The 221,883-nt window shown below is 45.8% G+C and overlaps 8 protein-coding genes and 1 pseudogene across 24 annotated transcripts; 5 read left to right on the forward strand and 4 right to left on the reverse strand.

The window, feature by feature from the left end:
- The first annotated feature begins 6,922 nt into the window (after positions 1-6,922).
- On the forward strand, positions 6,923-23,609 carry SARS1 (seryl-tRNA synthetase 1). The gene is made up of 11 exons (XM_057724433.1): positions 6,923-7,177; positions 12,867-12,937; positions 15,820-15,900; positions 16,861-17,019; positions 17,984-18,127; positions 18,876-19,031; positions 20,673-20,894; positions 21,475-21,604; positions 21,872-22,029; positions 22,756-22,885; positions 23,218-23,609. Exons 1-11 carry the CDS (start codon positions 7,042-7,044, stop codon positions 23,373-23,375), a joined length of 1,545 nt encoding a protein of 514 aa, XP_057580416.1. The 5' UTR covers positions 6,923-7,041; the 3' UTR covers positions 23,376-23,609.
- A 9,971-nt stretch (positions 23,610-33,580) lies between these two features.
- CELSR2 (cadherin EGF LAG seven-pass G-type receptor 2) lies at positions 33,581-58,773 on the forward strand. Of its 8 annotated transcripts, none has more exons than XM_057724551.1 (34): positions 33,584-37,541; positions 41,915-42,562; positions 44,529-44,751; positions 45,153-45,268; positions 45,443-45,531; positions 45,922-46,079; positions 46,461-46,624; positions 46,789-46,914; positions 47,276-47,442; positions 47,703-47,990; positions 48,074-48,248; positions 48,479-48,620; positions 48,792-48,912; positions 49,346-49,529; positions 49,706-49,807; positions 50,547-50,641; positions 50,894-51,103; positions 51,579-51,762; positions 51,873-52,001; positions 52,086-52,266; positions 52,421-52,588; positions 52,687-52,813; positions 52,923-53,123; positions 53,453-53,627; positions 53,950-54,062; positions 54,202-54,281; positions 54,370-54,496; positions 54,605-54,727; positions 55,351-55,478; positions 55,709-55,797; positions 55,910-56,104; positions 56,243-56,413; positions 56,545-56,779; positions 57,973-58,773. In XM_057724551.1, the coding sequence occupies exons 1-34, from the start codon at positions 34,238-34,240 to the stop codon at positions 58,103-58,105; spliced, it is 8,871 nt and encodes a 2,956-aa protein (XP_057580534.1). In that variant the 5' UTR covers positions 33,584-34,237; the 3' UTR covers positions 58,106-58,773. The 8 variants fall into 8 exon arrangements, 5 of the variants coding, with proteins under 5 accessions (XP_057580833.1, XP_057580906.1, XP_057580534.1 ...); XM_057724704.1 differs by having other exon boundaries at positions 57,695-58,115; XM_057724632.1 differs by lacking the exon at positions 54,605-54,727.
- Positions 58,774-61,037: 2,264 nt separating this feature from the next.
- On the reverse strand, positions 61,038-64,923 carry PSRC1 (proline and serine rich coiled-coil 1). Of its 7 annotated transcripts, none has more exons than XM_057725066.1 (8): positions 64,849-64,923; positions 64,467-64,510; positions 64,318-64,375; positions 63,437-63,878; positions 62,965-63,079; positions 62,629-62,874; positions 61,870-61,963; positions 61,038-61,643 (listed from the first exon to the last, which is right to left on the reverse strand). In XM_057725066.1, the coding sequence occupies exons 2-8, from the start codon at positions 64,483-64,485 to the stop codon at positions 61,640-61,642; spliced, it is 978 nt and encodes a 325-aa protein (XP_057581049.1). In that variant the 5' UTR covers positions 64,486-64,510; positions 64,849-64,923; the 3' UTR covers positions 61,038-61,639. The 7 variants fall into 7 exon arrangements, with proteins under 7 accessions (XP_057581049.1, XP_057581336.1, XP_057581119.1 ...); XM_057725353.1 differs by having other exon boundaries at positions 64,467-64,505; positions 64,849-64,915; XM_057725136.1 differs by having other exon boundaries at positions 64,467-64,633; positions 64,849-64,904.
- Positions 64,924-68,378: 3,455 nt separating this feature from the next.
- MYBPHL (myosin binding protein H like) lies at positions 68,379-81,001 on the reverse strand. The gene is given in 10 exon segments (XM_057696471.1): positions 68,379-68,451; positions 69,585-69,630; positions 70,486-70,672; positions 70,979-71,115; positions 71,217-71,376; positions 71,519-71,658; positions 71,871-72,066; positions 72,620-72,708; positions 80,858-80,941; positions 80,944-81,001. Coding segments are annotated over 9 exon segments (1,062 nt in total). The 3' UTR covers positions 68,379-68,451; positions 69,585-69,619.
- A 7,035-nt stretch (positions 81,002-88,036) lies between these two features.
- On the reverse strand, positions 88,037-148,143 carry SORT1 (sortilin 1). Of its 4 annotated transcripts, none has more exons than XM_057725386.1 (21): positions 147,781-148,143; positions 126,102-126,161; positions 124,628-124,701; positions 115,015-115,117; positions 114,146-114,310; positions 110,960-111,033; positions 108,009-108,058; positions 106,992-107,119; positions 104,106-104,250; positions 103,112-103,267; positions 101,384-101,490; positions 98,576-98,678; positions 98,073-98,241; positions 97,304-97,494; positions 94,325-94,514; positions 91,027-91,143; positions 90,303-90,411; positions 89,401-89,499; positions 88,751-88,857; positions 88,362-88,485; positions 88,037-88,153 (listed from the first exon to the last, which is right to left on the reverse strand). In XM_057725386.1, the coding sequence occupies exons 1-21, from the start codon at positions 148,090-148,092 to the stop codon at positions 88,139-88,141; spliced, it is 2,598 nt and encodes an 865-aa protein (XP_057581369.1). In that variant the 5' UTR covers positions 148,093-148,143; the 3' UTR covers positions 88,037-88,138. The 4 variants fall into 4 exon arrangements, with proteins under 4 accessions (XP_057581369.1, XP_057581359.1, XP_057581386.1 ...); XM_057725376.1 differs by having other exon boundaries at positions 106,992-107,122; positions 147,781-148,142; XM_057725403.1 differs by lacking the exon at positions 89,401-89,499 and having other exon boundaries at positions 147,781-148,137.
- A 4,101-nt stretch (positions 148,144-152,244) lies between these two features.
- Positions 152,245-176,274, reverse strand: PSMA5 (proteasome 20S subunit alpha 5). The gene is made up of 9 exons (XM_057725417.1): positions 176,118-176,274; positions 171,236-171,302; positions 164,546-164,672; positions 162,230-162,297; positions 161,211-161,318; positions 161,011-161,069; positions 160,323-160,425; positions 159,032-159,118; positions 152,245-152,485 (listed from the first exon to the last, which is right to left on the reverse strand). The coding sequence occupies exons 1-9, from the start codon at positions 176,144-176,146 to the stop codon at positions 152,408-152,410; spliced, it is 726 nt and encodes a 241-aa protein (XP_057581400.1). The 5' UTR covers positions 176,147-176,274; the 3' UTR covers positions 152,245-152,407.
- Positions 176,275-187,187: 10,913 nt separating this feature from the next.
- Positions 187,188-187,702, forward strand: LOC130847814 (chromobox protein homolog 3-like; annotated as a pseudogene).
- A 1,324-nt stretch (positions 187,703-189,026) lies between these two features.
- LOC130831803 (60S ribosomal protein L39-like) lies at positions 189,027-189,507 on the forward strand. Its single transcript, XM_057700247.1, has 2 exons — positions 189,027-189,032; positions 189,343-189,507. The coding sequence occupies exons 1-2, from the start codon at positions 189,027-189,029 to the stop codon at positions 189,505-189,507; spliced, it is 171 nt and encodes a 56-aa protein (XP_057556230.1).
- Positions 189,508-207,514: 18,007 nt separating this feature from the next.
- On the forward strand, positions 207,515-219,594 carry SYPL2 (synaptophysin like 2). The gene is made up of 6 exons (XM_057700366.1): positions 207,515-207,568; positions 207,720-207,794; positions 214,327-214,451; positions 215,545-215,746; positions 216,684-216,875; positions 218,259-219,594. Exons 1-6 carry the CDS (start codon positions 207,515-207,517, stop codon positions 218,403-218,405), a joined length of 795 nt encoding a protein of 264 aa, XP_057556349.1. The 3' UTR covers positions 218,406-219,594.
- Positions 219,595-221,883: the final 2,289 nt, after the last annotated feature.

Below are 221,883 nucleotides of genomic sequence, written 5' to 3' on the forward strand. Positions count from 1 at the left end.
CAACCTCTAGGCTGGCCAAGAAAGGCATGTACTTCTAGGCCATGCCCCACCAGTAAGTAAATCCAGATCAGTCTTCAAGGAGGAGATAGTAGGGGCATTGGACAAGGTATTCGCCAAACTGGTGTTCACCAAACCCTCGCACTTTCAAGCCCCTGTTTTTCCCTTCTTCCTGATCTCATTTCCTTTGTGCTAAAAAACTAAAAAGACTTTTGACCCCACCTTCTGGCAGCATCCATTTTGAAAGGCTGAGTAAAGTGAATGTCCTCCGTGCCCCTTTTCTCCATCTTCACAAGTATAACTAATGAACTTTAAGTAACTAGAATGGTAAAACCCAGAGCAAGAGTTTCAATTCTCTTTTTCTTTCTACTAACGGCAATTCTCCTTTCCTCACTGTCAAGCTAGAATGACTGTCCTTGTTCAAGGGACCAGTTGCCCAAGGTTTGTGCCTGTCTCCTTTTTCAAATGGCCATTTGGTGACCAGATGGTAGGTAAAGAATGGAGACGGCACTTATAAGTGGTTTGTCTGCCACAGATGGCTTGCCGATGTGATCGGCCACTGCTGCCCTGGCGACGGTCTTACAAAAGGGTCATTGAGAATTGGAACCTTTCTGTGACTTCTGGCCAACAACAGCATCACTGAAGGCAGGCAGTCCCTTTGGTTCAATAAATCTAGAAGCTTTTCTTTGGTATCTAAATTCTCCCTCCTCTTGTGGGACTCAGGCTCTCAGAACCTGCGGCCATGGTGGAATTTCTCCCCATGGATGCAGATAGCCAACTTCCAGCTCCACTATAAAGTTTTCTGTAGCTTCAACAATGCCCTGGGCATCTGCTTTTCCACTGAATAAATTTATTTTGTGACAAAGGCTACGGAAGGTCCATAGACTATTCTACAATCAGTCAGAAAAAGTACATACCCCGTTGACTTCTTTATTCTGACATCTTGAAACTGAGTGCCCCTAGAGCAACCTCAGACTCCACTGACTTAGTCATAATATTTTAAGGATCTCCTTTCTACATCCCTTAGTGTACTGACTTCTGCAGCTCTTCCCTGTGTCCTACCAGGAACTCCTGAGTTATTCTATCGTGGTCACCTGTTGCTCCCCTAGCAACTTAGACACACGTTAGATATTTTTAACAGCTCTATTGAGGTGTAATTCAAATACCATACAATTCACTCATTTAAAATATACAATTCAATAGATTTTAGTATACTCACAGAATTGTGCACCCGTTACCACAATCAAATTTAGAACAGACACATGTTATTTTATATGGGAAAAGTCTTTAGCAAACTAAGGGTATAGTGTTTTGTACAAGCTGTTAGTGGAAGGAGTGTGGGCTCAGGACATAAAATACTTAAATTCCATCTGGTTACCTAGAGTCTGAGAACACACATGTCACTCTCATCATGCAGGTATCCCCTGCATTTGAAGATCGTGGTGTATTCATGGACCAGGGGATTTCTTATGCCAACAAAGCTTTTTTTTTTTTTTTTTTGGTCTCACTCTACATTAAAGATAAGACTGACTATATTTATACAACAGAGACTTTGTAATGGATTTTTCAGCTTTGTGAAACCAAATTTTTTTCTCTTCAAGACTGGTTGGATTTCCTTTTTACTCTGTAGTCCAAGAGTTTGTAGTTTGTTAGGGGATGGGTATCGCATGTCACACTTTTTTTGTGAAATAAAAACATACCTTTCAGTTGCTTTTCTTGAATATGAGTTGGATGGCTGGATGGGTGAGTAAGAAGTGGTAAATACCCTTGAAGCTTAAACTGAAGAGAAGGATTCTGGAACCCCAGAGTGACAGAGAAAAGAGCATACTTGGGAGCAATAGGGACCTATGCTGGAAGTCTCTCAGCACCTGTTGAGGAATCAGTCATCAATCAAAGCCTCAGTTTCTACAATAATAAAACACACCTGGTGATGCCTTACCTGCCAAGATTGGGTGAGGATCAAAAAAGAGAAAACATAAAACACTTAGCATGTCAGTTCCGTTCCCTTCTAGTTCAGATTGCTCTTGGGTGGCACTGAGACCAGCCACATAACAACGTACCTACAAAGACAGGTAAAATTAGCTTATTTGGGTATGATGTGGATTATTATGGACTAGATGTGGATGAAATCCTAGAGGAGAGCAAGGACCCACCATTTTCTAGGGCAGCTGCATTTTCCTGCTGCCGTGCTTTCCCTCACTCAAGTTGAGGGCACTTAATCCCCTAACAAGAATTCCCTCACTGGTTGGTTGTGACCCACATTTGTTTTGACTGGGTGGTACCTGGGTTGTACTGGTGGTTAAATATTTTAAATATCACCCCTGCTTATAGGCTAAAAATCTAAACTCTTAAGAAGGAAGGTAGGAAGCGCTCATTAATTTGGCATTTCTATGTGTCAAGTGTGGACTCAGTGCTTTCATAACATTGCCCACCTGGTTCTCAGAACAGGCCTAGAGGCAGGTACTAGGCCCACTACAATAGGTGAGGAAACTGCATCTCCAGCAGATTTAGGAATATGGCGTACACGGTCCCTAACTGCACAGCCTTATACTCTAACCACACAGAACTTTTTACTGTCCCTCAGGCATAAGCTTTGTCATACCTCCCTGCCTTGACATATGTCTCTGTTTCTGCTTTCATTTTCACCTGACAGATTCCCACCTGCTGTTCAAAGTCACCCCACTGTGAAACCCTCCCTGGCTCACCCACTGGGAATGCAGTAGTGAAGAAATAATTACACGGGAGTGTCGCAGTTAGCTGACGTGAATTCAGCCATATAATGTGCTATGTCCCGGTGCGTCAAATAAGCAATAGACATGACCAAGCCCGAAACTGGGGCCAGGGGAGGGGGAGGGGTGAATGTGTGACGTGAAACCCATCATCAGGTGACCAGGCAAGAAGATCCTAAAGACGTGGTCTAAAACTTAAAGACATTCAGTTAAGAACCACAGAGCAACAATAGGTATTGGAGAGACAGAGAAACTGAGGTAGGGTTGCATATACAAAAACTTTCTGAACAACTGAAGAGCTCTTTGAGGAGAGTTGGGAATATAAACTAACTTTAGTGCTTAATTTAACAATCTCACATAACATGTAATTCCCCATATGATACAGAGTGATAGGAGTATTGACACCTCGTTCTAATCAGAGCAGAGGGAGAGGCAGGATCAAAGTCGCCTGGGTCCTGGCAGCCCTCCCTACCTATACTATTTTCAAATGGTTCCTCCTTGTTTGTCCAAGGGCAATAATATCATCTTCCTTTGTTACTGTGTGTCTTATAGACAGGGAGTGGGCTGCAGAACTGGAGGCTGGGCTGTCAGTTCCTGCTGAAAGAGTATGATAAAGGTTTCTGGACTGTGAGAACATAGAAGGGCACTGAACCAGTCTGGGGGGAGGGGTGAAGAGGGTAGCAGAGAAGGCTTCCAGGAGGAAGGAGGAATTCGCCAGTTTGGAGGAACAGGGGAGGGAAATGGGAGTTCCAGGGAGAAGGACTGTGCACAGAGGCTCAAGGCAAGGAAGGGGAGCCACAAGGATGGGAAATGTGAGGGAGGAATGCCGAGAGAGAAAGAGGGGCCCTGTTAGAGAAGTTGGTAGAGCATGACGGGCTTTGCAAGCTATGTTTGGACAGTCTCCTGAGGGCAACAGGTAGGCACTGGAGGCTTCTAGCAGTGGAGTGCGAGGATAGGGCTTGCTTGTCAGACCCTGAGAAACCCTACTCCAAATCCAAGACAGAGAGGAACTAAAAGAGGAAGGAGGTGCTAAAGTGAGGCCCGAGAGAGCCCTCCCACATTAGCTCGCTCTGAACTGGTGAAAGCGGCGGGTGGCATCTACGGCAGGGTGCCCACGCTCTTTTCTAGCTCCCTCCCTGTAGGTCCTCATTCCCCGTGGGCTGCCCCAGGACCCCCAAGGCAGCATCTCACCTAGGATTCTGCTTCCTGAACCCTCAACAAGCTTCTAACCCCTCAGCCTACTCTCTACAACTCACCCAACAGGGATGTAATAAGCACCCACCACGTGTGAGGCACTGTGCTAGGTCCTGCGGAGACAAAGATGCAAATGTCCAATGGTCTCTGCCCTGTGAGATAAAGCCACATTTTTTTCAGCCAAGTTCCTTAGGGCCCTGTTTTCTGCTAAGGAATGCTAATAAAGGGACGAACTCAAAATTAGACCATCTTAGATACTAAGACAGTATTCAGGCTTTGGTTCCATTACTTAACTTCCCTGGGCCTCAGTTTCTTCATATAAAAGATAAAGGAGGTAGCCGAGCTATTTTCCAGTTGGGGGTCCTTGAACCCCTGAGTCCTCAGATGCAACACACAAGAACTATCCTCAGCACTAAAGCCTAACAGAAATCGCACATCTGGGAGTGGTATGGCTTCATACCACATCACTCTGTAACGAGAGCATTTATGTTGATCTGTGTTAGCTTCTGGCAGGAATTATTCATTGTAGTAACATGGCTATTTCCTGCTGGTAAGAAATCCTAATTGGCAGCCACACATGGCTGATTAGCAAGAAGGGAAAATGAATTATTTTTTTAAATCATGTTCGTTAGGGACTTCCCTGGTGGTCCAGTGGGTGAGACTCTGTGCTCCCAGTGCAGGGAGCCCAGGTTTTATCCCTGGTTGGGGAACTATATCCCGCGTGCATGCTGCAGCTGAGTCCACATGCCACCATGAAGATTCCATGTGCAGCAACGAAGACCCAGCGCAGCCAAAATAAATAAATAAATAATAAATATTTTTTGAAAAATCACGTTTGTTAGACAGAAATACTTTAAAACACGGGGAACGAGGTGAGGAAAAATTAGGATTAGGCTTGCAGATAGTTAAGAATCACCTCCAGCTCTAAAAATCCTATGATTCTAAGCTGATAAGTGAAATATGCTATTATGTTAATTTGTTATATTTATCAGGTAGCAAGAGCATTTTAAAGGAAGATGTTTGTAATCTAACAATAAAACTAATGGTGCAAATGCCTAAGGAAATTTGGAGAGGTCAGAATTTTAAGGCCATCCTTCCAATTACACTGATGACCTTCTTAATTAGCTCAGTGGCCCTCCTCCCCTTGGCCTGGGCCCCCTGCAGCCTCAGGAACACCCATCACTGTTTTGAGACTTAGCAAACATGACACTTTGGCACTGCCTTCACTGACACAGAAGCAGTCAGCTCCCATCACAGACTTGCCCTCAGAAGATTTCAGGGAACCCAATCCTTTGAAGACAGTCTTCTTACATGCCTTCTTCAGAGACTGTAGCTCCCAACCCTAAATCTAACATCCTCAGTAAGAGGAACCTATAGGGGCAAACCCAGACAAATGCCTTTCCTAAGCTTCCCTCTGGGTCTCTACTAGTCAGCTCCACCACAGTCATTAGCCCTGTTCTACATCTGAGTTGGCTTCGCAGAGCCTTGTTGGGGAGTAAGGACAGCAATGCCCATGTGCTCATGACAGGTGCACAAGCAAGTGGCATCAGCCCAAGGTCTTAGCACAGTTAGCTTTGGGGCATCGGGGCTGGGGCTCTAAACTCTTGGTAAAGTGGAAGGATGGGAAACAGTATGCCTATTCCCCAATCCTTCAAATAAGCTCCTGTTATCAGGGAGATTTTTGGATAACTTTGGCTCTAATCAGCAACCAGAATGTTTCACTGTAAAGACCTGTACGTTATAAAATTAAAATTTGGTGAAATCTTTGTTCCAGGAATTTTCAAATAGATCCAAGGCCTGACCTCAATATCTTAAACGGCCTTCACATCTCCTAAATGTTTTCCCCTTGCAAAAGTCTATTCAAGTGTCTCTCTAACACGTTCCATTCACACTTCTCCAATACTATGATCTTAAGGGTTGATAAAGGGACAATTTGTTTCATCCAATAATCAGATTGTGGCAGAAAAAAACTGATCCCACGAGAAACCAAGCACAACACTCAGAGAGTTGGAGAACTCAGGTTTATTGAGTCGGCGGACCCAGACGAGCTAACGCTCCAAAATTCTGGGGCCCCGTTTCAGGGGAGTCTTCTCCTTATATAGGTTAAAACATACAGCTATAATTGGTACAAACTGATTGGCTACAAATTACTATGGGTCAAGGGCAGTTACAGAGCACGGGAGTCGCCATGGGTTACACACATAGTAGGGGGTCCTAACAGGAACTTGGAGGAGCCGGACATTCCATTCCTATCAGGACTAACGTCACAATTTGCATTCTCACATTGGTTGCAGGTTAATGGTTAATGGTTAATGGTCACTTAACAAGTCTATGTGCAAAGGGTCTCAAACAAAGGCTTGGGGTGGGTGCCTGAGAGCCAGACATTCTTCCCTTACCTGATCACTCTTAGTAATTCATTTTACTGATTAACTGAGAGTGGTGAGCAGGCCTTTGCAAGACAGCGAGTAAGCAATTACAAGTATATAAGTTTCAATTTCCTCATCAAGATTAGGAAAGGTATCCTAACGCTGAGGCAGGAGAGCAGGAATTCTGAATTGAGGTAATCTGGGGACGAAAACATGTAGCCACACTCTTGTCTCAAGATCGAGAAGAGAGCAGAGGTTCAGAGAGAGGGTCCAGTCTTAGGACCCAAGCCTGTAAGGAGGAAACTGGCAACCACTGGAGGTGCCAGCTTCCAAGCCAGTGACTATACTGACAGGCCTTGTCTAGATATGCCCTTTAACATGAGAAGGAAACAGGCACTACATTTTTCTTCTATGGGACAATTAGAGCCCCTACAGAAGCAGGCAGAGCTGGGGAGAAGGCACGCGAGGAGGCAGAACCCGCTCGCGGGCCGGACTTGAACACAGGCCGGGAGGCCCACGCCCGCCCGCACCCCCCTGGGCCCCCTCCCCTCCTCGCCCCCCTTGCTCCCCCCCCACCTCTCCGCGGCCCCGCCTCCTACACAGCCGCTTCCGGCCAGAGGTGGGGCGCTTGCGCACTCCCGCCGCGCCTGCGCGGGGAGGGCGGGTCAGCGCGCCGGTGCAGTGCCGCAGTCACAGGCTGGCTGCTGTGCGGGGCGAATCTCACTTCCCTTAGGGTTGGCCCGGGAGAAGGAACGATGGTGCTGGATCTGGATTTGTTTCGGGTGGATAAAGGGGGGGACCCATCCCTCATCCGAGAGTCGCAGGAGAAGCGCTTCAAGGACCCGGGACTGGTGGACCAGCTGGTGAAGGCGGACAGCGAGTGGCGACGATGTAAGTACCGGGACGCGCGGAGTACCTCCGGATCCTAACCCCAACTTCTCGGGTCTCGTTACCCGTCCTGAGCTTCCACCCTTCGTAAGACCCCTTCCCAGGGTGCGGTGGCTCCGAAGCTCTCCCTGTCCCCTAAAACACACCCGGGGAGCCGGACCGCGCCGCTTTCCCCCTCCGGCCGGGCCGCGTGACCTCATTCCCTGACGCGCTGGGCGCCGGTCGCTCCCAGTGAGGCTAGGAAAGGAGCATCGCGCATGCGCATCGGGAGCTGTCAAGTCTTCCGGCCGCAAGGGTCGCCAGAAGAAAGCCGGGGCGGGAGGGGGAGGTTCCCCTTTCCTCACACTTAATTTTGATCGCCTCCTGTCTTTTTCTCATCTTGAGCAAGGCCAGAGTGGTCTCCCTCTATCTTGTTGGAATCAAAGGTTCCAACCTGACTGAGTCACATCTGCTGGTTCTGTAGGTTCACTCCGTCCATATTGGAAGCATTTTGGGGCTGTGGAGGCCGCTCCTGGCTAAAAACAGTGATCTCAGAGCTTTTGGGAAGGCCATCCCCCTGAACTGTGCGCAGACCTTTAAGAACCGAGAATAGCCTTGCGTGGTAGATCAGAGATGGGCAGAGGGGTGTGGTGAAGCAAGAAAAAGCTTATAGTTATTGAGGCTCTCTAATTGTGATTTGTGCAAGTTTTCCGGGAAAGACATTGGCAGAGTTGGGTTGGAACCTGGAACTGGACCGGGCGTCTTTCATGAGGCTAAATAAAACCGTAGAACCCTCTGCCTATCAATCTCTGCCTAGACTAGCTGGAGTAGTCACTAATTGGCCGGATGCTGTCAAACACGTGATTTATTCTGTCTGATGCAATAGGTCTGCAACCAGCTGAGACCCAGGTTTATGACAGCGCACCGCAAAGGCAGTCGCTGTCCAAAAATGTGGTGGATTTCTCTTAGGAAAGTTGTTTTTCCTAAATATATGTGTCATCTCTGGAGGGAAGAAGTCAAAGGAAGAGTTGGTAACATGAGGGTGTTGGGTACCAGGAGAATATCTGTTTAGCTCAGGTTGTCTGCTGCTTCTGTACATCACAGTCAAGTCCAGTGGTTTGTTTGACTGTGAGATCTCACCACCTGAATCTGAATCTGAAGTTTTGATTTCCAATGGAATTAAATGGGAGGGAAAAAACTAGACTGGACACTGTTTTACTGAGTCAGAAGTATCAGATTTTTGTTTCAGTCTAGCCATGAATTTGAATGTGTTACCTAGTCCCTTGAGTATAATGTACAGGTCTGTGGGAATTTCTTTCTTTTACCTGAGGAGTGGGTTTGTGGTGAGGGGATGAATTCTTCAGGGACAAGGTTGTTTTATTCATCTGTGTGGTAGTACCCAGGATATACATATACATACATGATATACATATACATGTGTGTACATATAATCCCAGTACCTGGCACTGCACCTGGTTCTTGGTAAGGGCTTGACAAAGGTTTATTGAAGTCATGAATATCTTCTGTGTTCAGGGCACTTTGCTATTCCGTATGAAAAGCAGTTGATGTAGTTTATTTTCAACATATCTATTGATTTGATTCTTTTCTACTTGACATCCCTAACCAACATTCTCTTTGCAACTAAGGGAGTTAATGATTTTTCCTATTGCTGGCTGCTTAAGGTGGACATTCACAGACCTTGTTTCAAGATTCTTTTACATCCGAACCTTTGATCAGAGGTTAGCGTTCTTCTATCATTAGCTGCAACAAGGAGTTGCAGCCCAGAGCCACATTAAGAACTCAAATCATGTTCGTTGACTGAGGACACAGCAAGCTTCATAAGGCCCTCCGTTACAACTATACCTATATGTCTGCCTGTAGACCTGGAAGGTCTAGGGCTCTGTGTAGAACACAGGAGTCTGATACGCCTTGCAATCAAAGCACCACATCGGAGTTTACCACAGCTCTTCTAACTTCAAGGATTCGAACTATGATTTCTTCTTTTAATTCAGAGTAATATAATGAGGACACATTTGGGTGTAAAATAAGCATTTGTCTCGCCTACTTCCAAAGTCAGTAGGTTTCCATGTATCTTGAAATCTGCCACTAACTACAGGAATTATCAGTTAAAGTTATTTCCTCTTAACCCTATTGCACACACCTTGAACCAGCCCCTTATCATTGGAATAACTTTCTAATTGCTTCCTTTCACCCCAGTCTCAGTCAGTCCAGGGTCACACCTAGGACATGTGATCCATAAACTATCTTATATATTTCTGTTGTGGCATTTATATTATTTTTTATACAACCTTTTAAAGCTCATTGAGACATAATGTATTCAGTGATTTCAGTAAAGTGCACAAATCTTAATGTGCAGCTTGATGAATTTTACAAACTATACACCCATGTAACTACCCTTCAGATCAAGAGCTAAGATGTTTGCATTCCCCCTGGCAGGCTCCCTCATGCCCCTTCACTGTCACTTGCCCCCTCCAAAAAAACAGTATTCTGTCCTCTATCACCATGAATTACTTTTGCCTGATTTTGAACTTCATACAAATGGACTTATATAGTATACAATTTTGCATGTGACCTCTTTCTTTCAAAATTATGTCTGTAAGATTATTCCATGTTATTATGTGTAGCAGTGGTTGGTTCTTTTTCATTGCTGTGTAGTACTCCATATATGTAAACATACCAACCAATTTTGTTGATGGACATTTGGATTGTTACCAGTTTAAGGTTACTATGAATAATGTGCTATGAACCTTGTGTCTTTTGGTGGACATAAGCACTCATTTCTGTTGGGTATGTACCTAGGAGTGGAATTGCTAGGTCATAGGGTAGGCACATGTTTAGAGTTAGTAGATGTTTCCTGATAGTTTTCCAAAGTGGTTGTGGTAATTGATACTCCCATCAGCAATATATAAGAGCTCCATTTGCTCTACAACCTTGACCTTGATATCGGCAGTCTTTTTAATTTTAGCCATTCTGGTGGATATATAATGGTATCTCATTGTGGTTTTAATTTACATTTTCCTGATAACTAAAAATATTGAGCACCATTTCATATAGTACTTGTTAGCATTTGGACAGCCTATTTGGGAAGGTGTCTGTTCAAGCCTGCTGACCATTTTTATTTGACTGTCTTTTTCTTATTTTATAGAAATTTTTTATTCTATATACAAGGTGTTGTAGATTACATATAATGCAGATATTTTCTCCCAGTCTGTGTCTTTTCACTGTCTTTTAATGAACAGAAATCCTTAATTTTAATAATGTCTAATTTATTGATTTTTTTTTTCTTATGTAATCTGTGCTGCTTATGTTCTGGTTAGGAAATCTTTTCATATCCCAAAGTACTGAAAAGATTCTCCATTTTTTTTCTAGAAGTTTTACTACTTTATCTTTCACATTCAGGTAGATGATTTATCTCACATTGATTTTGGTATATGCTGTGAGATGGGGGTCAAGGTCATTTTTTTAATGTGGAAATTATTTGCTCATTATAAAATACAGCAAGCTAGGAAAAGAAGGGAACTTCCTTAATCTAATAGTAGGTATTTATAAAAAATCCATAGCCGACATTATTCTTAATGATGAAATATTGAATGCTTTTCTCCTAAGGCTGTGAACAAGACAAGGATGTCTGCTATCACTACTTCTAATCAACATCATGTAGGAGGTTCTGAACAGTATGAAATAAGACAAGAGAAAGAAACAAAAGATTGGAACAGAAGTAAAGCTATCATCTGTCATTATTTGCGGATGACTTGATTGTATGTGCAGAATCTGAACTATTAATATTAAATAAATTTAGCAAGATGACTGTATACAATATACAGAATCAATGCTATTTTTATATACAAGTAACAATTAAAAAGCATCTGATGCCTACAAATATATTTAATAAACGACCTTCAAGATCCCTACACTGAAAACTACAGAACATTTCTAGGAGACATTAAAGATAATGAAGAAATATGCTATATTCACTGATTGAAACATTCAGCACTGTTATATTGTTTTTTAATTGTCATGTTTTTCTTATATTTCCCAGCACTTAGTACAGTGTTTTCTTTAATATTGCCAACATTTAGCATAGAGCCTTGCCCATAAGTGGGACTAAATAATTTTTTTTAAACTTATAAGTAGATATAGATTTACAGAAAGTTACAGAAATAGCACAAGAGATCCTTCACCCAGTTTGCCCCAGTGTTAACATCTAATGTAACTGGTACAATATCAAAACCAAGAACTTGAGGGCGGGGGATGAAGGGGAAGCTGAGATGAAGTGAGAGAGTAGCATAGACATATATATACACTACCAACTGTAAAATAGATAGCCAGTGGGAAGTTGCTGTATAACAAAGGGAGATCAACTCCATGATGGGTGATGCCTTAGAGGGCCGGGACGGGGAGGGTGGGGGGGGGAGTCGCAGGAGGGAGGGAATATGGGGATATGTGTATAAATACAGCTGATTGACTTTGGCGTACCTCAAAAACTGGTACAAGAGTGTAAAGCAATTATATTCCAATAAAGAGCCAAAAAAAAAAAAAAAGTCTACAGTAAAATCCATAGAGAAAATATATAGGTCACTTAATCTATAAAAAAAAAAAAAACCAAAACCAAGAACTTGACATTGCTGCCATCCACAGGCGTTATTCAGATTTCACCAGTTTTACATGCACTCATGTGTGTGTGCCTGTAGTTCTGTGTGATTTTATCGCATGTGTAGATTTGTGTAACCAGTGACACACTCAAAATACGGAAATGTTCCATCACCACAGAGATCCCTTTTGCTCTCATGCCCCTGTAGTCCGTTCCCTTTCCCCTGCCCCGTCTAACCCCTGGCGACTAGTAATCTGTTCTCCATCTCTGTAATCAGTGTGAATAAGTGAATGAGAAAATATCAATAATTATATAGTTTGTGCTGAAGTTTAGTTTAAGTTTAAAGTTTGGCAAAACTAAAGAATAGCCAGATCTAGGTGCTGTCTCATCTCTAGTCACCATTTTGCCTTTCCAAACGTTGATTTTTACCATATTGTGGCTAAAGCTTAGATTCAAGAGGTCCAGCTTTTGCTAATCAAGGTTAGACTGATGAATCACAGTACCAAGATATTAGTTTGGGCCGGAATACCTATGCAAGCTGACTAGTGCACTGTCTTCCCCCAAAGAAACCAAAGTGTAAGAAATTGAATTCTTCTCAAGGCTGCCAGATGAGCGTTGTATCAAAGCAAAGGAAATAACATTAACTGTTTCTAGCATAGAGGTGTAGCAACCAAGTTCATGGGAATAGAAACTAGACTGCCTTTTTTCTAGGTATCTAGAAACTAGATACCACATAGTTTCTTTAAATGAAGTTTAAGATAATTGAACAGGTTATAGTTACATAAGTATTTTCCAGGTTTCTCAGATGTGTTACTCCATCTATGGTGGTATCATCCAGGTTATGATACCTTTTAATTTCAGTCCCAGAATGGCCTTTTCATTGTCACCAAATGCTGGGAGATCCTATTGTAATCACCAATATATGCCATCTAAATTTGGGCCTCTAAAGCTATAGGATTTCACAACTTCATGAGGCAGATCCTTTAGCTCTGCCTACATTTTGGCCTTGGGCTGAGATCAGTCCTAAGGAGCCATGATTAGGAAGGAGGTATCTTAATTATGTGCCTATCTTTGGTTTATTCTTGGATTCTTTATTTTTAGGCAGATTTCGGGCAGACAACTTGAACAAGCTGAAGAACCTATGCAGCAAGACAATCGGAGAGAAAATGAAGGTAAGAGAACTGAGTTATAGCCTTGAGAGCTTGAGCAGAGGTATTTAATCTTACTCTTAGTTAATACATAATGTCTAACTTAGTGTTTGATTCTGTGAGCTACTGGATTTCTTACCAAAGGGGGAAAGTTATTTTAAAAAGAAAGAGAGGAAAGCAGGGAGGGAACTAAGAGGCATTTTCAAAGATCAGTGAGTCCATCTTTCTTCTGTCTGCAGGTATGTTTTAGTCCATTTCAGCCGCTGTAACAGAATACCGCAGACTGGGTGGCTAATAAGCAACAGAAATTTATTTCTCACAGTTCTGGAGGCTGCGATGTCCAAGATCAAGGCACCAGCAGGTTGATGAGGGCTCACTTCCTGGTTCGTAGACAGTCTTCTTGCTGTGTCCTCATGGTGGAAGGAGCAAGGGAGCTCTCTGGCGTCTCTTTCATAAGGGCACGAATCCCATTCACGAGGGCTCTGCCCTCCTGACCTCATCACCTCTGAAAGACCCCCACCTCCAAATACTGTCACATTGGGGGTTAGGTTTCAAAGAAGAATTTTGGGGGACACAAACATTCAGTCTGTTGTAAGATAAGATTCTTGCCACACAAGTCACTCATTGTCTATTCTGTTCTTAATAATATGAATTCCACCCGCAATCCCTTTCAGTTATTTCTTGAGCTCAACCTACAGTGTCAGAAAGGTTTTCCTTTGGTAGATTTCAGATTCTCTATCGCAGTGTAGTCATGCTGTTTAATTGAAAGAACACAGATATTGAGTGCAAATCCTAGAATTTTGATTATGTGACTTCAGGCAAGTTAACTTCTGAGCCTCAGTTTTCTTGCCTGTGAAATGACAATTCTAACACTAACCTTTAGAATACAACTGTGAGAACTAAAAATTTTTAATATAGAAAATCTGAATAACTACAGTGCCTAGAACACTGTAGTCATTTAGCAATTGAGAGTAACAATGGATGGCAAGTAGTTACCGGCCTTCATCCTTCCTGTCCTAGAAGAATGTTAAGTTTCAGCTCAGCTTTACCTTGGTAACCACATTAGTTCATGTTTTTAATCTTTCTTCAAAAATACCCTTTTAGCCCCTTAATCATTTTTTAAAAAACATGTTAAATGCACCCTACAATCTGTCTCGTTTTTAAGTTGTATACCTCTAAAATAAACCCCAAAATTATGAAATTTAGGAACCTGAGCCAGGAAGGACCACAATGAAAAGATTCCCTTGGATTCTAGTGCGTTATCCTTCATGATATTCTGCATCCTTCTCTTTACCACTATTTTGTTACACTTTCAGCATGTCCCAGACTGTAGAAATTGGTATCGATGATAATCATACAGTTTTCTTCCTATGGGACTCTTGACACTGTGTCAGTTGCATGTCAGAGGCCCCGTAATTATGTTATTTCCATGTGTACTTCTGCTTGAGTGTTTTTTGGGGCATATGTACAGCCAAGTATTTTTCTTAGCAAGAAGATGGGAGTGTTTTCATTTGCATTCACATTCTTAGATCCCTTGACTGCTGGCCCTTCAAGGAGTGTTCTCTCTTGCTGTCCATTGAAACAGCACTAGCAGTGCTTTAATTTGTATAGCACTTGAAAGCATTCAAAACCTTTTCATGTAACATCTCATTTTGATTTTGATCTTTGCCCTAAACCTGGAGTGTAAGTAGTACATTTGTTACCCCTATTTAAAAGGGTAAAGAGGCTTAGGAAATTAAGGGGCTAATCTAAGATCATAGCGTAAGTTAGCTGCAGAGCTAGAACTTGAACTCAGAGCTTGAATTTGCTGCCCTGAGGGATTATCAGAGAGCAAGGGGGCCTCAGCTATCTTGGCTACCAATGGAACATCTTGAGATTTAGGCCATTTTTTCCTACCTCAGTAGTCTATGCTTGTTCTTATCAAGACTCATTCTGATATTGTCAGACTTTTGCAGCTTTTAAAGATGATTTTGCTTGAATCACTGAAGGGTGTGAGTTGGGTTTTGATCAGAATCCTGACGTCTCAATTTGATGTGTGGAATGTCTAATAAATCTTTAGAGCAATGAACATGGTTTCTATGTATTATTTTATTTATACTTACAAAGCAGACCCTAATTCTTCTCAGCTTATTTTTATATGTGTTTTGCTGCAGTCTTACGCGTCTTGTTATAACGGCCTTTGATAATATTCTTTATCTACTTGTAATTTAGGAAGAATTTAACTCTTAAAATTATCTTCTCCTTGGCTCTGGGCAAGGATTAGAAATGATGATTTGGCAGAATATTATAAAGAAGGATGAGGAGAGAAACCGGAAGGGAAAAAAATCTAGTCCTGGGTATACCCTTCTTACTTTGCCAAGTTGTATTGATTGCTCTAAACTTAGTTCTGAATTCTGTGCCTTTTTCCCTCAAAAATTGTGTTTCTTTGGCTTCCTAATATTGCATTATCCCATCCATTTTCCCCTTAGCCTCAGGCCTGAGGGTTGTGTTTATTCTTAGCAGGTAGATAGAGATTAACAAGTTGACACACAGGCATCTGCCGCACGCTGGCTCCTGACCAGCACTGAGTGTTTTCACACGTTCTTGGGGCCATAATGTTGTATGTCCACATCAGACATTTTTCTTCTTGACTTCCTCATGGTGTCAACCCTCTGATGGGTTAATTGATCTGTCCAGGATCAGAAAGCTAGAACGTGGCAGGACAAGGACTTGAAACCTTGACTTCATGCTTCTAACTTACTAATTTTTCTCCCATGTGTTGCATCTTTTAGAGACTAAGTTATGTAGAAAGTTATGTGATTAGTTGATTAGTTTGGTGTGTACTTATAAAACTGTCAGAAATTTTCTTTTAGAATTAATTACGTTTTTGTTGTTGTTGTTGTTTGTTTGTTTTTTCTTTCTTATAGAAAAAAGAGCTGATGGGGAAGGATGAGTCCATTCCGGAAGATGCATTAAATCTCAATGACCTCACTGCAGATGCTTTAAATGTAAGTTATTGTCCTTTTCTAGGTTGGGATTTCTGTTCTTTTATCTTAACTTTGTTCCTAGACAAGGAATCCTGACATTCTGCTCCCACAGCATGGTGGCATCCTTGAATTTCTGCCACTGGGAAATGTCCCCATCCACTCTTGTTAATCTCTATCCTTGAATATTAGACAGCAGAGACGGAGACAGGAGAGTGGGGAAGCCAAGAGTAGGAAGAATAGAAAAAAGGAATTGAACTATGTTTGGTTTATATAACTCCATGTCCACAGAGTCAGAAATTTTTCAATTTATTGTAATGCAGTAAATATTCACTACAATGGGTCTAGAGCAGTAATTTTCAAATTTTTTAGTCACTGAACCCTTTCTTAAAACCTGCAACACAAAAGCAGAGCAAGAGCATAAACACAAAAAAGCAAAGTTGCTGTGCTTGAAGGGCTCGCTTGGGGGTGCTATTCCTGACCTGCCCTACCTGGTAAGGGTCCGGCCAGGAAATCAGAGTATAGTTTGAAACACCTGCAGTAAGGAATACAAAATAAGGTTAAGACAAGGTCTCTTGCTCCTAATAAATTTATAATCCTCCTAGAGAACAGTTAAATGTAGTATATGATAGCATGCTGAGTTGGTTTAATCAGGAATATCAGAAAGTGCAAGTTAAGGGAAAGAGCTCTTAGAAGAGCTATGGTATTAACACTCCTGCGATATACAGGAACAAGAGGAGTGGCCAGCATTTATCCATCTCTGTCTTAGGCACCCTGAAAGAAAATGCCAACAGATTTATTGGGCAAGATTGTATACATTCCTGTGTGAAATAACAGTTCTTTGAAAGCCTGCAGTGTCGATTCTTAAAATGCTATCACAAGAGCTGTCATTAGAGCACACAGGGTTGGGGCAACAGAATCTTTTTCCTGCTCTTTCCTTGACTTACTGTGGCCTTGGACGGGCTTGGCCTTGCTCATCTACAGAGCCTGGAAGTCTCACAGCTCAAAAAAGTGCGACTCCTCATCGACGAATCCATCCTGAAGTGTGATGCCGAGCGGATAAAGCTGGAAGCAGAGCGGTTTGAGAATCTTCGTGAGATTGGGAACCTTCTGCACCCCTCTGTGCCCATCAGCAATGATGAGGTAGGCTCCAGTGCCACAGCAAGCGGCTGCCTGCGGTCGCCCCTCTCCTTTGGGAAGGGGGCGGGGTGGGAGGAGGACAGTGAAAGCCTGGCACTCTCTGTGTAATAGAAGCAGGCTCTTTGTGTATTTGCTCTGCCCACCAATTGAGAATTGAAAGAGTCAGATCCCTGCCTGATTGGGAAGTAGCAGAGACAGCAGGTAGGTGGAGACTCCTGGCACAGAAATCTCTTCTAAATCGGGCTGCTGTCCTCTACTGCGTGTTGCCCATGGTAGCAGCCTGTCTTGTGGGAGGGATCTGCAAAATCAACCTCACCCCTCACCCACACCCTGCTGAGAAGCTGCAGGTTGAAGGGAAATCTGCATGATAAAAGTTTCCTGCTGAGTGGGAGCTTCCCCAGCACAAAGCTGCTCTGAGCCCAGGCTTTGTTCCCTGACACCCCAGCCGTGGCAGGGCCCATCTGTGCCTCTTTCATTCATTCCCTGGTGAACGCACGTTAAACTCACTGAGGGCTGGGGTGGCAGACTCGAGAGGTCAGGGCCCCGAGCCCGCCCTTGTGTGGCCCTGGGACCAATGAGAGCCTAGAAAAAAAAAATCTGCATTCTCCTCTGTACCCCAGGCAATGTGGAGGATTGTCCAGGGAAGGGTTTTCCCTGTATAGGATTTTCAAGAAGTCATTTAAAAGGGTAAAAAAACAAGAGAATACTACAGATCTTTTAAAAAATCATGATTTCAGTTCCATGGCTAGAATTGCTTCTAGGAATTTACAAAGTATTATTTCTCTGTTGAGCACAAATTCTCTAGCACATTTCCTCCTCTAGTCTCTGTACACAAGGGGCAAAACTAGTGTTTGAATTAAGCAGTGACTTTACAAAGCTCTAGGTTGTTCTTAGAATAGGTTTGGAAAGATGGAAGTTGTAGAATTCAGAGCTCATGTGTCTTTCTCTGCTGGTCTTGTTTCCTTAGGATGCCGACAACAAAGTAGAGAGGATTTGGGGTGATTGTACAGTCAGGAAGAAGTACTCTCACGTGGACCTGGTGGTGATGGTAGATGGCTTTGAAGGCGAAAAGGGGGCCGTGGTGGCTGGGAGTCGAGGGTACTTCCTGAAGGTAAGAGTTGGCAACCAATGAGGTTGGTTATAAAGAAAGAACTGGGGGGGGAAGTGCAGAACACACAGCCCACTTAAAGAGGCCCACAGATCTGCCTTTCTACTGCAGACTTACTGGCAATTAGATGCAATTCTCTTTCTAAGGCAGGAGAGTACTTATCAGGATTCCCTAGAACAAAAGCCAACTAAGTGATCCTCCATAATGAATATATGTGTCGCCGATTGAATTAGAACAGTCCCTGCCTTTAAGGAGCTCAGTGTAATTGGACAGTCAGACAAGTAACAAAGAGTCAAAAACCCCCTGTGATAAGTGCTGTGGTGGGAGTAACCCAGGGTGCTATGGGAACGGGTAGGCAGAAGTAACAAACCCAGATCAGCTGGGACAGAGGGCAGATGCATTCAGGGAAGCCTTCCAGAAGGACATAGTAAAGTAATTTTGGAAATACTGTCCATATAGTTATGCTCTGCATATACAAATAAGTCCAGTGTTTTAAGAATTAGCAGAAGAAAACTCTCCCATGCATCCTGGGTGAATAATCCTTTTTCGTTGATTTGATGTCTTAAAGGGAATGCTCTTCAGTTGATATGCTGGGCATTGGTTAAGAAAGAGCCTCTTGAGTCAGTTGTTGGGATCCATGGTCTTCGTGGCCTCCTGTGTGCTCCCCAGTTGCCTCTGGGTATGATTACTAGCAGATGAACGTGATGGCGGCAGAACCCAATCACACAGTGCTGTGTCTCTGCTCCTTTAGGGGGTCCTGGTGTTCCTGGAACAGGCACTCATCCAGTTTGCCCTTCGCACCTTGGGAAGTCGGGGCTACACTCCCATTTATACCCCCTTCTTCATGAGGAAGGAGGTCATGCAGGAAGTGGCACAGCTCAGCCAGTTTGATGAAGAACTTTATAAGGTGAGTAGCCTGGGGCAGTGTAGCAGGATGACTCCTTAAGGTATGAAGTTTAGCTTCAAAGACACAGCAGTGCTATCCAGCAGAACTTTTTGCGATGATGAAATGTTCTATATCATGGCTGTTGAGCACTTAAAACGTGGCTAGTACAGCTGACAAAGTACAGTTTTAATCTCTATTAATGTTAATTTAAATGGTCACATGTGACTAGTGGCTACCATTTGGACAGCGCAGACATAGAGCATTGGCAGGCGGATCCTCAGCTACTGCGCCACCAAGGAGGTCCCTAATTTAATTTAAATAGCTGTGTGCGGCTAGTGGCTATGCCGTATTAGACCGCGAGCTCTGTTGTTTTCTGTTGTATGTGAATAGCCTCACACGGGGCTAAATTGCCACTGTTAGGTAGCAAGGTACGTTTCCAGGTTTCCAAACACTGGCCCGGAGGAAGTTTCCTCTCCTCTTTTTTTTTTTTTTTTTTCTTTTTTTTTAATTAAAATAATACCACATGACAGAAAATTTGGAAGTGGTCACGGGAAATCATCTTCTATCCCATTATCTAATACAATTGTCATTTTTAGTATTCTTTTGGGGGCTTTTTTCATATATATAGCATTTTCTCATACTTCTAATCACAGTATATATGGATTGCCTTTTTACTTCACATTATATCAAAAGCATTTTTCAGTGTTACTACATGGTCTTCCTAATCATCATTTCTTAATGGTTACATAATATTACATGGCATGGATGTAGACTACCCAGCTTTTCCCCTGTTGAATATTTAGGGGCCTTCCCTTCTTCGCTGTCAATAAGTAATGTTACAGTGAACTTTGTCTTGCTTATAACTTTTTTTTTTCTTTTCAGTTAGTTTCTTCAGCTGGACACCAAAGTGATGCGATTCTTCAAGGGTTATAACCCTAAACTAAGCCATAAGCACCAAGAGAGCAAAAACTGTCTCCTTTTGCCCAGCATTGGCAAAAAGGACTTGGCTCTTACTAAATGCCTCACAAATATTTGTCACATGGATTAATTTATATTGCTACAAGGTTTTTTTGGGTTTTTTTGCTGTGCCAGGTCTTAGTTGCAGCACACAGGCTCTTTGTTGCAGCACACTGGATCTAGTTCCTGGACCAGGGATTGAACCCGGGCCCTCTGCATGGGGAGCACAGAGTCTTAACCACTGGACCACCAGTGACGTCCCCCAGCTCAGGTTTTATTGCACGCCTGCCGTCATTGGCCAGTATACATCACTTTAGAAGTGTTTCATTTATTAGATACAGTAAAAATAGTATCAGAGGGAATTCCCTGGTGGTCCAGTGGTTAGGGCTCCATGCTTCCACTGCAGGGGGCATGGGTACAATCCCTGGTCAGGGAACTGAGATCCCACAAGCCGCATGGTACAGGTTAAAAAAAAAATCAGAATATTTTATCTTTTTTTAATTTGCATTTCTTTGATCTCTCGTAGGGACCCCATTTTGGACTGTCCTATACCCTCCCTTGTCTTTTTAGCATCCCCTGCTCACTTCTAGGCAGGGATTGAAGAAAATTCTTCTCCCGTCACTCAGACCTTCTCTGTGGTTTCTTGCTCCAGCTGAGGTCCTCCTCCCTCACTCTTAACTATTAAACATTACCCTGCTCCGACAGGTAATTGGCAAAGGCAGTGAAAAGTCTGATGACAGCACCTATGAGGAGAAATATCTGATTGCTACCTCCGAACAGCCCATTGCCGCTCTCCACCGGGACGAGTGGCTTCGGCCGGAGGATTTGCCAATCAAGTATGCTGGCCTGTCCACCTGCTTTCGCCAGGAGGTGGGCTCCCACGGCCGTGACACCCGTGGCATCTTTCGAGTCCATCAGTTTGAGAAGGTGAGTAGACAGGTCAGGGTGAGGAATGGGGCCCTTGTCTCTGTCCAGGGCGGTTATAGAAAAGGTAGGATCTGTGTCGCTCAGGCTCACCCCAGCTCCTGTCTTTCCTCTCGTTGCTTCCATCCGTGTTTCTAGGGAAGAGCCTAAGAAGCGCGTGGTCGAGCGGCTAGAGCATGGACTCTGGAACCAGGCTGCCTGAGTCCAAAGGCCAACTCTACCACTTACTGCTGTGTAACACGGAACAATTTGCTTAACCTCTCCGTGCTATTTCCTCCCCTGTAAAAGGAAGATACTAGTAGTACGCACCCCATTAGGCTACCATGAGAATGAAACCAGTGACCATGTGGAAATTACTTAGAACAGTACCTGGCAGGTACACGGGACGCTATCTGCACAAGCCTGTGTCCTTGCTGCAGCCCCAGCCGGCCAGTCCAGCCCCGATTTCTCGCCAGGGGCCCCAGCCCCGCCTGACTGCCAGGGGAGTGGGAATAGGTCCTCAGTGCTAGGATATCTCCCACTTCAGTGTTTAGTTTATTCACCCTGTCCCATTGTCACTGTCCCCTTGGGTCCCTCTTTGCAGATTGAACAGTTTGTCTACTCATCGCCACATGACAACAAGTCCTGGGAGATGTTTGAGGAGATGATCGCTACCGCAGAGGAGTTCTACCAGTCTTTGGGGATCCCTTACCACATCGTGAATATTGTCTCAGGTATTGGCCTCCCTTCCCTGCATCCCACAAACACCACCTGCCCAGTTGAGCTGCCACACAAAGAAATAGCTCACAATCCAGTTAATTGGCCACATTAATTAAAATATCACAGTCTTCTCCCTTGGGAGTTTTTGGTGATAAGAATATCTGGGTGTGATTTCCCTTCTGGGGATAAGATGTGAATTAAAGAATTCTTCAGATTTGCTAAAGGTTAGCCTTCTGAAATACCATCCCTCCTTCATGAATTCTAGGGGTTTTTCCTTGCAGGTTCTTTGAATCACGCTGCCAGTAAGAAGCTTGACCTGGAGGCCTGGTTTCCGGGCTCAGGAGCCTTCCGTGAGTTAGTCTCCTGTTCTAACTGCACGGACTATCAGGCTCGCCGGCTCCGAATTCGATATGGGCAAACCAAGAAGATGATGGACAAGGTAGACGGCCCCTGGGGAGGCAGGAGGCAGGGCCTTCAGCGCAGAGTAGATCTATCTTACTTCTCAGCCCTTGGAGGACATTATTTCTCAGCATCATGGGAAAATCTGAGTTTCTCAAGCCCCTTTCTAGGCCAAAAAGGGAATCTGAAAATGACTTTACTGAATCAGGACTGAGTCCTTTTAGATAGAAACCTGAATCTAGCTCTATTCTACAAGGTAATTCTAGCCTTTCTCCTCTTGGCTTTGTTTTCCATAACTCCAGATAAAAAGTAATCCCCGTTTGTCCACCCAGAACAAGTTGGAGGCAATGTCTTCCCTCTTCTCACCCGAGAAGGTCTGGGTTGTAAGCTTGTCTCTTCAAACCCAATTTTCAGGCCCTAATCTTTTCCAGGTCAGGGACTTGAAAGGGGCTAAAAGGAGAGACCACTGGGTAGTCTCTTCCTTCCCTCAAAGGGCCCAACTCTCCTCAAAATACTGGGACCTACCGCTTGTCACTCATGGAGACCTGAAGAATCTTCCTGGAGTTACCTAATAAGCAGTAAATACACACAGAATTTAAGGTTTAGAGATCATTAGTGGGTAGAACCTGTTTTTTTATTTGATTTTGGATTTGTATTTGGATAGTTGCAGTTGGGGGAGTCTGGCTGAGTGCATGGTTCCTGGTCATCAGTAAGACCAGCTAGGGCTTAAGTGTAACTGATCCCTCTGGGGACCCTGTCTTCACAGGTGGAGTTTGTCCACATGCTCAATGCCACAATGTGCGCCACGACTCGCACTATCTGTGCCATCCTAGAGAACTACCAGACAGAGAAGGGCATCCTTGTGCCTGAGAAATTGAAGGACTTCATGCCGCCAGGTGAAACTCCCAGCCCAGCCCATCTTCTTCCTCTTGTCTGTCTTCCTGCTCTTCTAGATAGTACGCCCCTTTCAGAATGCACGAACTTCTCTTGTTCGTACACGGTCCCCAAAACTCTGCCTGTCCTCTGGTGCTGGGCATTGCAAGGGGCAAGGTTGAAAAGTAGCCAGTACAGGTATGATATTCTATTTAAATGAGGCTAAAATTCAGGCGGGGAAATAAAGGCATAAATGAAAGCAGTGCTGCCTTTGTCTTGTGAAACTTTCCCCAGAGGTCCCTGGGCTTTGACTCCTGAGGAATGATGGGTTATTCTGCCGGCTCTTCCCTTTCAGGTCTCCAAGAACTGATTCCCTTTGTGAAGCCCGCACCCATTGACCAGGAGCCGTCGAAGAAGCAGAAGAAGCAGCATGAGGGCAGCAAAAAGAAAGGGGCAGCGAGAGGTGTTGGCCTGGAAAACCAGCTGCAGAACATGGAGGTCACTGATTCCTGAACATTCCTCTCTCTCCCACTTTGCCAGGCTTCACGTTTCCGTCAGCTGCAATCTCAGAGCCTGCCCACAGGCAGGGAAGCCAAGCACGCACACATCGCCCACCCCGTCTGACTACACTGCTAAAAGGGGAACCGTCTGCCATGTACAATGCAATGTTCCTCTTTTCTCGCTCGGGCATAGGATCCAGTCAGCCGTGACTGATGAAACCATGTAATAAAGCATCTCCGAGGGGGACCAGGGCTCTTCCTCAGTCTTCTGTGCAGGGCTTGAACCCTGTCTCTGACAGTTCTTCCTGGAACCATATTCACTTCTGCTTTTCCTGCTATATCAGGTTGTTCCATTTAGCAAACTGAGCCTTTGAGAAGGTAGGTGAAGGCAGGGGGAGATTTAGTAAAGGCCCAAGGGGAAAGTGAAAACTTTGAGTCTTAGGCACACAGGCTGGCAGGGCAAGAGCAGAATCCTCCTTTGTAAATTTGCTTCTGCTTTGTTAAAGCAGTTTGGTAGACGACCAGCTTAGAGACCTGAGTTGATATAAAAAGCTTCACAGCACTTCTGTCCCCTAGGAAGGGCTCCATGGAGAGGGAGGGAGGCGGTGAGACATCAGGGTAGATGAGACTATATTTAATCCAAAAAAAAAAAACCACCCTAGATTCACAAGCATGAGGCAGGGCCTTTTTCACAGCTGCTTCTCTCTTTCCAGTCATCCCCAGATGGGAGACCAACTGCCTGACAGCTTGTTGCTGCAACTGCAGAGGATCGATACAGCCCGCAGGGCGGGGGGCTAGTGGGAACAAGGTTTTAATCCTTTCTCTGGAGCTCCCACTGTTGCCCTAACAGCCAGTTCACCCTTTCTCTGGGGAGGATGATGTTTAGGCTCTTTATTTACCTGCTGCCTTTCATCTGCAATCTACAAACACTTTACTTTAATAACACCTTCCTTTAGTTTAGTGCTCCTCCCCTAGGAGCCTAAAATACTTCCTGTAGATGATCTCTTTTATCTTTGTGACAGTCCCAGACAGGAGGGTGGGGCCACGATTATACCTCTTCCATCATAGGGAAGACAGTACAAGATGGGTAAGGGAGATGAGAAAACATGGCCGCGTGGAAGCCAGGAGTCCTGACTCCTCAGCAGGGCTTGATGCTTGCTGTGTTTCTTTGGAAGGATGAGGACAGGACTCTGAACTGGCCTGTAACTTAGGAGCTTTATTTCATCTTCCTTAGTCCCTAAGCAGCAAGTTCCCCAAGCCTGCTGGAGCTTGCTTAGCACCCAGGAAAGAGGCCATGTGCTAGGTTTTCTACTGGGGGCTTGGGCTGATCCCATGAATCTTGCTACTGGGAAACCCTGTCAAAACTGGGGCACCTGAAAGGGTGACCGCAGTGGCTCTTTTGTCACAGGCAGCCCCACAGGCCCACCTCTACTGTAGCCAGTGCCCCAGCTCTGGGAGAACAAAGCCAGGGCAAGAGAACAAAAGAGCAAGCTGTTCCCATATACTTGGAAGGACAAGCTATTCACATTCCTGTAGCCTCAACTGCTAGATTTGAAGAAAGGCAGTTTACATGGTGAGCAGGAGGCTGGTTTTGGTCGCTACCACACACCGCTCTTTCCTGTTTGAAAAGCTCATTGGACTTTGGGGTTAGAAACGCACATGGCCCTGGACATCCCCATCTAGCCTTAGTGATCACCACAGCTGCCTCCTCTGCTCCCCACCCCCACCCTCTTGGCTGCTAGTGCCTGTGACCCACCTTCCACCAGGAGGCACTGCTTTTCTCTGTGGCTCTGAAAGCACTGTGGGAGGACAGAATCCGGGGCTCTGATCCCCTGGGGGCCCAGGCCTGGCTCCTGCACCACCCCCGGCCCCGCCCCCTCCAGCTGACCTGCCTTCTTCTTACCTGATTAGTTTTCTGGACCTGGTAGCACCTGGGACCTGGACTCCCTGCTGCTTTACACAGAGTCCCCTGCCCTGTGCTGCTGACAGTCCAGCTCCCTGTGCCAGCCTTCCCTACCTGCCCTGCGGCTGGTCAGTGTGTGGGCTGGCTTGGGAGCCTGCCTAGTGAAAAGGAGTGAGTGGAGGCCCAGAGAAGAGCTGCTGTGTGGACCAACCATTCTGTTAGCTGAAAGTCTATACTCCCTTCTTCCTGAAGCCGCAGGACAGAAAAATAGTAATGGTGAAGGAAAGGATAATCCCATGGCTGAGATCCCCTGTGGGGTCGGGAACACACAAGCAGGAGACACACATAGGTACATAGGCACTCATGTACTGAGTGCTTGCCCTGTGCTAGGTGCGCATGGGAGCAGGGGTTACAGAAAGAATGGGACACTGTCCTCGCTCTCAAGGAACTCTCAGTCATCGGGAAAGGTGTGGCTGGCCTTCCTCCAGTGAGCTGAAAACGAGACTCCATCCCTCCCCTCCCTGGGCTAGTGGGATGGGGCTGAAGTGAGCCTTGTTTAGGATAGGCCAGCTGGCCTGGAAGCTGAGCACTGGGAATGGGCCCAGATAATCTTGATTCCACCCTGGCAGTTGCCTCCGCAACCCATGGCTGATGCCCTCATCCCTGGCACCTTGACCTGCCCCATCGGCAACCACAGCTACCCAGGTTACCTCAACAAGCAATCCCCGCAGGCACAGGGCAGTGAGTCAGAGCCCTGGGTCTCTCACCAACCGATGGTTCCCACACCCAGGGACCAAGATGCAGGTCTGGGTGCCTCAGGCAAAAGAGGAGCCACCAGGCCTCTCTAGCAAGAGAGAGACAACTAGAAGCCAGACTTCCAGAGAGAAATCTCTATAAAGAGTCAGGCAACTGTGGGGACCCAATATGAGACCAAGGGGCCTGCCCGAGCTCACAGTCTGCTGGGAAGTTTGGTTTATCAGCCAAGTACCGCCAATGGTGAAATCGCCCCTGGGAACGGACACTTTCCCTGTGACCCGTCCTGCTTTTCCTTCCCTGAAGCGGTTCCGGTTTACCCAGGGTCCTGAGAACGCCTCCTCTCCCCATACCTCCCTCTGGGGGCCTGGGACAGCCCTGGCTGCACTCCCAGGATGAGTCTGACAGGCAGAGCTGGGGCGGGCCCCAGAGAAATGTGCTGCAAGTCAGAGCCTGTGTCAGGATGAGGGCCTGCTCCACTCCCCAGTCACCTCCCAGCAAGGGGTTCCCCTGGAGCTCCTCCCAGACACACACAAAAGGGGGCGCCACCCTGCATCTCCAACGGGGGAGGTCCTGATGGTGCTGACACAGCCGCCTCTGACGTTGCCCTTTTAAGAACCCGCCCTCCCCAGCCACGGGGGCGGGGGTGCGGCAGGCAGGTTCCTGTTGCAGAACCCCAGCAAGTGCGGCTCCCCGTCTGCGGAAAGGAGGAGACCGGACGCCAGCCTTGCCAGTTCTCAACCTCTAAGTCCCCGGACCTGCGGGCAGAGGTAGGGGGTCCCAGCGACCTCTGATTCTGAGAAAACCCCTTTTTTCTAGAAGGGAAGTTCCTCTCTCCTGCTGTTCTAATTGGTTGGCTGCAGAGCCCTGCATTTTGGAGAGCGGTAGGGTCCTTCCCTTGGAGCAGGGCTTCCCTCCCCCTGCACAAACCTGCTGTCAGAAATGGTCTGGAAAATTGTTTTCACTGAGGTGTAAATTACTGATAAGATGGTGAGACCCTTCAGGGAGACTTTTCTTTTTCTTTTTCTTTTCTTTTTTCTCCCTAAAGGAAGGGAAGAATTGAGCTCCAGTTTAGAACAGCATTCATCCTTTTGGCCTTCCATCTTGTCTCAAGGAAAAAATTTTTTTTCTATTCTTTCTCCACAACCAGCCCTTGTGTGCTTGTGCCCTGGATCTCACCGCCGTTCGGAGTCCCTGAGTCCCCGTTCTTCAGCCAGCATTCTCTTCAACCTCCCTCCCCTCTCCCGTGCCTCCCCTCCCCCCCCATTCCCTTCAACTACCAACCTGCTTAGCTTCCCCATCTTAAAACAGCCTTCCTGCGCTCCAGCCTCTGCTGTCAAATTACGATCCCAACTAGCTCCTTTCCCTGAAAGAAAAATAAAGCCTGGACACTTGTAGGTTCTGCTACCTCATCAACATTCCAGCCCTCCTAGTCCCCACCCCCTCAGAGGGAAGGTGGAATGTTCCGGACAGAGGGAACAGCATGAGGGAGCAGGAAGAAGGCCTGAAGAGCTGAAATAGAGAGGGTGGAGGGGATGTTGAGTTGGGGCTAGAGAAATGGGCAGGAGAAGGAGAAGGGCCCGCCCCTAAATGCCAGATCTCTGGGCTCTTGCCTCTGTGTGCTCTCCCGCTCTACATCCCAAATCCGTAATCTCCCGTCACACAGCTTTGACTCTGGCCCACCTACCCCAACACACACTGGACATCTCCACCAGGATCCAAACCGTACGTCCAAAGTCTCACCCCCTATTGGATCCTCTACCCCCACCCTCCTCTGAGGATTCTGGCCCCCAGAACAAATACCTGGGAGTCACCCGGGACTATCCCCTCCCCTTCCCCAGCAGCCAACCTCCCGCAGTTCTGTTGAGTCCCTTCATCACCCGGATCTTGCCCCGTTGGGGACTCCCCTCCTCCTCGACTGTTACAGCCACCTCCTGCTGCTCTGCCAGACCCCAGTCCCTCCTTCAGGCGATGGTAAAGCCACGTCATGCCCCCCCCCCACCTCCACCCCCGCCAGAACGCTTCAGATGGCTCCCTCAACCTGTGAAATAAAGTCCAGATTTCTCAGCCAGATCCAGATTCATCAAACTGGCCGCAGTTCAGATTAGCAGGCTCTTCTGCTCTTCTTGTCCCTACAGTGAGCCACGCTCCAGCCCTGGGGGACTACTCACCTCTCCCAGCACTGACCTTGCGTTGCACCCTCCTTATCTGCTCATGCTCTTCCTTCTGCCCTGATGCCTTTCCTCCTACCTGTCCTTGAAACACTTCCTTCCCCTTCAAGGTGGTTCAAATGCCTCCTCCTTTACAAAACCTTCCCTAACTTCTCCCACCCTCACAGAGAAACATATATTTTTATTTATATTTATTTATTTATTTATTTATTTATTTATTTATTAATATGGCTCTACACAGCATTTGTCTCTGTTCATATTGGACTGGTTGCTGTTTGAGGCCAGAGCTGGAGTCTTATTCATCTGTGTACCTCCCACACCCAGCCCAGTACCTGGAGCGTGACTAGGGCTGGACAGGGCTCTCTGCTCAGCCTGCTCTGATAAACTTAAGTTCTTGCAAATGTTGCTTTGGGATTTGCTGCTCGCAGCTCAGCCCCAGGCTCCATCTCTTCCCCTCTGTGCTCAGGAGCCAAAAATGATGTCAGCTGGATCGTAGATGGACTGTGCATCTGTAGGGAAGGCTGGGCCTATTGAGCCACCCTCCACAAAGAGTGCCAGCACTGTGGGCTGAAACTGTCATGGGTTAAGGTATCCAGTGCCATCTTTTGAATCCCAGAGAAAATCGAACTTATCTGGGACATCAGGCTTACAACTCCTGGCTGCAGCTGGCATGGGGATATGGTTTTGTGATTAACGTGTACGAGTTCAGGGCTGCCCAAAGAGAAGTCTAGAGACCCAACTGGCCTCCTAGATGGTGGCTCAAGGAATGTAGGGACACCTGGTCACCCCTCTATATCATTCGTCAATCCATCCACCCACCCATCCATCCATCCATTCATCCATCCATTCATTTGACTAATATTTACTGAGTGCCTACTACACATCAGGTGCCATGCTAGGTACTAAGTAGGTATTTAAAGCAAACATGTTCTCCTTGCTTCTGCAGCTTACAGCTCATGGGTAAGACAGATGTTAACCAAATAAATTAACAAATAAATACTTTATGTAATAAATTTTAATACATGCCATAAAGGAGGGGACATTTAACACTGCCATATTCAACAGCTAGAAGGAAGCCAGGGTGCCCAGAACGGAGTGAAGGGGGAGGAGTAAGAAGAGACTGGGCCACTCCATCTCAGGCTTTGTGGACCCCTGTGAAGTTGGCTTTTATTCAAGGCACAACCGAAAAGCCTGGTGCAAGGTTTATAGGAAGGGAGCAACACGCTCAGATTCCGACTTTGCAGTCTTACTCTGCAGAGGACACCATGAGGGGTCCTTTAATCAGAAAAATCCAGAATGTGGCACATTCAACAAGGAAACTAGCCTGGACTTTTCAAAGAGTCAATATCACAAAAAAGATGGAAGGAAGGTAGCAAGGAAGGAAGGAAACTAAAGCGACATATGGCCAAATGTGATGCATAAACTTCTGGTTTCAAAGGACAGCCATCAAAGGCCTTTGAGGGACAATAAGGAATTTGAATGGGCCTGGACATCAGGTGACAGCAGAGTCATCAGCCGGTCCCTGGGCGTGGCAGTGGTCCCGTGGGGCTCTGACTCAGGCGCTGCATGCTGAGGGGCCGAGGGTGGAAACCCCATGATGTTTGCACCTCCCTTTCACTTCATTCTGCAAACGCTGAGAGAAAGCATAGTGTCAACAATTATTGAATCTAAGTGAAGAGTATCTGGGGGATGCGCCGTTGTATGATTCTGGCAATTTTTTTGAATGCTAGACATTTTCCAAAATAAAAACTTGGGGGAGACTTTTTTCAACCTAAAAAATGTTTATGAATTTTAAAAATGTCAACGTTTACTTGGGCGGCTGAGTGGTGAATGGTTGGAGGGGAAGCAGCCTCAGGAAGAATCCATACAGCTCTGGTTGAGCGCCGCCTCTGTGCCAGGCATGGAGTCAGGGCTGAGAAACCGCCCACCCTCAAGGCACATCCCCTCCAGCTGTGAAGAAAAGTGCAGGGCAGCAGACCGGGCATGCAGGACAGGAGAACACGCAGGTCCTGGCCTGCCTGGGGCTGCTGGCGTATGGTCCTTCCCACTCCCCTGCCCCCAGGCCCTGGGTAGCAGTGTCTGGAGCTCCCGGAGTCCAGGCTCTCCCCTCCCCATTTCTGTGCCCTTTATAAAGCAACACTGAGCCCAGAAACAGGATGGACAGCCAGGGCCCCTCCCCACCTCTCTCCTGTCAGAGAAGCTGCCCTGCCCACCCACCAAAGGTCACTTTGACCTCTGCCATCAGCAGCCTCCCTCCACACCCCTCCTTCCAAGCAAGCCATTGCTCCCATAATATCAGCCCACAAGGATCTACCCATGACAGAGATGATCTGGTTCTTCCCGAACTGGCCATGTCTGCCCCTCCAGCGTGCTGGGCCACAACACACCCACCTCAATCTTTTAAAAATGTTTTTGGCCATGTTGTGAGGCCTGCGGGATCTTAGTTCCCCCACCAGGGATTGAACCTGGCCCCGGCAATGACCACCGGATGGCCAGGGAATTCCCATACCCACCCCGATGTTGGCTTCAGCCAAGGTGACACTCACATTTCACTCATTCATAGTTTATACTACTTATTCTCCAGCCAGTTTGCCTGAGCTCCAGTCCCAGGTCTGCATTTTACCAGGCGTGTAAGCTTGGAGAAGACCCTTTACCTATAGGTTAAAGGAGTTTGCTGATGAATTCCTCTGGCCAGGAATGCAGTTCCTGTTTCTTCAAGAGGCAACCCAAGCCCTACCTCCTCCAAGAGGCTGGCTGAGACTTCCTCAACCCTCACTGCTCCCTCCTCTGAATTCCTTTAGCCTTTTCTGTCTCCACGTTGCTCCTGGGGCACTTCACGCACACTACCTGTTCAGTTGAGACCCGCGTCTTATGCACGTGTGTACATTCCATAGGCCTGGGGCCCCTCAGGAAGCAGCGTGGGTGAGGAAGTCCCATTGGAGCTGGAGGACAGCCGGAATCTCCCCACAGGTCACTTTCCCTCCTGAGGTTTGGCCTAGAAGAGCAGAAAGTTTCCTTTGAACAGACTCCAGGATCTCGCTGCACCTTGGTTTTCTCCCATGTGGGAGGGAGATCTAAAGGTTCCTTACGCTGGAAAGTTCCATGGAATAGGCAGGCCTTCCCTAGGGATCAAGGAGGACACCACCAAGACAAGCCCTAGTTGTGGAAGACTTGGAAGTTTCCTTCCTGCTTTTGGGAGGGGGAAGCAGCTGAGGGGGTGAGGTGGCCTGGGGAGGCAGCTCTGTCCTGTGCCCTAGGGTGAGGCGGGGAGGTGCAGGGCAGGGAGACCATTAAGAACTTATTTGCCTGGAGATGAAGGGAGCGGTTCCTTGTATCCCCAGCCTGTCTGACCTCAGGCAGAAAGGCCCGTTTCTGGGAAGGGGGCTTCCTGTGCCCATGCTGCCTGCGCTCTAGGCTCCAGAATCAAGTTCCCAAGCCAAGGCTGCTGCGCTCTCCCACTGCAAGCTTATTTTAGTACAAAGGGAGAGAGATGAATGGAGGGCCACAGCTTCTCCATGTGTTGGCTTGGGCCTTCAGCAGAAATGAGTCTCATTACCCAACCCCAATTCAAAGGATAATTAACAGATGGTATAATTTCCGAGCATTCTCTGCGCCACATGGCTATTAGGCGAAGAGCAAAATGCCCACGCAGCCCCTAGATCCTCCCAAACCACAGAGTCAAAGGGAGTCTGGAGAGGCAGAGCCCCGCAGAGGCCACTTAAGCCACCCTTCTGTCTGGAGCTGCCCTTGGCCTTGTTCATCTTTGGTCAGAGGAGAGGGCACTTCCCTAAGCGGTGGGTCCCCTGCCCACTTCCTTCTCCTCATCCTCTACCACCACTGCCAGGAGTGTAGTCTAACCCGAATCCCTCATCTCCTTTCCTTTCTCCTGGGGAGAAAGAAGAAAACTGATTTCTCATACTTGGCATCACTGCGTGGTCACATGTAAGTTCCTTGGGCCTGGGGCCCCTGAGAGGGGATTCACAGCTCTTCTGCTGTGACCCACTGAGAGTGACATTGCTGTGACCAGAGTGCTATGTTGGAAGAGAGCATCTGGCCCAATGCTTTTCAAACTGGGTTCCGCCAGACCCTCAAGCTCCACAGGGGGCCCAGAGGTATGCTCTGGGTTGGGGAGCAGTGGGGATGGGGCAAGACCCTGACTCCCACTTCAACCCAGCAGCACTAGTTTTATCTGGTTTATATTCTGAGCTTCTACTTTAGATTTCATTGAAAAAAGGATTCACTGTTAAATAAATTTTTGAAATTATTGAGCTATTCTATCCCCTCATATTACAAAAGGAAATTGAGGCCCAAGCATTTGACCAAGGTCACACAGCTAGAGGGTGGTGGGCTGGGACTAGAAAAGCCCTGGCCTCCTCCCCAGGCCAGCCCTCATACCACTGGCCCCAGAGCCTCACTGCTTACACAGTTGGCCCTGAGCCCCTGGTTGGGGCATGAGAGAAGGAAGTCCCTTTGGATCACCTTCCACCTCCCTTGCCTGGCTCTTCTTCAAGGTCCAGCTTCCATGTGGGGACCTCCCCCAGGAGTCCTGGAATCTCCCACCCCGCTTCAAGGGGCAGGTCCAGTCTGAAAGCCTGCTGTGGGAAGAGGCCCCAGAGCTCTGTGCACTGGGCAGGGCTGTTTGCTATCACAAAGCTGAGGGTAGAAAGAGGGGAATGGCAGCTGGACGTGCTTGGGGAAGGAGGGAGGGAGCAAGAGGTCATCTCCCTGGACAAGAGGCCCTGTGGGGCAAGGAAAACCACTGGTCTAGGATCCAGGAAGTCTGTGTTAAAACTTGGCTCAACCCATATCCAGCCTTGTGACCCTGTGCAAGTTTCACCCTCTCTGGGCCTCAGAACCCGCTAATATTAGCATGTCTATACCAGCTGGCTTTTGCTCTGACGTTCCCAGCTTACCTCCCCTGAAAAGCCCAGGTGGCATCCAAGTTGAGGATAGGGTCATTCTGCAGTGCATTCTGCAGCTGGACCCCAAGGGGCAGCCTGATTAGATCACAACTTTGCTGAGGGGTGCAGGGGTGGGGGCTCAGGCCCTCACTGTGTGTTCCCAGGGAAGTGGGGTGTCCTCTGGCATATGGAGGAGGCTTAATACTTTTGAGCAGGGCCATTTTAGCTCAGTCTGACCCAGACCTGTGGAGGGGACAGCAACAGGAGCGCTTATCAGCAGCCAGCAGCAGCCAGCCCTCTGGGGGCTGTGAGGTGCGCACTTGGCCTCTGAGAGCCTTTCAAAAGGTTCCGAAAACCTCTAAACATAGTTAGGGTACTGCCACCTTTATTATCATTTGCTGTCTGGCTTCTGATTGTTAATTCCTCTCTAGACTGTTGTAGGAATCTGGCACCGGCCCAGGGGCAGGCCTGTGGTGGGACTGGGATGGGGGAGGAGGGTCTGGACTGCGTGAATTCTACAGCGCTGGTGCGGAGGAGGGCGCTGGGTGGGGCCCACCTCCTTCTGTGCGGCTGGCGTCGCCACTTTAAGGCGGCGGCGGCGCGAGCAGGTCTATGGTAATGAGCCGCCGCCGCCGCCGCCGCCGCTCTGCAGAGCTCGCCCGCCCGCCGGAGAGGCGAGGGAGCGCGGGGCTGGGCCCGGGGCCGCGGCGACAGCAGCAGCAGCAGCGGCGGGGACGCGGGCCACGAGCGGGCGGCGCGGGGCCGTCGGGGGCGGCCGGGGCCGGGTGCGCAGCTCCGCGGGAGCAGGTGGGCTGTCCCGCGGGGGCGAGGGACCCCGCGAGGGTCTGGGGGCCGGCAGGGCCAAGGGCGCGCGGGGCCCGCGGGCGCAGGTGGCGTGAGCCGGGTGTGCAGGTGGAGGCGCGGCGCCGGCCCGCGGTGCTCGGGGTGACCGGGGCGCAGGCCCTGCTTAGGCAACGGTGGGAGCCGGGGCGCGTGGGAACACGCAGCGCCGGGCTCCGGTGAGGCGTCAAGGAGCAGGCCCCCGGGGACTGGCGCCCTGGCCTGGGCATGAGGCGCGGCGGGGCCGACAGGAGCGGGAGGAGGAGCCGCCGCCGCCGTTGACCCGGCCGGCCGGGAAGAGGGAGAGATGCGGAGCCCGGCGGCCCGCGCCCCCCTTCCAACACCGCTGCCGCCGCTGCTGCTACTGCTGCTGCTGCCGCCGCCACTACGGGGAGACCAAGTGGGGCCCTGTCGTTCTCTGGGGGCCGGGGGACGCGGCTCCTCGGGGGCCTGCGCTCCCGTAGGCTGGCTCTGTCCAGCCTCATCCTCGAACCTCTGGCTCTACACCAGCCGCTGCAGGGATGCGGGGACGGAACTGACTGGCCATCTGGTGCCCCACCACGATGGTCTGAGGGTCTGGTGTCCAGAATCCGGGGCCCACATCCCCCTGCCGCCGGCGCCCGAAGGCTGCCCCTGGAGCTGTCGTCTTCTGGGCATTGGAGGCCACCTTTCCCCACAGGGCAAGCTCACCCTGCCCCGTGAGAACCTGTGCTTAAAAGCCCCACGGCTGAGATGCCAGTCCTGTAAGCTGGGGCAGACCGCAGGGTTCAGGGCAGGGGAAAGCTCAGCAGAAGAGTCCATGGGTGGACGTCGGAAGAGGAATGTGAATACAGCCCCCCAGTTTCAGCCCCCCAGCTACCAGGCCACAGTTCCCGAGAACCAGCCAGCAGGTACGCCTGTGGCATCTCTGCGGGCCATCGACCCAGATGAGGGCGAGGCAGGTCGGCTTGAATACACTATGGATGCCCTCTTCGATAGCCGCTCCAATCATTTCTTTTCGCTGGACCCAGTCACGGGTGCAGTAACCACAGCCGAGGAGCTGGATCGTGAGACCAAGAGTACTCACGTCTTCAGGGTCACTGCGCAGGATCACGGCATGCCCCGACGCAGTGCGCTGGCCACGCTCACCATCATGGTGACTGACACCAATGATCACGACCCTGTGTTTGAGCAGCAGGAGTACAAGGAGAGCCTCAGGGAGAACCTGGAGGTTGGCTATGAGGTGCTCACCGTCAGAGCCACAGATGGTGACGCCCCTCCCAATGCCAACATTCTGTACCGCCTGCTGGAGGGGCCTGGGGGCAGCCCTTCTGAAGTCTTTGAGATTGACCCTCGCTCCGGGGTCATCCGAACCCGGGGTCCTGTGGATCGGGAAGAGGTGGAATCCTACCAGTTGACAGTGGAAGCGAGTGACCAGGGTCGGGACCCCGGTCCGCGGAGTGCCACAGCTGCTGTTTTCCTGTCTGTGGAGGATGATAACGACAACGCCCCCCAGTTCAGTGAGAAGCGCTATGTGGTTCAGGTGCGGGAGGATGTGACCCCAGGAGCCCCGGTACTCCGGGTCACTGCCTCGGATAGAGACAAGGGCAGCAATGCCCTGGTGCATTACAGCATCATGAGTGGCAACGCTCGGGGACAGTTTTACTTAGATGCCCAGACTGGGGCTCTGGATGTGGTGAGCCCTCTTGACTATGAGACAACTAAGGAATACACCCTACGGGTTCGGGCACAGGATGGCGGCCGCCCCCCTCTCTCCAACGTCTCCGGCTTGGTGACAGTGCAGGTCCTGGATATCAACGACAACGCTCCCATCTTCGTCAGCACCCCCTTCCAGGCTACTGTCCTGGAGAGTGTCCCCTTAGGCTACCTGGTTCTCCACATCCAGGCCATCGATGCCGATGCCGGTGACAATGCCCGCCTCGAATACCGCCTTGCGGGGGTTGGGCACGACTTCCCCTTCACCATTAACAATGGCACAGGCTGGATCTCCGTGGCGGCTGAGCTGGACCGGGAAGAGGTTGATTTCTACAGCTTTGGAGTAGAAGCCCGCGACCACGGCACCCCAGCACTCACTGCTTCAGCCAGTGTCAGTGTGACCATCCTGGATGTCAACGACAACAACCCGACCTTTACCCAACCAGAGTACACCGTGCGGCTCAATGAGGATGCAGCTGTGGGCACCAGCGTGGTGACGGTGTCGGCCGTGGACCGTGATGCCCACAGTGTCATCACCTACCAGATCTCCAGCGGCAACACCCGAAACCGCTTCTCCATCACCAGCCAGAGTGGTGGGGGGCTGGTGTCCCTCGCCTTGCCGCTGGATTACAAACTGGAGCGGCAGTACGTGCTGGCTGTTACCGCCTCCGATGGCACACGACAGGACACGGCACAAGTGGTGGTGAACGTCACCGATGCTAATACCCATCGTCCCGTATTTCAGAGCTCCCACTACACGGTGAATATTAACGAGGACCAGCCAGCAGGCACCACCGTGGTGCTGATCAGTGCCACAGATGAGGACACAGGTGAGAATGCCCGCATCACCTACTTTATGGAGGACAGCATCCCCCAGTTCCGCATCGATGCAGACACAGGGGCTGTCACCACCCAGGCTGAGCTGGACTACGAGGACCAGGTGTCCTACACCCTGGCCATCACTGCCCGGGACAATGGCATTCCCCAGAAGTCTGACACCACCTACCTGGAGATCCTAGTGAATGACGTGAATGACAATGCCCCTCAGTTTCTGCGGGACTCCTACCAGGGCAGTGTCTATGAGGACGTGCCCCCCTTCACCAGTGTCCTGCAGATCTCAGCCACTGACCGTGACTCTGGCCTTAACGGCAGGGTCTTCTACACCTTTCAAGGGGGTGATGATGGAGATGGTGACTTTATTGTAGAATCCACATCAGGCATTGTGCGAACTCTGCGGAGGCTGGATCGTGAAAATGTGGCCCAGTACATCCTGCGGGCATATGCAGTGGACAAAGGGATGCCTCCAGCCCGCACGCCCATGGACGTGACGGTCACTGTATTGGATGTGAATGACAATCCACCCGTTTTTGAGCAGGATGAGTTTGATGTGTTTGTGGAAGAGAACAGCCCCATTGGGCTGGCTGTGGCCCGGGTCACAGCCACTGACCCTGACGAAGGCACCAATGCCCAGATCATGTACCAGATCGTGGAGGGCAACATCCCTGAGGTCTTCCAGCTGGACATCTTCTCAGGGGAGCTGACTGCTCTGGTGGACTTGGACTACGAGGACCGGCCTGAATACATCCTGGTCATCCAGGCCACGTCGGCTCCCCTGGTGAGCCGGGCTACAGTGCACGTCCGCCTGCTTGACCGCAACGACAACCCACCTGTGCTGGGCAACTTTGAGATTCTTTTCAACAACTACGTCACCAACCGATCGAGCAGCTTCCCGGGGGGTGCCATCGGCCGGGTGCCTGCCCACGACCCTGACATCTCCGACAGCCTGACTTACAGCTTTGAGCGGGGAAACGAACTCAGCCTGGTCCTGCTCAATGCGTCCACGGGTGAGCTGAGGCTGAGTCGGGCACTGGACAACAACCGACCTCTGGAGGCCATCATGAGCGTGCTGGTGTCAGGTAAGGATGAGCCCAGGTGACATTGGGATGGGGGCGGCCCCTGGGGGAGGGCCCGGGCAGCCTTCTGAGGAGGAACTGCTGACCTGCCTCTCTACCCGGTACTGGCCCTGCATTTGAGGGGTGAGAAGCAGCTTGGGAAGGAGCCCTAGGAATCCCAGCAGCTGCACCAGCCCTGCCCGCCGCCCCAGGCTGGGCTGGGCTGCTTCGGTTGGCTGCCCCCTGCCTACCAGCCTGTGACGTGGTGGGGGAAGTGTTGTGAGGCTGCCCTCGTGATGGCTGCCAAGAATTGTGAAAAAAGGCGCGTGGAAGACTGGGATCCGGGACAGCTGGGGGAGGGATGGAGAGGACTGTGGTCGGGAGAGGCGAGCCAGCCGCTCAGCACCCCTTCACGCCCGCCACCAGGGCATCCCTGTGATCTCAGACAGCCTCTGACAGCTGAGGCTGTAGGGGCACAGGGTTGCCACTGCAGGGTCAGGACCCTGCAATGGGGCCCCTTCTGGCTCCCGGCTGAGCCACAGACCAGCTGAGGGGGACTTTGTCTAGGACATTCTTTTCCCTCCAGGCAGAAAGAGCCTGGCCTGGCTCCCCCTTTAGAGCTCCCACAGGAAGTGAGGCCAGAGCTCATTGTCTCTGTCCAAACAGACCCCACTGTCAGAGGTTGTGGGTCGGGGGTCCAGCTTGGGGGAGGGGCTGCAGTGTAGCCCGGGGCAGGCTGTGGCCTCCTGGGCCCCTTGCCGCCCCACCGGCCAGCTATTCTTAGACGCCAGGCCTACCCGCGGGCCCTGAGAGCCTGGGCTCAGGGGATGGGGTTTGGGGACCACAATGAGCAAGGGGACTGGTGGCCTCCAAGGGCAGAGCCCCCCGATCCAGTGGCGAGAGAACAGAATCCCGGGGCGTGGGAGCCTGGCCGGGACCCAGGCTGGGCATTCCAGCTGCTTGGCCAAGCGCTCAGCCTGCAGACTCCCCGGACAGAAGGGCCGGGGGAGGAGAGTTGGGGGGGGCGGGCGACATTCTGTCTCTTCTGTCAGTTACAGGGAGGGGCAGCAGCAGCAAGGAGGGGGCTGGCCCAGGTCGCTGAGCCCCTTCCCCGAGCCTGGGAACAACCGGCACCCTCATGCGGGCTCACTGGTAGCTGTGCCCTGGCGATGGGTGGGTCAGGGTACCCTCACCCCAGGCACATCAGGGAGGGGAGAAAGAGAAGAGCCTGCCGGCCTCGCTGCCATCGCGGGGAGTCTGGGCCAGGAGGCGAGTGAGAGGCGTGTGAGATGCAGGGCGTGGCTTCAGCCCCTGCTCCCCGCCCGGTCCTTCCGGGACGGATGACCCCTCCCCACTCCTCAGGTGGCCATCGGAGCCAGGGCACGTGAGCTTTTAGAGGTCACGGACAAGGCTCTATGCCTCTCGAAGCTTCAGTTCCTCTCCAGAAGGAGTAAGTGGGAGCTGGAGCTCCCGTATCTCATGTCCTTCTCTGTGCTGGGAGGCAGTGGGAAGGGCTGGAGAGGAAGGGGCTCTCCCTCCTGTCCACCCCCCGTCCGCCCTAGGTGACCGAGGGACAGGGGCAGAGGAGGTGCCACCCAGCCTTCGTGCTCTTACCGGGGCAGAGCCCTAGACCTCAGCTCCCCTAGAATAGAGGGGGAAGCCTCAGCTGGCCCTCCCGCCCCAGCCCCACCCTCTCCCCTCGGCCCTGACCCTTGGAGGCAGTCACCAAGGCAACCCCAAAGTTCAGGGAGACTGGGGTGAGGGGGACTGACTCCTACTGCCCCTTTGTTTTCCTTCTCTTGTTCTCTGTCTCTTCGTTCTTTCCCGCCTCTGCCCTGGGGGGCCCTTCCGCACTGCCCCTTCCGCTGCCCTCTCCCCGTCTCCTGTGTGACTCTCATCTCCTTTCGCACTTTCTCCACTGCTGGCTCTTTTCCTGGGCCTTTGTCTTCCCCTGTTTGGTCTCCGTGTTTACGCCTCTCTGATTTCCCCCTCTCTTGTTCCCTGGGGCTGCAGCTGCCCCAGCTGGGGCCGGATGGCTCTCTGGAAGCCTGATTTCTCCCTGCCTCTTCCTTACTCTGCTAGGACACACAGGAGCTCCTGTCCATGTCCTGGTCATTCCCCAGAGTGGCAGACCCCCTTCAGGCCTGCAGCTTCCACTGGCACATCTGTCAGGGCAAGAGGAGCTTGGAGTCTGATTCTGCCACAGTCTGGGACGTGGCACCTTTCCAGGTGTGGCAGGCTGGGTTCTGGGCATAGGTGGGGTTTCCTGGAGTCAGGGCCCATCCCAGGCCTTTTCTTCCTAGGAGGATGATTCAAGCAATGCCCTCCCCACCCCTGTTTCCACCGTTGCCTTTTGCACCTGAGGGGTGACCCAGGTCAAGGCAGGAAAGAGGAACAAAGGAGAAGGAGAGAGCAGTAGGTTGACCGTTGGGATGCGGGACAATGGCGGAGGGGGCAGGGGGCCACAGATGGGGGACCAGATGGGAAGCAACAGATACACTGGGCGAAGGGCATAGGCGGGGCCTGGGATGGCAGAGCGGGGACCCAGGGAGGAGTGCTTGTTCCCAGGGCTGAGTGGTGGTGAGGTTTCTCCTGAATGCCCCCTCCCCTCCCTGGTCAGTTAGCAGCGGACTCTTGGGCTGCTTTCTACCTGGAAGGACTAAGCCACCAAGGAATCACAGGGCACCAGGTACACAGGAGCCCTGTGCCAGTTCCATAGCTAAGTGTAGGGGGGTGTGAAAGAGGGAGAAAAGTAGAGAATGAGGTCATAAATCTGGGCAGGCTTCCTGGAAAAGGTGAGTTTAGGGAGGGTTAGAAAGCTAGGAGGACCGTGGGCTGGTGTCTGGATAGGCCAGGTAGCGAGGAGCCGGCTTGTTCAACAGCACCAAGGCGAGAGGAGGAGGAGCAGGAGTGAGTGATGACGGACAGGCTTGCTGGTGAGAGCAGGCGGGGCTTGCACCCTCAAGCAGTGAGGCTGGAGGGCAGGGGGGCAGGGGGCCGAGGACATGGCTGAGATGGGTGTCTGGCTTTAGCCGTCCCAGCCGCCGGTGCAGTCAGCCACCTCAAGTCACCATGACAGAAGCAGAAGCTGTTCCCAGATCCCTTTCCAACTCCAACCCCACCCCAGAAACACCCGCTCCTGGCCCATTCCTATTCGGGTGTCCTTTTTAATAACTACCTGGGCCCCTCCTGTTGTGTTTTAAAAACCATTTCTTCCTTATGGAGACCAAATAGGTTCTCACGAACATCTTACTGCGCACCTACTATGTGTAAGACACGGTCAGTGCAAATACAAATATCCCTTAGAGCCCTGCCGACCCATTTGCCCCTCCCCTTGGCCTCCAGGTTTTCATTTTGAGCTACATAAAATCCATTGCCATGTATTTGTGCACTCAGGTGTGCATGGTATTTCTGGGCTTAGGGTGTGTGGGTGAAGTGAGACACCAGAGTGCTATTACTGAGCTGTGTGTGAGTGAGTGTGTGGCCTGCGGGTGTGGCAGGCGCTCGAGTGTAGTAAGCAGTGAGCCAAGTGGGCAATGAGTAGCTAGAGGCTCTAGGGCAGGAGGAGAGGTCAGCCCAGTGGGGCTCTGTCTGGGGCTCAGGGTGGAGAGCCACTCAGGCCCCTCCAGCTCTGGCCCATCAGGGCAGTGGGTGGTTCTGCCAACGGCAACGTGGCTCAGCTGGATTTCCTGGGGTGGGGCCCCCCAGGCTACCCTCAGCAGCCCAGAGAGTTGCACGGGAAGAATGCTTTGTGTGGGGCGTTGCCATGGGGAGAGCGGGCCTGCGCCCAAGCAGCCGTGGGGCTCAGTGGGAGGGGGACTGGGTGGCCCACTGACCCAGTTCACCCTCCATTCTCTACTGAAGTGGGGGAGGGGGGACACGGCCAGGGTCAGAGGTATGGTAGTGTTGAGATATAGAGGCGGGGGGGGGGGGGGTGGGCAGGAGGATTATATTTGTGGGTCTCTCATGCTACTCTGGGCCCTGTAAGAAGGTAAGAAAAAGGCGAAATAAGATTCTTGCGCCTGGTCTGGTCTAAGGGAGCAGGACCTGTGGCTTGGGCAGGGAAAGATGCACAAATATTAAAAGACGTGCCGTGCTTCACAACAGAGGGTTTCTGGAAAGTATGCGAAGAGCACTTCTGAAAATCAGTCCCATTAAGTGCCAGTGGGGGCTGAGTCCTCAAAGAGTGACTCTCAGGTGAGGTACACATACCTCCTAGGGCACCTTCATGCCAGTTAGAAAAGGGGACCTTTTCTTGGCAGCTGGGTCATGCGGGAGTGTGCAGGAGAGATTTCAGCCTGCACTCACTCCCTCCTCGGGGTGCTCCTTCCCCGGGGCCAGGTCTGTGACTTGGCCCCCCTGCGCTCCCCGGTGCTGAGCTTCTTGCCTCTCCGCAGACGGCGTACACAGTGTGACCGCCCAGTGCGCACTGCGTGTCACCATCATCACCGACGAGATGCTCACGCACAGCATCACGCTGCGCCTGGAGGACATGTCGCCCGAGCGCTTCCTGTCGCCCCTACTGGGCCTCTTCATCCAGGCGGTGGCCGCCACGCTGGCCACACCCCCAGACCACGTGGTGGTCTTCAACGTGCAGCGGGACACCGACGCCCCTGGCGGCCACATCCTCAACGTGAGCCTGTCGGTGGGCCGGCCGCCCGGGCCCGGCGGCGGGCCGCCCTTCCTGCCCTCCGAGGACCTGCAGGAGCGCCTGTACCTCAACCGCAGCCTGCTCACGGCCATCTCGGCGCAGCGCGTGCTGCCCTTCGACGACAACATCTGCCTGCGCGAGCCCTGTGAGAACTACATGCGCTGCGTGTCGGTGCTGCGCTTCGACTCCTCCGCGCCCTTCATCGCCTCCTCCTCCGTGCTCTTCCGACCCATCCACCCCGTCGGCGGGCTGCGCTGCCGCTGCCCTCCCGGCTTCACGGGCGACTACTGCGAGACCGAGGTGGACCTCTGCTACTCGCGGCCCTGCGGCCCCCACGGGCGCTGCCGCAGCCGCGAGGGCGGCTACACCTGCCTCTGCCGCGATGGCTACACCGGTGAGCCCTCACCGAGGGAGGCGGACCCCTGGGGGGCGGGCCTGGGGGGGAGGCCAACGCTGCTGTGCCAGCACATTCAGGCTAAGGATGGGGCTGGCCTCATTCTGTTCCAGAGTAAGGTACAGGGTACCCTGGCCATTCACAAGTCCCACTTGCTGTTTTACAACTACCTACTGAGGAAGGCAGAGAGGGGAGCCCTTCTTCTCAGCCATCTACCCACCCCCCACACCCAGGGGGTGTAACTGAGGTCTGCCCTAGCTCTAGAGCCAAGCTGCTTGCATTTGTATTCTAGTTTTGATGATAGTAGCTGTGTGACCTTGGGCAAGTTACTTAACCTCTCTGTGCCTTAGTATTTTTAAATAGATGATGAATCTACTCACATGATAAGGTGGTTATGAGGATTAATTTAATTTAATATGGGTAAAAAGAGCTGGCCTGTAGGAAGTGTTGACTGTGATTTAAGGGAATGCTGAGATCAGGTGACTTGCGCCAGGTCTCATCTGGATTAGAGGTGAGGCTGGACCTAGTACCTGATCTCTGCCCACTGCTGAGTGAGTTACTTTTTTGAGCCTCAGCAAGTGCTTTTCTCCCCAGGTATTGAGGGGAAGGCACAGAAGAGCTGGGGAAACTGGAGGGTTTGGGTGTGGGGATAGTGGTTTTCACATTATGGTACCCGTGTGACCCTGAACAGAATAGCCCCACCCTTGTCCAGGCCTGTAAAACAGGGTCCTGACCAAGAGGCCTCCCTGTTGGCCTGTTTCCAGGGGTCTTTACACATCCTGTCCCAAGCCTCTCCCTGGGATGCTCACTGCCTCTGCTTTGTGCTCCTGACCTCACCCCTCCCTGCAGGCTCCCATTTTTCCTCAGGACGTCTCCTTCTCTCCTCCATGATGCCTTAGGTCTCTCTCCCTCTCCTCCAAAGCCATGCCCACTGGCTCTGCCAGCAGTGGTAGGCAAGCCCCACCGCCTCCCCTGCTGCATCTTCCTGCCCAGAACTTGCCAGACTTGACTCCTCTCAGCTGCTGCTGTGGGGTGGGGGGAGCAGAGGGGTGGGCTTGGGGGAGGGGAGGGAAGTCTTTGTCCAGGAGGATGGGGTAGGGGGGTGCTTAGAGTAGGCGAACAACAGTTTCCATGGAAACTAGAGCCAGTCACTAGGCACTGGAGCTGAGAACCTATCTCTAGAATCTGGGAATGGGGAGGGAGAGAAACGGGTGGGTTTTTCCATCTGATATTGCTGGAATTTTTAGCTCCTCCCGTGAATCCTGGTCTGCTCCCAGGGCTCAGTTCCCTACTCTCTCAGCATCTCTCGAGTGCACAGAGGTCCTCAGTCTGGACCCAGGGCCCAGGGTGGGAGTTCCCTGCCCCATTTCTGGAAAGTCCCCAGCTTCCCGCCCACACCATCCCATAACTCCAACAAATCCAAGTGGAAGCCTGGTCTCGTCCCTGGGGAGGGAAACTGATCTTGGCGCCTGACAGGGACAAAAACACCGGTGGGAGGGAGGGAGGAGGGGGTTGGCACCAGCCCTCATGCTGTCCTGCAGGCCCTTCCCTCCATGTGCACTCACCCCTGAAGGGGCCAGAACACCCCCACGCTTGCTTGGTAGCCTGACACCAAAGGAGCACCAGCCTGACACCACTAGGAGCTGGCCGTTATGATCAGGGACCTCACAGGCCTGTCCTCTTGAGGCGCAGACAGGGATATGGAAGGGACTGGGAGCCTCAAGGAACTCGCGGGACAGCAGCATATGGGATTGTGGTGAGAACAGCCCAGTGTGCCAAGCACAGCACAGAATGGCTGCGGTTTCACAGACCTCAGAGAAGATAAGCACATGAGAGGAAGTGGGGATGCTGGGAGAGTTTGGGAGTATTATAGGGGGGTCACAGGAGACCATGGAGGGATCACTGGGTGCAAAGTAGTCCCAGGTCCCCAGGCACCAGGTGCTCAGCTGCCTTACCTCCTACCCAGGTGAGCACTGCGAAGTGAGTGCCCGCTCAGGCCGTTGCACCCCGGGTGTCTGCAAGAATGGGGGCACCTGTGTCAACCTGCTGGTGGGCGGCTTCAAGTGTGACTGCCCATCTGGAGACTTCGAGAAGCCCTTCTGCCAGGTGACCACACGCAGCTTCCCTGCCCGCTCCTTCGTCACCTTCCGGGGCCTGCGCCAGCGCTTCCACTTCACCCTGGCCCTCTCGTGAGTTCCTGGGCGCTGCAGGTGGGGGCCAGGGTGGAGCCTGGGGTGCCTCCTGTTCCAGGGATGAGATAGCAAGTCAGGCAGAGGAAGTGCCCAGAGCAGGCTGTTGGCAGAGCCAGGTCTGCACTTGGAGTTGCCTGTGCCCTTGGCCAGCAGACCTCCCTCACCCATCAGGGCTGCCTACACTCCTCCCATCCTGTCCTCAAGGCTGGGAGCCAGGATGCCAGGGTTCTACTTCCGGTTCTGGTTTGGGCTCGTCTTCCACACTTTAGCCACACGGCCCATAGCCTTGGCCAAGGAGTCAGCCCTCTGGAGAGTCCTGAGTAGGATCAGGGCTGGTTGGGTGGTTGGGGGGCTGGCGTCGAGGCCGTGCCCTGCCCCCATCCCCCATTCCTACTCAGGTTTGCCACCAAGGAGCGTGACGGGCTGCTGTTGTACAACGGGCGCTTCAACGAGAAGCACGACTTTGTGGCCCTCGAGGTGATCCAGGAGCAGGTCCAGCTTACCTTCTCTGCAGGTGCCCCGCTTGCCCCATGTGCTTGTCCATCTGCTAGAGGCCCTGTGTCTCTCAGCCCTTGACCCCAAGTCACACACTCTCCCAGTCAAATCTGGGCACAGCCCAACCGTGAGCGCCCCCTCCCTATTCCCAGCCCTCATCTGGTGTCCCAGCTCACCTGGGTCCTTTTCCCAGGGGAGTCGACCACCACCGTGTCCCCATTCGTGCCCGGAGGGGTCAGTGACGGCCAGTGGCACACAGTGCAGCTGAAGTACTACAATAAGGTGGGTGTGGCAGGGGGTCAAGGAGTTGGAGGGTTCTGTCCTTGGCTCAGGTGCTCACCCAGACCTGGGTGGCACTGCCTCCCCGGGGGCTGGTCATGGCACGTGTGGCTGAAAGTGGGGAAGGGAGGGGCGGACCTTGCCACCTTGCTGGGCATTCCCATTCCGCTGGGTGGTGCAGACGCTTCCTGTTCCCATTGAGCACAAACTCGAATGGACATTGACGAAGGTAAAGCACATAAGTCACGTGAGCACACATCTGTGTGTGTGTGTGTGTGTGTGTGTGTGTGTGTGTGTGTGTAGGTGTCCACACAGGGGGTCAGTTCGCGCCTGGCCCGTGACCTGAGTGGCTCTTGCCCACTCTTTCCCATCTCTGCCCTTCCCCACCCACAGCCCCTGTTGGGCCAGACAGGGCTCCCACAGGGCCCATCCGAGCAGAAGGTGGCTGTGGTGACTGTGGATGGCTGTGACACAGGGGTGGCCCTGCGCTTCGGAGCTGTGCTGGGCAACTACTCCTGCGCTGCCCAGGGCACCCAGGGAGGCAGCAAGAAGTGAGCAGGGGAGAGGGCTGGGGGTGTGGTGAGGTGTGGGGCCAGACAGGGAGGGAGGATTGTAAGGGAGCCTTGGGGGGTTCCGCAGTGGGAACCAGTTCAGACCTTCCCCCACCTTGCCTCCCTTTGCCCCTGCTCAGCCCTCTGGGGGGCTGGGGTAGGATGTGGGAGCAGGCGGGATTGGGGGATTCGAGCCAGGCCTCGAGCAGTGGTCTGGGGAGGGGTGGGTGCCAGACGAGAGCAGCTCCAGGTTGGGCTCCCCTTCGCCTGGCTGCTCTGCAGGACCTCTTGGACTCCTGGCCTGGCAGCAGGGCATGGGGAGAAGGAAGAGCCAGAGACACCCTGCTCTCCCTCACATCCCAGCCATTTTCTCTCCCCCAGGTCTCTGGACCTGACGGGGCCCCTGCTGCTGGGCGGGGTGCCTGACCTGCCCGAGAGCTTCCCCGTCCGCACGCGGCACTTCGTGGGCTGCATGAGGAACCTGCAGGTGGACAGCCACCACGTGGACATGGCCGACTTCATTGCCAACAACGGCACCGTGCCTGGTATGGGAGCTGGGGTAGGGGCGAGGCCAAGGGCCCAACGCAGAGAGGAGGGATGTGCCTGGCGTGGGGACCCCTGCACGTGGCGGGTCTCGAAGCCCCCGCCAGCCACTGCCACAGGTTTGCTGTTGGGAGCCTCCACCTGAGCACACTTCTCTCCATTCTAGGCTGCCCCGCCAAGAAGAACGTGTGTGACAGCAACACTTGCCACAACGGGGGCACCTGTGTGAACCAGTGGGACGCCTTCAGCTGCGAGTGCCCCCTGGGCTTCGGGGGCAAGAGCTGTGCCCAGGGTAGGGGGCAGTCATCAGAGGTCGGGGCCTGGGAGCCGTCAGCAGTGCCGGGAACACTGGCAGGGTGCGGGCAGGCGCCGGGCAGGGCCCCGCTGAGCTGGGCTGTGGGTGGAAAAGCGTGCCTGGGCAGAGCCCTGAGAGGGTAGCACAGGAGACAAAGGGCCCAGTCAGAGGCAGGCCTGGGCACAGTGTGGGGCGGGCCTGGGGCAGGTACATGCTCTGGAGGGCAGGGCTGCCGTGAAGAGTGGGCATTAGGATGGGCAGTGCCCTGCCTCCCAGGGAGCCGCCCCCGCTGAGCATCATACCCCCGGGGCACTCGGCCGGTGCACCCCTCAGAGTCTGCCTTTATCTGCCTCCCCAGAAATGGCCAACCCGCAGCGCTTCCTGGGCAGCAGCCTGGTGGCCTGGCATGGCCTCTCCCTGCCAATCTCGCAGCCCTGGCACCTCAGCCTCATGTTCCGCACCCGCCAGGCCGACGGCGTCCTGCTGCAGGCTGTCACCAGGGGGCGCAGCACCATCACCCTGCAGGTGATGCAGGGAGGGGCGGGACCGGCGGGCCCTGCCCGGGGTTGGTCAGAGATGGCTGGGCGGGGTCTTTCCCCAGAAAGAAAAGGCCACTGGGAGCGTTTGGTGGATCACTGCTGCCATCTCTTGGGCCCAAGGGAAATAATACCTTTTCCTCTGACCTCAGCTGGGCAGCAGGATGGGTTTGGTGGTCCAGGAAGGACAGTGGGCTGGAAGAAGAGCTGATTAAGGCAGTCTGCTGACCCTCTTTTCTTCGGTGGCAGCTTCGCGAGGGCCACGTGGTGCTGAGTGTGGAGGGCACGGGGCTCCAGGCCTCGTCTCTCCGGCTGGAGCCAGGCCGGGCCAATGATGGCGACTGGCACCATGCACAGCTGGCACTGGGAGCCAGTGGGGGCCCTGGCCACGCCATCCTGTCCTTTGACTATGGGCAGCAGCGGGCAGAGGGCAACCTGGGCCCCCGGCTGCATGGGCTACACCTGAGCAACATTACCGTCGGGGGCGTGCCAGGGCCAGCCAGTGATGTGGCCCGTGGCTTCCGGGGCTGTTTGCAGGTGAGCCTCCTGTCCTGCCTTCTCATCTCCGACACCGGGAGGCCCACTCCACAAAGGGCCAACACTGCCCTTGTCCCTCCCAGGGTGTTCGGGTAAGCGAGACACCCGACGGTGTTAGCAGTCTGGATCCCAGCCGTGGGGAGAGCGTCAATGTGGAGCCAGGCTGTAGCCTGCCAGACCCCTGTGACTCGAACCCATGTCCTGCCAACAGCTATTGCAGTGACGACTGGGACAGCTATTCCTGCAGCTGTGATCCAGGTATGCCAGGGACCCAGGGAAATGGGGCAGGCTAGCAAGTGCAGGGCGGTGGGGGCTCTGCCGTGTGACCTGGGGCTAGTCACTTCACCTCTCTGAGCCCCTCCTCCTGCACTACAAAGCCACAGCCAGCTAGTATGATGCTCAGAATAGAAGGAGGGGGATGAAGGCAGGTTTGAAGAAAGTGCCAGGGGAAGGTGGGGATTGAGCCTCTCCTGTCCTTCTGGTCCCAGGTTACTATGGTGACAACTGTACTAACGTGTGTGACCTGAACCCATGTGAGCATCAGTCCGTGTGTACCCGAAAGCCCAGTGCCCCCCATGGCTATACTTGCGAATGTCCCCAAAATTACCTTGGGCTGTACTGTGAGACCAGGTAAGTGGACCAGTGCAGGCAGCAGCAGGTCCCAGTGGCACTGCCGATGTCTGTGTGTCCCTCAGAGCACTGAGAACCTGGCTGAGCTGCAGCTAGGGTCAGGAGGGCCACACTACACCAGACAGGGGTGGCAGAGGGAGCTTATTCCTGCCTGGGCCCTTCTCTCTGCAGGATTGACCAGCCTTGCCCCCGAGGCTGGTGGGGACACCCCACGTGCGGCCCATGCAACTGTGACGTCAGCAAAGGCTTCGACCCAGACTGCAACAAGACAAGCGGCGAGTGCCACTGCAAGGTGACAGCCCCGACCTAGACCTCCACGGAGGCTGCCTTGGCTTCTGTTCTGCACCTCCTGGGCCCTTGAGGAGGGGCAGTGGAGGACACCTCCCCGCAGAGGGCTGTGTGCCTTTGCTCCACTAGGGCGGGCAAGTGGCCGTTTGTCCTCATGTGTCTGGGGTGTGGGGAGGCTCCGGACTTATACTTAACCCGTAAGCTCTGGGCCAGCTCTACTGGTTGTTTGCAGCCTGTTCTGATTGGTTGGTGTCTCACTGATGGATTAAACTCCAAAACATTACCTGTTGTTAAATATTTTGAATGTACCATTCGGGGGGGAGGGGGGAGGCTGAGGTCAGGGAGCCTCTCTCCAGAGGGGCCACAGTGAAAGGATCCATGAGCCTCCAGGGATGAGAGCCTGAGCCAGTGGCCCCATCCTCCCTCTTCCCTTCCAGGAGAACCACTACCGGCCCCCTGGCAGCCCCGCCTGCCTCCTATGTGACTGCTACCCCACGGGCTCTCTGTCCCGAGTCTGTGACCCTGAGGACGGCCAGTGTCCATGCAAGCCAGGAGTCATTGGGCGCCAGTGTGACCGCTGTGACAACCCTTTTGCTGAGGTCACCACCAACGGCTGTGAAGGTAGGGCTCTTGCGACAGATGGGTGGCCCTCCCTGCTGTGTGCCAGGCCCTGGTGTCCGGGGAGGCCAGGAGCAGGGGCTGGTGGCAGACCTGAGGCTGCATAGGGAGGGCTGGGAGCCTGGCCAGAGCTGTAGGGGGACAGCTGCTCCTGAGTGACAGTGTGTGCTTCCCTGCAGTGAATTACGACAGCTGCCCGCGAGCCATCGAGGCCGGGATCTGGTGGCCCCGTACCCGCTTCGGGCTGCCTGCTGCTGCCCCCTGCCCCAAAGGCTCCTTTGGTAGGTGCTGGAGGCCCAGAATGTGAGACTGAGGACGTGGCCTTTCATCGGTGGGGTGATGGCGGGGAGCCTTGGCTCCAGGTCCTGGGGCCCCGCTTTCTGGCCTCCAGGTCCTGGGGACTCCATATCCCACGCTTCCTTGGCTCACTGTTCCCCTGCCCCCGAGGTTGCCTAGACGAAAGGCGCCTACATCTTAGACTCATAAAAAAAGTGCTGAAACGCCTGCAGCGTGCCTGGCACAGGGCTGGGTACTAGAAATTCAAAAAGTAGTCACACAGGGTTCCCGTCCTCAGCGCACCACCTAGTACTGGAGTTTATGCCGCTAGAAGGATGATCTGGCAAGTAGGGGAGGTGGGGTGCTGTCCCAGGGGACCCAGCCGCAGGATGGGGGCTGGCTCAGGTCCTTGGATCGGTGCTGAGCAGAGTTCAGAAGCGGGGAGTGAGTGGTGGAGAGTGAGTGGCAGAGCGCTCCAGGTGGTGGCTGGAGAGGGGCAGCCACCTCCAGGGGCTCAAGGAGACCCCGTGCTCCCGTAGCCCTTGTTGGGGCCGATCTTGCAGAGGTTTTGGCTCTGGTGTTCTACACACGTGTCTCCCTGCTTTCACCTGGGGTACCGGGCCCTGGTTTGCTTGTCTCCTGTCTGAGGTCTGCGAGGGGCTGGCCCCCAGCAGACCTCAGCCGGGTCTCAGCAGCCTCCCGCGTCTCTTCCTGAGGCCTGCCCTCCTTGGTGCCTTCCCCCAGGCACCGCTGTGCGCCACTGTGACGAGTACAGAGGGTGGCTCCCCCCAAACCTCTTCAACTGCACGTCGGTCACCTTCTCAGAGCTGAAGGGCTTTGTGAGTGAACCTTCTCACCTCCATCTCCCTGCCCGCCCCCCCCACCCTCTGCCCTCGCCCAGGATGACTTCCCCGCCTCCCCAGCTTTGAGAGAGGGGACCCAGGAGTTCCGGCTGCTGCCTCCCGGGGCCCCCTCCCCGGAGGCCCTGTCTCCCCTTTCCTGAGCCCTTCTCTTCTAGGGTTCCAGTCCCACCCTCCGGGTACCTCCCCCCCACCCCGCTGTGCTGACCGCCCTGCCTGTCTTGGGTCCAGGCGGAGCGGCTGCAGCGAAACGAGTCAGGCCTGGACCCGGGGCGCTCGCAGCGGCTGGCCCTGCTTCTGCGCAACGCCACCCAGCACACGGCTGGCTACTTCGGCAGTGACGTCAAGGTGGCCTACCAGCTGGCCACGCGGCTGCTGGCCCACGAGAGCGCCCAGCGAGGCTTCGGGCTGTCCGCCACACAGGATGTGCACTTCACCGAGGTGGGGCTTGGGGGGGGCAGGGACGGCCGGGTGGGTGGAGGTCATGGTGAGTGAGCCTGCTCCCGGCAACCTGGGGGCGGAGCAGGGGGCACTCCCCGCTCCTGCTTTTAGGGAGCTCCCAGCCGGCAGGAGGCCTCCTTGAGACACCCCTGAGCCGTGGCCTGGCACGTGGGTCATTTAGAGCACCTCTTCCCTATCCTTCTCATAGCAAGGTGCCCAAAGAAAATAATGTTTGTGCTGGTCTGACCAGGCTCCTCGGAGGAGAGGCCCTGCCCGTTGTGCCAGGACAGGGAGGAACCGGCATCTAATACCTCTGTGTGGGAAGCTCTTAGCTAGAGAGGAAGGAGGAAGGATTAGCAGGAGGGGCGTGGTGGGGGGCGACAGGGCCGGCGTAGGTACAGGCTGGGGCCCGGCGCTGGGGACGCGCTGTGCGGTGGCGGCGGGCCCAGCCCACTGTGACCACGCCCACCCCCAGAACCTGCTGCGGGTGGGCAGCGCCCTCCTGGATGCGGCCAACAAGCGGCACTGGGAGCTGATCCAGCAGACAGAGGGCGGCACTGCCTGGCTGCTCCAGCACTACGAGGCCTACGCCAGCGCGCTGGCCCAGAACATGCGGCACACCTACCTGAGCCCCTTCACCATCGTCACGCCCAACATCGGTGAGGCGGCTGCCCAGGGCGGGGAGCGTTTGTGGAGAGTGTCCGCCGAGGGCGCCCGTGCTGGGGGCCTGCCCGCCTCCCCTGGGGTCTGACCTGCGACCTCCCCCTAGTCATCTCTGTAGTTCGCCTGGACAAGGGGAGCTTCGCCGGGGCCAAGCTGCCCCGCTACGAGGCCCTGCGGGGGGAGCGGCCTCCGGACCTCGAGACCACGGTCATCCTGCCCGAGTCTGTCTTCAGAGGTCAGTGGAGGCCAGGGGCTGGGTCGGGGCCAGGCTGGGGCCTCTGTGAAGGACCCAGCTGAGCGGACGGTGTCCCGGTTCCAGAAACGCTCCCCGCGGTCAGGCCCGCAGGCCCCGGAGAGGCCCAGGAGCCAGAGGAGCTGGCCCGGCGTCAGCGGCGGCACCCGGAGCTGAGCCAGGGTGAGGCCGTGGCCAGTGTCATCATCTACCGCACCCTGGCCGGGCTGCTGCCCCACAACTACGACCCGGACAAGCGTAGCCTGAGGTGAGCGGCTGGGGACACGAGGAGTGGGTGGGCGCGCAGGTCGGGCGGGTGAGGTGTCGAGAGGGGCCGGGGGTTGGGGGCAGCTCAGAGTGATGGGGGGCCCTCCAGCCAGGCGCCCGCCATGGCGACCGTGTGCCCGCCTGCCCCGCCGCAGAGTTCCCAAGCGCCCTGTCATCAACACGCCCGTGGTGAGCATCAGCGTGCACGACGACGAGGAGCTTCTGCCCCGAGCTCTGGACAAGCCGGTCACCGTGCAGTTCCGGCTGCTGGAGACGGAGGAGCGCACCAAGCCCATCTGTGTCTTCTGGAACCATTCGATCCTGTGAGCCTGCCCTGCCCTGCCCCCAAGGCTTGGATGGAGAGCCCAGGCCCCTGGGCACCGCACCCTCCTTGTCTCCTGACCCTGCCTCCCCCACGCAGGGTCAGCGGCACAGGTGGCTGGTCAGCCCGAGGCTGCGAAGTCGTCTTCCGCAACGAGAGCCACGTCAGCTGCCAGTGCAACCACATGACGAGCTTCGCCGTGCTCATGGACGTGTCCCGGCGGGAGGTTGGACCGGGGGCAGCCGCAGAGCTGGGGGTGGGAGCCCAGGGCACTGGACTAGGTGCTCGGGCCCTGCCCCGCCTAATCCCCCCGCCCTCTGCCACCCACCCTGCAGAATGGGGAGATCCTGCCACTGAAGACGCTGACATATGTGGCCCTGGGGGTCACCCTGGCTGCCCTACTGCTCACTTTCCTCTTCCTCACTGTTCTGCGTGCCCTGCGCTCCAACCAGCACGGCATCCGACGGAACCTGACTGCCGCCCTGGGCCTGGCTCAGCTGGTCTTCCTCCTGGGAATCAACCAGGCTGACCTCCCCGTAAGATGTTCCTCCTCATGCAGAAACCTTCCCCAAAGGCTTCCCACATGAGCCCTTCCCTCTCAGCCTTCCGTATGAGTCCTCCCCAGAGCCCGCTCCATCCCTGCTCCTGCAGCAGTGACTGATGAAGAGCCAGCCTCGCGCCTGGCCCACGGTTTCCTCCTCTCTAGCTGCCCCCTATCTCCCAGCGCCCTAGAAGTATCTTCCTCTGGCCCAGCCTCCTCCTGAAGCACCTCCCAACACCAGGATGTCCTCCCCTGTCTGGTGAGAGCAGAACCCCTGCCCCGGGTGTGCCCTGGCCACTGACTGGGTGTGGCCTGGGCCCTCAGTTTGCTTGCACAGTCATTGCCATCCTGCTGCACTTCCTGTACCTCTGCACCTTTTCCTGGGCTCTGCTGGAGGCCTTGCACCTGTACCGGGCGCTCACCGAGGTGCGCGATGTCAATGCTGGCCCCATGCGGTTCTACTACATGCTGGGCTGGGGTGTGCCCGCCTTCATCACAGGTATGCCCACCCCCGCCCCGCGCCTTGAGGTTCTACATCCTTAGGGCCTAGGTCCACCTTCATGCCACCTTCTCCCACTCACATCCCAGGCCCAGAGGCCCCACATCCCTCTGCCCCAGGCCACGTTCTCCGCAGATATCCCTTTGGTTTAACTCAGCTCCTGAGTCCCCCACCCAGGGACAGTGTCTCCCATCCCGGAGAAGATGGCATGGACAGTTGGTGGGCAGAGCCCTTCATCCCCTGCTCCTGGCCCCGGGAGCCCTCTTGACCACCTGACTGATTCCCAAGTCCCTGACCACCCCTCCCCCACTGCTGTCACCAGGTCTAGCTGTGGGCCTGGACCCTGAGGGCTATGGGAACCCTGACTTCTGCTGGCTCTCCATCTACGATACACTCATCTGGAGTTTTGCCGGCCCCGTGGCCTTTGCTGTCTCGGTAGGTGCTAGAAGGTGGCTGGGGGTGAGCAGGCTGTGACCTCAAGATCCCCTTTAGGAATGGCTGAGACCTCCACAGGATGGGGTGGAAGCTGTCTGTCCCCTGGTGATCCCCCTCACACCTCCCCCTCCCCTGCTAGATGAGTGTCTTCCTGTACATCCTGGCGGCCCGGGCCTCCTGTGCTGCCCAGCGGCAGGGCTTTGAGAAGAAGGGCCCTGTGTGAGTATGGGGTGTGGGTGCCTGGGCCGTGGACGGGCGCCAGCGTGGGAGGCCTCGTGGCCAGACTCACAGCGCATCCCCTCCCCAGCTCGGGCCTGCGGCCCTCCTTCGCTGTCCTTGTGCTGCTGAGCGCCACGTGGCTACTGGCACTGCTCTCCGTCAACAGTGACACCCTTCTCTTCCACTACCTCTTTGCTGCTTCCAATTGCATCCAGGTACCTGGCCCGGCCCATGCCCTGTGGGAGGCTGGTGAAGTTGTTGGGAGAGAAGCTTGGCTATGAGGTGCCTTAATAAGCACTTAGTTGCTGCTTCTTGCCTGTCAGGGCCCCTTCATCTTCCTCTCCTATGTGGTGCTTAGCAAGGAGGTCCGGAAAGCACTCAAGTTTGCCTGCAGCCGCAAGCCCAGCCCTGACCCTGCTCTGACCACCAAGTCCACCCTGACCTCGGTGAGGGAGCCAGGGGTCAGGGAGGTGGAAGGGTTGTGAAGAGTTGGGAGGAAGCAGGCAGGAGGCCCAAGCAGCCTGTTCTCTGCTTTTTGTCCCACTTTTTCTCCATCCTTACATCCTTTTCTGGAAGGAGGAAGGGGTATGAAATGGTATGTGTGGCCTGGGAAGAAGAGGCATGGAGGCAAGGGGTGGGGGGTGGGGGAGGGGGATTTTGACTCCAGGGAGATGGGAGTAGAGCTTAGGAGAATAGATGAGGAAGTGGCCAAGACAGGTAATCAGGTCATAAATGCCCCACACCTGAGAATCCCTTGTGCACCTTTGGAAGTCTTCTGTGTCTCCCAGGATGCTCTCAGGAGATAATCCCTGGTGCCATCTTTTGCCAACAAGCCCTTACACAGCCGAATCTGGGGTACTTGGGGTGCACAGAACCAGCACACCTATGGCAGAGCTACAACCACTACTAGGCCCTGAAATGGGGGCAGCAGAGAAGTGGGGCCTCTCTCTTCAGTCCTGGACACATGGAGGGTAGAACTTAGGGCTAGTTCCCTCGGCCCTTCCACTTCCCAGCCCGGGGCCAGCCCACCCTGCTCCCCCACGTACGGAGCTCTCTGTTCCCTGCCTAGTCCTACAACTGCTCCAGCCCCTATGCAGATGGAAGGCTGTACCAGCCCTACGGAGACTCAGCAGGCTCTCTGCACAGTGCCAGCCGTTCGGGCAAGAGTCAGCCCAGCTACATCCCCTTCTTGTTGAGGTGAGCTCTGGCGATGGGAGGGTTGGGGAGGGGAGAAGAGCACCGGGCATGCTAGACCCAGGCCAGGCTGCTAGGAGTTGGGTAGCACACACCATGGCTGACACAGTGGCAGCTTGAACTAGGAGCAGTGAGGGACATGGGGCAGGAACAGGAAAACCCAGGACAGAGAAGAGAATGGGACACCGAGCGAGGGGCCAGGCTGATGCCTCCAATGTGTCTTGTCTTTTTAGGGAGGAGTCCACACTGAACCCTAACCAAGGGCCCCCTGGCCTGGGGAACCCCGGTGGCCTATTCCTGGAAGCTCAAGACCAGCAGCACGGTGAGGATAGAACCTCCTGATGCCCAGTGGTTGTGGGGGCGCAACGGCCTAACTTTTGCTGAGAGTGGGCAGAGGCAGATGGGCCGCCTGTGACCTCTCCCTAACCTCCTAGATCCAGACACAGACTCCGACAGTGACCTGTCCCTGGAAGATGACCAGAGCGGCTCCTATGCCTCAACCCACTCATCAGATAGCGAGGAGGAAGAAGAGGAAGAAGAGGGGGAGGCCGCCTTCTCTGGAGAGCCGGGCTGGGACAGCCTGCTGGGGCCTGGGGCCGAGAGACTGCCCCTGCACAGTACCCCCAAGGGTGGGCCAGCGCAGGGTTGTGGCCTTTGGGGGCAGTGGGAGGGCAGAGGGACTGGGATTCCTGGGAAGCAGGACTAGGGTGGTGACTCTCCTAGCTGTCTGCCTTCTCTGGGCCTCATCTACTTCCTTTCTCCACCAGATGGGGGTCTGGGGCCCGAGAAGGTCCCCTGGCCAGGAGACTTTGGGACCACAGCAAAGGATGGTGGTGGCACTGGCGCCTCTGAGGAGCGGCCACGGGAGAATGGAGATGCCCTGCCTCGGGAGGGGTCCCTGGGTCCTCTTCCAGGCCCTTCTGCCCAACCTCACAAAGGTGAGTAGGGGATGCTCAGCTGCGTGCTCCCCCGTCAGCAAGCTCACACCTCACACCGGCCTGTGGCCAGTAGGGCTCTCAAGGGCGGCCCCATGCTGCCTCCACCTGCTCCTCATGGTACCCGCCCACAGGCATCCTCAAGAAGAAGTGTCTGCCCACCATCAGTGAGAAGAGCAGCCTCCTACGGCTACCCCTGGAGCAGGGCACAGGCTCCTCCCGGGGCTCCTCAGCCAGCGAGGGCAGCCGGGGTGGGCTGCCTCCCCGCCCTCCGCCGCGGCAGAGCCTCCAGGAACAGCTGAACGGGGTCATGCCCATCGCCATGAGCATCAAGGCAGGCACGGTGGATGAGGACTCGTCAGGCTCCGAGTGAGTGTGGCGGGGTGGGCGGGACGGGGGGCAGCCCCGCAGAGGCCCCGCCTCCAGACCGCCCCGGGCCGCCCAGGTTGGCAGCAGCGTGTGGCCCAGGTCCCTTCAGGCCGCATGCCCACAGACATGGTGCCCCGTGGGGTCGGCCCAGCCCAGCCTCAGGCGAAGTGAGGGCGGGTGGGGAGCGGGGTTGCTTTTCTGTTTCCTTCTTCTGGGGAACGCGTCTCACTGTCTGCTCTGCGCCAGCTAACCCTCTGTCTGCCTTTTCTGTCACCTTCCTTTCCTGCCTCTCCAGATTCCTCTTCTTTAACTTCCTGCATTAACCCCGGGCCGGTGGTCCCCACACCCTGAGGCTCCCTTGCCTTCCCCAGCTGCACTCACGCCCCCACGCCTGTCTTGTGCTCTGCCCCGCCCCGCTCCCCGCACCTGCCTGCAGCGGCGCCGAAACGCCTGGGCCTTGCCGGGCGGGGCGCCCCACCCCCACCCAGGGCCATCTCGGGCCGGCTCCCTCCCCCACCGCCCCTCACTGCACGTGGGACCCCTGGGGCCTACATCTCCAAGACAGAGTTTTTCAGAAAAGAGGAAAAAGAAATGTTAAAAAGGATCTCCACTCTTCATGACTTCAGGGATTAATTTTTTTTATATGCTGGAAACTGACTCCCCGTTCCCTCCCCAAAGAGGATAGGACCTCCCAGGATGTTTTCCCAGCCTCTCCTCAGTGTCCCATCTGCTGTGCCTCTGGGAGGAGAGGGACGCTTGGGGGGCCTGCCCCTCGTTTGCCATCACCAAAAGGAAAGGACGAAGCCACATGCACCCCGGGCATCAGGCCCTGTGGGCTGCACCGGGCGGGCCTCAGGGTGGCGAGGGCGGCAGGGCGGAGGGCACGCCTCAGCCCGCTTGTGCCGCCCCTTCCAGGAACTGAAAAGGCCCTGTCCGGAGAGGGGGCGGAAGGACTCAGCGCCCTCGGACCCCCAAATGCTGCATGAACACATTTTGAGGGGAACCCGTGCCCCTGGGTGGTGGCCGGGCCACCCCAGCCCCTCTCCTTTCCCTGGGCTCCGGCCGCGCGCTGCAGCCCAGGTGTTTGCTCAGTTCGCTGACCCAAAAGTGCTTCATGTCCCTGCCCACCCCATCCTGGGGAAGGCCAGTCATGTGTTAAGGTGCGCTTCTTTGCTATTGTGCGGTTGGGACAGGGAGGAAGAGGACAGACGGGGCTGGCCCGGTTGCCCCGTGCCGTCTCCAACCCAGGTCTCGTGTCTGGATTCCAGTGTCCACTCGCCCTCCTCCGAGACCAGACAAACCCCACTGACCTGCTGTGGCCTCTGAGACATGTTCTATTTTTATCTCCTTCTTGGCATTGGCTCTCTTCTTCAAAGGACCAAGTCCTGTTCCTCTTTCTCCCCCTTACCACCCAGCTCCCTGCGAAGAGAGAGTTAATATATATTTTTTATTTATTTGCTTTTTGTGTTGGGATGGGTCCAGTCCCAGGGGGTCTGATGTGGCCATCACAGGTCGGGTGTGTACCCAGCGGTCCTGGTGAGGGGCCTCAGGCCCTTCCCCTTGCTCCAGGCTGTCATCTCCCCACCTCTCCTCTCCCTCCTCAGTTTTGCCAACTGCCGTTCATTCGAGTCACCACTTATGCCAAGCATGTGTTTCAGACTTGTCACCGACTTTCCTCTGGATCAGGTGGCTAGAAAAAGAGGCTATGAATAGAAAAAGTATTCCTATTTCTCATTTGTAAGGCTGGTCTCTGGCTCTTTTGCCATGGATTCTTCCCCTGGCCTCTCCCCTCAGCAGTTCCTGCAAAGGGTTAAAAACTTAACTGGTTTTTACTACTGATGACTTGACTTAAAAAAAATACAAAGATGCTGGATGCTAACTTGATACTAACCATCTGATTGTACAGTTTGATCATTACTGTAAATATGGTAGCATTTTGTGTTTTGTTTTGTTTTTTCATTTCCCCATACTCCTGAATAAACTAGTTCTGTGCGGGCTGAGCACGGTCACCGTGTCCTCCTGTGTGGGGCCCTGTCCTTCCAGAGGGAGGAGGCCTGGTCTCTGGAAAACAAAAGCAGGCAGGGCCCTGGAAGGGCCAAGAGGTCAAGGGACTCAGATATCCTCTACTGACACCCCCAGCGGTGCCCCCTGAATAGCCTCATCCGTACTGAGCCCAAGTGCTGGCATTTCCAAGGCAGGTGTGGCTGGTAGGAGAAACGTACGCTTCTCACAAGGACTGGAGGGACCTGTATGGCTGGAGAGGCTGCACAGAGCAGGCAGGATTCCAGCCCAGCCCCTCAAGGCTGGGTCCTGTCCTGGGAGCAGACTTGAGGAGGCGGGGAGGGCTGAGTTGAGAGGCCGGTGCTGACGAGGTGCCGCCTCACCTCACGCCTCTGGGCCGTCTCGTGTTCTTCCCCATCGGGAATGAAGCAGCGACTGATGCTCCAGCCCGCTGTGGGCTCCGCCACATCACTTCTGTCCCCAAGGTTTGTGTTTTTCGAAGGTCTGTTCAACAAACTAGATGGGACATTCACATGGGGGCCATAGAGGGACGTTGTTAAGAACACAAAGCCTGGAAGCAGACTGACTGATTCCCTCTGAGCCTTAGTTTCCCCGCCTGCAAAATGAGGACGGCAATGGCTTCTGTCTAATTGAGTTTTTATGAGAATTAAATGAGTTAACACATGTTAGTGCTTAGAACAGTTCACAGTGCATAGTAAGAGACCAATAAACCTTGGCTCGCCTCCTTAGTGCTACCAGGTGGGGGTGGAGGTAGAGTGCATGAGAAAAAAAACAGAAAGCCCGACCACAAAGGAAGTCAGCAAGTGGGGAACAAAAAGGGCAGCCGTGAAGGGTAGGCCCCCTCCCCAGCCGACGCCGCCTCCTGAATGTTGCTTAAGCAGATTTGCGGTGGGGTTGGAGGGACAGTTAACGAAACCCTAGACCGACTTCCCCAGACTGACTCAGAGGATGGAACGTGCCTTGTCCTCTTCAGCCACCAGGTGGCAACAGCACACGGGTCTGCTGCTTGTTTTGCCTCTGAGGACCCACCAGGGCCTGGCTCACACCCAGGCCACACAAACATGCCATCTGCTGGCCACACCTACGTGTGTGCCTGGGCTTGCTTCTGTCAGACGCCAATGCAGGACGCAGTTGGGATACACACCTGAGGTTTTCTTGCTTCTGTCTAATTTCTTCAGAGCCAAATAGTGTCTGTCTCCACACCCCCTCCCCCAGCTCAATGCTTAGAATCCCAGACGCTGCAGGAGTTGCTGCAAGAAGCTCAGGGAGAGGTGAACGCGTAGGCTGCTGTCTGTGTGATACAGGTGAATGTGTAACATGAACCTTAAGGTCAGCCATAAAAAGAAGAAAGCCATGGTGGCCCCTGGCCCGGGAACAGGGCAGGGTGTGTAAACCTGGGGGCAGGGCAGCAGCTGGAACTCACTCCCTTTGCCCAGTTGCCTGCTGGCTTCCTTAAGTCAGGGCCTGTCCTCCAAGGAGGAAAGTCCTCTCAAAACTCACAAGGAATTGAGCTGGTTCTGGCTGCAAGCATCAAAGGCTGGGAGAAAAGGGAGACCCTTCGTTAAATCTGTTAGACGAGTCTTTTGTCATTCATTTAACAAACACCCCCATCTTGCACTCAATATTTTTTTCAGTAAATGAATGAAATTCTCTGCCACATACAAATCACAACTAGGCACTGCAGAGACTTATAAATTCCTGGCGCCAGCCCTCAAGTCTAGTAGGGGAAAGAAGAGGAGACACCAACAATTTTAAAGATGTAAGGCAGAACATAACGAAGCATTCAGGTATCTTCTACCTAAGGCAATCGGCAAACCTGAACACCAGGGTACCCACCCAAGGGCCCTTTCATCCCATAAGTACAGACAAGATGCTGAATTCCTAGGAGGCTCCATTCTTTTGCCAGGAAAGGACACCCACGTTTAGGATATAAATAATTTACCAAGACCCTGGTTTAATAGCCTCACATACTGTGAATTAAGCTATACTTAAGTTGACCTGGACTTTCTAATAACATATGAAGCCTGGAAATGCCTGGGAAAAGGCAACCTGTTCCCACTGAATGCCAGCAAGGGGGCTAGTCATAGCCTGATTAGCTGGAATCAAGGCCCTAGAGCCTATTCAGACCCATACCTGGGAAGCCCATCCTGGCTCCCTCATTGGAATTACACAGAGGAGTTTACTCCAAATTTGTTAGAAACTGGAGCAGGATTTACTTTCACATGTACACAAAATATAAAAATATATCCATTTTATTTTAGAAAAATGTAGACCAATGGAGTAAGCTTATCATAAACTGGCCTGTTTGGAGTCATAGAATCCACAGGAAACAAGTTCTGGAGACCAGATGACTGCCTCTGCCTCTCCAAACAGGCCTGGGTCCAGTAGAGGATGTGATTCAGGAGGACTGCTCCTTGGAGAGCAGGGAGGTTAGCTACAGGGGCCATTCACATGTAAATGTCCAGTGAACCAAAGCCCAAGAAGAAAATGAAACTCTCTGGAGCTGGATACAAGAGTGAGGGTGGGTGAGGACAAACCACTCTCCAGCATTTCTCATTTTCTGTTTAACTTCACCGCTGGGAGGCAACCTCTTTTTCCTATTTTGTTTCAACTCAGAGTTTGATTCCCCTCCAGCTCAACCCAAATCCACCCCATCTCCCATGCTCTCTGCTCCTGGGGCACCAGCCATGGTGGCAGCTCTTCCTTCTATCCCTGGGCCAGAATCTGCTGGAGTCAGGCCTGCCTCCAAGGATAGGGCTTGGGAAGCCAAAGAGAGTTGAGTCCAGGCAGCGACTGTAGTGGTTTGCTACTGAATTCTTGCTTGCTGTCCTGATCTCTTTACCTAAAGAGACAGAAGAAGGAACTGCTTTAAACTGCCCTTCTTTCACAAGCCCATTTGTTACCAGCTGGGTTCAAATTCCTTAAGATAGGAAGAAATGGGACTCCCTGCCCCTCCAGGCTCCCCTCCTCATCCCCATCTTGCCACACAGGATTTGGGGCTGATGTGCATAACAGCTCAGCATCCCAAATGACAAGGGAAAGAGAGATAGCATCTCAACCTGTCTTACCTGGTAGGTCCTGGGACTGCAACCTTCCTGGGGGGCTGCAGATTGCTGCGACCAGCACCAGTGACGGGAAGATTTGGTCGCTGAGAAACAGGAACTTGATGGGGGTTAACAAAAGACATGAGTTAGCAGAAGGTTTAAGTGATCTTCTCAAAAAGAAATACTGGATGAGGGACTTCCCTGGTGGCGCAGTGGTTAAGAATCTGCCTGCCAATGCAGGGGACACAGGTTCGAGCCCTGGTCTGGGAAGATCCCACATGCCACGGAGCAACTAAGCCTGTGCACCACAACTGCTGAGCCCACGTACCACAGCTATTGAAGCCCACGCACCTAGAGCCGGTACTCTGCAACAAGAGAAGCTACTGCAATGAGAAGCCTGTGCCACACAACAAAGAGTAATCCCTACTCGTCGCAACTAGAGAAAAGCCTGAATGCAGCAACAAAGATGCAACACAACCAATAAATAAATAAATTAATTAATTAATTAAAAAAAAAAAAGAAATACTAGATGAAGGCAGAGTGAGTTGGGATTAGTGCCTTTCTTCCCACCCAAGGTAAAAAAACATAAGGTATTTGAAAACGGAGGCTCAAACTCTGCCCAGGCCCACATTCTCTCCCTAACTCAGCCTTCCCACCTTCAAACATTGCTGTAACGAGGGTGGAGAAAGTCATTGCTACCAGCTCTGGGAGGGTACATTCATGTTGGGCAAGGGTAGGTATTCTTCCTCCTGATTTCTTATCGTTATGTCCATTCTTCCTCACCTCTGTGCCCTGCAGCACTTGGTCTTGGAAGTCCTTTCCGAGCTGACAAGGAGTCTGGAGGGAGGGCACCTTTGCTGGACGGTACACTCCGGCCGGTGAGTGGCATCCTGCTGGGAGGCCTGGGAATGGCCGATGGAACAGGCAGTCGAGTGGAAGGTTTAGCAGCTGCTCCTTGTGGCCGAGACAGACGCTGAGAGTTGCTAGAAGGCGGTGGAGCCAAGACTGGTCTGACGGGGGTAGGTGGGCCTGGTGGAGAGGAGCAGAGGAATTGTAGGGTCAGCTCCACATCCTCCCTCCTCCCACACACCCACAGCTTTGCCCCCCAGTTCTTCTCACTTGCTGTAGCTCTCCCGCTGGGCCCAGCTTTCCCCCGGACTGGAGGAGTTGATCGGGCAAGAGGAGAAGATGCTGGGCTTTTGGATGCAGGGAACAGATTGCAAGTGGGCGACTCCTGAAACACAAAGAGAAGGGAAAAGAAGGGCTAGAGTGGAAAAAGAATTTGTTCTGTTGGCTGATTAAGGGATAGAGGTAGAGAGTTGCCTAGACCCAGTAAGGAAAAGCAGAAGGTAGCTGCCAACATCATCACCACCACCACCTATGCCATTTATTGAGCGCTTATTACAGAATTATAGAGCTCACGCACAGACGCTGTGGTAAGTACTTCGTTTATGGTACCCCAATTCCAACAATTCTATGAGGTGAATTTGACTACTATCTCCATTTTACCAACAAGAAAACTGCTCTATGCCTGTACTGAGTCATGCACGGAGTCGGGGGCACACATCCGACCCAAACCCTCTAAACTCACCCTCTTCATGCTGGAGGGCCTCTTTCCAGATGCTGCCCGAAGAGCCCTGACGGACCCCTTCCTGTCGCTGCTCCGGAGTCGGGGTGTCAGGCTGCTTGGGGAGGGGGTGCTCCGAGCCAAAGAGCTCACGGTGGGCAGCAGGTCCCGGACAGGACTGTCCTTGAGCACAAAGGTCTCCCGCCGAGGGCTGGGCTTCACCCTCCGGGGCCCCGGGCCCTCACCCGCATTCTCCCGCTCCTGCAGGGCACACTTCTCCAGCTGAGCTGCCAGCCGGTTGGCTTCATTGAGGACTTCTTCCAGCTTCTCTGGGCTGAGGGGGCCTAGGCTGAACCTCAGACTCTGGGGGGCTGGGGCCGCTGCATTTGGGTCACTTCGATGGGAGAGACCTCGTCGGAGGGGTTTCTCGGGAGTCACCAACACTGCTGTATCTTCTTCCTCTCGACTGAGACAGAAAACAAATCAAGCACCATGCCCACACAGAAGAGAGCAGGAGACTGCAAGGGAGACTGGGCAAAACCCCCACAACAGAGCCAGGAACACCACCCCAAACCTCGATGCCCATGCTGGCTGTGAGATCTAACTGATGCGACCCCTAGTTCTATGAGGCCTTCAGCACTTACTGACATTGGAAATGACGCCAGGATGAAGATGTAGCAAATCCACTTACGCTTCTTCTTAACACCCTGAAATCTCAATCGGGTTTATCCCTTCTCCCCTCCCCCAGTAGTGTCGTTGGGGCCCAAGTCCACCAGCCACCCAGAAGCCCCAGTGCACCCAACCTTGCTAAATTACCAATCCAGACCTGAGACCAATAATTCAGCAGTAAGGGGTTAGAGACAACCATTGCTGGAGGAAAGTAAGCAGGATAAAGAATCTACTACCTGTCAGAGGGCGACACCCCCCCAAAGTCCAAGGTCTCATCCGCTATAAACTTTACATCTGTAGGGGAGGAGAGAACAAATGGCAGCCTTGCGTCCCTAACATGGCTCGAGATCACAGGGCCTCATTCTCCCCTCCGGGGTTTCCTTACCTTCTTCTAAATCTTCCATGTTCCAGGCAAATTAGACCCCTGAGCTGGAGAGAAAACAGCCTTTGCTCAGGTCTCCATCCTGCCCAAGGCCTCCCAGCTAGACTCAGGGTGCAAGCTAGGGGTTGGGGGTCATGCTGGAGGTAAAGCAAGCGTCCCAGCAGGAGCACCTGCCCGTGTAACAGGGGTACTGTTACCTCCCGGGCAAGAGCGGGCAGATTCCCCCACCCTCCCATCTCCCTCCGCACACCGGCCCCCGCCCCCCTGCGATCCGACCTCTTCCCGCTGGGGCTGTCTACACGCCCCATCTTCCTCCCCGCCACCATCCTCCGGGTGCTTCCTCTCCCGCAAGCCACCTTTCTACTCCCCGCGGCACCACACCCACCTCCGGGCCACTCTCCGTTTTCACTTTCCGAGCCGCCTAACCTCCCGCGGAAGGTGCTCTCCTCTCACAACCTAGTCCCGGGAATCAGCTCCGAGGGGGCGGGGCCCCTTTCGAATCTCTCAGGCCCCACCCACTCCTCCCACACGCGCTCAATCATTGGTGGAGCCCAGCATCCCCCACCCTCGTGGGGCGGGGCGGCGGAGGGGTAGCCGGCCGGAAGTCTGCAGGTGGGGGGCCGAGCGGAGAGCAGTTCCAAGGAAGGCTCCATCCGGAGGGCTGAGGCTGGGAAGCTGCGAGCGCGCGCGCGTGACCCGGAGACCCTGTTTGGCTCCCCTCCCGGAGCCGGGACTGCGAGGGGCGGGACCTCGCGGCGGCGCGCGAGGGAACGGGCCAATGAGTGAGGGCTTCGCGCCCTGCCGCCCCCCCCCCCCACTCTTCTCCGCCCCCTCCTCCTCCTGAGAGGCAGAGCTGAGCTTTGACGCCGCTCGTGGCCGTCGGCCCTGAAATTAACTGCCTGAGGAAATTTGTTTTCTTGGGCTCACTTCGTTCGGAAGCACCGTGTTAGCCCGATCCTTAAGTTGTGATTTTTGCAAGTTTACGGAAACAACTAAACATTTATATTTTCGGTATATTGAGGTTCTCTAAGGCCACCAAGGTGTGAGGAAACCAGCAGACTTTTCAGACAGAGAGATTTGGATTCAGATTCAATCGGGGCTCCTCTGTGGACAAGTATATTGAGTATCTTTGACCTCAGTGAGCTTATGTTCGACCCCTCGCTTATCTAAGAGGATCTTGACCGTCACAGAACGTGGTTAGGAGGATAATTATGAACATCAAGTTTTATACCATATGCCCGAGGAGCTTTTGAGGGTAATGTTTGTGACTTGTTTGCTCGAAGTTAAAAGCTGTGTTGTAAAAAGCTTAAGCCTACTTATTAGGGATTTTCTTTGTTATTTACAAGGGTTGCCTGTGAATAGACTGGGCCACCAGTTAACAGAGATTCTCAGAAATGTTCTAAAATTTTTACATTAGTAGTGCCCAAAAGAATGGTTGACGAGCTTTCCTATAAACAAACAGCCTGAGCTTTTAGTCTCCAGAGTTTATGACCATTATTTTGGTTATTTATAGGCTTTTTGTTTACTTGCTAGGTTTTAGCTGTGAAGTTGGGGTGAGGTTTGCAGGAGTGAGATGTTACAGTAATAAATGCCACAGGAAGGGAAGGAGCCTTGAAATTTAGTGGTGTGATAAGGGAGAAGATGGGGAGACCCAGAACTTGCAAGCTTATGTGAGGAAGAGCTGAGAGAAGAGGATTGCCTCTTTTTCTGCAGGTTTCCTGGTGAACGTAGAATTTTAGTTGCTTTCAGGGTTCAGATTCTTTGGAGGTAGAAAACCAGAGCCAGTAGCTTACCTCTCTCCAGGCAGGTAGTAGCAAAGTGGAGATCAGAGGGAAAGCTGTTAATTAACTGCATTCCTTCTTCCCCTAGGAGCAGCCTGAGTAGGAAAATTCTTCACCCACCTTCAGGTAAGTGGAGGAGGCAGTTTTAGCAAGTTGGAAGTTAATTTCTCCTAAGAAAACTCATCTCCAGTTTTCTGTCACCAAATTATGATTTTTGAAAGCTGTTGTAGAAAAAAAAGCAATGGATCTACTTTCTCTTCCATCAGAATGACAACAAAGCCAGAAAATATAGATTTCAGGCACAAGAATTCTTCAGGCAGCGTAAGGCCACTAATCTGGGAAATAATGTGTCCCCTTTCAGCTCAACCCCAAAATGATATGTATAAATGTTAAAGATTTTGGATTAATAATGGGGAAATGAACTAATAAAGAAATTATACCCCCTCCCAGGCACATGATAAGCCTTAGTTCAGAAGGTACTTTGAACATAGTATTGAGTGCATAGATGAAAAATTAAGGATTCCAGTGCAGTTTTCCTTGAACGCAGGGAAGCTTCTTGGTCATTATGTACATGACTGGCTGGCTCTGGACTCTGGCCCCCGCTCCCTAATGGCCCTCCCAACATTCTCAGCAGGGGTTCTGCAAATGTATTAGACCCTACAAATGATTTGTGTGACTATTCTCTCAGTTTTCCCAAGGATGCTACATAACTCGTAACATTCTAGATGCATAGGAGGAAGTTTATTTATGACATAAAATGAATGCCTTGAGGCACTGGGACTTAATTCTCACAGAACTCCAGTTGAGAAAGGCTGGAATAGATACTTGGTCTCAACTGAAAATGGGCCTTTGGTCTGAACAGAAAAGCTCCCTCACACTCAGCCAAATCATATTCTCTTCCTCCTTAAAACCTTGCCTTATGTTTACTGCCTCCTAGAAATCTTTTTTTTCTTAAACCCATGATTCCAACCCAGACCCAAACAGTGGGGGTCCCTGGGTAAAAGAGATGAGTGGAAATAGGGAAGGCCTGAAGTCAAACAGACCTGGTTCAACTCTTAGAACTTCTGCTCTCCAGCTACATAACTTGGAGCAATTTATAAGTTTCAACTCATTCATTTGTAGAATGAAGATGCAAAGAGATAAAGCCTGCTGTTGGGTGCCTGATGCTAGAAGGCTGTTTCAGTTATGTATTATTGTGCAACAAACCACCCAATATTTAGTAGTTTGAAACAACAGGAACTATTGATCTGCTCCTGATTTTACAGTTTGGGCAGGGCTATGTAAGGACAGCCTGTCTCTACATGAGTAGATGGGTTTGACTGGGGCTGAGGGGTCCCAGGTAGCCACCATGTCTAGGGCTGTGGTGCCAGCTGTCAGCTGGGATGCTTGGTTGTCCTGCATGTGGCCTCCCATAAGTCAGATATCCATGCTGAGATTCTTTCCATGGGAACATGACTTCCAAAAGCAAAAGTGGAGACCAGTATACTTCTCAACTATTACAGCATCACCTCCACTACATTCTTTTGGTCAAAGCAGGTCACATGGTCTGCCAGATTCAAGTGGGGAGAAATAGACTCCAGCTCTTGGTGGAAAGAGCACCATGTCCATTCCAGGATGGGAGGAACTCGCTATCTTTTGCAGACTCCATCACAGAATGCCTTCAGTATCTTATTTGTTGTAGAAATGAAAACATGTAAGCAAGAGCACATCACCTTTATTCTTTTTCCAGGGCTTAATGAGACTCTGCTCTTGTGTTTTCACTGTCTCCTAGCCCTCACATCTTAGTGCTCTGTCTTTAATTGGCTATGTGTGTATTTAATGTGTCCTGCTGTCTGTGTCTCTGTGGCGGATGTGCATCCTGTTTTCCAACTTATACTGGAAAGCATGGAGAGGAAAAGAGCAGGTCCTCTTGACCATGCCTTTGAGCACCTGGTAATGTATAGAGTTATCATAGACTGTCTAGAGAAAAGGACAGTGTTAGGAACCTGTGTGGAAGAGAATGTAGATATGGGAAGAGAAAGAGGAGTCTGGGGGTCCACAGATTCCATGCAGTCTGGCTAGAGGATTCCAACTTTCTCAATGGTTTTCTGTATAGAAAGTCTCAAACTGATGGACACTTATGCACTGAAATCCACTCCTTTATTTAGATTAGCCCAAACAGACACTATGCTGGAGCTCCTTAAGGACACAGTCTCGCCACAGGCTTCCTGGAGGCACAGAAAAGAGAGGGTATGTTGTGGCCGTAACAGTGAATCCAGGCTGCTGAGGCAACCCCCTTTCATGGTCCCTGGGTCCTTTGCTCTGAATTCTCTATTTATTGGGCTTCGTTGCTGGCGTTGACTGGGAGAGACGGAAAAGGGCAGCTAACAGTAACAAGGATAACACCAGCACAACGTGATCTTAACCTTAACTTTAACGCAGAGAGGGAATTGAGGGATGGCGAGAGAACTGGCTGTGCAAGCCAACTGGCAGAGAGGGATCTCCTGAGAAGCTTGTACTTTTAATGCATCCCTCAGGGATCTATTTCATTTGCTATAGATCAGTGAGAGGCTTAAACAAATGGCTTCTGGGATGGAATTCATTGTTGGGTTTCATCAGCCAGGAGCTGCAAGTCAGAGGAGATTTTGGGAACCAGTTCTCTTTGATTCTCTCATGAGCTGCTTTTTCACCCCACCTATCAGTTTGTACACAACACTTCTGCTGTGAATGATTGAGAGCCTGAAGAAGTTATCATATTCTAAGTGATGGTCTGAGTTGCCCTTTGCCAGTAACGGGACCACATCCCCACATGTTCAGTTATTATTGACATATAACGGTAACGGTGGTTTTCTTCTCTTGAATGGGAAGGAATCCAAAAACTTCAAAGTAGAAAGCAAGCGAACATATCTGGTTTTCGCCATGCTTGAGATCCTGAGGTAGAGACATTTAATGGACAGGAACATCTCCCTCTCTCTTTTTCTGCCGTGTGCTGGTGCTGCTGCTGACCTCTGCCATCCTCCACTCCTGGTGGTTTCCTTGACGCCTTTTCTTACAGCACCTGCTCCCTCCCTCCCACAAAACCCCCTTACAATTAGGTAGATGCTATCACTCTTTTCCAGAGGACTATTAGGTTTAGTTCCTGTCATCAACTTGAGGAGTACAGATAGAGGATGTGTCAAAAGTAGACCTCATCTACGGTAAATTCCCTCCACAGGGGTGATAGTATTCATTTATAAGAAAAAAAGTGGTTGCCAGTGAGTGCATGGTTGAAAGGCTCAGGAATACGTATCTGTCCCAGACTCAGCAACACTAGCCATAAACATGAAATACTCCATTCAGACCTCCGTCCCTCTTTCCTTACCTTCCACAGAGTTGCCCATGTCCGCTTAGGGTGCCTCAATTAGGAGCTGTAAGAATTCAGACATTTCTCAGTGTTAACATCTCAGAAATCTCTGGGTAACCTTTCAGAGCATCGACAAGGAATATACCTCCAGGTCTGGGGGGAGTCCATGGTGCTAATTAGGAGTCTATGCAGAGGGAAGAACAGGACATGTAATGGCCCACTCATTCCTGAGTCATGCTGCACACGCTTAGAAAGTGCCCACTGTGTGTCAGAAACTGGGCTCAAGACAGGGGAACAAAGGCTGATAAGACGGTCCCTGTCCTCACAGTGCTCATAGTTTATGGGGAAACAGATCAGTAAATAGATAATTATAAAACAATATTCTAAATGCAGTGATGGCAATCTGAGCAAGGTGACAGGAATGGATAAATTAATGAGTATTTTAAAAGAGGTAGAGAGGATGTGCAATATTCCCTTTTAACCAACTGGAAACGAAAGTCCTCTGGTTTGTTTAAAAGTCCAATGAAGAGCTACAGCTTTCCTGGATTGAGTCAGAAGATTGTATAGTTTAATGAAAAATGATCTGGGTGAGGTCCAGGAGACTTGGCCTCTTTCCACTATAGTGCCAACTTCTCAATTAACCTACACTGGAAATTGCAGGTAAACCGATCAGTCACCTCCCTGTGCTTCACGTTTCTCCTTTGCAAAGTGGAAATAGTGATTCTTGCTATATTATAGAATTATGATGGAGAGAAATGAGAGAGTGGATGATAAAAACAGCTCCTCAAATACACCCTAATGATGACAGTGATGAGAAGTCCTGAAGGGGAAGCAACTGGAGCCCTTCTCCATCTAGGCTTGCATCTCTGCCCACGACTTTCCCACCTGTGGAGAGAGGAGGTGAGAGTTCTGCCCTTACCTTTCACATCCACCCGACAGTCCACGGACGCCTCCCCCAGGGGGTTAACGGCCTTGCAGGTGTAGACGCCCCCATCAAAGGGGCCAGGCTTGCGGATTTCTAGGGAGCAGATCCCCAGGTGAGTGAGGGCTCTATACTTGGGGTTGCCTTGAATATCTATCTTGTTCTTTAGCCAGATGATCTTTGGCTGGAAGATAAAGATGAGGGGGGTGAGTAAGGAGAAATCAACAGGACTCCATCCCCCCTGCCAGAGAGAGAGACAGCTTTGAAGCTCGTGCCCAATTGCCAGCAGGTCATTAAGTGACATCTTCCTATATGAGGAACAAACCCTAAAAGCAAAACTGGAAACATTATCTACATCAGCCTGGTTTGGACTCCAGTGCCCTGAGTGTTCCTACGTAATGTTTTGATTAGACTGTTCTTCGACATAGCTCAGGTTAGAGCTGGAGCAGGAAGCAGCATAGCACAGCCACCCACAGACCTCCCCACTCACCTCGGGGGAGGCGCGGACGCAGCAGAAGAGCTGGGTGTCATAGCCGATGACTGTGGTGCAGTCTGCCAGAGGCTGGGTGAACTTCGGGGCTTCTGAGAAATCTCGCTGGGCAAACCCCTCAGTCTTGTAAACAGTAGCTGAAGGGACCAAGAAGGGCCTTGATGTGGTGCCTGAGGGCCCCATCCCTCTTCAGCTCTTTCTCCTTAACTATTCCCAGCTCCGAGTCTTGGTGCCTTACCTGCTTTCTGGATGTGGGCCAGGTCGGCAGTGACAGGGGCTGTCTCGCTGAGCCCACACTGGTTCTCAGCAAAGACTCGAAATGCATAGGAGTTGCCAATGATGAGGTTGGAGACTGTGCAGCTGGTGCGGTGATAGCGCTCCAGCACCGTGAACCACAGCTGCGGGGCCCCGGAAGATGCCGGGAATGAGACCCCTGTTTTGGGAACTCACTTCACCCCAGCCTACCACGTGGAGCTGCCAGAGCCCCATTCCAGAATGTGCTGTTCCTCCCTCCCTCCCTCACTCCCAGCCAGGCGTCACCCCAGATTTGGTGTCAGCCTTCTGCACCGTGTATCCCAGGAGTGCCGCGTTGCCTGTGTCTTGGGGCGGAGTCCACTCCAGGGTAGCGCTGGAGCCCCACACATCCACCAGCTTGATACTCTGAGGAGGACCCGGCCTCTCTGAAAGGGCCAAGCATAGCAGCGGGCATGGCATGCCTCACACGCCAGGACATCACTCCAGGAGGGGCCCCTCTGCTTCTGCTCAGCCACACCTCCCTTCACTCACCACTGCATCCCACAGCCCCACTTCCCCAGCTCTCTGTGCTGAATCCTCTTCAGTCTGGGCCCAGAGCCCCTGAGGACCACCCCGTCTTCCACTCCTCCCACCGTACCGATCACCAGGATGTCAATGGTGGCGGTGGCCTCCAGCCCGCCCAGCTGCACACAGAGCTGGTAGCGACCCGAGTCAGCACGCTTGGCCTCTCAGATGAAGAGGATGGAGTCCCGCTCCCCATTCCGCACACTCACGTGACTGGCGTCCAAGGCGCAGCCATCGTGCGTCCAGATGGCTCGAGGTTTGGGTTTGCCCTGAGAGATGGGGAGAAGGCTGTGAGCTGCACCGAGAGGCCTCTTGCGCCTTCTGCCTGCAGTAGGGGTCAGAGCCACCAGGTCCACGTGGTGACTTGACTCGCAGCTGCAAATTCTTTGAGGAGTTGGTGGACTCTCCCAGGGGATTTCCATCTTTCAGCAACAGCCTCAGGATCATGGGAAAGGGGGATGGCTTTGAGTCTCCCCCACTCTGAGAGTCTAGGTCATGGACACTCAGGGCAGCTGGGACTAACAATAGCTGCTCAAACTCCTGAGAGCCCTCCAGACTGAGAGCTCCCAGACCTCTGCTGACTGAAGGGCATGGGTTGGCCTCACATCATCACCCGGGCATGCCCGACCTGACCCGACCCCAACCCCCCTCTCAGGAGTGCTGCTGGAAGGGCCATTTGGCCTCAGACTTCTGGTGACATGTCCCCTCCACTCAAGGCTAGGATGACTGCCCCACTGCTAGCAGGACTTTTGGTTTTTGTTTCCAAATGAAAACCCTGGCCTGGCCCTGGTCATGGACTCAACGTGGGGCCTGCGTGATCACCTGGAATGGGATCAGTAGGTTCACGGTGTCTCCAACCTTCCGAACGTAGGTCTGCCTCAGGACCCGGGGTAGCCAGATCTTGGGGTGCTCTGAGTGATGGAAAGAGAGAGAACAGGGGATGCTGAGCCTCCTGTGGGGGTAAGAGGAGAGTTTAGAGGAAGTGGAAGTGGATGCTGCATCTAGCTGTACTCCATGGCCAGGTAACCCAGGCAACGCTCAGGGAATGGGAGGATGGCTCCCATCATCTCACTGGGATTTAGGGGTAAGCAGCCCGCTGAAGGATCCTCTAGGGAGCAGTAAAGTCTCAGCAGAAAGAGCACTGAAGTGCTAGCCTGCCACCTACTTGTTTTAATGTATAACTTTCCACCACTGACTTTTCATCAACTGAGATTTCTTTTTTGTTTGTGCACAGGCCAGGCCAGTCCAAGTGGTTTGTCTTTCCACTCCTTGTCTACATTTGTCCTCGACAACACTCCTTTTACCAAGGCCACTTCCAATGTCAGTTCTGACCCCCAAGTGTCAGGCCCGCTCCCCAGTTTGGTGCCAGACCCCGAGGAGAAAGCTTTACATCCTGCAGGCACAGTCCGCACCCTGGACCCACCAGGACAGCACTGACGTCACTGCAGAGGGAGCTGGCGTCTGGGTCCCTTCCTCTGCGGGGCCGCCCTGTTCAGGGCCCTGCGTGGTGTCTTCCAGTCTGTGGAGGATCACTTTGTACAGTCAAAATCTGGGAAAGATTAGGTCCACTGCTCACTCCTTCTTGATCTTCCAGGCGTGTTCCAGTGAGAAGAGAGATTAGATTATGTTTATTGGCTTCCAGGATGAAGACAGGAGACGCTCAGGAAAGTGCTGAGTGTAAGTTTGGAGAATGACCAGGTGTAATTTTCTCTCAGGATGCCTCGGGCGGCCTTGGCTGGGGAAGCATAAACATGCCACCTGGGTTCCCTTGGGGTCCTGGCTGAAATCGACTCCATTTTGCGGGCTTCTGGGGCTCCTGTCTCTTCCTTTCTCAGATAGTCCCCTGCTGCTGTTGTCTTACGTGCAGTGTGACAGCCTCAGCTCCCACCAACTCCCCAGCCTCCCCGCTCCTTCATTCCTAGCAGTTGGAAGAACTCCAGCCCAGCACACAACTGGCAAACAGCTCGACAGCAGATTCCAAGCTTTTTGATAACATGCATTTCCCTGTAAATACATTTCTGAACGTTCACCCCAATGTATGTATGTTTACTTACAAATTGAGCCGTTTAAAAGGTACATGACATAATGCAGAATTAGAATGGTGAAATTGGAAATAGAAGAAACGAAGGTTCTACGAAGCTCTTCCTGCATCTCAGTTTGTAGATCTTTGCTTAGAGACCAGGAACTTCATTCTCATAGTCCGCCCCGTTACTATCTCGAGATTACTTGGGCTTTGTGGCTGAATATAGACAGAAATATATTCCGTGCGCGCTCTGCATTTTGTTTACCTAGTTTCCGTTTTGGCCGTGTGGCTTACATTTTTGACCTGGGTTGTGCTGTCTTAGGCTGCGCCTCACCCCTCTACCCTGAGAGAAGCAGGAACTGCATGGTACAGGGTCTCCAGTGCTCTGAGCGCCATCCTGCCTGCGGTGCTCAGGGCCTGAGGCCTCAGCAAGGACTCAGCAGCTCAGAGCCCAGGCAGCTGAACGACCCCGCTCGGCTGCCCTCTGTTCGACTTTGGCGGTTTGGGCGGAGGCGGGGCATGAAGAACAGAAGAAGTGTTGTGTGATGTGTCTCTCTCCTGTGGCCATCTTGGCAAGCGACCAAGGAGCTGAGAACAGGCGGATATGACTTCAGGGTTTTCTGAAAAAAGAGGGCGGCAATTGAAAAGGAGGGTCAAAACCTCATCTTGTTGGACTTCATTCCCCGCTGCTGGGTGGGGAACTAACCCTTCACGCTTGCTGGGGAGAGGGCCGGGGAGAAGCCCGCTCTGCTGGCCCTCGTGCTGCCTACAGAACCTCTGAGTTAGGAGGGACCTCGATGAGCAACCAGAGCAGGGAGAAGACTGGAAGGAGAGAGCTGGGAGAGAGAAACTGATTTTCTGTGGATCTCATGGCCGGTCGTGAAGTGGTGCTGGCACCAGGATTCCGGCCTCCCCATCTAGGAGTGTGTGTCTGAAGGACCCGTTCTCAGATCATGACAGCGTATCTGTCCACTCACCCGCCCTGCAGTGTCCACCTGGAACTGGTCATCATAGTCAGGGCTCTGGCAGTGGTCTTGCCCCTGGAGGGGAGAGGCCAAGAAGGGAAGGCAGCGGGCCACGCTCAAGGACTCAGAAGGTTGAGGTGAGGAAAGGAACCCAGGCTGTCATGCCTGGAAGAGGTGCCATCTGAGCTCTGCTCTGCTTGCACCTCAGGTAGGAAGAGGGCTTCTGTGGTAGGTGCGTGCTGATGTATATAGTATTTTTTCCCCACTTAGTCTTTCTTAGAAAAATACCTTGGAAAAGGTTAGCATTGTTTCACTTGAACTAAGGAGAAAAATGAAAGAGAGAAGTTTGTGTGGCACATAAGCTAAGATGAGGGAGTTGGGAGGGGGATGAACCAAATGGCCCTGAGCTCCAGAGGGGATGCCAGCAGGGGGCAGAGACAGAGGAGAAAGGCTGATGGCCAGAACAGTGGTTTCTGCCTCCCTGGAGGGCTCCTGGGCCAGTTCTTTGCTTAGAAGTGGGATTCCCTGACGAGACGATGAATCAATAGGGGACAAACTTAAGTTCCTGTTAGGATATTCCAAGTCTGAGGACTAGCAGGTGAGGAGTCTGCTCTCAGCCATCTCCCAGCCCCAGTGGGAGGGCAGAGGATTGGCTTGAGGCTAAAGCTGCTGACAAAGGAGAGAGGTGACAGAAGAGTGTGTGACAGCTGCAGGTGCCTGGGCGGCAGCAAGCTCTTCCCCAGCTCACCCCAGGCCTTGCGTCTGCCCAGCAAACAAGAGCAATCTGACCCCTCGCTGAGAATAATAGGAGGGCTCGTCTGGAACATCTCTTTTCACACATCCACAGTCAAGAGAGGTGTTAATTGTACTGACCTTGGAGAAGGATGGCTTTCCCTGATGCCCAAGGTCTTTCTCCTCCTCAGATGCCAGGAGGGATGTGAACCAAAGACTACAGCCCTAAAGCAGAACCTCGGTTTTCTAAGCCCAGGTCTAAGACAGCCACAGTCTGTCTATGAGGTTTTCTCCCTTCATAGAGTCTTAGGGAAAAGGCATTTTGAAAAGTCCTTTGAGAGCCCTTGGCTTCTGAGCTGTGTTTCTCTCAGCACTGAATTTCTCTCAGACAGAATACTGTCTTAAAAATTAGTGGAGAAGGAAACTACTTAAAGTCTGGAGATCTCAACTCGTCTTGATTAGAAAATCCTTCCTAAGTCTACCTAATTTCATCCTGCTGAGGTTTATGCCCATTTCCTTATTTTCTGCTCATGGGAAATAATTGTTCACATCCTCTCATAACTTGGTTTCACATGGCTGAAGACTTTCCTCCAGCGATTCCCTAAGGACTATGTAGTTCAGATTGATGGTATTAATTATGGCCCAGAGAGTGAAGGAACAAAATAGACAGGTTGAGAGAGTGGAGGAGTGTATGTGTGTGTGAGTGTGAGTGTGTGTAAGTGTGCAAGAATGTGAGTGTGACTGTGTGTAAGTGTGCAAGACTGCAAGTCACACATGCACGGGCCTGTGTGACTGAATGGTTACCAAAAGAAAGCAAATGCACAAGGTGAGCTGTTGCTTCCAAAAAACCCCAGAGGTTTCCAGGGATCCCAAAATTACCAGCATTTCTTAGAGAGACATTAGCAGATGCATAGGATGTGGCCTTGACCTTATCAGAAACCTGTCTGGAGGAGTGTGGTGGGAAAGAAGTGTGGTGACTTCAAAACAAACAAACAAACAAAAACACCTTGTGAAGTTCAAGAGTGTCACCTCCTTGAAGGCTATGAAACTAGGATCAGAAAAAATAAAAGACCATAGAAATAGGCAACGCTTCTCTGAGGAGAAGACTTCATCACCCTCTCGCCTTGCGGCAGGCTCTCCCTGACACTCATGACACTTGCCCTGGCCCAGTGTCACTCTCTCCAACACAGCTCCAGTCATGATTCCCGGTCATCTCCACAGCTAGCCTTCCAGTCCCTGCAGGGCTGCTCTTGCCTGCCACTCCTCCAATGGCTTCGTCCTCGCCTGCTTCAGCCTGTGGTTCCTTTGGTCCTTGTCTAGACCAATAACTACAGCTGCTCTAGAATCTGAATTTCAAGCATCCCACACTCTCAGCACCACCTCCATGACAGGGATGGCTAATTGCTCACAACAATTTATACAGATTATGTCTTCTGTAGTATAGGCCTCTCTGAGAAGGAGCTGCCCCACTTGCTGTATGACTATGAGACTAGTTCTCGCCAGTGAAATGTGAGTGGAAGTGATGAGAATCACTTCTGAGTGGAGGCTTTTAATGAATGAGTTCTCTGTTTCCCGTCTGCTAGCTGCATGCCGATGGTCATGGGCCCTCAGGCGTGGCAGAGCCACAAGATGGAAGAGGCCTGGGTCCCTGAATCAGTGCTGGAGAACTCTCTGCTGGGTAGGAACGCTTGTTTTTCGTTGTTTTGCTAGTAAGGAATAAACATCTATTGTATTTGAGCCTTAAATTTTGAGGCCTGTTTTTCAACTCACAGAGCCTAAGGAACAGTCTCTATCCCTTCAGTTCCCTCCCTCTAATGCTCTACCAGCAGTGATCCTTCAGTCCACTGAGACCTCTGGTCCATTATCTTCCCACCCCTTCACTCTCCATCACCCGTCTCATGTTATCACTTTCTTTCCCACCCAAATTAGATTCCATGGTCATTGTTAGGCTTACTCCCTTGCACACCCACTCAAATCCCTAATCCTTTTCCACTTCCTAGCAATACCCAGCCCCAGTTAAATGCCACCCAGTCAGTTCCTGTATCTGCACAGCCAGACATGACTGGGAAAAATATTACAAAACTATGCTGACTTTAAATTGATGGTTACTACCTCAAAACGGACCCTGGCAGTTATGCCAGACTTCCCTAATTCTCTCAATCTCCTGTTCTCCTGGGTGACCGTTGCACACCCTCCTCTTCTAAAACTTCCATGCCTTCTCCCGAGTCCTCATTCTCAGCTGACAGTCTTGCTAATGTCTGAGGCCTGTCTAGAGCCTATTCTTAAGTCAGCAGCCAGGAAGTCTTAAAACCTACACTTGATCATGTCAGTTCTCACCTAAAACCCTGCACTGGCTGCCTGTCTGTCTCAGAGTTGAACCAGTGTTCACAGTGGTCCTGCTACCTCTTTGACCCCAAACCTGCTGTTCTCTCCCACACTCTGTTACAGCCACAGTGGCCCTAATTCATAAGGTGCACTCCTGCCTCAGGACCTTCACACTCACTGTTCTCTGTCCATGGAAAACCTGCTTCCCAAATATCTGCATGCATTACTCTCTCGTCGCCTTTAAGTTGCTGCTCGAATCACCTTATTAACAAGATTTTCACTGACTATCCTGCTTAAAACAGCAAGCACGCTTCCCACCCCAGCACTTTTCCATCCTCTTCCTCTGCTATATTTTTCAGCATAGCAGTTATCACTATCTGATATTTTATGTTTTATTTGCTTACTTATCATCTGTCTCCTTACATAGAATGTAATCTCCACAAGGGAAGTTATTTTTTGCCTAGTTTGTGCATTTTTGTAACAGTACCTGGCACATAATAGACACAAAATAAATATTTGTAGAATGAAGAAAAAGGATAGGAAGGGAGGGTGGGAGAGTGGGAGGGAGGACGGAAGGATGGTTGCTTCAAGGCTAGGGATTCAGCTTCCCAAGTCTGGAAGGCACAGAACAGTCCAGATTGAAAGAGGACACAGGGTCAGCTGGAAGCAATCGAGCTGAGATCAGCAGACGGGCCCTCCTTCTGGGTCTCAGGGTCGTGTCTTCTCCGTGTCAGGGTGCAGCCTGCCCCATGGCCTCTCGCTCTTTCGAAAGCTCTCCTCCGGCCCCTGCCCAGCGTTGCCTCCAGGACACAGTGCTTCCATGTAGTGCTGAGAGTGACAGAGGATGGTTTCCCAGTGCCAACCACCTAATTCTGCTTATTTAGCCATGGAGTGGGGCTTTCTTGACTAAAAGCTCAGTGTCAGCCAGTTTCAGTTCATTTCGATGTCACGAATATTTGGACGTCTGCTCTATTTCACGTGCACTCACATGCTCGCCGCTGTGCCCCTCTAGGCCCCAAAGAGCTCCCCATAAGGAAGAGGAGGCATTAAGAGGCAGGAAAAGTCCTTAGCACTCATAGGGAATTCGGGGGCCATTTAGTCCGGCACCATGGCACCCGCCTGAAGACCTCTGGATAGGCTTCAGTGATTCTATGTGCTCCCTGAACTTTGTTGAGTATTTTTCTTGGAGCAAGAATCCACAGCTTCTGTCAGATTTTCCTAGGGATGCATATCCACCACGGGGTTAAGAACTCCAATTTAGTTCACCCGCTTAATTTACAGATGGGAAAATGGAAGCCCAGAGGAGTGGATTGACTTGCCTAGGGTCACAAGACAGAGCTAGGATTTGAACTCATGTCTTCTTTTCCCACCGGGATAACAGATGTAAACACTCTGCACAGTGTCATAAGGAGTCCTTACTGCCAGCGACCTCTGGGATGCTGGTGGCCCTGAGGCCATGCACAAGAACAGGGCCCTTGAGGCTGCACTTGTGGGCAGTGGCCTGGGGTGGTCAGGAGGGAGGAGTGTGCGAGGGGTGAGTGCCCTCCGCCAGGGTTTTGTGGCAATCCGTGGTCAGGGAGGCAGCAGTCCTGGCTCTCATCCTCCCTCTGCCTGTTGCTTATTCCCTGGGCCTTTTGGGGAAGAAACTGGTTTCCTGCCTCAGGACCATTCCAGCCTAATATACTCCCAATAATTTCTGCTCTTTTTACCTGTTTTTCAATGGGGCAAACTCAGTCAGCACTTTTCCCCTGACATTCAAATAGCTTCTGAAGACCCAGCTAATTTCATCAGGATGACAAGAGGCACAAGCTTTCCCTCCACAACCCTATTTGCAGTCTTTACCCCTGACTTGGAAATAATTTATTATCTATTCACATCTTCGTTTGGCCTCTCCTGAGACACAACAATCCTTTCAACTACCTTACCAGTTAGATACTATTAATCACCATTTTACAGAGAGGAAATTGAAACTGAGCAGTCCATTGACTTGGCCAAGGTCATGGAGCCGCTGGAGGAGGCACTGGGAATTGAGTCTAGATCCTGTCTTCTTTTTCTACCTCTCCCTACCCTGGGATTCCACTGTGTCTGGTTTGTGGTCTTTGCATCCTCTGCACTTAAGACTTCAAGGGGCCAGAAGTGAGGACTTTGTGCAGGAAACTATCTTAAACTTTTCGTGCAGCCCCAGTGGTTGCGTCGGCCAGTTACCACGCAGAAGAAGGGAAAAGCCAGGCTCCCATCTTCCACCTCTGTGTTGGGCTGAGCCAGGTGAAGTGGGAGCCATCTGGGATGAAGAGCTGTTATCTACAAAGCCCTCGGCCAGGGGCAGTGTGGGGGTTGGGCAGCAGGGCTGCTGGCAGAGAGCTCTGGGGCTGGAAGGGGCACCCACCACTTCTAGCTCAAAATGCCTCTTTGCTGAGAGGCTCACAGAGACCATGGAGGGGGAGCCAAATGCTTTCCCCCAAAGGTCTCCGCTTCCGTGGAGCTCAGGCTCAGAAAGGCTAGGGTTTCCTATGGGAGCCAGTGGGGATGTTGGGGTAGGTCGAGGACTCACGGCTCCACCGAGGATGAGGCGGAGTGTCACACACTGTTCAGCACTTAGGCTCCCAGTGGCTCTAAGCTTTTTGTTTCTCTCTTCTCCAAATCCAGGTGGACACCATCTCACCCCTCATTCCCTTCCTGACTGGTATTATTAGTGTATTGGGTCCTCCTAGTCCCTGTGACAGACATATTTTAAAGGTAAAAATATAAACCTACCATTATTAGTCACTGTAAAGTGCCACAAACATCATTCACTGACTTCTCAGGTAAAAACCAAAGACCCAGCAGAGACATTTGAGCAGCAAGTAAGAACCCCCCAAGGAACGGGGTGGGGCTGCAATGGGTGCGTCTCCATCCTAAGCACCAATCCCATGAAACCGTGTAGATCTGCAAAACCTACAAGGTGCAGTCAGGGCAGTAGGATATCCTCCCAACTCCCACGGCTCGCCGCACCCACCCCCCATCCCCACGGGTCACCTTCTGTGGGGGGCAGGCGCTGGGGAATGGGGCTGCCGGCCCCCTGCAGAGGTGAAGCCCGGGGTCGGTCAGCATCAGCTGGCTGGCTTCTTTCACCTTCAGCGTGGGTGCCGAGGCCACCTCCGGAGCTGTGGCTGCCTCCATGCTGGGCCACCCCGAGGCTGGGCTCCAGAGGAAGGTTTTCACGGTTGGCGGTGTGGGAGGGGCTGAGCACCTGCTCTCCAGCCTGGCCTCCCCAGGGTCCCAGCCACAGGGTTATGTAACTGGGCTGGCCTGTTCCCACCCAGCTACTCCCAGAAGGGCTGAAGCAGGGGCTAGGGGAAGAGGGGGGAGCAGGCCGCAGCCCAGAATAGCCGCAGGAGGAGGGCCCGGTAGCCCAGTTATCCTGGGAAGGAGAGGACACCTCTCACACAGCACCGGGGAGGGAGGGGAGCGCTTGAGCTTCAAACAGCCCCTCCCCGCCCAGACCATCCAAATGGGGCCTCTGGCTTCTGGCAGGAGGATTGGGTAACATCTCGGCTCCTGACCTCCGGCTCGTCTAAGGGTGTCCAGGTCCAAAGGAAGAGGCCCCAGGATTAGCTCATTCACAGGCACACCGTCAGGGGGTCTCTCCCTCTCTGTTTCCACATTTGCTGAGTTGTAAAGTCTTGTCACTTTGGCCTTTATGGGGGCGGCCCCATCCTCTCCACTCCCCACGTGGCCGTGGAGGGCAGTCTGCACCCTGGAGCCAGACCCCCTGGCTCACTTTGGTTCCATCACCAGTTGGCTGTGTGACTTGTAACCACACATCACAGTCTTTCTCAGGTCTGTTTCCTCATCTGTGAAGTGGCTGTTGTGAGGATTCAGAGAGGTAATTGTGTAAAGTGCTTAGCAGAGTGTAGCCGACTAAGTGCTCCATACATGTAAGCTATTTTTAGCTTGGGCCAATGCTTGCCCCTTTCAAAGCTTCCTTGCATATGAAATAAAGTACAAATAAAGTGAGAGGCAGCAGTGGTGGAGGGGAGAGCCAGTGGCATAAGGCCAGAGGACTCTGGGCTCTACTACTCACTCATTTGCTAGGTGACCCCGAGAAAATCACTTACTCTGAATCTTAGGTCCCTGGTCTGTGAAACAACGGATGATGATGCCACGACTGTGTTGAGGATAAAATGGTAAAAGTATATGAAAGTGGCCAGAGCACAGTAGGTGGTACATACTAAAGGTCCTATGTGATGTCTAGGCTCACCAGACCATCATTTACACGTTCTATGCTGTGCATCCGATCTGACTTCCTGTCACACTCTCACTTTCTCATCTCCAGAAGCTGGCATTCCCTCTGTGAATACACACACACACACACACACACACACACACACTTCTCTTTAAGTAGACTTTTACAGAGCAGTTTTAGGTTCATAGCAAAGCTGAGGGAAAAGTAGAGTTTCCACATTACCCCCCCCCCCCATTTTTTTTATGAAAACAAATGAGTAAGATTGAATGAATGAGCTCCTTACTCATTTTTCCCCTTTAGCCCTCAAATTGGGGGCAGTCAAAAGATCCTGGGAGCCTATGTTGCTTTCTTGGGGTGTGGGACAGAAGCCCAGAACTCATCTTTGCAACTTGTATAGGGACAGAGGGCCAGGGCAACCTGTAGACACATTTGGGGCCCAGGAAGCTGTTTATCAGAAGCTAGGATGGCTGAAGACGGTGACTGCGGAACTTGACCTCTAGGCTGGTGGTGAGAGGCTGCACTGTGCCATGTCAGGACTTGTGTAAAGGCCTCTCTGACCTACTTCTCTTGTCTGACCCAGCCAAAGCCCTTTCAAGTCCAGACAGTACATGAGGGGACTGATGAAATAACATTTCAAACGCCACCACTTATACCCCACTCAACCCATGCTTTGATAAGGAGATTGGCCCAGGCTTTTGGTCTTAGCTCCTTGTTGCAATTGAAGGTGTGAAAGAATTAAATAAAAAAGGCAGACTCCTAGGGTCTCATCCATTGGAAAGGCTAACTTAATAGATCTGGGTGGGATATGCATTTTAAAAAGCAACCTACTGATTCTGTTGCAGGAAGTCTTAGCACACTATGTTAGACAGAATTCCTGAAAATAAACCACCTTGGATAACCTCCTGGGGGAGGACTCTTCCAGCAGACATGGGTTCCTCAAGAGCAAGGTCTCTGCCTGGTCATCTTTAGACCATGACACCAGAGTAAGCATTCAATGGAAATACCCCCTAGGATGGCAGGCTGGGCCGTCATCAGGCTTGGCTAAAGGTTCAACGGGGGGCAGGCAGGAATCTCCCCTAAAAGAAATATTTCGGAGAGGAAAGTTGCAACTCTTTGAAGGTCCTTAAAAGAAATGGGTGAGGAAGGACTATGAGTAAGAGCAGCAGGAGAAACAGAAGAGGGGCAAATGGAAAAGTGCTGAAGGTAAACTCCTCAGTGTTGTCATCTGTCAAAACTGCTAAAAGAACATAATTCACAAGAGTAATGACATGTTGCTGTGTCCAGAAGGAGGAGTGCAGCAATTGAAACGGAGAAGCTGTACGGGGTGGGTCCGCCAGGCTTCCGATGAATAAGAACAAGAAAGCTGCTCTCATGAATACCCACGGGAGGTAGGTCTTTGTGAGCATAAAGAAGGAAAGAAGTCAGTAGTTTTTCCCATAAAGTACCTGATACCTTACATGCTATAAATGCATGGTCCTGGCTCTTTAACTGACTTACTCTCTGATTGCTGGAGTTTGATTTTTGAAGCTAGAGAACTGGAAAAGCTTTCATATTAACAAACTGTAGCTTAGTCATTTTAGTAGGTCAGGTAACAAAGTCCAGTCTGTTTTATTTCTAACCCAAATATTGCAAATATACAGAAAATTACTAGTACAAAGTTAAACACATCCAGATTTATTTACACAATGCTAAAGAAATTTGAGTTTTATTTCCATTTTGTGGAATTTTATTCTGGGGTCTGGCTTTGTTGTGTAACTGACATAGGTCATTGAAACTTGATTATCCCACCTCACATGCAATTTTCTGTCCCAAGGGAACAGAAAACTTGGGTTTTTAGCGCACATGCAGTAATGATCTTAATACTGCTTTACAGTTTAGTAGGAAGGCAGCTGTCTGACAGCCTGGGGTGGAGGCAGAGAAGTTACAGAACACGGAGGGATCACATGCTCAGATAGGGAACAAGAGACAAGAGAGGGTTGGACAACAGGCACACGGGGACCCTGAGCGTTTCTGTGCACGAGGATACGGAGGGGACCATCAAACCCCTCCTCCCTAGACGTCCAAACACAGGAGGTGGGCAGAATCATCAGGAACTTTCAAGTCACCTGACCACGAACTGAGGGCATGCAGAGGATGAGAACTGCATTAAAGATTTGGGACATATCAATAAATCATTAACATGTACACTATACAGTTTATATATGTATATATGTACACACACATATATATAGAAAGGTACAGATTAGTTTATGTCATTCTATATAAACAAGGATGCTTACGAATGTACCGGTGTGAAAAAATGCGTACAGTAAGTTGTTGAAGACAATTTCTAATTAATGTTCTGATTCTTTCTGTTATAACACAAAGTAGCCAAGAAATCAACATGTTCCTGCTATTTCAATCATCCTCCCTGAGGGTGAGGCCTCGGCTCTGCTAGGGCAGGAGGGTGCTCCCAGAGCTGGCTGAGCTGGACGAATTGGCGGCAGGTGAACAGGAAGTCTGGCACCTGCCGAGTGCCAGTGCTGAAAGTCTGGCCCTCCCTATCCCTCCATCACGTGGCAAATCTTTAACTTTGGTTTTTGTTCAAAAGACATGTAAGTCCATGTTTATTCTCCTGCTTGAGGGAAGGTAGTGGCAAAGTTGAAAAGCTGAATCTCTTCCTATTTTAGCAGTTCCAAGTATCCAGGCTTCATGTGGGGCAAGGGGGTGGTACCAACAATGAGCAGGGCGAGCCCGACGCCACTGCATATAGGAGCGGGGCTCTTTAAAGCTCTCCTAAAAGGAAAGAGAAAATCTCTCTACCTGAATCATTTGCCTAGAAAATAAATGACTAACGGCAGGCCAGTCCTGCCACCTGGGGCGGATGTGGGTGGCCCTGCACTCCTCTACCCTTGTACCATGATAAAGGCCACGGGAGAATCAGCAATGGTTTAAGAGCCAGCGGTGGCTAGCTCACTACTTATCTGTCAGGGATGAAATGCCAGCTTGGGCATGTAGAGGCCCAGAGGCAAACCTAAGAATGAGAAAGATACACACTGGAAAGCCTATTCAGAGGCAGACAGCAAATTCTAAGTTTTAGTTACCGCTAACCTATTAAATCTCCTGAGCCCAGCCTAGAACTGCCACAATCCTCCAAACACGTTCACTCTTCTAAGTGGCATTCCCATTCAATGAACAGCCTAGGTGTATGCATCCCTGGTCTCTGGTCTCACTAAAAACTGAAACCCCCTCAAGTCCAGAGAGCACAAAGGATGCTGAGCTCTCCACCTGGATTTCAGAGCTCAGATCGCTTTGGATGGTCTAATATGTTTAACCTACCTTACAAGACTAACTTCTATCGCTGAAATAATCTCTTTCGCTATCAAGCCTGAGATTTTACACAACTTTACTTTCAAAGATAACGCTCCTAACCTAACATCAGTAGGACAACTTAGAAATCTTTTTTTCTTAGAAGCTATCATGGATTTAGGCTGTTTTCCTTTCTGGCTGAGAGCATACACCTGTGAGCGAGCAGGCTGACACAGAAGGCTAACCAGCCAGGCTTGTTAGCAGTCCTCAAACCAACTGAGCTTGCTAGCCAGCCAGGGGTGGGAGGACAAGGAGAATGGAGATTCCATTCCTACACTCTCAAACAGTGACCCTCAATGAGGTGAGGGGCGGTTTCTAAACACATATTCAAAATTACCATTACTTATGTTTTCAGCCATGAAAAACTGGAGAATAAAATTTTCTATTTACTAAGGTGGCAAAAAAGTGCTAAATACTGCTGAAAGAAATGCCACTGATCTGTGTCTGAAAGAATATCAAGCCATCTACAAGAAAGCAGCCCTGCTGCAGGTGTTCAGCACTGGCATGCACCAAATCGTGTACCAGATCTGAAGACAACCACCCACACAGGGGCCTTGACAACTTCCTCCATTTTTGTACCTCAGCTTCATCTCTAATCTCACGAGAATGTTGTGAGGTTCAAATGACATAATGCAAGTGAAAAAGTGCTGTGAAAACTGCCAACTTCTACAGAAATCCCAGATATCATTATAGGCAAAGAGCCTTAATCTTATATGGTTAGAGAAGAATATTAACTTTCCTACATCTTAAAACCAATCAGAGAATTACCATATACTGGCACATCTACCCCAGTGGGTATATGCGGGGAGAAAAGGTGTATGGTGTAAGTAGGTCTTTTTCTGGGAATCAAATTCATTTTGGGCAGGAGGCGAGGGTGATCGGGACAAAAGCTGATACTTAATCATCTGTGAGCTGTTATATCTTTGGAATTACTTGCAATTTTAAAACCCTGCAAAAGGAATGAACTTTTCCTAAAAGACTAGTGTTCTCTGGCTCTAACAAATATTAACTCTCTTTACAAAAACTGCCCTAACTTTATAGCTCCCTGACTCATTTAATTTTATTGCAGTTTCAAAGTCTCTAAAATTCTCCATGCACTTCCTCCCCCACTTTCCCTACTGCTGTTAATCCATTCTGGTGAGGAGAGAACTTAGCCATCTGCTCACGCATTCTGACAAAAGTTAAATTGGCACATTTACTTTTTCCTGACTTTCTAGCCATAAAATGAACTAGCAGCAAAATGGCAGTTACCAAAGAATGTCCCAATCATAATTACTGGGAGAAACTGTGACCAGCACAGTAGGTACGCCAAGACTGAAAACATACTACTATATTCCTGTATAGCAAATAGTCAAGCTGTATTAAAACTAACGATTGCAGCTTTCCATCACTATTTGGCTACCCCGAATCCTCGCTACAGTTTCTAATTTATTTCATTTTTTAAAATGTCAAATGGAAAATTTTTAAAATTTTAAAATATGAGCTTAATGTATCACACAAAACGTCATCTACAATAGAAATGTGTTTTTCAGTTGGTTCAGCCAAATGCCAACAAAGTACTTGGCGAAGCCAGGAAAAAGGGCTGGGGAGGAGAGCCTGATAATAAAATTCTGACTTTTTTAAAAAAAGCCTACATCTGAAAACATGTCTAGTCATGGCTCCGTGTAGAGCAGCAACCTAAAAATAAGCAAATAGGCAGCCATCCCAGTGATTCAGCAAGGGGCCGGCACAGCAGGCAGGAGGGGTGCGGAAGACTGTGCCGTGCCTTCTCAGGGGCTGCGCCGCCCATGCCGCCACTGCTCTAGCGACAGGACCGCTTGGCCTGGGCACACAGCCCGGGCAAGGCTGAACCCAGCCTCGAGCAACTCCACTGGCACACACACAAAGCACGGCTTGAACGACCTCGGAAGAAGCAAGAATTTCTCCTTTAATAGGTGCTAAATCTAGTCAATTCTCTTCTGCTCCCTTCTTCCTGCCCCAAGTTAAAAATATGGCCCTTTAAGTTTTCCTGATTTAGTGTCTTGGAAGCACATGTAAGTTAGTTGCCAAAGGGCAATTAACAAGAGTATTGCCTAATTAAACAGGGGAAAAGAAAAATCACTGTGGCCTACGGTCCCTGAAAAAAAAAAAACAACAACAAAAAAACAAACCAACAAAAAGCAGGGATCTGTGTGAGGAGCTGGTGTGCAGTGTTCTTGGAGCGGGGCTGTCCCCAGATGGAGGAAGGCTGCCCAGGCTGTGCCAGTCATCGCAGCCTCTGTGCCCGTCTCTGCAGCTGCTTCGTGTTGCCAGCACAGCCCCGGGACGGCACCAAGCGCTTTGTGAGAGTGGATGCTGAAGCTGGCAGGTGCCCTGGGGCAGGCGCCATGCAAAACATGCAACAGTGGGGTTAGTGAAAAGTTCCCTTCAATTCCATTTCATTTCCCTTAAAAAACAAAATCAAAACCAAAAAGGGCCCGTACCCTGCAAAAAGACAGAACTTGAGATGAAAAGTTGAAGAATTAAAAATTTTCCCTCTCTTCTCAGAGCCAACTGTCAGAGTATTTAGGGTCCCCACCCCCCCCCCCATTTCTTTAGTGTAGGTCCTTTTGGCTTTGACGGAAGCAGCAGAAACAGCTGGGTCCCGTGCAATGGGAAATTTATTTCCCCAAGTTGGAGCCACAGGGAGTGTAAGAGGTACTGCGGTTCCATCATCCGTGCTTGGTCCCAGCTCCTTTGAGGAGCTATTCCAGGAGGTCCTGAAAAGACAGACATAGGCCATATTGTTTACAGACCAAAAAGATCCCTATTTTGAAAGCCATTACCTAATTTCTGGGCAGGCCAAGTCTCATAGTCGTTAAATTGCTCATAGTCTCCTTTGCTTCAATCATATCTTGATCATGAGTAAGAAAAGAATCACTCTTTTTAAAACTTTCTGGACCACCTGTCAAGAAGAAATAGTCTCACCTCATCTGAGTCATCATGGTAACCACTTTTATGAGTGTGGGAGGCTGTGTCCAAAGCATCCACACCATCCACCCCATTGGCCTCTGCATGCTGCTGGAGCACAGAGTATCGATGCACCAGGAACCTGTGGGTGGAAACCACCGTCAACCCTCACGGGGTGAGGAGGGGTGCCTTTCTTATAGGACTGTGGATTTTCCAAGTTTTATACATTCACAGAATGAGTCACATATATAGGAAGCACAGCCAGTAGCTGGCTTATGGAAAATGTAAGGAAAGATTTGGGCCTGATGTTTCAGAAACATCATTTCAACTAGCTGGTCATTGCCAGGGGCAGACTCAACCATCTGCCCTTGGCTGACTTTCTGGTTTGATTGACTTCCGTTCCTTACCTTCCCCCACAGACGTATTTCTTCACAATGAGCACTCCTGCTACGACTGTGACCAGCATCAATCCCACAGTGGCCAGGATAATTGGAACAGAATTTGACTTGGAATTCTTGATAAATTAAAACACAAACACAAACAATTTCCGGTGTGCATATTCTGGGACTGAATTCAAAGAGGCTGCTCATTCCCCCATTTCTACTCTGAATGATCTGCAGGATCTAGGCATCTGATGATGATGCTTTCCCAACCGCCCCAAGATGAACCATCTCAGTGCTACCAGCATAATGTCACAGCTGGCAAAGGGTAACCAGAAATTCAACTGCCTTGAAGCTGTCAGAATGGCGCAAACTCAGTGGCTTCAATATCCAAGTTACCCTGGAAGCCGGAGCAACTACCTAGATCAAATGGTAATTGTGACTGCTCCCCACTGTCAGTGTTTATAAATCTTGGAGCTTTTAAGGGTGAAGCAGGAAAGGGAGACTATGATAATAAGAGGGCTGAATGAATCTAAAACAGGGCCATTGCCTGGGAAGGAGCTGTGCCAGTGCTATGTCAGGCAGGCCATCCTATGACACCAAGATTTATTTTTTACTTAAGTTTTGGTATGTTTTTACAAATAAGCTTTCCATATCATTGTTTGAGTGTGACCTACCTGCTTCTGGGTGGGAGATAGGGAGTGTGTGTTTTCAATGTATCCAAGAGGAGGCGGAGCTGGATTCTGGGACAAGTTGTGTCCCTGTGGGCGGGAGTCCTGTGCAATCACACACACAAACACTCTGAGGACAGCCACCAGGAGTGCAGGGCAGGGATGTAGAGAAGGAGGAACTTGCCCCCGACAAGTACACACACCCACACATTTTTCTCCCACTGCCTTCTTAATCCCACCCCTGGTCAGGCCCTCATCCCTTAGAAGGTTAGATACGAGACTGCATACTGTCCACCTCTCAATTTCCAGATTAGGAACCAGGGGCCCACAGTTTACTGCCCCAAGTCACACTGCTGGGCCAGTGCTTCTTTATCAAGAGGTTTCCTCTTTACCGTATCCCCATATCCCAGCCAGATAATTCAGTGCTATAGATCTGCAATCAGCCCCAAAACTTGCTTCTAAATCAAAACCAGCCGCTTATTACCATAGTTCAGTTTTTCATTCTGAACACACTTGACGTGACTCAGCACAGAGATCCACCCTACCTACAGTCCAGTGCCCTTCCCTTCCACATGTGCAAAACTCCAGCCCTTTACAGCCGAACTTCTTGAGTCTTTTTCCTAAATGACTCTGAGCCTCAGAAACTTCCTCAGCCCTATGCTTCTAAGACTTGGAAAACCTTTACTGAATATCATTTTTTTCCCCAACAAAAAAGTTTTCAGTAGATGAGCTTATCGTTGGGTTATGTGACCATCCCTCATCCTGACAGTTTCCTGTGTGAGGGAAGCTTGACACAAGTAGTCTGGCCACTTGTACTCAGTAATAAAGTTCTTGACACTGTAACTTTGACAACTCCTGGCAGAACTTGAAACCCCACTTGTATCTAAACCAGATCTACTTTAACATACCTGCTTTTCTGGACTCAAAAAGTTGCTTGTGCATTTCTTTTTCAAGTCTTTCACTTCTCGAACGGGATTTACTCCACCCTGGCATCTGTCTCCTGGAATTTTCCGGTACCTGAGAGGCAGAGAAAATTTGTTAACAGAATACAAGGATGTACTTCTGGATTCTTGCTTACCTCCTGAAAACAAGATTTTAAAAGCTGCAGAAAAAACTTTTGGTCTTTACACTATCCTTCAGGCCTTGGGGGAGATGTGCAGGGATATTCTGGGGATATTCTGTGTAGTTTCAGTCCTAGGACAGACCACGCATCCCTTGCCTTGCTACAGGGATGGGCCGCCTTTCTGCCTTAAGAGACCACGTCAAACAACTGTGACCAGGGAAAGCACATCCACGTGCTGTACGTAAACTGAGGAGGGACTGATTATCAGGGGAGGAGGCAGTGAGCCTTCTCCAGAGCAGCGCTCTCTACTGTGGTGGCTGTTTATGTTTCAATTAATTAAAGTTACTTCAGTTCACACACTAGTGTCAACAGCCACACAGGGTTAGGGGCGACTGTATCAGACACAGATCATAGAACATTTCCCCCATCACAGAAAGTTTTCTTAGATGGTATTTTTCCAGACTGCTTTCAGATATTGCTCAGAACTATGCGGAGAGACACATAGCTTCCTTGCTTTCACTCTGCACACTGGAGACTCAGTCCCGATTCAGGAGAAGCAGCCGTCTCACCCGTTCGTCGTCAGGTGCTCTTCTCTCCCATACAGACAAAACTCTAGGTCATGACCCTTCAGTTCTGGCTGTTCCACACACTTGGAGTCATTTTCTGGACGGAAGTAGCCAAAATCACTGTAAAAATCAGCAAATAAAGTATCTTTCAAAGTTGCTGAAAGACAGGAAGCGACTAGCAATGAAGGCTTCATGTGGGGCAGTGGATGGTTAATATTCCAGTCTTGGGTTGCCAGAAGGCAGCTAAGGAAGCCTGTGACATAGAAAGAGGTCTGTTTAGGGAAAAAAAGCACGTGGAGAGGCTTTAATTGAGGGAAAATAGCTTATGGATTGGGCCTGGTGGACTCAGGCCTCAGTAGCTAGGAGTCTCACAGAGACAGCTCAGGGATGCAGCCTGCAGCAGGTGGAGATACAGAGAAATAGTGCATCAGCAACAGATCTAAACTCAGGGACACTTAGCAATTCTTTTCTTTCTCTCTGAATAACTCACTGTATTATACCCGGTGGGGGGGTGGGCGGGGTACGTCAAACCTTTCCTGCCTTCCCCACTTCTGTGTCCCTCTTAGCTTCTTAGATGGTCCCCGTCGCCCATGTGAATACCTGTTCCTGCCCTGCATTCCATCCCATCTCTTCATAGCGCCACCCGTCTGCTCTCCTTTCTCTGCTTTCCCCAAAGAAATGACATGAGCGACCTTGGCCCCATCCTCCCTAGTGCCCCTGGGCGGGGGCTTTCTTCATGGACAGCGTGGGAGGGACCACCAGTCCCACTCACCCGGCAGCTTCTCCTCAGACTGCACCTGTCCTCTTCCTTCACCATCCTCTCTTTACTGGCCAAATTTCTTAAAAAATATTTTTTACTTGTTCTGTTTTACTCATTTACTTTTCATTTACTTTTTATTCTCTGCATTATGGCCTCAACCCCCTCTGCAACTTGGAAAATGAATGTCTGTGGCCTCCCAGGGCTCACCAGTCATCCAACGTAGGGGGCTTTCTCTGTCTCATTCACTGTGACCACCTGTTCTAGGGCACCTGGCACACTGCCGTGCCCCCACCCACTGCGGCCCTGGGAGCTTCTCTGGTCACTGCTTGTTCTGCTCTCTTCCTAACCCATACGTGCAGATGTTTTTCAAGATTCTATAATTCATTCTCTTACGCTGTATTTGCTCTCCCTTCGTGAGCTTAACTATTTGTTGCAACTAAAACTTCTAGGTTTTACCTCTCTTGAGCTCTAATCCTACATTTCCAAATACCTGCTGGGCACTGCCCCCTAAATCTGCTGACAGAACCTCAGATAAACAAAATGTTCAAAATACATCATGTTTCCTCCTTTGTGCCAGCCTCTCCTGTCACTTCCGTCATTTGTCCAGAACTCCTCTACAAAGCCTTCTCTGACCCACCTCCTTTCAGCTCTGGATGGAATAGTCTCTCCCTTCTCTAAATCCCTAAGGCACTAATCACCTTCTGTTTCAAACATAATTATGTGTATCTTACCAGAAAAGTTTATAATAAACTTCTGGTTATCACTTTGCACTGCCCTGTGCATGGCAAATATACAATGAGTATTTGGTGAATATACTTTGCTTGTACTTCAAGGCTTTCTGAAAATATTTAAGGGAAAGGGTAGGGAGAACAAAAGATACAGAAGAAACCACGTCTTCAATAGCACGGAGAAATTTCTGGCAAAAATTCTATGTGTTCAATCCAAAATTTCAGTTTCCATACCATTACCACCCACAAAGCACACATTTCTCAAGCACATGGGGTACCGTGTGCAGGCCCTGGGGCTGAACTGCGAGGTTCACATCCCAGCTCTGCCACGTGACGGCAAATTAGTCATGACCTCTCTGCACTCTCATTTCTCCCTTTGTGAAACGGAGATAACCACAGTACCTCTCTCACGGGGCTGCTGAGGTGAAGTGTAAATTGCTCAGGACAGTGCCTGGCACAGAGACAGCGCTCAAAAACGTCAGCTGCTATCATTATGACTCCGTGTTATCAAATACAATATGTGCTCAAAGAGTCTAGAGTTTAATGGTAGAACCAAAACGATACACAGTAATTAAAGTAAGTGCTGAAACAGCGGCACTGTGGGAGCCTAGATGAGGAAAAACTGGGGAAGGCTTTAAGAAGGCAGTATCTGAGCTAAGTATTAAAGGCCAAGTAGGAATTCACCAGGCTTGGGGGTCAAGCGGGGAATGCGGAAAGACTTTCCAAGCAGCATGCACAATGGCATGGAGCTCTGAAGAAGCACATGTCTGGAAGATAGTGGAAGCTCAGGTGATCGCGAGCCAGTCTGTGTGCAGTTAAGGATGGGAGATAGCCCTTCAGGGTCTGATGGTATCAACAAGCTCTAGCCCTATTACAATATCTAAGTGATCTGAGTGATATTTTCCCTTGTGGAAACAGAGAAGGAAGGACCCCTGGCCATTCCACATACAGATATGAGCCATGCAGGAGGAAACACACTGGGTCAGACTGGGGTTTGCTCAGTCCTATGTTCTCTGTCACCTGCAGCTGAGGAGGATACATCGTGGGAGGATAGGACTGCTATCTGCCTGCCTTCTTTTCCAAACCCACTTCTATCTCCTGTCAGTATCTTTTGCAGGTAACAAGTTCCATAAGATTAGTGCCTGTGATGTGAAGCAGTTCCTCTCATTTGCCACGTTACCTTCCTTAGGCCACCTAGGGACTCCCTTACCCCTGTATAATCAACTAACCCTGTGCCAGCCAAGTAACTAATCCTTAAGCCCGCATGGTCCTGAACTCTAGGGAGTCCACCTTGACGACCTCTAAGCCTTGATGGGACATACAGACCATACACACTGAGGTCACCTCCTCTCTCAGGACAGATCCACGTTCTCTCTGCCTTCAGTCCTGCAGACGACCCCAAACCTAGTGCCCTACCTGCTGAACCCAGGCTGTTAGGCTATTCGCTAAAGTCCAGTTTCCTCTTAGCTCCTGTACCACTTTTCTTGGTGTTTCTGTCTTATCACCTTCCCTCTCTCTACTTTTTTATTCTCATCCTCCATATATGCCTCTCTCCTTCCCACCATTGCCAAGTCAGGATTTCCAGGGGTTGTTGCTGGTACTGGCCAATAAGTAACTGTCTCATATGATAATGTTATCTGTCCAATTATTAACAACTCTGGTCCCCTTTCTCTATGCCTCAATTTCCTTAATAAGAAGCAACAGTTCTCCACTCTTGAGGAAGAAGGGGAAGAAAGGGTTTAAATATTTTTCAACTGCTTTTTGCCTCCTTCAGCACAGGAAATGGCTGACAGGGATCTGAGGGAGCTGATACCAGAGGAAGTCCTCCAGGGAGCAGGGACAGACGGACGGCTGCTTGGTCACAACATAGTCCCGACCATTTTGACAGACGGATGACTTGCGTAGCCGTAGGTACTGTTCCTTATAGCCTAAAATGCAGCCATCTCCATAATCTCCAGGGTCTGTGGAGTGAGCCAGCCATATCGTATAGTCCTTCTCTTCACCTAAAGGAAAGACAGGCTGTTCAGGAAACTGTATGGCCCAGAACCCACCTACATGGGGCAGCTGCCAGGCGATAGGAAGAAGGAGGAAAGTAGAGATGTCTGAGTCAACCTATTGCTTCACTTTGGAATTGCAGAAGAAAGTTACCATAGTGGAAGCCTACCAGCAGTTGGCCTTTTCTCACGCTGAGGGAGGAGGCTTTGCATCTCACGGCCCATTTGAGTTCTAGGAAAATCCTTATTTGTTTTGCAGTGGTAAGCTGGATGGAGAACCTCTAAGGTTCCTTCCAGACTGAGAGGTTGCTGTCTTTAAGTCTTGCACACCTGTGCCCTAGGTCAGCAGGAGCTGTCAGAGGTAAGCAACCAGATGTCTGCCTTTAGGACAAGATACCAATTAGCCAAAAGCACAGGTTTAATTTCACTATGCGTTAGTTTGCTTCAAACAAAGGGGAAACATACTTTCTAGACCTTCAACTCTTGCTGACTGGCTTTCAAATGAGGACTGTTGATGACAGTCAACCTGGCTTAGTGTGTCGTATCATTCGCTCCTGGAAAAATGACTTAAAGGCTGCGGCCTAAAGACTGTGGATTAGGTTTTTATCTTTTGGGATATGAAGACCAGCACAGAGTCTGTTAAAAAGCAAGTGCTTAACAGATCTTTTAATGATGTTAAACTTCAGGGACAACAGCAGAGCTGCCTGCTGGGGGGAAACTCATAAGCCAGCTCCTTTATAGCCTATTTAATGAATTTAGATCATAATGACTCTCTAGTTTTAAATCACTGAAACATTTTATAGAATAGTAAGGTCCAAACTGAGTGCTTCCGCTTCCTGCAGGAGTCACTAAATTAACATGTTGAGGAAATGGGCCCCTAATACAGTTCGTAATAATAGTCAGGATTGAAACTCAACCAGAGCTCCTCGAAACCTTAAGTCTTCTATCATATTATGCCAGCAAGCAACTACAGATCACAGGTGGTCACTTTTTCTCCAGTTTTTTCTTTTATCCTCCATATTTTCAGTATAATGTCGGCATCTTTGGTACTGTGGGCCTGGGTTTGCTTGTGATTCTTTAGGAACACCCTGCAATGAATATTTTAACTCCTTCTCTGAAGCCATTTTCTGGGCCTTTAACACGCCTTCCAGTTTGAAATCACAGCATTCTGAAATGGTCAAGCCAAACTCTCTGTATGAAAACTTCCTCACTTCAACATTTTGATAAGTGATACAATCAATTAGATGCTCTTTGTAACACACTTCCCTCTAGTTTCCTCTTTATAGTTCTCCTGAAAAACCCTGAAAGTGTTATGAAATAATTTTAGACAAACATAAACATGCATTATCCTCACAAGCAGAAAAAACTCTCAGAAAATGCTACAGAGATCTAAAGTGCAAAACTATACTCTCCTAGATGTCCACATGCAGCTGGTCTGAATTAGGATTCATCATAAGGGTGAGTGTAAAATATGCACCAGATTTTGAGGCCCTAGTTAGAAGAAAAAAGAATGTAACAGCCAAAAAACACATGAAAAGGTGCTCAATATCACAAATTATCAGAAAAAAAAACCCCAAATTATCAGAAAAATGCAAATCCAAACTACAATGAGGTATCACCGCATACTGGTCAGAATGACCATCATCAAGAAGTCTATAAACAATAAATGCTGGAGAGGGTGTGGAGAAAAGGGGACCCTCCTACACTGTCTGTGGGAATGTAAATTGGTACAATCACTATGGAGAACAGTATGGAGGTTCCTTAAAAAACTAAAAATAGAGCTACCATATGATCCAGCAATCCCACTCCTGGGCATATATCTGGAGAAAACCATAATCCAAAAGGATACATGCACCCCAGTGTTCACTGCAGCATAATAGCCAAGACATGGAAGCAACCTAAATGTCCATCGACAGAGGAATGGATAAAGAAGATGTGGTACATATATACAATAGAATATTACTCAGCCATTAAAAAAAGGATGAAATAATGCCATTTGCAGCAACATGGATGGACCTAGAGATTATCATACTAAGTGAAGTAAGTCAGACAAAGACAAATATCATCTGATACCGCTTATATGTAGAATCTAAAAAAGGTACAAATGAACTTATTTACAAAAGAGAAATAGAATCACAGATGTAGAAAACAAACTTATAGTTACTGGGGGGAAAGGGGAGAGAGGGATAAATTGGGAGACTGGGATTGACATATGGACACTACTATATATAAAATAGATAACTAATAAGGACCTACTGTAGAGCACAGGAAACTCTACTCAATACTCTGTAATGACCTATATGGGAAAAGAATCTAAAAAAGAATGGATGTATGTATATGTATAACTGATTCACTTTGTTGTACAGCAGAAACTAACACAACACTGTAAAGCAACTATACTCCAATAAAAATTTTAAAGTATCTTTAAAAAAAGAAAAAGAATGTAAAATATTTCATTAGTAATTTAAAAGTATTGCTTACATGTTAAAATGATAATGTTTTGGACATAATGAAATAACTATATTATTAAAATAAATTTTGCCTCTTTTACTTTTAGAATGTAGCTAGCTGACAGAATAATTTATATGGCTCTCATTTTACTTCTCTCAGACAGTGCTAATCCAAAGAGGGAAGTGCTTTTCTGGTACCATTCCATTGCCTGCTCACCCACATGGAACATCCTTCAGTCCTCTTTCATATATGTGATTTTCTTATTCCCGCTAGAGGAAATTAAACTGAATTGGTTGTTTAGGAAAACAGGTAAGTTTCTGGTAGAAAAGTTCAAAGGAGACACTCACAGTTCCTTTCAAGGATATCTTTAAAATCAATGGTGTAGGAGACCCACTGGCGAGTCAGGAAAGACTCTGTGAAACCCCAGATGCTGATGTTCATGGACCTAGCTCCGGGTTCGGAGGCCAGGCCGGTGAAGTAGATAGGCTCCCTGGTAAATATGTAGGTTTGCCAGCACTGACCCTCGTCTGTGGAGAACCTGAAACCGCAATTAGAGAAAGATCATGACAGAGGACCAATATTTAATGGGAATATCAGGAAACCATTCCAGCTGTTTGATTCCAAATCACAGAAAAAAACTTTTATTTTGGTCATGGCTTACTATTATAATAACTTTTAATGCCTACAGTTAACAGGGAAAAGGGATTCATTCAAACAGAATGGAAGAAAATGCCTTTATAAAAGTTCTTCCAAAGGAAAGAAAGAATAGTGAATGTAACAATGGGCTTCTAAGTCAACAAACAGAAATTATATAATAAGAACTTGTACTTAAGGAGTCATTTCCCATCCAGAGTGCTTAAATGCTCCCATAATATTCTTGTGGGGAGAGAGAAGAGTATTTTTTAAAAGAGATGAAAAGTGTTAGCTAGAGAGGGTCAGAGGAAAAAACAAGGCCATTTAATTTGAGTTGCTCTGAATGCAATCCCTTCGAGCACCTTCCCTATGGCTCTGCAGAACGCACAAATCTGAATCAGGGTCTCTAGCTTCCCCCCAGCAAACTGAAAAACATCCCACTCTCTATGCAGATAGTGTGGGTGGAGCTGAGCTCATGCATACTTAATCACATTGATAGGATGGCTGCTGTGTTCGATGGCTACAATGATGCCTCCGGAATCCAGGATGGTGTAATAGTGGGGTCCTTCCAGCATCTTCAGCCAGGAGTAACCCCCATCATCTGAGATGTACACATCTGGGATCATCACTGAGATGGCATCCCCCACGCTACCTACAACACAATCCACCATCTCATCAGCACACATCAGCAATGAAACAGAGAGGATTTACTGTCAAGAGAATAATTCCGAATGAGTTTATTCTTATTATTTGCCATCATGCCTCTTGTACTAGAAAAAAAGGCCACTGACAGTTTGGTAAAGGGAGAGTCATGTTGCTCTCTGATGGAAGTCTATGAAAAACCCACAGTATCATTATCTCGCAAGAAATTCTGCAAAGGATGGTAGAAGCCATGTATGGTGGTTTTCTCACAGGGTTCAACACTGTGACTGAGTTTCAGTGTGCTCAACTACTTCTTCCCGCGGAGGTGACGGTGGGCTGCTTACCGTGGGCGATGACGATGCCAACAGCATTAGGCTCTGAGAGTGGGGCCATTGGAACATTTAGTTTCTGGGAGATGCTGTAGGAAGCGTGAATGTGAAGGCTGCACTGTGGAAAGAAAGCAAAGCTTAGATTAAAACCAAAGGTGCTCTGTACTCATCTCACAGTCTTCAAATAAGGCTTTGAACTTATTAACCCAGACTGCAGTGGGATACTCTTTTTTTAAAAATTGTGGTAAAAATCACATACCACAACTTTTACCATCTTAACCATTTTTAAGTGTGCAGTTTAGTAGTGTTAAGTACATTCACACTGTTGTACAACCATCACCATCATTCATCTCTGGAACTTCCACATCCTATAAAACTGAAACTCTGTACCTATTTAACAGTAACTCCCCATCCCCCCTTCCCTAGACCCTGACAACCACTATTCTACTTTCTGTCTTTATAAATTTGACTATTTTAGGTACTTCATATAAGTGAAACCATACGGTATTTGTCCTTTAGTGACTGGCTTATTTCACTTGGCATAATGTCCTCACAGTCCATCCATGTTGTAGCATGTGTCAGAATTCCCTGCCTTTTCAACACTGAATATTATTTCATTGTATTTATCCACCACGGTTTGCTTATTCATTCATCTACTGATGGACACTTGGATTGCTCCCACCTTTTAGCTACTGTGAATAATGCTGCATGCATGTGTAAATATCTCTTGAGACACTGCTTTCAATTCTTTCGGATATATACCCAGAAGTGGAATTGCTGGTTCACATGGTAGTTCTATGTTTAACTTTTTGAGGAACCTTCATACTGTTCTCCATAGTGGCTACACAATTTTCATTCCCACCAGCAGTGCACAAGGGTTCCAATTTCTCCACATCCTTGTCAACACTTGCTATTTTTTATTTTGTAGATAGTAGCCATCCTAATGGATCTGAGGTGCTCACTCACAAATCAAAAATTTTGATTTGCATTTCTCTAACCATTTCCCTAATAACTAGTGATATTGAGCATCTTTTCATGTGCTCACTGGCCATTTGCATATTTTCTTTAGAGAAATGTTTATTCAAGTCCTTTGCCCATTTTTAATGTGGGTTATTTGTTTTTTTGTTGTTGAGTTATAGGCTCAGTGGGATAGTCTTGATTCTGAAATGCATTAGAATATATGGGAAAAAAACTATGCAATTATTTTCGCATGTGTAATCTGTCTTAGTACATTTTATTCCTGCACTACATCAAAGCCTCTGATCAATATTTAAAGTATGATTCCACACAAATAAACCTGATGAAGCCTGACATATTTCAGATACTGCATAAGATGTGGTGGTGATTTGAAATAAGACCCAGTCTTGTCTTTAAGAAATTTTCTCAGAAACTAGTTGAGGTATAAAGCAAGATGAAAATTAGTGCTTTAAAAGAGGTTTGAATTGGTTAAAATGTTAATATGCCATGAATATTTTACAGCAATCAAAAAAGCTTCAAGAAAAAAAAAAGCTTCAAGAAAACTGCTAATGAAACGAAGAGCAATGATTAGTTCTAACTGAAGATGGGCACTAAGGATGGTCAGGATTTCCACTAACCCTAAATGAACCGGGGGTAGGGAAGATAGGTACAACTTGCCCAGGAATAACACAGGCAAGAGGCAGGCACATGCAGGGTGTTCAGGGAGCAGCAAAGGTTACAGCAAGGGGTGTGTCAGTGATAAAGTGGGCAATGACAATGAAAAGGCAGAAGAGAGCCTGACAGGGGAGGAAAGGGCCTTCATTCACCAGATCACAGGCAAAGGGGAACCACGAAGAGCGTCGGGGAGGGAGAGGAATGGCAGTGTGAGGGTGGCAAGGTAAGTAAAGAGGCCACTGCACCTGCCCAGGCTTTAGGTGAGGAGGGCAGCTGCAGGGCAAAGCCAGGGTGGAGGGATGGGAAAAGGGGAACGGGACGGGGAGAGAGACTCCACAGCGCTCCTGAACACAGAGCTGGGAGAGGGTGTGATGCGGGCGGAATGTGTGCATCTATCTCGCACTGTCTGAGGCTCTTAAAACAAAAAGCCCAGCTGGGACAGCAGAGTGCATATCAGACACAGGTACTCTGAGGAGAGCATGGAATTACCAACACTGTCACTTTTGAAGAAAACTCCCAGGGTTTCACTAAGCTCCTCTCAAATTCTGTAAGAGTCAGACGTAAAGCTTGTTTTTTACTCCCTTTCTTTTTTTTCTTCTTTTCTTCTTCACTGTCAAGACCTGTCACTCATGAAACCTGGGATCTCCTGGAGCAATGCCTTTGTGTTTCTAGTTCTTGGTCTCTCCTCAGAGGGCTCATCTCCTGCTTCCACAGGCCACACCAGGTCACCACCCACACCCACCGGCCACGTGGAGCCCTGGCAGAGGGGAAGAGAGGCCAAGTTCTCCTCCATTTGTTTCCGGCCAGTATGGCTTTGCACTGCTTACGAATGGCTGGTCTACGGCTTTCTGTAGAATTTCTGAAGTTTCATAGCTACCACCATGACTCCTAACTAATCACCGGCCCATCTGTCCACTCGGTTTTCATTCAGCAGTTTAGTACAACACAAATTGTTAGCCTTCAGTTTTGTTTAAAGACAAATAAGCCATAATATTTTGGTCTTTCTTTGCAGTTCCTATTTCCTACATCCTAGTTAATTTCAAGCTCTCGTTCCCAAATTTTCCACCTTTATCTGTAGACCCTCATCAAGTACAAAACTTCATTATTCAAAGGCCTGGCACTAATAAGAGCAGAGCAGAACAGAATGGCTGCTTTGCTCCAAAGACATATGACAGTTGGAGTAAAACAAACCTCGTTCTTATTTTTTGCAGTAGCATCGCATTCACTGTTCTCAGGCTTCCTCAGGTGCTTCCACCTTCCTCCTTGGTCAAAAGTGATCATAGTCTGGATAGAATTATCTGAATAGGAAAAGGATGATATTAAGCCTGATACACTGGAAGCACCCTATTGAATTCAGTTTATCATTGCATAACCCTCTCCTAACAGAGACTATATAACACCATTAGAAGCCTGGAGTCCCACAAGCTTGTGACATCCAGAGAAATGGCTCAGAGCTGGTGAGTATGATATTTGAAGGAGGCTTCCTACATGAACAGGATCCAGCTGGTTCTAGAAACCATCTAGACTGATACTCCTGCAAAAAGATACCTTTTATCTCCTTACCAGCACAAACAGGCTGACATCTATTCTTCCTTGCTTGCTTGCCTGCCTTGGAAGTAAAATCTACTATGGGAAGGCATTCTAATCTTGACTCAGACAAGACCACGATACTGGGCTTGTTTTAGGGACTCTCAAGATGTGAATGTATCTGCATAAGTCTCAATTAATAATTCCTAGTTTTTGTCTACCACTCCGTATCCTATCCCTCTCAAACCTTTTCTTCTTTTTTTCTTCATGTGTCTTCCCCATTCTCTATTTCTAATGATATAAACTGTTGCAGGTTTAAATTCAAAGATACTATGCTTTGAGTTTTTCAAGGAAGATCAAAAAAGAAAGCAAATAAAGTAAACTTCATTTATTCAATAGACGTTTTATTGCTTGTCCACTATGTGAAAATTGCTATAAGGCTTTGGGAATATATCAGTGAACAAATCAGGAAAAAAAACTTTGTGAAATATATATTCTAGTAGGATGAGACAGACAAACACTAGACATCGTAAACAGGTAAATTATATAGTATGTTAGAAAATAAGTGCTATGGAAAAAACTTGCACAGCTAGAGGGGGACTGAGAGTGGGCGTGTATAGGTGGGAGGCAGACTGACATTTAAAATAAGATAGTCAGGGCAAGTCTCATCAGAAAGTAACATGACCAAAGACTGGGAGGAAGAAAGTGTCAGCCTTGCAGATATCTAGGGAAAGAGAGAGAACAGTCGGTACAAATCTCTCAGCCATGAGTGTGCAAACCTGGTGTGTTTAAAGATAGGCAGAGGGCTAGAGTGACCATAGGAGAGTCAGCAAAGGAGAGAGAAGCTGGAAGTGAGGTCAGGGAGGAACTAGGGGCCAATATCACTTGGACTTTGCAAGGTCTTTACTAAGTGAAAATAAACATCCCCTCCTCCTACCAAAAAGTATATACAAAAACAAACAAAACCTTAAAAAATCTTTGTACTTTAGAGTAATGTGTCTGCTTGTACAACTGGGCCTTAGAAAAGGTAAACCCTGAGAACCACTAAAGAGAACACGGGAGGAATCTTGGCTGGCTATCGCTACGCTCTCTGTAAGGAGAAAAGCAGTAAGTGGTCCAAACTCCTACCTATAGGCCTGAACCTCCCAATACAGAAGACTTAGTTTATAAACTAAACAACAAAGAACCCCCTCAAATCTTTCCTTCTGCTCGCTGTTGTTTTGTTCTTTCTTAGTTCTGTTTACCATAACATTTAAAACAGAGAGCCGGAATTTACGTGGATAGCCTTGTTGGCCAGGCAAGCAACATTACTGGGGGGACAGGATCATTAGTTTTCCCAAAAGCCTCCACTCCCAACGTGCTCAGCTGAAGGAGAGCTGTGCCAAGACCCACCTTCTGAGAGCACACTTGTCATGTAGACCCCCCGGAGGGAGGTCACATTGGTAAAGTCCGTCTCGCCACCTGTGGTGGTGTAGAGGTGTCGGTCCAAGGACTTGGAATAGACAATGCCTCGATCGTCCGAGGTGAATATGGTGCCAAATCCCGTATCTGGAATAGGCAAATAAACAAAAACACTAAGTCTTGGGAGGGGCCAGAGAGAAAACAACAGTCTAATCATACACATGATACATGACTGACTGACTGCACGCATCCGCCAACTGCCTCCCTTTGTGATGTAGACGCAGACCTGAGAGTTAATCAAGGTTTGATACTCAAGATCTTTGTGGCCATTTTTAATTCTAGTACCCAACTTAGTGCCTGAAATATAGCAGATGCTGAATCTGTTGAATAAAGTAATCAGATGTTACAGAAAAGCTCTTCTCAGTTATATTTTGGTGGCAAAGGCACTATATTTAGCTTCACACTCTAAAATGCTTCTCAAACTCTCTATGGTGAAGGATCAATTTTAAAATTTCAATTTTGTCACAAACTGATGCTTTTGTAAATATAACAAAAATTTATCACTAGAAAAATGAAATACAAAAGAAAGAAAAAACATAATCCTCAAATTTTTTTTTATTATTAGAGTCAATAGAATCAAAATTTCTTTGTCAAAGGGCTGTAAGAGTTTCTAAATACTCGCTCTTGCTTCCCATACTTATTTGGTAATAAAGAACCTGCAAATCAGTACCAGTCCTCCGACCATTCTTTGAGCAGCACTGCTCCAGAACACCTGGACATATACACAAACCACATTAGAGGGTCAGAGCAAGTGGCCTTTTTAACAGAGGCTACATATCATCTCTAAGACAGAATATTCAGTAGGCCACTAATAAATTCCTAGGGGTAAAAGGAAAAATTGACACATAAGAAGGAAAACTACTAAAATAGGGTTCAGTGCTTAAATCTCTGTGCATTTAAGGATAAGCCACTGCAAAGCTCTTACCTCCAGGTTCGTCTACATGCATGAACACCATGTCATCATTAGCTGCTAGAATAGAATAGAACTGTTCCTGCCCCACAGAGGGGAGCTGGGCCATGCTCCATGTGTCCCCTTGATCTGTTGACACATGAATCCTTCTCGTTGTATCCTGGAACAAATGCCAATATTTATCTTTTTAATTTTCCACCAAGATGCCATGTGCAGTGACATGAACAGGTACATTATTATGAATAATTACATGCCTCATTACCCATTTCCTCACTGGGTACAACTGTTATAAATGAAAGGTCCTAGTACCAATTACCAAAGCTATTTCTAACCTTTCAAAGATCCAGGCACTGGAACAATCCATTCTATTCTAAGTAAGGCTATCCTGGCCTCCCTTTGGCTTCTCCATTCTGGTGTGGCCCTCTAAGATATTATCCTCCCAACCTCTGATGTGCCAATTTCCTTCGACAGAGATAAGGGCTTGTCGAGGCCATCATTAGTTTGGGTCTATAGCCATTCACATATGCTTGCTCAGATAATTCTAAAAATGATGACTGCTGCATAGAAGTTTGGTCCCTTTGAGACAGTCCTGGCATAATCCAAAGAATTAGATAACTGCGGGTCTAAAACATGGAGACAAAACCCAGGCTTGGGAGATCATGAGGGAAGTCAAAATGTGACACGTCTCCTCTTTAAGGAAGGTTCTCAGAATGGAAGGAACATGCCAGGATGGGAAGAGGCCAAGGAGAGTCAGAAATTAATACAAGGAAGCTGATCAGGAAGTATTTAGCTGTTAAAAGGAGTCTGTTGAGGAGGCAATTAACACGTACCATCTGATAGTTTAAAATAGCTTCTAGACACAGCATAGCCAGGGCGAAAGAATTAGTCCCAGAGCCTCCTTATTTTAAATACTCTCCAGTGACAAGTACATTTAACTTATTTTTCTAACTTACATCTTAGATGTTTACTTTGAATCTTACTATCACTGTTATAGGTACAAACTAGAGTTCAAAAGCACACAGTAGAATTTTAATTTTGTAGACAGCAGCAGTATGGTGTATAGGTGACTACCTCTGGAATTAGACAGTCTGGTTTCCATCAGGGTTGCATCTCTGGACATCCTAGACAAGTTACTCAATTTCCTCAAATAAAAAATGAGATAACAGTATGAACTTGTAGGGCTGCTGGGAGATTATTATAAAACTGTTGAAGGGCATGATCTGTAGTTGCCATGTCTACCTCCCCATCTCCAATTCTCTCTGAACCCATTCCAATCAGCCTTTTAACCTCAGTACTCCAAGGAAACTGCTTTCATCAAGGTCACCAACAACCTATACTTTTCCAACTCCAGTAGGTAATTCTCAGAACTCATCTAACTACACATCTCAGCTGAGTTTAACACAGCCAACCACCTCTTCCTCCTTGACACATTTTTTTCACTTGGCTTTCATGATATCATCTGTCCTATTTCCCCCATCTCATTGGTCCCTTCTTCAGAGTCCTCTTTGCTGGCTTGTCCAGTCTCTTTCCAACCTTTCTGTGCTGGGGTGCTTCAGGGCACCAGGTGCTCAGCCCTCCCACCTCTTCTCGACCTACTCATTCCTCCACAAGATACCACCTAGTCACACGGCCACATGAGACTATACCTTATAATTATACCATATAATGTTGGGAGATTCATATACCCAAATGCTTACCTGACACGTCCACCTAGATATCTAATAGGCATCTCCCATCCAAAGCTGAATTCCTGATTTTCTTCCCACAACCTGCTTCTCCTTCAGTCTTTGCCATCTCAGTAAATGGCACCACCATTCACCCCGTCGCTCAAGCCACAGACTCTAAAGTCATCCCTGGTTCATCTTATTCTTTCATAACCAGCATCTAATCCATCAGCCAATACTAGTGGCGATACATTTAAAAATACATCCACAATCTTACATCTCCCCTCACCCACTGTTAACAGCCTGGTCCAACCTACCAGCTCTCTCACCACTGCTCCTGCTGCTTCCATTCCTGCCCCATTAGGCTACTCTATGCACACCTATGCTGTCAAAAGAGAAGGCCAATTATGCCATTCCCCTGCTTGCAACCCTTTCACAGCTTCCCAACATGTGAAAAATGGAAGCCAAGGTCTTAATCACAATCTATCAAAGCCCTGTGTGAGCTGGCCACTGACTGCCCATCTTTGGACCACGCTTCCCTGTACTCCAGCCAGGCTGCCCTTCTCACTTTTCTTCAGTATTCCAAGCACGCTCCTGCCTGAGGATCTTGCACGCACTGCTTCCTCAGCCCAGATGTCCATGCAGCTATGCTGTCACTTCAGTCAGATCTCAGAGAACCCATCCAAACCACCCTATCTAAAACAGCACTGCTCCAGTTCCCGCCACTTTCTATGTATTTCCTCTACTTCAGGATTCTCCATAGCTTTAATCATTACCTGATATTATATCATATTTATTAGTTTAGTGTCTATCTCCCTACTTGAATAGAAACTCTGAGAGCAGGACATTTATCTGTTTTGTTCACTGCTATACTCCCAGAACCTAGAACAGTAACTAGTACATAGTAGGTACTCAATTAATGCTACATATTTCCATTATTTTTATTGGATAATGAGCAAGTAGATTGCTTTTTTCAGACTCTATGTCTGAGTAAAGCCCAAACACTGGGTCTACATATCCCAAAACAAATACCAGAATTCAGCTGGTGACATAGGCCAAAGTACAGAGGAGCCCAGAAGAGTCAATCAGCCTCTATAAAAAGAACCATCCCCAAATCTGTTTACAGTGATATTAAATATTGCAAAAGGCAAGAAACTCCATTAGTACATGTAGTAAAAACTATCTGAGGCATACTTACAGAAATATCAGAACCCATAGAGAAGAGGCAAACACCCACCTTATCAGCCATCACAGAGGCAAAAAGGAAACGTCCTCCAAGACCAAATGAGTAGATCTTCACACCAATGGTTTTGAAGCTTTTTCCCAAGTCTGAAGTTCTCCGTAATTCCAGTGCCCCAAGGTCAGCTTCTTAAACAAGACAAAATATTAATTAAAATTTCACTTACTGATGAGCCTCTAGTTCAAAACAATTGTTTTAGAATTGTTCTTAGTTTTACAGCAAAAGAATTTTTAATCCTATGCATGTTAATCAGGTAGCGATATAAAATGATACAGAATTAGACATGGGAAATTCACGTTTGGGTTTTAACTTTATACATGTGAAGTTTTATATTGGATAGAAAGATAGGGTTTACTTAATTCCAATACAGTGTTGCATAAAAACACCACAGCATCCTGCTTTATTTTCTTTATGACACAGTTTCAAATTATCTTATTGTATTTTAAGTTGTCGTGTTTCAGTTTTCCTGTTGATCATCCAACATCCCTACTTGAGTTTAAGCTCCATGAGAGCAGGCCTTGGGTGTCTTGCTCTCACTGTCCTGAGAACACTGTTTAGCGTATTACTGGAGGTGCTTAAATGAATGAATAAATGAAATGAATCTGTTGAATGAATAAATGAAAGACTACGCTTTCAGCTTTGAAACCGTGCCACTGATTGGAAAGCCAACGGCTCCCCCCAACACAAACACAATCCATGTTCTTTGGCAGAAATCACTATGCATTTCAATTTGTTATTGTTTGCAGCCTAATATTTACTTTATGTAACTACATTGCTAAAATTAAGTATACTGTCTCTGTGTATAGCCTGCATTTTTTATTTGATCGAGGCACAGTATAGTACTTAGTTGTTTATACTTTCAAGATTTTAAATATCACTAACAGCTAGCTATATTTAGCTATTAAAATAACAAGAGAGTGGAAGCATCTTTGATGCTTCTGCCTCTTATAACCCAGAATGTTCTATCATGAATGGACACCAGGACACTCTTTTCTGGGACTAAAATATACTTACTGCAGGAGCCATTCACATAGGTGGTAAAGAAGATGGTGTTTTCTGATCCCCTACAATGAGGCAAAGACAGGGAAAGACACGGTTCAAGACTGCTAACAGACTGCGTCAACCTTAGTCACTTCGCTCCAAGCAGGTCTAATAAGCGTCACCCATGGGTACTAGCCAAAACAGCCTTCTTGGATGTTGTGCACCCAATTCTTTCACAGCCTCACATCAAGGTTCCCACAGCCTGGCCCCAGGCATTTTCCACACTCCACTACGTCTTTATGTGAACTCTTCCAGCCGGTCAAACTGGTCTCCTTAAACTCTCCAAACCTGCCTCTTGCATTTGCTCATACTGTTTTCTTCTTAAAATACTTTTCTCTAATGTGACCAAATCTTACCCTCACAATCGTCAGGCTCCAGGTTAAAATCTAACTCTTCCATGAAGTGTTCCCTGTCACTCTAACTGGAAGTCTTTGCGGCAAATTTCTAGAGGAGTGGTTCTCAACCACCGATGATTCTGCTCCCAAGGGACGTTCCTGGTTGTCAAAACTGGGGGAGGTGGGTTGTTACAACTATTTAGTGGGGAGAGGCCAAGGATGCTGCTAAACATCCTGCAATGCTCAGGCGTTTTCCCCACAGCAAAGAACTGTCCAGTCCAAATGTCAGTAGTGCTGAGGTTGAGAAACGCTGTGCGAGAGCCCTGTGCCATTCTGTGTCAGCCACCTGGCATTCCTTTGTCTCCTGTGTGGCTGTTTTAATTGCACGGTGTTTGCCTTATCTCTGCTACTACACTACTGAGTTCTGCAGGGCAGGTGCTAAGTTTTATGCTCTGTTGGTTCCCCTTAGAACCTAGTTCGATGCTTTGCATGAACTAAATAATTTAGCTCTTTCATCTCAGACAACTAGATCAGAGGTTGAATTATTTAAATTCCAACTTGGAAAGGGAGTTTCCAGGGAACTATATTCAGACTTTGACAGCACTTATAGATTAGCACTAGCAAAAGGTGCTGGGTCTCAGATATAGATGACAAAGTAGTGGTTACCAATGGGGGAGAGGGAAGAGGGGAGGGGCAAGATGGGGGCGGGAGATTAAGAGGCACAAAATACTGTGTATAAAATAGATGAGCTACAAGGATATGTTGTACAGCACAGAGAATACAGCCAATGTTTTAAAACTATAAGTGGAGTATAATCTATAAAAACTTTGACTCACTATATTGTACACCTGAAACTAATATAATACCATAAATCAACTGTACCTCAAAAAAAAAAAAAAGGTGTTGGGTCTGAGCATGTTCTTTTAGAACTTTAGATTGTAAATTCCTAGAAACCAAAAGCTCTAAAAGGTGAGTAAACAGTTACCAGCAGCCCAGATCTTATATTTAGACACTATTCAAAGAAACAACTTGCAGAAGTAAAAAATCTTGTATAGGATACAAAATAAAAATACCATTTTAAAATAACTTTTTAGTTTTAAAGATGAGTTTTTTGTTTCAGCTTTATTGAGGTATACTTGACAAATAAAACTGTAAGATATTTAAAGTGCACACTGTGGTGATTTAATATATGGATGTAAAGGTGGGTTTTAATGATCAAAATTATTATAATCTTATTTAAACACACCTTACGTATTTTAGGTCTATCAGGAGCAAACAATTTGCTAACATAGTTACTTTAAAAATTCCTTCCTGATAAGACCATATAAGATATAAACACAATAAAATAAAACACATAAAATGAAATCAAATGTGGCATGTGTACCACAGTGGTGCTGTAAAAACCTCATTTAACCAGCATTTTCTAGAAAAGGATGCTTTACATAAGCACAATTTTTTAATATTTTAGTTAGTTTTGGTAGACATACTTGGCAATGTCTATACCACACGCTTCCCGTCTCCCTAAGTAGAGGACGTTAATTAAATAGTAGACTCTCCCTTGGCATTATGGATCATCTTGTGAACATCAACCACACGAAGCTGTAACACAGTGTTCCTATTAGGAAGTTACTGAGGCCTGTGTGTTCTCTTGACACAGCACTAAATCTTTTCATCCTGTCGCGTTCTCTGTCTTTGTCTGCTCTTAGAGCTCTCCTGCCTCCATGTGGCTCCAGGCAGTGGACTCTCAGGCTGGCCTGTGCTTGTTCACATTCATGTGCCCCACCTCTGGCAGCAACATGCTATCAACTGGGAAACCAGATCAACAAACTTGCTGAAATTAATCAAAGAGAAAGAAGAAAGAGGCTCTAAACAAGGGCCTGAGCCTAATCAGAGTTTTGGAGGTAAGAAGGCTCTTAATTCTTACTCAACCATCTCTCAAATTCCCCAAACAAATCTCCTTTCATAGAAGGAACAAACTAAAGCCCAGAGAGGTTAAGCCACTGACTAGCAGCTGATCTAGATTAGAACAAAGGTGACATGACTTCCAAGTAAGAGCCTTCTTCACTACATCATCTTTAAGCAGACATTGGCTGGGGGTGGGGGGACGGACGAGAGAAGTGAATGAGTTTTGGTGCACGGACAAGGTGACTCTGGCAGTATGGAAGCTCTCTGAGCTTTCTTCTTGATTTCTCACTACATTCCATGTAACTGAAATGGATCTCTAGATGAGAGAGTATAAATCTGTGCACAGAGAAGTAGGTAAGTCCCCAAATCAAAGTTGCATTTTATGCTACTGCAATTGATGTCACCATTTACGCAGAATAAACTTTAGCAGGGAGCAGCTACTCAGTAATGTGCCTTGTTTTATACTTTATATTCTAACACTTAGTGAGACCCAGTCTTCTTTCCCAGCAGAATTAGAAGCTCCTCCAGGTCAAGGTCTGTGTCATACCCCTCTCTCGTATCCCTTATGGCACCCTGAAGAGTACTTGGCACACAGTAAGTGCTCAATATTTATTCACGTGACTTTTGGCAGCACCGTCAGGAAAGCTTTAGGGCTCTGCACAGATGGAATCTTCTGTTACTCACCATTTGGCCAAACATACTGCTTTGTGGATTTCTTCCCATTTTCCCCCAAAATTCTTGGACACCCACAGGCCATTCTGAAAGATTATAAATGACTTATCAAAATTCCAGCTTTATCCTGTGCAGCTGCTTGTATGACCTTTAATAATTCATATCCAATCATTCAGGACAGTAAAAACACACGCTGAAGTTCCATACAAGCTGCCTGAGCTCCATGGACACACACACGGTTCATGGGGGCCCCTTTCGGGTCTTGGAAGTTCAGAATAACAAATGCTTATGAAGTGCCTACTATGTGCCAGGCACCATATCAGACATTGCACTGGGGATACCAAGATGAATAGACACACTCCCTGCTGTCAAGGAGCTCACAGTTTAACAAGGAGTGCACATGAGAAAGTGCAATACATGTGGTAAGCGTTATGGAAATGAGGTCTCCAGGGTAAAAGCAGGGAAAGGAAGGACAATGCATCAGAGATGGTTTGTGAAGAAAATAGCTAAACTGAGTGTTAAAGGATGAGCAGTGTAACCAGAAGAAGACAAATGGGAGATGAAATGTCACTGCACAAAGATAGACTAGTACAAGCAAAGGCAGAGAGGTGATGAAACATTTCAGTGTATGCAGGGCGCTAAAGCCTTCAGACACAGATGGAGCACACATTCCAAGGTGAAGAGATGGGAAGCCAATGCTGGAGAGGGTGGGTGCAGCTCATGGAGACCCCTCCTTTTATGCCATGCTGAGGAATCTGGTCTTTATTTTATATGAGGTACTTGAAGTGGGTGAATGACACAATCAGTTTTACTTTTTAAGAGGAATACTTGGATGACAATGGGAAAGATGGATTTCAGAGGGTTCAAACTACTAGCAGGAAAAGCAGTGACTCACTGCCACATTAGTTCATTAAGAGTTAGTGAGGCCTGAAACCACAGCTGTGAGGAATAGGCTTAGGAAGAATTTAGATGCTAGATTCCGTAGAAGTGAATGGAGTTTCCTTTAGGGCAGGGTGGAGTGTGTGTGTGTCTGTGTGTGTGTGTGTGTGTGTGTGTGTGTGTCTGTGTGTGTGTCTGTGTGTGTGTGTGTGTGTGTGTGTGTGTGTGTGTGTGTGAAAGTTAAACACTGGGATTCTGGGTGAGGGGAAAGCAGCACTGCGGAATCTTTAGTTCGCATAAGGATAAAGGGAAGAACAACGTGTCTGAGGAAGAGCAAGGGAGACGTTAGCTTTAGGCTGAGTTTGAGGAACCTGTGAGACATCTAGCTAGAGATACCCAGCGGACAGCAAGAGAGGCATCTGCAGCCCTAGGAAGAAGCCAGGACCAGAGATGGGGATTTGAGAATCTTACGCATTACAGCAGTAGTAAAAGGGTAAGAGTGGAAGAGACTGCTCAGGATAAAATGAGCAATAGGGATTTAAGGGGAGGTTGAAAGGAGTTTAAAAAAGAGACTAAGAAGCAACGGTTAGAAGGTAGGAAAGAACCAAAGGGAATGATTATCACAGAAGCCAAGCAAGTGGCGTTCCCAGGAGGAGAGACTGGTCAATACTTTCAAATGCAGCAGAGACGGACAATTTCAGTTACACTGGCACCACGAGCCTAGTGGGCCCAGGTTCAGTGGAGGTGGGACAGAGGTGTCCTGGTACAGCTGAAACTAAATGCTGCTGATCTAGGCAGAATTACCTTCAGTGCTCCTCCACACTCACTCATCATTCTTCTTTCTTTAACTTTTCCTCTTCTAGTAATGTTCACCTCCCAGCATTTCTAATTCACCTAATTCTACTTAGAAACAGGAAAGGGTCTGATATCGCCTATTTGCACTTTAGTTCAAACTGGTCCATCCTCTCCACCCTGATTACTTTTACTTCAAACTTACCCTTAATGGGAAGAAATTTCAGGTATAAAGGCAGACTGTGCCTGCCTCTTCCTGAGGATAGCCTGGTTTAATAAGCTTAAGATACTTGATAATGGCGATGGGGTGGCCAAAGGCAGATCAGTGGCTCTGTCCATTTCAATGGGGGTCTCTTTGTTCCCTGAAGTGCCTTCAGCTCAAGTTGCTGAAAGCTCAACAATTCCCAGGAATTGTTGCTTTAAGATTTGAAGGCTACCCAGCAGGCTAGTTTCCTTCCCCTGGCCTCCTGTGGCTAAGCTTAACTGTGACCTTCCTTGAGCTCTCCAGCCTCACCTCCGCTCAAAGACCTGCCCACAGAAGGCCCAGAGCCCAGACCTCTCTTCCAAGTGCCCTTCTCCTCCTCCCTATGCCATCCCTTTGTTCAGCCCAACTTGTCTATATTTGATAATCCTATTTCTGTGCCCAGAATGGTCACTACAGCAATAGCTCTCAAATTTTACTGTACAGGTTCAGCTGGGGAGCTTGCTAAAAACACTAGTGACCTTGCGACCAGAAGTCACTGACATACTATATCTGGCTTGGGGCCGAGGCGAGGAATCTGTACCTAAAACCAGCCTCCCAGGGGTTTCTATCTGAGTTGCTAGTCAGTAGACCACACTCTAAGCAACAAGATGAGAGAGAGCCATATAAATATAGAGTGTAATTATGACTATCATAGTCTAACAACTCAGCCACTCTGGGCCCTTAATATCCATGATAAAGGAGACTGGCCCTCCAGGAAAGGAAAAACTGAGCTGCTCCTCAGGGAACTTTCAGAAGAGAGGCGGGAGGGACAGGGAGGGACACTGGTTTCTGGGGAGAGTATAGGAATGTGATGGGGTGCAGGGATTTAAGACTCTGGATATTTAATACATGGGTGTCAAAGGCAGAAATCAATAGGCTTTTATACTGAGAACCTAACAACAAAAAATTAGAAAGATGTGGTTTGGCCATAGGAAAGGAACAATAACGTTAGGAGTTTGACAATTTATGCTTGTCCCTTGTAGAACGAGAATGATTGCATTAAACTGTTTTCTAGTTCATTACTCCAACAGCACATATCTATTCACTTTTTAAAAAAATTGTAATGATAACTAGACATCATACTTATCTAGAATAAGTAGCACATGAAAATTGTGCCCTTTATCATATAGGAAAAAAATGCAAAAAATGCATACTTCATACCATAAGAAGTCACTAGAAAACAGTCCAACATAAAAAGCATTACTTACAGGGTCCTTTTAAGACAGTATATTTTGAGACTATAAAAATGCAAAAGGCAAGACAAGTTCTTCAACTAAACTTACCTCAGTGCTGAGAGCTAAAAGATAATCAGAATTCTGAGGGCTATACATCATCTGAGTCAGAGGATGAAAAGGGAGATTGGTCTGAACAAAGTTCTTTGCGAAATCTGATGATCTGAAGATTCTTCCTCCATGACTTCCTCCCGACACCTCTGCTGTTAAAATCACCTGATTAGGGAGAAGGAAGTTCAGAATCAGGGTATAGTACTGTGAAAGTACAGGAAGTTCTTGCACTATTTTCACCAGATATCTGTTAAGAAAATTTTAGTTCCAAAAGTAAGAAGAGCTACAAAAATAGATTTATTGGTACACTCTACTCCTCAAGTCTTATCAAAAAATACTGTTCTGAATTAAGCCAGTGAATTATATCTATAAAGTAGAGCCTGGTCAGTTTGAGATTAGCCAGCTTCCCCAAAGACAAAAATGTTGTCTTAAGATGTAAACCTATAGGGAGGCTGGGAAGGAGTCACGAGAGGGAGGGGATATGGGGATGTATGTATAAATACAGCTGATTCACTTTGTTGTACAGCAGAAACTGGCACAAGAGTGTAAAGCAATTATACTCCAATAAAGAGCTTTAAAAAAAAAAAAAAGATGTATACCTTGTAATGCTGAACCACCACCACATAATTATGAAGAGTTCTGGTGCACCTTGGACAGGGTCCAAAAAAAGAACCTGTGTGCTAAATTCCATTCTTTTGTGATCAGTATTAAATCATGTTTAATTTTTAAATATAGTAATAGTAAACTAAATATATTGCTGTGTATCACTGGATCACTCAAATAACATCTGACAGCCGTGCATATGGTATCATGCACAGGTTTGTGTGTGTGTGTGTGTATATATATATATATATATGAATGAGTCTCACCTTTCCAGAGTTCTCAGGACCAATAGCCATGCCAAATTCAGTCCGAATGAAAGTGTTATTGATCAGATTTGTAATATCCTTAAAGTTCTTTCCATAGTCCTCACTGAGAGGAAGGAAAAAAAAGACAAATTTAGAATGCAGAGGTCATAGACACTGTTGGGTTCCCACCCAGCTTCCATCACTCTTGCTGACTTTACTGAGGCACTCACCCTCCTCAAAAGGTTACAGCTTCAGGGAAGTTGATTTTATCCCTACCCCCAGTGGTGGGACTGATTAGTGGAAGAAAGTTTCAACCTCTCATGGGTGATGGGAATGAGGGAGTGACCCAGGCTGAGCCAGTAAGACAAAAGGGGGGAACTGGGATCTACTTGGAAACACATTTAAGACAACCACCTAATAAAATGATCTGTCTTCCTTTAGATGAGTGGTTCTTAACCAGGGTATATTTGCCCCATACCCCTACCCCATGAAGCAAACATTTGGTAATGTCTGGAGACACTTTTCATTATCACAACTCAGTGTTGAGGTGCCACTGGCATCTTGTAGGTAGAGGCCAGGGATGCTGCTAAACATCCTACAATGCAAAGGACAGTCCCCCAAACAAAGAATTATCTGGCCCCAAATGTCAATGGCACCAAGGTTAAGAAACCCCCATGTTGTAGTATGTGAACGCAAAACAAAAAAATGCTATAGGATTCTGATACAACGAGAGCACAACTTGAAGACGAAGCCAACATAAGTGGATAGTACTGCTGAGGTAATTCTGGAATTCTAGAGAAGCAGAGCCTATGACCCTAGATTGAACTGATCCTGAAACCCATCCTTCCTCTGTATTTAGTTATGAGCCATGAATTCCCTTATTATTTAAGCTACTTTGAATTGAGATCTTGACATCCCTCACCAAAGTTACCATCCCGAGGCACAAGTCTCCTAATGCATGCAGCACACAGCTAGGGAAGACAAAAAACCTCAACTCTTGGGTTGTTGAAGCTTTTCTCAAAGGTTCAATCCAGCAATATCATTTATCTATCTATCTATCTATCTATCTATCTATCTATCTATCTATCTAAGTGTTGGCTGTGTCAGGTCTTAGTTGCAGCACACGGGCTCCAGAGTGCATGGGCTCTGGAGTTGCAGCACACAGGTTTAGCTGCCCTGCGGCATGTAGGATCTTTGTTCCCCAACCAGGGATCGAACCACATCCCCTGCATTGGAAAGTGGGTTCTTAACCACTGGACCCCCAGGGAAGTCCCACCAACAATATCTTTGAGAGGTATTAAATTCCATGTTTAGATTTCAAAATATAATAAAAGAAAAATGTCAGTAGCTGTCTTATTCTGACAGGTTTAATACTATGCACAGTTCCGTTATAACATGATACATAATGCTAAATCTTAATATTCATTGAATTTCAATGTGCATGAGTAATGACCATGGGGTACTGCAGCTTAGTTGCCCAGTGATAAACGTAGTGTACAGTGGTCTTCACTGATAGAATACATGACTTAAAAGATGGCACAATTTTGGTAGTAGCCTTAACAAAGAAAGAATCTCAAAACCACAGAACATGAGATGCAAAGGACTGAAGAGACCATCGTGTCCAACTCCCTCATTTCACACATGAAGAGGCTTAAGGGGAAGCAATTCATCAAAAGTCAACCAGTTAATTAAGGGCAAAATTGAAACTACAACCCAATTCAGTTAATTCTCAGCCCCAAACTTGAGACAACTTTTAATAATGTGTAAGGAATCCTGTGGTCTCTCTCTTTCTTGCCAGGGCTTATGGCCTGGCAGGAAAGATCAGCTTAGAGGAAGCTGGAGAGAGCAGGAGGGAAGAATCTCTGAGTGTCTGTACAGGTCCCCGACAGTATACTAAAGCAATCTACATGTGACTTTAAGTTGCCTTCCCATCTCTTAGAACATACACAGAGAAAAGTCCTAGATAAATAAGGTAGGGATTAGGTACCACTCAGTAGATTCCTATATGACCCTTTCTTGGCTTTGGAGTACGAGGAGAGTTCGTATCTTCCTGACAGCAGGCCAAGAGATATGCATAAACAAGTCCTAGCTCCACAGTGCACATATCAATAGCTCAGACAATGTCTTAAGGGGTTTGTAGTGGCTCAATTATCACCTGCTTACAAATCTCCCCTCCTTCATGATATCCCAGGGAACCTCCACAAACCTGTTGGCAAGTCTGCTTGCTTTTCAAGAACTTGGCACAACAAACACATCCCTGCCCTTCAGAAAAAGAAAGCAACATGAGCAAAACAAAAAGTCATCTGCTACAACTGATACTTCGGCCAGTTAAACAAATGGAGCACAATGAACTAGTATCAGTCTGCTGGGATTTAAGTAGGGTTTTGTGGAGGCCATGTTGCGCCCAGGGATATATTTTAATATAGTACTTTATAGTAGCTTTATTTTTTATCAGTATATATATCAGCAAACATCATATATCATGAAGAGGAAATCAATGAAACACCTTGAAAAATAAATCACTTTTCAAATTCCATATGATAATAACAGTTATAAACAACAGTCAAACATTAACAAAGCCCTGTGAAACCACCTGCTTTAGAAATAATAAGAACTTTTAATAACAAATCTATACGTCAATCCTAATATCTCCTAGTATCCTACTATCTCCTCTTTCTGGTTACTAAAAATAAATGATCACTTTTACTTATATCTGTGGTATAAATATGCATAAAATATGCACATTTATAACAAAAAAAATAGTGCTGGAATACAAATATTTTTTGAATAGAGTCTACTAGCCCCAAAGAACAAGAAAAATCTAGACATCATTTAAATAAATGGAAAAAAAGTAATCATCACATGGAGTTCTGGTAAGATATAGCATAAAAACTCCTAGTAAGATGAAGGACTCAGGAGGGCGTTTTTACAAAAGAATCACATGTTGACTGACCCTCAACCCAAATGTCAATAGCCAAGAATTACATCCTTGTTCTTGCATAGTTTTCATTTACAACATAGAGGAACTTGTGACACCTAGCATTTGACCTGCAGACATTTAATGAAAAGTAACAGTAAATGAATCCTACAATATCTCAGAGAATCTTACATTTTACTTTTCTCAACAAACAAGCACAAATATCCTTGTTTGGTTGGTTTTCAGGCCTAACCATTTCTCTGCTTCTTCAGTTCATTTTTGCCACGATTAAGTCACTACAAATTATTTATAAAAGCAACAAAGATGACAACAAACTCTAAAAAAAATTATAGTTTTATAGTTTTCACTAACCAGGAAAGCTTATACAGTTAATCCTCATTATTCACGGATTTCATATTTGCAAATTTGCCTACTAAGACTTGTAACCCCAAAATCAACACTCACGGCACTTTCCTAGTCATTTGCAGACATGCACAGGGCAGCGAAAAGTTTGAGTCACCCAGGGCACATGTTTCCAGCTGAGGTCCAACAAGGGGCCGCTCTGCCTTCTTGTTTCAGCTCTTATACTATTCATGGGTATCTTCCTCACAGTCTATTTAGTACCATGCATTTTGCATTTTTGTGCCTTTTTTTGGTGCTTTGCTGTTTATGTAGCCCCCAAGCATAGTGCTGAAGTGCTGTTTGTGTTTCTGGAGAAAACATATGAGTTAGATAAACTTCTTTCTGGCATGAGTTGGTTGTAAGCTCAATGTTAATGAATCAATACACATAAGGTACCTAATTCTGTATTTCCCCTAGGAGCAATAGTTCAGTATTCACTAATTTAGTATTCACGGAGACTGTAGAACATAACTATTGTGAATAATAAGAATTGACTGGATTGAGATTTCCAGTTAAAAGATCAATAAGGAGAATGTAGCTTATTAAAATGTGCCAAAAGAATCACAGACCTGAAATCACTGCCAGGTAAAATTGGCAGAATGTGAATTTACAACAAAGTGAACTCCTAATACTTCAGTCTCTTTTTTTTCACCCCAACTGTCTGATGCTACCTTATGTGTTTTTATTTAATATTTCATTGTGTTTTATCCTTATGAGAAAAGGATGCATGTTTTCTATAGAAATTTTGAAAATACAAGTGGGAAAATAAAGAGGGTAAAATATTGTAAATAAAATCATAATTTTTTTTATCAGAAGAAATATGAATGTTATCTGAGGTCCTTATTTTGCTTTGACTGACAAGACTACCCTAAGAATAGGTATTTTCATGGGAATATCTCTTCAGTGACGAAAACCACCTAGTTTCATGATTTTTATATGCCCTAAGTTTGTGAAAGTGGAGTTCAGTTAAATGCCATCATCATATATTTCAATAAACTTTTTCTTTAAGAAACAAAAAGCAAGAAAATATATTTTGTAAATGGAATTTATGCTAACCTTGTAACTAAAATATGCAGTCATTGTTGATAATCTACTGCAGTGAAAACTGAACCAAGCATATCATTAAAAAGGTTGTCATAATAAGATGTCTTGGAGAAGCTGGTTTACTGAACTTTGCTTTAATGTCTGTTGTATATCTTTAAGTTATCCTTTTTTCTTTAAACCTCAGGTAACATCCTGAAAAACTTACACTGACTATGGAATAAACTTTAATGTGAAATCTCTTGGAGATTCCCTTATTAATTTCCAAAATTTGAACAACTATCAACAGGAAATAGAAATCACAACTAAAACAGCCCCACACTTCTCTGGTAATTTGGTACAGAATTTTGCTGTACAGAATGCTTACACATGCTTTACCAAGTTAATCTTACAATGAAAGGTTAGATTCAAAGGGCCAAAAAACAAAAAGATGCAAACATCTTTTAGCTGCCAAAAATCAAATTATCATCTTAACTATAGCTGGTTATTTCCATTTTCTTTTGTTTTACTTATTTTATTTTTGGCTGCATTGGGTCTTCCATTGCTGCACGTGGGCTTTCTCCAGCTGTGGCAAGCGGGGGTTACTCTTTGTTGCAGTGCAAGGGCTTCTCATAGCAGTGGCTTCTCTTGTTGTGGATCACAGGCTCTAGTAGTTGCAGCATGCAGGCACAGTAGTGGTGATGCATGGGCTCAGTAGTTGTGGCGAATGGGCTTAGTTGCTTCCATGGCATGTGGGATCTTCCTGGAGCAGGGATTGAACTCATGTTCCCTGCATTGGCAGGTGGATTCTTAACTACTGCACCAACAAAGAAGTCCCTAGTTATTTCCTTTTTAACTTTATATTTGCAAATGAGAGGCAAATGTACTTTTAATCTATTATATGAATTAATATCCCTTAACAGAGAATCAAATTTACACCATTCAAACATGATTCCTTTTAATTGAAGATATTAATATATTATTCAATTCTATCCAATCATCAATGCTTAGGGACTTTATTTCCCAAATCTTTCAACAATCCTCTTTCACAAGCTAATGACTGAAGTATGCTCCCTCTAACTCAGAGACAACTTCCTTCTCCTTGTGTGCACCTCAATGCAGTACTGCCATGGCAGTGGCATGTGATTAGCTGCCTTCTATCTGAATCCCAAATGAACCTCTGACCACAAAAGATTTAGCAGAGAAAGATAATCCAATAAATAATACAATCATTAAAGCGGCGAAAAACAGAAGAGTCTGCAGAGTAGATTCAACAGGCTTTGATTTCTCAGTTGGGCAAGCTCAGCACATTCAGGACTCATTTTGATCGCACTGCTCCCTCCCTTTCCCATTTCTGAAGCAACATGTGCCTCTTGGCTGGTGTGTCCAACAACATGAGTCACTTCAGACTAGGCCAGGCCAGCCCAGCTGGAGAGGCAACAAGGCATATTTACAGTTTCCACCTAAACTCTGGAAGAGTTTTCACTTCACAGAAGGGAGGAAGTAATTAATATTCAAAATGACCTTGGTAAAACCAACCAACCAACCAACCAAACAAACCTGCTGTGCAAAATGAAGAAAAAGAACCTTAGTAACATAATACTATACCAGAAACAAGTAGGAATGATATTAATCATGAAGCCAAATGGTTTAAGAGAACAAAGAGCTGGAGAAATGTGAAAGGAACACCTCTTCAAATTCTGCTGGCTTCTGTGAAGAGGGATTTTCTCTAAACATTCCTGGGATTTTGCCTGACCTCCTTAGTTTTCCCAAAGAGATGGAATGAATTACCTGCATGGTTAAAGGAGAAGGTGCCTTCTATGAGGAAGTGGGCCCTAACCAAACTCCAAATCTGGGGGTGCCAGGATCTTGGACTTCCCAGCCTCCAGAATGGTGGTGTAGTGGTTAAGAATCTGCCTGCCAATGCAGGGGACATGGGTTCGAGCTCTGGTCTGGGAAGATCCCACATACCTCGGAGCAACTAAGCCTGTGAGCCACAACTACTGAGCCTGCGCTCTAGAGCCCGTAAGCCACAACTATTGAGCCCATGTGCCACAACTACTGAAGCCCACACACCTAGAGCCCATGCTCTGCAACAAGGGAAGCCACCACAATAAGAAGCCTGTGCACCACAATGAAGAGTAGCCCCCACTCACCACAACTAGACAAAGCTGGCACGCAGCAACGAAGACCATAAATGACAATCAATCAATCAATCAATTTATTTAAAAAATTGAAAAAAAAACCAAACAGGATTACTCTCTGGTAAGGAGTATGTTAGTGGTTTCTCACAAGACTAGACAAATAGAGGACGGAAAAGGGCTGAGTCAGGTGTAGGTATTTAACAGTAGGTATTTAAACAGTAAGACAGTGATACCGTTTTATTTTGTTTGGGGTTGTCTCAAAGTAAGCATAACACTGAAAAGCAAAAGGACAGGAGAAAAAGTCATGAAAACATATTTCACTCCCCATGGGTGTGACTCAGGTCTGTCAAGTTCAGTTCTAGCCACATGATTAAAGAGCACTGTAGAGACTAAAAAGTGAATTCAGAAGGCAAGCAAAAAAGTGGCTGAAGCAACAGATCTAGGAGATAATTCAACCAAGAGGAGGAGTTTAGTAAAGGCTTCAAAATATGCAGGGATCAATCAGAGAGGAGGTGTTCATTTGCTACCAAAAAATAACCTGGAAACAGGCATCTTCTATGACATATGTGTGTGACATTTATCACAGCAGCAGTTAGTGAAAAAATTAGCTACAACTTAAGTGTCCAAAAGAGTAATGCTTAAATTAATTCTTTCAATCTAACAAAAATGATGAGTTACTAGCAGAGGGAATATGACAAATATCATGGTATGAGCACTGACCAATCAGAATGGTTATAGTTCGCAATGCCAGGTGTTAGTAACATGTGCATGCTGGCGGGGGTGGGCTGGGGGATGTGCATGGGTAGAAGCCATGGAGGCATCTAGGGGCAGGCAATCACTTTTTATCAGCTGGTACGGAAAGCTTTCAATTCATTTTAAACACTGGTACCAAGGCGCCAGTACATGCTGGCTACACACCATATCCACCAAGTTTACTCCATGCCAGACACTGCAAAGCATAACTCGCAACAGCTCTAAGGTGGCAGTTATTATCATCTTTCTTTTATAGATGACAAAAAAGACTCAGGGAAGCTAAATGATTTGCCCAAGTTCATTCTACTCATAAATGACAATGCTGAGATCCAATCCCAGGCCTATATGCCAAAAAATTTGGCAACTTTACACTGTACCATGTTGCTTCCTAAGACTATACAGCCACATGGTATAACATTAACGGGGAAAAATCAAGATAATAAACAGTAAATAAGATTACTTGACTTTAGGGTGAATTTTTTCTTTCTTTTAACATTTCCAAATGTCTTATAATATGGTTGTATTGCTTCTTTAGTGAAAGATAAGTTGGTAAGAAAAACTGTATCATAAACAAAGATTCTACAACAGCAAAGTTCCTTTAAAAATGGAAAGTTACTAAAGTTACAAAAATTTTAGTGCATTTTTTTTTCCTTCCAAAACAGGATACTTTTCACCTCTCTGAAATGGTTCAACTACTGTTCTAACTTAATAAACAAAATTGCCTATAAATTATAGCCTTTTCTAGAACTAGGATTCTATAATATATTGTCAATCCTTATCAAACAAATAAAAATATTATTAGAGAAGGCAAGGCATTCACTCATTCGATGAATATATACTGCCTGCCTGCTATATGTCAGGCATTTGGCTAGTTGCTGGAGAACCCCAAGTTAGTCAAGAACCTGCCTTCATGGAGTGTACAACAATTCCAAGATAGAAATTCCTTCTTGGCCTATTTTTAAGCTAAAGTCACTGTATTGAAGGGCAGAGCGCACTGGCTCCAGGCTCAGGAGCAGCAGTCAAGGGTCACCTCCTGGGGAAGGGAGGCTGGGCTGATCTACCTCTGAGTTCCACTCCCACCTCGGCCAAGATCAACAATGAAGTAAAGAGCCCTGAGGAAAGTATGACAGCTCCTGGGAGACCCTTTGGCCCTGAGGGTAGATTTCTATGTCAGCTGCTGAAATGTCAAATTTATTGAGGTACCTAGTGGAAAAATGGGATAGACATAAATGACTGGGAAGACAATCAACAACTTTTGGGAGTTCGCTGGTTTTGAATCTTATGGGTGAGGTAAAAAACCCTACTCTTTAACCAAGCTGTACCTCTGAGAAGATAACTCTAAAGCTTTGTGAGTATCACAGCATATACTATGGTTCCAGAACATACATTACCACCATCACAACCAGGATCTTCAGTAGGTCTGACCTGAGAACCTCCCCCTGCTCTAAAAACAATCTGTTTGGGGCTCAAAATGTTAGGTAAAAAAATATTCACTTGGGGGAATTTCCTGGAGGTCAGGCGGTTAGGACCCCTCCCTCTCACTGCCAGGGCCTGGGTTCAATCCCTGGTTGGGGAACTAAGATCGCACAAGCCCTGCAGCACGGCCAAAAATAAAAAATTCACTTGGAAGGTACAGTAAGGATTGTCACTTCAGGGGTATAAAAACCATTTTGTGCTCATAATAAATAGAAAGATGGTTAACCTCTATGCTACCTCCCCACAAATAAATATCCATTTAAATCAACACACATACACCCCTAATGACACTTCCTTCATCTTCCTTTACTGTTTTGCCATTCAGTCAGGTCAACCTAATTTCCTTGGAACTAGATCCCTTTTCATACTTCTTCAGGTTGCTAAGTAGATAGATATTAAAAAGTGTGCTGAGTGTGACAGTCTGGTGAAAATTTAAGATGGCTAGAAGATCTTTTATTTTTTTATAAATTTATTTATTTATTTATCAGCTGCGTTGGGTCTTCATTGCTGCACATGGGGTTTCTCTAGTTGCAGAGAGCGGGGGGCTACTCTTCATTGTGATGCACAGGCTCCTCACTGCGGTGGCTTCTCTTGTTGTGGAGCACGGGCTCTATACACACAGGCTTCAGTAGTTACAGCACATAGGCTCAATAGTTGTGGCTCACTGGGCTCTAGAGCACAGGCTCAACAGCTGTGGCATATGGGCTTAGTTGCTCCACGGCATGTGGGATCTTCCTGGAGCAGGGATTGAACCCATGTCCCCTGCATTGGCAGGTGGATTCTTAACCACTGCGCCACCAGGAATTCCCTAGAAGATCTTTTAAATCAACTGTTAGAACCCATCATATCTAGAGAAGCAGAGAACTTACATTCACAATAAGTTACTCAGTCAAATGCCCCAGTCACATGCTAGGTATCTCACCTTCGATATAGCTTGGACTGTCCAAAAGTCATAATTACCAGTGGTACATGGAAGGTAGTCAAGACTAGAATGATCTGGAGAGACAAAAAGCGTGTGGTCAATAAGAAACAGTCGAATTACATGCATGCAACATCTGAACAACTGCCAACAGCCCTGCTTCGTAGTACCCTATGTTGTAATACTATATCTGAAAACCAAGAAGGACCAAGTGATTAGGGCTTACAAAGACTCACAATCTCAACCCATTTTGTTGAGATGGTCCCATCACCCACACCTGAAGCAGTGAGACAGTGCTAATCAACTCCACATCACAGTAAAGGAAGGATTTATCTATTTTGGATCCACATTATTGTAAAATATTCTCAGGCAAGAATAATCTCTCTGCTTACAGAGGCTAGAATAGGGCGGCTGCTCTAACAGAGGTCACTATGTCACATCTGTCCTTTTCTTCTTCTCCCTGCTGTTAGTTCTCCACGAAATCAATTTTTTTAAGAAGTATTTTTCTAGAGAAAAATACGCATGAAAATAAGATTGTCATAGATTTGAAGAGGCTAGGGAATCTCAAATAGCCACATAATAAGAAATCTTGGAGATATACAAATGGATAAATCATGGGAAATAAGGAACAACTCAAATTTTAGAAGAAAATGAGACATGCTTAAAGAAATTCTACCAGGAACTTAAAAATTAATTAATTTATAATTTGCTCTTCAGCGTCAAAATTATACTTCCTTCAGCTCGTGATACAGCCATCACGTGCCTCAGGGCTCCAACACACACATCATTGGAATACTACAGGGGCATGAGCTACGGCCCCTGCCCTTGTTCACACAGGATAAAAACAGAGACAGGTGATGCCAAGCCCTCATTCAAGACCTGAGGCCAATGAGTCCTCAGCATCCCTCCTACTGGGAGATGAGCTACATTCTAGGAGAGGTTAGGAAGAGCTTGTTAACTCTCCAATCCCCACAATCCTGGCAGGACCTCCTTTGTGGCAGGGGAAGGGACAATACATGGAGCTAACCGTGATAAGCCCATGTGCGCCACAGTACTTCAACACTAACTGTGGGAAAGGACACAGGAACAATACAGTTTGGAGGAAAAATGCCAAGGTGTGTAATGTGCAGTTTTCCGCTCCCACACAGACGTTTTCCCAAGCATTGTAAGCCTCCCTCTTCACATACAGCGCTCTCCTCCCTCTTTCTTCTTCTTGTTCATCTTGATGCCAAGCAGCCACCAAGGACTAAAAAGGTGTCCATCTTCCTATTATGGAAGAAGGTGGTCACAAGACGTTCCCAGTTCGAAAGCAAAACCAAACCGATCACAGCTTTCTGAAAGTCTGTCCAGCAAACATGCGTTTTCTACAATTGAGGTTGGAGACAATTTCAGACGGTAAAACATTCAGTGCTTAAACCCCCCAAATCTACACCATCTTCTTGCTAGGCTGAATCAACGAATTCAAAACGTTACTTACCCCAGTGCTATCTCCAACCCAGGACAAGGATACTGAGCCACTGAGATCATCAAATACATGCTATAAGGAGGAAAAAAAAAAACTCATTTAGAAATGACATCTCCTCTTCAATCTTTGACTTCTTTAAATAACACAGAACACTATCACTTTCAAATTAATTATGTTTATAATTATAAGAGGATTTGGGTTCCTGGAACAAAATTTGGAAGAGATAGGATTTAACTATTTAACCTGAATTACAAATAAGTTGGAAGTTTTAATTCTCTGTCATACAAAGTAAGCCAAGCAGATGAGAGTTTTCTTCACTGTATCAGATGGGGAGATGGGATAATCTATTTGCTTTCTCCAACAGAACTAAATATATAAAGATATAGAAACTATTCCTAGGATATTTTAAAACAAGAGATCACAGCCCACAATGACAGATATAATTGTAACCCAATCAGCATAATTTAAATTTTTCTAAACAGCCTTCACAGTACAGCTGAATAGCTACTAGCTGGATTCCTTTTGCTTCTAGGCTAACTCACCCAAAATCACAAGGGACAGAAGCATGAGTAAATGCTCTTGTTTCAGCTTTTTATTTAATAACAACAACAATAATAATATTATTAATAATATAAAAAACTTAGAGTTGTGATGAGAGTGAGGAGACAAAAAAGGGAAAGCTGGTATGTTATGTCCAAAATGTAGTTATCATATTGAAACGTAGTTATAATAATTATTGTAGATGCTTTTGAGTTTTGGTTTTCAAATACTTTCTTCTTTATTTATGAAATAATATATATCCACTGTAGAAAATGTAGACAATAATAGAGAGATACAATAAAGAAAATATAAATCATTCACAATTCTACCACACAGAGATATTCAAGGTTAACAGTGTATAATCTACTAGTCTCTATCACTGTTTCAACTGATTAAGAAATAATACCGAAAAGGCAACATTGGCACTTGGTAAAAATTTCTTCAAATATAGAAATATAGAAATGTATATAGTAGCATAGCCCTTACCACCCAGAGGAGTTAGTAGTTTAGTATATATTTCTACTAAATGCTGATAATTATGCTTTTCTTTTATGAAGACATATATTATTAAGATTTTAAAAATCTTAAATGTGCCCTGCCTTTCCAAATGAGTAGTTCCTTAGGAGCTGAGGATATAATTTTATAGTCACGGTATGCGTGCCTACCATGATACTCTGCACGCTCAATAAGCATTTGTTGAAAATGATTACACATCCTTCCCAAACCACAAAGTTGATCTCAAAATAGAACATGTCTATAAGCAGCTGGTGGGATTCCCGCTGCTTGATCACTCAAACCACCAACCCAAACAGAGAAGTCTGAAGAAAAAGAACTCAAAACACTGTTTTGCTTTATCTTCTAATATTCTTTTGTGGTCCTCCTAAATGGGCTGCTGAATTCACCTATGCTATTTCTCTCTGTACTGAAAGTATCTTTGAGGTCGACAGAATCTCTTGTACAATCTCTGTAAATAGCACAATCAGTGCCACACAGACAGCTTGCTCAGTAATGGTTAACTCTCAAACGCTCAGAGCTTCTCACAGCCGCTGCAGGACAGAAAGGCTATTCATACATGTAAGCTGGCCAAGTATCTGAGAAAAAGTAGGTCTGCTAGAGGCATCTGGAACCAGAAGCTTAAAAACTGACACAACAGTGTGTCTTGTAAGATGCCACATAGAGCAAGACAGCATGTTCTCTTGAGTGAGGATAGTGTCTGAAATTACATCAATGAGCTCCTTGAGGAGAAGCAGGAATATCCAGAGCTTCCACAAACACCAGATAGATCACGTGGGCTAACAGTTATCTAAACAGAGGCTATCTTTCCAAGAAAGGTTCTGGGCACAACAGCTGACTAGGATAAAAGAAAAATTCCATCACTGGAGCTCTGGCTAGCTTGATCAAGCTTTCACTTTTCAGGCAATGTTCTATACTCCTGACCCAATCAGCAGACACTGGCATTACTCACGTCTTCCTATTGCTCAGTCACAGAAAGAGGAGGATTATTAGATGACACTAGCAACCCTCAACTTAACCCAAACAAATCAAAGGAAAATTGACCTCATCCATCATCCAGAGTTCCTCTGGAAAAATGCAGGTGAAATTCATTAACTACAATTGTGGTCTTCTGCTACCCTTAACCTTCCCTTCCCTTCCCAACAACCAATAAAATTTTACTTTTGAAAATACACAAACTTGGGACTTCCCTGGTGGCGCAGTGGTTAAGAATCTGCCTGCCAATGCAGGGGAGATGGATTCGAGCCCTGGTCCAGGAGGATCCCACATACCGTGGAGCAACTAAGCCGTGTGCCACAACTACGGAGCCTGCATGCCACAACTATTGAAGCCCAAGCACCTAGAGCCCGTGCTCTGCAACAAGAGAAGCCACTACAATGAGAAGCCTGCGCACCGCAATGAAGAGTAGCCCCCACTTGCTGCGACTAGAGAAAGCCTGTGTGCAGCAACGAAGACCCAAGGCAGCCAAAAATAATAATAATAAATAAAAAATAAAGTTCTAAAAAAAAAAGAAAAAGAAAATGCACAAACTCACTGAAAAAACTCATCCACCTAGAGAAAAATGCAATTGATTTTTTATATTTCAGTTTTTACCACTCTTACACTGGGGAAAGTAAAAGAGAAAAATGAAATCAGATCTAACAACAGACCAAAGCTCAGGTAGAAAGAAAAGGTCATATAGAAAGGAGTCAAATCCAGGAGAATCAGGGAATCAAGACCACAGATACAATCCTACCCCTTCAACGGGAGAATTACACGTGTCCAGCAAAAGGGTGGACAACCTAGTCACAGTTAGGAGACAGAATTTACAAATGTCAGCAAAAGGCCATTAATTCTAATACTTGATTATTTACCGTGTTTAACACAATGTACATGTCACCGTACACTATAGTAGCATCTTAGATATTTCAAAACATGTATTACTTTTAATTATAGCAACAAGAATCTTGTCTGCCTCCCTCACTAGATCTGAAGCCCATCTGGTGCAGGGACCAAGCCTGTTCATTTTAGCTGCTAATATATAGCACAGCACATGGAAGACAATAAATATTAAATTCATTTCCTAGAAGAGCTACTTGCAAAGCTCTGAAAAGGAGGACAATGAAGTGAAAAGACAAGGCCAGATCCACTTAATTTCCCCAAGACAGAAATGAGTATGTCCTGCACCATTGGTGGGAATGTACATTGGTACAGCCACTATGGAAAATAGTATGGAGGTTCCTTAAAAGACTAAAAATAGAACTACCATATGATCCAGCAATCACACTCCTGGGCATATACCCTGAGAAAACCATAATCCAAAAAACATACCTGTATCACAGTGTTCACTGCAACACTATTTACAATAGCCAGGACATGGAAGCAACCTAAATGCCCATCAACAGATGAATGGATAAGGAAGATGTGGCACATATATACAGTGGAATATTACTCAGCCATAAAAAGGAATGAAATTGAGTTATTTATAGTGAGGTGGACGGACCTAGAGTCTGTCATACGGAGCAAAGTAAGCCAGAAAAAGAAAAACAAATACTGTATGCTATCGCATATATATGGAATCTAAAAAAAACCGTACTGATGAACCCAGTGGCAGGGCAAGAATAAAGATGCAGATGTAGAGAACGGACTTGAGGACACGGGGTAGGGGGTGAAGGGAAAGCTGGGATGAAGTGAGAGGGTAGCATTGACATATATACACTACCAAATATAAAGTAGATGGCTAGTGGGAGGCTGCTGCATAGTTCAGGGAGATCAACTCGATGACTGGTGATGACTTAGAGGGGTGGGATAGGGAGGGTGGGATAGGGAGTCACGGGAGGGAGAGGACATAGGGATATATGTATAAATACAGCTGATTCACTCTGTTGTACAGCAGAACTGGCACAGCAGTGTAAAGCGATTATACTCCAATAAAGAGCTAAAAAAAAAAAAGAGAGAGAGAAAGAAATGAGTATGAAATGTAAAAGTTCTATTCTGAGAGGATTTCTGCTTCTGGCCAAGATGGAATAATGTGGATCAGATTTACCTTCCCACCTGAAACAACTAAAAAAAAAAAGCAATATATAAAACAATAGTTTTCAAGACATTGGACTTCCGGTAATGAATGACAATGATGCCTGAGAGAGAAGAAGCAAATGAGGGCCTACATCTGCCCTAGCTTACCATCCGGAGATAATTTTCAGGCCACAGTACAAAGAAGGGGAGCCCAGGCAGAGCCCAGAGGTCTTCCTCACTTGAAGAGATGAACTGATAGTCTGGGGAGGCCTAAGAGGCTAGAGTTCATAGTGTAGTATATGAGAGGAGAGAGCTGTACAGAAAGAGAACAGTGGAGATCTACACATGGGGGCTCCCTAACCACCCTGTCAAATCTTCATCTGAGTACTAATCATCACATGAATTTGAGGAAACTACCTGAGGCCAGGGAAAAATACACCTGAAAAAAATGGAAGGAAACAATATCTGGGCCTCACACAGGACCAGAAACCATTCCTGTTCCCAACAACCATAGTAGAAAGCCACATATTTCACAAGGAATTGGACAGACTACTCAGAAAATTTTTACCTTGGTAATGAAGAAAAATTAATCCCAGACTAAATGCTATTCTAGCCTTGCCTAAAAAGCTTAAAACAAGACCAAAAAGGATCAAACTATTGTCAAGGAACCTAACTACGTCCCAGAACAAAGTTCAAGAATATTTATAGGAATATTAAAATACCTAGCACTCAAGAAGAAAAAATTCACCATGTCCAACAGTCAATAAAAAAATAACCAGGCATGCAAAGAAGCAAGAAAACAGGACCCATAATGAGAAGAAACATCAATCAAACCGACCCAGAGATAACACAGATAATAAGTCTAAGGACATTAAAACAGTTATAATTATACTCCATATGTTCATTCAAGAAGTTAGAGGCTAGACTGAGCAAGATGAACATTAAATAAAGAAATAGAAGATATAAAGAAAAGACTCAAATTGGACTTCTAGAGATGAGAATTACAACATCTGAGATGAAAATTACATTAGATAGGATTAACAGGAAATTAGACATTGCAGAAGAGAAGATTAACAAACAGGAAGACATAGCCAGTGGAAACTATCCAAAGAGAAACATAGGAAAAAAAGGCAAAAAAAAAAAAAATTAACAGAGCATCATTGAGCTACAGAACTTCAAGCAACTATGCATACACACATGCACACACACACACAACGGGAGTCTCTGGTAGACGTGGAGGGTGGGAATGGAAAAAAATTGAAGAAATAATAGTCAAAGTTTTCCCAAATTTAATGAAAAATATCAACCCAGAGATCCAAGAAGTTCACAAATCCCAAGCTCAAGAAACACAATGAAAACTACACCAAGGGCACATCATATTCAAATTGTTTAAAATCAGTGATAGATAAAAACCTTAAAAGCATCTAGAAGAAAAAATGATTATTACATACAGGGGAACAAAGAATCATAGTAAACTTCTCTTCAGAAATAATGCAAGCCAGGGCCTCAACATCTTTAAAGAATTGGGAAAAAAACTGTAAAGACAAAATTCTATACCCAGTGAAAATACCTTTTAAAAATGCAGGTTTTAAAGAAGAGAGGTTCTGTTCTGAACTTGTCCATCGCTCCTCAGCATTACATGGTGGGTGTTTCTTTTTTTTTATTTTATTGAAACGTAGTTGATTTACAATGTTGTTTAATTTCTGCTATACAGCAAAGCGACTCAGTGATACATATATATATATTCTTTTCCATATTCTTTTCCATTATGGTTTATCACAGGGTATTGAATATAGCTTGCTGTGCTATATACAGTAGAACCTTGTTGTTTATCCATTCTATATACAATAGTTTGCATCTGCTAATCCCAAACTCCCAATCCTTCCCTCCCCCATCCCTCACTCCCCCCTTGGCAACCACAAGTCTGTTCTCTATATCTGTGAGTCTGTTTTTATTTTGTAGATATGTTCATTTGTGTCCTATTTTAGATTCCACACATAAGTGATATCATATGGTATTTGTCTTTCTCTTTCTGACTTACTTCACTTAGTATGATAATCTCTAGGTCCATCCGTGTCATTGCAAATGGCATTATAGTATTTCATTCTTTTTTATGCCTGAGTAATATCCCATTGTGTATATACATCTTCTTTATCCATTCATCTGTCGATGGACATTTAGGTTGTTTCCATGTCTTGGCTATTATAAATGGTACTGCTATGAACATAGGAGTGCATGTATCTTTTAGAATTAGAGTTTTGTCTGGGTATGTGCCCAGGAGTGGGATTGCGGGATCATATGGCAACTTTATTTTTAGTTTCCTGAGGAACCTCCATACTGTTTTCGTAGTGGCTGTACCAATTTACATTGCCATATTGTGGGTTTTTCTTTTTGATAGCCACAAGAAAGGAACTACATCAGTGCAAAAGATCTGAAAGACAGTTGAAATCCCATTTTGCCATATAAAACCAACCATTCTAGTTCCTAATTATCAGAGCTTGAATGACCTCTTCTTAGGTATTATTCTCACAGCGCTTACAGATGTTGCTTGTACTATAACTATTTACATATTTGACTACCTCTCAAATTATGTTAGGAATTCTTAGACTGCAGACAGTATGATCTGGTATTACCTGTGAGGCTTGGTACAAGGTCTTAGAGATAGTAAGTGCTCCACGAACATCTCTGTAAAAGTTTATTTACAAACTTCTGTTACCAAAATTGACCTGTGTGTAATCTCCACTCTGCCACGATTACCACCATTTCAGTAAATACTGGCTGAATAGGGTTTCTTCCTATGCCCTTACTGCTAGCCAAAACACTGTTAAACACTAGTACGTGTTCTTGAGTGTTCACACCTACACGAGTGACCTTACTCCCCTCCTTCCACTGTAGTTACCATCAACTCTGTATAGTCAAAAATTGGCAAATCCCCTAAACACATCAAAGTGTTTAGAGGCAATGGCCAGGAGTAGAATATACAGAAGAAAAATTCAAATATTTGCGTATGAAGAAATAAACGTCTGTCCACTGAGATTTAAGCAGGGCTTGTGGAGGTGGGAGCTGATATAAGCAATAGCAAGATATGGTAGAAGGGAGTTGTGTGGACAGAGCAAACACAAAGATTTGGCAAGTATTTTGAAAAATTTCAAAGGGTAACACAAATAAAATATATTAATATCACCAACTAGTAAATTGCTGACTATAGATGCTATAAATTGCTGACTATAGATGACAGTAGATGCTATTAAGTACATGTCAAATAAGAACTGAAGATCAGGATAAATACAGTTATGGTGGGAATAGAAAGAAAATAAAAATAGAGAAAAGGAAATGTGTGTGAAAAGAAAAAGTACTTCTTGAAATACCCAAAGAAAGCTGAGACGAGGCCACAGAATCACTTACTCAAACAAGGAAGAGGTCCAACGGTATACACAGCTGAACATAATCAACTAATAAGTTATGGTTCAATTGCTCTAATCAAGGCAAAGTGAGATGAATAAAAGAAATAAGAGCAGAGGACAAAGCTCTGTGGATAGAAAGAACTGAAAGGCAGAATCAGCCATTTAGGAAGAGAAAAACCCCAAACCTCTAATACAATATTTCCAATGAATATCCTACAATATTAAAATACTAAACATATAAAAACATTTAGAATTTGAGGAGTCCAGCCAACAGAAGGTAAAGTGTCTACCTCAAGCACTGTTACAAAAAAGATGTTATGTATTAGCTGTGTACATGACAACTGAAATGGAGAAGGTGGCAGAGAGCTGACGCCTGTTTTATTTCTGGTAAACAATAGTTGTGTTGCTCCAATGTAGTATGCCTAAGAGGTAGATTATTTAGCACAAAGAGAACATGATCTGGCCATTACATATTGCTAAGCAGTCAGCCAAATGCAGGATCTAGAAGCAGGTCGAAATTAAGGGAAACCATGTAAACATGCTGTTTGTGTGATTAGCAATCCAAAACCAGCATCTAGAGGAGCCACAGAGTAAATACAGTAATTCAGATTTCATAATCATGCCCTGTCGCAGAAAGCTCAGAAACCAAGAACTTTAAGACTAACTACGTAAAATGCCAGCTTGATTCTACCAGGAGCAAATGAGTATGAAACTTGCCACCTCTAGTGAGAGGTTTATTAATCCCCTAGTAGAGTTACTGGCACAGGAACAGATAAAACAGATCAATGGAATAAAGTCCAAGACTAGACAAAGTTTCTTTTAGTGCAGGATAAAGCAAGCATTTCAAATCAGTGGTAAAAGAGTGCTGGAAAAATCAGCTATTTGGAAAAAATATAAAGCTGGATTCCTAACTCCCTTCTTACCCCCCAACTCTAAATTAAATTCCACACACTGCAAAAATTTAAACACAAAGTTAAACCATAAAAATCCTAGAAGTATGAGTGAATATTTCTATAACCTCAGAATAAGAAGACCACTACAAAAAGTGATACAAAATCCAGAACCCTTAATATAGTAATTAACTATATAAAAAAATTTAATGGCAAAATACAGAACATAAAGTTGAAAAAAAGCTGGAAAAAATTATTTGCAACACAACAATGGGTTAATACAGAGTTTTCAAATCAATAAGAAAAAGACAAAGACCTCAAAAGAAAACAGGCGAAGGACACAAACAAGCAATTCACAAAAGGATACAGAAATGACCAATAATGTTTGAAAAGCTATTCAATCTCACTAGTAATCAAAAGAAAATCAAAGAAAAATAATGTGATAACATTTTCCACCTTTTGGATAAGCCTGACAAAATGTACCCAGTGAGGGATGGAGACCAGAGCATCTGCAGTGCACTGTGCGTGGGAGTATACAGACTGCTGTAACTCTTCTGGAGAGCTATCTGGTGATGTGAATCAGAACTGAAAATGTACACACCACATGACCCCAGCAACCCCACTTGGGAATGTATCATCAGGGGATCATTACAGGTCTTTACAAAAGATGTTATGTACCTGGATGTTTACTGCATCCTGCAGGCCAAATACTGTGTTAAAGATCTTACACACATTCTCATTTAATCCATGTAATAACCCCGTATTACTATATCTGTATATTCTAGACGAGAACTGAAGCTTTGTTAAATTATGTTATACAAGAAAATAACATACCAGGTGCTACTGAAAATGTTTCAGGTATTTACTGCCATTGAAAGATATTCATAACATGTTGAGTAGAAAGCAGGTTTACAGAATAGCATGTAAAATCATGTGTGTGTGTGTGCGTTTATGGTTAAAAACATATTCTTCCAAATAGTAACAGCAACCATCTCTAAGTGGTAGAATTTACAGTGATGTTTCTTCTTCATAGCTTTTCTGGAGTGAGTGAATTACTTCGCACCCCATCATTTGTTAAACAGTGATTTCTAGTGTCCCAGGTGGCACTGATAGCCATACACTGACCCCCAATAGGGGAGCTCTGGGCAGCAGGGAGTCACTGACTGGCATTTATAAGCAAACTGGTTTTCAGTTTGAAAAGTAAGAAGTTTTCAGTAGAAAAGTAGGTGACAGCTTGTACTACCTTCTTTGAAAGTTTTCAGTAGAAAAGTAGGTGACAGCGTGTACTACCTTCTCTGAAATACATCCACCTTGACAGCGGATAATGAAAGACTCATCCACACATTGAATGCCCACCATTTTAAAGTCTGAGGTCCAAACATTTTCGAGACCATGAATTAACACAAATGTCTATTTCTGTGGTCATTTGGCTAATCCCTAGTTCCATCTGGAAAAAGAGAAAGGCCATAAAACACAACATTCTTCACAGAAATAACTTTGTCTTCACATCTAATTAAATTAGAAGCCTAATTAAATTACTGTTGCTATAGCTGGGAGAACTTAAAATTGGTCCCGAGAGTCACTGTAGCTTGGACAAAAAACATGGTAATGAGAAACCTCTACCTAGCTTTAGTTACACACCTGATCAAAAGTAAAATACTGAAAGAACTAACACCAGCACAACTGAGCCTGGGTCAGTTTCACATGGCGGGCCCCAGTTTAAAAGCCACTTGCAGATGAAATGACCTGACCGTCTGGCCATCAGGAACAACCTCTCTGGCAAGTAAACAGGGAATGAATTCAATTATGTCATCCTTCACACACATTCCTTCTTTCAACAAATACATCTGCTTGCCTACCATGTGCCAGACCCATGTTGGGGCACTGGGGACACAACAGTGATAACACAGGCTCTGCGCTCATGGAGCTAATACTCTATGAATGCACTTTTTATAGAAGTCTAAAAATGAAGACTAAACATGCTGGATATTCAACCTACAGAAGACAACTTGTCATTGTGAAAATAAAACTGTACAAGGGTGTTAAAGCCTGGTGTAGTAACTAACTGGTTGGGAAAGTAGGCACAAATCATTTTCTCTCTTGGGGATCTACTTCCTCTGGAGTAAAACTGAATTATGCTCTTTCACTCCCTAGAATAACAAGAATCAAAGGAAATAACAAGGCACTGGTGATCTCATAAAGGCTCGGAATTTAAGATTTAGGCTTCCAAACCCCAACCAGGGAACACAGGAATAGACAGGACATAGTGATGTGTAAGAGAGGTCTGGGACAAAACCTGGGCAAAGCTGTTGCGGGCAGGATGAAAATCTTAACAGAATACCGTTCTGTTAAATAAGGCACTGCTAGGATCATAAAACATGAGCCAGAAATAAGATCATAAATGTCCCAGTTCTCCCAGAGACTATCCTTAGAAACAAAAAGGCTAAACATAAAGCAGTATACAAGTCTGCAAACCTATTCAATTATGCAGAGTTTTCTGTGAGGCAGGATGATACAGCACTGGGCTAATACCTGGTCAACTTGAATTTTATTTCTGGCTCTGCCAACAGCTCTGCGAACTTGAGCAGTGCAACCTAACTTCACCACCAAGGCGAGGAAGCTGGAATGACAACATTTCTAGTCCCTATAAGCTTTAAAATTCTGACTCATCAATAATTTCACAACTCGGTTTGCTTTTCCACTGTTCCACCTTCATTTGGGGGGAAAAAAATCAGCTCCTTGCTCCACAATACTCTAGTGTCAACAGGAAAGGGCAACAGCAACTCCATTATCTAGAAACCTCAACAATCAGGACACTCAGTGAAAGGAAGCAAGGGAGCGAGACCTCTGAAGACACTGTCCATGCAATAAAAACCTATGCACGTGACCACTGCGAGAAACTTGCAGCCCATCACTCTAAACCAATTTGCTAAATCTGTTAGACTGCCTAAAATTAGTAATCTGCTTTCTTAGTTTACAGGAACAGCTTACAGAAGTAAAATAAAGCTAAGTAAAATTTGTTAGCTTACAGAAGTTAAATTTGGGGGATAGTGTATCTAGTGACAGGGACCGCAGCAAGAACAGGATATTGCAAGGGGACTATCATTTCTGCAGGAAAAAAAGAGTAAATTTCAACAGGTAGAAAATGACACTAAGCTTATAAATCTGGGCCATTCGAAATGAGAGAAAATAGCCCCACAAATCTCAACAGACCTCGAGGGCATTAATGCCATACCACGTTAAAATACTGTGAGTCGTGGTACAGCATAATTTAATCTCCTAATGATCCAAGATGGTACTGTTGATTAAGAAGGCAGAGACGTATTTTAGAAAGATGTCCATTAGACAAACAAACAACATCAACAACAATAAATGCTGGCATTTAAAAGGGTAGGCTTAGTTTTTGAAAAATTCATTTTCATGGGATAATTCATTTCTAATCACGTCTAATGAGTTAAATTTCAAAACTGTTAGCGTTTAATTTTTACATCTTAGTCTCATTTCAAAGAAAAGAAAGTGATAAAAGGACATGTGCCAGTTGCCAGCTGACTGGACCATAAAAGGTCACTGCTCCCCCCTAGGTGTGGGGACCAGCCCCTGACTCCCTCTGCTACAACCACACTGGCCCTCTTGCAGATCTTTGGATGCAGCACACTCTTTCCAGCCCCTGGCCTGTGAACACGATGTTCTCCCTGCCTGGGACACTCCTACAGGGAAAATTCTATTCATCTTCAAGTACCAGTTTAAATAATTTCTCAGCAAGTCCTTCTTAATGCCCCAGACTAAAAGGACCTCTGTCAATTATTCTCCTGTAGTTGCTTCTTTCCTTCTTGGTACTTATCATATTTATAATTATATATTTGTTTAATGTCCATTTGCTCTACTGGTCCATAAAGTCAGGGATCTTGTCTGCTGTATTCCGTATCAGTTCCCAGGACCCAGTACAAGGCCTAACACGTGGTAGGTGCTCAATAAAAAAGTTGTTGAATTAAATAATAATAAGATTGACCTTTACTGAGCACTCATGATATATAAAGCACCACTGCTACTTTATAGATGAAGAGGGAGATTCAGAGAGGTTAAGTAATTTGTCCAAATTTACACAGCTGGTAAGTGGCAGAGCAAGGATTCAAACTTATGTCTGTCTGACTCTAGACTATACATTTAACAACTACTCTTTCTCCAGCATTGTGGGAGGCAAAAGGGTGAAGTGAAGGGGCCATGTACTACCTTTAAGGAGTTTATAATCTGGACAATACCGATTGAATAAATGAAAGTGAATATAAAATAAGATCCTATAGTAAAGTGCTGGATTACACGGCATTGTTAAATGTTGTGAGAGAACAGGCGAGAACAGGAAAAACATGCAGAGCTAGAAAGGGGTTCAGACAGAAGGAATGCCATGAGAACAAAGATAGAGACGCAACAGAGCACATGGCAAGCTAAAGGAACTGGTGAGAAGGTAACTTCAAGTAGAGCAGAGAGCTAACATAGACCAGAAAGTGGTGAGTTACTACCTTAAAGAGATATACATGTAATAAAAAATAATTCATTAACATTCTGGTCTGCCATGCTCCCAAGCTAAGTTTTTGAGGAGTACCTATCACACCTCACTAATATTTCTTAAAACTTCACAGAGGTCAATAGAGTACAAACCTAATAGTGGTTGCTCAGTTAATGAATCTGGGTGAAATAGGCAGTGCTATTTTAGAGCTATCAACTTAAAACCGTACAATAAACCAAAGCTTAATGAAGGAGAAGAGAAACAGTTATTGAATTATAAGTAGTCTTATTTTTTTTAATTGTAAGTTCTTTAACACTGTCTAAGCAAATAACTATATATACTTGAAACTATTATAACCAGATGACCAGGTATCTGATGATGGTGAGGTTATTCTCTCCTCCATTTCCCACAGCTTCAACAAAGACACTTTGGATAGATGGTCTCTCCCTCACTGTACCCAATTCTTTTAAAACTCCAAGTCCAAGGACATACATAGTACATATTTGTTTATCCAGATTTGGTTCCCGTGAGTACCCATACTAATTCTGGAATATTTCAGCTATGGAAAAAAAAATTAAGTGCATACATAAATATCTGAGCATCTAGTTGGTAATGCATTAGAAGCTTTGTGGAGATAATCATTACAAAATATATTCAATAAAGGATGAATACACACCAAATCCTATACTGTCTCATTTAACCTTTACAAGGACCCTAAGAGGTGGGGATTAGCATATCCATTTTATAGATGAAAAAACTAAGGTTCACTAAGATTCATCTGTCCCTGGTCACCCCTGAAGTTTGAATCCAGGTCTAATCTGAGATCATGTTCCTTCCTAATTACTGCCTCAAAGAACTCTGATTAATATCACTTGTTAGCATCACTCATATTAACAAGTTAAAATTTGATGTAATCATGAAGGTTAAAAAAAAGAACACATATGCTTCCTACACTTCTGCCAATCTTGACTCACCCTCATTTTTGCCACCTCCGCCTGAGCCTGTCACCCAACCCTGCCAAGTAATAAACCCAAATGCATTTATGCCTCATCTGTCTCCTTCTAAGCACATGTTCCTCTGGAGTTGGTATTTATCAGGATCATTTGGCTGACAATTGGGCTGTATGGACACAGTAATATATAAATAGGCTTATTAAGAAATGACATAAATCCTACATATATGGTAGGACTCAAGGTTTTCAAAACATTTTCTCTTCAAAGCCTTATGGTAATACTTCATTTTACATGATGAAGTATTATCATGAATTGAAGTATTATCAAGAATTATCAGGAACTGAGGCTTAGAAAGGCTAACTGAGCTCTGTTGAGGGAACTATGACCTCAAAGAGCAGAGAGGAATTCACAACTACATGACTTACAACTGGGGATATATAACCTTGTCTTATGCCTAAAGCAAATGCATTGACTTAAAATATCTCTATGAAACATTTCCAAATGCAGAACCACAATGGGACATAAGTGTTCTACCCCCAGCTCTCGGCCTGTAAGCAAGTCATTTAGCCTCATTGGTAAGAGATCTGACCAGTTAATCAGCCTAACAATCTATGATGCAAACTGTTCAGCACATTTTCAGCAAGAGTTCAATCTTATCCTTGCTCACAAATGTTCAGAAAAATCTGTTCACGAGTTTCACTGTCTTATAACTCCTGGGTTTCTCATGGCTAGGCTCACATTCTCCTTCAATAAGGTCCAGGAGTCCTGGAGTGTTCCTTGGAAACTTGAGCACTTAAAATATAAAAGCTGCTATGGAGAACAGTATGGAGGTTCCTTGCAAAACTAAAAATAGAGTTACCATATGACCCAGCAATCCCACTACTGGGCATAGACCCAGAGAACCCCATAATTCAAAAAGACACATGCACTCCAATGTTCATTGCAGCACTATTTACACTAGTCAGGACATGGAAGCCACCTAAATGTCCATCAACAGATGAATGGATAAAAAAGATGTGGTACATATACACAATGGAATATTGCTCAGCTGTAAAAAGGAATGAAACTGGGACATTTTTTAGAGACATGGATGGACCTAGAGACTGTCATACAGAGTGAAGTGAGTCAGAAAAACAAATATCGTATATTAACACATATATGTGGAATATAGAAAAATGGTACAAATCAACCGGTTTTGCAAGGCAGAAATAGAGACACAGATGTAGAGAACAAACATAGGGACACCAAGTGGGGAAAGCAGGGAGGGTTGGGGGGGAATGAATTGGGAGACTGGAATTGCCATATATACATTACTAATAAGAAAAAAAATACCAAATTGTACACCCTAAATATACGCAGTTTATTCTGTTAACTGTATCTCAATAAAAGTGCTTCAAAAAAAAAAAAATATATATATATATAAGCGCTAGTCTGCCCTGCCCTCTATTCTGCTGTCCTATTGGACATACTCTTCCAAGAGCACAGTAATGGTCATCCTCTAAAAGGATAACCCTTCTTGGATCCCCATTTCCACCTCTGGTTTATCTAGCTCTAGCCTCATGTCAACCACTACCTGTTAAAACACTTTCTCCAGTAAGTCTTAATGGCAGACTCCCACCCCATACCTCCCCTTTTTTTCTATCCCCTACAAAGAGCTATCCTGTTTTACTTCTCTATATGTTTTCCTGAAAACCTTAGTCATTCATACTCCTCCTCAACTACTTCTCCCCAGCAGAAAGTCTCCACTGATCATTCCCTAAGCATGTCTTGGACTTCCCTACCTCCAGGCCTTTATGGGTCTCCCTAAGAATTCCCTCCACACCTTGATTCTCTCTTCATCCATAAGGCCTTCCTAGACCACTGCACTGCAGTGGTCATGCCTTCTTCAAAAATTCTTCCAAACTCTCAGCAAGCCGTCGCTGAACAGCTAAATCCTTAAGATGACACCAATGCAGATGTTTTCAATGTTTAACTTCTCTTACGCACAGGCTGGAGCTCCGAGAGTGTTTAAGTAAAAGATATCTACACAATACTTTATGTTTAACAAAGCATTTTGATAAAAGTTTTCATTTGACCCTCCACATAATCCTAAAAGTGATTCTCTAGTTAAAAAAACAAAACAAAACTATAAAGGTCAGAGAATTTAAGTGATTGTCTATGATCATACCATACAACTATGAAGCAGCAGAGCCAGGATTCAAATCTGGGTATTAAGATGTCTTTTTTGAATTTTGTATATAACATATTTATGATGTGAATCCCTTTGACAAAGAGCAAGAACCAGATAAACATTTGATCTGAACTATCTTATCTGGGAAGTACTAAATTTAGTTAAAAATTTCCTTCCCAGCTCAATTTCTCTTGGTACTTCAGGGTGATCTTAGTATTGAACCAGATTTGCAAACAGGCTCAACTACAATATTAGAACTTAGTTTTTTAGAACATACAGGAAAAAAGAGCAAAACTCTTAACAAAAGCAAACATAAGAGAGATACTACTCATAAGCCCTAGAAGGAAAAAAACATACATTTTCTTCTAATGAAAATAAATCAAGCCAATTAATCACACATAAGTTCCTAACTAGCATAGGGCTGAGTATATTTATGGGAAGCTGACCATCTATTTTCAAACACACAGGCAGCCAAGGCAAAAAGAAAAAAAAAAAACACCCAGTTTTGGCAGAGTACTGTAGGGAAGGAAAAGAAAAAACAAATTTACTGCTAGATATCTATTTGGTTTGCTTTTGGACTATCCAAGCTAGTAGCTTTGATTAGCATTAGATTTTTTTTGGCCAATAAGGAACAACAAAGTATTTCTCCAAAAATAAGAGTCAAGTGTCTTTCATAATTATATGAAAAAATTATCTTTAAGAACACTCGTATTTCACTAAACCAAGCTCTGGAGGTGGTAACAAATTACCCCCAGATGTGAAACTAGGCTATGTTCAAGTTCAACTGGAAAGCAGAACAGCCACAATTTGCTTCTAAACTTGGAATCAACCAATAAACATTTGTGATCACAACCTCTGGCCTCCTGTTCTTCCATATGAATCACAGAATTTTTCAGACATTTAAAATCTAGTCCAAAACTTCTCAAGCTGTAGATGAGGAACTGAGGGCCAGATACTGAAATACAAAACTGAAAACAAATTACATTCACAGAACATTTTCTCAGCAAAACACCACAGGCTCTGAATGGAAGATTTTGTTTTTTCTCTGGTTTCCTGGGACTGGGATTGAGGACAGAGAAGGAAAAATAGCCCCAATCTTAAAAAGGAAAAACAAACAAACAAACAAAACAAAAAACAAACCCAAAACCCACATGTCCAGCATTCACCTAACAACCTCTAAAGGTATGAAGTGTCTATCATGAAGATTCATTCAACCCAGCTAGCTGAAAGCCACACATCACTAACCCAACTTTGACTGTAGTCACCATTACAGTGTTAGTAAAAAAAAAAAAAAAAACTGCCTAGAACAGACTGAAATTGACCAGTTTGTTCCTCAAGTCCCATTACTCCTCAAAACCACCTACATACAGATCAGTGAAGCCACAAAGACTGGAAAGAACAAGTTTCACCAAGTGTTTAAAAAGAGGAATACAAGATGCAACAGAAACACTGGTTAGAAAAAGATAAAAAGGTAACTGAAATCTTTTAGAAATTTATAAATGCAATATCTGTTTTATAATGTTTTTTGGAGCCACTGCCACACAGCCCTTTGCTAGAAAAGCTGCATTTTTAATTACATGTCAAATTTGATATCTGGTCTACCTTAACATTAGCTTCTAATCATATAAAATATCTGCGCTTCATTTCTCCAGTCTCAAAGCACAGTTCACTTGAGGGATAGGAAGGAGGAAGAAGAGGAAATGTGACCCTCCTGATCCGACCACTACAACTCAGTGTTAAGTACTGCCCTTTCTGTGGGCATTACGCGACAGTAACAGGCCAACTATGACAGAGTTGGGGGCATGGTCTCTGCAGTCACACACCGAGAACCCAACATTTATTTGTAAGAGTTGATTCGAAATCGGCAGAGTGCAAAAGAAGCTGGTAATAGCCTATGTGAACCTAACACAAAATATCGGATCAAAACAGGATGAGGAACCTATTATTATTATCATTACAAAAAGAAAATAGCCATTAGAAATTGACAAGAAAAGGAGACTCATCACTGATTTTTAATTAGAAAATTAATTTTCTAATTAAAAATCACTCTGTGCAGAGCCAAATATCTGAGTCAACAGAGAACTTACCTGTTACCCTGCATTCCCTTTGGGCCATCTGTCCTGCCTGTCCAGCTCTCTACCCCCGCCCCCAACCAAACCTCAGACGACGACTAACCTTTCCCCAGATAAATATACTTCATCAACTCTGTTGATACTTGTAACTGAAATCCCCAATACAGAAGTCACTTTAACATCCTGCAGGGGCTAGAGGTCTGATGAATATACTGCACGGGCGCAGAGTCCTCACGAGGATTTGGTCATTCTGCTCAATCAGGACCAGGAAGGAGATCCTACAGAATTCCTATTCCTTGACCCCAAAATGAATGCATGAAACAGGACTCAAGAGAAGATGAACTAGAGGGTGAGGGTGGGAGTGCTGGGGAAGGTAGTATGAAGAGAGGCTAGGCATTGGGATAAATGAGGCAGTTAGAAAGTTCCGGGGCAGTTAAAGGCACTGACCTTCAGATTTCCGGGTGTGACAAAGATCCACAACAGGCTAAGAGCGGCAGCTCCCTGAAGCCTCCAACAGGCACATTCAGTCCCGTCAGCCTGGACTCAGCCCTGCCAGCACCAGCAAACAAACACACGCATTCTTCTCAGAGCTGACACCCCATACAACACAGCCTCACTACAGGGCCTGTTTATTTAAGAAACCAGATGCTTTGATGTTGGGGTAGAAGTTGGGAAGTTATGTGTAAAGTAGTTAATGACAGGCACAGAAGGAGGACAGAGAACAAACAACAGTTTCTGGCTTTATTAATCATAAGTTTTAGAAGTTTTAAGGAAATTGTCAAATGGTCTGAACTCAGGAATGAGAAGTGAGGAAATTATGTCAGCCACCACCACAATTCTGGCCAAGGCATTTCATCTGTTTAAGACAGAGTTTCATGCCTAACCTCAAAGGGGTGCTTATAGGAGGAATGTTTTGAAGCAATCCAACTTAGCAACCAACATTAATAAAATCTAGGCTTGCTCAACTTCTCTCATGCACAAAGGTTACCCATGTCATGAACATTTCAAGCACTTAAAGGAACGAATCAGTTAAAAGTGTGACATGAAAAGAGTTTGAGGTTAAACGCAAAAGGAAGGTTACTTATTAGTCTAAGAAAAAAATCATTTATCAATATGCACACACACATACTTGCTGGATTTCATGAGTGAAGAGACTGAGTTATATAGGTCATTAGGGCACAGGTCTCCTAAAACCAGAAGAATATAAAAGCACTATTACGCTTTAGTTCTACTTCGCTGTCTTAAGAAGATTATAATTAAACACCAACATATTCTCACAAAGCCAAATAAGCCACAGAAACAGGTCTAGGAGATCCACTAAAAGTTTCTGAGGCTTTTCATTCTCCAGTGAGTTATCTCTTTGTATCTTGGCACTCCCAGTAACTAGCACATCTTGGACATTTGGAGGACATTCACGTACACTGACTACATGAAGAAATGTGGCTTGACATGAACAGCAAGTTATAACAAATAAGAAGGGAACCAAGAACCCTTAATTTTTCTTGGGAACTGAATCCTGTCATCTTATGAAAAACTACTCTAAACGGCACTTTCCCAGCTGTACAAAAGTATACAATATTTCTAATAAAAAGTTGTTCTGTTATGCTGATACTTTTATTTCACATTGTTTATAAAGTCTCCCCCAACACTAGATTGCTGCAGCAGAGTTCAGGATGATTTATTATGACTTCTAAAAATACAGAACTGAAAAGCAGAACAGACCACAACATAACAGTTCTTGGTTAAGGGGGTGCACCTCTAAGAACCGCTTTATTCAACCATTTCTAAGGTGAAGATGATTAATAGTGGCTCCACTTTTACCACATATACATGCTACAAAAAGGATGGGATCTCTGAAGAAACCATGGATGATTAAGAAATGCAAAAATAGTTCTTTTAAATGAGGTCACTGAAAGAACACTAAAAAATTAAGTTTAAAAAACCACCAGAAACAATAACTGAATAAAATGAAAGAAAAGGAAGGTTTTTTTTTATTTTTATTTTTACATATGGACTTCAAGGAATGAGGTTTCAGATCTGCTTTTGAGTAGACCTGGCCTAAGAAACCCCGAGCCAGTTTTTCCAACCTCTTTCTTTAGAAATCAATCTATTACAAATGACATATCGATTCAAACCAACCAGGGAAGACTCTGACTAAAGGAATAAATCCAGGAGTAGCAGTAGGTCCTAAAGGCAGGTCAATCAGCAAGAGAAGAATCCAAATATGGGGTAAGAATGCTGTATCTGGCTGGCTCAAGGAAGGAAGTGCTCTAGTTATAAATCACGCATTGGTGTTGTAAAGCCTTTCTCAACTCCCCACTGTGAGATGGAAGTCCACACATTTCTTTTTTCCCTCATCAAACAGGGAAGACTTCCCAGTTCTCATTCTGCCCTATCTGCACCCAACCTGTCCCACACGTCAGCACTAGCTTGGCCACCTTTATGCAGCTGCTGCTTGGACTGCATTTAGCAAGAGTTCTCCCTGACTGCTTGTGCTTTAACTGCCATTACCCTGGGTCCCCAGATCAGAGAATTCTGCACAGGTAACAAGTATGGTCCAGGCAGAAGGAGAAAGGTCAAGGGGAGACTGAAATTCGGCGGACGCGGCATGTGGTTCTACAAGGACAAGTACAGTTAGCCACTCTCCTCTGTCCCCATGTGCAACTCTCTTTGAATGAGGAAGAAATGTAAGAGAGAAAACGCACTAAACTGAAAATACATTACGCAACAATTAAGTCGTTAGTGATAAAAACAAAGAAACAAACAAACAAACACGAGGAAGATGCCCAAGCTGCACTAGAGCAAGTAGCCAGGACAATGCTAACAACTGGCTTTGTCAACCACGTAGTGTGCAAAGGCTGAGCTGCTTGTCCCCAGAGACAGAAACGCCACAATTGTTAAAGTTTTCGACGAGGACCTAGCTCAAAGCAGAATATCTACAATGTGTTTCTTAACCGTTGGAAACCTTATCACAACAGGATCTATACATCGTGGTCAGAGTCCACTGCCATGATAGAAGGTCATATCGAAGGCGTGAGAGAAAACACATATAAACTGTCATCCCATGGCCAAGCTCCTTCCTTTAACTATTAAAACACACACAGGAACCTAATTCCTGCTTTCGGGTTTCTGAACACCCGGCTACCCACCCTGAAAGTACCGACCCCGCGAGGACACACCTTTGCTAATGCGCAGCCCCAACTTCTCCAACCACTTAAGAGGTAATTACTCTTCCAGCTTCCCGGCGGGGTACAGCGTTACTGGATCCTAATTATTTACACAGACGGAAAACAACAACGTTCCAGAGATTTTGACAACTTAAAAAAAAAAAAAAAAAAAAAAGAACGCCGTGAACGTCTAAGCCTGCCTCGCCTGTGACGAAACACAGCCGCCGGGGCCGCGGCGTCCGGGGGTCGCTCTCCGGGCCCGACTCGGCCCTCCTGCGCGCCGCAATTTCGGGGCCGCGGCCCGGGTGGTGCGCGGCGGCCGAGCGGCCGGGGTCTCCTCCGCGGGGACGCGATTTGCGCGCGGATAGAGAAAGAGGGGCCGGCTGCGCGCGCGGGGCCGGGCCGGGCCGGGCGGCCGGCCGCCGGGGGCCCCGGGGGTGGCATCTCGCAGTCCGGGCGGTGCCCGGGCCCGACGCCCGCTCACCTGGTGCGTGTTGTTGGCCAGCCTGCCGACGAAGTCCCGGACACCTCCGCAGTCCTCGTCCTCGTCGAGCGCGCTGCGGCGCCAACGGCCGCCTTGGGGAGCCGGGCCCCCGGGCGCGGCCGCGCGCAGCCCCCAGCTCACCCCGACGGGGCCGGACCAGCGCGACAGCGGCGCGGCGGGCGGCGGCGGCGCGTCCAGCCGGTCCTGGCCGAGGGTGGCCGGCGGCAGCAGCTGGAGGAGGAGGAGGAGGGGGAGGCCGAGGCCGTGGGGCCAGCGCGAGAGGCCGTCCGCAGCTCCCCGGAGCCGCTCCATCGCCGCCGAATGCCGACGCCGCCGACACCTGCCGCCCGGCGAGCCCGCCCACCCCCGCGGGCGCCGCGCCACACCCCCGAGCCCGAGCCCGGCGCTCCTTGGACACGCGCAGCCGGGCCTCTCCGCCCCCATAGGCTGGCCGCCTGTCCTTCTTCCCTGGCCCACTGCTCATTGGCTCGCGTCGCCTCCGGCTTCGGGGATCCTAGATTCGGATGCCAAGATGCGGGACTGATTGGCTGGAACGTGGCAGAGACGGCTGAGGTCATCTCCCCCCTCGCCGGCGTCTGCGAGGCCGGGCTTCCAGAGTTAGCGTAGGAGCTTCCCTCCTTCACAGGACCCCCCTGCTCCGTGGCGCCCCGACCCCTCACTGCTGCCTCTGGCACCCTCAAGTTGGGGCCGGATTGGTCCCCTCTTCTCCCCCAGAGACATCCCTAAATTCCTTGGGTTGCGGCAGCGCCTGGAAAATCTCCTCAGGGAATCCTTGAGCTCGCTCAGCTGTTAAAGGGGGCTCCGTCATGAACCGGTGCTTCTGGTTTTTAAACCCCCGGCAAGCTGGAGCGCCCATTGTCTGCTGAAGCAGCCGCCCTGCTGACGAAAGGTGAATGCGAAGTGTGTGGGCTAAATCTTACGGAGGCAGATAGACATCAGAACATCCGTGACTCAAGCAAGCCTGGAGAAAAGTCTCTCCTCACCTACCTCTTATGCAGGGAGTTAGGGCAAAGAAGGAATTGCATGTTGGTTTTCCTGGAGTTAGAAAGTAGCTTAGGCATTAGCGGCAGGTAAAAGGGGGCAAAAGAATTGCTCAGTGCCGACTTCAGACATGATCATTGCATAGAGGCATATTTACCTTTATCAGTGCCTTAACCCTGCAGTGAGTGCACTGCAGAAGTTTGGTTTTCAATATATATCCCCTAAATTAACATCCTGCCTCCAATAAATAAAACAGCCCCTACGCTGTTCCCTTTATCGCAGAAACCACACACATAACTTTATTCTGGAACATGCAGTGCAGGTTAAACCAGTTCTGGATATTCTCCTTACTGACTCCATCCCTTCAGAACGCCAGAAGTTTTTCGGCAGAAAAGGGAGCAAATAGAAAGACACAAAGTATACAAAATGTTACACCCAAATAAGGCAACTAAAAACTACTTTTAACTATTAACTGCAGGTAAACCCAAATAAGAATATACTTACTGTAGAGCAAAATGAATGGTGCAATGCACCCAACCCAAGGTTTATATTAATATGCAAACAAGTTTACATTTTTTAAAATTTACAAATTTACATTTTGCCAGAACAACCATAGTAAGATATGACAAGTGAAAAATATATTTGAATGGCGTCTGAAGATGGTAATATCACTAGAATAGTCTTCCAAGTTCTCAGCTACTGAACTGACAAGACAAAGCTCCATGAAAATTGGTGAACAATTTGTTCCTTTTCATTAACTATAATGTGTCAGATAATTTTTTAACAGATTATTTTTTAATCTATGCCAACTGTGGAGCAGATCACAAGACAGTCAGTTCCAGCAGCATGTGATTAGCTGCGGGGAGAAGAGGGGATATACAGGAATATTTCTTTGTTTGGGTGACACAAAGATGAATGGTCTATTGTCTTACTGTCTGAAAAGAAAAAAGCCAACTCAACAGTGCCATCTCCTGGAGAAATTACTAAATACACTTTTAAACTATTAAATTGTTGGAATTACCTGTACCTTCGCTTTTTAATATATTGCTTTTAGTTGTCATTATATGCTTACAGAATATGTTTCCTTCTTCAAACTGTATCAACTGCTGGGGACATGCATACGGCACTGAGAAAACGTTTGAGTGAATGAATATTCCACTTTGTCTAATGACACCGGCAGTAAATACAAAAGTTGCACTGTCAGATCTCCTTTGTGAAATACCACACCTTACTTACAGGACTAAAATATGTAAATTTACCTTATTACTAAAAACCATACTTTTCTCCAAGATAAATCCTATAGCAGAAAGATGAAAGCAGTTACATATAACAAAACCATTGCTTTTGCCAATAAGATTATTTCTGATTCTATTTAAATGGACACAAAAAGAAACCTTGTAGGAAATTTTAAAATTCAACAGAAAACCAAAGTTTATCAAGAATTCTATAATTGGAATTATAGAGGGTATGAAACTTGACCATACCTAGGTCACAGCTCTATCCCCAATGCCTAATATATGACTTGGCATATAGTACATAAGTACTCAAATTTGTTAAATCTAAACAAATATTAGTTGAGATAGAATTTTTCGATGGCATTTTCTATTAGGATTTGATAAGAGGTGAACACAAGGGAAACTAATCTCATGATCATTTAATAATGGGGTTAAAATCACTAGGACAGTCTCCAGAACATTGGTGACAATATAACTTTATTTTTTATTTATTTTTTTTAAATAAATTTATTCATTGGCTGCATTGGGTCTTTGTTGCTGCACATGGGCTACCCTTCATCGTGGTGCATGGGCTCCTCATTGTGGTGGCTTCTCTTGTGGCAGAGCACAGGCTCTACGCGTGTGGGCTTCAGCAGTTGCAGCCCATGGGCTCAATAGTTGTGGCGCATGTGGCCCTGGGTCATGTGAGAGCAGTTCGAACCCGAGTCCCCTGTATTGGCAGGCAGCTTCTTAACCACTGCGCCACCTAGGAAATCCCAATAATATAACTTTAGTTCCCTACTTTCCTTATGTGTGTGTGTGTGTCCAGAGCAAAATTCTTTTTTTTTCAAATGTTCCCTATCATTGCAGTTTCCAGATGTATATAAGCACGTTTTTTGCTGGAAATATAGTATGAATTTAGTATGAATTCAGCCTATTCAAATAATTAGAATTTGAAATCATAGAGTACAACTTCCTACGAATGTTAATAATTACGCAATCAGTTCTGCATCATCCACACATGGATTAGCCCTGTTGTGGATAGTACATTTCAAATCTCAGTGATACCTACTCAGTAGGTATCTAGGCTTCTCATACCTGGCATTGTAAAATCGAGTTGATGATTTAGGGACTTCCCTGGTGGTACAGTGGTTAAGAATCAGCCTGCCAATGAAGGGGACACGGGTTCGAGGCCTGGTCCAGGAAGATCCCACATGCCGCAGAGCAACTAAGCCTGTGCACCACAACTACTGAGACTGTGCTCTAGATCCTGCAAGCCACAACTACTGAAGCCAGCATGCCTAGAGCTTGTGCTCCACAAGAGAAGCCACTGCAATGAGAAGCCCGTGTATCAAAATGAAGGGCAGGCCCCACTCACCACAACTAGAGAAAGCCCACGCCCAGCAACGAAGACCCAATGCAGCCAAAAATAAAATAAATAAATAATAAATAAATCTTAAAAAAAAAAAGTTGATCATTTAAAACCAGAAGAATCTGAGTTCAAGCCCCAACAGCTTAATTTTCTGTGTCCATGGTCACACAGCCTTCGATTCTTCATCTATTAAGTATGGTATGATAAGTAACAATATCTACTGCATATGGCCATTTTTTGAGGGTCCAATAGATTGATGCTTTAAATAATCTCAACCAGTCTTATGATGGCAGGTCTAATGGGGGAAGTACATTGTATATTCCAAAGTCTAATGTGAACTACTTCTGAATTACCCAATTCTCCTGATTTGTAATTGATTGCCAGTGAGGCCAAGATCATGAATTTGATTCTTCTATAGTCCTTGACTTAATTTAAAAAAGAAAATCTCATTCCATATTGTCTATTAAGGCACAAGAACTAGTACAACATTGCAGCTGGCTTATTCCTACCCATCAGTTTTGGGGAGGACCTCAAAACATGTTCTTTTGATGGTCAATTAAAAGCATCTCCATCATATAAGGAAAGCAGCAAAAAAAACTACTCAAGAAAATTTACTCAAGAAAGACTACAGAACTGAAATGGGTTTACAGCAGGATTAATACCTAGAACACAAGAGGAGTTGGACTAGCTGCGAGTTTATCTGTCAACACCAAGGAATTCATAATATAGTTGATTCCTGTTGTAGACAGCCACTAAAACAATTTTAGAATAGATACTCTGATAGGATAGGGATATTAATAACACTATCCTTTTTGCCCCCTAACATAAGCATTTTATACACAAGACTGCATTAGAAGGGAATAGTCTATTAACAAATATTTTAAATTTTTCTTTATTTCAGAACTGCCTTTATGTACAGACATCATAAAAAAATGCACATACACTGGAGATTTTCCAAGGAATTGGAGCTGGAAATAAAAGGTAAGGGCAACTAGGAGAACTGAAATTGTCCCCAAGAAATTCTGAGGATCACGCTGCCTTAAATGTCTTTGATAACCTCTTCAAGTTCTTCCTTTGTGAACATGTGGAAATTCTGACCAGGCTGCACTGTGGCTAGCTGGAAAGAAAACAGAGAAGGGTTAATAAGGTCGGCTTGATTACCCTGCTTATGGCCCTAGCACGGTCAGAAGTTGTTGGTGATGCAGCTGTTCATTAGGAACTAAGGGATCTGCTGTCCCAGAGATATCCTTTCCAGCAGCAGCTTCCTAAAATAGCTGTCTGACTCCAAAATAAAAATTCTTCTTGACCAAATTTTCTATTTTGAGGTTAACCCACCACCTAAGAGTTAACCAAATGCCTGATGTCACTGTCATTTCTTGAGGTTACTTCAACAAGGATCACAAAAGCAGCAGCAAACTGGGGTCAGTACTTTTTTGTTAAAGATTCCTTTAAAAATATATTAAAAGCATATTCACACACTTGCAAGTCGAGATCCTGTATGTGACCTTGGGATACTTGGCCACTGTGCCTCAATTTCCATCAGTAAAATGGGGATAATAATAGCACCTAACTCATAGGGTAGTTGTGAGGATTGAAATGTGTCAATCCACGTACAGTGCTTAGAACAGTGCCTAGAACATCGTAATAAGCACCACATAACTATTGTTGGGTATTATTTTCTCTAAAATTGTCCATGTGGTAACTTAACAAGAAAAATGTTTGTTCTGCTTTTGTTTTAAAAGGACTGGCCATGAAAAGATCCCATTAACACTGACAACAGGAAATCAGTTGTGAATGAAGATATTAGTAATAACCAGCAGTCCAGATCATAATCTATTTAAGCAGTAAAAGACTAGGATCATGCTGTGCAACTATCACCACTTCCCACCTCCAGAACTTTTTTATCATCGAAAACTCAAACACTGTATGCATTAAACATTAGTTCTCCATTACTCCCTCCTCCCAGCCGTTGGTAACTACGACTCTGCTTTCTGTTTCTATGAATCTGACTACTTTATGGGCCCCAAATAAACATGAGGTATGGAATCATGCAAAAAAAAAAAAAAAAAAAAAAGAAAAGAAAAAGACTAGAGTCAGAAGATGGTTAGTTTCTTTTTTTTTTAACATCTTTATTGGAGTATAATTGCTTTACAATGTTGTATTAGTTTCTGCTGTACAACAAAGTGAATCAGCTGTATTTATACATATATCCCCATATCCCCTCCCTCTTAAGCCTCCCTCCCAACCCTCTAAGTCGTCACAAAGCATCGAGCTGATCTCCCTGTGCTATGCACCAGCTTCCCACCAGTCATCCATTTTACATTTGGTAGTGTGTATATGTCACTGCTACTCTCTCATTTTGTCCCAGCTTCTGCCCCCGCCGCGGTGTCCTCAAGTCCATTCTCTATGTCTGCCTCTTTGTTCCTGCCCCGCCACCAGGTTCATCAGTACCATTTTTCTAGAGCCCATATATATGTGTTAGCATACGGTATTTGTTTTTCTCTTTCTAACTGACTTCACTCTGTAGGTTAGTTTCAAATTTAACCAAACCACCAGGTTTTTCATCATCTCTGCTGACAACATAGTCCCATGTTTTAGGTTAATACTGAGAAATAGGTGCCACTTCACTTTTGCCTTTAGCTTTTGTGTTTAATTTGTTTAAAATGTCATTTCCTTATATTATTTTTTTAACTTTAAAATTAAACATAGGTAGGGCATTTTTTGAGTAATATTCACTACTGATATTTAGCATAGTCCAGTTAGATGATGTTTATTATTCTCTGCCTCAACTACAGGAAAATTTTAGTAGATGACGACTACTGCACATCTTAAAACACCTGAAGATCTGGTCTGGGGACAGACTAAAAAAATGTTCTCTCAAAGCCTGCAGACTCCACTAGATTCTCTTAGAAGATTTATCCAAATTACATGAAATGTCAGCAGAGTCCCAAACATATTTGTAAAATATATGTTAAATAATTTACTGATGTCCATATAGACCATGAGTTCTATTCCAATGAAATTAAAATATATAAATGTTTTTTTTAAGGACATGACGACAGAGAGATATAAAGTCAATAAACCAGAGAAGAGTGAGAGCCAACAGAGTTTTCTGTCAAGTCAGCCATGGCTCACAGGCTAGTCCTCCCAAGCCATTTCAGGGGCTAAAATCAAGAAACTAGGCAACTCTGAATTAAAACAGTCCTATAGAACCAGGCTGCAAATCAATACTAACAGGACTTAAACCAAATACTACTTTCAAGAAGGTACTCATCATTAGATGAGTAAAAATAACCCCTTGTATTTACATAATGATACATTTATTTACATAATGAATATGAAAGTACTTTTCTATTTATCTTACTTTACTTTCAAAAAGTCTCTGTGAGGCATGCAAAACAAATATTTTCTTTTATTGATCTGATCAATAATTAACTGCTAAGCACCTGTGTACTAGTTACAGTTGTACAAGGCACTAGAGATCCAAATATGAAAGTCTGTCTTATTTACTAAGAGTCCTAGAGGCCAAATGCTTTTAATGTCAGGTAAATGTTATAACAGACCAGACCCAGCATACATAAAGGCACAAAGGAGTAATCTAGGGGGAGTCTTGGAAGGCTTCAAGAAGAAGCAGTCTTTGAGTTGTGTCGTAAAGCACTACAAGAATGGGTCAGTCAAGAAGCAGAGGGCAGACTGAATATGCAAATGCATAAATGCATGAAACAAGATGACGTATTTGCAAAACTGAAAGTAATTCTGAATGGCTAGAGCAGAGGCTGCATATGAGATGAGATGAAATAAAGAGGTAGTAGGAGTTCAGAGCTCATAGAGAGATAGTACAGTAAAGTGGTTAAAAGTACAGGACCCCAAATCAGACCTGGTTTCAAACCTTGACCCCACATTTACCAATGCTGTTACTTTGGTCAAGGTCTTAACTTCTCAAAGCCTCAGTTTCCTCCTCCATAAAATGAAAACAGGAATACCTATCTCATAGGGTTATTGTGAGGATTAAAAGATAATTGCATGTAAAATTAGCAAGGTACCTAACAGGTTAAACATATGCCTTAAGAAGTAGTGAATTTCTGTGACATGAAAAGAAGTTTGGAATTTATCTTGGAGACAGTAAGAGTCAGAAAAGACTTTATAAAAGTGGAAAACAGGAAAACAGGACCTCCAGGTGGCGCAGTGGTTAAAAATCCGTCTGCCAATTCAGGGGACATGGGTTCGATCCCTGGTCCAGGAAGATTCCACATGCCGCAGAGCAACTAAGCCTGTGTGCCACAACTAGAGTCTGTGCTCTAGAGCCTGTGAGCCACAACTGCTGAAGCCTGCGTGCTTACAGCCTGTGCTCCACAACAAGAGAAGCCACCACACGGAGAAGCCCACGCACTGCAACAAAGAGTAGCCCCCACTCTTCACAATTAGAGAAATCTGCACAGCAAGGAAGACCCAATGTGGCCATAAATAAATAAAGTAAGTAAATTTATTTTTTAAAAAAAGTGAGGGGCAATTGAGATTAGATATGCAATTTAGAAAATCCACTTCAGTAGCACAATAGCAGGGGAAATGGGATGAAAAAGAGAAGGGCAAGGCTAGAGGCAAGAAGACTAGTTAGGAAATCTCAAAACATACAAGGCAGGAGAAAAACTGAGGGTCTGAACAAGAGAAGGCCCTGGGAGTAGGGATGAAGAAGAGGCACTTCTATCAGTTATTTAAGGAGGCAAAGACACAAATCGGTGAAGGCAAAGGGAGGTCAAAGTCTTCCATGTTTCTGCTGTGAACGACAGGTACAATGATGGTGTCATCAACCAGGATTAGAAGTACGGGAAGAGGAAATGGTTTTCAGGAAAAATGATGAGTTTAGTTTTAGAACTGTCAAAAATTTGAGGTGTCTGCTTCAGAAAAGGTCATATAGTAAGTCTTAAAAATGACCATGAAATCTGATAAAGAGAAGTTATCTTAGCAAGGGGCAGTCTCGGGGAAATAACAACAGAAACCAACGACAGTGACTGCGGAATGAAGAAGAGGTGAAGCGGTGAAGACAGACTCATCGCCTAGCAAGCAAAGGTTAAGAAAAAGACGGCGAGTGGAACAGCGACAAAATGCAACAAACTCCTGAATCTCAAAATTATTAAGCTAAACAAAAGAAGTGAGACAAAAAAGAATACACACTGTAAGATCCATTTATAAGAAATTCCCAAACATGCAAAACAAATCTATAGTGACAAAAAGCAGATCAGTGGGAAGGAAGTGACGAAATGTTCTGTATCTTGACTGTGGTGAAGGATACAAGGGTGACACATTTGTCAGAATTCACTGAACTGTAAACTTAAAATAGGTGCACGTTATAGTATGTACACTATACCTCAACAAAGTTGATCTTCTGAAAAAGGATAATAGGTGGAGAGGGGTTGACAAGGGTGGGTTTTATTTTCTTGTTTCTATAAAGAAAGATGCAACTTGGAAATTTTCCCTTTTTGAGGGGTAGCAGCTGTAGAGACACTGGTGATCCAAGGGACAGCAGATGGAGCAGGGACCTCAAAGAGATGGAGGAGGATGGGCCCTAGAGCAGTGGCTCCCAAATGCCTGACCTTCTTAGACTGACCATCAGAATCACCCAAGGAGATTTCAAGACTACAGATTTCTGATGGAGAGCCAAAACTGATGGACAGCCAGGTTTGGAAACCATGAGTCAGAGCTTGGAAAAGTGAAAGTGCCCCTGTTTTAAAGGGAAGAAAACTCTAGTCAGGGATTAATGGTAGAGCATGGATGAGACACACCTAATGCTCTCTTCAAAGCAACACTGTAGTTGCACTGCAGCTGAATGAGCTAAAAAATGTCTTTGCAGTTTTAGTTGAACCAAGCAGGCCATAGAACCTTCACTGTGGAATCAAAAGAGCTTCATGTGAATTACTCTGAGGCAGCAAGGAGGTAGTCTTAGTCTAAGGAAGGTAGTCTCCTTCCTTAGCAAGGAAATGCCAAGACCCTATCTCATTCGGTACCACAGAAATCAAAGTACAAAAGGAACTGACAAAATCCCTCCTAAGGGTCAAGATGGGCTATCATTGCATTTTTGGTGCCTCAACATCTCAGAGACCGGCACGAAGGGGAAGCATTTTCAAATCATTGCCAAGAAGGTGAAAAAACAACCATTTATGAAGTAAGTTTTTCGATTTCCATTCCAAAACCCCCTTTTCCCCATTACTGCTAAAGGAGCAAGCTCCACCCCGCCCCCCCCACAACCTCTCTCCAACTCTTCTCAGATCTTCCCACCTTTAGGCCAGCCCCTTGTTCTGGCCTCCAATTTTGCCCCTTTCACTGCAGCCTATGGAAAGGCTCTGCTGGTGAGAGATTGACCAACAATACTCTCCAGTACTCTCTCCATTCTTCTGCCCATAACTAGTCAATCCTCTGTCAGAGATTTACCCAAATACACACTTTCTCAATCTATGCTGAGTATAGCTGAAAAGTATCCTGGTAAGTGCTGATTGGTTTAATTACTGATTTGTGGTTCCAGCCTCGGCTGACCTTTAAAAGTTTTTTAGTTAAAATATAATATACATACATACCATGCCTCCAAGGGCAACCACTATCTGGACTTTTTACAACAATTTGTTTTGTGATTCTGGCCTCAGCTAGTATATTTTAATGTGATCCAGCAATCCTTTTACTCACCCCTATCTTCCCATTTTTCTTAATTTCACTGTTGCATTCACCCACCCTCAGCAGATGATCTGACAATCACCAGGGGAATAGCACACGTCTCTCCCAATTCATGTCCAAACGTGCCTTAACTTTACTCACCATTACCTCCCATCCTCCTGTCTACTCTTGGGATCCTATATAAGGGCATTCAGGATCTGGCCCACGTTTCTCCAGTGTCATCTCTTATCATCTCCCTATCTTACATACACGCCACGCTCCAGCATTCAGATAAATCCCTCAAAGTTCCCTTGTAAGCACAATGTTATTTTACGTGGGCTGTTCCCTCTTCCTGGAATACCATTCTCTTCCCTTCTCCAAACATCACCTCTTCCAGTAAGCTTTCCTAATGCCCCAGTATAAATTATATGTTCCTATTGCTATTATGTAAGTATCAACCCAAGCTGTTATTATCTGTATGTCCTCTATACTATACAGTATACTACTTAAATGGGAACTGGATTTTCTATGTCTGTATCCCTCACATCTACGTAGTACCTGGCCTATAACAGTATTCAATATAATATTGAATCAAAACCAACTCCTTCATTTGTACCATGCCTTCTCTCTTCTAGAACTTTTCCATCACTAACTTCTGCTTTTAATTATTTTAACATTTTTCTATCCACTAGTTGCTCCTCAGACTATAAAAGTATTTTCAAGTCTTTCCCCATCCTTAAAAAGACAAAAACCCTTTTCTTTAATGCTGCCTGCTGCTGGCATTAATTACTTCTTAAGAAGGCAGCATATTCTTGTTTTGTCCACTTCACCACTCCTTTTTCTTCTTTAACCCATCAAATTCTGGCTTCTGCCATTACCACGTTACTAAAGTTGCTTATTCACAGGATAATAACTTCTTAAGAACTGAGCATACAAAAAATTTTACTATCGTGCTCTATTTAGTCTTCAGCAATAAGAGCTATGAGATATCTGAATAAAAACCAATAAAACAGAAAAATACCTCTATATTAGTTGCATTCAGCTTCTCCTCCATTACTTGTTTGAGGATTATGAGTGAAGATTTGATGGCTTCTTTCAGTGTCATAGACTTGAAACAAACAGGGTAAGAAGAGTAGCCATTAATTGTACATAATCACTCCTTCCTTCAAAGATTTCCCCTATATTTCCCTGAAGAAATGATTTAGCAAATATTAATAAATCAAACATCTCAATAAGTACAGTGCATTACAAGTATCTCCAGAATTCAGGTAAATGGTAAATAAGTAGAGTACATTTATTCAGAGAAAAAAAAGTCTTTGAACCAGAACAAAGTCACCAATTTTAATATGGTTAAGTGATCTTTGAAGAAGGGGAAAGAGTTACACTTCTCCAGTTATTGTCTTTTAATTTAGAAGCAAGATAATATTAGTGATATCCTATGAATAATAATTCCCAAGTGATCTAGAAGGTAGCCCGAGGGTTTAGAAAATCTGTTCTTTCCTTACCCCATTTTGTACCTAATTTCCTGCACATGTGAAAGCAATACTATGAGAGGTTGACATAAGCAGGCATCCCTGTATCAACCACTTGAAAGACAAGTATGGCAGCCTTCAACCACTACAGTGAGTTATCCAAAACCAAGTCTTCCCATCCCACAGAGATAAAAAGTGCCAAATGCCCACTTGCTGGGAGAGCCAGACTAGGAAATATACACTGCTAAGGAAAGCTGTGAAGATAAAGGATAAACAAACTGTGGTACATCTATACCATGGTATACCACTCATCAATAAAAACACACTACTGAAATGTGCAAGGACATGAACGTATCTCGGAAACAGCATGCTGAACAAAAAAAGGCAGACACAAATACAAATTTTCTATTTATATTTATGATTCTATTTATAAAAAGACCAGACAAAACTAATCTACAATGATAAATGTGTCTGAAAGGCAAGAAGAGATTGACTGGAGAGGAGGCAAGCATTTTGGGGCAGGATGATGGAAGTGTTATAATTTATTTATCTGGCTGTGCCCAGTCTTAGTTGCAGCATATGTGGGCTCTTTAGTTGGGGCATGCAAGATCCAGTTCCCTGATCAGGGCTCGAACCTGGGCCCTCTGCATTGGAAGCACAGAGTCTTAACTGCTGGACCACCAAGGAAGTCCCCATATTTTGTTTTAAGTGGTCATTACAAGGGTGTATACAATTGTCAAAACTCATAGAACTGAACTCTTGGGTTTGTACATTTTACTGTATGTAAATTATACTCTGATTTTTAAAATAATAATAAAAGTCATGAGAATGTTTAATTACCTTGTGGTAAACTTCTTGCAAGGAGCTCTGGGCACCCTCTGAAGCAGAGCCAATTGCTCGAGCATCACACTGTACAAAGGTTCCAGATGGGTCCATATGAAACCTGTAAAACCACCAAGAAGAAGAGGATTAAAATGCTTAAGAACGGTGGCATTCTACATAACAAACGTCTCACTAAAAAATATAAATGCTTGGCCTTGCAGCCAGGAAATACCGAGGCGTAGATCCAAAACATGTCCTATGACTGGAGAAACCAAATCTTTTAAAAAGTGTTTAGGAAAACTAATAATTTCCTCAGGGATTTAGAAGTATATATAAGTATACTTTATATATACAGTATATATAAACATGACACTTATGTATGCCTATCCAAATAGTATTTTAGGATACGGATCAAATCAATACTGCAAAGCAAGGCTCTAAAACACATTTTGACAACAGTTAACAAAGTTACTTCTAATTTCTCTCCAGAAATAGCACTGGTTCCAATAGGGTAGTTGTTCATAAAATTCCCAAATCTGTTTTTGCGTAAGCAGCATAGAACCACTAAACTTTATAGAATTAGAAGCCCTTCATTTTTACAACTCTACAATAATCTTCTCAGTTGATTTAAACAACCAGTCCCACCCCAAATTAAAATAATTCTCCCAAAAAGGAAGCAGGAAAAAAATGGCAAAATGCTACTTACAGCTGGGGTCCTTTTTCATCAACTCCTCCAAACAATAGTGCTACTCCGAAGGGACGAGACTAGAACCAAAAAGCAGGAGGTATTAAGATAAAGAGCTATGAAGTAGGGGGGCTAGGAGGGCTGGGAAAGACATGTTCTGAGGACAAACGTCTTAAGTTCCACAGAACAGCAAGAAAACTTGGCACAAGCATCACACTCACCATGGCACCTGGATCTGCATCTTCTTCTCCAAACTGAAGAGCCAGATTTGACACAGCCTGAGTCACACTCTCCACTGTCATGGTCTCATTGTAGGTGAACCAATGGTTCTAGAAGAAGAGCAAGCATGGTCTACCTTTAATAAGAACGGCATTAAAAGTAGCCCACCATCTCACTACACACATCCCTTTGAACTGTGGTCGAAGGCTCAAGCTCTGGTGTGTTTTCCTTAACACTAAACTCAAATGCTTGGGACTGCATGAGAGGAAGAGAAATAGCTCTTGAAGTAAAGTTATACCAAAAAGACTCTAAGCAATGACGACTACAAGATTGCTCCCTTGAAAAACAGAGTTAACCCCTCAAAGCACCAAATTTAGTTTTTTCACAAAGTGAAAGCTAATAGCTGAGTGCCACTTTCCCTCAAAGACCATCTTATCATTCTGTTGGAGTTTTAATTGATTTATTCTTACAACAGTACTGACAGCAAACTTGTAAATAAGCACAAAAAAATTTTACCAATCAGATATTTTTTTCTTACCAGTCTACTACCCTGCAGGCAGTAGGAGCTCAGTTAAAAAAAAAAAAATCAGTATTCCAAACCAGCATTTATCACCTGGTACATATCATTACTCCCTACAGGAGAGCTGTCATTTGCAAGCCCAGCAGCAAAGGCAGCTGCGGGGAGAATTCCTTTAGCTATTTCTACCTCCTGATATGGTGCTCCCACAGAAAGTCAATTAGGGAACAGAATGCAGTGCAATGCTTGCTTTACATAAGGCAAATCAAAAAGAAGCAAGAGACTGTCAGCACTATTTACCAGGGCTTTCTTAAAGCTGCAATGATTGGATGGCTAGACTCCAAGCCTCAGAAAGTTATAACTAGGGATTCTACCCAAAATCACACCCAAGAGCTACATCTGATATTAACACAGATACCTGCAGTACAGCCCAGGCAATTATTTCATCACTAAACAAGGAACATACGCATCATGGTAAAAAAGGAGAAATGATGCTAATTTTACCTGTGTCTCCACTCTGGCTTTATCAATTAAAGTCTTAGCATCAGCAATTAGCCCACTCATGGCACAACCTGCAATGTAAAAGCAACAGTGACCCAGCAGCCAAATCCTTGTAGAACTCTTTTATCCACTCAGGAGATACCAAAATTCTCGAATGAAACCAAGGCAGCCATTCAGCAATCCCATAGCAACACAGCCAAGAGATAGCAATATACCTAAGAGATTAGACAGGAAATTATCTGCATTGAACACAAGTACAATTATATCACTAACAAATAAAAAACATTCACAATGACACAGAAGCCCGGCTATTAAGATAGAAGACAGAGAAGAGCAGCTAATCAAACATGAATTTCCACATGTTACATTCTCAAGTATTCCTTTAGCACTCTTTGTAGCCCGTGACGCACTTTCAAACTAAGCAAGCACTAACACTCCAACCGGACAAATAAGGAAAAAAAGTATCTCATTATGAGCTACAGTGGAAGACCCTAGAATAAAATCAAGTTTTCACTTCGTGACCAAACACAAACCAGTTATATTAGAGATGGCCCAAGATGCCAAGATTATGGCTGTTACTTTATATGTCATGACTCAAATCTAAATTTCCAGCCTAGGTCTCACTTCCATGTTTCAAACCTATAAAGCCAAATGACTTCCTTAATGTATCTACTTGGATAGACCACAGACTCAACTCATTTCCCTCCTAGACTCCATGTTCTTCCCTGGCCCTCACAACCAACTGAATTCCAAATTCTGTCAATTGCTATCTGATTAGCCTGTCTGGCATTAATTCTTACCTCTCCATTTTCTGGCCACTGCCTTGGTTAAGCTCTCATCATTTCTTTATTTGGACTATTAAAAAAATTTCTGACTTGGTCTCCCTGCTCCAGTCTCAGCCCTCTTCACTCTACCTTCAACACTACTATCAGAATGGTCTTTCCAAACTCCTAATCTGATCATATTACCTCAATGCTTAAAACCTTTGCCATCAATGCAAAAGGATCAAGTTCAAGCTCTTCAGTGCGGTAAAAGGACATCCACTATTTGATCCCAGACTCATTTCTTGCCACATTCCACCTCCCAGTCATGCCAAACTTGTGCCAGGGTATTTTACATTTTATACCACCACAGCTTTGCTCTTTTCTATTCCCTCCGATGAGAACGCTCTCCCCTGCTACATTCAGACACTTATTCGCTTGTTAAACACTTCCTTATCTTTTAGAATTCAGTTCAGCTCAAGCATCATCTTTATGGAATCCTTTTCTGAAAGGCTCACTACCACTGGACCCAGAGAAAACTAATTATTTCCTCCTCTGTAGTCCTACTAAGCATATACTACAGCCTTTCTTAATACCTATATCACTTAATTGCATTGACTTATTTACATATCTACCTCTGTGATTAAACTGTATGCTCCTGGAACACAAGGGGACATTGTCTCATTCCTTTCTGTGTTCCTGGTGTCTAGCACAAAGTCTGGAACATAATAGGTTCTCGATTTGTTGAATGAAGTGACACTGACCTATCTCCAAAAGGTAGATGGCTTGAGATAAAGTAGATACAATGTTCTAATCTTAAAAGACTGAATCTCAGTTTATCTATGAAAGAGATAATGTCAAGCTCCCTGAGTCACCATGGCATTTGATTCTGATGCCTTCAAGCAATTAATTATTTTACCAATGTTTCATGAATTAGATGACTAGATAGGTTAAGAAAATGTGGGCAGTCAACTAAAATGCCATGCTATAAATAGAACTACTCCTCATGCTACAATGATGCCAGAAGCTATGGCAGGGGAATTTAACAGAGACCCAAAAAAGGGAGGAAGGGAAGGCAGAGGGAGATAGAGTAAAATGATAAACCTGAAAACAGAGGAAGTGTACTGATTTGGGTCAAAGTCTATTATCCTCGTACTCTCCACCGCACCTTGTCGCTCTGAAGATCTTTAAGAATTTCTCTTTTCTTAGTGGATACCCCCTAGCTTCCCACACAATCCTCTGCTCCAGGTGGCCTCCTAATGTTATATATCAATGAAGACCCAGCCATCGTAGGGAGCTGGCCTATGTTTCAACCTTTACGTATTTCAATAACTATCACATTTGCCAAGTATAAATTTGAGGAAGAAAGGAACGTTTGGGAGCAGGTGAATCCTACGACTGCTTCCTACTACCTGTATTACGCACAGTTGCCTACTATCTGGAAAATGATAGCCAACAAGGGAATAAGATGTTCACCTAATGAACCTCCCCTGGAACATCAAAGAAGACTGATTAACTCAGGCAAGATCCTACAGAACAGCCTTCCTCTACTCCTTACCTATGTGAGCATCAATCTCTACAATTTTCTCAATGCTGCTCGGCTCCATGAGTGGAGAGGTAATTCTCTTTTCGACAGCTAGGCACACACCCTCTGATGTCTGGATCCCAATGGCTGTAGAACCAAGCTAAAGAGAAACAGGTTATGGTTATCATGCAGAAGTTAAAGAACAGTCTCACACATTCACCAGAAATCTCTCTGTATATCTTCACATGACAGAAGCTTCAATCAGCCATATATAAACACACAGAGAGAACAGGAGCACCCTGATAAATAACGCATCATTCCTGTCAATGGCAAGCACACGGACTCACAGAATTCTGTGCTTCTAAAGGGGACGTTCACTAAGGTCTTGAAATGTCTGGAAAATGATCAACTCTAAGGCCAATTTTTTTTAGAAAGTGGCAGATTCTAAAGTTCTAAACATAGTGGGCAAGAAGTAACACAACTCTAATGTTTTTTGGACTTGGTACCTTTTTACCTCTGCTACCTTCATCTATCCCAAAAAGTGATATCTCTCAAATCTATGACCTCCAGAAAAGTAATTTACTTGGAAAAAAAAAGAAAAAAGAAAAGGAAACACCACCAACAACATAAAAATATCTTTCAAGGTCACTAGCAGTCTACAATACAGCTTTCACCTCTCCATCTCCACATCACCATCCTAGTCACTCACCCCTCTTTTTCTCAGTTTCCTTATCTGCAAGAGGAAGATAACAATAACAACAATACCTACACATCAAGAAGAGTAAACACACATATATAAAATGCTTAAAATGGTAACTTGCACATAATAAACGAGCAATGAATGTTTGCTATTTTTTTATATTCCAAGATTACTTCAACAGCCTTCTACTTAGTCTCCCCATCTTTAATCTCTCTCTCCCAATGTATCTTTCATGTTATGGCCTGACTGATGCAGTAAAATGCTATTTTCATTATATTTTTCCTTCTCTGAAGAACTAACATCTCTCTATACTGCCTGTAACATAAAATCCAAATAAGCTTCCAGAGTCCTCAAAAACCTAATCCAGCTTTTCTCTTCCAACTTTATTACTTATTATTCTCCAACAAATTCCCTCAGGTACAGCCAAATCCATTTTGTCATGCCATATCATCCCCTACCCTTGCACTTCTGCCAAGGCTGTCACACTTGGAATACACTCCTTCCTTTGCCTATCCAAATCCCACCCTTCACTCATAAAGCCTTCCATGCCTATATGTGCTCTCTCCTCTAAATAATCACTATATTTACTTAGTTATACAAAGCAATGACTATCAGTGTGAGCATCAGATTCCTGGAGTCTGCTATTGCAAAGTATTCCAAAGAATTTCATGAATCATTGTGCATAACATGGTTAACATGCATGCAGACTGAATGCTCATTGTCTCATAATATATGTATTATATGTGTAAAGTTGTGACTTTATTTAGAAGTGTTATTAAATATACATACCTGCTTTTCACTGTATATTTTCTTAATGGTACATGCATAACTACAGGAGATAAACTGTCAAAGAATTTTCTGTACAAAATGAGTGCTCTTACTTCTAAGTAAAGGTGTAGACTGAATACATACATTAGCTCTACTCCTTCCCCAAGCCTGAGAACAGGAGATTAAAGGGCTTAAGTGGGGGCAGGATAAATCCACTAGGACAAAGAGAACAGGCAAAGACACAGACACAAATTCTAAAAGAAAGATGGGTTAGTGATTATTTACTTGGCAGACCAGAGAAATCCAAATCCTAAGATAGTAGTAAAGACAGACAAGAAACAACCTTATTTCTATCCTAGGACTCCCCCCAAAAAGGGAATGGTGGCAACAAGCACCTCTGGAAATAGAAATGGAACAGCTAAAAATTATAAAATTAGTTCAACATTTGCTTAAGAAACGGATTTCCAGATCCCTTACCCTATGCTGTAAAGCTAGATGATGGCCCCCACTCCTACTCCTGCAAAAGACTTTGGAGAGGGTAAAACAGAGGGTCTCTAGACTGGGGACACCACAGTCAAAGGCAGGAGTACTACAGTGAAAACAGGGGAATTAAGTAAGAATTGACAGGAATTCCCTGGTGGCACAGTGGTTAAGAATCCGCCTGCCAATGCAGGAGTCACGGGTTCAATCCCTAGTCTGGGAAGATCCCACACGCCACAGAGCTACTAAGCCCGTGTGCCACAACTACTGAGCCCATGCACCACAACTACTGAGCCTGAGCTCTAGAGCCCGTGAGCCACAACTACTGAGCCCCCGTGCTGCAACTACTGAAGCCCACACGCCTAGAGCCCATGCTCTGCAACAAGAGAAGGCATCGCACTGAGAAGCCTGCGCACAGCAACAAGGAGTAGCCCCCTGCTTGGCGCAACTAGAGAAAGCCTGCGTGCAGCAACAAAGACCCAACACAGCCAAATAAATAAAATTAATTAATTTTTTAAAAAAGTAATAACTGACAAGCTTAATGTTAAGAACCCCAGCCTTTTTTCCCTACCCAGCTCTCAGAAGTGAGCAGCCAGAAACACCCTCCAGGCATGAAATTAGAAGAGGCAGTTTTCTCTACAGCAGTAGTTTTCAAAATTTCTGACCCAAATCTACACTAAGAAATATATTTCATATCATGATCAAAATACACAAACAGATACAAAGAAATATATATAACAGAAACAAAGTTTCATGAAAAAAAAATACACTCACCAACACTATGAGCAAGGCATTCTGAGATCTACTGCTCCATTCTACTTAAAAAAGAAGTGCTCCCATGACCTACTAAATCAATTCAATGCCCACTAATGGATCAAGAGCTGCAGTTTAAAAATATACATCTTTAAAGAATCTAGCTCGTTCAAGGGGGAAAAAATTTAAAGAAAAAAAAATTTTTTAGTCCTTCAAAAAGAAGGTATTTCATCCATAAAACAAGAACAGGATACTAATATGAAGAAGGAAAAAAACAAAAAAGCTTAGAAATTAGAAATACTTCCTTATGAAATTATTGGAGAATGGGTTCTACCAAATTGAAGGACTACATCAAAAAAGAAAACGACTTGAGATCTAATGCAAGAGGGAGTTAAAGTTCCTAGGATGATGAGGACAGAAGATCCTAAGTATACAGCGGTGCAAGCTGAGAGAACCAGTCCAGAATGGAGCAGATCAGAGGCTCAAAGATTTCTCTAAGAATCTTTAGCAGGATACTTAATGTGCCTGGGGGTTTTGAGAGCATATGCATAACTTGCAGAGACCTTGGGGATGAATTATTGATATTTACATACTAAATTAGGCAAATTTTTTAAAAAGAATTATAAACTCTCAGGAAAACAATATTATGCAGGAACAGAAAAACAGCTCAGATATGAAAAGCATTTATGTAGTCTTACTAATAGAAATGTTGACTAATGATCTAACAAAATTATGATAGATATGACATATACTGAGAAGGTTGCCCTATCCCCACCCCAGTAGCAAACTGTCTATCTGTGTGTCACCGGGGGCAGAAATCTTCATCCTTCATAATGAAAAGTCTGTGGATAATACCTAGGTGAAAAAAATATAAGTCTGTGTTCTTAACTTAGAGATATGGAAGTAAATGCCAATAAAATTAGCTAAAAGACTTTAAAATGTTGTATCTGAGAAGCTGAAGATAAAGAAGGGCAGGCTCAGGGGTTGCTGTTTTTGTTACAAGGTTTATAAAACTATTTTACCTTCTGACTCTAAAACTACATGCAGGTATGCCTTAAAAATATAGTTGAAGACTTCCTGGTGGTGTAGTGCTTGAGAATCCACCTGCCAATGGTGGATCCCTGGTCCGGCAGGATCCCACACGCCGCAGAGCAACTAAGCCCGTGTGCCACAACTACTGAGCCTGAGCTCTAGAGCCCGTGAGCCACAACTATGGAGCCCATGTGCCACAACTACTGAAGCCTGTGTGCCTAGAGCCTGTGCTCCGCAACAAGAGAAGCCATGGAACTGAGAAGCCCAAGCACAGCAACAAAGAGTAGCTCCTGCTCGCCACAACTAGAGAAAGCCTATGTGCAGCAACGAAGACCCAACGCAGTCAAAAATAGGGAAAAAAAAATACCTTTGACCCTAGAACAATATAGGTTTGAACTGCACAGGTCCACTTACATGTGGATTTTTTTCAGTAGTAAATATAACAGTACTGATCTGTGGTTGGCTGAATGCGCAAATGAGGAACCACAGATATGGAGGGACAACTATATCAATAGATTACAGGGCAATTTTAGACTGCTTGGAGGGTCAGTGCCCTTAATCCTTGTGCTGTTCAAGGGTCAACTGGAAAATAAAAAAGTCAGAAACCATTGTCAGAGAATTTAATTTGGCACTTAGTCATCCTCTAATTGTTTTATGTATAGCGTATTGATCTTGAATCTCCAACTGAACAGAGCAGGACAGAATTCATATCTACTTTTAAATTTTATCTAGCAGAGTTCTTGACCAGGAGCTATTTTACCCCCTAAGGGACAACTGACAAAATCTGGAGACATTTTTGGCTGTCACAACTAGAGGAGTGAGTGCTACTGGTATCTACTGGGTCGAGGCCAGGGATGCTGCTTAACAGCCTACAATGCACAGGTCTGTCCCCCACAACAAAGAATTACCCAGTCTAAAATGTCAATAGTCCCTATAATTATTTTGTGGAAGAAGTTCTCTCATAGCACAAAAAAAAATTCTCAACTTGTTCAATTTAGCTTCCAACTTAAATAGCTTTCTAAGCTTCTACTCCAAAAAGGGTCAATATTTTTGAGACAGGCTATTTTACAAAATATATCAAAATCAAGATAATTTTCTCTTGTACATTACATTTATCCCCAGACATTTCAATATTACGATTCTGCCTAAACTCCACCCCTACCCTGGGTTGGGACTGGGGAGAGGGAGAAGGGAAGAAAGGAAACATTTGAAGTGACTATGTATTATTTATTTAATATAACTCATTGGCATAGTAACCAGTGTCCAGATGCTCAGAATAATATAATAATTTTGACACTGTCAAGGATTTCCATTTCTTCCCTCAAGAAATCTACTCTAACATGCACTTGGCCCCCATCTCAGCTGGCTATCTCACCCATGCCATCCATACAGAACCTCTAAATGATAATTTCTACTTGTCAGCCATTTTTAGCCATTTCTCCAGCTCCTTTCATACTACTAAATCCTTACAGTTATCAAACTGCTTTCACATTGGCTAAGTTGCCAAGACAATAACAAGGTTATTTCAACGCTGAAGAGTCTGAATTTTCACACAGGTTAAGCAACATATATTAATAGCACTACCCCATCCTAGCTCAAACTAGGGCTCCAGAGATCAGATACCATCTCATTGTCTCTAAGCAATCTGGAAATTAGTAGCACTAAGGGGCTTAAGGAGAACCAAAAAAACTGAGAATTACTCTTGGCTTGCACATCTGGATAGAACTATTATCTTAGTCAAGGCTCAAAATAAATGCTACTGCTTGGAACTGTGATAATCTCAGACTTCTTAGTAACATATGGTTTAAATATAGGGCACATATGATTAGAAACAGAAAACAGGCACTTTTTGTAGCTGGCCCATCATTTTCTGCCCACTATCTACTATAATACTTCCACCTTCACTTCTATGTCTTCAGCTAAGAATCTTCTTTGTCCTTTTCCAGATCCTCATACAACCATTTCCCCCAATACACTCTTTCTAGAAGAGGTAACTCAGAAGGAAACACAATACTTCTCTTCAAATATGTGAGGAATTGTCCTATGGAAGAGGTTTAAACATTCTATATGGTTCAAGAGTAAAACTAGGGCCAACTGAAGGAAACTTCAGGAAGCTAGACTTTTGGTTCAATATAAGAATAAATTTCTAAACCATTATGAACTATTTTTAAACAGAATGAGCTATCTATTGAGAAAATATTCTGTCATTAGATCTATAAAAACAGAAGCTGTTTGGGGATGTAGAGGTGACTGAAACAGAGTGAAGAGTTGGACTAGATTAGTGATTCTCAACCCTTACTAGACGCTAGAATCACTGAGGGAGTCCTTAAAAATACTGATGCCTGGACCTTATTATCCTAAACAACCTAATTTAGATCTACATTAGAATTTAGATGATCCAATCCAACAAAGAGAAGATCCCACATAACTAACTTTAGGTATAGATAGCTTACTTTCTAACTAGTTTTTGAATACTGGTTTGAACTATTCCATTTTGTTGTTACATTACAGGACATATCTCTTATTTAGTCCCTAAAATATCTAGTACAAATTGACAAATTTACCAACAAGAACACAGGTGATCAGTTAAATGATTTGTTCAAGATGACAAAATAACTCCCAAGTGCTAAATCAGGAATTCTACACCCCTCTCTTTATAGCCAAGAAGATTATAAACACAAACATGTCCTTCCAACCCCATTAAGAAAAAGCTACTTACATAACTATGAAGCAGTTATTTTTTAAAAAGTTTTAAAATAGTTGTTAGGAATGGAATTGAAATTGTTATACAAATGGTTAATTGTGCCCAACACTGTAAATCAACTGTACTTCAAAAAATAAAATAAAGAAAAAGGTTAATTGTTGTTGATTAAAGGGAGATAAAGAACATTTTCTAAAGGAATAGCTAAAACACATTTACTCCAAATGTTCTGCCAGCAAAGTATGAAGTTGCCATGAAATTTCAAAAACTACCCCACTTGATACTATACCTTGATAGCCTCAATGGCATATTCCACTTGAAATAATCTTCCTTCAGGAGAAAAAGTATTCACACCCCTATAATTAAAAAAAAAAAAAAAGATATTACAATTGTCAGAAAAAATAAGCATAGAGACAAGTTACTTGACATCTAGCTCAGATGGCTACAAGATGTGCATACTGTCATTATTCTCCTTTACCCACAACAATCTATAGCTATTTTTGGGTACATTTACAGTTTTTCAAGAGAATGGAACCTATATATAGAACACTTCTGCTCCCTTCCCAGAATATCTTCAAACTGATCAAATGAGAGCAGGTGACTTTCTGCCTCAATCCTGAGTCAATCTGGAATCCCTTTGGTAAATTCATGCCTCCAATTAGGCAATTCCTAAGAAAATGTGCATTTATCCTTACCCTCCTCCCATTACATGAATTCGATGTTAATATTTTACTTTTTAGTAAAAGTCAGCCACAGGGACATTTCTTTATTTATATGAATTAGTATTGTTATTTGAACAACAGACTGAGATCTGTGTAGTTCCTAAAGCCTAACCTAGTTAGTTCACTCAATACATTATATGTGCCAGACTGCTCTTCTCCCTTAAACACTTCCCAACCTTTCCTTGCTCCAGTCTGCAAAAAATCCCTTTGGATAAGGGGCATCAGGATCTTAGCTATACAAGCTTTTAGCACACAATGGACACTTTAAAAATATTTGAACAAATGAATGAAAATAGTTGTGTTCCTTGGTTTATGGAGTCTGGAGTTTATAACATGTAAAATGATATAGAGCAGTGTTTTCAAATTTGTTTTATCAAAAACTTTTTTTTCCAAAATAAATATTTATATATAGATAGAGATATAGATATATAGGCAGATATATCTATATCTCCCAAATATAAAACAGATAATAAATACAAGTCGACATTTACTGCATATCTACTATATACCTGGCACTGTTATAAACCTTTAAACGACAACACACTTAATTCTCAAAACAATCCCATTAAGTAGTATTCTGAAGCAGATACTATTTTACAGATGAGGAAGCTGAGACTCAAAGAGATTCAGTAATTCGCCCGAAGTCACTCAGCATATAAGAGGCAGAGCTGGAATGAGAATTTGGGCAATCTGACTACAGAGACCAAGCTTTCAACTATCAGGAGTCAAAGGAAAATCTCACTATTCCAGCCTCCCATTTTCCCCAGAGGTACTATCTCTAATGTCATTTAAAAGGAAATTTAGGACTCTAAGGAACAGCTTTTAAAAACCACTGAAAGTCCAAGGGCAGAAGACCTGGGATTAAATTCTAGTTCTGCCACGTACTAACTTTAATTCTTTGACATGAAAACAACAACAACAAAAAAACCCCCAAAAAACCAATCCTGCCTCTGTCACAATACAACTGGTATTGAACTGCACAGATTATGAAGGCACTTTGTAAAGTGTAAAGTACTATGTGAATAGAATACAGTATTTTCACCCTAATTCAGGAACTTCATCCTGTTGAGGTATTACTCTGTCTTCCCACGCTCTGCTCTTGGCCCTCTTTCCAAACTTTCCCTGGGTTATTTCATTTATGCCAAGCACTAACTACTTCCAAATCTCTATTACCAGTTTGACCTCTTTCCTGATTAATCTGAAAGCCTCCTGAGCATATCCACTTGGATATCCCATCAGTACCAAACACCTGACATTTTCCATTTTGAAATATCTTCCTAAATCTAGGCATCCTTGCAAAATCAGCTCCATCTCCTGCCATTTCTACTTCATTTTTACTTTAAAACATCTCCATCTGCCAGTTGCCCAAGCTAGAAAGTTCTGAATGATGTGACTCACTCATCCCCTTTTCCCATATTAACCATACACCAAGTCATGTCCATTCAAATCAGTTCCTCCCCTACAGTAACTGAACACTCCCTTCCATTCTCAATGCCCTCATTACCTTTCACCTATTTTAACAGCCTTCTAACTGGTATTGATTCTCATTCCTCTAATCCAGTCAATTAATCTCTATAAATACATTATGATTATGCAACTTAAAATGATAATGCCACACAGATGCCTACAAAATAAGACTCAAACTCCTCAACCTCATATTAAAAACCATCCAATAAAACAACAAATGTTGGAGAGGGTGTGGAGAAAAGGGAACTCTCCTGCACTGTTGGTGGGACTGTAAGTTGGTACAGCCACTATGGAAAACAATTTGGAGGTTCCTTAAAAATCTACAAATAGAACTACCATATGATCCAGTAATCCCACTCCTGGGCATATACCCAAAGAAAACCATAATCCCAAAAGAAACATGTACCATCATGTTTATTGCAGCACTCTTTACAATAGCCAGGACATGGAAGCAACCTAAATGCCCATCAACAAATGAATGGATACAGAAGATGTGGCATATATATACAATGGAATATTACTCAGCTATAAAAAGGGATGAGATGGAGCTATATGTCATGAGGTGGATAGAACTACAATCTGTCATACAGAGTGAAGTAAGTCAGAAAGAGAAGGACAAATATTGTATGCTAACTCACATATACGGAATCTAAAAATGGTACTGATGAACTCAGTGACAAGAACAAGGATGCAGATGCAGAGAATGGACTGGAGAACTCGAGGTATGGGAGGGGGCGGGGGGTGAAGGGGAAACTGAGAAGAAGCGAGAGAGTAGCACAGACATATATATACTACCAACTGTAAAATAGTCAGTGGGAAGTTGTTGTATAACAAAGGGAGTCCAACTCGAGGATGGAAGATGCCTTAGAGGACTGGGGCAGGGAGGGTGGGGGGGACTCGAGGGGGGGGCGTCAAGGAAGGAAGGGAATATGGGGATATGTGTATAAAAACAGTTGATCGAACCTGGTGTACCCCCCCCAAAAAAAAAATAAATAAAAAATAAAAAATAAAAAAATAAAAATAAAAAAAAAAAAACCATCCAATATCTATCACCATAGTGTTTTTCCCAGATCTCCCCCCATTATCATATGTGTATCACATGTGCCAGCAGACTAGAATTTTCCCAAACATGAACTATGCTTTCCCACTGCCCCTCCTTTGTTCATCCTATATTCTCTGCCTCAAAACTGTTGACTCTGTCTATATTTACTAAAATCTTATGCCCAAGACTCAGTTTATTTATTTAAATATTTATTTATTTAGGCTGCACCAGCTCTTAGTTGCAGGAAGCAGGATCTTCATTGTGACCCGAGGGTTCTTAGTTGTGACATGCATGTGGGATCTAGCTCCCTGACCAGGGATTGAACCTCGGCCCCCTGCACTGGGGGCACAGAGTCTTAGGCACTGAACCACCAAGGAAGTCCCCAAGACTCAATTTAAATATCAACTCCTTTTGAAGTTTTCCATAACATCCTAATATTGAGTGCAATCTCTCTCATCAAAACTCCCATTGTGTTGATTTGAGCTTCTCTAATGACATGAACATATTTCTGACTTATAATAACTTTTGTAAATATTTCTTGAAAAGACAGTCTCCCATATGAGAACAAGGATCATGATTTTGTTCACTGCTATATGACAAGCATTCAAGTACATTAGCTACAAGTGAATAAAAAGGACTGTATTTTAGGCATTCTTTAGGAAGATACAAAAATGAGTAACACAAAGCAGTTAAAGATGTTAAGCAAATGATCACAAAACCCTTAATAAAGGCTTTCTGATAAGGATAACAATTTCCACCATACACATCCCTTACTCAAAATTATATCACCCAGAGATGATTCTCTTCAATGCTCTGGAAGCTAAATATCGACTAACAAAGTCATTTTACAGGACAGTAGGAAAAGGAGTCCGTTTTAAAACTTCACATACATCTTCCATGAGTCAGTAAAAAGATTTTTTTTTAAAGTGGTAGTTGTAAGTGATAAAACTTTTGACAGGTTCATCATATATTTGACAAGAATGCAGCCTCTCAAGCCATCTAGTACAAAGAAAACATCTGCCTTTCCTGGTTTTAAAATTTAAAAAAAAGAAAAAAAACTTCACATCTATTTAAAACGTAACTGACCAAAACAGAAACTGAAAGTAAAAATGTCTACAGCTTAAGTATGTACAATTTAATATTACTTAACATTTCCAAGCTCTGAAAGGTTTTTTCTCTTAAAACAATCTCACAGCTTTGATTTCAAAAACAGATTTGGTCTTCAACACACATTTAAAGTAACTTGCTTTAAACTGTTTAAAAAAGTCAGAAAAGCCTAGGTCTAGTTGAATCAGCATGATGACAAAACTCTTGAGAACGATTCTAAATTCCAGTTCCCACAAAATCAGACTCCAGACACTGTATCCGGGCAAAGCTGAGACTTTCTTCGTGCTTTCGCAGAAACTATACATCACAGCACGCCCTATTACATCTCAATCAAAAGAACGGCTGCTCTGCTCCCACAACTAAGAAACGGAAAACGAGGTTGTCCTCCTAGAAAGAAAAGGGAGCTGAAATTATCAAACCCATTAAGTGATCTCTAATTGCTTTTTCTTCCAGGCAGCACGTTCACATTTTTAAAGAGGCAGTCATACTCAGCAAAAAAGATGAAGGAGAGAGGGGGTGACTCCTGGCCTTCCTCGGGTTAAAGGTCGGAGTCCCGGCCCAACAGCCTTCTTTCCACAAGCACAAAAGGGAGCTTCATGCTTCCGCACCGACTTAGGACCCAGCAGTGACTCAGCGGTAGGACAAGTGCGGCCAACAGGCGCAAATCTAGTCTGGCGGATCACAGCGGGCGGCCGGGGAAGGCAAGAGATCCCCGGGTCAGGCCAGACTCGGGTTCCTGGGGCGCCCCCATGACACGGCAGAACCCAGGCCCAGGCCGGGCCCCGGGCCCGCCCACCCGTAACCCCGACCCCATTTCCCACAGCCACACAGACCTGTCGTACTCAGACCGGGTGAGAAACATGGTAAGGGCAGGATAAAGCGGCAGCGGCTACTCGGGGATTCTGGGGGCCAACACGAGTCCACCTGCACCCAGCTCACCCACACGGCCACACAGCCAAAGCCCCGTTCCCAACTGCGCGTGCGCCGGCAACCCCTTCAGCCCGCCCTCCTGTGCCTGTCTTCTATTGGTTGGTCGGAGTTCCCGCCGAGGTGATTGGGCCAACGCGTTTCCCCGCCAGGCCTCGGTTGGTCCAGGGAGGGCTGGGCAAAGGTCATTCTTCCGCTTTAAATTGCAGGGGGTTGCTAGGGGCGCTCGGAGTTGAAGGCATGTGTTGGGAGTTCGCTGTTTAGAGGCTTTGTAAAGCCGTCGCAAGATTGGCAGCTGGGGAACTTCTATGGAGAGGTAGGCTGTCTGAACCCTGGTTTGATCGGTCTCTCGCCGACTCCCGCAGTCCCCGCCAGAGCACGTTGGTCCCGGTCTCTTCTCGCTCTCCGCCCACCTGGGCTTTCGCGGTATTCCCCGCTTTTCCGGCTCCGGCGCGAGCTGCCTCCGGGTGCTGTGTGACGGCCTCCAGGACTCGACATGGGAGGTGATAGGGTGCGCTCCGGTGCGTCTGAGCGGGCACCGTGGGCGAGTCCATTCGCTTCAGCCCGCCCCTCCCATGGCTCGTTTGTTGAGAAAAGTTGGTGAGTTTTAGTCGGTAGGAAAGTCTTCAAGCTTCCGCACTGTCAAGGTAATTTTACTAGCATTTCCTTCCATCCCTCCCGTTGCCCACAACAGGCTTTCGACCTGGGGACCCAGAGCTCCGGATCTGAGATTCAAACTGTTCACTGCTTTTTCTGTTATTCATGAGTTAGCTGACGGTGCCGCCTTTTTTGTGCTTCTTGCTGCCCTTCCCTGAGTGGAGGAGAGCAACTTCGCAGCTTCATAGAAATGAATTATGTGTTCAAGAAAGCCATTTAGGAAGTCATTTAGTGGGCAGTGTATGACTGAAAGGGAAATACCAAGATTCCGTGTCCGGTTAATGATATAGCACCGGTCGAGACCTCAGCCTCTCCAGGCCTGTCTCTCTCAAGTCAGGTTCATAACTTGGCCTTAGATTAGGTTTGTAAATGACCAAGGCAATTCAGTGATAGGGGAAATGTAGAAATCAGCCTTTTGGGTATTAATATCATCATTTTCCCATCATTTATTTCCTTCCCTCGTGAATTCAACAGGAATTTTGCTTTGTGGTCCCTAGCCAATAAGAAGTTTGACACTAATAAAACTGAGGAGAAATTCCAAGTGGCAATCCTCAGGGATCTTTTAGATTTCTGAGAAAAGAACGGTATCCTTTAGGTTTCTGGTCAGCTTAATGTGTGGCCTTTCTATTAAAAAATGTTAGTTAAATTCACTATGCTCTCTCTTTTGAAGTTCTTTTGTAATTAATATATAGTAACTACCTATGTACTTACATAAATATTACCTATGTACCTATATAGGTATTCGAGCATGATATTTCCTGAACACCCAGGGATGCAAAGTGCTTTGCAGCCCTTACTAATATCAGATATGGTGGTGGATGTCTCACAAGATTATTTGAATGTAGAATCCTCTGGGTAAATGTGTTTGTGTGCTATATATCATACGTGAAAGGGAGCCGCAGGTAGCTCTGATTGTGAATAAGAAGGAAAATCTTATTTTATCCCAAGAAGGTGGATCTTTATGGCATAAAAATCCAGCACCTAGTATAGTTTTTTACGCATAATCAATTCCATTCAATAAGTGTTTCATTAAAAGTTGAAGCAGGTGTCCCTCTGAAAAAAATAATAAAAGAGCCATAGAAGACAGAAAGGAAAGGAATGAAGTAAAACGTGAGAGAATGAGCTAGATTCAGAAACTGAGAAAGGTATGTAAACGTCTTGGAGAGCTAGGCACATGGGTCCTGGAGCAAAGTAAAGTGTGGCAGAATGGTCAGTGTGAACTGGAGACACTACCCAAGGAAACAGTAGACTGGTTCAGAATCCCCAAACTGAATTCTTTATATACCTGTAATCGTCTAACTTATAAATGACTGCACGTGGCTAATATGCTTTGTTGCTGTCATGTTTGGGACTCCTCTGATGGGCAGTTTTGGCTGGAGGACCCATCAGCCTAGCTTGAACTTTCTTCAAAACTGTGCTGTGGTCTGAGACCCTGCCTACTCAATCCTTTCTTTTCCCTCTGTCTCATAGGTGTCAGGCCTGAGTCATAGTTTGCAGACTCTCCCACCTTCCTTTGCTCCCATCCCTTTTATCTTTCAAGACAGTGGCTTTAATAAATATCTTGCATGTTGTTGTGGGTTGAATTGTGTCCTCCCCAAAGTCCATATGTTGAAGCCCTAAACCCACAATACCTCAGAATGTGACTGTATTTGGAGATGAGTCCCTTAAAGATGTGATTAAGTTAAAATGAAGGTGTTAGGGTGAACCCTAATCCAGTTTGGCTGATTGCTTATAAGAAGAGGAAATTTGGACATATAAGGAGACACCGGGGTATGTGCGCAAAGGAAGGGCTGTGTGAGGACACTGCGAGACGGTGGCCATCTGCAAGCCAAGGCCTCAGAAGAAACCAAACCTATTGACACCTTCATCTTGTACTTCTAGCCTCTGGATCTGTGAAAAATAAATTTCTAATGTTTAAGCCACCCAGTCTGTGGTATTTTGTTATGGCAGCCCTAGCTAATACACATGTCAAATCCCATCTTGACAACAGCCTCTCAGAGGGCCCAAACTAGCACAAGTGGTGCCAGGAGAGGTCAAAGAAAACATAAAAGTTGAGGTTTCAAGACTGGCATACTCACTACCTTGTAAGCAAAGACAATGCTATCCTAAGTAGTATAGAGGCATGGGTAGTTCCCAGCACAAGGTTGGTGACCCAGCTGCTAAAAATTTAATCATTAGTGACCTGGGAAAACATCCCAGTGGAGGAGAAAGCCCTTCACAATTTCAGGCATGTGAAATATATGGGGGGGGGGGGGGGGGGGGCGGTGTAGGAACATGCGTACAAAGACAGTGGAGTTGGATGGTTACTGCTAAGTTGTATTGACACTCTGAAAAGGAATAAGGAGAAAGCAAGTGTTCTCCCCTGATTAATGGCTAAGTGTGAGAGACAGAGGGCCTCTTTAGTAGCTTACAAGGAGGCTTTTATCTCCTATAGTGGAAGAGCTGACACAGTTAAGCCACAGACCCTGGACATGATAGAGGAAACAGAGCTCCAGAGACATTTAAATGTGCAACCAAAGCAAGCCAGGGCCCTGGTTGAGAAAACCTGAAACAAGGGGTAGGACATCTGGATGGACATCGGTAAGGATGTTAATTCTGCAAACCCCCATGAACTTTCCAAGTTTGCAGAGGTGCTTCACCTCTTCGTATTACTCCCTGCATGCTGAAAGACACTGCGGAGCCACTGCCCCACAAGGCAACATAGAAGTTGTCTCTACCTCCTTCTTGGCTGCCAGACCAGTAACTAGAGTTAAATCCTAGCAAAAATCAGCTGAGAACATACTGGGCCTGATGAAGGAGGAAAGAGATTATATACAAAGAACTATAAGAATTAGCATATATAGGCAGAAGCCAGGCAAGTGTACCCTGCAATTGAGTTTTGAGGTTACTTGATCAAAGGGGATGGAATATAAGGCTAGACAATCAGAAATTCATTGAATCGGGAGCACTTTCTTGATGTACAGGATTTAACACCCTGGCAAGAGCTCTTGGGGATGAAACAAACTCACTGCTGGGGGAATTTTAGAAACCTAGAGAAAGTGATGGCCAATGCTGAGTAAAGTAGAAATGTCTCAGTTGCCCTGGCATATGGTAGAAGAATGAATAAAAAGACAGGGAAGTGGGCATGCAGGAATAGGTGTGTGAGGCCAGAAGACCCATCAGGAGTTTATGTTCCACAGGAAGGCCCAGAAAACACACCATTTTCTGAGGCCATCAGAAATCCTCTGGTGAGGGGCAAGAGCATCACCAAGAAGTTCTTTGCTGCCTGCGCTGACAATAGAAACAGGCACAGAGCTGGGGCTCATTGATAACTATGGGAATGATATTCCTCTTCCCCCAAATAATAGGGGCCAGATGATGGCACTTAGTCACCAGAAACCAAGAGGCCACAATTATTATAAAAACCAGCAACATTTGACAAGAGTGGCAGCCAAGGAGGCTTGACCCACAGGGAATTGTGGAGATGGATATAGAGCTTGTCATCTCTAAGGGCAAAGTAAACCTCTACGACCAAAAAAAAGGCCAAAATGCAGAAGCAAGAAACTGAAGATGGTCCTCCCACCCCCCTCTAAAAGTGATTGTCCCTTGTTCAGTGTCCAGATTTGAGCCACTTTTCAGACGTGAGACCCATTGACTTTAATAGGTGGCAGATCCTGCATCACTGCAGCAAGTATACGGGTAATGATCCCCCCATCCTTCCCCAAAGAGATCTATGGCCATTTACTCCAGTGACTGTACACTGGGGAAGAGGGATAACCAGAAAATTGACTCCAGGTCTGAGTTGACATCAGTGCCCTGAGACCCAAAGCATTGTCATGGCCCCTGTTAGAGTGGGGGTTTATTGAGGGCCTTGTAATAAATGGGGTCCTGGCTAAAGTCCAGCTTACAGTGGGTCCATTGTGTCTGTGGGCCTACCTGATAGTCGTTTCCCCAGTTCCTGTGTGTGTAATTGGAATTGATGTATTTGGCGTAATAGTTGGCATAATACCTGCATTAAATCCTGTGTGAAGTAAGAGCTATCATAGTGGGGAAGGCCAAGTGGAAACACCCACCCCTGGCCAACACAGTGAATTAAAAAAACAAGTATCACGTACCAGGGGCATAATGGAAATTAGTGCCACCTTTAAAGACCTAAAGATTGTGGACGGAGGGAGGATGATCTCTATCATGTCTCCATTTAGTTAGCCTATCTGGCCGGGGCAGAAACTAGATGGATCCTGGAGAATGACTATAGACTACTGCAGGCTTCAGCAAGTAACACCCCTAATCGAACCTGCTGACATGGCCTATGGCCAATTATTTGTTGAATGAATTATTTTGCATTCTAATTAGAGAAGATCATCAGAAAAGGTTAACATATATGTGGGATAGATAACTATTTATTTACAGTTTGGCCTCAAGGATAGGTTAACTCTGCCCTCTGTCATAATATAGTCAAAAGAGATCTGGACCTCGTGGACATCTCATAGAATATCACGTTGACCCATTATGCTAGTCAGACAAGAGCAAGCAAGAGGTGGCTAGTATGCTGGAGGCATTAGTAAGACCCATGCTCCAGAGAGTAGGAAAACGCCACAAAGATTCAAGGACTTGTCACTTCAGTGAAGTTTTTAAGGGTCCTCTGGTTGGAGGTGTGCCAGTATATCCTTCCAAGTAAAAAAACAAATTGTTGCATCTTGTATCCCCTACCACAAAGAAGAATACACAGGGCTTGGGATGTCTCTTTATATTCTGGAGCAATACATTCCATACCTGGGAATACTGCTGCAGCCCATATACCAGGTAACATTGAAGATTTCCAACTTTGAGACCCAGAACAGGAGAAGGGTTCTTCAGAAGGTCCAGGCTCCTGTACAAGCATCTCTGCCACTTTGGCCATATATTCCAGTAAACTGTTTTATATTAGAGGTGTCAAGAGTGGGAAAAGATGCAGTTTGGAGCTTGTGATGGTTAATTTTATGTCAACTTGACTGGTCCATGGAATACGCAAATAATTTGGTCAAACATTATCTGAGTGTGTCTGGGGGTGGGTGTTTCTGGATGAGATTAACAGTGGATTGATAGAATGGGTAAAACTGATTGCCCTCTCTAATGTGGGTGGGCCTCATCCAGTCAACTGAAGACCTGAATAGAAAAAAAAGCTGAGTAAAATGGAATTCCTCGTGCCTGACTGCATAGCTAGGATGTTGCGTTGGTCTTTTCTGGCCTTCAGACTTGGACTGAAATATTAGCTCTTCTTGGATTTTGAGCCCTGCCAGCTTTCAGACTGGGACTTACACCATCGGTGTCCTGGTTCTCAGGCCTTTGAACTCAGACTGGAACTAAACATCAGCTCTCCTAAGTCATCAGTTTGCTGACTGCAGATCTTGGGACTTCTCAGCCTGTATAATCATGTGAGCCAATTCCTTGTAATAAATTTACATCTATATCCATATCTAACTCCTATTGGTTCTGTTTCTCTGGAGAATCCTCATACAGATACTAGCAGTGGAATGCAGCCGTAATAAATAACAAAAAAGGTGGAAGCAGCTTTGGAACTGGGTAATGGGTAGAGGCTGGAATAATTTTAAGTTACATGGCAGAAATATGGGCATTAAGGGTGAATCTAGTGAGATCTCAGATGGAAATGAGGAACATATTATTGGAAATGGAGGAAAGGTGATCCCTGTTAGAAAATGGTAAAGAACTTGGCTGAACTGTGTCCTAGTGTTTTGTGGAAGGTAGAATTTGAGTGATAAAATTGGATATTTGGCTGAGGGATTTCTAAGCAAAGTATTGAAGGAGGGGCTTGGTTTTACCTGATTGCTCATAGTAAAAGGTGAAAGGAGAGAGATGAATTAAAGAAAGACTTGTTAAGTGAAGAGGAGCAAGAACTTGATGACTTAAAAGATTCTCAGCCTATCCATATTGCAAAAAATAAGAAAGCATGTTCAAATGAGAACACCAATGGTGTGACTAGATTATCACTTGATAAGGAGTTTATGGGATTACATGAGCAGAAACACTGCCAGTTGGAACTGAAGGGGACAAAGATGGGACAAAATGCAGGATGGCTGATAGATTTATTGAACTGGGCGGGAAAGAATGATAGATGATCATCAGGGCCACTGCCTCAGTTTTGACAGGCATGTGGCTTCTGCCTGAAGCCTTGGGAGTGGGACCACCCAGCAAAGCCTCGGGGGTGATGCTGCCACCCCGCTGGACCTGGATGGCAGAGCATTGAACCAGAGAATTATTCTCAAAACTTAAGATCTAATGGAATTTTCTTGCTAAATTTTGAACTTGGTTAGGACCATCACCCCTTCCTTCTTTCCTGTGTCTCCCTTTTAGAATGGGAATGTCTGTCCTGTGCCTGTCCCACCATTGTGTTTTGGAAGCACATAACTTGTCTGATTTTACAGATGCACAGCTGGAGAGGAATTTTGCCTCAAAATGAATCATACCTTGAGTCTCACTATATCTGATTTAGATAATATTTAGAGGAGACTTTAGAGTTGCTGCTGGAATGAGTTAAGACTTTGGGGAGCTGTTGGATGGAATTAATGTGTTTTACTTTTAAGAATGACATGAATTTTAGGGAGCTGGGGTGGAATGTTATGGACTGAATTTGTCCCCTCGTCCCAATTCATATGTTGAAGCCCTAACCCCCAATATGATGGTGAAGAAGAGACACCGGAGAGCACTCTCACCCCACCCCCAACCCCATGAGGACAGAGTGAGAATGAGAAGGTGGCTGTCTCCAAATCAGGAAGAGGGATCAAACCAGAACGTAAACATGCTAGCTAGCACCCTGATCTCAGGCTTTCAACCTCTAGAACTGTGAAAAAATAAGTTTCTGTTGTTTAAGCCACCTAGTCTATGGTATTTTGTTATAATAGCCCAAACTAACTTAAGACAGAACTTATGGTAAGCCTCAGTGGAAAAATCACAGTGCAGTACCTGGGACATAAGCAAGGGCATGCCATCTGCAGCAGACAATTACATACGTTTTAAGAAATAGCTACTAGTGTGATACTGGGCCTTGATGGAAATCCAACACTTAACCATGGAACTCCAAGTAGCAATGTGTCCAAAACTGCTTGTTATGGCCTGGGTTCTTTTGGTGTTCAGATGGACCCAGCAGCATTTATTGTAAGATGGAAATGGTACATCTGAGGTGGAGCTCAAGCACAGTTGAAATACTTGTAAGCTGCATGACCAGGTTGTCCAGACCCCCATGTCACCCACCACAGCTGCACCAATACCGTGACCAGCTGAAGGAAGATGGGTAAAGCCTGAGTTTGGTTTATGGATGAGTCAATGTAGTATGTGGGTATAAGCCAAAATTAGATAGTGGTTGCATTATAGTCACATTCTTGAGAGGCTTTGAAAAATAGTGGAGAGGAAAAATCTTCCTAATGGGTAGAGTTGCAAGCATTGTCCCTGGTCGTCTGGTTTGTGTATAAGGAGAAGCAGACTGAAGTATATAGAGTCTTGGGCAAGTGTCAATGGCCTGGTAGGGAACTTGGAAGAAAAATGACTGGAAGATCAAAGACAAGAAGGTCTAGGGTAGAGTCTTTTGGGTGAACATACAGGAGTAGGCATGAAGTGGGAAGATTTTTGTATCACATTTTGCACCCACCAGGGAAGAGATACTAAACAATGAAGTAGACAAAATAATTCATCCAATTGTCATTACCAGCCTTAATCATTGGCTACCTTGGAACCAGCTTGATGGGCACTGTTGTGGGTTATATGGTATTCCCCCCAAATTCATACATTAAAGTTCTAATCCCCAGTACCTCAAAATGTGACCTTATTTGGAAATAGAGTTCTTGCAGATGTAATTAGTTAAGATGACATCATACAGGAGTAGGATGGGCCCCTAGTTCAATGTGACTGGTATCCTTACAAGCATAAGGCCATATGAAGACAGAGATATGCAGAGGAAATGCTACGTGAAGAAAAAAACAGACATTAGGGTGATGCAGTAGAAGCCAAGAATGCCAAAGATCACCAGCAAACCACCAGAAGCTAGGGGAGAAGCATGGAACAGATTTTCCCTCACAGCCTTCAGAAGGCACCAAGCCTGCTGATACCTTGATCTCAGACTTCTAGCCTCCAGAACTGTGAGACAATAAATTTCTGTTGTTTAAATCACCAAATTTGTGGTACTTTGTTAATGCAGCCCTAAGAAACTAATACAAGCACATAAATGGTGTGGCCGCAGTGGTAGAGACAGAAGCTATGTATGGGCCCAAAAAACATGGACTCTAACTTTTTAAGGCTGATCTAGCTACAGATGCCTAAATGTCCAACATGTCAGCGGTAGAGACCAATGCTGAGCCCCCACTATGGAACTAGTATTCAAGGAGACAATTAGCTACTTGGTGGCAAGTTGACTAAAGTGGGTCCTTTCCATTCTAGAGGGGCCAGTGGTTCATTCTCACAGTGATAGATAGCTATTCTGGGTATGGGCTTCCCTTTCCACCAACAGATCCTCAGCCAACATTACTGTATTGGGGTTTGTGGAATGTCTGATCCACAGGCATAGAATCCTGCATAACATAGCATCCAACCAAGGCAACTGCTTCATGGTAAAAGAGATGTGAGAGTGGACCCATGACCTCATACCACATCAACCAGATAAAGCTGACCTGATAAAGAGCTAGAATGACTTTCTGAGGGCTCAAGTGAAATGCCATTTAGAGGCAATTCTGAAAAAACAGGATGCTATTATTCAGGATATGTTATGCACATTAAATCCCAAGCCTTTATGAACCCAATAAGAAAAATACATGGGTCCACTAACCAAGGAGTGGATACAGGAATAGCTCCATTTATCTTTACTACCAATGACCAATAGAGGATTTTGTGCTTCCCATACCCACAAATCTGGGGGACGTATAGGGCTGGAGGTACTGGTCCCCAAAGGGATTGCATGTCTGTTAAGGGACACAGCAAAGGTTCCATCGCACTATAAGCTATGACTGCTGCTGGGGCACTTGGGACTCATTATTCCAGGGACCAGAAGGAGAAAAGAGAAGTCACTATCATGACAAGGATAACTGACCCTAATCAGTAGGAGAAGGTATCACTACTTTTTATGGAATCCATGTGATCCACTTGAGCATCTCCTGATACTCCCTTGCCCCAGTGTAACTGAACACATGCAGCAACTCTGGCCTAAGAAGGGTGTGGTTACCAAGAGCTCAGTCCCTTAGGAATAAAGGTTTGGATCACACCACCACATAAGCCACCAAGACCTGCTAAGATGATAACTGAGAGTGAGGAGAATTTACAGTGGATAGTGGAAATGGGAGAGAATGAGTATCAGTTGTGGCCTCCAGACCAATTTCTGTAGTTCATTCCACTAACCTTCCTCTTCCAAGTTTCTCTTCAGAAATAGAGGCCCATGGAAACCATGGAAGAGCTTCTTCCAAAACCAGCAAGAAGAAGTAGATCTCTGGGGCAAAGGAGTGGACTGTGGTATTTCTGAAAATGGGCCACTGGATTTCCTGCTGTGCATAGCATAATTAACTGATCAACCCAGATACTGATCTGGATCCGCCAATGTGTTCACAACTGAGGCCACACTTCCCACAACCTGCTCATAGGTAATGACTGAGCATGGTGGAATAATAATGCAGGCTGATTCCTTCCAGACTTGGGACTCCTCTAATGGGCCACTTTGGCTAGAAAACTGCTGTTAGGATTCAGTTCAAAAAAGAAACAAAGAGAAAATCAACAAAGGCAGAACTTTTTAATCTTCAAAAAGACTAAAAATATTAATCAACTCCTAGCAAGACTAATCATGGAAAAGTTCAAGAGAACACATTACCAATATCAGTAATAAAAACAGGGGCATCACCACAGGTCCTATAGACATTAAAAATATAAAAGGAGGCAGACCTGGGACCCGGAGTGGCTCAGAAGCAGTAGAATAATAGCTCTTCAAGTCTGCAATAAAAAATGGTCTCCTGGGACTTCCCTGGTGGTGCAGTGGTTGAGAATCTGCCTGCCAACACAGAGGACACGGGTTGGATCCCTAGCCCAGGAGGATCCCACATGCTGCAGAGCAACTAAGCCTGTGCACCACAACTGCTGAGCCTGCGCCCTAGAGCCGTCGAGCTGCCTGGAGCTCATGCTCTGCAACAAGAGAGGCCACCCCACTGAGAGGCCCGCACACCACAATGAAGAGTAGCCCCTGCTCACAGCAACTAGAGAAAGTCCACGTGCAGCAATAAAGACCCAACACAACCAAAAATAAATAAATTTATTAAAAAAAAAATAACTTATAAAAATAAAGAAAAAAAAAGATCTCCAATGAATTGCAAAAAATGGGAAAGAAACAGAATGGAAAGAGTAAAGAAGTCGAAGAAGGAGAACCTGAAGAATTTGTAGTAGAAAAATTACTGGACCAACGTGTAGTGAATGGGAAGGTGCAGTATTTCCTGAAGTGTAAGGGATTTACAGATGCAGACAATACTTGAGAACCTGAAAAAAATTTAGGTTGTCCAAAGTTAATTGAAGCATTTCTTAATTCTCAGAAAGCTGGTAAAGAAAAAGATGGAACAAAAAGAAAATATTTATCTGACAATGAATCTGATGATAGCAAATCAAAGAAGAAAAGAGATGCTGCTGAGAAACCAAGAGGTTCTGCCAGAGGTCTCGATCCACAGACACTGCCACAGACAGCAGTGGAGAAGTAATGTTTCTCATGAAGTGGAAAGATTCAGATGAGGCGGGCTTGGTGCTGGCAAAAGAGGCAAATATGAAGTGTCCTTAAATTGTAGCTGCTCTTTATGAAGAGAGACTAACTTGGCATTCTCGTCCAGAAGATGAAGCTCAGTAATTGTTTGCATTGCTTTATATATATACATTTATATATATATATGTAAAATCTGTGTCTTGGTTTTTGGATTTATTAGTGTGAAGAAATAACTACATTCTAATGAAAATCAAGTTTGATATGTTCTTTTGAAGTAGCAGTATTGGAGAAGTTGTTGGGTTTTTGTTTTATTTTTTGCATCTGTAGCTCTGGTTACTTTGAACAAATAAAAGCTTTCTGTAGTTGCTTCCTTTAGCAGAAAAGAACTTTTGATACCACGGTATATTATTTCCTCTGCATTAGAGAACAGCTTTTCTAAATGTTGGGGGAAATCTCCGTAGTCATTACTCAATCAGAATTTAGAATTTGCATTTAACTCATATATGCCTAAGGACCATTCTGGGTTTTTTGTATGTGTATACATAAATTATATGTGTAGATGGTTTGGGGTTTTTTGTTGTTGTTGTTTAAATACATTTACCAAAACAAAAACAGCCTTTCACAACCATGGGTAAGCCCCATGTTTCTGGGATTCCATCATTTTGAGCAGTATAAGAAATCACTTGGGCTTCCTAGGTGGCGCAGTGGTTGAGAATCTGCCTGCCAATGCAGGGGACACAGGTTCCATCCCTGCTCCAGGAAGATCCCACATGCCGCGGAGCAACTAAGCCCGTGCGCCACAACTATTGAGCCTGCGCTTTAGAGCCTGTGAGCCACAACTATTGAGCCCATGTGCTGCAACTACTGAAGTCCATGTGCCTAGAGCCCACGCTCCACAACAAGAGAAGCCACGACAATGAGGAGCCCGCGCACCGCAACGAAGAGTAGCCCCCACTCACGGCAACTAAAAAGAAAGCCGGCGCACAGCAAAAAGAGACCCAACACAGCCAATAAAATAATAAATAAATAAATAAATAAATTTATTTATTAAAAAAAAAGAAAGCACTTCAACTTAAATTGAAAATTTGTCTTAACCTTCCAAATTAAATAATTTTGTAATTAATTAGACAAATTAATGTAAACAATTTAAATTGGACGGTTTTTTAAAGCAGTCCTATCAGAATCTGTATCCATATCTACAGTCATATAAATGTACCTTTATATGCAAAACCCCTGAAAGGAAAACTTTATCACTATCAACAACCTCCCCACCCAAAGGAAAAAACTAGAAAAATTCTAGTATGTTTTAATTAGCCAAGCAAGACTTAGTTAAGTGGACGTTTAAAGTTTCCTTTTGGTGAACCATTCTTTTACAAGAAGTTGAAATCCCTGTACTCTATTTACTGAAAGGCTGTGATACGTGTAATGTCTCAGACTTGTTCACGGAAACCTAATCAGATGGTTAGAGATGTTGGTAATTTAGGATGTGCAGGAATGAGTAAAAAAACTTTTCTAATCTAAACTTGACCTGCATGTTTTTTTCGAACTTTACCCCAACCCATTTCTTACATGTATGCTCAATCTTCTCAGCATTTTGGTTTACTGGTTCAGCAGAAGCCAGGAAAAACAATAACTTTGTAGTAATCAGAATGTTATTCACCTGTATATTGTTTACTTTATTGTAAATACTGGTGAACCGTGGTCAATAAGTAGTTTTGTATTCCTTTAAAAAAAAATAAGAGGCTCTTTTGTCTTCTCCGCCATCCTCTGCGCGGTTGAGTTAGCTCCTCAGCGTATCTTCTCACGAGACTTTCAGGATCAAGCGATTCCTGGCCAAGAAACGAAAGCAGAATCGTCCCATTCCCCAATGGATTCGAATGGAAACTGGTAATAAAATCAGGTACAACTCCAAGAGAAGACATTGGAGAAGAACCAAGTTGGGTCTATAAGGAGCCTCGCATATGAAGTGGCACACATTTATGTTGTGTCAAGGTCACTTGCCTCTTACCATATCAGAACATCACTAACGGGTTATTGTCTGGAAATGAGAAAAATGGGATGTTGCCTCTTCTTTTCTTGATGTGTTGGCACCAATGCTCACTGTCAGGCCTGCTAATAAATACGTGATACCGGGCTTCCTAGGTGACGCAGTGGTTAAGAATCCGCCTGACAATGCAGAGGTCACGGGTTCGATCCCAGCTCCAGGAAGATCCCACATGCCGCGGAACAACTAAGCCCGTGTGCCAAAAAAAAAAATATGTAATACCTATTGTTGGAAAAAAAAAAGAGGATACAACTTTATACCAATAAATTTAGCAATTCAGATGAAGTGGAAAATTTTATTGAAAAATAAAACTGAAACAATAACAAAGAGAAAATTCTGTATTTTCTATTTTAAAGGAGTTGAATTCATAATTTAAAAACTTTCTAAAGAAAACTCCAGATGGCTTCACTGATGAATTCTTTCCAACATGAATATTTCTTTCAGAAAGGCATAAAAGGCATATTCACACTTTGTGATGCTTATATATCACACACTCTACTTGTGGATTAACTTCCCCCTGCTCTATGCCTCATGCATTTAGCACCTACTATGCAGTATGTTAAGAGTTGTAGATAAGAAGATGAATAAAGTTTTGGCAGAGGGAGCTTTCTGGTTGGTGGAAGAAGCAGACACATAATGTAAATGCAGTGAGATAAGTGCTAATGAAGATTGTTATAAAGTACTATGAGAGAACCATGTGAATCCAGGGATGGAAAGGCTTTACAGGCATGAGAAGTGAAACAGTATGCCATGTGCTGTGGTCATAAAAATAACTGGAAAATAGGGGACATTCTTTCTCTATTCCTTACTGGATCTTTTCCCCTTATTCCCTCTAATTTTTGATACCTTGGGGTTATTCCTTGGCTTCTGCTTTTCATTCTTCCCAGTTTCATCCACTCTCACATTTGTCCCTTTCATATATAATTTAATCATTCCAAAATCTGTATCTCTCGCCTCTACCTCTCTCTTGAGCTCCAGGCCTAAGTATTCAAATATCCAGAGACCTCACCTACTCAAGAACTTTGCTTCTACACTTATTCTCTCTCTCCTGAATCACCAGTCCTCCCTCCCTTCTTGAAGAAACCCTCCCTTGATGGCATATGTCTCTTCAGCTACTACACTACTTTTCTGCTTCCCTTTGCATAGGGAATCTTCTCACTTTCTTTCTTTCTACTGTATCTTAACCTTTTATGATACTTAAAACCTCTTATGAGTCTTTTCTCCCTGTTACTTTTCTGAGACTTCTCTTATCAAGGTCACCAATAACCTTCGTGTTGCCAAATCCAGTTCTCAACTAACTCAACTGGACAGCACCATTTAAGCAGTTGATCATTTCTTCTTTCTTGAAAGACTACCTTTACCTGGCTTCTACCCTCTACTGATTTTCTTCTCACTTCACTGGACACTCCTTCCCAGTCTCTTCCCAATCTTCTTTCTCTTCTCGACTCTTAAGCATTAGAATATTCTAGCGTTCCATTCTTGGACTTCTACTCAGTTTTTGCTTACACTCATCTTAGAAAATCTTAACCAATTCCATCATCTTAAATGTCACCTATATGCCACTAAATCCAAAATTGTATATCTATAGATTTAACCTCTCCCCTGAACTCCGGACTCATATCTCCAATAACTACTCTATTTGGAAGTCTAACAGTATTCCAAACTAAACATGTCTAAAATCAAACTCTTGAGTCCCTGTCTATCAAACCTAATTCCCTTCAGTGTTCTCCATCTCAGTAAGTGGTTCTGTGATTCAGCCTGTTGCTCAGGCCAGAAATATTGGGGTCATTGTTGACTCCTCTTTTTTTCTAACCCTCATTCAATCCATCAGCACATTGCATCAGCTCTGCCTTCAAAATATATCCCAAGTCTGATCAATTGATCACTACTACTCTTGTCCAAACCACCATCATCTCTCACCTAGATCCCTTCCTTCTAAGTGGCCACCAGCTTCCACATCTCCCTTTTACAGTATAAATTAGGATATGCCACTCCCCTGTTCAAAACCTCTCCAACAATTCACATCATGCTTAAAATAAAACCCAAGGTTTTCCCCCTGTTCTATGAGGCCTCTTGCTGCATTCTGACTTTCTCTTCTTCCATTCTCCTCTTCCTTTTCTTTTGTGCTTCAGTCACACTAGTCTCATTGTTATTCCTCAAACATGTGACAAGCACATTCCCATCTCTGGACATTTGCACTTGCTGTTCATTCTGCCTAAATACTCTTTCTCCAAATATTCACATGGCTTATTTTTCTGTTCAAATGTCACCCTCTCACAGGGACCACTTCATCTAAAATAACTCTCTCCTTCATTTGCTGAGATTTTACTCTGCTCTGTTTTCTTTCATAGCTAGTAGCATTCCAGGGATTATATCATGTATGCATTTGTTTACTGGATGTATTTTCTGCCTTCCACACTAGAATGCAAGCTGCATAAGGGCAAAGATTCATGTTTTGTTCAGTCACCAAGTCCTATCAATTTTACCCCTTAGAAATATCTTCAGTCCATCCTCTTCTCCATTATCACTACCTTTGCCTTAATTCAGTTGCCATCACCACTTGCTAGGACTATTATACTATTCTCCTACTTGACTTTCTGCCTTCACCTTCTATTGATGCCTTTCTCTCCCATTACTACCAGTTTGATAGCACTGTAGTTGATATGTATTCATGTCATCCTTTGTAGGGGACACACTCTTTGCATATTGGATAAAATTCAGGCCCCTCAACACAGCATCCAAGTCATCTCCTGCAACCTCCTTGCCTTTACCAGCAGCACCAAACAGCTTATATCTCCTCGTGTCCTTGCCTGTGTCCTTGGGACATACTGGTTCTTCTATTTAAATGTCCTTTCCTGACTCTCAGAGATAGATAAATATTTCTTCCTTTGGCCATATTTCTATTGCATTTATTGTACTGTGGTGGAATTTTTTTTCTTTTTTTGCTTACATGTGGGTCTTTTATTAAACTATGAGCTCTTAAGGGAAGAGGATTGTGTCTTATCCAGCCTGCAGCTCCTATCACACAATAAGGGGTAGATGGAGATGGGAGTAGGGCATGGAGAATGTTCAAAGTAGAAGGGACTGCATGTATAAACACAGTCATGAGCGGGCTTGTCATCTTCAGAAAAGAGAGAAGGTCTGTGTGACTGGCCCAGTGAATAAAGGGGAGAGTGTCAGGAGGCAAGGGAGAAAGACTGTGGGAACTAGATCATGCAAGGCCCTTGCTGAACATGCAAAATGTCTTGAACGTCATCCTATGAAACCTCCAGAAGATTTTAAGGAAGAGAATAAAGATAAAATTTGCAATTAAAAAAAAAAAACACCTCATGATGCTTGCAGTGTAAAGAATGGATTGAAAGGCTATGAGAACAAATAGAGACCTGAAGGATACTACTGCAATTGTCCAGGCAGAAAGGGATGATGCATTGGCCTGGGCTGGCAGCAGTGGGGATGGTGAGAAGTAAACAGATTCAAGATATATTTTGGAGGTAAAATGATTAGGAATTGATGGGATAAATGAGGGGATGAGGAAAATAGGTTGCACACCTTAATGGCGGGTGGTATTGTTTGCTGAAATGCAGCAGATTTGTCAGAAGAAGGTCAAAGGAGCAATACCTAAGTTTTGAGAAATTGAGTTTGAGATGCCCAAGTGTGAGACATGTAAAGGGATATGCTAAAAAGGCAGTTGAATATGGAGGTATGAATTTTAGAAGAGAGGTCTGAGCTGGAAGAATAACTAGGAGTCATGCGCACACAGACTGTGTCTAAAGCCATGAGAGTTGATAAGAGAGCCTAAGGAGACATGGTAGCATGAAAACAGAAGAGGATTATGGGTGATGTGGAGTTGAGAAGAAATTCATTGGATTAGAGATGAGAACAGGAAGCTGAGAGGCCACATGGACTTTATATAATTGCCCAGGAGAGTGGCAGATGTTGAGGGGACAGGAAGGCCATGAGCCAGGTGCTTGGGGATCTTCAGAGAATGAGAAAAATGGCCAAGAGTTTGGGCGATCATTGCATTCAGAAGGGAGAAAAGATGAATGAATGGATGACATGAACCTTAAAAAGACAAATTTTACAAGAGGGAGAGGGAATAACGAGGAGAAACAACCTAAATTTCCCCTTAACTATATTCTCTGTTTCAGATGATAAGGATCTTCAAGAATGTCTCCAAACTTTGCAGGTTAAATAGGCTCAAAGAAATTCCACCCCTACTGTTCCAGACAGTCCATCCCCTGGGACTTAATCAAGGCAAAGAAGCTGCTAGAGTAAGGAGGCCAAACCTGCATGACAGTGACATGGAATAAGAATGGGGACTGAGAAGCTATGCTAAGAGTTCAGGTGAGAGATTAAATTAATGCAGGGGCAGAGGGGACAGCAAGGAGGGAGAGCTTGAGGAAACATCTCTAACCTAGCTGGAGACTGAGTTCAAACAGGTGACCAATGATCCAAACAATCATGCCTTCCTAAGGAAATCCCAATCAAATTTCTTGATGCTGAGGCTCAGAGGAGTTCCTGGCTGGTCAACACAGGTGTGCTGGGTAGGTGACATGTCCTGGCTTCCCAGGGAGAAGATATGGGAGCTCTGTGTTCAAGACCCTCCCAGACCTCACCCTGTGTGTCCCTTCATTTGGCTGGCACTGTTATATCCTTTAAATAAACCTGTAATTAAGTGCAGTGCTTTCCTGAGTCATTCAGTTCTGTGATTTATAGTTGTGAATTATTGAACCTGAGGGGATCATGGGAACCCCTGTATTTTTGTCAGTTGGTCAGAAGTGTAGGTGACCTGGGGACCCTCAAAATGTGGCTGGCATCTGAAGTAAGGGCAGTCTTGCTGAGGACCATGCCCTTAAACCTGTGTAGTCTTCACTAACTTCAGGTGGTTAGCATCAGAATTATATTCAGTTGGGGTTTGTGTTAGAATAATAGTTAATAAACAGAGAATTCTACTCAAATGGACTTTAAAAAGTAAGGGGAATACCTTGTTGTGGTTTTGATTTGCATTTCTCTAATGATTAGTGATGTTGAGCATCTTTTCATGTGCTTGTTGGCAATCTGTATTTCTTCTTGGAGAAATGTCTGTTTAGGTCTTCCACCGATTTTTGGATTGGGTTGGTTTTTTTTTTTGATATTGAGCTGCATGAGCTGCTTGTGTAACCATAACTCAAAAAGATACATGTACCACAATGTTCATTGCAGCACTGTTTACAACAGCCAGGACATGGAAGCAACCTAAATGTCCACTGACAGATGAATGGATAAAGAAGATGTGGCACATATATACAATGGAATATTACTCAGCCATAAAAATGAATGAAACTGAGCTATATGTAGTGAGGTGGATGGACCTAGAGTCTGTCATACAGAGTGAAGTAAATCAGTAAGAGAAAAACAAATACCGTATGCTAATGCATATATATGAAATCTAGAAAAATGGTACTGATGAACCTAGCAGCAGGGCAGGAATAGAGATGCAGATGTAGAGAATGGACTTGAGGACACGGAGGGGGTTGGGGAGGGGAGGCTGGGACATGGTGAGAGAGTAGCATTGACATATTCACACTACAAAGTGTAAAACAGGTAGCTAGCGGGAAGGTGCTACAGAGCATAGGGAGATCAGCTCAATGCTTTGTGAAGACATAAAGGGGTAGGATACGGAGGGTGGGAGGGAGGTTCAAGAGGGAAGGGGTATGGGGATATATGTATACATATAGCTGATTCACTTTGTTGTACAGCAGAAACTTAACACAATACTGTAAAGCAATTATACTCCAATAAAGATGAGAAAAAAAAAAGTAAGGGGAATTTATTAGTGCGCATTACCAAAAAGTCCACAAGCATATGGCTTCAAGCATGGCTTGATCCAGCAACTCAAATAATGTGACCAGGACCTGGTTTTTCTCTTCTAGTTTCTCACAAAGATGCTGGCTTCATCCTCAGTAAACTCTTCCTTCCTGGTGCAGGATTCCTGAAGCTATGTGCATGTGGATTTACATCCAATTAAGAGAGAGAGAGATTTATTCAAATAGATGTTCAAGAATTGAGTATGATTGGCCTAAATTGGGTCATATTCCTATCCTTGAATGAATTATTATGACCAGAAATAGTGCCATAAGTCAATCAGAATCTACTTCTAAAACCAGAGGTAGGATTTATCTTACCTAAACCATTTGACCATAAATGGCTTGCCTTAAGCAAAATCCGGGTACTGCTGTTGGAAAAGTGGGGAAATGAATACTGTGGAAGCAATCTGTAATGGAACAGTGTTCAGTTGATATTTATTTAATTGACTCCTCATTTTGAAAATTAGCTGCATTCTGGAAAACAATCCCAGATTCCTTTAGTTCTTAAATTCTACACTTAAGAGTTGTTCTATCTGTACTCCAGGTGGCTTAAATTATGGTACAACTCATCTTCTCCAGAGATCATTTATGTGACAACTTAATTATTCAGAGAATAAAACCCTAAGAGGTGCCCACACTTAAAGAGCTGACAAAAGATGATTCTTCAGAAGAACATCTCTATGCCCTCAGCTCTGAAAAATCATTTGGAACTACCAAAAGAGGTGTCACAAAGTTTGTATACAGAGTTCGTGGACTTTATTTATGGGAAACATTCTTTGATCCTCTCTTAGAGCCAATTAGCCATGATTCCAGATGTAGTTCTAACAGGTTTGTTATCTGATGTAGTGATCATCTGTTTTTGCTTGTTCACTATCCTTTTTTTTTAATGAATCTATTTTTTTATTTTTAAAAATATAGTTTTCTTTTTTTTTAATTTATTTATTCATTTATTGGCTGCGTTGGGTCTTCGTTGCTGCACACTGGCTCTCTCTAGTTGTGGCAGGCGGGGGCTGCTCTTCATTGTGGTGCGCGGGCTCCTCACTGTGGTGGGCGGGCTCCTCACTGTGGTGGCTTCTCTTGTTGCGGAGCACAGGCTCTAAACTCGAGAGCTTCAGTAGTTCTGACACATGAGCTCAATAGCTGTGATCACGGGCTCTAGAGCCAGGCTCAGTAGTTATGGCACACGGGCTTAGTTGCTCCATGGCATGTGGGATCTTCCTGGAGCAGGGATCAAACCTGTGTCCCCTCCATTGGCAGGTGGATTCTTAACCACTGTGCCACCTAGGAAGTCCCTATGCATTTCTTTTTTATTGGCTGTGTTGGGTGTTCGCTGCTGTGCGTGTGCTTTCTCTAGTTGCGGTGAGCGGGGGCTACTCTTTGTTGCAGTGCACAAGCTTCTCATTGCAGTGGCTTCTCTTATTTTGGAGCATGGGCTCTAGGCACACAGGTTTCAGTAGTTGCAGCACTCTGGCTCAGTAGTTGTGGGGCACAGGCTTAGTTGCTCCATGGCATGTGGGATCTTCGTGGCCCAGTGATCAAACCATGTCCCCTGCATTAGCAGGAGGATTCTTAACCACTGCACCACCAGGGAAGTCCCTATTCTTTCTTATTTAGGCAAAAGCACCCTGATTTTCCTCTGGGAAAACTAGTTCTCCCTAACTCTCAGTTTCGTGGTTTTAATAGGACTGATACCACCCACTAGGTCCAAGAATGGGCACAAGGATCTGGCCAGTCCCTTGGCCACACCGTGATTGATTCCAAAATGGGAATGTGGCCAAATCTGGGCTATTGAGAGCCCTACCCAGAACTTTGCCTGCAACTCTTATGGGGTTGCTAGGTTGTTAAGATGTAAGGTCAGGCATGTTGTTGGGCTATCATGAGGGAGAATCCAACTGGAAAATGAAATCAACACAGAGAGGAAAGCAGAGGAGAGACAGAGAGACAGAGACAGAGGGAGAGAAAGAACCCAGATCTGATGTTCTCATTTGGGCCCCTGGGACCAGTCATGACCAGAGCTCTTGAATGTTTCAGTTATAGAAGGCAACAAATTACCTTTTCTGCTTAAGCCTACTTGAGTCAGGTGTCTGCACTAAAATAGTTCTAACTAATTCATCTGGCTTTCTGGTCAAGCAAATTGGAAGCAACAACAGAAGAGAGTTTTTGCTTGTAGGCATGTGAATTAGCAAAAGTTTCACTAATTTTTAAAAAGCGTTATGAATTCTGAACACTTAATGAAATAAAATCCAATATTTTGGTATTTGGTGCTGACATCAAAGAAAAGCAAAGGAAAACTACAAAATCTCTCTTTCTAATTAAAAAAAAAGAAAAGGAAGAAAGGAAAGAAGGAAGGAAGGGAGGGAGAGAGGGAGGGAGGAAGGGAGGGAGGGAGGAAGGAAGGGAGGGAGGAAGGAAAGGAAGGAGGGAGGAAGGAAAGGAGGGAGGAAGGGAGGGAGGGAGGAAGGAAGGGAGGGAGGGAGGAAGGAAAGGAGGGAGGAAGGGAGGGAGGGAGGAAGGAAGGGAGGGAGGGAGGAAGGAAGGAAACAGTTTGGGATCAGATCATGACATCATACCTTAGAGTATAGGACAATGTTTGATAGTCCTGATGTGACATTCCCTAGTTTTATACCTGTCATCAATAGTCTTTCATACTTAAAACCATCCTTGATTCCTCTCTTAGTAGTTACAATACTAGAACAAAATTATATTAATGTTTGTTTTAATTTCCTGCAAAGCCAAAATAATGGATTTTTTTACATTTAGAATTTATAGTTTTAAAAATATTAATGTAACTAAATATTATTTAACGCATTTAAAAACAAAAATTATAAACAAATTACAAAATGTGCTTCTGGGTACTCCTGGCTTTGCTGTTTTCTGCAACTGCACCGCTCCTCCACCTGTACCCCCACACACACATCCACACACACACATCATCTCTGATGTAGCCGGTCTAGAAGAGCTTCTAGACTTTCCTACCCAGTTTAGCAACCCATAGAGTTTTCAGGACTACTTCCTCTGATTGAAAATGATTTCTCTCCTGTGAGCCCAAAAGAGATAGCCTTAGCTGGGTCTGACTCTTCTCCAACCCCTATGGGGAGATTTCCTACTACAAAGCCTCCTCCTGTCTAGTCCTCACTCAGCATTTTTGCTGAGAGAGTGTAGTGGAGGATGAAGAAGTTTGGAAGAAGTAGGGAGTTACTGGAACTGAGTGGTAGGGAGGGGATGGGAGGGTTTATGCGGTAGTGATGAGGAGGGGGTTAGAGCAGGAGAAGGAAGGAGGGTTTGAAGAAGACCTAAGAAAAGTAAATAAAGCTGCTGACCAAGGTCTAAAATAATGGTGTTACACCAACAAAAATGCCTGAATTTCAGTGCTTAAAAATAGCATAGTATACGGAAACACTGGATTATAGAAAACAGTAATACAGTCATGACTCTCTCCTCCCTGACCTTTAGTCAGAGTAGCCTCTAAATCTTGTAAATTCAGCTTTAGAGACATGCCATTCCACCTGGAGATTCAGATTCCTGAAATATTCTTGGCACAAACCTTGGAAGGCTCTGGTTCTCTTTTAAGAAGCAAAGTCATGTCTTACATCCCTTATACACACTGCTGCCAGATTAATATTCCTGAAGCACAGTTCTATCACAGTCACTAATTTTTATTGAGTATTTGGTATGTGGCAGGCACCAGGCCATGTATTATCTTATTTAACCTTCATAACAGCCCTTCACAGTAGACACTATCATTAACCCCGTTCTGTAGATAGAAAAGAGAAGCTTAGGAAAATTAAGTCTCTTGAAAAGGAACATAGCTACTGAATGGCAGAACTGGGTTTGGAACTCTGATCTGTCTCACTCCACTTGGGTCCTTAACCACTATTCTTTATCACCTCTTCTGCTCAAAATTTGAATGAGTAGTCAATAGAGTCTGAGGGCTTATCGCTTCAAGCCCTTTCCCCCAACTGCCATTCCAATTTTATTTTCTACTGTACCCCTTCATACAGCTGATTTTCAGGGCAAATAGAAGTATTTGCTGATTACCAACATCCCTCCACAATTCGCACTTCCCTGTCTTCGTTTAAGTATGAATGTTTTCTCTGTGTCACTGGTTCCAAAAAAAAAAAAAATTTAAATTACTGTTTCACACAATAATTGTCATAGTTTTTATTTTTCATTACAAGAACAGCCGTTGATGTTTACATATATACATACACACACATATGTATGTATATATATATGTATGTATATTTCTTCCCTTAAAATAAACTATTTTCTTCTGAAGTATGTACAAAGATTAAGTGGTTTTGAAATGTATTAGGCCTTTACAAATTGCTTACGAATCCAAATGCAACAGAATTAGGATTCCAAATAGTAGAAGTCATTTTACCAAAAGTCCAAAAAGTCTTTAGGGTCTCACAAGATTATCTAAAATAAACAAAGAAACAAAAAATTACTCAAGACAGAAATTTGGCAAATGGTCAGTTTCCTTTTGCAGGGTGCCTCTAACCCTAACAGTCATAATTTTAAAAAAATGAAATACCTGCTGTGGAATAATTTTATGGATTAAAAAAATGCTGAGAGAGTGATGTTACCTTGAATGTACAGTTGATTTGGCTGCAATACAACTTCAGCTTTTTAAAAAGCAGTAGGGACCTCCCTGGTAGTGCAGTCGTTAAGAATCTGCCTGCCAATGCAGGAGACATGGGTTCGAGCCCTGGTTGGGGAAGATCCCACATGCCACCAAGCAACTAAGCCTGTGTGTCACAACTACTGAGCCTGTGCTCTAGAGCCCGTGAGCCACAACTATTGAGCCCCCGTGCCACAACTACTGAAGCCCACACGCCTAGAGCCTGTGCGCCACGGCAATGAGAAGCCCATGCACCACAATGAAGAGTAGCCCCTGCTTGCCGCAACTAGAGAAAGCCTGCCTGCAGCAAGGAAGATCCAATGCAGCCAATAAATAAATAAATAAATAAATAAATAAATAAATAAATGGTAGTAGCTCTCCAGGAAACATAACAAGAGGGAACATTTTCCAACTCATTTTAGGAGGCTACCATTACCTTGATAACAAAACCAAAGAGAGTTCAAAATAGAAAACTACAGACCAATAGCCCTCATGAACATAGATGAAAAAAATCCTCAACAGGGGAATTCCCTGGCTGTCCAGTGGTTAGGACTCTGTGCTTCTGCTGCATGGGGCTGGGTTCCATCCCTGGTCAGGGAACTAAGATCTTGCATGCCCTGCAGTGGCGTGGCAAAAAAACAAAACAAAAAACAAACAAAAAAAACCCAGATATTTAAAAATTGAATTCAACAATGTATAATATACACATATATATTGCAGAATATATACATACATAAAGCATAACACATCATGACCAAAAATTCAAGGCTGACTGATTCAGTATTCAAAAATCAATCAATAGACCCACAAAAATATAGTCATTTGATCTTTGACAAAGAAGCAAAGGTAATTCAATGGAGAAAAAAATAGGCTATTCAGCAAATGGTGCTGAAACAACTGGACATCCACGTGCAAAAAAAGAAAAAGAATCTAGGCACAGACTTTATACTCTGCACAAAAATTAACTCGAAAGGGATTATAGACCTAAATGTAAACTGCAAAACTGTGAGACTCTTAGAAGATATCATAGAAGAAAATCTAGATAACTTTGGGTTTAGTGAGGTCTTTTTAGATACAACCCTAGGGACTTCCCTGGTGGTACAGTGGTTAAGACTCTGCGCTCCTAATGCAGGGGGCCTGGGCTCCATCCCTGGTCAAGGAACTAGATCCCACATGCATCTCTCAACTAAGAGTCTGCATGCCACAACTAAGGAGCCCACGAGCAGCAACTAAGACCTGTCTCAACACAATAAAAATAAATAAATAAATATTTAGATACAACCCCACTCCAAAGGCATGACTCATGAAAGAAAAAAGTTGATGTCAGACTTCATTAAAGTTTAAAACTTCTGCTACACAAAAAACGCTGTCAAGAGAATGAGAAGACAAACCAAACACTGGGAGAAAAAAATTTCAAAAGACATATCTGATAAAGTGCTGTTATCCAAAATATACAAGGAACACTTAAAACTCAACAATAAGAAAATGAACAACCTGATTTAAAAATGGGGAAAGGATCTGAACAGACCCTTCACCAAAGAAGTTATACAGATGGCAAGTAACCATATGAAAAGAGGCTCAACATAATGTGTCATTAGGGAATTGCAAATTAAAACAATAATGGGATACTACTACACACCTATTGGAATGGCTAAAATCCGAAACATTGACAACACCAAGTGCTGGCAAAGATGTGGAGCAACAGGAGCTCTCATTAATTGTTGATGGGACTGCAAAATGGTACAACCACTCTGGAAGATAGTTTGGCAATTTCTTATAAAACCAAACATACAATACAGTAATTGCACTGTATTTACCCAAATAAACTGAAAATTTACAACCACACAAAAACCTGCACATGGACATTTATAGTAGCTTGATTCATAGCTGCCAAAACTTGGAAGCAACCAAGATGTTCTTCGGTAGGTGAATGGATATACAAACTGTGGAACAGACAATGCACTGTTCTTATTGAGCGCTAAAAAGAAGTGAGCTATCAAGTCATGAAAAGACATAGAGGAACCCTATGCATTATTATATATATTTCGCTTATGTTACTAAGTGAAAGAAGCCAAAAGGCTACATATTGAATGATTCCAACTATATGATATTCTGGATAAAGCAAAAATAGGGAGGCAGGAAGATCAGTGGTTGGTTGCCAGGGGGTGGGAGGAGGGATAAGCAGATAAAATATGGGATATTTTTAGGGTAGTGAAATTATTCTGCATGATACTATAAGAGTGAATATATGTCATTTTACGTTTGTCAAAATCCATACACTATATAATATATAAAGAGTAAACCCTCATGTAACTATGGGCTTTGGTTGATAATGATATGTCAATGTTGGCTCATTGGTTGTTAAAAATAAATGTACCATACTGATTTGGGATGTCAATGACAGGAGAGGCTGTGTGCAGGGAGGGGATAGGGAAGTGGGAATTCTCGGCACTTTCTGCCCAATTTTACTGTGAACCTAAAAACTGCTCTAAAAAATAAAGAGTATGTATGTAAATTTAAAAAATTTTTATGTATACTTATAAAATTTAAATTTTAAAAAATATATCAGTGTAATCTACCATACTTGTCATAATTGTTCAAAGAAGAAAAAATACATGATCATTACTAATTGATACAGAAAAAGCATTTGACAAAATTCAACATCCATCCATGATTAAAAACTTTCAGCAAACCAGAAATAGAAAGGAACTTCCACTAGCTGATAAAAGGCACCTATAAAAAACCTAGAGCTAACATCATACGAAATGGTGAAAAGCTGAATACTTTCCCCTAAGATCAGGTACAAGGCAATGATGTCCACTGTCTCCACTCCTATTCAACATCATACTGGAAGTCCTGGCCTGTGCAATAAAGCAAGGAAAATAAATAAAAGGCACACAGGTTATAAAAGAAGAAATAAAACTTTCCCTTTTTGCAGACAATGTAATTATCTATGTAGAAAATCTCAAGGAACCTACAAAAAACTCATGAAACTAAAATGTGAGTTTAGAAAGGTTACAGGATATGAGGTCAACAGAAAGCAAATCAATCATATTTATACATACTAATAATTGTCAAAAGGAAACAAATTTAAAATAATATAATTTATAATGGCTCACCACCCCCAATTAAATACTCTGGAATAAATCTACCAAAACATGTACATGATCTGTATGCTTAAACTGCAAATGCTGATAAAAGAAATCAAAGACTTAAATGGAGAGGCATGCCATGTTTGTGGATTGGAAAATGCAACATAGAAATGATGTCAATTTTGCCTAAATTGATCTGTAGACAATGCAATTCTAATCAAAATCCCAGCAGAATTTTTTGAAGATATGGGCAAGCTGATCTTAAAATTTATTTTGAAAGGCTAAGGAACTAGAATAGTTAAAACAATTTTGAAGAAGACAACTAAAGTTGGAGGAATTATATCACCCTATTTTAAGATTTACTTTAAAGCTACAGTATCCAACACAGTGTGGTACTGGCAAAGGCATAGATACGTAGATTAGACAGATAGTCCTGAAATAGACTCACACAAATATGGCCAATTGATTTTTTTACAAAAGTGCAAAAGTAATTAAATTAAGAAAGAATAGTCTTTTCAAAAAATGATGTTAGGACAATTAGACATCTACATGCCAAGAAAGAGAGAGAGAGGAGAAGCAGGGAGGAAAAAAGGAAGGAAGGAAGGAAGGAAGGAAGGAAGAACTTGACCTAAATTTCATACCTTATACAAAAAATAGCTCAAAAATATCTAAATGGAAAGCATAAAGCTATAAACATTTAGGATAGAACATAGGAGAAAATATATGTGACCCAGGGTTAGGCAAAGAATTTTCAGACATAATGCCAAAATCATGATCCATTTTTTAAAAAAGATAAATTAGACTTAACCAAAATGTAAAACTTTTGCTTTGCAAAAGACACTGTTAAGAGAATGAAAAGACAAACTACAGACTGGGAGAAAATATTAGCAAATCACATATCCAACAAAGGACTTGCATTCAGAATATATAAAGAATTCTCAGAACTCAGTTGTAAGAAACAAACAGCCCAACTGAAAAATGGGCAAAGGACTTGAACAGACATGTCGCCAAAGAAGATACACAGATGGCAAATAAGCACAGAAACAATGTTCAACATTGTTAGATACTGGGGACATGAAAATTAAAATGATAATAAGGTACTTTTTAGAATGGCTAAAAAAATCTCTAACAATACCAAGTTCTGGAGAAGATGCAAAGCACCTGGAATATATCACTGGTGAGAAAGCAAAATGGTAAGCCCACTCTGGAAAACAGTTTGGTAGTTTCATATGAAGTTAGACACATAATCTAGAAATCCCACTTCTGGGTATTTACCCTAGAAACAAAAACTTATGTTCACTCAAAAACTTGTACAAAAATGTTTTTAGCCACTCTACTCATAATAGTAAAATAATAAAATGGAAATAACCCAAATGTATTTTGGCAGGGAATAAATAGTGATGGATCATATTTCATACTAGGATGGAATACTACTCAGGAACAAAAAAGAGCAAACCACCGATAAGTACTGATACAACAATATGCATGAGTCGCAAAAACATTGTGCTGAGTGAAAGAAGCCAAATACAAAAGAGTAAATACTGTATAATTCCATTGATCTGAAATTCTAGAAAAAGCAAAACAAATTTATAATGACAGAAAGCAGATCAGTGGTTGCCTGGGGATTGACTGCAAAATGGCAGGACGAAGCTCTTGGGAATGATGAAAACATTAGTTATCTTGATCATGGTGATGGTTATATAGATGATAAACATTTATCAAAACTCAAAGTTGGCAATGTTCACATCTTATGACCTAGCTGGCTCACTTCTAGGTATAGAGTGATGTTTATCAAACTGCTGGTAGAGATCCCTCATTATAAGTGAATCATTAAATCAATCTAGTACATCAACTCAGAGGGGTATTTACCTTGAAATTAATGAAGCTTAAGCTTCAGGATCCCTCACTTGTAAAGCTTCTTCCAAGGCCTGTTTACTATATTTTTATTCATAATTTTGTATTCTTTTTCTAAAGAGGGCCCCCAAATTGTATAAACTTTAGTCTCCACAAAATTTGGATCTGCCTCTGGATGATCAGAAATTGTTTTTAATGAAATGGAATAGAAAATACGAAAGCTTTTTGTGAAACTTTTGTTTCAGTTTATATCATGGGTCATGACTTAAAAATTTATTTTTTAGCGTTTTTGTTAAAAAAAAAAGGTTAGAAATGTAGTGCTGTGGAGCAACCTAGGCACACATACACAAGGACATATGTACACATGGGATACAGGACTGTGAGAGTAGATGTTTGGAAATAACCTCAATGTCCATCAATGTGAGAATAAGTGAATACACTTGGTATATGTATGAAGCAGAATTCCTTACAGCTAAAAGGAATGAACTAAAGATACATGCATCAGGCTAGGTGACTCTCATAAATACAATATTATGTAAAAAAAGCAAGTGGAAGAAGGCTACCTAACGCATAGTGTTATTTAGATAAAGTTTAAAACAATGTGGAAAACAATACTATGGTGAATATGTACTATTTCTAGATATAGTCACATATATAGTCATATACATATAGAAAAAGTACTCAAACATACATGAGGCTAATACAAAACAAATGCAGGATGGGATAGTGGTTACTTGTAGGGAGGAAGGAAGAAAGGAGAGAATGATATAAGGGTACACACAGAGCTTCAATTTTATATGCCATTTTAATTTTGTTTTTAAAGAATAGATTTGAGACAGATGGGGAAGAGTGTTAAAATTTCACAAGGCTGGTTGGTGGGTGTATGGATTTTTGCTGTGTTATTCTGATTCTTTTCTGACTGTTGTATTCTACATGCATATTGTTGTTGACATTGATAATGAGTCTATTACTTCATATTTGTGTAGTGTGGGCATTTACATACCTCACACCACTTTAGCCTCATAACCACTTTATGAAATAAGGACAGAAATTATTAACCCTATTCCACAGAAAAGGAATCTGAGACAGCAGGATAGTTTATTGACAACTGGATTGGGGACTCAGTAGTTCTTTGTTTAGCCTAGATTTGCATGGAAGTCCACTAGAGAAGTTCTCGTCAAGCCCAGGTGACCTGACCTCAGTCACTCACCCCACCCCAACCTTGGAAGGCACTTACTTAGTGGGGGAACAAATTGTATTAATAATAGCTGTGTTCAAAAAATAGTCATTCTGAAGTACCAGAAGGAACAACCTCCAAGAATGACTCTCAGGCGATGGATACACATTTAGAAGCCAATTCTTAGGAGGTGAAGGCAGGTTCTTTGACTATCCCGCCCCCCCACCCCCCCCACCAAGGCTCACTCAGTGACCTTGGGCAAATCACTTAACTTTTCACTACTTACATTTACATTCTGGTAAAGCGTGTGTGTAATATTCATCATTACTCATTTGAGTTCCTGCGGAACACATTTTGAAAATTAGGGACCTATTTACGGTGGCTCAATTGCAATAACGTCAATTTTTCAACACAAAAAGTACATTTTCTGAACCCCTCCCCCCCCAAGGAATATTTTCACTCTCATTTAAAAGGCGATGGCTATTTTAAAAGAGATTGAGTTTATACTTTTAAATGATCCATAATTTTTAAAATCACTAACATAAGAATGGCGTTAAAAATTAAAGCAACGCCTAACTAGACAGAATAAAAAGTGAGTGATTTACATTCCAATTTATATTCTATTGCCCTTTTCGTCTGTACTGGCTCCTGAAGATCTTGGAAGCAAGCAGTTTGTCAACCGTAAGTTTTAGAACTTTCCGTCAGCACTGATAATGCCTTTATGAGAATCCTTTAGGTTCTGAGCATTATGGTGTGAAAGACGGGAAAAACGGCTCAGAGCAGCTCCAAATCCAGGAAAATTGGGAAAGGTAAACTAGGAGCCGGCGATTGCCAGGGCGGCGGGCCGGTCCCCGACTCTGGCTCCGGGTCGGGGCGGCTGTGGTATCTCGCCTTGGGACTGGCCCTGGAGGCGGCTGGCAAAGAACCCGAGCCCCCTCGCGGCCGAAGTGCCCGCAGAGGCCGCGGGTCCCTTTAAGGCGCCCTGCGGGCAGGGACCCGGGAGCTAAGGGGGCGGGAGGAGGGTTCGCGAGCGCACGCCACGTGACTCTGCGGCCAAGTTCGTTCGCGAGTTTGACAGAAGTTTGAATTGGACTCGGGGGTTTTCTGCAGCCGGCGGGGCAGCGCGGCGGCCGCGGCCTCGGCGAGCGCGAGCGCGAGCGGCAGCGCCCCCGCGACCCAGCCAGCCAGCCTGGATCCCGGGCCGCCGACGGCCGCTCGCGCTTCGGTCCCGCCCGCTCCCCCCGCCGCGGGTCAGCAGCCCCCAGCCCCACCGCGGTCCCCGCAGCCCCCGCGCCGCGCCCCGGCCCCGCTGCGCCGGCATGTCCTCGACCGAGAGCTCCAGCCGCACGGCGGACAAGTCGCCGCGCCAGCAGGTACTCCCCGCACGCCCCTGCGGCTGCTCTCTCGCCACCTCTTCTCCACCGGGGTGTCACACCTTATTCCCAGGTGTGAGTGGGAGGAAATGGGCCAGCGCTTTCCCGGGTCCCCCACCGCCCTGACCCCGGCCCGGCCCTGTCTCCGCAGGTGGATCGCCTGCTCGTGGGGCTGCGCTGGCGGCGGCTGGAGGAGCCGCTGGGCTTCATCAAAGTTCTCCAGTGGGTGAGTCGCTGCCCCAGCCGAGGGCTATTTCGGGAGCCGGGGCTGTGACGCTGACCCGAAGCAATGTGGCCGGAGTTGGGGGCGGGGAGGTGCTGCGGCCGGCCCCGGCGGAAGGGTGGGGGGCGGCGACAGGTGGGCGGGGGAGGGGCGGGCTGGGGCTGCTTCTCCAGCACTTGGTGGCAGGAGGCTGAGGAACGAGGCATGCGGAGTCCCGGATTCGGTCCTTCTATGTGCAAGGAGCCTTTGCCCAGGGCGCTCACATTTCACCCGGGCGAGAGGACCCGGGTGTAACCTTTCCAGAACTCTGATCCTGCACATACCACTCCTCGGTGGCGGGAGGGGGGAAGAGGACAAGGGGGACGAGGAAAGCTGCGGAGGGCAGAGGAGGGAAGGAGGCAGGCGATGGAAGCCATCCTGTCCACAAATCCACCAGGACCTGACTGATCCAGGAGGTGGACTCAAGGGACAGGGTCCTGGCTGGCGGGTGCCCTGTTAAGGTCACTAGAGTAATCTGCCTTCCTGTAACTGAGTGAGGGAGTGGATGAATGAATGAATGGAGTTCATGGCTCTAGGATTAAATAAAAGGAAAAAAAGATAGAATAAAAATCAGCCAAAATATGGCTTGTAGAATAAGATAGAACATTGAGCTGGAAAGCTGGGGCCCTGGATTCCAGACCTGGACCTGCCTTTTCTACCTACTTGACTTTGGACAAATTTCTTCTTTGGACTTCAGTTTCCTGATTAATCAAATGTTGATCAGACCCTAGGGTCCCTTTCTGCTAGAACATTTTCCTTGATTAGACTTACCCTGTGACCTTGAAGAAATCATTTACCCAGGGCCTCAATTTCCCCTGTAGTGGAATGGGGGAAACACCATCTTCTCCTGCCTCACTAGCACTTTGAGACATTAGCATGTTCTCTGTCCTCCCCAGTGCCCAAGGCTTCCTGGATATAAGTTAGGAGTGTGGACAGGTGCAGTCACTCTTTCAAATCATAAAGACTTGTTGGGAGCATTTAGTTCGCTATCACAGAAGAGATTTAAGTTAGACAATCCACACACCAAATGGTGTGTGAATAACTTAATTAATGTGCTTCCAGCACAAAACTCAGCTAGGGAATAAGTAACCATTAATCCTGAGGAGGATTGAGTTCTAAAGGGCTTTTAACTCACTGGAGACAGGAGTTAGCACTGTATCACCGATTCTTAAATCGTCCTCTGGATGAGAATCATCAGATCTGGAATTTGGGGGTAATAGTGCATTTGGGGTTACCTCTGGATATCTGAGACCCCGACTGGGGCTACAGGCCAGCCTGGGGAGCTCCCAAATGCAAACTCTGGGACCCGATAGGGACTTTCCACTCTGCCTGCTGCCTCAAGAGCAGTTGGAACAATTGCTGACTGCGCTCTTTCACCTCCCCCGACTTCCCTGCCATGATCCACCTCTTGGGTACCTGAGGGGGCCATTGAAGAGTGATATTAAGACTCCATGTGTCTGCCATCCAGAACTAGGGAGCCATTATGAGCCGTCCAGAGGAGCAGAACCAGAAATGTAAGGGTACAATTTTATCATTAAACTAGACAAATGGATCTAAGAGAAGTTTGAGAAAGGCTGTCAAGGGATGAGGGAAACAGTGAGATTATTAGACCATGGGATCATCCTCCATGGGGCTGGGGTTGGGGAGGGGGTGTATTCTGAAAAGCTTTCTTCTTCAACCTTTCTATCCTTTTCCCAACCCTCTCCCAACCAATATCCACAACGTCTCTATAAGGCTGCACAAAGTGATGCCTAGCCTCCTCCCACGGTCAGTTCTGATCCCTAAGAATTAAGACCTGTTTGACTTTTAAGATCCTCAACTTCTCAGCGAGGAAGTTATGCCTTTCTCTCATAATACTCAATTCAGGAGTTCAGGGCTAGGCTTTGAACTCAGCCTTCATTTGAAGGGTAGCATCATAAAGAGACATGATTTGCTTTCACTGCTGTCCTGGTAGCCTGAATTCAGAGTGAGTTTCACTTGCCCTGAGTCTCTGCAGGTGAACACAGGAAACAGCACCAGGAACCAGCACCAACATGACAGTGAAAATGCCATTTGGGACTTTTTGCATATTTCCTGCTTGGAGGGATCAAATACTCTTGTCTGGAAAAGGGGGGGAAACCACACACAAAGCTTGCAGTTATTGTAATGATCATTGAAAACTTTGTTGTCACTATTACCGAAAAGCAAAGGTTTTACTGGAATCCTGGTGAGATAAAAGTAATGTTATTCTTTTATTAGTGCGGAGCTTGGCTTGGAGTATCTTTTTAAAATTTAAAAATTAACTAATCTTACCTCAGTTCCAGTTCTGGGGTCTCACTAAGTCCACACTAAGCTAGGAAAATAACATGGGCATATATCAAGTATTGGAGAACTAGTTTTTCTCTGCTTTCTAGCTATGGAACCTAGGGTAAGTGATGAAATCTTCATGGGTCTCAGTTTCTTATCTGTAAATGAGGGTAAGATCTATCTCTTGTGCTCTACTGGGAGGATTACAGGAGCTTGGAGCATTCAGGAAGACCATGGTGAGCCTGTCAGTCCAGGAGGTATTCAGCAAGTGTTGGTTCCCAAACCTCTCCTTTTCCCCAGCTTTCCGCCTTATCCATACTGTCAGCTAGACTTGTCCTTTGGTGAGATTATTCAGAAGTCACTGCCAAATCCTCACATTGAGAGTAAGGTATGAGTCTCCTGGATTACTCAGTCGCTGTTCTGATAATGTCATATTATCTTTAACTGGGCGTGCCCTTGATCAATAATTCACCTTTGAGGTGCCAAAGTCACTTATTTGGCCCTGAGGTCTCTGTAATGAGAATAAGGTATTTCAGTAAATGTGGGGAATTTGAAAGCATACCATCAGTGTCCATAAAAACCAATGAGATGATTGTGGGAACAGGATTTGGGGCAGAACTTGTCTTCTTGTGCCCTGCACTAAGTGGAAATGTTAGTGTTCTCAGGACTGACAAAGGATTATCACCAAAATAGCAAGTCAGCACCAAAGTGGAGCCTCATCCTTAAGCTAGCAAGGTTATTCTGACATCTTTACAAAAGAGATGCAGAGGGAGGAGGAGGAAGGAAGAGGAAGAGGAGGAGGAGGATGGTAATGTATGACCATTGCTGTTCCCAGCAATGCAGGTCCACGAGGAGGAAGGCTGGTTGGTACCAGAGCTCTGGAAATGCCCCTTGTCTCAGGGTCTCTGTCTCTTCCTGGCTCCTGTTCTTTATGACCAGCTTGTTTGGCTCAGAGCCTTGTGCTTGGTGACAGGGGTGGTTTCTGTTCTTCCCCACTCTTCCCTGTGGCTCAGTCACCTGGCACAGTTAAGGAAAAAAGCATATCTGGTACAGAAAGGTGGAGGGGGCTAGAAAAGCGTGTCTTCCTCTGCTCCTGCATCCCAGGTGCAGAGCTAATTCCCCCCTCTTTGCAATCCTTTCTGCACATAGTAGAGATCTCCTTTTCCAGCCTTAATAACTGTGATGCAGGGTTTTGTTTTTTGATTTGAGCATGACTCTCTCCTTTCTGGATGCAAACTCTTGAGAGCAGGCACCAGGTCTTATTCATCTTGGATTCTGCAGCACCTGGCACAAAGTAGGTGCTCGATAACTCTTTGTTGATTAATGAATGGATGACGTAGAAAGAGCGCTGAACTGGGAATCAGGAGTTGTGAATTCTAAGCCTGGCTCTCACATTGGCTAAATGTGACCTTGGGAAAGTCACTTAATCTTTTGGGACTTCAGTTTCCACCTCTATGAAAAGAGACTATTGCACTTGATAATCTCTGAGATGCTTTTTGCTCTGCCACTCTGTGAACCTGTGAGATTTTCCTGAGAGTCCTCCATCCGTTCACTTACATAGCAAACTGTCATTTGTTATCTGACTGTGTTATATTCAGATTTAATCATATATTCTGGTTAATAAAGTTACGTAAGGTGCTTAGAGACTCCTGACTTTCAAAGAATCAGAATAGAAGAGAATACAGTTAATACTAAAGTTACTGTGGGTGTGTTTTGCTCAGAGGAATCATAAAGCAGGATTCCGGATCTTCAGAACCTCAAGGTCGTCATCTGGACATAGCAAAACTTTCTACAATGACGGAAAAGCTCTACGATCTCTCTTGTCCAGTATGGAACCTGCTAGTCACATGTGGCTAGTGAGCACTTGAAATGTGGCCAGTGTGCCTGAGCACCTGAATTTTAAATGTCATTTAATTTTAAGTGATTTAAATGTAAACAGCCACACTTGGCTTGTGGCTACCATTGCGGATAGTGCAGCTCTAGAGCCGGAGCCCCATGAAGACAGAGATTTTTTTCTCTTTTGTTCACTGATAAATCGTATTGCCTAGAACAATGCCTGGTACACAGTAGATGCTCAGTAAATGACATCCTTCCGTAGATGGTAGAGTGCCAGTCAAGAGAGTGCTGGTAAAAAGAAGGCTCTATAACTAGCTGTTCATTGCCCCAAGTTAGGAGTACTTACTTTAGGGGGAGCCTATACAGAGCCATTCACTGACTAGCTGCCAACAGTAAAAATATATCCAACTGTCCACCCTTCCTACAATGTGACGCCTTAATTATGTCCAGTTCTGGACACCAGAAGCTAAGAGGAGCAAAGAAACTTCCAAGTGGAATCAGAGAACCACAGAGCTGAGAGAAGATTAGAATTCTCACGAGGACGAGCTAGAGAAGTTCCACTGTTATGCCAGGGAGGCAACTCGGAGTATGTAAGGGGTGATGATGCAGAGGCTTTGAGTAACTTCTCTCCATTTCTGGCAAGAAGATGAGCAAACAGGGCTCCACTGTGGCCCCTGAAATGTGTCAGATCAGGAGGTGATTCAGGCATCAGGGAAAGGTTGTACTGTCTCCTGTCCTGGATGATTTTTAAGATGGAGACAATTCTCACTTGTTGGAACTAACCTCCTACAAACAGAGAGGTACCCATTGTGACCTTTAGAGAGGGGTCAATGGCTACAGCACGGAGAAGTCCTGCCAGGCCAGGCGATGCAAGGCGGGGCAGTGGCACCGGACACCACCCAGGGACAGAGCACAGCTGCTGGCCAGCCCAGCCAAGAGCACACTAATAGCCATACCCTCAAAGAGTGAGAGAATCACAGAGTTGGAACAGGCCTTTGGATTACCTGCTCCAAACCCCTCATTTTACAGATGAGGCAACTGAGACGCGGAGAGCAGAATGACTTACTTATTAGAGGTTACCCAGCTCGTTAGTGACAGGGCCAGGACTAGGACCCGGATTTCCAGACTCCTGAATCAGGTCTCTTTTCACTCCACAATGCTTTCAAGCATTAGCAAAATAATGTGCACACACCTCTATTCTATAAACCCTGGATGCAGGACTGGGATGTGAATTAGCTGTCTTCTAGGTGCTTAATATCCAAGATACTGAATCACAAAGAAACGTACAAAACAGGAGCAATTAACGGAATAAGCTCACTGCTAAATACAAATGACTATATCATGCACAAGCCAATGGTAAGTGCACAGGAAATGGGGCCTGAACAGATGTTGTGGGAGGATCCGAGATTCCAATTTCTCACCTCCTTTTCTAACCAAAGTGTGTATCCTCAGAAAGAAATTAGAAAATCATAGGATGAGGGAATTTCATTTCACCCAAGACAGGAGGTTTAGCAGAATGTGATGGAAGGTGAAGAGGAAAACAATCCACGTGATCTGAAACGCCGCTGGTTCTTAACACTGAGAAATGGCAGCATCAAAAGATTACGAAGGGAAACACCACTGGGGAAACAGCAGAGGCTGGTAAGGCAAGTGGAGGATACTTTTCTCTGGGCTTCAGCCAGGACTGCCAGCATCGACTTGGCCGGCACTGTTGCCAAAGGAAAGGTGCCTTTGGAGGAAGAGGAGCTAGCCAGCAGTCCCATGGGACAGCAGCCCGGCCCCTGCCCCCTTGGCCTTGGAAAACTAGGGAGAAGTTGTCCCCTCCAGCTATACCTCCGCTCAGGCAGGAAGCCATCGGAAGTTAGCAAGAAGGTAATGACAAAAGTCAATGATGGCTTCAGTGGAGAAATGGAAAGAATTCCATGTATGCCTGATCTAGGTTGGCGCAGGGGAATCTATTTCTAGGGTGCATCTCCCTTGGGGAGGAGATTCAAGTCCAACTTTGAGATAGAAGTTGCCAAGGCCTAAATTGCTTTGTGTTAATCATCATTTTAAGGAGGCCACCTGTGGTCTCCAATGCTGCATCCAATGGGGAGACCTGGAAACTGCCCACTTCTCCCTCTTCGTCTATACCTGTCAAAGTCAACCTTATTCGCTTGGCTATTCGGTCCAGCACCCTATGCAGTGAACACAGCACCCTGAGGCTGGGAGACCAAGGGATACCATGGGTCCCTGGCCAGGAGGGACTTGATTAAAGGGACTCCTGGCCCCTCCCCGTATCTGCACCGGCTGAGAGTCAGAAGGTGGTTCTGGAGGGATAGACCTTGGCCCGTTGAGACCTTCTGATGCTCAAAGGGGCTTCACTCTCCCTCAGCTCTTTGCTATTTTCGCCTTCGGGTCCTGCGGCTCCTACAGCGGGGAGACAGGAGCAACGGTTCTCTGCAACAACGAAGCCAAGGATGTGAGCGCCATCATTGTTTCGTTCGGCTATCCCTTCAGGTGAGCAGGAGTTAATTCTGACCCCACACCGCCTCTCTCACGGGATTGGCAGGATCTGCTTGGTCTATTTCTCCTCCAGAAACCTAAAGACCTTTTGTTGTGTGTCCCTCCAGTTTCCCATAGAATTACAAGGCTTGGGTCCTTCCTGCCCTTTAGGAATTTCAGACACACTGGCCAGAGAAAAATACAAGGGAAACTCAAATAGATCCTTGTTATAATAATGTTCCAGTCCATGGATAACCAATAGCAGGTAACAACAGCTCCTACAGATAGAACCCATGCAGTGTGGGGCGGAGGCTTATAGGAGTCTGGTCAAGTTGGGCAGGTCTCTTCGACCGACCCTCAGCAGCCTCCTCTCTGCCTTGAAGGTAAGGAAGCTTGCCGGTACTCAGATCGTAAAGAGCCAATGAGGGATGCTCACCCGTACCACCAGAATACAAGGAGGCACACCTTGACCAGGAGATGGAAGAGAATACTCTTTCCTGTGTATTTGGGAGCTTAGAGAAGGGAGACCCCAAGTGTTCAGAGGGGAATGGGGACAGGGCTCACCTCTTCAGAAATTTCTAGTAGCAGCAGCCAAGTTAGATTAGCTGTCTCTTGTTCATAATAGGGTGTTTGTTTTTTCTCTCTTGATTTTGTCCAACGTCGTCTCATTGGGGGACCTAAATAAAGCCTGAGAATGAGTGATTCTAATCTTAACTTGGCCACTGTGAACCTGTGCTTTCCCAGCGACAGAATGAAGCTGATTTCCCTGATGGTTTGGCTACCAGAAATAGATGAACTATATATATGGTGGTTATGACCTAAAGGGTCCTGGAGATACTTGAAAATATAGGGTCACCGTATCTGGGCAGGGTGGATGAGTATGGGGGTGGTGGCTGAGTAGGAGGTAGGGTTTGACCAGAATTCCAGAGGAATTCCTGTCTCGACTATAAGGTTCCCTCCAGAAACTTTCCTCCCTACATGCCCCTTTCTTGGCTCGGTAAGAGTCCTTGGGCGAGGACTAGTGCAGGACTGCTCCTGGGGCAGGGAGAGGCTGCTGCCTCCACAGGGAGAAGGACACCCTGAGCTCAGGGCTCCGTTCCACCTGCAGGTTGAACCGGGTCCAGTATGAGATGCCCCTCTGCGATGAGGAATCCACCTCCAAGACCATGCACCTCATGGGGGACTTCTCTGCCCCCGCCGAGTTCTTCGTGACCCTGGGCATCTTTTCCTTCTTCTACACCATAGCTGCGCTCGTTGTCTACTTGCGTTTCCACAACCTCTACACAGAGAACAGGCGCTTCCCGCTGGTGGTGAGTGGGCACAGCCAGGAAGGATGGGGTGGAGACACTGAGGAGACGCACATTCCCAGGCGGAGGACAAACGTGGTGGCTTTCCCGGGTCCCTGACACTTGGATGTGAACCTCCTTAGTCTCCCTGCCCGCTCTTTCCTGTTGGTCCCTTCGGGTGCTGGGGCTGTCACAGGTCCTCGGGCCAGTGGAAGGCCCATATCCCAGGACTCTGTGTCCACCAACCTCCCATCACTTGCTGTACTCACAGGAGCCACAGTAGCTTCAAGAAGCAGGCTCTGAAGTCAGATTGCTTGGGTTCAAATCCCAGCACTGTCCATTAATAACTGTGTGCTCTTGACAATTTACTTCACCTCGCTAAATCTTAGTTTCCTCAGCTATAAAATGGGAATAAAATAATGATGACCTAATAGTGTTTTGGAAGGATAAAATGAACATGCATGTAAAATATCTGGTATAGAGTTAGGCTCCATAAGTGCTGAGTATTATTAATATTATTTCCCCTTTGCTTTCTCCTTATTCCAGGCATGCAAGGTGGAAAGGGTGCCTTAGGGGACCCCATTTATCTCCTGCAGTCTGCCCTCACTCTGCCCCAGCTGTAACTGAGCAGTGGTGATCCAAGGAAAGTCTGGGGGTGGGGACAGTGGCAAGTTTAGGCCACCTGGGTGTAGGGATGACACTGACCCACAGATGCCTAGCACGTTGTTACCTGACCTCAGTTCTGAGGGCAGGGGCAGGGGTAGCCCTAGCTGGCAGGATTCTCGTGGTGGCAGATTCCCCAGGATGATCTGAGCTCCCTGAAGCTCTAGGTGTTGGGTAAGATGGGAAGAGGCAGCTGTCCTGGGATCCCAGGATCCCAGTGCATTATGGCAAGAGGGAAAGAAGTATGGAATCATAGGGGCCTTTCTGATTGTATTTCCTGTCCCTCTGGCCGCCCCAGGACTTCTGTGTGACTGTCTCCTTCACCTTCTTCTGGCTGGTAGCTGCAGCTGCCTGGGGCAAGGGCCTGACCGACGTCAAGGGAGCCACACGACCATCCAGCCTGACCGCAGCCATGTCCGTGTGCCACGGGGAGGAGGCGGTGTGCAGTGCCGGGGCCACGCCCTCCATGGGACTGGCCAACATCTCCGTGGTGAGACCTGTGGCCACTGAGGGAGTCTGGGGGAGGCAGCACGCTCCCAGCTGCCCAGACCAGTCACAGCAGGGTCTGAGAGGAACAGAGAGGGTATCCCCACAGCTGGTGTCCCTGGCACTGGCAGCCAGTGCTTCCCCTGTGCCTAATGCTGGCTGCTGGCCCCTGGCTGACCCTGAGGGACATTTGGGAAGGGGGAACCCGAGAGCCGCTCAGCCTTCTGTGCCTTCCTCCTTCTGCCCTCTGCCTCTCATCTCCCTCTCTTCTCGCACCTCCAGGTGTGCTCTCTGTGACTGCCTCCCACTCCTCCTGCCTCTTTACCTTCTGTGTGTGTATACACACGTGAGCACGTGAAGGGGGAGCATAGGGCTGTGGCTGGGCTCAGAGCTGGGAGCAGACCCAGAGTGAGTGAGAAGGGGCTCACTGTCACTCAGGCCTCCAGGCTGGAAAAGGGTTTTGGGCAGTGGTGGGTCTAGCTGGTATGCATGCGTTTGGCCACCTCAGTTGTTAGAACACCGAAAAATCTCCATATCAGTTGGTAAATAGCTGAGGTCTCAAGCTTTGCAAATGCTCCCTGTCATCCCAGCTACCTTAGACGAGCCCTGAAAATGGCCTGAACCTCCCCAAGGCCCAGCAACTGAAAGGTTTAATGGCTGGCACGCCAGGGAGACTTCGAAACCTTGCTGGAACCCTGCTGATAGGTTTTTATCCCCCTCACTCCCATCAACATTTTACTGTAAAAATGTTCACACATACAGTGAAGTTGAAAGAACTTTACAATGAGCACCCACGCACTCATCAGCTAGACTATACCATTAACATTTTACTAGACTTGCTTTATCAAGTATCTATCTGCCTCTCTTCATCTATCAATCCATCTTATTTTTAATGCATTTCAAAGTTAACTGCAGATATCAGTACACTTCCCCCTAAATACTTCCTGCTGATAGATTTTTAAATATTTTGAATAAATATTTGGAGAAAGCTGGTGGGTTGCTGCCCTAGGGAAGGAGCACCTTGGACAGCTCTGGCCGCACCTACCCTTCTGAGAGGGCTCTTGGAACAGGGCCTGCGGCTGCTGTGGGAAGCGCCACTAGAGCCCTTGCTCCTTGTTATACTTTGCACTGTGCTCCACACTCCAGGAGCCAGATTCTCCCAGCGACCAAGCCACAACTTGGGTGCATACGGTGGACAGAGCTAGACACTTTCACCAGAGGACCTCTTAGTGGGTGATGGCCTTAAACCCTGACTCTACATCTAGTTCTCTTTTAGTCTTTCTAGCCCTCTGTGCCTCCCCCACCAACACACAGCTACTCCCCCTCCCTGTTCCCACGATGCCCTTGTTCCTGTTCTCACAACCCCTACCCCTGATGTCTTTTGCAGCTCTTCGGCTTTATCAACTTCTTCCTGTGGGCCGGGAACTGCTGGTTTGTGTTCAAGGAGACCCCGTGGCATGGGCAGGGCCAGGACCAGGGCCAGGGTGCCAGCGAGGAGAGCGCAGCTGAGCAGGGAGCGGTGGAGAAGCAGTAAGCAGCCCCCACCTGGCTACTCCCTCCCGAACAGGACAGCACCTCTTCAACCACCTCCGGCTTCCAGGACCTCCCTCTTCCTCCTCCAGCTCCCCTCCCCCATTATTCTGGACTTTGAGCTTTGAGACATCTTCACCGGATGGGCAGGCATCAGCTGTCGGAAACCTGGGTAGCCCTCCCAGTGGCTTCCTATCCCTCCTCTTGCTGGAGCCCTGGATGGCAGGAGCTCAGTGCTTCTTGTCTACTGCCTGGACCCAGGCATCTTACTTGGGGTCTTACGTGTGCCCTCACAGCCTCTGAGAACCAGCCTCTGCTGCAGGCAAGGGTTGGGGGCAGGAGACCTGAGACTGGTTCCTAGCTGCCACTTCTATCAGTCTGTCCAGCTTCAATAAAAGTGGGAGGAGGGGAAATTGGCTGGCAGCCTTCTCCCTGCTCCCTTGCATGGAGGGCCCACCAGTGGTTTAGTGACCCCTCTTCAGTGGCTGTCATCAAGGCCCCATGTCTGCACTGACTTCCAATCAGCCTGAGCTCAGTATGCTCCCCACTGTCTCCTCTGGCCTCCGTTTGTGCACAGAACCCATCACATGGGAACCCATGAGATTGACTAGTCTAGAAAACAGCCTTTCAGAGGGTCCCAACAGGTCAAGACTGCATTTGGTGGGGAGCAGATAAATTGCAACTTCGAGAAACAGAAGCCAGGAAACTTGCTGGGAAATCAGTTTTTTTCTATTCCCTTAGTCCTCCCACCCCTCCAGGCTGGGGCATTTCCACCAACACTCTAAACTCACACATGCCCTAGAAATTCCTTACCTTCCTCCCTGTCCTCCTTCTTGGGCTTGGTCCCACACTTGGGACACAAGATTAGGGGTCTAGGAGCATCTCCATTTCAGCCCTCCCCACCTTCCACCTCTCTGTCCATCTCCCTTCCCCAGCCTCTTGGGTCTGAGGCATTCAAGATCCTTTTTGAAGTCTGTCCAGGCCTTCCTTTCATTCCTGTGGGGCCAGATAGGGGCTTTGGAAGGGTAAGAAAAGACCATCATGAGTCTAAGTTGCCCCAGAGCCCCAGGACATGGATGGATGGGCCCATTTCTTCCTCACTCTCTGCTCAATTTTCCTCCCGCCCTGCTCCTTCTCTGGCATACTTCCCCTTCTCACCTTTATGAACGAACACACCCTCTCCCTTTGCCCTCTGTTCCTCCCCCGCTTCCTCATTTGTTCCAGGCTCTACCCCCACCCCCCACCCCAGTCCAGGGCAGGCTGATGCCATTGGTGCTTCTTCACTTCGGGACCCAGTTCCATATTTGTCTTTGGCATGTCTCCTCTTCCTGACACCTCCTCAGTCCCTCTCTGGACCCTAGGGCCCAAGAGTCAGTGCTGACTGGATAAGGGCCATCTGTCTCCCATCCAGCTCAAAACACTTCCGTCTGCCCTGGCCATAGGCCTGCCCACGGAAGAAAGAAGAAGGCAGAATCCAGCCATTTTCCAATCCAGTGCCAATTAGCCCATTTATCATCCCAAAGGTGAATGTGCCCTGTGCCAGTCTCTCCTCAGGACTGAGTCAACCCCTCCAACCTCCTCACCTCCCTCAGCACCCTCCAGAGTAACGTGTGCATTACTGGGGTACCCAGGCAGCAGGACCTTTGACTTCGGGCCAATCATTTCTTCTTTGGGTCAGAGTTTCCCCATTTGACAGGGGAGTTTGAGATTTACATTTTCAAATGCTCCAGAGTCCTTCAGTGAAAAATTAGGTGTTTTGTTTTTTAGATTTGGGGGAAGGGATTTGAGGAGGGAAGATAGGAGATGGGGATGAGGGTGTTTCTAAGTCTGAACCTCTTTCTGTCCTGAGCTGTCCCCATGATTACTCAAGGACAAGGGGTGACAGTTTTGCCTATAGCTCCAGAGACACAGAGAACAAAGGGGTGACCTTCATTTTTCTCCAAGCTGGCCCCTGTGAGGGTCTGTGAGCAGCTTCTACTGGAACTGTGTTTGGGTTCTGTGTACATATTTATAATTTATCTGAAATGTGATGGATAAAGTGTTCTCATTTGGGGGCCTAAGTTATTAGTTGGCCCTTCAGCTAGGGAAAGGGGGGGGGGGGGATATGCACTCCTGCCAAGGACTCCTAGCCCAGGACTCTCCCTAGAGCAGAGAAGGCTCTTTCTCCTCTTCAGGAGGCTGGCTTGTTCTCAGCCAGAAGAGCCTTGATTTAGGCTATGGCCTCTCTCTCCATGGCCACCCTAAGAAGAAAGGCTACTTCACCTCATTACCTTCAAAGGGCTGGGCTGGGTCAAATGCTGAAGGCAGGGCTGTCCTCATAGGACTCATGTCCCCTCCAACCAGGACTGGCATCCCCACTTTGTCTAGTGGGGCCCGAGGTAGGAGAAGATGCTGGTTTCTCCAGCTGCTGCAGGAGGCCAACAGGCAGGGCACTTGCCCCTTGCCCTAATAAACTCTGACCCTGTCAGGGTGCCCACCTAGGACCTTTCTTGAACATGAGTTCCCTCCACTATCATGGTCGTTGGTGTCCTCCTTCTGGGATTGCAGATCAGGGGTGGGGGGATAATGTTGCATGTTGTTTTCTGGTGCTTGTTATTATATATTTGAATAAACAGTGCTTCAAGCATTTGCCATGAAGGAGCCAAGAATGTAGCCCTTCTGGGGATATTTTTTCCTCCTCCTCCCCTTGCTTTAAGTTCTTGGACAAATATCAGCATTTTCACCAAAACATCATTCCACTCCTCTCAACTCTGCACTCCCAGCGATAGAGTCTGCAGGCTGGGGAGTTGCTCCTGGCGGACCCCAGTCTGGCGACATCTCCTCCTTTGGTTGCACCAATTAGTCCAAAGTAACTGAGACTCATTAGTAAATTTAGAGCAAACTCAATAGGCGAGAGGGAGTGGCTTCCACGATGCTGTTTCCACCTGCTCTCCTACCATCTGTGACCTACACAAGCTTCCTGTCAGGAACTGAGGGCGACGTGCTTTGCCCTTTTAACTATAAAGGTTCTTGCTGGACAAACTTGCAGCTCTATGCCCCTTCTAACAGTCACAGGCTACATTTACATTCCCTAGAAAAATACACTTGGACACAATATTACACTCAATGTCACCAGTTTCCCAGACCCCCTAGGGATCATCCATGATTCTGGAGAATCTCTACCCTCAGAGATTATCGTTGAAGTACTTAAACCTTCCCTGGGTGAAAATGAGAAAACAGTCTGAGGTCTTGAAGTCACAGACCTTGATTTATTTGCCTCCAGTTTGGTTTCCCCTTAGATGAAAGAATGAACATGGGGTAAGGGGTTGAGGAGGGAAGAGAATTAGTATCTCTTTTCTGATGTGATGGGGTGGGGGGCAGGCTTTTGTCTCGTGATTATGTGAGGGTGGAAAGGAATGTTATCAGCTGAGAAGAAGAAAGAGGTGGATGATTAAGGTATTTTCCAGGCCTTAGCAAGGAAAATGACAGATCTGATGAGAAAT

This window comes from Hippopotamus amphibius, chromosome 1 (genome assembly GCF_030028045.1).
Source record: "Hippopotamus amphibius kiboko isolate mHipAmp2 chromosome 1, mHipAmp2.hap2, whole genome shotgun sequence".
NCBI lineage: Eukaryota > Metazoa > Chordata > Mammalia > Artiodactyla > Hippopotamidae > Hippopotamus > Hippopotamus amphibius.

Excerpts from the sequence above, each read along its gene's own strand:
- SARS1 (XM_057724433.1), top strand. The coding sequence starts at position 7,042 with ATGGTGCTGGATCTGGATTTGTTTCGGGTGGATAAAGGGGGGGACCCA. Across the intron at positions 7,178-12,866 it reads GGACAGCGAGTGGCGACGAT|GCAGATTTCGGGCAGACAAC; the intron begins GTAAGTACCGGG and ends CTTTATTTTTAG. Across the intron at positions 12,938-15,819 it reads CAATCGGAGAGAAAATGAAG|AAAAAAGAGCTGATGGGGAA; the intron begins GTAAGAGAACTG and ends TCTTTCTTATAG.
- CELSR2 (XM_057724551.1), top strand. The coding sequence starts at position 34,238 with ATGCGGAGCCCGGCGGCCCGCGCCCCCCTTCCAACACCGCTGCCGCCG. Across the intron at positions 44,752-45,152 it reads CACTTCACCCTGGCCCTCTC|GTTTGCCACCAAGGAGCGTG; the intron begins GTGAGTTCCTGG and ends ATTCCTACTCAG. Across the intron at positions 54,282-54,369 it reads TTTGAGAAGAAGGGCCCTGT|CTCGGGCCTGCGGCCCTCCT; the intron begins GTGAGTATGGGG and ends TCCCCTCCCCAG.
- PSRC1 (XM_057725066.1), bottom strand. Across the intron at positions 63,080-63,436 it reads GGCCCTCCAGCATGAAGAGG|GAGTCGCCCACTTGCAATCT; the intron begins GTGAGTTTAGAG and ends TTTGTGTTTCAG. Across the intron at positions 62,875-62,964 it reads CAGCGGGAGAGCTACAGCAA|GCCCACCTACCCCCGTCAGA; the intron begins GTGAGAAGAACT and ends CCTCTCCACCAG.
- SORT1 (XM_057725376.1), bottom strand. The coding sequence starts at position 148,092 with ATGGAGCGGCTCCGGGGAGCTGCGGACGGCCTCTCGCGCTGGCCCCAC. Across the intron at positions 115,118-124,627 it reads CAGTCCAAGCTATATCGAAG|TGAGGACTATGGAAAGAACT; the intron begins GTGAGATACCTA and ends CCTTCCTCTCAG. Across the intron at positions 88,486-88,750 it reads AAATACGTCTGTGGGGGAAG|GTTCCTGGTGCATCGATACT; the intron begins GTAAGGAACGGA and ends TTCCACCCACAG.
- PSMA5 (XM_057725417.1), bottom strand. The coding sequence starts at position 176,146 with ATGTTTCTCACCCGGTCTGAGTACGACAG. Across the intron at positions 162,298-164,545 it reads AGAGATTGATGCTCACATAG|GTTGTGCCATGAGTGGGCTA; the intron begins GTAAGGAGTAGA and ends TTTACATTGCAG. Across the intron at positions 161,070-161,210 it reads ATGCAGATCCAGGTGCCATG|TCTCGTCCCTTCGGAGTAGC; the intron begins GTGAGTGTGATG and ends TTTTGGTTCTAG.
- SYPL2 (XM_057700366.1), top strand. The coding sequence starts at position 207,515 with ATGTCCTCGACCGAGAGCTCCAGCCGCACGGCGGACAAGTCGCCGCGC. Across the intron at positions 215,747-216,683 it reads ACAGGCGCTTCCCGCTGGTG|GACTTCTGTGTGACTGTCTC; the intron begins GTGAGTGGGCAC and ends TGGCCGCCCCAG. Across the intron at positions 216,876-218,258 it reads GACTGGCCAACATCTCCGTG|CTCTTCGGCTTTATCAACTT; the intron begins GTGAGACCTGTG and ends TGTCTTTTGCAG.